We start from the raw sequence: 288,358 nt of genomic DNA, 5'->3' as shown, positions 1-288,358 counted from the left end.
AATTTAGTAGCCCATGGGCAGCGAATAGATTAAAAACTTACCATAGGATGCTTCAGTACGTCTAACCGTAAGCCCTTTTAAGGTGCAGTAAGCATGTGCTAGCATGTACTGCAGCTTAGTAAAAGGACTCCATTCTGTTTGAAGATAAGATTGTTAGGTAAATAAACACACGCACATATACCGTATTTTCACGCAAATAACGCGCACCCGTATAAAACGCGCACACGGGTATAGCGCGCAGAAATCACGACGATATGTACAAAAACTTTGGTATACCACGCTCACGGGTATACCGCGCATGCTGCCCGACGCTCCTTTCGCCCGCCCTGACTTTCCGTGCGCTGTCCCGACTCTCCGTTCACCCCCCCTGACTTCCGTGCACTGTCCCCCCTTGAAGGTCTGTCCCCATCCTGAAAGCCTGATGCCCCCCCCGACGTCCGATACATCCCTCCCCCCCGAAGGACCGCCGACTCCCCAACAATATCGGGCCAGGAGGGAGCCCAAATCCGGGAGCCCAAATCCTCCTGGCCACGGCGACCCCCTAACCCCACCCCGCACTACATTACGGGCAGGAGGGATCCCAGGCCCTCCTGCCCTCGACGCAAACCCCCTCCCCCCAACGACCGCCCCCCCCCAAGAACCTCCGACCGCCCCCCAGCCGACCCGCGACCCCCACGACCCCCCCACCCCCCTTCCCCGTACCTTTGGTAGTTGGCCGGACAGACGGGAGCCAAACCCGCCTGTCCGGCAGGCAGCCAACGAAGGAATGAGACCGGATTGGCCCATCCATCCTAAAGCTCCGCCTACTGGTGGGGCCTAAGGCGCGTGGGCCAATCAGAATAGGCCCTGGAGCCTTAGGTCCCACCTGGGGGCGCGGCCTGAGGCACATGGTCGGGTTGGGCCCATGTGCCTCAGGCCGCGCCCCCAGGTGGGACCTAAGGCTCCAGGGCCTATTCTGATTGGCCCACGCGCCTTAGGCCCCACCAGTAGGCGGAGCTTTAGGATGGATGGGCCAATCCGGCCTCATTCCTTCGTTGGCTGCCTGCCGGACAGGCGGGTTTGGCTCCCGTCTGTCCGGCCAACTACCAAAGGTACGGGGAAGGGGGGTGGGGGGGTCGTGGGGGTCGCCAGGGGGATCGCGGGTCGGCTGGGGGGCGGTCGGAGGTTCTTGGGGGGAGGCGGTCGTTGGGGGGGAGGGGGGTTTGCGTCGAGGGCAGGAGGGCCTGGGATCCCTCCTGCCCGTAATGTAGTGCGGGGTGGGGTTAGGGGGTCGCCGTGGCCAGGAGGGTTTGGGCTCCCTTCTGGCCCGATATTGTCGGGGAGTCGGCGGTCCTTCGGGGTGGGGGTGCGAGTGGTCCTGCCGGGGGGGGGGGGATGTATCGGACGTCGGGGAGTCGGCCGGGCAAGAGGGCTTGGGCTCCCTCTTGCTCCGATCGTGGATGCGGGTGCGGGTGGGAGCGCGTGCGAGCGGTCGTTCGGGGTGGGGGTGCGAGCGGTCTGGCCAGGAGGGTTTGGGCTCCCTTCTGGCCCGATATTGTCGGGAAGTCGGCGGTCCTTCGGGGTGGGGGTGCGAGTGGTCCTGCCGGGGGGGGGGGGGATGTATCGGACGTCGGGGAGTCGGCCGGGCAAGAGGGCTTGGGCTCCCTCTTGCTCCGATCGTGGATGCGGGTGCGGGTGGGAGCGCGTGCGAGCGGTCGTTCGGGGTGGGGGTGCGAGCGGTCCTGCTGGGGGGGTGAATCGGGCGTCGGGCGGGGTGGGAACTATGTTTTAAAACTTTTGTATACCGCGCTCACGCATATAACGCGCGAGGGGTATGCGCGGTAGGTAAAAACGCGTATAACGCGCGCGTTATATGCGTGAAAATACGGTACTTACTTACGTTGGAACATTTACCTCACTGGCCCATGCTAAAAATCTCTAGCGATATTTAATAAAAGGAGCCCATAGTTACTTTTGTTTATTAGTATTTTCTTGACTGCCTTTCAATGACAACCAACAAGGTTGGTTCCAATTAAATTACTCTAAAGTCGTCAGTGGAGGGGAGGAAAGGAAGTAACAGATGATGACTATTCCCTGAAGACCTCATATGCTAATTTTTTTAAAAAAAGAGGCCCTTTTACCAAACTGCAGTAAAATGTAGCCTTAGTGTGTGTCCTTACATGGGTCATTCTCACGCTCTAAGGCCATTTTTCTATTTCATTATTAATGGTTACATGCTAATTTTCCCATTATCACATGGCAATTAGAGCATGAGTCCCTATTGCTACCTATTTTTTAGGTAGTAAGGGCTCACATGCGAACCCCACACTAATTAGTTTGCACATGGCAATGTAACTCCACTAATTGAATAGCACAGAACATACCCACTCTCTGTCACCACACACACATGCAAAAATTAGTATGGGATACTTGAGCATGTCCCCTGGCAAGAACCCCAAAATTATGAGTCCCTATTTAAATTTCAAGAGAGTATTTCTCTCTCAGCCATGGTAGCAAAGAGTTCCACATAACTGAGGCCTGATAGAAAAATACAGCGTTGTGTGTGACCTCTATCAATATAATTGAAGGAGAAGGGATGCAGAGTAGGTTACTATTTTGAGAGTGAAGGACATGAGAAGGGGTAAAGGGCAACAGATATATTGAGAAATGTTTTGGCTCTCCAGTATGAAAAGGTTTGCATGCAAATGTTATTATCTTGAGCTTTATTCTATAGGACATCATTAACCAGTATTCTGTGTATAAAAATGGTGTCACATGGTCAAATTGTTTAGCATTAATAGAGTAATTCCATAGCAGTGTTCTAGATTATTGTGAGTTTCTTTAGCGCAGATGACTGAAGTTCAAGGTGACAAGAAAAACTGTAATATAGTCAGAAAAAAACTGATACATGACCCAGCACTCTTAGGTTACTGGGACCTAGAAATAGTTCAATAGTATGTTCTGGAAGAGTAAGAGGTTATCTTCCACTAATGCTACCATTCCAACTCCATACAGCAGGGGCTGCTAGCCTAAGACTGAGTGGACTACATATTCCAGACTGCACTTGGCTTTACAACTCAGTGCTGAGCCAAGTTAACAGGCTAACCCTGCTGAGTCAGGAGGCAGGACTCATCAGGGAGGTGTTTATCTGCCACAGAGGAGACTCATTCAGGGATGTCCCAGAGTGCAAGGGTCTCGAAGGAGAGAAACCTTCCCTAGCCATGGCTGCATTCAAGTCCTGGGGAGGACTGAAGAGAGGAAGCTAGCCAAGGACCCACCCAGGAAACACTAGAAAGATGAGCTTCTAATCCACGACCTCCGTAAACTCAACCTGCTAATTTAAAGGTCACTGTCTGAGTTTGGGGTGTGGCAGCTGAGCTGAAGCAAATTGAGATTGTTGTTGGAGAAAAGAGGTTTCTTTCTCCAAAATGTTCTTCTATTTGGACTATTTAACAAGTGAAGTAGGAGCCAGACTTTTAAGGTGCTTTAAACCTGAGAGAACTGGGGAAATTGACCAAAAGCTGAAGACTGCTAGACTGAATGTGATATTGCTAACTGCCTAAAGTATACAGGCTGCTGCACTGGCCATGAGTTATAAAAGTGGGTGGGGCCTTATGCCTATTCTGATTGGCTCAGGCGCCTCAGGCCCCACCTGTGGGCGGGGTTTCTGATGCCTGGGCCAATCTGGCCCCATTCTGGACCCGGCTGGCCTGCCGGACGGGCGGGCTTGGCACCCATCTGTCCGGCCAACGTTGAAGGTACGGGGAAGGGGGGTGGGGGGTCGTGGGGTCGGCTGGGGGGGGCGCGGGTTGGTGGGGGGCCGATCGGGGGTTCGGCAGGGCGGACGTTGGGGGAGGGGGTTGTGTCGAGGGCAGGAGGGCCTGGGATCCCTCCTGCCCATATTGTGGTGGGGGGTGGGGGTAGGGGGTCGCCGGGGCCATGAGGGCTTGAGCTCCCTCCTGGCCATATCAAGTCAGGGGGATCGCCGGGGCCAGGAGGGCTTGGGCTCCCTCCTGGCCATATCGAGTCGGGGGGTCGCCGGGGCCAGGAGGGCTTGGACTCCCTCCTGGCCCAATCGTACTCAGCGGGGGAGGCACAATTGCCGGGGCAAGAGGGCTTGGACTCCCTCTTACCCCGATGTCATTGGGGAGGTTGGGGGTGCCACGGGGCAAGAGGGCTTGGGCTCCCTTTTGCCCTGATGTCGTCGGGGGGTGCCGCGGGTGCCCTGGCATGGGGGCTTGGGTTCCCTCCTGCCCCGATGTTGTGTGTATGTGTGTGTGTGTGGGGGGGGGGTTTGGTGTGGATTCTGTAACTGGTGTTGTTTTTGACAGACACCGGTCACAAAATCCAGCTTTTAGGCGAAGGAATGGCTACTCCTTCGCCTAAAAGCCCTTGTGTTGGACGTTTGGGGCTTATTCGTTTTTTTGGTTCATTATGGGGTATAAGTGTAGACTTTGTGGGGTTGTACTTATAGACTTAGTGGTTGGCTGGGCGTTTAAACAGCTGAAGGTAGAGGCAGGCCATAATCAAAACAAAGATGTTTGTTTTGGTTATGGACACTTTCCCTGCTTCTGCTTTCAACGTTTAAGGCCTTAGGCCAAAAAGGGACTTAGACGGTTTTTTTGATTATGCCCCTCTATACAATTTTAATTCTTAATAATTTTATGCAGGGAGGAGGTTGTCGACCTATGATTATAACACCCATTAAGTAGTTCAGCTTCGGCTGCTCTATGGTGAATTGAGTTAAATAACTTGAGGTCTTTCCACTCCCCCAAATATATTCATGTTAAGATTTGAATATCTTTCAGTCAATATATTTAAACTGAAATGAACAGAAGGATGAAATTTCGAGTTGATATACAGTATACCTGCTCCACATTTTTGTAGACCGTCTTTGCTGACTTTCTTTGTCTGTATTTTTGGTACTTTAATATTAAGACAGACATGGAGAGAGTTCATTCAAAAATGAAGGCTCTAGACTGCAAAAAAGTCTATTTTGAGATGGGAGAATACCTCAGAGTTGCTAGCTGAATGGGAAAATTTGTAAGAACTAGAAAAGCAGTGGCAATACTGAATGGAGCTTTTTTTAAGGGCAATAAACCTGTTATTGTAAGAAAAGTAAATAAGAGCATGAGGAAAAGAAGACTACTTTGGTTCTTAAAAGTAGTAGCTACTAGCTAAAAAGTTAAGGAAAAAGAGGCTAACCTTCATAAACTATAAGAGATCACAGAAAGAGGAAGACTGACAACAATATCTGGAAATGAGAAGCTGGTAAAGTAGTCAGGAGAGCAAAGATGCAGTGGAATCTTGAATAGCCAATAGTGTAAAATGGGGGAAGGGGACAATACTTGTTTTTCAGATATGTTAATGATAGGAGAAAATGCAAAAGTGGCATTGCGAGACTCAAGGGTGAAGGGAGGAATATGTAGAAGCTGATTAGGATACGGTGGAATTCAGTGAGCGACGGAGCATTTACCTCTACTTCTGTTTAGTAAAACCCAGCGTTTATGAGCTAATTTAGATATAAGTTCAAACCCTTTTAATTCAATTTCTTCTGAGATGAATTTTTATTAAAAGTAAGAGCGGGAGAGTTTGCATGATATATGTTTGGCTGCACAATGTGCAGGGAGAGGTTAAATTGCTGATGGAGTAGTTGGTTGATTTGAATTATGAGTATTTTACTTTATTAATGATGGGAGATTTTAACCTGCATTATTGTGAAAGAAATTCAATGCCGTTTGTAGCTACTACCTTTGAAAATATGAATGCATTAGGTTTCATCAATTGATTGAATCCTCTACCCATGTTAAAGGGCATATCATTGATTTATTGTTTATTCCAATAAATGGCCTTATTAGTCTTCACCACAAGAATGCAAGAGGAATTTATCTTCCATGGACAGATCATTGTTTTATTAGTTTTGATGCTTTAAGGTTGGATTCCTGGCAAGCTACTCATTCATCGGTGTTTGGTTGTTTGGAACAGGTGAAATTTGATTATGAGAAGTTCTAAGCTAACTGGAATTATTAGCGTATCGTTCCAGAAACTATTGGTTTAGTTTTTGGATAATGAAATCGCTCATTATTCCACATCAGTGACTGTGATCATGAATTTAAGGAGTTGACATGTACTGTGGTTTCTGGATATATTAAGAACCCTAAAGAGAAAAATGCGTAGGCTTGACAGACGGTGGCATAAAGTTAAACCTGAAGAGGCGAAGGTGGGATGTTTGTGAGAAATTTAGATGTTTCAGATACTGGTAAAAGTTCTTATTTTACTGAGAAGATTCAGACTGTGATGTTGCAACCAAAAGAATTATTTTTGCATAGTTTTTAAATTGTTCGTAAGTTCTCCCTTACTGAGCCTAGTAATCTCGTCAGTTGATATCAACCATCCATCGCAAGAGTGTTTAATTGTTTTGGAAGTAGCAGAAATTCATAAAATGTGAATATAACTAAAGCATGTTACTTAACTGATATTGGCTTCTAGGAGTGTAGATAGCATTGTGGGCTACTGTTAAGGTCTGTTATTTCACCACTAACTTATGCTATATTGGCACAGGTCCCATTTTATGCAATGAGACCTAGTTACTAATAACTGGGGTTAACTAAAATATCACATCTTAATGGTAGCTCACATTGACAACCCCTCTCCCCCTTATTTAAGAAAAATTCCCATAAAACATTCAGTGATCTCCAACCTTTTTCATGTAAAGGGCTGCAGTATAAGAACATAAGAACAGCCTTACTGGGTCAGACCAATGGTCCATCAAGCCCTTTAGCCCATTCTCACGGTGGCCAATCCAAGCCACTAGTACCTGGCCAAAACTTAAAGAGTAGCAACATTCCATGCTACCAATCCGGGGCAAGCAGTGGCTTTACCCATGTCTTTCTCAAAAGCAGACTATGAACTTTTCCTCCAGGAAATTGTCCAAACCTTTCTTTAAATCAGCTACACTATTCGCTTTTACCACAACCTCTGGCAATGCTTTCCAGAGCTTAACTATTCTCTGAGTGAAAAAATATTTCCTCCTATTGGTGAAAAGTGAAAGCTCTGAGGGCCACTAAGAGAAATTAATGAGTTAAACAAATACTGACCATAGGGTAAAGATAGGGACTATATGCAGTTGTTGAACATGGGGGAAATATAGGGACAGGAACACAAGAGAGATTCTGGACAGGACCAATAGAAAATGAAGAGGGTAGATGAAAGTGGGCTTTGAGAAGAAAAGTCAAAAGGACAGGAGATCTTAAGAGTGTTAAGAAAAAAAACATAGAAAAGCAAAAAAGAAACACTGTGTAATGCTCAAAAAAGAAAGGTCTTTTTTGGAATGTATTAACTGTAATATTTCAGCCTTGGAAAATGTGCATCTCTGATATCTTGCATTTCAGTTTCTGTGATATGACAGATTTTCTATATACTGTAGGTCTGGAATGTTTTATTTTTGCAGAGTTTGTTTACTGAAGCTCTGAATTGATTCCCCCTGCCCCCCCCCCCAATCCCAACTAACATGTAGGAAATGCTGTTAGAGGGAGCCCATCTTAATTTTTCCACCTGGGGCCATTCATTCTTAGCTATGCCACTACTCACTTTCATTCTATTACATCTGTGTAACCAACTGATTTAGTCAATATACACTCCCTTTTTGCTTATTTTTGCTGTGGAAGTCTTTCTTTCCTCTCCCGTCTTTTTAAAAACATATTTTCTCCTTTCTTGCCACATCTATGCAGCAATCAAACGATATCTTTTCTTTTTCATTTTTTTTTTTTTGCATTTAGAGAAGGCTTATGTTTTAGGCAGCTTATTCTTCTAACGTGTATTTATTTAAAGGGCAGAAACGTATTACTTCGTAGGATTTAGGTCAGAGAAAATGGATTCTTTTTATAAACATTCATTTAAGTAGGCTCCATTGTACAGGAAACAGAATATCACAGCAATTTTAACAGCTTTGCACAATACTTGATGGGAAAGAAAGTACTTGTGCCAAATAATATGCGGCAGAGAGCATCTTATGTTGGAGTTACCCTGTGTATGATGAATCTTACCTTTTCACTCCCTGAATTTCTCCCTTGAATTTCTGCCCTCCAGCCTCCCTCAACCCTTTGTGTAGAAGATTCCTTTATAGGAGAGCTCTTAATGAAACCATTGGTGGTAGGAGGCTCCAACAGGAGTCATTGTTCCAGCAGCACTGAGTCACTCTTTCCTGTCAACTTTGATTTGTATCTAACTCCTACCTAAGCAACAAGAGGAAGATTATTTTGCCTCTCCAACTAAAAGCAGCATTTCTATTTTTCGCGTTTTAGGTCTTGCACAGTATAAGAAAGCACGCTGGCGAAAATCTAGCATACCTCTGCTCAACATTTTCACAAACCTTTTCATGATATCTTGAATCTTTTCTTATCACTTAAATAATGCCTGTTCTTTGGCCTACAAAAGTGGAGATGGTTAGAGTTAGCGATTCTTCACCGTAGCAACATTTTTTTTTTATATGGCACTTATCTCTAAACTACAGTGTTGGATAATATTGTCTTGGGAATAGGGACATGAATTCACTGACAGTTTAATGTATTGTGCTGCATAGATTTAGGTGAAACACTGAGCTAAAAGGAAGTCGCTGTTCAGCTCAGTCCTGTTACATTTGAGAGGTGTGTTAAATGGGAATGCTTTGGTTTTAAAGAATTTTTTTTCACATAGAAAAAGCAAATATTAAGCTATTTTTTTTTAACAGCCTGATATTTAAACAAACAAAACCTGAGGGGGCAGTTATTAAGCTGCGTTAGGGCAATAACATACATTATTTGCCACTTAACTTGACTCAATGGGCACTAACACAGATTATTTTGCCCTGCAGAGTGTGGCACAGTGGTTAAAGCTATAGCCTCAGCACCCTAAGGTTGTGGGTTCAAACCCATGCTGCTCTTTGTGACCCTAGATAAGTTGCTTAATCCCCCCTTTGCCCCAGGTACATTAGACAGATTGTGAGCCTGCCAGGACAGACAGGGAAAAAGGCTTGAGTACCTGAATAAATTCATGTAAACCATTCTAAGCTCCCCTGGGAGAATGGTATAAGTAAATAAATTCAAATTATTTAAATCACCATAGTAATTTAGGAGCCCTTTAGCCTAAGCTAAGCTAGACTAAGGGCTTAGCATGTTCTCTTGTCTGCTAAGTCCATTACGAATGCAGCAGTATTGTGTACATTTTTCAATTAGCTCTTTTTCAGGTCGTGCACTATTTGCATTAATACACATCTCGTCGCCCACTCCCCTAGTTTGTTCAGGTCCCTTGGTGGGGCAACTGTAGCTTCATAGGATAGTGGGGCAATTGGAAATAGTTTTAGGATAGGGGCATAATTTAGGGTGGTGGGAAAGTTGTGGGGACATATTTTTGGAGGGTGGAAACAGTTTGTGGACTGATTATGGAATAGCGGCAGTTTAGGAAGGATGGGAAAGTTTTTTGGTGTAGGGGATCAGTTGGGAGAGGAGGTTTTGTGGTATGAGGACAGTTTCTAGTGGCAAGAATAAGGAAAGGGGTGGGAAGAGTAGAGAATAGAGAGCCTCACGGGAACGGGGACAACGGGAATCCCGCGGGACCCACGGGGATCCCGCGGGTTCCCCCTTTGGGTCACGGGGATCCCGTGGGGATGCCCCCTAGGGTCTTGGGATCCCGTGGGGATGCCTCCAAGGGTCGCAGGGTTCCTGCAGGGTTGGATGGCACTCGAGCCGCGAGGCTAGTCTTCTCCTTACCTGCCCTGCCACAGCTTAAGCAAAGCCCTCCCTTCCTCCGACATCAGCGCTGACATTGGGAAGACTTCCAGTTGGCTGTGTGTGGCAGGGCAGGTAGGGAGAAGGCAATGGCGTACCAAAGGGGGGGGGAGGTCCGCCCCGGGTGCAGCCATAGGGGAAATGTGCACAGCTGGTCAGGTCCCCTTACCTTTGTGGCACTTCCCCCGACCGACCGACAACAGGCCCGGCCGACAAACCTCCCTGCCCTGTAGCCACGAATCTAAATTACCTTCTTACAGCAGCTTCAATACTCCAGCTGCTGTAAGAAGGTAATTTAGGTTTGCGGCTACAGGGCAGGGAGGTTTGTCCAACTGGGCCTGTTCTGTTGTCGGTCGGGTGGGGAAGAGCCACAAAGGTAAGGGGCAGGGAGGGAGAAAGGGAGGAAAGGTGAAGTGGAGAAAAAAAGACGCTTAAGGGAAATGGGTAAAACTGAGGGGGGAGAAGGCCACTGAAAGCACTGGGGAAGACAAAGGGGTGGAGAAGGACGCTGAAAGGACATGGGGAAGACAGGAGGGGGGAGAAGGATGCTGAAAGCACATGGGGAAGACAGAGGGAGGAAAAGAACCCTGAAAGGACATGGGGAAGACAAAGGGGTGGAGAAGGACGCTGAAAGGACATGGGGAGGACGGGAGGGGGGAGAAGGACGCTGAAAGGACATGGGGAAGACAGGGGGGAGAAGGACACTGAAAGCACATGGGGAAGACAGAGGGGGGAGAAGGACCCTGAAAGGACATGGGGAAGACAAAGGGGTGGAGAAGGACGCTGAAAGGACATGGGGAAGACAAACGGATGGAGAAGGATGCTGAAAGGACATGGGTAGACGGGGGAGGAGGACGCTGAAAGGATATGGGGAAGACGGGGGGAGAAGGATGCTGAAAAGACATGGGGAAGACAGAGGGGGAGAAGGACGTTGAAAGGACATGGGGAAGACAGGGGGGGGAGAAGGACACTGAAAGTACATGTGAAAGACAGAGGGGGGAGAAGGACACTGAAAGGAAATGGGGAAAAGAGAGTGGGGAGAAGACGCTGGCAAGGAAGAAGACAGAGATGCCAGACTATGGGGGGAGCGGAGGGAAGAAGATGGGTGCCAGACCAATTTGGGAGGGGGGAGAAAGGGAGAGGCACAGTAACAGAGCAAATGGAAGACGCAGAGAGAAGAGAGACAGTGGATGGAAGGAATTGAATGAGAACATGAGGAAAGCAGAAACCAGGCAACAAAGGTAGGAAAAAAATTCTTTTTTTTTTGCTTCAGGATAAAGTAGTATATTAGTTGTGTTGATAAAAATTTATAAACATTAGAGGCTCTGGTAGAAACCCGTTTACAAAGTATGTATTCTTCCCAATTAATATTTCCAAATTAATAAAGTCTTTTTGCTTATTTTTAAATGGGTTTCTACCAGAGCCTTTAATTCAGTAGCATAATTAAATTAAATAACTATTTCTGTAGTTTATAAGGACGGGCGGGGACGGAGGGGATTCCTCGCGGGGACGGGTGGGGACGGAGGGGATTCCTCACGGGGATGGGCGGGGATGGAGGGATTCCTCGTGGGGATGGGTGGGGACGGGTGGGTGTCCTCACGGAGACGGGTGGGACTTTGGTGGGGATGGTTGGGGATGGGTGGGATTTTTGTCCCCGCGCAACTCTCTAGTAGAGAACTTAAAAAGACAGTTTAAAGGTTGCAATTTATTAATAGCTGTACTACACTTTGTTAGTTTCTATGCTGCAGAAATTGGAACTGCTTCTCCTATAGAAATACTTTGTAAAATGTATTTGAGGGGAGGAAGAGCATATTTGTTGGAACCCTTTACTCTAATTTCAAGTTTATTAAAATTTTGATAAAACGCTAATCATGATTTCTAAGCGTTTTACAATTTATATTAAAAAAGGGGGAAACAATTAAACAGAGAAGTACCGACTAAATAATACTTGAAAAACATAAAAACAATAGGAAAGTGGGGAGAACTACAGTTTTAAAAGCAAAGGAAACATAAAAGGTAAGAAACAATAGGGAAGCTAGGGAATTACGATTATTAAACAACCTTGGCAGTCACCAAGTCTATTCAGCAATCATATACATTATGGAAGAGGTAGCATTTTAGTTTTGTTTAGCCCTGATATGAAGTGGCAAGGAATTCCATACTTTCAAAGATGGTATATGAAGAAGATGTTGAGAGGAAGATCTTAGGACTCTTAAAGGTTCATGTAGAATAAGAAGCTTGTGAATGAAGGCCGGTTCTTTAGTATTTTGGGACTTGAAAGAGAGAATAGCTATTTTATATATAATTTGGTGTGGGATTGGTAGCCAGTGTGCACTTTTTAGCAGGGGAGTGACATGATCAAATTTCATCCTGTTTGTGATCATTTTTATGGCAACATTTTGTATCAGTTGTAGGCGACGAATATCTTTTTGGCAAATACCCTTATATAATGCATTACAGTAGTCAAGCTTGGATATAATAAGAAAGTGGATTAAAATGTTGAGAGATTGGGGGGTCCAGAATGTTCGCAAGAGATCTAATCATTCTAAGTTTGATGAAACAATTCTTTACTACTGCACTAATTTGTGGACGGTAGGTCAGTTTACTATCTATTATTACTCCCAGAATTTTAATAGCATTCACAGAAATAATTGGAGTATCATTTATGGTGATGGGAGATGTAAGCTGTATATTATCTTTCCATGGAAACAGAAGACATTTGTTTTTTGATATACTAAGTGACAGCATATTTTCGTGAAGGCATTGACTAATTTTATCTAATTTATAATTGATAAGACTAATGTCGGAGCTGGAGGCATCGATAGGGTGGATGATCTGGATGTTGTCTGCGTAAGCGTAAGTGGTAAGACCAATAGATTGACAAAGTGTCAATAAAGGGGCCAGATAGATATTAATAATAATAATAATAATAATAACTTTATTTTTGTATACCGCCATACCACAAACAGTTCTAAGTGGTTTACAAGGGAAGAGACTGTATACAGACAGCGACTTTACAGAGAACTTTTGAAATTACATTGGCATGCTAAGTTTAGTCAGGCTTATCTGGAAGTGTTTTGGAAGTACATCAGGTTGAAGAGTAAGGGGGACAGTATAGATCAGTGATTCCCAACCCTGTCCTGAAGGAACACCAGGCCAATCGGGTTTTCAGGCTAGCCCTAATGAATATGCATGAGAGAGATTTGCATATGATGGAAGTGATAGGCATGCAAATTTGCTTCATGCATATTCATTAGGGCTAGCCTGAAAACCCAATTGGCCTGGTGTTCCTCCAGGACAGGGTTGGGAACCACTGGTATAGATCCTTGAGGATGCCGAAACTATTTTGGATAGCTGACGAAGTAGAGTTATTGAATGAAACAACAGAAGTGCGATTTGTGAAATAAGAAGTAAACCATTTCTTTTGCATGCTAAATTTCAAACCATTCTGTTATATTTTCTGAGAGTTATTTTGGCTTTTTACAAACAGAGAGAAAGATATGAGGGGTGTTGAAAAGTTCTCAGTCCAACCTAGAAAATGAGAACGACATGGATATGGTTCAATCAATGATCTGAAACAATTTTTTAAAACAGAATTTTTTTTCTGCCCAATGGCACTTAACAAAATAAGATGACTTTTTTTTCAGCTACAGAGGCAAAGTAATGCTCAGAATTTAGGAAGTTGGTTGGTTGTGCTGAGAACTTTCCAGCCCTTTTGTAGGATTCTTCTACATAACTTCTATTGGATTGGACAGAAAAAAAAAATCATTTTCCATTCAAACCTGCGGAGGGGTTGCATGTTGAAAGAAAAAAGGTTTTTAGATTTTTTTTTTTTCCTGAATGCTCACTTCACAGGATAAACATTCCAAAGTGTGTGTCCAGTTATAGAGAATGAGTCTTACATAAACAGAGTTCATATACTAAATGAATGTTCAGAGGATTAGATCCAACAGAGCAAAGAGCTCTTACAGGTTTATAAATATGTAACAAAATGGATATGCACAATGGAGCATTATCTCTTAATTAACCTGGGCTTGCTAAAAAAAAAAATATCTAATGAACCTGTTAAAAAGCCTCTGATGAGCAATGTAAAATAATATAACCATGTAAGATAATGCAAAAAAAAACATTGGCTAAATAGTGTGAACTTGTTACTTACTGAGGTAAATTACATAGTATAAGCAAGCTAAATTGAACATGCTCTCTTTTCCTCTTGATTTATCTTTACTTAAAGCAGCCAAATTCCTCTATGAATCTCCCCCATGCATTTTCCCTTCTGTTTCTAACCATATCCTCTGACAATGTTCTTTGAAGATCTCTACTGACACAGAAGGTTCTTAAACTTGCAATGATGTCAGTTATCTTGGTATACAACTATTGATCATAGGACAATTGGTACATAAGAACATAAGAAATGCCTTCACCGGATCAGACCGAGGTCCATCTAGTCCGGCGATCCGCACACGCGGCGGCCCATTTAGGATCTTTGATCATAGCGCCTTTTGGCAATATGGTGTTCGGTCTTAGGACCTTGTGGTCATATGTATAATGGGCACATCTACTATTGGTCATAAGGTCATTACATCACTGATATATTGGTCACAAGGACATTGTCACAGTGCGTTTTAGTCAGATGGCTATTGCTCATAAAGCTATTAGATCACTGTTCTATGACCAAATGTCATATGACTAAAACCAGATTTTAGCTATTCTGGAACTCTCTGCAGTGCTTTGACTAATTTATCCTCCCCCTTTACAAAATCACACATAGTATCGCTCTGAATATTGCTGGTATCCAGATAAGGTCCAGTGGCTGCCTATGACCTGAATATACAATGCTGGTGCCTGGATTAGGCAGGCATAAATACCCAGGTATTGGGTAACATTCATCTGGCAATGATCAGCACCTTTGAAAACTATGACTGCCACTAGCTAAATTTTGGAGCATTTCTTTACAGCATGTACACAAAGGTCTTAAGGTACACTCTAAAATTCATTGAATGGCCCCTTATTTTATGAGTAGCATAGCAAATAACAGCAGATAAAGATCTGTATGGGCCATCCAGTCTGCCAAACAAGATAAACTCACAACATATGGAAAGGGTGGGCAACTTGGTCCTTGAGGGCCGCAATCCAGTCAGATTTTCAGGATTTATCCAATGAATATTGTGACAGGGAAATTCCTGTCACAGCTAAAAAGACTAGCCCAGTCAAAAATACAGCCCTCAAACCTTCAATCAAGGCCTGTACACCCTGCTAAAAGCCTTAGTTCAGTACAGAAAGAAAGAAAAGAGAAAAGGTAGGGGATTTCCAAACCAGAAATTCAGGCAGGGAGGGCACACAAAACACTATCTATCCCCTATTACTCCTTTTCCAGAGCTGAGGAGAAACAAAGAATCAACCCAGCAGGGGGTGGGGCTAACCACGGAGTCCTGCAGTCATGTCAAGTAGAGAAAAGATTGCAAGTGAATAAATTAACTCCAGCTGTTTCAAACAGGGCAGGCAGAGCAGCGCACACTGAGGGCAAGGTCCACACTTCTCTTATCCACCAGAAAATAGGTTTTTCTCCAGGTCAGCGATCAAGGACAGAAAGCCTGACTCCAGGGAGGTACAGTAGCTTTCCAATTGAGCCTTGGGGGGAAGGGCTGGAAGTTTCTTATGAGGATGAAGAAAACTGCTCAGAAAAGCTCCCAAGCACTTGGAGAGGGGACTGGGAGGTAATGCAGGAAGTAGAGGAGTTAATGGAAGCCTGGAGTCCCAGTGATACAGAGTATGAAATGTACAGTGAAGCTGACCCAGAAGAAAGTGTGCTGGAGGAAGCCATGGACCTATGAAAGAAAAGTATGAGGCTGCTTTCTTCCTCCTAGTAATAAGTACTGTAGAGTCTCTGTCCAGAAAAACAAAATCGTGCAGGCACCGATAGTGCCCAAGTAAAGCTGGCAGGACTGTGACTAAGAGCATCCAGCAGCCCCAATAAAGGGGGGAGCTTAAAAAGACAAGAATCTGGAAAGTACATTTTGATTTTTGTTTGGGATATGATGGCAAGGACTATCCAATTCCTGAACTGATTCACAGGCAGCACACCCTCGAATTGGGTGAAATAAACTGTAGTGCCAGAGAGTGTAAAAGGCAATTTTTCTGTTGCAAATAATAAACCTGGGGAAGTTTTGCTTGAACTGACTCCAGTGTCCAGGTTTTCCTTTTTCCGACCACATAAATGGAGCACACAAATCTTACCTGTAGTCCGAGCCGGGGTTTCCCACTTACCTGGGGCCTGGCCCGGCCACAAGATGCATGAGATCCAGTTGCATATAATGGAGACAGTGTATGCAAATAGAGCTCATGAATATTTATTGAAGAAATCCTGAAAACCCAACAGGTTTGTGGACCTCAATGACCAAGAATGCTCACCCCTGGCATATAATATGATACATTACTATACGAGGGTGAATCAAAAATTAAAGGCAATTTTAAAATTTTGTGATAACTAGAACAGAACTAGTGAAATGCAACATATGTACTTCTACATTGCCTGTTGGATAGATAATCCACGCACAGTGCAGCGTTTAGCCCTTAGTTGTGTGGCAGCCACAAGGTCAGAAACATGGATGCTCCATTGCAAGAATCCACCGTTGAAGAACAGCTTGCAGTAGTGAAATTTCTTTGGTCAGAGGGAGTGAAACCTGTGAACATTTAGGGCCTGATTCTTTAAAGGGCGCCTAATGGCGCCTAAGTTCTGCCTAAAGTTAAGCAGGAATTAGGCATCCAAACTAAGGACTCCTTTTACAAAGGTGCGCAAGCGTTTTTAGTGCACGCACTGGATTAGTGCACGCTATACCTAGCCCAAAAATTATCGCCTGCTAAAACCGCTAGCACACCTTAGTAAAAGGAGCCCTAAGTGGTTAATGAGCAATTTAAGGATCTGAACAAATGATAATTGGCAGATGTGGATGTAAGTTTTGAGAAGCGTCCACAATTCAGTAGGCACCCTTTGGGAAAACTGTGCCTAACTATAAAGGTGTGGGCGTGGCATGGGAGAGGTTTTGATGTGGATGCCTCTTCATTCATTAACATATATTAACATATATAATGCATCAATTTAATGCGGAAATTGTAGGCGAATGAAAACCAGGTCTACTTTTCAGTGTGGTTTGGGCTTTAGATAGATGTGAGTTCTATGGACAGAATTTATGTGGGCTTTGAATATTTTCAATGTGATCTTGTAAATAGGGTTTAGGGATTTATTTTTGCTTTATTAAGATCAAAATACATTTAATAAGCCACTACATAAACACGGCACATCAAAACAAACATATTGCATGCCAAACCTACTAGTTTTTTTGGCCAAACAGCAATGTTATTTGCTAATTACAGCACATGGAAAATACAGCTTTAGGTTTCTTGCTAAAAAAGCAACCCTTTTTTCTCACTAAATAGTGCTCCAATGAGCTCATTATTCAAAGAGATGCAACCACATGACATAAATATATATATTGAACAGATAATTTAATTTGCAAAAAGGGTAAAAACAGATACAGACCTTAGCATAACTTCTAGTTCATTGCAAAAGGAGGTGTGCAGCTGCACAATGGTGACCTCATTGTGAGATCATCAAGGTGTACCTGCAAGGTAGAATGTCACAATTAAAATAGGAAGCATCAAAAACTAAGCCTCAATTAGAGTTAATATATTCATTTATGACCTCAGCAGTACAAACTGTGAGAAAGACTTCATTCACAGTATAACTTGCACTAAAGTCTTCATCGGTCAGATTTTTTATCTCAAATCTTATTAGTTTATTTATTTTTATTTAATTTTCAAAATAACTTAAGAGATAATACTCATCTCATTATCAGAGCATAGCAGGGGTTCTTCACCAAGGCTTTGTCAAGGTAATCCCCTTTCTTATGCCGATTCCACATTCGCTGCCATCATTGTAGTTTAGTTCCTAATTGAGGCTTAGTTTTTGATGCTTCTTAGATTTTTTGGCCTTATAAAGATATATTCAAGTGCCCAATATATTTGTACAATTAAAATAGGAACATGTGCTGGGAATTATTTGAACCCACAACATCTGGAAGAGGAGAACAGTACTTTTACCCATTGAGCCACAGCAGCTTCCAGTCAGGTGTCTCTGACTGCCCTGTGATATCATAGCTTAGTGATAAGCTAAGGTATCATCTCAAGATTTCAAGATTTTATTTTGACTTGATGAATCGCCTATTTACTTTACTAAGCGATTTACAAATTTAAAAAGGTATAAGCATATACCAATTTAGTCATTAAATATAATGGGTTTAACTGACAGACTTACAGACTAACAGATACATAAGGTAAGAAGGGCAGAACTACAATTGTATTTATTAGAGTATAGGAGAAGACATGGATGGAAAGAACAGTAGGGGGTAAAGTAAAAAATAAGGAAAGACTAAAATGAACTTTAAGCATAATTAAAGATTAAAAGCGTCTTCAAAAAGAAAACTCTTCAGATTGCCTTTAATGTAATGTAATGTAAATGTAATGTAATTTATTTCTTATATACCGCTACATCTGTTAGGTTCTAAGCGGTTTACAGAAAATATACATTAAGATTAGAAATAAGAAAGGTACTTGAAAAATTCCCTTACTGTCCCGAAGGCTCACAATCTAACTAAAGTACCTGGAGGGTAATAGAGAAGTGAAAAGTAGAGTTAGAGGAAAAATAAAAATAAAATAAAAAATTCTGGAGAAATTTAAATGATAGAAATAGAACAAAACAAAGACAAAAGGCAAAACAATAGATAAGATTAAAAATAAATCATAAGCTGGAAAGAAAAATAAAATAAAACTTTGTCTTCAATCCACGGTTTCAGCGTCAGTGATGAAGTAGAGCAATTAAGTTTAGGAGGAGCGATTGACGTTTCCAGAAAGGGCTTCTTCAGGGAAGAGACTTGGCAGACAGTCCCAGGATGCCTATGTCTCCTCCCCTGCGATGTTCTCCATCCATGCATTCCCTCCCAGACACACTGCCCGTGCCCCAGCCGCTCCAAGGAGGCTGCCCCAGATGAGGCCCACGGTGAATGCAGGATTCTCTCCTCTGCGGGAAAGCCGCCCGGAGCCGACAGTCGATCTTCTTAGCGGATTGCATTTAAAGTGACTTAAGTCATTTTCTTCTCTTATATACTGAGGTAAGGTATTCCATAGTTGTGGAGCCATTACTGTTCCAATTACTTTCAATGAGGGAACTGCTATAAGTTTTTGATTAGTGGACCTAAGGGAGCGTGAAGTATTATGAGGAATAAGTAGTTTGTTAATAAATCGAGGTTCATTGAAAGACAAAGTTTTAAATACTAAAAGTAAGATTTTGAAAGTAATGCGGTGATTAACTGGAAGCCAGTGGGATTTGATCAAAAAAGGCGTAACATGATCGTATTTTTTGCGGTATTTTGGATTATCTGGAGATGTCTCTTTTCTTTTTGAGTAATATTTATTAATAGAGAGTTACAGTAGTCGAGCTTAGTGATAACTAAGGAATGAATTAGTATATTGAGTGATTTTGGCTCAAGAAACTTAGAAATTGAGCGAATCATTCGTAACCTATAAAAGCAAGATTTAACGGTATTGCTTACATGTTCATGATAAGAAAGCCTTTCATCAATAGTGACACCCAATATTTTCAGAGATTTTACCAACTTTAGATGGATATTATATAGGATGAATGGGGTAATCAGACTTATGTCTTTTTTCCACGGGAAAAGAAAAGTTTTAGTTTTCTGAATGTTTAGGGCTAACATATTAGAATTAAGGCATTGCTTAATTTTCACTAACTTTCTGTTAATCTCAATTATTTCTTCTTTATTTTCTGGATTTAAAGTTATTTTGACCATCACATGGCTAGGATATCCCAAGCTCTCATGGTAGGAACCCCCTGAATAAAAAGAAGCAACAGAGAGATTTCAAGATGGCGTCGGGTGCAGACACCTGAGAGGGAGGCTCTGTTGAGCCAATTCTCCTGTCGCTGAGGCAGTTTTTCCTGTGAGTAGCTATGGAAAAGAGGAAGGGAGCCCTGCACCCTAGCCCTCCAGTAACGGTGGTCTCCTTCCAGCGATTGAGATAGGTAGCTCTGTCAGGAGTTTTTTCCCTATTGGGTGAGCCAGCTTTACCTGCTTCGGGGGAGAGCCTGATGTGTGCGGGTGAACCCAGTGTGCAGTCTGACTGAACGTTGTTAAGCCTGGATCAGTGGCTGGTACCGCCCCAACCTGGAAGCAATCCAGTCGTAGGAGAGACTGAAGCAGCAGAGCCCAGAGTGGAAATGCTGAATCTCAGCAATGGAGGGTCCCCTGCTCTAACCCCTGCTGGAGAAGGAGCGGTAGGAGAATTACCACAACTACCCTACACTGGAGCAGAGGTGAGAGGAGCTTCAGGTGGAACAACCATTCAATTAGAAGCCAGCAAATATTGATTTAGAAGCTTTATGGCAAGCAATATTGATTATGAATGCTAACCTCAAAGTATCATTTTCAACTTTAAATACTATGGGACTATCTTTTCTAAAGTCGAGCAACAGGGTTTGGCTTTAACTAAGATGAATGATAAGTTGGAGAAACAAGAAGAAAAAAAATAAGTGAAATGAAAGTAATAGAATCTGAGCTGGTGAAGGAAAGAACTTTTGTGGCAAGGAAGATGGAAAGCTTTGAAAATCGATTGAGAAAAAAAATAACCTGAGACTTTTAAATTTTACTAAATGCCCTTTGATCTCACCAGTGGAGATGGTGAGAAAATATTTCAAATCAAATTATAGTGAAAAATGTATGTTTTTTTTACTTTCCTATGACTCATTTATTATCCTCTGAAGTGTTATTGAGACAATATTTCTCTGATATCCTTAAACTTCCACATGCTGGAGAAATAGTTATTTCTAAAATATATTATATTTCCTTAAGACTAGAATAGTGGGTGTTGCAGGAACCACTGATGTTTTGAGTGGTCCTGACACCCCTAATCTCACAGAGTTTTTGGAAGATTCCCAGGATATTATCTCTAAACGGGTTGCATTAATGGTAACTTTCTTGTCTGATTAGATAAAACTTTGGAGAAAAAAGCATATTTTCGTAATAAGGATGCTAACTTATGTGGTTAAAAAAATCCAACTCTTTCCCGATGTAGCCTGTGCTACTCAACTGAGATGTAAGGCCTTTTGGGCTCTGAAACCTCAGCTAATCTCAAAAGGTGGAACATTTTATTTGAAGTTTCCTTGTCAGTGTTTAGCCACTTTTGAAGGTAAGAGTTATATATTTTTTGAACCTGATCAATTGGAGAGTCTTCTCTCGGGAGGAAATAAGATATAAAGATATAACCTTATCAGCAAAGGGGTGGGTGGGCGTATTAAAGGTTGAATAGATTATAGTTAGGATTGTATTATCCTATATAGTTCCTTTTATATTATTTCTATTGTTGATTTATTTTCTCTTTACTTCTAGTGATGTGGACTGTTTCACAATATGTATGTGAGATTTTCTTTTATATTGCCTTTGGAATTTTGAGTTACCATATTTTTCATTCCATAAGACGCATCCTAGATCTAGAGTAGGAAAACCAGAAAAAAAAACATTCTGAACCAAATTGTATACTAATATATACCAGGCTCTGCACCCTGTCTCCCTTTCCCTGCCTGGCTGTTCCTTTCATTTTTAATATACACACAATACATACAGCAGATATAAATTATCAAAACTGACACATTTTGATCACTAAATTGAAAATAAAATCATTTTGTCTACCTTTGTTGTCTGGTGATTTCATGAGTCTCCTTCCTTCCTTCCTTCCTTTCTTCACTCAGGCCCAACAATTGCCCCTTTCTATTCCCTCCCTCCCATGTTCCAAGTTCTTGCCCCCCCATCACTGCTTTCTAGCCTTTGTTCCTTGACATACCTCCCTCCCATGTCCCAAGTTCATGCCCCCACACAGCCTTCCAACCTTTGTCCTTCGTTCTCCCTCCCATGTCCTGAATTCATGCCTCCTCCCCCTCACTGCCTTCTAGCCTTAGTCCTTCGTCCTCCATACCATGCCGGAAACTGCATTCCTCCCTCCCTGCCATGCTGAAGCCTGCCTACCCTCTGCCGATTCCTCTTCCTCTGGCCCCGGCTCACTGCCACACCGGAAACTGCCTTCCTCTCTCCCTGCCTCCTCCTCTGGCCCCAGTCCACCTCCGCTGCTGTGCCGCAACTTAAGGAAGGTAAGGGAAGGGCCAGCATGCGCGATTGCATGTCGCCGGCCCACAAGCCTTCTCCCGACGTCAGAACTGACGTCAGTTCTGACATCGGAGAAGACTTGTGGGCCAGCGACGTGCAATCACTGCACGCTGGCCCTTCCCTTCCTGGAGTTGCAGCGCAGTGGCAGCCAGCAGGGAATAGTGGCGGTGAGTAGGGATTAGAAGCAGTGGCGGCAAGCAGGCGGGCGGGGAGCAGCAGCAGGGGCAGGCAGAAGTCAGCTCGTGTATCCCCAATAAGTGGGACATTGTAAAAAGGTACATTGGTGTGGGTGGGGGTGTTTAAAAAAAGTTACCTTCGCTTCATAAGATGCACCGAATTTTCTACCCAATTTTAGGTGGAAAAAAGTGCGTCTTATGAAGCGAAAAATACGGTACCTGGTTTGCTTGTTCATATGTGTAAAAGATATTGTATTAAAATTTAAAGAAAGAAAGAAAAAAAATATTATACTAAAACCTTGGTTTATGAACATAATTTATTCCGAAAACATGCTTGAATCTAAAAACACTCGTATATCAAAGTGAATTTCCCCATAAGAAATAATGGAAACTCAGACAATTCGTTCTACAACCCAAAAACTTTAATACAAGTACTATACATACTTGTATTGCAAGACCTTGCTCATTTAGAACAGTCACTATACTCCTGGAGCGTTAGAGAGAGAAGAACCATTGGCTCAGCTGTGATGCTGTGGCGCGTGTATACTGTAGGTACTCATATTGCAAGATGTTGCTTGTTTAGAACAGTCACTACACTCTTGCAGCGTCAGAGAGAGAAGAACCACCCTCTTCGTAAAGAAGAATGTCCTTACATTGCTCTTGAGTCTATCACCCCTTAACCTCAAATTATGTCCTTTGGTTTTACCATTTTCCTTTCTCTGGAAAATATTTTGTTCTGCATTAATACCTTTCAAGTTTTTGAACGTCTGAATCATATCTCCCCTGTTCCTCCTTTCCTCTAGGGTATACATATTCAGGGCTTCCAGTCTCTCCTCATACATCTTTTGGCGCAAACCATCCATGAATAATTTTAAATCCATCGAAGACACTGTAGGCTGCTGCCATAAACATACTCCATTAAAGGACTCCAAAAAGGACAACCAACATCTCAAGTCCTCCTTCACTGCCCTTGTCAAACATACTTTGAAGTATGGATGCCGAAGACCGGCGGATAGCAAAGCAAGCTACTGAGAAAAAACTGTCCATAGGAATGACCCAGGCTGCAAAATTAAATGACCCACTCTTTCTGACTTATATTTTTCTGCACCTTAAATAGCCTCTTTAAGAGCCAACATCTTGTCAACTGGCAATCTTGATTATTGAAAAAAGTGATTTATGGTGTTAATTTCCTTTTTATTAATATATGTTTCTCATTTTTTGAAGATGTAATTAGTCCATACCTGAGGCTGAAATTTGGGAGAATTATGTAGTTAAATCCCTCTATCTTGTGGTATAAATAAGTCACATCCCCACTTTTGATATGTTTTCATTCAGTGAACGTATTCTTCACTGAATATGTAACTAAACTCAGAAATTCACTGCTAGTGAATGTGGTAAAAGCAGTTATATTTTCAGGGTTTAAAAATGATTTGGACAAGTTCCAACAAGAAAGTCCGTAAGCCATTATTAAGATTGACTTGGGAAAATCCACTGCTTACCCCTGGAATAAGTAGCGCAAAATGTCTTTACCCTTTTGGGATCTTGCCAAGTTACGTGGATTGGCCAGGAAACAGGATACTGGGCTTGATAGACCTTTGGTCTAACCCGGTCTGGCAATGCTTATGTTCTTATGTTTAAAGTGTTTAGTACTTCTCCTTTTCCCCTTTTCTAAAGTGGGTCTGCTTTATGTAGCCTCCTGGCTATGATGCTGTTGAAAATGGATGGAACTGATTAGGATTGGTTCATTTCAATGTTAACCATTTAGATTGTTTAAAGGTATACAAACCAATAATTCCCTCATTTGTGTTTTAACCATTGGTCAGAAAGTGATTACACATCCATAGCCAATATCTGTATACAAAATCACTAGTAATACACCACACACTTTTGGTTTTTTTATTCAATCATAGGCGAGGCCAACTTAAAAACTCTATTAAGTACTCAACATAATTCATTTATCTTTCAAAAGCAATGAAAATAAGATTTATGATGAGGGATCACTATTTGTTTTTCCTTAATCTTTATGGCATACAATCTATTTTCAGATGCTGGTTTAATAAAATAAATAATCTATTTTAATATAATATTCTCTTCTAGTTTCTGTTCCTTAGCATTTTTGAATGTCTACTCCATTATCTGATAGTAATATGATCTCATTTTAATATTCTTCAGACAATGGTGAAATAATCTGATTGTCTATTTCAGTCTTAGATGCATCAACATGTTAGAGTATAAACCTTATCCCATGTTCTGCTGAGATGTCCGGTTTAACAACAGCAGCTGAATGCTACATTTTAAATGTAGTATGACTTAGAACACTAGATGTTGCCTGGAATATGAGAGAAGGGAATAATTTATATTTAATTGGTCTAAATCTCTTTTTTCCTAGGTCAATAAGAAGAGGAAAATCAGCAGCATTAATCAAGATAAAATTATTAGCTGATTAATCAGTGTTCTAATTACTGCATAGTTATTTGCCTTTTCAGGTTTTAATTACTAAACTTCATTGTCTTTTGCATATGGCCATCATGCATTCACATAGAATGCTTGTCTCTAAATAACATTATGAAACAGAATCTGCTTTGTGGTTATTGTTGAAGATATAAAAAATGCCTATTTTCTACTAAGCTATTACTAATAAAGATTAAAATCACAATTGGTTACACAGAAAAGTCTGATATGTTTATAGACATGAAGAAAAATAGTGATAGTGGAACCATAATCAGCTTTGCCCTCTGAGGCAAATAAAAGTAACCCCTAGCTTTTAGCTATTTTCCTAGCAACCACTTGGAATTGCAAAATGAATTTTTTACAGCTTTATTTGTTCTTACTATCTACATTTATGTGCAAAATAGAATGAGATTATCTTTAAACATGATGAAGTTAGAGACTTTTTATCATGACTAATCAATGATTTTTATGTGTTCAAAAATGCACTGTAAAGCTGCCATTATTTGAAAAAAGAAAAAAAAACAGAGTACAAGCTTGCTGTTTACACTTATGTCTGAGAAGCAATGTTGGAGGCCTATCAAAATCTCCACTCAAAGCTGCAAACAATTGTCAAACTCAAGGATACTGCAGATGATCTTGGACAATCTGCCATAGAGGCCGATTGACAGGGCTGTTAACTTCCAAGTTTCAAGTTTATTTTGTATTTGATAAAATCACTTTTTTCAAAGATTACAAAGCGATGAACAATAAATAATTTTTTTAAATGAGGGAGACATACAATGTAGGGATAGACAGATATACACTTCGTAGGGAAATCAGGGAAGAGCTACAATTTGATATAGAAAAGAGAACAAATAAGGATAAAACAATAAGAGTTATGTTATATTAGATCAGTACTTGCCTACTTCAATTGAGAATAGAACTCGGTTTAAGAGGCTAACTAATTAATTAAAAGTGTCTCTATACAAGAAACTTTTTAGTTTTGATTTAAATTTTCCGAGGTTCTTTTCTTCTCTTACTTGAGCTGTTAGTAGGTTCCATGTTTGGGGAGCGGTGACAGAGAAGAGTGTGGTACGTCTAATATTTATGATTGTAGGGATGGAATAGTAAGTAGATTTTTATCATCAGATCGTAAGGAGCGGAAAGAAGAATACGGAATAATGACTCGGTCTAGGAATAGCCAATTAGTACAAACAGGGCTTTAAGTGATTTAAAATGGCTTCAGCTAACTCAACAATAAACACCTACTAACTTTAAGAAGCCTTCTATTGCACTTATCATGTTTTGTTTTTTATTACCACATAATAAATATATTTATATCACACTGATTTACATAACATATTACCAAATCACACTCTCTGTGAACAAATCTATATATATAAAATCGTATGTATGTATGTATGTGCCGCGATCACGCAAAAACGGCTTGACCGATTTGAACGAAACTTGGTATGCAGATCCCTCACTACCCGGGATGATATGTTCTGGGGGTCTCGCGGCCCACCTGCACACGTGGGCGGAGCTACAAACAGATAATCGGATTATACCCATTCATGTCAATGGAAAAAATGTAAAGAGCTGCCAACGCAAAAACGGCTTGCCGATTTGAACGAAACTTGGTATGCCGATCCCTCACTACCTGGGGTGATATGTTCTGGGGGTCTCACGGCCCACCTGCACATGTGGGCGGAGCTACAAACATAAAATCAGATTTCACCCATTCATGTCAATGGAAAAAATGTAAAAACTGCCTCCGCAAAACCGGCTTGCCCGATTTGAACGAAACTTGGTATGCGGATCCCTCACTACCTGGGGTGATATGTTCTGGGGGTCTCACGGCCCACCTGCACATGTGGGCGGAGCTACAAACATCAAATCAGATTTCACCCATTCATGTCAATGGAAAAAATGTAAAACAGCTGCCAACGCAAAAACGGCTTGCCCGATTTGAACGAAACTTGGTATGCAGATCCCTCACTACCTGGGGTGATATGTTCTGGGGGTATCGCGGCCAACCTGCACACCTGGGCGGAGCTACAAACAGAAAATCAGATTTCACCCATTCATGTCAATGGAAAAAATGTAAAAACTGCCTCCGCAAAACCGGCTTGCCCGATTTGAACGAAACTTGGTATGCGGATCCCTCACTACCCGGGATGATATGTTCTGGGGGCCGCGCGGCCCAACTGCACACGTGGGCGGAGCTACAAACATAACTTCAGATTTCACTCATTCAAGTCAATGGGAAAAATGTAAAAAGCTGTGGGACCGATTTGAACTAAACTTGGTATGCTGATCTCTCACTACCTGGGGTGATATGTTCTGGGGGTCTCGCGGCCCACCTGCACACGTGGGCGGAGCTACAAACAGAAAATCACATTTCACCCATTCATGTCAATGGAAAAAATGTAAAAAGCTGCCATTCTCACAGTAATTCACAAACGGCTTGACCGATTTGAATGAAACTTGGTATACAGATCCCTCACTACCTGGGGTGATATGTTCTGGGGGTCTCGCGGCCCTCCTGCACACGTGGGCAGAGCTACAAACAGAAAATCACATTTCACCCATTCATGTCAATGGAAAAAATGTAAAAAGCTGCCATTCTCACAGTAATTCACAAACGGCTTGACCGATTTGAACGAAACTTGGTATGCAGATCCCTCACTACCTGGGATGATATGTTCTGGGGGTCTCGCGGCCCACCTGCACATGTGGGCAGAGCTACAAACAGAAAATCACATTTCACCCATTCATGTCAATGGAAAAAATGTAAAAAGCTGCCATTCTCACAGTAATTCACAAACGGCTTGACCGATTTGAACGAAACTTGGTATGCAGATCCCTCACTAGCTGGGGTGATATGTTCTGGGGGTCTCGCGGCCCTCCTGCACACGTGGGCGGAGCTAGAAACAGAAAATCAGATTTCACCCATTCATGTCAATGGAAAAAATGTAAAAAGCTGCCATTCTCACAGTAATTCAAAAACGACTTGACCGATTTGAACGAAACTTGGTATGCAGATCCCTCACTACCTGGGGTGATATGTTCTGGGGGTCTCTCGGCCCACAACTCTATGTTGCTTGCTCAAGGGTGGGTTCACCCAACAATTTATATGTTCTTGCTCCTGGAGGTGAAACTAAAAATGTTTATAATCACGTTTTGCATTAGTTGTATTGTATTCATTTTGTCAAATATTTCACATTATAATTTGAATATTGTACTTTTTATTAAGCTGTAAAACAATAATTTCATTCACCACTATAAAGTATCTTTATTTGAATCCATTTACAGTGTTATTGCTATAATTAAATACCCGTGCAACGCCGGGTCATCAGCTAGTCACACTATATAACTGTTTTCTTTATAAAATCACACTATATAACTGTTTTCTTTATAAAATAGCTCAACTGGAATACCCCATTGGGCCAGAAAACCTGGACTGGAGCAAAGCCTTTTTAGTTTCAGTTCCTTTCAACGCCACATTGTCCAATTTTTAAAATTATCACACGTTCTCGTGCTGTATTGCAAATTATTACCACAGTCTCATGTTGCTCAACCACAATGATTATAGTTTATGCTTTCTGATATCACCATTGGAGTCTACAATCATGTTGTTCAGTTGGCCCAACACAGGGCTGTGTTTCATTGGATCAGCGTCTTCAGGAGCCATTACTGCTTCAGGTTTTCAGTGAATTATTTCATCTCTTATCATAGTTCATTTTCTCATGTAACAACAGCAGCAGCATGAGGTTCAAAACCTCTGTAGCAACTCTCTCCTCCTCCTCCTGTCTTTAGTTTGGGATTAAGGCCTGGTACAGAGGAGGGTCTTTCCCAAATTCCTAATGCTCCTCAGCCTTCCACGATTATGACATATTTGGAACTTCCACAATTTTTTAGTTCTGGAATGGCTGAGGAACAGGAAACATCACAGGAAGTTACATTGAGAGATTTGTGGAAACAAAATGTACGGATGGAGAATATGTTAAAATCAGTTACTAATCAAGTTCAAGTATTCTTTACAGAAGTGGTGAATAAACTTGAAAATGTTGATTCTAATATAAAAATTATTGATCATAGAACAGGTTTAGCTGAAAAACAACTTTTAAATTTACATTCCTTTTCAGCATCATCAATTAAGGATTTGCATAATATTTATCTGAAATTAGAAATGCTGGTGAATTTGGCAAGGGCTAAGAATCTGCGCTTGATAAATTTTCCTAAAACACATTTGATCTCCCCAGAGATACTCCTTAAGAAGTATCTTAAGGAGATATTGAGTATGGCAAACATGGATTTGTTAGTTTTTTCCAATATATATTATATACCTCAAAAGAAAAAAGAAACGGGAGAGCATGGAATTGACCAGCTTGTGTCTGTTGATCTTAAAAAAAAAAAATCTTTATTTAGCTTTCAGTGCCAACAAAAAGTGCAAAACAATATACATACAAATAATAATAAACAAATAAGCACAATACAAAAATAAAACTCCCTCCCCTATCCAACATTACCATCAGGGAATAATACCAAACAAAAGATATACCCCCCCACCCTCCCCTGGATATGTGGGTGCTAAAATAACGGAAAATAAAGATAAAGATAAAGGACAACTATAACAAATCCACAAAAGATGTCCATGGCCCCAAACTATTTTGAATTTCTTAGTATACCCTAGCATGTCAGCATTCATTTTTTCATATTTATAGCTTAAGCATATGTTCACCCATCAAAAAGGAAAACTAAGGCAATCCCAATTTTTCCAATTGCGAGTAATTATTTGCATGGCTATCCCAGTCATAATAAGGAAAAGCCGACATTTATACCTATCAAATGAGGGTTTAATATGCAATATCATCCTATATATGACAACCTCATACGTCAATGGAATCAATGATTCCAGTATGGTATTAATCTGTCCCCATATTGACTTCCAAAAGTTGAATATCTAAGGACAATAGAATAACAGATGATCCAGTGTCCCTCTATCAAGATGTCAGTGTCAGCATCTATTAGATTTAGAACTATCTAATTTCTGCAAATGAACAGGGGTCCAGAAACTTCTATGTAACAAAAAAAAAACATGTTTGTCTCATAGATGCTGACGCTGAACATCTCATCTTCCCAAGTCCAAATTTGTGGCCATTGAGACGCAGAAATCTGCTGCTTTATCTCAATGCTCCAAGTGTCTCTAAGACTAGTTTTTGGTTTTTTTATTCAAAAATTCAGATATTAATATATACCACTGGGCAGCCTAGGGCTCCTTTTATCAAGCCGCGCTAGCGGGGTTAATGCACGTGACTTTTCATCAAGCATTAACCCCTGCACTGGCCTAAAAATTACCACCTGCTCAAGGGAGGCGTTAGCGGCTAGCGGTTTAACGTGTGGTATTATGCGTGTTAAACCACTAGCGCGGCTTGATAAAGGAGCCCCTAATGTCCAAGGAAATCTGTCTGGAAGCACAGGATCTGCAGTCTATAATGATTTTTTAAAATTCTCCAATCAGGGAACCCTTTCTGAATGGCTTGCTTCAACTACAACCACTTATAAATTTGAGACTTTGAAATACCAAAAGATTGTTGCAGTCGTGAAAAATCAAGCATTTTTCCATTTGATATAACATCATCTAGTGTATGTATGCCTGCCTGCATCCAGTGCTTCCAGGCGATCTTAGACTCACCAATTTGAATCTTGGAGTTTAGCCATAAGGATTGACACGTGCATTTCTCTACTGGAATTTCTGTTAAATTGTTAATAAATTTCAAGGTTTTCCAGGTGTCATATATAATACTATTGTCCTTAACATAACTAGGTAACTTGATACTCAACATATGAAACAACTGTAATGGGGACATGAGTTGCCACTCTAAGTACAACCAATCAGGAAGATGTTCCATGAGCTCAGGAAGGACCCAATACATACCCTGACACAGTATATAGGCCTGATGATACCTATAAAAGTTTGGGAAATTTACCCCACCCACCGCAATTGGTTTTTGTAAAGATACTAAAGCATTTCTAGCAGTTTTACCTAGCCAAATAAATTTGGTAAGAATGCTGTTCAACTTCTTATAAAAGAGCCCCTGAAAATAAAGAGGCCACATACCCATTTGGTAAGAAACCACAGGTAAAATCATCATCTTAACCGTTTGGACTCTCCCCCACCAAGACAGATGTAGTGGATTCCATTGCTCACACATTTCTGAGACCTTTAGCAACAAGGATTTTTCATTTACTTTCATCGTCTCTTCCAACATTTTTTGAATCCAAATACCTAAATATTTTATACCCTCTTCCTTCCAAAGAAAAGGGAATGAGTCAAATAATCCTTTTGCACAGTGTACGTTTAGCGGAAGAACCTCCAATTTACTCCAATTTATTTTATATCCAGAAAATTTTCCAAATCAGCCAATCAGATCCAGTAAATGCAGAATGGTAGATTCAGGATTCCTCAATTGAAGCAAAATATCATCTGCATAAGCAGAGACCTTATATTCCCAACCTGCATAAGGAATACCCTGAATCTCCCTTGCCTATTGAATAGCCAATAGCAAGGGTTCCAGAACAATATCAAAAAGCAAAGGAGATAACAGACACCCTTGTCTAACTCCCCTCTCCAAACGAAAACTTTCTGAAAAAGTATTATTAATATATAATCTGGCAGAAGGGGAACTATACAAGGTTTGAATCATTTGTATAAATCCTGAATCAATACCAAACCTATCCATTGCTTGATACATGAAGGTCCATTCCACACGATCAAAGGCCTTCTCTGCATCCAAGGACGCAGAGAAGGACGGATCATCCATAGCTTTCATCAAATTTAAGATATGAAAAGCCAGTCTGGTGTTATTTGAAGAATGTCTTTGAGCAACAAACCCCATTTGGTGCATACCGATGATATAAGGGAGAGCCTTGGCTAATCATAAAGCCAGTAATTTAGCCAGAAGTTTTCCATCAACATTAATCAAAGAAATGGGCCTGTAATTTGAAACCAACATGGGATCTTTATTTGGCTTTGGTAAAACTATAGTTAAAGATTCTGCCATAGTACCTGTAATACATCCTTTAGTTAGTTGTGCCTGATATAAATTTAATAGACGAGGTAATAGGGTAATTTGGAATGATTTATAGAACTCTACAGTGAAACCATCACCACCTGGAGCGGATCCAACTCTAAGGGATTTCAACGCTGTGTCTGTTGATCTTAATTTGAAAGAATTTATTGAAGATTCTCAAGACTTGATACAGGAAAGGTCCACTTTATTAGTCTCCTGCTTAAATGAAGTGGATAAGATATTGATTTTGAAATTATACTTTAAAAATTCCGGGAACAAATGGATTGGAAATGAAGATCAGCATCTACCACTGACCCCCAGGGCAGTCCGAAGAAATTGAGGAAAAAAGATGGACGAGCTTAAACACAACTGCAAGGGAGGCAACGCAGTTATCATGGGTGACTTCAACTATCCGGAGATAGACTGGAACCTAGGCACCTCCGGCTGTGGTAGGGAGACCAAGTTCCTGGATGCTGTAGGCGATTGCTTCCTGGAACAACTTGTCAAGGAAAATATGAGAGGAAATGCAATTCTGGACTTAATTCTAAATAGATTGAGAGGACCGGCACAAGATATAGAAGTAGAGGGGACGCTGGGAATCAGTGATCACAATATGATCTGCTTTGACATGGATGCAGGGGCGAAACATAGATCCAGAACTATGGCCACGGCACTGAACTTCTGAAAAGGGAACTAAGAAGGGATGAGACTCATGGTGGAGAAGAAGATTAAGAAGAGGATAAGAACTGTAAAAATGCTAGAGCACGCATGGCCCCTTTTTAAGGACAGTCACCGAGGTGCAAAATCTATAGTGTTCCCCCAGTCATTCGCGGTTCGCTGTTCACAGTCCCGATCATTTGTGGATTTTCTGACCGCGAATGACCAGGTAGGAGAGGACAGTCACAGCGGCAGGAGAGAGAAGCCGGAGCACAGGCGAGTGAAGGAAATCACTCAAAGTATGCTCCGCCTGCCTCTTCCTGCACTAAAGTCAGGTCTCACCAATCAGGAGCTGCGTGTCAAAGCAGCTTTTGATTGGTGAGGCCCGACTTTAGTGCAGGAAGAGGTGGGCGGAGCATACCGTGAGTGATTTCCTTCACTCGCCGGCGCTCTGGCTGCTCTCTCCTGTCTCTCTGGGTGCCCTCTCCTATCTCCCCTGCTAAAAAACATATTTGCGGTTTTTCAGCATTCGCGGAGGCTCCTGGAACGGAACCCCCGTGAATATTGGGAAAGTTTCTACGCTTTATGCCATTCTAAAAGCAGCTATTCCCACATTTAAAAAACAAACTTACATTTCTAATTCCGAACTCACAGCGCAAGAACTTGCTACCTATTTTACAGAGAAGGTTAACAATATAAGGAAAAATTTAACAATGACAAAATATTCGATTCCTGCTCTGGATCAGGAGCCTGGACTATTTCTGTCTTCAAAATGTTCACACTTTAATCTTCCTAATCTTAGAGAGCTTGAATCTCTTATGAAAACTATCTACACCAAAGGAAAGCAAGTTGAAGTAATTCCTCCCTTCATTCTTAAGAGATACTTTGCAATTTTTGGTCCCTTAATACTTACCTTAATTAAAGAAAGTGTGAAGCAAAGCATTATGCCTTTAGAATGGAAAAAAGCAATCATTCGTCCCATTATGAAAGATCCTAAAATTAGCTCTGAAGAAAAATCAAATTATAGGCCCATTGCAAACATCCCCTACTTAGCAAAGTTAACAGAAAAGATTGTATTTAATCAAATTTCAGAATATTTAGAAAAACCAAATGTCTTACACCCAAACCAAACGGGTTTCAGACAATATCATTCTACGGAATATTCTCTAATAGGCATGACAACTTCCATACTTTATTACCTAGACCATCATACATCTGTTCTTTTGATTTCAATCGACCTTTCATCTGCTTTTGATACTATCGACCACATACTCTTATTAGATAGACTTCAATCTATCGGTATTTCAGATCAGGTTTTGCTTTGGTTTAAATCCTATTTTGATGATCGCTCTTCTACTGTCTTCTTCAATAATACAACCTCTGAAAGTTTTTCAGCACCTTTTGGAATTCCGCAGGGATCGATTCTCTCTCCTCTTCTATTTATATCTTTCTTGCACCTCTCATGACCCTGTGTCAATCTATTGGTTTCTCTGTATTTGCTTATGCGGACGACATTCAACTTTTATATCCTTTTGACCCCAATAGTTCCCTTGAAATATCAGCTATAAATGGAAAACTTGAACAGATTCATCAATGGCTCGATTCCAATAGATTGGCACTTAATATTAATATAACAAACATCATGCTTTTTACTTGGAAAGACAGTCATACACTCTTCTCTCCAATCACTATGAAAGGCATTTCTTTGAAGTTGATTCACAAGATCAGGATTCTCGGGATTATCTTTGGTGATAAATTAACCTATCACAATCATGTTAGTTATGTTGTTAAATCTACTTTTTATAGACTCCGCCAAATTCGTTCAGTGTCAAAATTTTTATATCCAAAATCCCTGAATATACTGGTTCATTCTCTGGTCATTTCTAAAATTGACTATTATAATGCCTTGTTTAAAGGACTAGCTGAAAAAGAAATTAGACATTTACAAATTATTCAGAATGCTTCAATCAAACTTATTGAGAAGGCCAAAAAATTTGACCATGTGACCCCCCTAATTGAGAAGGCACACTGGCTTCCAGTTGCTCATCGTATATTGTACAAATTATGCTTGCTTACTTTTAAGTCTTTGACATTTAAAACCCCAGCTTTTATTTATAAAGTTTTAATTCCTTATACTCCATCTAGATTACTAAGGTCGAATGACCAACATTTATTGGTCATTCCCTCTTTAAAATTTATTAATACACGGCGGCAATCTATCCTCAGTTACGGCCCCTCAAGCTTGGAATGCCCTACTAATCTATTTAAGAGAAGAAAGGGTATTGAAAAAATTTAAGAGCAAAATTAAGGGTTTTCTTTTTAAAGATGCATTCAAGGATTAAATGAATTGCTTATGCCTTTAACTTATCCGCAGTTTTTTAATGATTTGTCTCTTCCCTTTCCCAATGTTTTTTTAACCTAATTGTTTCTTTTACAAACTAATAGTATTTCTTCTTTAACTCTCCTTATGTTTGACTTTGTATGCATATGCTGAATTTTAATATGTTTAGTAAAATTAGTTTTTGTTAGTTATGTCTGTTTCCCCCAACTCTGTAATTTTTTATTAATTGTACATCGCTTAGAATTTTGAATAGGCGATAAATAAAATTTCATAATAAACTTGGAAACTTGGAAGTACTGTATATACCACGTATCAACAAGGGATCCAAGAGGAAAAAGAACAAAGAACCGGCTTGGCTCACTGTAGCAATGAAGGAAGCGATCAGAGACAAGAAGGCTTTGTTTAAGGAATGGAAAAGGTCAAAAACGGACAAAAACTGGAAAAAGCACAAACAGCATCAACACAGGTGCTATAAGGAGGTAGAAGGGGCCAATAGAGACTACGAGGAAAAAATAGCCAAGGAGGCGAAAAACTTCAAGCCGTTCTTTCGATATATTAAAGTGAAATGACCCGTGGGAAGGAAGTGGTGGGACCGTTGGATGACTATGGAATAAAGGAAGACAAAGCTATCGCCAACAAACTGAACACATTTTTTGTGCCTGTATTTACTGAAGAGGATATACACAACAGGTTATACACTGGAAACAAAGACGGGAAACTGACAGGGTTGACGGTCAGTCTAGAAGAGGTATGCAGGTAGATTGATAGGCTTAAGAGCGATAAATTCCTGGGACCAGATGACATCAAAGAACTGAAAGGGACTATAGCTGAACTGCTTCAACTAATAGCCAATCTGTCGATAAAACCAGGAAAGATTTTGGAAGACTGGAAGGTGGCGAATGTTACGCCGATCTTCAAAAAAGGTTCAAGGGGTGATCTGGGAAACTACAGTCCAGTGAGTTTGACCTCGATACTGGGAAAGATGGTAGAGGCGTTGATAAAGGACCACATCATTGATCATCTTGACGGACACGATCTGATGAGGACCAGCCAACACGGCTTCAGCAAAGGAAGATCTTGCTTGACAAACTTGCTGCACTTCTTTGAGGGAGTAAACAGGCGGACAGACAAGGGTGACCCAGTCGACACTGTATATCTGGATTTTCAGAAGGCATTTGACAAGGTTCCACATGAACGACTACTTCGGAAAATTGCGAGCCATGGCATCGAGAGTGAAATACTCATGTGGATTAAAAACTGGATGGCGGATAGGAAACAGAGAGTGGGGGTAAATGGACAATACTTGGACTGGAATACCATCACCAGTGGGGTACCACAGGGCTTGGTGCTTGTGCTCTTCAACATATTTATAAATGATATGGAAATTGGTACGACGAGTGAGGTGATTAAATTTGCAGATGACACAGGGGGATTGCGAAGATCTGCAATATGACATAACCATGCTCGAGAAATGGTCAGCGACATGGCAAATGAGGTTCAACATGGATAAGTGTAAGGTGATGCATGTTGGTAACAAAAACCTCATACATGAATACAGGATGTCCGGAGCGGTACTTGGAGAGACTCCTCAGGAAAGAGACTTGGGAGTATTGGTCGACAAGTCAATGAAGCCGTCCGTGCAATGCGCGCGGCAGCAAAAAGGGTGAACAGAATGCTAGGAATGATTAGGAAGGGGATCATTAATGGATCAGAGAATGTTATCATACCACTGTGCCATGCCATGGAGCGCCCTCATCTGGAGTACTGCGTCCAGCACTGGTCGCCATACAAGAAGAAGGGCACGGTATTACTCAAAAGGGTCCAGAGAAGAGCGACTAAAATGGTTAAGGGGCTGGAGGAGTTGCCATACAGAGAGAGATTAGAGAAACTGGGCCTCTTCTCCCTTGAAAAGAGGAGACTGAGAGGGGACATGATCGAAACATTCAAGATACTGAAGGGAATAGACTTAGTAGATAAAGACAGGTTGTTCACCCTCTCCAAGGTATGGAGAACGAGAGGGCACTCTCTAAAGTTAAAAGGGGATAGATTCCGTACAAACGTATGGAAGTTCTTCACCCAGAGAGTGGTGGAAAACTGGAATATTCTTCCAGAGCCTGTTGTAGGGGAAAACATCCTCCAGGGATTCAAGACAAAGGGCTCCTTTTATCAAGCCGCGCTAGCGGGGTTAACGCGCGCAACATTTCATCATACGCTAACCCTCACGCTGGCCAAAAAACTACCGCCTGCTCAAAGGAGGCGGTAGCGGCTAGCGCGGCCAGTGGTTTAACGCGTGCTATTACGTGCGTTAAACTGCTAGCGCGGCTCGATAAAAGGAGCCCAAAGTTAGACAAGTTTCTGCTGAACCGGAACATACTCAGGTGAAGCTGGACTCATTTAGAGCACTGGTCTTTGACCTAGGAGCCACCGCGTGAGCGGACTGCTGGGCTCGATGGACCACTAGTCTGACCCAGCAGCAGCAATTCTTATGTTCTTATGCTGATAAAACCTAAGATGTGAAATGTGGAGCTTTTAACTTGCAATATACTAAACTAAACTAAACTAAACCTTAGGTTTATATACCGCACCATCTCCACAAGTGTAGAGCTCGGCACGGTTTACAGGGTTAGGTTGAAAAGGAGCTACAATGAAGGGTTATAGGAAAGGAGCTAGGAAGATAAAGAGGGACAGGGTACCAAAGAGCGGGAGGTGTTAGATTTTTGAAAAGAGCCAAGTTTTCAGGTGTTTGCGGAAGGATTGGAGGGAGCTTGAAATTCTGAGTGGGGATGTGAGGTTGTTCCAGAGTTCTGTGGTTCTAAAGGGGAGGGATGTTCCTAGTTTTCCTACGCGGGATATACCTTTTGCAGAGGGGAATGATAGTTTCAGTTTTGGGGAGGATCTAGTGGAATTAGGGTTAGAGGAGTTCCAGAAGAGTGGGATAACGGGAGGAAGGATGCCATGTAGGATCTTGAAAGCTAAACAGGCACATATATATGTTGTCAAGCTAATGAACAAGTTGATTATTTAGCTCGAATAAGGCTACTGAGATCTTTTCCTCCATAGTGGTTCCATGCTTTGAAATATTTTTCTAGTTGCCTATACAAAGGGCTGCTGAAAAGTTCTCAGCAAGAAGAACATGGGTTTATGGGTGATGTAACCGCAGGCAAATAAATTTAAGGCACACCGATGCAGAGTTATGCTAGTATTTTGTAATTTAATCTGGGTACCCAGATGCCATTATAGAATAGGGTCTCAGCATGCAGCTTTGGGGTACCCAAAGGAATGCACTCACTTACAGAATTACCCTTTAATGTGCATTAAGTTATAGTAGGTAATAATGTACATAAAATTGATTTCTACAAATTTAAATATTTCCATACATTGAAAAGGTTTTATATTTAAAATGTGTGAAACAAAAAGAGTCTGAAATGATATAGTATGCAATTAAGAACATAAGAACATAAGAAGTTGCCTCCGCTGAGGCAGACCATAGGTCCATCCTGCTCAGCGGTCCGCTCCCGCGGCGGCCCATCAGGCCCATTGCCTGAGCAATGGTCTATACCTATCTGTACCCCCCAATCCCTTTTTCTTCTAGGAATCTATCCAAACCTTCTTTGAATCCATTTAGTGTTTTCTTGTTCACAACAGCCTCTGGAAGCGCGTTCCATGTATCTACCACCCTCTGAGTGAAAAAGTACTTCCTAGCGTTTGTTCTAAACCTGTCCCCTTTCAATTTCCCCCAATGCCCCCTTGTACTTGATTCAACATTTTTTTCTATGTACATTCCTACTATGCAATATACACCCAATGCTCTTTTAACTGGTCAAAAAAAAGCTGAAATGGTTCAAACCTCATTTTCTCTTCCCATATCAAGATATACATTTATTAGGTGTACCTGCCCTTTTTATCAACTTTGGCATATTCAATTAAAAGAGCGGACAATAAGCTAGGGGGGACTCATATATTAATAGAATCTGTATTTTGCTAAAGTTTGGTGAAGGTTCTACTACTACTACTACTGCTATTAAGTATTTCTATAGCGCTGCCAGAAGCAGTCAAAAAGAAGAAGGAACAGTGCCTGCTCGAAAGAGCTTACAACCTAAACTGGCAAGACAGACAAACAGGATATCATGGATACAGTTAAGGGAAATGGTTAATCATCCGGCTGGGTTGGAGAGCAGAGGAATAGGGTTAAGGATTGAAGGCTATATTAAAAAGGTGGGTTTTCAGACTGCTTTTAAACAAGAGAAGGGAAGGGACTTGGCGGACAAACTTGGATAATTTACTCCAGGTATAAGATATTAAGATATGTTACACTAACTTGTCCTTTTTTTAGCACAGGTTCCATTTTATGCAAAAAGACCTAGGACCAGATTCAGTACATGACACAAAAAAAATAGGTGCTGGGAAAAGTCAGCGCAGCACTATTCTATAAAGGGCATTCGGGAATGAGCGTGCTTTATAGTGGTGCTGTCCTTGTGAATACGCCTTTGTACTTACATGTTGAGGGGAGGGGGGCATTTATCAACATGGGCTACCATTTAGATGTATATTTTACAGTTAACCCCAGATATTAGTAACTAAGGGCTCCTTTTACTAAGGTGCGATAGCAGTTTTAGCGCGCACGCTAGACCTTAAAGCTAGCATTGAGCTGGCGTTAGTTCTAGCCGTGCAGCGCGGGTTTGGCGCTCGCTAAAATCCAGCAAGCGCTAAAAACGCTATCGCAGCTTAGTAAAAGGAGACCTAAGTCTCTGCATAAAATGGGGCCTTTGCTAACAGAGAGCAAGTTATTGTTAAAATAACATATCTTAACGGTACTGTTTGATAACCAGAGTTCGTATTGTGATGTCATAATGCCTCATTCCACCAATGCGCCTCATCAGTGGTGTCACAATGGCTTTATTGCCCTACGAGTACTGGGCTCACTTTTACTACATATAGCAGTGATTTTGATTTCTAGAAATATCTCTTTTTTTTCTTTAATTATGGGGAGAAGTTATCAACATGGACTACTATTAAGACGTGTTATTTTACTGTTAACCCCAGTTATTAGTAACTCGGTCTCATTGCATACAATGGGACCTGTGCTAAAATAGCATGAGTTACTGATAAAATAACACGTCCATATTGAGGAACCCCCACCACACACCCCTACCCCCTCTTCTATAAAACTGCACTAGCATTTTCTAGTGCAGGGAGTCGCGCTGAATATTCCGCGTTGCTCCCGACGCTCATAGGAACTCTATGAGCATCAGGAGCAGCACGGGCCATTCAGCGCGGCTCTCTGCGCTAAAAACCGCTAGCGTGGTTTCATAGAAGAGGGGGCTAGTGTGAAGAATTTCAGTTTCTGGTAACTAAAACTTGTATTGTGGCGCCTGGCTAAGACAGCGGATGTTGTTCCCTCCTCCTTTTGGTTCTTTTTTTTTTGTTGTTCATTTCTCTGCTTTTTTATTTTACCATTTTGTCTTTATCTATTTTTAATCCATTCTGATTGATTGTAGTTGTTTTATTTTTACTCATTTTCCAACATTTATTTATTTCTGTTTGACCGTTATTTCCTCAATCCAACGGTTGAAGGCTTCTTACCTTTCACAGTTTGGGCAGATTCCTTGGGATGCCAGGGGGAGATAGAAGTTTGGCTCTGGCGTCTGAAGCTGACTGTGGGTCCCTGCTGATTTTTGCTCTGGGGTTGGCAGGATCTCTGGTGGGACTGCGCTGCACCTGATGACTACATCGATGGCTCCCTCCCCCCAGTGTCTGAAATTGTCATCATTGGGGGAGGTGATACAGCGCTCTCCATCTGACTAGGCCTGGAGATAGCTGATGTGGACTGCAAATCCACCTGGCGTGTTGTGCCGGTGTCGGGGAGCTTCCTCTGCCTGCCTCTCTTCCTCTTCCTGAGCCCCTCCTCAGCTTCTGGCCTTCTCCTGCCTTGCACTTCCAGAGCCTGGTCTTGTTGCCACTGGATGTTGTGCCGCTCCCCTGTGGACATGCGGTTAAGCTGCATCAGCTTTCACAGAGCTTATGGTGCTGTCAGCTGGATGCACCCGTTACCACCTTCTTCAATTCACCAGTGGCACAATTCAGTCAGCAGACCCTGCCTGGGGAAGTTCCTGCCTTCGGCTGCCTTTAGTCACAGCCATCAACTCCTTCTCCCCAGGAAGATATGGACTGGATTAATGACAGGCTCTTCAGCTACTGTTCTAGCTACTGTTCTAATAGGACTGTTGAGTTTGTTTTAATTGTTTTTTCTTTATTTCTTTTATCTTCAGTCCTCTTTTTTGCTTGATTGTAATTTATATATTCATTTTGTTACCTGCTATTTCATTTTTTGGGAATGTAACCGTTATTTTTATCCTTCCTGGATACTTTGGGGTGCCTTGTAGCTAATATCATGATGTTTTCTCTGGGGGTTCTCTTCTTTCCTTCCTCTTTTCAATATATCTTTCACACAAGCAATGTTTTTCTCTCAGGCACTTTAGTTTAGATTGTGAGCCCCTATGGGACAGAGAGGGTAGTTCAATGTGCCTATTATATTATTAGCTTTGTAAACCGCTTAATACTCATGTAAAAGCTGTATATCAAATTCAATAAATACAATAATCTCTCATTCCACCAATGCCTAAGAGGCAGCCTCATCAATGATGTCATAATAGCTTTATTGCTCTATACTTGGCTCATTTTTATTACCTATAGCTGTGATTTTGATTTCTAGAGACATTTCTTTTATTATGGAGAGAAGTTATCAACATGGGCTACTTGTGTTATTTTTATGGGACCTATGCAAAATGGCAGAAGTTAGTGGTAAAATAACACAACTTAATGGTAGCCCATCTTGAAAACTACATGTGCTCTTACAGAATAGTTCTTAGATGCCCTGCAAGCACCTATATGCATAAGTGTTCACTTATGAGGGCTCGCTGAAAAGTTATCAGCCCAACCAACAAAGCTGGGCAGTCTTCATTGAGGGCTATACACTTAGGGCTCCTTTTACTAAGGTGCGTTAGGGCCTTAACGCGTGGAATAGTGTGCGCTAAATTGCTGTGCACGCTAGTATTGAGCTGGCGTTATTCTAGAAGCGTACCGTGCGGTTTAGCATGTGGGAATTTCCTGCATGCGCTAAAAACGCTAGCGCACCTTTGTAAAAGGAGCCCTTAGTCCAGCGATTTTCCACTTTTTTTCATTCCATCGGCAAAATATGACATGAAAACAAAAGTGGAAAATCGCTGGACTAAGTAAGTGTATAGCCCTCAGATGGAGACTGCCCCAGATATGCTTTTTGGACTGAGAGCTTTTCAGCGGCCCCATGTACAATACTGCCAGCATTTATTATGTCAATTTACATGCACAAGGGGTGTATAAATGTGGGAGCACAGTTATATAATTGCCCTTCACATGGCTCTTGCATGCACATGTTGTTTAAGTAAAATTAACAGACTGAATGCACGGTTATGATTGCACATTCCTATTGTACAATATTTCACAAAGCAAGCAAACTTCCATGAGGTGGTAACTTCCTGGTTAATGCCACAATGCGTAGTTACAGCTGTGCTATTTTATACAGTGAGGTTATAACTTTTACATCCCCAACTACTGATCCTTATAGTTGCTACCTTGCATTGCCCTGGCTAATAGGACTAGAACCATAAAAAGGATGTTAGCATTTATTTTTTTGAAGTGATTTTAATTTGATTTTAATTCTGTCAAGGGTGGTCAAATTATAAATAAAAATTGCAATGCATGGCCTAAACAAAGGGTGTCCCCCCCCATCCCACACCCCCACACACTGAAAGGAACCAGATCCACTCTGCTATTTATTGCATTTTTTCAACTAATTTCTCCAAAGAACTAGGACGGTATCTGAGTTATTTACTTAACTGATTAGTATTTGAATGCTCGTAGCTCTGAAACTATACAAGTTTTCCATGAATATTCATAAAAAATAATTAGCTTGCCTCCCGATTTAGAACCCAACAACAGTTCATTTCACTTTGATTTTTTTTTTTTTTTTTTTTGTGATAGATGAGTTAATTATATGCTGAGGTCTGGTTCTTCTGCACTTGGTGACTGAATAAACTGCTGCTGGTGACAAAGCCTTATTTTTCTTGTTGTAGTCGTCGTCGCTGCATTTTCCAGTTTTTGATGTGCAGCTGCACAAATGAAGCATTGAGACGCCGACTCCTCTATGGAATTATGACCACTTTCCCCAGCTTAGAGAAGGGCACTGAGCAGGGCCGGATTTACGTATAAGCTAGACAAACTACGATTTGGGGACTCATAAAACAGTGGCCCTCAAGCTATTAAAATGAATTTCCTACTTAATCGAGGAGGGCTTGTTAAATGCTACAATTTAGGAGCCACAAAGGCCTGGATTCTCTGAATGGCGCTGATATCAGCGGCTGCCTAAACAGTGGCCGCTGATCATGTGGCCAATCACGCGAAAATGCCGCTTAGGGAATTGTGCCTTTGGGGAAGATAGGCGCCGGAAATGTAGGCCAGGGTTTTCAAGGCCTACATTTGTGATGCTTTTCAATTTGGCGTTGCTTGACGCTTCAAAAGGCATTTCCCAATTAAAGTAAGACACTTACCGGTGTATAAGTTTAGGCACTGTTTATAGAATTTCCCTCAAAATGCATAACCTAGTCCTGGCACCAAAGCTGTCAGGGTAGTGTTCAAGTTTCAAGTTTAATGATTTTTTGATTAATCGCTTAATCATAATTCAAAGCGATGTACAATTTAAAATACATTCAGAGGGAAACAATACAATACAAACTATAAAAAAGATTAAACATATAATACAAATCAAACTAAATAATAGCATAATATTAGAAATGGTTCAACATATTCATAACAAAAGGTAAAAAGGGGAAGTGAAATACAGTTCATGATAGAAAAGTAGAACAAACAAAGGAAAAGAACATTGGGAAGGTATGTAACAATAAAATTTAAGATTTAAAACAACAGTTAAAAATTAATAAATCAAATGCCAAATGCATCTTTAATTTTACCTTCCTACCATATCTGAATATGTAGCAACTACCTTACCACAGCCTGAGATTTTTCTAGAGAGATTTGTGCGAACAGTCTATAGGTAGACAGTAAGGTGTAAATCAAGGCCTCTGTAATGATATGTGAACTCTTATTCTAACATTTCCAAAACTAAGGATACATGTTATGGAATGTCATCAGGAAGAACAAATGAAAATACAGAAGAATCAAACTCATGGCAGTCTAACTGAAATACATAGGACTATCTTTTCAACTGCGCACACATTTTGAGCATAGGCAAAAATATTTATGTTTTTTGGAGTTTCCAGCAGACCCCAAACACAGTAAATCGAAGAAGTACATGTAAATATTAGTTGCAAGAGAAAGAGAGCCAAATCTTTTGCAGATACTTTTATTTATAGCATAGGTACACCATCTAGAATCTAACCATTTCTAAAGCTTGGCTGTAAAGTTCACCCAAGGAAGACCAACATTGCCATCTAGTGGATCATTTTCCTCTCCTTCACTATGGCTGTGTTTTAAAGGTTTTTATCCTGTCAAAGAAAAACTGGCTCTTGGAAAACAACCAACTCTGTTGGAACTCGGAGATAATAATCAGTTTCTCTGGGCTTGTGAAATTGGCTCATTAAGCGTCCTTTTTAACAGAAAATATTGGAAGCGATTAAGCCTGCTTTACTGAGTGGGCATGAAATGGCTAACCTTTGGCCACCCACAGCTCTTAGGTGCCTGGCGCCGTTTTATGCATGCAGCGTAATGTCTTTACTTGAAGTGCTGTTTATTCATCACCTGCTTATTTATCTCTTTGCATTTGGCAGACACATCGATCAATGTTAAACTGTCACACAAGGTTATTTTTCTTTTACATAACAGTATAGGCCTAAGGTAGTGGCATATTAAAAGTAATAACTTTCTAACTTGTAGTTCAAGATGACAGCACTAGTTTTGAGCTGCATATTTTGCAAGTGGAGATTCCTAATATTATTATTATTTTTTTTTTTTAAGTATTAATACTCCTCCAAGGTTAAAGGCTTCCAGTCTTCATTCCATTGCTGTCACGTTTTGTCATTCTAAAGGACTCCCAGTAACTATACATTTGAAAGTAAATTCTCTTCCCACCTTATCTTTGTGCCTCTTGCTACTGATAAACCACATGTTGAGTATATTTTATGCATATCACTCCACACCTAACCTGATTTTGTCTTTTGATCCTTCTCATCCATCAGATAAACAGCATGATTTCCAGGCTCTTTTTCCCTTTGCTTGGGGCAAAATTCCGAGCTAGGAGCCTAGAAGAACATAGACCACGGCCAATTTGCAATTGACTGCACATTATCTTGTCCTTGGTATTAATGTTAACTCTATAGCACTAGTCACACTCAGTCTTAAGTCCCTTTGTTTTAGCCCAGCTACATCAGCCAGCAATGCTTAATATGTTCTTGAAATGCAAGAAAACAAAGACAATCAAAAACATCAATAACATGAAACTTATTTCTCCAAAATCAGCAATTCCCCCCCCCCTTTCTGTTTATGCTTTTGCGTTTCAGTATTTTTTTGCTCTCAGACACTGCCCAGCTTTGATAGACTTCCTGTCTTGGCATAAAGCCAGGCAAGCTTTCTCTGTACAAATAGGTTTTCTCTTTATTTCCCCAGTTCAGCCTAAAAATGCCTCCAGACAGAAGAATGTCAGATCTTCTTAGTGTTGTATTTCAAAGTGGTCCTTGGAATTCATTCTTCCCCTTGATCTTGCCTTTGGATTTCAGCTTGGACCTGTGTGCAGCTTCTAAATACAGGTATAAACTACAGATAGTTGCTGTTTAATGAAATACTTTGATAGGCTCTAAAGTGTTTATTTATTTATTTTTAAAATTTTATATCCCGCTATATGCATAGTTCTATACAGGTTACATTAAAACATATGTAATGAAATAATAACAAAATAATGACAAACAAACAATAAGCACATAATAAAATATATATTTAACTTTTCTTAAATTTACAGTTTCTATAACAACTTAAAAACCAGAGAAGGGGGGAGGGGGAGGGAAAACAATCTACCTACCAGGAATAAAAGATTTACTTATATTCCCTCTTATACAACATAGTTTTTATGCTTTTTCTAAATTGCATCACATTAGAAGACTATTTAATTTCAATTGGTAACAAGTTCCTCAAAACTGCTCCCTTGTATTGATTGACTGGATTGACGAAGTCTTACTGATCTCACCAAATTCAGAGACAGAACTTCGTGATTCATCTGGTTCTCAGAACGCAAGGCTCTCCTCAGCTGATAAAAACAAAGCAGCAAATTCAGAACTACAGGACTTTTGCCAGTCAACACTTTGAAAATCAAACATAGAGTTTTGAATTCAAATAAACAGGAACTAAAAAAGTGTGATTCACCCAAAATTGGTGCGTAGGAAAGTTATGGCCAAAAGGAATTTGGCAAATAAACATTAATCACATTTTTATGTTACAAATATGTAGCTTGAAGGAAAACCATGTGAAGCCCGCAAATTCAAGTTTTTAAATTAGTCTCCAACATGATTCCAATAATACAGTGTTGGCATTCCAATTTTCTATACCGTTCTCCCAGGGGAGCTGAGAACGGTTTACATGAATTTATTCAGGTACTCAAAACATTTTTCCCTGACTGTCCCGGCACAAATTTCATTATTTAAGTTTCTGTTTTGATGCTACTGAAACTAGGTAGCAGGAATACACTGAGAATGACTGTTTTCATGCCAAATTGAACTAAGGGTAGGAGGCAAAAATGACTTGCCCACATTCCATTCACCATCATATCATATTTCAATATGATTGAGTTCACACATACAGCTCACCTACTTGGAAATCAAAGGAGAATAAGGATAACTAAAATAAAACAATCCATTCCCTCTTCCAGAAACCATTGATTCCTGTAGTCTTTAATGGTCCTCATGATTAGGTGATTGTAAAGTGGTTTGTTATATATAGTCCATAGAAGAGAAGCACCTACTATCATAACATAAGAAAAAAAAGAGGAATAAACAGGCAGATCTTGATAATAGTAAAACCAGTAATATTGTAGTAAATGATCTTCCTATGTGTTTTCCTCCCCAAATCCAAATAAACAGATACAGAGCAATTCCATAAGCTGGCGCTTAAAAGTGCATGATACCTAGGTACATCAAAGAAGCCATTAATTGGCAGTTAGGTACCAATGTGGACTAGGAACTATTCTATGAGGTTCAAGCTCTGATGTAACTTCCTGTTTCTGGGTCAGGCACAGTTAGTGGCAACATGCACTGGAGAATATCTCTGTGCCAGCCTTCTGCCTGCTGTTAATGCCACAGCCTCAATTCAGACCTGGAAAAGCAGCCAGGCCCAGTCCGGGAACTGGAGACCAGTTAATTGAGTGAGCCAGCATTAATCATGATTAACCCCTCTCTCTCCCCCCCACCCCCTTTTTACAAAGCTGCACTAGCAGATGCTGTTGTGGTAATTGCTCCGATGTCCATAGGGAATTAATGGACGTCAGAGTGTTTGCTGCGCAGCATTGTAAAAGAAGCCCTAAATCATTTGATGCACGTAAAAATTGTAATGCTTTCTTCATAAAATATAACTTCATTATTGTGGATTTATCACTCTCATTGAGACAAGTGATGCTAAGATAATGATATTTACTGATGTTGCCAAGGCTCTTTTTAGGATTGAAGTCTAGCATTTTGGTCTTGGGAACCACTTTTATTCTGAAGTTTCCATGTAAGTATTTGCTCAGTTTTCAAGATAAGGATTACTATTACAATCATTGCTTATATACTGCAAATACCTGTGCAAAGTTCATTGCGGTATACAATTGTTATGACTGGAGATGTTACCCAGAATAGCAATTAAATAAAATTCCTAATCTCAATGTAATTCACTTTTAATACATATTTACTAAAAAGATATACTTTTATAGTTAGTCAAAGAAGTAATATAAACTGGCAAATTTTTGCACAGCATCCTAACATAGAAAATATCCTAGTTGAATGGGTTAATAAATCAGAGATGATTTTTAATTTATTAGCGCCTCTTACACAAAAAATGATTACATATAAACAAAAAGCCCCTTGGTTTACACAAGATCACCGTGTTCTCAAACGTGAGTATAGGAAACTGGAAAGGAAATTTGAAAAAAGTAACTCAGATATAGATAAATTAAGTTGGAGATTGAAGATAAAGGAATACAACCGGGAATTAAATAAAATGAGAAGAATTTACTTTGGAAATAAAATAAATAATTCAAAAAATCAATCTAAGGCCATATTTAAATTGTGAAAATCCCTGACAAGTAAGGTAGATATGTCTAGCGACAACTTAAAACCTACAGTGGATAATTTGGCACAGTTCTTTAATGAAGAGAGAGAGAGGGGACACGATCGAAACATTCAAGGTACTGAAGGGGATAGACTTAGTAGATAATGACAGGTTGTTCACCCTCTCCAAGGTAGAGAGAACGAGAGAGCACTCTCTAAAGTTGAAAGGGGATAAATTCCGTACAAACGTTAGGAAGTTCTTCTTCACCCAGAGAATGGTAGAAAACTGCAATGCTCTTCTGGAGTCTGTTATAGGAGAAAACACCTTCCAGGGATTCAAGACAAAATTAGACAAGTTCCTGCTGAACCGGAACGTACGCAGGTAGGGCTAGTCTCAGTTAGGGCGCTGGTCTTTGACCAGAGAGCCGCCGTGTGAGCGGACTGCTGGGCATGATGGACCACTGATCTGACCCAGCAGTGGCAATTCTTATGTTTTTATGTTTCTATAAGATTACAATTATTCGCTCCTCATTTGCACATTCTACACCTGATTATGATCTATTCTACACTGAAGAAATCATAGATGATATTCCAACTGATAGAACTTGGTATTCTTTTAGCCCTGTAGATGCTTGTCAACTGGAAAAATTGTGCAATAAACTTGGACTAAAAAACTGCATATTAGACCCATTTCCTTCTTACATTTTTCACACTATCTCTTATCCAGCTTTGTTATGGTTAACAACTTTGATCAACTGCGTACTCAAAAAGGGTTATTTTTCTAACAAAATGAGTCATATTGCATTGACTCTTTTACTGAAAGGGTATGATTTAGATCCTTTAATTGTATCTCATTATCGCCCAATTGCAAATATACCATTACTGACAAAAATGGTTGATTCAATTGTATCAAAACAGCTTTCTGATTACTTAGAAAATTTTTCTATACTTCTTCCTTTTCAGCATGATTTTCACCCTAATTTTAGTACAGAGACCATGCTGATTTCTCTGATCTCTAAAATTCAGAGTTTGTTATCTCAGAACTGATATGCTGTACTCTTACAATTCGATCTTTCAGCAGACTTTGATATAGTCAACCATGATATCCTACTTTATTTGCTATCTAGTATTGGGCTGGGCCAAATTGTGTTAAATTGGTTTAGAGGACTTCTAACTATGTGATCCTATCAAGTTCATGCTGAAGGTAATTTATTGTTTGTTTGGAGATCATTATGTGGTGTTCCTCAGGGATCCTCCTTGTCCCCACTCCTTTTTAATATTTACATGACCACATTAAGAAACCTTAAGTTGACGAGACTTGAATCAATCTTCACCTATGCGGATGACATTTTTATATTTTTGGAGGTTGACCCATCACTGATTAACTTATTGTCGGATATTAATTTCTGTATCAGTAGACTTCAAACTTGGGCTTCTTCAGTTCAGATGAAACTTAACTCTGCAAAGACTAAACTTTTGTGGTTTGGCCCTAAATTGGATCTTTTACCTACGTCAGTGATTTTGAAGACTGGTGACTTGTTGACTATTAAATTCTTATCAAGATAGATGTCTAATTACAAGCATTTAGTGTTGGATTTTGTGCTGGATTTGTGTTGGGTTCTTCACTTTTGTTTCAAAGTCAGGTTAATAATCTTTCGAGAAAATGTTTTCTAGGTCTTCAAATGTAAAGGAAAGTCCGTAATTTGTTTCAGCAATAGCATTTTGCTATTTTGGCCAAGTCTATTGTATTGGCACAACTGGATTATTGTAATCTTTTTATGCATTCCTAACTAAGGGCAGCTTGAAGAGGTTACAGTTGATCCAAAATACAGCAGCCAAATTGATTTATATGTGTCTTCTTGTTGAGGGCTTTTCATTGGTTGCCAGTTCACCTTAGAATTCAATTCAAGTGTGCTACCGTAGTGTTCAAATTTTTGAATGGAGTATTTCTGCCTTTGGTCCCTATCTCTCTTAATTCTATACGAACCATAAGACTAAGAACCTCTCAAATGTCTAAACTTTCTTTCACTCCAATTAAGAAAATAAAAGCATTAGGTTATGGTTACTGCAGATGGGCAGACTAGATGGCCATTTGGCCTTTATCTGCCATCATGTTTCTATGTTTCTATCGGAGAGAGAAAGAGATAATGGTTACTACGGAGGGGCAGACTAGATGGGCCGTTTGGCCTTTATCTGCTGTCTTGTTTCTATGTTTCCTTCGTATACATCTTTACTTCTTTTTGGAACAAACTGCCAGTTGAGATCAGATCTACTTTTTCTCATTATGTCTTTAGAAAATATCTAAAGACTTTCCTGTTTAAAAAAATTGTTACGTAAGTAATTTTATTTGAAGAAACTATTATAACCTCTTATTGTGTAAACCGAGTCAAGCTTATGTTTGGAGGATGATCTGGTATATAAACCAAAAGATTGGCAACTCGATAGGCAAAACTTGTGGTATATAGCCTGGCATATTTCTTTCTTTTCATATCTGGAAACCGAAATAGGGATTTTGTTCTTAAATGATACTTCCCAACCACCCAAAAAAACAGTAAAAAGATCATATAGATTGGCACTTCTCCATAATAAATTTTAAATATACAAAAAAATATTCTAGCTTCTACTAGAAGCCAATGCAACTTCATCAAATGCGGTGAAATTTTATCTCCTTTTCCTAGAGCAAAGATCAATTGGATTGCTCTGTTTTGTATAGTCTATCAATGACAAAAATAAATATTGCATCAACAATCAGAGGTATGGTCCCCTTTTATCAGCTGCACTAGGGTTTTTTTAATCACTGGCCTCTGTGGTCAAAGCTTTCACCACAGTGGCTGGCGAAGAAAACCCTAACACGGCTTGATAAAGGGGGCCTATGTTCTATTAAAAAAAAAAAAAAAATCTTCTAGTTCTCCTTAATTTCCAAAATAGACCAAACTTTTTCTCACTAAGCCTTAATGTTCTAACACTGCTCCAATGCTCATAGCATTTAGTGCTCCGGGCCACATTAGAAGCCTCTACCAAAGCTTAGTAAAAGGGGGGAGGATTAAATTAATATGAGATTCCAAAGACACATTTCTATCTATATGAACACCTAGAATCTGAATAAATGATAAAACAGTATCATGCTCTGTATCGCTCCATGGTGCAACCTCACCTGGAGTATTGCAGTCAGTTCTGGTCTTCTTATATCAAGAAAGATATAGCGGAATTAGAAAAGGTTCAAAGAAGAGTGCCCAAGATGATAAAGGAGATGGAACTCCTCTCATATTAGGAAAGACTAAAAAGGACCCTTCAGCTAGGAAAAGAATTGGCTGAGGGTAGATATGATTGAAGTCTACAAAATCCTGAGTGGTGTAACAAGTGGATCAATTTTTTTACTCCGTCAAAAATTACAAAGACTAGTGGATACTCAAAATTACAGGAAAATACTTTTAAAACCAATAGGAGGAAATATTTTTTCATTCAGAGAATGGTTAAGCTCTGGAACGTGTTGCCAGAGATTGTGGTAAGAGTGGATAGCATAATTGGTTTTAAGAAAGGTTTGGACAATTTCCTGGAGGAAAAGTCCATAGTCTGTTATTGAGACAGACATGGGTAAGCCGCTGCTTGCCCTGGATTTGTAGTATGGAATGCTGCTCTGTGGGTTTTTGCCAGGTACTAGTGAGCTGGATTGGTCATCGGGAGGACGGGCTACTGAGCTAGTGGACCACGGTTCTGACCCAGTAAGGCTATTCTTATGTTCAGTATTTTTTATTATACATTTTGGCCTTGATTCTATAAAAAGTCCCTGCCATTAGACACCTAACTTGGTGCGCTTAGATGATCTTGGTGCATAATTAATTTTTTTAATTAGTTCAAATGGCACTGTTGACTGGAGAAAAGGAAGAGAGATGTTAATGGGAGAAGAAGAAGACAGGTGTAGTCCTGAGCCTTTGCTACCTATGATCAGACTAAAGTTTGAACCAGGAGGGATACCATTTTTCTTTACAGCTGAATGTACAGCTCCTGCTTTGGGTAGTGAAGGAAGAGGATGCAGCTCTAACTTCTGCTGTTCTCCTTATCCTACTAGAAGGCTAATTGACTACACAAAAATAAAATTTATTTCACAACATAAATTAAAAGTAGAAACCCAAACTGGCCATGTTGCACCCACCATTGAACTACATTAGAGGTTAATGTGGAAAGAAATTGGCATATATAAATATAGAAAAAGACCTTATATAAGAAAATAAATAAATAATCACACCTTTCTGCACTAATTAGTTAGCACATCAGCATTACCACGCCCAGTATCCTGTTTCCAACAGTGGCCAACTCACGTCCCAAGTACCTAGCTAGATCCCAAGTAGTAAAACAGATTTTATGATGCTTATCCTAGGAATAAGAAGTGGATTTCCCCAAGCCATCTCAGTAATGGCTTTCAGGAAATTATCCAAATCTTTTTTATACCCTGCTATGCTAACTTATTTCACCACATTCTTCAGCAATGAATTCCAGAGTTTAATTACACATTGAGTGAAGAAATATTTTCTCTGGTTCTAGTAATTTTGGAAAGAGTAAACATGCGATTTACATCTACTCTTTTCACTCCACTCAGTGTTTTATAGACCTCTATCATATCTCCCCTAAATCACCTCTACTCCAGGCTAAATAACCCTAGCCGCTTTAGCTTTTCCTCATTGGGAAGTTGTCCCATCCCTTTTATTATTTTTGTTACTCTTCTCTGTACCTTTTCTAATTCCACTATATCTTTTTTGAGATACGATGACTAGAATTGCACACAGTATTCAAGGTGTGGCCATACAATAGAGTGATACAAGGGCATTTTAACATTTTCATCTTTGTTTTCCATTCATTTCCGGATAATTCCTAACATTCTATTTGCTTTCTTATCCGCTGCTGCACATTGCACTGAGGATGTCAACGTATCCTCAACAATAACACCTAGATCCTTTTCGTGGGCAGTGACTCCTAATGTGCAACCCTGCATCACATAGCTATAGTTCGGATTCCTCTTTCCCACATGCATCACATTGTACTTGCTCACATTAAACGTCTTCTGCCATTTTGATACCTAGTTTCCCAAGGTCCTCTTGCAAGTTTTTACAATCCTTTTGAGATTTAACAACTTTGTATCATCAGCAAATTTAATTATCTCATTAGTTATTATCATCTAGCAGTGGTCCCAGGACAGACCCCTGGGGAGCCCCAATTTTTTCTTACAAGCTGAAAGGTTTATTGTGTGAACCCTACTGTTTACCCTCTCTGAGATAGTAGACAAAGCTTATACCCAGGATCAAATAACGAAGGCTGAATGCAAATTTTTGAAAGTATCTTCACCTCACATCCCAGTATTTTATGCTGTTTCCAAAATTCATAAGGGTACCCCCACCTGGGAGGCTTGCAGTGTCTTTTAAAGACACGGTTCTGGAACCCCCTATCTAAATTTACGGATTGGTTTCTGAAACCCTTAGTTAGTATGGCTAGATCATATATTAAAGACACCACTCACTTCCTCCAATTGCTTCAAGCAGTTCCGGAAATTGGCCAAACAGATATTTTAATTACTATGGACTTAGAAGCATTATATTCCAACATACCGCAGCCAATAGCCTTGGGGTTGCTTAAAACCATTTTTATGAGTCAAGAATCTCATACTCGAATATCTGCTGAATTTCTCATCACTCTTTCTGACCTAGTGCTAAATCACAATTATTTCTGGGTTTTTTTTTTTGTTTTTTTTTTTAATTTCTTCAAAAACACAGGGTTGCAATGGGCACTGCTATGGCTCCCACGTGGTCAATTTATATATTGCCAATTTTGAGAAGAAGCATCTTTATCCCTCTCAATGGTTCAGCTATATCAAAATTTGGCTGTGCTTCATTGATGACTTTTTTTCATCTGTCCGGTACTGAGACATCTATTTATGAATTTTTAAGATGGATAAATACTTTGGACATACATTTGAAGTTCGCCTTGACAGCTGATGCGAGTCAAATTGCTTTATTGGATGTTCTTGTCATTAAACAACCTCCTGGACTGGTTACTACGAACAATTACCTCAAGTTCAACAGTTGCCATCCTATGCGCCTCAAAAAATCTCTTCCTATAGGTCAATTTCTCCGTATTCGGAGATTATGTACTATGAAACAAGAATATAAGAGACAGGTACAAATCTTATATGACAGATACATTCAATGGGGGTATTCCCATGCTGTTCTCCAAAAGGCATATTTGAGGGCTCTATACACAAATCGGGATCTACTTTTACATCAGACTAACAGAGAACCCCAGGAGAGACCAGTTTGCATTATTACCTTTTCGGAACAAGCTTTGGTTATAGCAAACAGCATAAGACAACATTGGCATATGATACAGTTGTCTTCTCAGTTCACGGATTTATCATGTATTGCATATACTAGACCCAGAAATATTGCAGATCATGTTGTGCATTCTACATTTTTTACTGGAGGGGGAAGTAGCAGATCTATAGGTCATCATGCTCTCTGTGGAAGTTGTGAGATGTGTAATTACACCTTATCATGTACTCAGTGGACCAATCTAGGTACGGGGAAATTGTATACAATACGGGAAGTAACAAATTGCAAGCCTAGTTAGATAGTGTATGTCATCATGTGCCCGTGCGCTCTGGTGTATGTGGGGCGCACAAAACGCCAAGTACATACCCGTCTAATTGAACACAAAAGTAGGATCAGCACAAGGTCGCTTCCATCTCCTATGGTACCACATTGCCAACAACTTCATTATAAATTTTCTGATATGAAGTGGTTTATCATTGAGCAGATCCTGGAGGACTATAAAGAGATAAGATGCAACACTTAGCTCTCTGAGAACAATTTTGAATTTTTTACTTGAAATCTGTTTACCCTATGGGACTGAATGACTGTATAGAATGGCATTCCATTACTTAAATGCAATTCTCTTTTAACAGCTGATGAGAAGTACAAGTTCTACTTGACATATTTATTTGAATGATGTCATCACGTTTTTGTGACATTATGACACAGACTCCATTTTCATTTGGGATCTAACTCAGCTTTCCGTGTTCCAACGCTTCCCCTATCAACTTTTGAGAAGTTCAGAGCTGTTGCTCTTGAGGAAGGAGGGTTGCTGCCTCCAAAACAGAGCTCTGTTGAGCATTATCATCTTTGCACGAACGATGGATTGTTACTCTATTACTACTTGCTGTCATACTGCGAGATAACTACTCAGCTTTTTTATCTCAAAGCTTGTTCTCAATTTTTGAAAAAAGTGTACGTGGAGGGGAGAACACTGTGGGAAGTTGTACCCCAAATCAAGAATGTAATGTAGCAATTTTTATTGCACTGCCAGTATATTGGAGAGATCACAACACTTTCTCATTGAGTATATTTTTGCACTTTAAGTTTAAAACACGTTCGCACAAAGATCCGGGGATGTAACACGCTTAAATAACCCTTGCGGGTTGCACAGCTTACAGCTCATTTCTGCAGGGTTTGTCCCGATAAATTGAGTTGTGTTAACTGAAGACCTTGCACAAAATTAAACGAATTTACTTAGGGCTCCTTTTACTAAGCTGCGATAGCGGTTTTAGCGCGCGCTTAGCACGCGCTGAATTGCTGAGCCCGTTAGACTTTAACACCAGCATTGATCTGACGTTAGTTCTAGCCATGTAGCATGGGTTTAGCATGCGCTAAAATCCTGCGTGCACTAAAAACGCTATCGCAGCTTAGTAAAAGGAGCCCTTAATGTTACTAATTGTCCCTTTGTTTGGGGAATTTCGTGCAGATCTCTCAATATACTTGGCGGTTAATGAAGAATTTTGTATTGAACTCAGACTAGTCTATTCTTCAACAGTTTGGGGGTTTTCACCTTTTCCAGAAAAAGGAGGACAGATCGAGACATCTGGGATTTACTTCCATTGAAAGTAATAGAAATAAAACACAGATGTCTCTATCTGTCCTTCTTATTTCCATTGTTTTCAGTAGAAGTAAAACCCGGATGTCTCAATCCATCCTCCTATTTCTGGAGCCATATGGTAACCCTAGATTAGGAGGAGTTTACACTCTTACTTCCCCTCCCCCTAAAATGCTAATCCAATAGAGAGCTGCTCTAAAGCAGCTGTTTCCCAGCAGCTGTAATTTTTGACATTTCAGACCGTCTGACCACCTCTTGTGATCGGCGGCGATCACAGATATTCAATGCCAGGGCCACCAGCATTGAATTTCTGGGTTAAAGTTAGCCACTGTGGACTTAGCCTGCCAAGCCAATATTCGTCAGCTGGCTGGCTAAGGCCTAGTGGCCAAAGACAGATCTGCTTTTTAGGTAAGTCTCTCTGGCCATGTGCCTTAGCTTGCGTGCTGAGGAATATCGGTAGTGACTAACTATGTTCTGCGACATAGCCGGTCACCGGCCAATCCACTGAATTGGATAGTCAGTGGAAGATAGTCGGCTATATCCTACTGAATATTGGCGGTTAGCCAGCTTAGCAGTACTTAGATGGAAAGGAGTTGTTCTTGGCTGGCTAATTATCACTAAATATTGGGTGGTTAATCCCCTTCCGGAACAAGGAATAAGGGGGAAATTCTATAATAGGCGCCTAAAGTCAGGTGCTTAACTTGATTAGTAAATTGGCTTCAAAATAATGATCTTTAACAAGCTCATAATTGAAAAAAAAATTTTTATTTGGAGATAGGTGCCTATCTTCTTAGGTGTGATTCTACAAAAAATAGGCACCTATTGCATTGCACATATCGGCGCCTAACACCAAAGTACCATACCATACTATATTGTTTCTTATACCCCACAAATGTCAACTAGGAATCACTGCGGCTTACATAAGATTAATAAGGTTAGCAACACAAACATTATGAATCATAGCAAGACCATAATGAAAACAGATAGGAGGAGGTCTGACAAGCAGGTTGGGAGGCAGGTGGAGTCGAAGAGTGATTTCCTCCAAACTTGACATAGAGAGGAAAGAAGCAATTTATAGCATCCCGTTATTCTTGAGTTATAACAGGAGTGTGAAACTTGGATGGATGAAGTAAGCCCAGTCGAACTTTCTCCATATATAGCCATGTGAACTAGAGAATGACACAGGGTAACAAAACAGTTAGACTTGGGAGAATCCATGGACGTCGTATACCTAGACTTCAGCAAAGCTTTCAATAGTGTCCCACATCGCAGGCTGTTGAGCAAGATGAAATCAATGGGGCTGGGAGAAACACTAACTACATGGGTCAATGACTGGCTGAGTGGCAGACTTCAGAGGGTGGTAGTTAACGGTACCCTCTCTAAAACATCGGAGGTGACCAGTGGAGTACCGCAGGGATCAGTCTTGGGCCCACTCCTTTTCAACATATTCATAGGTGACCTAACTCAGGGGCTTCAAGGTAAGGTGATGTTATTCGCTGACGACGGCAAACTATGCAATATAGTGAGAGATGGCAATTCATTCGATAGTATGACACAGGACCTACATTTGTTGGAGCTTTGGTCCTCGACCTGGCAGCTGGGCTTCAACGCTAAGAAATGCAAAATCATGCACCTCGGCAGCAGAAATCCGTGCAGAACTTACACCTTGAATGGTGAGACCTTAGCTAGAACTTCAACAGAACGAGACTTGGGAGTGATCATCAGCGCAGACATGAAAACTGCTGATCATGTGGAGAAGGCTTCATCTAAGGCAAGACAGTTGTTAGGTTGCATCCGCAGGAGTTTCGTCAGCCGGAAGCCTGAAGTCATAATACAGAACCATGGTGAGGCCTCATTTGGAATACTGTGTGCAATTCTGGAGGCCACACTACCGAAAAGATATGGTGAGAGTAGAGTCGGTGCAACGGAGGGCCACCAGGATGGTCTCGGGGCTCAAGGATCTATCGTACGAGGAAAGTCTGAAAAATTTGCGGCTGTACTCACTCGAGGAACGTAGGGAGAGAGGAAACATGATCGAGATGTTTAAGTATATTACCGGCCGTATCGAGATGGAAGAAGAGATTCTCTTTCTCAAAGGACCCTCAGCCACAAGAGGGCATCCGCTCAAACTCAGGGGCGGGAAATTTCATGGCGACACCAGGAAATATTTCTTCACTGAGAGAGTGGTTGATCCTTGGAACGAGCTCCCGGTGCAGGTGATCGAGGCAAGCAGTGTACAAGAATTTAAGAGCAAATGGGATGCCCATGTGGGATCCCTTAGAGGGTTAAGCCAAGGGAACCTGTCACCAAGAGTGGGATCCCTAGGATAGTAGATTTGGGGGTGGGTCAGTAGAGTGGGCAGACCTGATGGGCTATGGCCCTTATCTGCCGTCATCTTCTATGCTTCTATGTTTCTATGGACAAGTTTTTCCCATCCCTGGATTTTCAGAAGGCGTTTGACAAGGTTCCGTATGAATGACTTCTTTGGAAAATTGAGAGCCATGGAATAGAGGGTGAAATACGTGGATTAAAAACTGGCTAGCGGATAGGAAACAGAGAGTGGGGGTAAATGTACAATACTTGGACTGGAAGAACGTCACCAGTAGGGTGCCGCAGGGCTTGGAGCTTGGACCATGCTCTTCAACATATTCATAAACGATCTGGAAATGGGTACGACGAGTGAGGTGATTAAATTTTCAGACGATACGAAGTTATTCAGAGTAGTGAAGATGCAGGGGGATTGCGAAGATCTGCAATGCGACATAACCATGCTCGAGAAATGGGCAGCGACATGGCAAATGAGGTTCAACTTGGATAAGTGTAAGATAATGCATGTCGGTATCAAAAATCCCATACACGAATACAAGATGTCCGGGGCAGTACTTGTAGAGACCTCCCAGGAAAGAGACTTGGGAGTATTGGTCGACAACTCAATGAAGCCGTCTGCACAATGCGCGGAAGCGGAGAAAAGGACGAACAGAATGCTAGGAATGATTAAGAAGGGGATCACGAAAAGATCAGAGAAGGTTATCATACCGCTGTACCAGGCCATGGAGCGCCCTCACCTGGAATACTGCGTCTAGCACTGGTCACCGTACATGAAGAAGGACACGGTATTATTCGAAAGAGTCCAGAGAAGAATGACTAAAATGGTTAAGGGGCTGGAGGAGTTGACGTAGAGTGAGAGATTAGAGAAACTGGGCCTCTTCTCCATTGAAAAAAGGAGACTGAGAGGGGACATGATCGAAATATTCAAGATAATGAAGGAATAGACTTAATAGATTGTTCACCCTCTCCAAGATAGTGAGAAAGAGAGGGCACTCTGTAAAGTTAAAAGGGGATAGATTTCATACAAACATAAGGAAGTTCTTCTTCACCCAGAGAGTGGTATAGAACTGGAATGCTCTTCCGGAGTCTGTTATAGGGGAAAACACCCTTCAGGGATTCAAGAAAATGTTGGAAAGTTCCTGCTGAACCAGAATGAACGCAGGTGGGTTTTGGTTAGGGCACAGGTCTTTGACCTGGGGGTCGCCACGTGAGTGGACTGCTGGGCGTGATGGACCACTGGTCTGACCCAGCAGCGGCAATTCTTATGTTCTTAGAAAAATATTAAAAAGAGATGGGGATAATATCCAACCTTGTGGAACTCCATGCTTCAAATGGTGTTTGGTGATTGTTTGCCCATTCTATCTATTCGGAAAGATCGAATGGGTAAACAATCATTCGGAAAGATTTTAAGGTTTTTATCAGAGGTCAAGGCAGATGACTTTAAAATATGCAATGTCACCTCAGTATACAAAAATAGACAAATATACCCCCTCCCCTTTTACTAAACTGCGATAGCGTTTTTTAGCGCAGGAAGCTGTGCTGAATGCCCTGCACTGCTCTCGATGCTCATAGGCTCCCTGTGCTTAAAAACGCTATTGCGGTTTAATAAAAGGGGGCCATAGTGCAAAATATAGATAGCAGATATAAATTTTCAAAATGGACACATTTTGATCACTAAATTGATAAAATCATTTTTCCTACCTTTTTTTCTGGTGATTTCATGAGTCTCTGGTTCCACTTCCTTCTTCTGTAAAGCCAATATTTCTTTCTTTTTGCCTTTCTTTCTCTCTCCCCCTGGCCCCCTCTTTCTTTCTGCCTTTCTTTCTCTCTCCCCCTGGCCCCCCTCTTTCTTTCTGGCTTTCTTTCTCTCTCCCCCAGCCCCCCCCCAAGCCATTGTGCCGATTTCTCCTCTTTCCCGATTCTTTCCCTACCCCCACCCCCAAGCCACCAACGTGATTTCTCCCTGCTGCTTCCCTGAGCCAGGCCTGGCACGTACAAGCGCCGGTCCCACAAGACTTCACTTCCAACGTCATTTCTAACATCGGGGAGGAAGTTCCAGGCAAGCCAGGCAGCGGATTGGCTGTCCCAGAACTTCCTCTCCGACGTCAGAATTGGAAAACACCCTCCAGGGATTCAAGACAAGGTTGGACAAGTTCCTGCTGAACCAGAACGAATGCAGGTAGGGCTGGTCTCGGTTAGGGCACTGGTCTTTGATCTGGGGACCACCGTGTGAGTGGACTGCTGGGCACGATGGACCACTGGTCTGACCCAGTAATGGCAATTCTTATGTTCTTATGTTGTAATGTTCTTATGTTCGGTGAGTTCTTTTCCAGTCCCTGTCCCATTTCTGCAAGCTTTGTCATCATCTGCACAAACCTCAAACACATTAAAATCATAAGTGTTCAAGGTTTGTGAGGTTAAGGCATAGCTGACAGGAATGGGGCAGGGACAGTGACAGCAACAAAACTTGCGGGGACGGGATGGGGAAATTGAGCTCCTGCAGGGATGGTGAAAAATTTATCCCCATGTCATTCTCTACTGTGAACCATACATGCAAAAGCAAACTAGATGCACATCTCCTTACAAGAGGCATAGAAGGATATGGGTGACTAAAAAATTACACTAGGTGTACACCTGGCAGGGCCTCCACGTGTGCGGATCGCCGGACTAGATGGACCGAAGGTCCGATCCAGAGAAGGCGCTTCTTATGTTCTTATTGAATTCTATACTTGACTGGAAGCCAGTAGGTGTATTTAGGGTTGGAGAAAAACTTAGGCACAGCTAGGCGCGATTCTCTAAAGGACTTAGGCATCTTTAAAGTTTACGATTCTGTAATGGGTGCCTAACTTTAGGCGCCTACCTTTTTTAGTTGCCAATTACTGAATCTGGCTCTAAGGCCTTGATTCTCTATAGTGTTGCTACCTAACTAGCCAATGGCAGAGCACGTAAAAATAAATTAGACATGCTGTAATAACGCGCCTACCTCAGGCATATGAAGGTGCATAGCAATGCCTAAACACGTGTAAGACAGGCAGAGGCATGGTTTGCACCGAAAGTTGCCTTACGAATGCTTAGGCATTGCTTTGCACCTCTGCACATGCGAGGTAGGTGTATGAAAAGTAGGCCTGCAATATGCAGGCCTACATTTCACATGCCTAGCAGTTGATTGGCAACCACATGCCTGCAAACTTACAATGTAGGCACTAAGACACGCTATAGAGAATCAGGCCCTACATGTCTATGAACTTGTCTTGATCTTGTCCTGCCCAAGACATGCCAAACCACACCCTTATGTCATTTGTATGTACATGGCTTTGATACCTGCACAATCTGGCTTTGTCACACGGGACTTAGATGTTTATGTGCGATAAATGTTTAAGTTTATGCATGTATCAAACACAAACAGGGCTTATATAATGAGGGCCCTTATGTCTATTTCTCAAATTCATTGGTGCTGCTCTCTCTTTCCTTCCTCCTTGGTTTTCCAGGTCTGCGATTGAGCTGGAGTCTGCCTTAATTTTGCTTTATGCCTGCCTGGATATTGCTTATGCACAAAAACTCACCTGTCAGAGTGCTGCACTCGTGGAGCTTGCTTTCATGTAACAAAAAATGGAGGTGGGTGGAGCAAATTAAAAGGGAGGAATAAGCCTACTGTGCTTCCCCGAAAATAAGACAGTGTCATATTCATTTGAGGCCCAAAAAAGGCACTAGGTCTTATTTTCGGGGTTTGCACATGACCATCTCTCCCTTCCTCTCCTTCACCCCAATTCTTCTTCTTTACTTTCTCTCCCCCATATGTGCAACATCTTTCCTCCCCTCCCTCCTTTCCTCCCACTGTGCAACAGAAGTTTGCCCAACTTCTATCCTTCCGTCCCTCCCATCCCTAGTGCAGCCTTGCCAAGCTTCTATCCTTTCCTCCCTCCCATCCCTTGTGCAGCAGAACCCTTGAGCACCCCCCCTACCCCCACCGCACAGCTGAGCCACTGCTGACCCTCCATCCTTCCCCCTCCGCAAACCCTACCTTCATCCAAAGCAGCGTCAGGCCGGCAGCACTCTAAACAGGCTGCTTAGCCTTGTCCATCGGAGATTTCACTCTGCTGCATTACTAATGGAGGAGGCAGGTGGGTTGAACAGTTGCTGGCAAATCCCGGGACTAGGGCTTATTTTTGGGGTGCGGCTTATATTAAGACCTACCCCAAAAATGATGCTAGGGCTTATCTTCGGGGTAGGTCTTATTTTCGGGGAAACACAGTAGTAGCCAGCTTCAGCACTTAAAAAGCAGTGCTGTTTATAATTACGTGCCCCCTAATTTTTAAATTAAACAATCTAATGTCTTTAAAAATGCAAAAATTCTACAAAGGCTAGCTCTAATAACTAGACAAATACAAAGTGCTTTCCAGGTCCTGATTCCTGACAATGGCTATTGTTTCACAGATGAAATAGTTATGAAAGCATGACCAGATAACAGTGCAGTATACTTGCTCTGGATACACAAATAGCAGCTTAGATTCTGGCACCGTGCATTCAGGCTATCTTTCAATTTCTTAGTTCATTTATTTATTGTTTTTAAGCAGTGAGCCAAGTCTCTGGTATATGGTGATCTGTTTTACCCTGTGAAGGGATAGCATAGGAAACGTATGCCCCTTAAATATAGCCTTTTAGCATGCTTGTGGTCCCCAGATCAATATTTCTTACCAAAATCATTCAAATTAGAGATGCGAAAGACAGAAACAGCAACCTGGTAAGCAGCACCCCGTCTTTCCTTATTATTCTTTTTTAAAGGTCCCTAGTATTGTTGTTCCACGCTAAACATAATTCAGTGAAAAGATTAAATTTAAGAGAGAGCTCAATCTAGTTATTTAAAGAACAAAAGAGTGAGGGAAAATGATTAGCAAGGCAAAGCATAGTATTTTATTTTGCCTTAAATGGAGGTACGAGCACATCTTAACAACTGGGCTGCATTATTTTTCTTTGATTATATTTAGGATGTAATATACCTCTATTTTAGATATCTCTAAAATTACCTGAGAAAATGCTTACATGGCTATGCTTTAAGGAAGATAGACTTAGATATAGAATTGATGCAATGGCATGCCAACCTCAGAACAAATTTAAGTACATTCTGGCTGTGAGTGCAAAGCTATTATAGAGTTCTGTTAAAAATCTGTGGGCAGCTCCATTAAGGCCACTGAAATTATAACTTAATGCCTGTTGTGGTATTTTGCTTCATACTGTCGACTAGCTGTATGAATGAACCATGCATATGAGTGACATCATCTGATGGCACAGAGCTCTCACAGACTGCTACCAGTGGCATGCAGTGAGGGCTTTCAGGGGATTCAGTGAATCCCCAGCTCTACAGTCCTGCTTTTTAATTTTTTTTGTTTACTTTTTGATCGATGCGGTTCGATTTGTTGAGTAGGCAGCCTGCTTAACCAGTCAAACTGCATCAAACAAAAGTAAACAAACAAAAAAAAAAGCAGGGCTCTTGGGCTGGGGATTCGCTGAACCCCCCGAAGGCCCTGACAGTACTGATCTCAATTTGATTGGCTGAGCAGCACTACCTGTTGCCTATTCAAACAATCAAATTCAGGGAAGTGCTCTCATGGTCTTTAAGGGGGGAGGGGGTGAATCCCCTGAAGGCCCTGGCCACACGCCACTGACTGCTACCCCCATGCTACTGCTTCATTATCATTCTTTCTGTAATCAACCAGATATGAAAGTTACACAGTCTCAACCCTGTGCATTTTCAACCAAATTTTTAAAGTGTTTTTATTGAGGGATTTGTTTTCTTTTTTCATCGAATGCTCTCTATAAAATAAAATAAAAACTTATACCTAGTTTAGATGCCCTTTTAAAAGCTACAGTGAGCACTGACACGTGCTTACCACATGATAAAAAGCACGTTTTGGGGATTGGTGCATACTTTCCATGCGCTAAAAATGCAATTTATTTTTTAATGCTGGGCATGCTAGGGCATGTCTGGGGGCATGTTCTGCACTAATCAGCAAAGTTACATCACCACCCTGTAACCAAATAGCACAGGATTAGTGCATGAGACCTTATTGCTTAGAAAATAGATGCCGCTAAGTGCTCACATGCTAAAGTTGAAATTAGCATGTCACCATTAGTGGGAATCATGGGAAAATGGGGACATTTTACCACCGTGTTAAAAGTGGCTTCTGCGTACGAGAAAGACATGCACTGGGATAGCGCTGGCCACTACTCAAAGCATCTTAGTAAAACGGTCCCTTAGTCTCTTTCCGCTTCAGATTGTTGTCAGTGAGACCATGCTTTGGAAAGTGCTCAGATTGTTACAGGAAGATAGGATCTCCAGTGCATATCACTCTCCACTGCAACTGTGCCCGGAGCCTTCAAACATGACGTAGTTACACCGCTGCACAGAAAACCCTCGCTGGGCCCTCTAATTTCTTAAATATCATTCTCCTACTCTGACTCAGACAGAGAAAGGTCACCAGAATGGCTTGCTAGCAGGATCCTGGAGGGCTCCTACGATTCTGAAAAAAACTGTTGAGAAGAATCAACCTATCGAGACAAAACAAAGTCAGAAGATCAACTTTTAACCTTTCTTCTCCTCCATATGAAAACAGTGTGTTTTTTTTCTTTGACACTATTTTGGGCAAGGATGAAGAAAAATCTGGACAGATATTGTAGGGATGGACCGAGGTGCTGAACGAGCCATTGAAGGTGCACACCTTAGATTCGTGTAATATTTATGGGTGTGATTTTATTTATTATCTCTGATTTTTTAAAAAATTTAGATTATGACTGCTTTGGAATATTAATATCAATCTTTAAATACCATTTCTTCAAATGGTATATTAATAAAAAAATTCCTATTGTGTTACAGCAGAAGGAACAACGTAGATAGCCATCTTTTATTATTAGAATACAGTGCACAGACACTCCAAAAGAAGCAGTGATTGCACCTAAATGAAGACTACTTCTAGATTTGCAGACCAGAACCTTATGCTCCGCAAAGAACTCTCCGCTCGGTTTCACAAAACCTGCTTTCCATACCCTCCTTAAGACACATCGACAGCATGCGTAATAATGACAATTCAGTTACTGCTCCTTCGATGTGGAACTCAGCACTGGCCTACTTAAGAGAGGAAACCACCCTTAATCACTTCAAATCAAAGTTGAAAAACTTTCTGTTTCAAGATGCATCTCAGGGATGTTTTTCCCCTTCAATTCTTTCAGCTTCCAATTGATGGTTCTCCCCCTCCCTCTTGTAACTTCCCTTCTCCTTTCTATACTTTAATACATTGTAGTTCTACCCTGTTCCTTTTGTTTTCTGTATGTTCTCCTCCCTTTTTGTTTCTCTCTGTATTCATTTGTATAAATGAATGCTTGGTTTTAAGGTTTTTTTTCCTTTGTTATACTATGAATTGATGTTATACCCTTTTGGTTTTTTAAAATATATTTATTAGATGTACACCACCTTGAAACCTAATTTAACATAGTAACATAGTAGATGATGGCAGATAAAGACCCGAATGGTCCATCCAGTCTGTTCAACATGATTCAATTTAAATTTTTATTTTTTTATTTTTTTCTTCTTAGCTATTTCTGGGCAAGGATCCAAAGCTCTACCCGGACAAATGTCAGGAAGTTCTGCTTCACGCAGCGAGTAGTGGACGCCTGGAATGCTCTTCCAAAGGAGGTTATTAAGGAATCCACTGTGCTAGGATTCAAAGGCAAATTAGATGCACATCTCCTTACGAGAGGCATAGAGGGATATGGGTGATTAAAACTACATCAGGTGTATACCTGACTGGGCCTCCACGTGTGCGGATCGCCGGACTCGATGGACCATGGGTCTGATCCGGAGATGGCAGTTCTTATGTTCTTATGTTCTTACTGTGCTTGGGTTCCAACTGCTGAAGTCTCCATCAAAGCTCACTCCAGCCTGTTTGGCGGTATAATAAACTTTTAATAAACTTGAAACTTGAATACTATGTTATCAGTCCAGCCAGTTGATAAAGAGTTACATAAGAGCATAAGAACATAAGAAGTTGCCTCTGCTGGGTCAGACCAGAGGTCCATCGCGCCCAGCAGTTCGCACACGCGGTGGCCCATCAGGCCCATGACCTGTAAGGTGATCCTTTTCTAAGCCCTTTAATCCCTCTTATCTTTCTATCTATACTCTTTCTATAACCTATCTCTACCACTATCTGTATCCCCCAATCCCCTATCCTTCTTTGAAACCCCGTAATGTACTCTGTCCTATCACAACCTCTGGAAGCGCATTCCAGGTGTCCATCACCCTTTGAGTGAAAAAGAATTTCTTAGTATTTGTTTTAAACCTGTCCCCTTTCAATTTCTCCGAGTGCCCCCTTGTGCTTGTGGTTCCCAACAGTCTGAAGAATCTGTTCCTTTCTACCTTCTCTGTACCTTTCATGATCTTGAAAGTCTCTATCATGTCTCCTCTGAGTCTCCGCTTTTCAACCTGTCTGCGTATGAAAGGTTTTCCATACTTTTTATCATTTTCGTCACTCTTCTCTGGACCCTTTCAAGTATCGCCATGTCCTTCTTGAGGTACGGTGACTAATACTGGACACAGTACTCCAGATGTGGGCGCATCATCGCACGATACAGCGGCATGATGACTTCCTTCGTCCTGGTTGTAATTCCCTTCTTAATAATACCCAACATTCTGTTTGCTCTCTTTGAGGCTGCTGCACATTGTGCCATTGATTTCATTGTTGTATCTACCAGCACACCCAAATCCTTTTCAAGGTTACTATCCCCTAGCACTGATCCCCCCCATTTTGTAGCTGAACATCGGGTTTTTTTTCCCTAAATGCATGACCTTGCATTTTTCTATATTAAAGTGCATTTGCCATTTACTTGTCCACTCTTCCAGTTTGTTTAGGTCCCTTTGTAGGTCTTCACATTCTTCCGTGGTTCTAACCCTTCTGCTGAGTTTGGTGTCATCCGCAAATTTTATAAGCAAAATATATTTTAAAAGCAAAATATAAATGCAAGTTTTGTATTCACTAAGGTCTAAATTCTATATATAGTGCTTAAAAATTCAGCGCCGATCAAAACAATGCGTAGCACGATTCTATAAAAGGTACCTGATATATGTAGAATTAGGGATAGTGGATAGCATGGTTGGGCAGACTAGACAGGCCATATGGTCTTTATCTGCCTTCATTTGTCTCTGTTTCAATAACATTTAGACGTACCCATTTAAGCCAAGGAAAACCAGGCCTAAAAACCTGTGCCTAAGTTGTACACAGATCGGGTGTATTAAGATTGTGCCTAAATTTGGAAATGACCACAATCCATCCATGCTCCTCCCCTGGCCATGCTCCCTTTTGAGATTCGCACACTAGAAGTGGCAAGTACCACCCTATAGAATGCACTTACAGAGCTGTGCGCATAACTTCTAATTAGTTGCTCGCACAAATTGGCTGTATGCACTAACATTTGCAAGCAATTCAGAACATCACATAAAAAATTTGGACCCAAAGGACCTTGTTTCCCCAAAAATAAGACAGTGTCTTATTTTCATTTGTGGCCCAAAAAAGGCACTAGATCTTATTTTCGGGTAGGGTTTATTTTTTGCATGTATATGATCATCTCTCCCTTCCTCTCCTTCACTCCAATTCTTTCTCTTTGCTTTCCCCCACATGTGCAATATCTTTCCTCCCCTCTAACCTATCCCCTTGTGCCTTCCCTCTGCAGCATCTTTCTATCCCTCCATCCCTCCCATCCCCCGTGCAGCAGAACCCTTATTCAGCTTCTATCCTTCCTTCTCTCCCTTCCCTCATGCAGCAGAACCCTTTGACAAGCTTCCATCCCTCCCTACCTCCCTCCTATCCCCCTGTGCAGCAGAACCCTTGCCCAGCTTCCATCACCCTGTGCAGAACCCTTGTTCAGCTTCCATCCTTCCCTCCCTCCCATCCCTCGTGCAGCAGAACCATTGAGCATCCGCTGCCGCCTTCACCATGCAACCGAACCGCCGATGACCCTCCATCCTTCCCTCCCAACCAATCCCCGCCAACCACGACCATAAATATCTTGCTGCAGAGGAGACACAGTCTGCTTCACGGCCTTATCGCTGGGGGGTCTGCGTACTGATGATGTCATTTATTGAATTAAAATTTAATAAAATGTTTTGCTCATCTTGCAAAACATTCGCAAACTATGTTACTCGCTATCCAAGGTTTGACTGTAATTGACTTTTTTTTTTTTCTACCATACATGTTAAATAATAATGAGCTGAAAAGCTTGTGAAGCAGTTCATTCTTCTGAGAAATGCATAAAACAATTGCATTAAACTTTGTGAGTTGTGTTGCTCATTGAAAGTTAACAACTCAAGAGGTGGTTTTTTTAACATTGTTGGAGTACACACATGGTCTTCATTGAAATTATCTTCACTCACTGTTCTGGAGAAAACTTACTATTCTCTTAAGAAAGCTGCATCATTATTAGATCCCATTCCTTCTCAGTGTGGTTAAATAATTAAAAGCATGGTCTCCTTCCATTAATCCTTTCTATGATCTCAAACTGTTTAACATCAACTGTTTTCTCATCTACTTGGAAAATCGGTTTGATTAAACCTATATTAAAGCAGCCTTCCCTTGATCCAGCTTTAGCTTCTAGCTATAGACCAATTTCACAGTTATGCTTCTTATCAAAATTGACAGAAAAGATTGTGTTCAATCAACTTTCAGATTTTTTTAGATCAATCGAACATATTGCATCCTAGACAATCTGGATTTTGGAAGGGCTATAGTATAGAAACTATAATAAATTCAATGGTTAATGAGCTACATTTACATCTAGAGTGGGGCTATATTACCTTAGCTGTTTCTTTAGATCTTATTGCAGCTTTTGACCTAATTGACCTTTCTCTACTGATTAATCATTTATAACAAGGGTGCCCAAATGGTCGATCTTGATCGACCAGCAAATCGCAAAGGCAACGCGAGTTGATCGCGTTGTCTTTGTGATCTTTTTCTCCCTGCTGCTTCCCCATGCCAGGCCTGGTGCGTGCAAGCCTCGGACTTACAAAACTTCACCTCCGATGCCAATTCTGACGTCAGAGAGGAAGTTCTGGGACAGCCAATCGCTGCCTGGCTGGCCTGGATCTTTCTCCCCGACGTTAGAATTTATGTTGGAAGTGAAGTCTTATGGGACCGGCGCTTGTACGCGCCAGGCCTGGCTCAGGGAAGCAGTAGGGAGACATCACGTTGGTGGCTTGGGGGTGGGGGTAGGGAAAGAATCAGGGAAGTGGAGAAATCGGCATGATGGCTTGGGGGGACAGGGGGAGAGAGAAAGAAAGGCAGAAATAAAGAGGGGGGGCAGGGGGAGAGAGAAAGAAAGACAGAAAGAAAGAGGGGGGCCAGGGGGAGAGAGAAAGAAAGGCAGACAGAAAGAAATATTGGCTTTAAAGAAGGAGGAAGTGGAACCAGAGACTCATGAAATCATCAGACAAAAAGGTAGGAAAAATGATTTTTTCAATTTAGTGATCAAAATTTATATCTGCTATTTATATTTTGCACTATGGCCCCCTTTTACTAAACTGCAATAGCGTTTTTTAGCGCAGGGAGCCTATGAGCATCGAGAGCAGTGCAGGGCATTAAGCACAGCTTCCTGCGCTAAAAAACACTATTGTGGTTTAGTAAAAAGGGGAGGGGGTATATTTGTCTATTTTTGTATTCTGAGGTGACATTGCATATTTTAAAGTCATCTGCCTTGACCTCTGATAAAAACCCTAAATACAAATGATAATTAACATTTTCTCTGCGTACAGTGTGCTTTGTGGTTTTTAAAATTGTATTGTTGGTAGATCATTTTGACTTGGTCATTTTAAAAGTAGCTCACAAGCCAAAAAAGTGTGGGCACCCCTGATTTACAAGATATTGGTATAACTGGACAAGTCTTGAGCTGGTTTAAGTCCTTCCTTTCCTTAAGATCTTTCCGAATGATTGTTTACCCATTCGATCTTTCCGAATAGATAGAATGGGTAAATAATCATCCAAACACCATTTAAGCATGGAGTTCCACAAGGTTGGATATTATCCCCTTCTCTTTTTAATATTTTTCTAAGAACATAAGAATTGCCGCTGCTGGGTCAGACCAGTTATCCATCGCGCCCAGCAGTCCACTCATGCAGCGGCCCCCAGGTCAAAGACCTGGGCCCTAACCAAAACCCACCTGCGTTCATTCTGGTTCAGCAGGAACTTGTCCAACCTTTTATTGAATCCCTGAAGGGTGTTTTCCCCTATAACAGACTCCGGAAGAGCATTCCAGTTCTCTATCACTCTCTGGATGAAGAAGAACTTCCTTACATTTGTATGGAATCTATCCCCTTTTAACTTTAGAGAGTGCCCTCTCATTCTCTCTACCTTGGATAGGGTGAACAACCTGTCCTTATCTACCGAGTCTATTTCCTTCATTATCTTGAATGTTTCAATCATGTCCCCTCTCAGTCTCCTCTTTTCAAGGGAGAAGACGCCTAGTTTCTCTAATCTCTCACTGTACGGCAACTCCTCCAGTCCCTTAACCATTTTAGTTGCTCTTCTCTGGACCTTCTCGAGTAGTACCGTGTCCTTCTTCATGTACGGTGACCAGTGCTGGCCGCAGTATTCCAGGTGAGGGCTTACCATGGTCCGGTACAGCGGCATGATAACCTTTTCCAATCTGTTCGTGATTCCTTTCTTAATCATTCTTAGCATTCTGTATGCCCTTTTTGCTGCCGCTGCACATTGTGCAGACAGCTTCATCGACTTGTCAACCAGTACTCGCAAGTCCCTTTCCAAGTTTCCAAGTTTATTAGCATTTGATTGATCGCTTATTACAAGCTAAGCGATGAACAATTTATTTAAAATAAATAGAATTTTCAAAGTACAACAATAAATTGGGTTCAGATACAAACAGACAAAATAGACTGACATGATACATAAGGAGGGAAAAAAAATGGGAGGGAATAGTTACAATATTTAATCTTTTTCATAATCTAAAAAAAGGAAGAAGAGGGGGCAGGAAAAAACATGCGGAAAGGGAGTGTGAAAATTGGATAAAAAGTAATTTTAAAAATAGAAAGTTAAATATAATGCATTTTTAAACGTTAAAAGCGTCTTTAAATAAAAAAGTTTTTAAAATGGTTTTGAATTTATTAAGATCTTTAACTTCTCTTATATATAGTGGTAAATTATTCCAGGTTTGGGGGGCCATTACAGAAAATATGTCATATCGTCTGGTGCCAATTATCTTCAAGGATGGAATCATTAATTGTCCTTGCGATGAAGAGCGGAGGGATCGTGTTGCATTGTAGGGAATAAGTAACCTATCTATGAATTGTGGTTCATGCGTAGTTAATGTTTTAAATACTAATAGGGAAATTTTGTAAATTATACGTTGGTTGATAGGCAGCCAGTGTGAATCAATAAGGAAAGGAGTGACATGATCAAATTTTTTTCCGTTATGAATAATTTTAACTGCGGTGTTTTGTAGTATTTGTAGTCGTTTCCTGGGGGGTCTCTCCAAGTACTGCCCCAGACATCTTGTATTCATGTATGGGATTTTTGATACCGATATGCATTACCTTACATTATCCATGTTGAACCTCATTTGACATGTTGCTGCCCATTTCTCGAGCATGGTTATGTAGTGTTGCAGATCTTCATAATCCCCCTGCATCTTCACTATTCTGAATAACTTTGTATCGTCTGCAAATTTGATCACCTCACTTGTCATACCCATTTACAGATCATTTATGAATATGTTGAAGAGCATGGGTCCAAGCACCGAGCCCTGCGGCACCCCACTGGTGACATTCTTCTAGTCCGAGTATTGTCCATTTACCCCCACTCTCTGTTTCCTATCTGCTAGCCAGTTTTTAATCCACGTGAGTATTTCACCCTCTATTCCATGGCTCTCAATTTTCCGAAGAAGTCATTCATGCAGAACCTTGTCAAATGCCTTCTGAAAATCCAGATATATAATGTCGACCAGATCACCCTTGTCTATCTGCCTGTTGACTCCCTCGAAGAAGTGCAGCAAGTTCGTCAAGCAAGATCGTCCTTTGCTGAAGCCGTGCTGACTGGTCCTCATCAGATTGTATCCGTCAAGGTGATCAATGATGCGTTTTTTTTATCAGTGCCTCTACCATCTTTCTCAGTACCAAGGTCAGACTCACCGGTCTATAGTTGCTTGAATCTCCCCTCAAACCTTTTTTGAAGATTGGCATAATATTCGCCACCTTCCAGTCTTCCGGAATCTTTCCTGATTTGATTGACAGATTGACTATTAGTTGAAGCAGTTCAGCTATAGTCCCTTTCAGTTCCTTAATGACTCTCGGATGGATGCCATGCCATGCCATGCCATGAATGGATCCGGTCCCGGGGATTTGTCGCTCTTAAGTCTATCAATCTGCCTGCATACTTCTTCTAGACTGACCGTCAACCTTGTCAGTTTCCCGTCTTCACCTCCAGCATATTGTCTGTTGGGTTCAGGTATGTTGTGAATATCCTCTTTGGTAAACACGGACGCAAAAAATGTGTTCAGTTTATCGGTGATGGCTTTGTCCTCCTTTAGCACTCCCTTTGTTCCATGATCATCCAACGGTCCCACCGCTTCCTTTGCGGGTTGTTTCCCCTTAATATATCAAAAAAATGGATTGAAGTTTTTTGCCTCCTTGGCTTTTTTTTCCTCGTAGTCTCTTTTGGCCCCTGTTACTGCTTTATGGCACCTTTGTTGATGCTTTTTATGGTTTTTCCAGTTTTCGTCCGTTTTTGACCTTTTCCATTCCTTAAATGAAGTCTTCTTGTCTCTGATTGCTTCCTTCACTACAACAGTGAGCCACGCTGGTTCTTTGTTCTTTTTCCTCTTGGATCCCTTGTTGATACGCGGCATGTATCGATTTTGCGCCTCGGTGATTGTGCCTTTAAAAAAGGGATCATGCCTGTTCTAGCATTTTAACAGCGCTTATCCTCTTCTTGATCTTCTTCCCCACCATGAGTCTCATCTCTTCGTAATTCCTTTTTCAGAAGTTAAGTGCCGTGGCCGTCATTCTGGATCGATGTTTTGTCCCTGCATCCATGTTGAAGCGGATCATATTGTGATCACTGGTTCCCAGTATCTCCTCTACTTCTACATCTTGCGCCTGTCCTCGTAGTCCATTTAGAATTAAGTCCAGAATTCTAAGTCCCTTATCACTTTTGATCCAACAATGTGGGGTTAGGTTTCACATATATTATGTCAACATCTTGCTTTTATGTCCCACTTCTGGGGTAGGGGACCTAGGACTAACCTTGAAACTCCCCCAAACCTGCATTTTGAGACCCCCACCACAAATAAATTGATCTCACAGGTTATCAGCCTGTTATTTACTATACCATGCTATGTGCTGGAAGCTGCAAGATGAAAGCTGTAACAGCTTACAGGGAGATCTTCTGCCTCAAGAAGATTGGAACCTGAACTGCTGGTATCTTCTGACTGCCTCTCAGGCCCAATGTACTGTCCAGAAACCTCCATTCCTTCCAGAAATCCACGCACACTAATGGGTGGAGGAACGCAGTTGACTTTGATCCTGGATAATCTGCCACTTTTGCATGTAAAACAGGCTTTATACCTAGAAAATACTCTATATCAGCAACCTCAAAATGCTGCAGGAGGCTCTTGTCCTAGTCTCACTGATGGCTCCCCCAACAAATGAATAGCTTGTTTCTATAAACAAAGTAAGAGTTAATATTGATTAATTTGTTTATTAATGACCATTCCCCTACCTCTTATTGGCTGCAGAGAACTAATTAAGATGAGGTCACAAAATGAAATGAAATAATCACTAAGCAGACAATCTCAGAGTAGACATTGAAGATAATTTTAGAAGATTTAAACACATAAAAATGTAATTTGCATATCTAAACTGGTATATACATCAGAAGTGATTTCAAGACACTACTTATGTATGTATGTGGTCAGAACATAGGGTGGGTTGAATGAGGTATGCTCTAGCTGTGATTTTGGCAGACCATAAAAATATGTGTATTCCCTGGTTTGGAATGGCAATGCATGTGTAATTCAAAAAATATCCCTGTCCATCTGCTCTAAAGCATATTAACTGCCATTTAACTGATCATTTGGACCTGGGGTTTAGATATGTGATTGAGGAGGGAATTGTGCTTACCTCTCCAGTGTTCAAAGCTATATTAGAAACCTGGCTGATTAATTAGCTCCCTTTGGATGTGCAGGTTTTCAAAATGTGCTTATTACATGTGGAAGGACTTGTACTTACATGTACAAAGCCCAAAGCGACACCTCTTTTTATGAATGTGTTTTTATGTAACATGGCTATTCTTATTGTATGTTGAAAAAAAAAAATAAAATATATATATATATATATATCTAAGGTTTAATATTCAAAGCCATTTATCTGCATAGCAGCTGCTCTTATCCAGATAAATGGCTTAGTTGGGCCTATCTGCTGATATTCAGTTTCACTATCCATAGGGAGCAATTCTATGAAATTGGCACTAACATTTATGTGCCAATTACACATGTAAAGAATTAGAATACTGGCATAGACATGTTTCTTTTTGCACATATGAATGTAAATGCCAAAATTTTACCTAAGCACTATTCTGTCAATACACATACCATATATACTCAAATATAAACCGATCCGAATATAAACGGAGGTGACATCCCCTCCCTCAAAAAAAAAGAGGAGAAAAGATTGACTCGAGTATAAACCAAGATTAGAAATGTGGGTGATCCTGGTGAGCCAGTCTATAAAAACTTGAGAATATCCACTGCTTTTTTCTAGGCTAAGCAGCATAAAATGTTTTATTTTTTTGAGATCTTCCCAGATAATTGTGACCTGGATTAGCCACTGCTGGAAACAGGATACAATCTGTCCCAGTATGGCAATTCTTATGTTCTTAATTAAGAGAATAGGCAACAAGATCTCCCTTTCCTTTTCTTCCCTGGTCTTCCTTCTCAATTTTCCTCCTCTGTCTAGATTAAATTCTTTCTTACTATCCAGTCCTCAATTTCCCGCTTTACATTTTGTCTATCTATAGCTTGCCACCTCTTTCCCTTACCCCTTCAAGTATTTCACTAACTCTATCATCTTCCCCCAAATCCAGCATGTGCCCTTTTTCCTTTATCCCCCCTCTTTCCATCCAGTATGTGCTCTCTCTCTCTCCACTTCCATCCAGCATCTGCTCCAACCTTTCTCCCATTCAGTGTCTGTTCCCCAGACTCTGCCCTCCCCACTTCCTTCCAATGACTGCTCCCCATTTCCATTCAGCATTTGCTCCCCTCTCTCATCTCTCCACTTCCTTCCAGCATCTACTCTCCTCTCTCTCCTCCCCACTTCCATTCATCTGCTCCCCGCACTCCACTTCAATTCAGTGTCTGCTCCATTCTCTCTCCTCCCCACTTCCATCTAGTGTCTGCTCCCTCCTCTCTCCACGTCCATTCTATTCCCCTCTCACTCCCCCCATCTTCCATCCAGCATCTGTTGTCCCCATTCCCCTTTCTCCACACAATAAGCCTAAAGTGCCACTCAACTTCTTCCACTTGTCAGGCCATCTCCCTTCCTCCCTTCCCCTCACCTTCACAGCGCTTTTCAAAACCAAAGTTTTCACTCTCAGAGGACCCCTGATGTGGCAGCCCCGATGCTTCTCTTCTGATGTGAGCTGCCCAGGCAGAAATAGAAAGTTGAATCAGAGGAGAATCGTTGGGGCTGCCATGTCAGGGGCCCTCTGACAGGGAAAATGTTTTGAAAAACGCTGCAAAGGTAAGGGGAAGGGAGAGATGGAGATGGCCTGACAAAGGGAAAAAGATGCCAGGATAGCAGGGCCCACTGGAGCTGTGGGGCCCTGGGCAGCTGCCCTGTCTGCCTTCCCATAATGCTGGCCCTGCCTCTAGGGCTGCAATCTTCAATAGGATGAAGACCCACGTGATGAATCTAGAAGCCACTGTCCTCTGTGAACACAAACCACCTCCACCGCCCTCCTCCATACACACCCTGCTCCCCAACATCATGCTTACCATTAGTACTGGAAATCTGCTGCTGTTGTCAATGCTGTATTCTGATCTGGTGTGGGGCCTTGAACATCTGTGCATGCTCAAAGCCTGCCTGCTCTCACCTTCTCTGAGAATCTCAGAGGGGGTGGGAGCTTTGAGCATGTGCAGATGCTTGAAGCTCCGCACCAGAACAGAATATAGCATTGATGGTGGCAGCAGGTTTCCAGTATTCATGGTAAGTATGATGTTGGGGAGTGGGGCGTGCATTGAAGAGGGCGGGATTTGTGTGCATGGAGGATAGCGGCTTCGAGATTCATCATGGGGGGGGGCATGTATTCAGCAGGGAAAGTGGGGGAATCATTTTATTGAAGATTACAGCTCTGGTTGTCATCAGATTTGAATGGAGGAAAGCCAAGCCATTGGTTGGGTAGTGTCTCAAATGTAAACTGAGACCTCCATTTTTGGGCCTATTTTTTTACCCAAAAGTCTTGATTTATATTGAAGTATATATGGTATATCTTACACAAAGCATATTTGAAAGATGGCTGTCCTCAAAGGCAAAGTGTGGGTAGGGTTACCAGACGTCCGGATTTCCCCGGACATGTCCTCCTTTTGACATGTCCGGGGGTCCAGATGGCTTTTCAAAACCTGGCACTTTGGGTTTTGAAAAGCTTCCAATAAATCACCGTCGGGCAGGAGGGCATCCGCATATGCGCGTTTGAAAATCTGGTCACCCTAAGTGTGGGCATGACTCACACTGACATATATAGCTTATTGTCACCCACTAACCATGCCAGACAACCCTGTTGCCCTGAAACAGAGTCCTGAGATATCCCAGAGAAGAGTTGTGAAGCCAAACAAACTTAGGAAAGCCCACTATCCTTGCAAGCATGAAGACTTTTTTCCCTTTAGCTCCCATAGGCACATAAAGAAAGAGGGGAAGATATGGAACCAGGAAGAGAAAGACAGTGAAAACAGAAGCCTTACACTCAGTGGCCAAAGAGGGAGCCCTAAAGCACTGCAGGTGCTCCCTCAGCCTAGAAGTGTAGGGCGGGGCACAAAGACACTAAACAAATGGACAGATTTGTTAGAGAGAAGAGGGGAGAAGCACTCAGACTTCCAGGGACTAAAAGATACAGTGCCAGAGATCATGGACAAAATGGATTGCAGTTATTTGGAAAGTTTGAACCCTGAGCAGGAGTTTAGCTCAGAGGAGCCCATGGAAGAAGGAGTGGAAACAGATTTCCCAAATGCCCAAACTGAAAGCATGGAAGTTTCCTGAGAGACAGAGAAGCAAGTGAGAGTTTTGTTCACTTGAGTTATGCTAAGAAACTATTACAGTTTTCCTGAGACTGTTTTTTTTCTGCTTTGAAAATAATGCTGTTTTGGGACTGTTTGGTTTTCAAACTGGAAAGAATTAATACTACTGCCATTTTAGTCTGCTTGAAGGAACTGTTGGAACTGTTTGTGCCTTTTTTTTTTCTTTTTGAATTCACTGGTCACTTTCCTTGTTGCTGAAATATCACAGCATAGGAGTCGGGGAAGGGTCTGTGTATTTGGGTGAGCCAGTGGGTTTTGAGTTACAATATTTTGCTAGCAGCCCTGACAACTACCCCCTCTGCGCCTGAACACAGGGTGATAGTCCAATTAACCAAAGGCTATCAGATATTGTTTGGTGAAGCTCAAACTTATGCAAAAAGAATAATAAGAACTATAAAAAGGCAGCTCTTGAGAGTTGGACTCAGTGAACCAGTGAACATGGAACTGTTTTCATTTTTCATTTGAAGATTTGTTTTGTTTAGGGCGCTAAGCGCTCCAGGCCACTGCCTAAGGGTGGTGTGTGCAGCCTTTCAGCCACTTACAAGGTGCAGAGAAAGGACTGCTTTGAATTGAGTGTTTGTTTTTGAGTTATTAAAAGTTTTGGAGAATTCTGACATTTATTGTTTTGTTTTTGGAAAAGACTGAAAATAAAAGCCAGTGTTTTGAAAAGCCAATGGTGTCAGTGAGATTTTTTCTTTAAAACCGAGTTCTTGTTCTCCAGAAACCATCATCAGCCTCTTCAGTTAAGAAGGGCTTATCAATATTGCCACCAGCCAGCTCCTGGACATTACTGCCTGGGGGTCGGTTGGTGATATTGTAGAATACTTAAGGTGACCATACGTCCCGTTTTGAACGGGACGGTCCCGTTTTCAGACCTCCTGTCCCGTTGCCCCCACAGACAGCTTCGGGACGCCGAAATGTCCCGTTTTCAGGAACAGCGTCCCGAAGCTGTGCTCGGGGACAACAGGACAGGCGATCACTTCCTGTTCCTCCCTACCGCAAAAAAAAAAAAAGCCTCCCCATCTTTCCCCCTGTCTGCTGCTCTTACTGCCCTGCCACTATAGCTGCTAAAGCCGACAGGAAGTCTCCTTTCCGACATCAATTCTGACGTCGGAGAGGACTTTCTAGGCCAGCCAATCGCTTTAGCAGGACAGGGCAGTAAGAGCAGCAGACAGGGGGAAAGATGGGGAGGCTTTTTTTCTTTTTGGGGCAGGGAGGGAAGGAGATAGGTAGGCAGGCAAGCAGGCTGGCTTTGGCCAGGGAGGGAGAGAGGTAGACAGGCAGGCAGCCTGGCTTTGGCCAAGGAGGAAGGGAGAGAGGTAGACAGGCAAGGAGTCTGGCTTGGGGGGTGGAGGTGGGACAAAGTGTGGAAGGCAGTGAGAGGGACATAGGAAGGAGGCACTGGGGGCACTAAAGACATGGGAAGGAGATATTGGGGGTACTAAAGACATGGGAAGGGGCACTAAAGACATGGGAAGGATGCACTGGGGACTCTAAAGAAATCACAAGACAACAAAGGTAGGAAAAATGATTTTATTTTTAATTTAGTGATCAAAACGTGTCAGTTTTCAGAATTTATTTCTGCTGTCTATATTTTGCACTATATTTGTCTATTTTTCTTTAGTTACTGAGGTGACATTGCATATTTGAAAGTCATTTGCCTTGACATCTTTGAAAACCCCCCCAAATATAAATGATAATTAACATTTTCTCTGCGTATAGTGTGCTTTGTAGTTTTTTAAAATTGTATGGTTACCATTATGAATTAATAAGATATGTGTTTTTGATCAGAGGAGACGGCGAGTACGTCCCGGTTTAAAGTGATCGGATTTTTGCACCCTGAGGCAGCAAGTTGGTGAAACGCTGGCCATCGTCGGTGTACCGATCAGAGATAAGTTGAATAATTTTCATCTGTCGATTGCATAGACAGCCCTGCTTACAGTTTACTTAACAGGGAGTGTAATGGAGGTTTTCTGCCAATGAAGATTACCACCCTACCACCTTTTTCCACCATTGTGGTGGTGGGAGGGCATTTGCCTGAGGCTTTTTCCTCCGTGTTTTGAGAAACACACATCTCCTGAAACTGAAGCAGCACTGCTTACATTGATTTATGACATTCATATACTTTTGTGAAAGTGTAACAGAATATTATTGTATTTCACATATCCGAGTTTCTATCACTTAATAAGATATGTGTACATGAAAAATGAATGGAAGAAATTGGGGGCGGGATTGGGGGTAAGGCTTGGGCAGGGTTGGGGTGGGGCTAGGGTGGGATTGGGGACGGGACTTACAATTAATAGATGTCCCCTTTTGATGAAAAAAATAAATGGTCACATTAAGAATACTGTACAAGGGGCTGCTGAAAAGTTGTAATGTAATTCATTTCTTATATACCGCTAATCCGTTAGGTTCTAAGCGGTTTACAGAAAATATACATTAGGGTGCATTAAAATTATAAGTAAGATATGAAATGATACAAAAAGTGTCAAGAAAAGTGTGAAATATCTTATAAGTTTCATGACTCCATATCATTCTTTTCTTGATTGGACTGAGAACTTTTCAGCGGCCCCTCATAAGCCAACCATAGAGCTAGTATAAGTGCTCTCTCAGAGGGAGAGGAATGGCCAGTAAAAGGAGATATTGATGCATAGGCATCGGAAAGGGAGAGGCCCAAAAATATACCATGGTCTCCCCAAAAATACTGCACATGTTTCTCTGGTATTTAGATGGAAACATAAAAGCAGATAAAGGCCAAATAGCCCATCTAGTCTTCTCATCCACAGCATCCACTATTTTCTCTCACTAAGAGATCCCACATGCCTGTCCCACACTCAGTGGTGTAGCGAGGGTTAGAGGCGCCTGGGGCAGTAGCACCCCTCCCCCACCCTCTTCTCTGCCCTCCCCCCACTCCTTCCCCACCCCCTCCTGCCACACATGCACCACTTCCCTTACCCCATACCTCTGTAACATTCCTGGTTCAAGCAGCAACCCCCAAGCTGCTGTTGCACCAGCATCGGCTCTTCCTTTGATGTCACTTCTTAGGCACGGGTCCAGGAAGTGACATCAGAGGAAGAGCCGATGCTGTCGTGACAGTGGCTTGGGAGTTGCTGCTCACTCCAGGAATGTTACAGAGGTATGAAAAAAGGGAAGTGGTGTACATACGCAGCAAGGGGGTGGGGAAGGAGAAAGGGGTGGAAAGGTCAGTCAACTATGATATGAAAGGGCAGTGAAATCCATCTGAGTAGAAGCTGATGTAGCTCTATGGGTTAAAGTCCAGCGCTAGTCATATAGAAGTTGGGAGTACAATACCCAGAGCTTCTTTTAATTGTGGCATACTACCTTGAAGGTGCCGCTTGATGATCTCACATTTGCAATGAGAGAAAATGCATGTTAAGGTCTGTATCTAGTTTTTCTGTTTTTAAGCGCTGAGAAATGAAGTAATGTGTGCAATAATTATATGTTTTTCATGTTCTTTCTTTGCTCTCAAGAAAGAGCTGATTGCAGCACTGTTTGTTGAGAAAAAAGGGGGTTCTTTTTAAGCAGAAAAGCCAAAGTTGGTGTAATGAGTAAATCATATTACTGTTTGGGCAGAAAAGTAGTATGTTTTCCATGCAATATGTTTATATTGATGTGCTCTATTGATATGGTGGCTTATTAAATCTATTAGGAGGGAGAAAGAAGAAAAAACAACCCATATTCAAACTCACTATAGGAAATATCATTGCAGAAGCGGAAAGCACACCTAATCTGTGCCTATAGGAAGTCTGAGGCTAAGAAAGCTGAAACTGCATTGAAATGAAGCATAAACTACACTTAGACCAGCTTTTCCTTCGCCTACATTTTCCATGCTGTTTAGGCGTGCTCTGTCACCTAACTAGCATCTATGTGGTGCCTATCCTTAACCACTCCCATGTTACACCCACGTCTACAAACTTAGACGCGACTATTCCCTAAATTTGCGTCTATCTCGCGTCTGTGTTCTGTGGACGCCTAATCGATGTCCTATGAGCAATCTGCATGGGGCAGGAGCGTGGGAAGATCGCTCCTGCCCCGAAAACTCGCTAGACCACCAAGAAAGGCTTAAGGGGGGGGGGGCTTACAGGGCTTAAAATATCCCAAAAATTTTAAATGTTTTTTTTTTGTTTAAAATCTCGAATAACCGAATCTGCGGATGCTGAAACCAAGGATTCGTAGGGGGAAGTGTAGTAGTAGGTGGGTCTAGCTGGTTGCTGAATATTGGCAGCAACTCTCTATGTTGCGTAACATAGCCGGTCACTGGGCTAGCCACCAACCAGGATATTCAGAAGGTGATAGCCAGCTATGTGCTATTTGGCTGGCCAGGAGCTGTTCCTGGCCGGCCAAATAGCACTGAATATGGGTGGATAGTTTGCCACAAAAACTGAAGAGAGGAGGGACAAAATCCTTCTTCTCTTAGTTTGCCAGAGTAAAGTTGGTGGCTAGTAAAAATTTCATTGCTTAACCAAAACATTTATTTAAAAAGAAAATTGTAAAGTTCTTAAGGTTTATAGAGCAGTTAATGGAGATCTAATTTTTTTTTAATTGACAAATAAATTTTGGACTTTACACATACAAGTATCTAGTACATTTTCTATATCTGTTAACCAATATACTGGGATACTTGTATTCCATATTTGGATCAAACTTTTGTAACTATATGAAAACACTGAGATGAACTCTGTTTATTGTACAATGTAAATGTTTTCTCTTACCAGTCCTATTTTTTATAATAGTTCTTAACAGCGCCTTTTGTCATTTCCTCAAACATTCTAGCCCAAAGGTCAAATACAATAAAATCTCAATCACTCGGAGTTTGAAAAACATCCATATGATGACAGGAACCAGTAGGAGAGCACTTAAACTGCAATGGAACTTCTTACTTGAGGAAGGAACAATTCAGGATTGTTTAGGTTAAATAAAGCATGCCATTTTTTTGAGTCTGGGGAAAAAAAGGAAAAGCACAATGCAAAATGAAATTCCATTTTTATTCTGGTTTTATAAGAAAATACTTTGGGCTGTGGATAGGTGAGATGCTTAAGAAACTGTACAGTTTTATTTGTGTTTTGGGAAAGCCAGAGTTCCTTGAGCCTGGGACAGCACTGCTACATGTGGGCTGACATTGTCCTACAGTGGTCTGAGTACAAAACTATTGTCCAGGAGACCCCAGTTAAAGTCCTTGAAATAGGTTTGGTGCAGTAATATAAGGAGGCATAGCCCCTGATGAAACAAAGCATGAAACGGGCAGTCGTCGGGCACAAAAGATAAGTATTCTCCTTTTTAAGCACCTTACGCACTCATTGCACTTTATATTTATTGAAAATTTATATTATAAATATTTAAATAAATTTTCATAGCACAAGTCACTTTACCAAGACCAATGATGAATTTACCACCCCAGTGAGGGCATGAAAAATTAGTCAAGTAGTGCCTTGGGTATTTGAGGTCTGATTTGTATATGTATCTAAAAAGGAAACATAAGGAAGAACAATTTATTCATACCCCCCCTTTTACAAAACCACAAAAATGGTTTTTTGTGCCAACTGGCATGTTGAATGCTCTGCGCTGCCAGAGAGTTCCTATGAGCGTCAGGAGCAGCCCAGAGCATTCAGCACACCGGCCTGTGCTAAAAAACGCTTCCACAGTTTTCTAAAAGGGGGGGAAAGCAATTTATTCTTGTTTCAATAACACAGCACTCATTGATTAGTGAAAGGAAGAAAAATACTTAGCTAATAAGTTCACTTGTTTGAACTGAACTTGATGATATTCTGAGTTGGTTGAGCTGTAAAGAAAAGTATTTACTGTTAAGTTGTACTTGTGAATCTACAATTACTAACAGAAGGGAGTTTTAAAAATAATAGCACCTTATCATACCTTTATGGATTTAAAAAATGTTTTAAAGAGAATTTTAATCTGATTTTAATGGGAGAAAAGCACTTTAATATCAAAGGTTTTTTAAATGTTATATTCACTTGCTTTTAAGCAGTTCAGAGCTGGATTTATATTTATTTCATGTTTGTGCAATAAGGCCTAGATTCTGTAAAGTACATCTAACTTTAGGCGTAATTTGGACGTCCACTAAGCGCAAATATCAATGAGCATTATTTAGGCAGCACATAGACGATTCCAAGATGTCCCTAATGGACTCAGCGCATGTTATACGCCCGCCTCATATAGACGTCCCTGGAAGCCCTGAATATGTATACCCTAGAGCAGGGGTACCCACACTTTTTTGACTCGCGAGCTACTTTTAAAATGACCAAGTCAAAATGATCTACCAACAATAAAATTTTAAAAAAAACACAACGCACACTGTACGCATATAATTGTTAACTATCATTCCTATTCTGGGGTTTTTCCAAAGAGGTCAAAGCAGATGACTCTATGCACTGTCACCTCTGTAACAACCATACAAAAATAGACAAATACCCACCCCCTCCCTTTTTACTAAACCACAATAGCATTTTTTAGCGCAGGGAGCTGCGCTGAATGCTCTCGACGCTCATAGGCTCCTTGCGCTAAAAACCACTATTGCGGTTTAGTAAAAGGGGACCATATTGTAAATATAGACAGCAGATATAAATTCAGACACATTTTGATCACTAAATTTAAAATAAAATCATTTTTCCTACCTTGTCTGGTGATTTCATGAGTCTCTGGTTGCACTTTCTTCTTCTGACTGTGCATCCAATCTTTCTTTCAGCCTGTATGCTTCCTCTCCTCCACACCTCATTCCCTCCCCAACTTTTTCTTCCTCTCTCCCTGACCTTTCTTTCTTTCTCTCTTCATGCCCCCTTTCTTTTTTCTGTTTCTCTTCTTTCCTTCTGTTTCCCTGCCTGCCCCCATTCTTTCTTTCTCCCTGCCCTTCCCCAAGCCACTGCCACTGCTGCTGCCGCTGCCATCGGGGAACAGGACCCAAACGCCACCAATGGATAACAGGCCTCAAAGCCGACGCAGACGCCGCCCCATGCTCTCTCTGCTTCGGGTCGATCAATCTTCCTCTTCCCAACGTCAATTCTGCCGTCGGAGAGGAAGTTCCGCCCAACCAGGCAGCGATTGGCTGGCCCGAACTTCCTCTCCGACAGCAGAATTGACGTCGGGGAGAGGAAGATTGATTGGCCCTATAGATCGCCAAGGCAAAGTGAGTCCTGGATGATCGACTCACTTTACCTTGGCGAGCTACCAGTCGATCACGATCGACCTATTGGGCACCCCTGCCCTAGAGGAAAGGAGAGACAGGGGAGATGATTCAGACGTTCAAATACTTGAAAGGTATTAACGTAGAACAAAATCTTTTCCAGAGAAAGGAAAATGGTAAAACCAGAGGACATAATTTGAGGTTGAAGGTGGTAGATTCAGGGGCAATGTTAGGAAATTCTACTTTACGGAGAGGGTAGTGGATGCCTGGAATGTGCTCCCGAGAGAGGTGGTGGAGAGTAAAACTGTGACTGAGTTCAAAGAAGCGTGGGATGAACACAGAGGATTTAGAATCAGAAAATAATATTAAATATTGAACTGCCAGGACTGGGCAGACTTGCACGGTCTGTGTCTGTATATGGCCGTTTGGGGGAGGATGGGCTGGAGAGGGCTTCAATGGCTGGGAGGGTTTAGATGGGATGGAGTAGGTTTTAATGGAGATTTCGGCAGTTGGAACCCAAGCACAGTACCTGGTAAAGCTTTGGATTCTTGCCCAGAAATAGCTAAGAAGAAAAAATTTAAAAATTTAAATTGAATCAGGTTGGGCAGACTGGATGGACTATTCGGGTCTTTATCTGCCGTCATCTACTATGTTACTATGTTACTCAGGGGGGGGGGGGAAGATTTCATGGAGACACCAGGAAGTACTTCTTCACCGAAAGGGTAATTGATTGATGGAATGGTCTTCCACGCCAGGTAGTCGAGGCCAGAACCACGCTCGACTTCAAGGGACGATGGGACAGACAGGTGGGGTCTCTCCAGAGGAATGCTTAAAAGATGGATTCCCGAAGAAGGGAGGGAGGGTTCTTAAGTGGGCAGACTTGTTGGGCCGTCGGCCCTTTTCTGCCGTCATACTCTATGTTTCTATGTTTCTATACAGAGTAAGCCACTCCTAGGTCCAAATCAACTGCCAGCCTACAGGAGAAAAGGGTAAAATGTCAGTGCGTTTGAATTATTAAGGCTTCCTCATGAACCCCTGAAAGGATAAGGCAGGTTGTAGGAAAAGAAAGATGGATTTAGAGATGTAGGATGTTCTTCGTTGCACTGGAAGAAAGGGAAGTAAGGAGGTCAGAGAATAAAGCCCAGAGGTTTCTGTCATTGAAAGCAAGGGAAATAAATCCCACTTATCTCAAGCCGTCCTCCTTGTTACAGAGCCCATATGATAACCACAGTGCACATATGAGAGCTATGAACCTACACACACTGTTTGGAATGTTGAAGGTTAGTGGAAGTGAGCACAAATGTCTTGTACCTACCTATGCACAAGTATCAGGAATAGGTCACAAGATCTGTCCGTATCACAGGAACAGCTTCACGATGAGATGCTAGCCACAGGAGGAGGTTAGCTGGGCCCGAACACCTGCAAAGAGGGGAAGCATGTTAATACATTGGAAAAGTCCCCCCTCAAACAGTCAGAACACCTACATTTACCCTATAGCTTCAGAAAAAGGCAACTGAACTATAGGTTTGATTTGTACTTAAAACAAATGGGGTGCTAAATCAACATATATTCTAAACTAACATCTGCATGTTATTATATGGATGGGTTACTTCATGTGTTGATTTAGGACTTTTGTTTTTGGTTTAAAAAAAAAGTCCTAAATTGCTAGCTCTTACCAGGCCATCAAGAAGCACATTATGATGCCCTTGTATGGTGACGATGAAAGTCTTGGACATCCAACCTGCAACAAGAGTATGAAAGCTGTTAGCTATTTGAAATGTGGTCAATTCATCATAAGGCCTGCTAATGGAATAATATACAGGAGCAACATAGTGAGTCAGCCAAAAAACAAAGATAGCTATATTAGATTCTCACCTATTATTCCACCTTTAATACCTGAGCTGCTACCAATAGCTTCTTGCTTTGGTGGTCAGGGACATCTGAGATTTAACTGCTGCCTAGAGAAAGATGCATGATCACATTCAGTCACATGAGAGAGAAAAAGAGATAGAGACAGAGAGAGATAGAGAGAAGCTTTTTGGGATTCACATAAATATACTCACCATTATCCCAAGAAATGGGCCCTTATTAGGTTGTCTCTGATAGTGCTGCCCGATTCATGATTCGAATCGGTTCACCGATTCACTTCGGGTGAATCGATTCGAATCGGTTAAAAAAAAAAATTGCCTGACCCTCCCCCCTCGCCCTCTAAAGCAGGAACGGCAGCTGCCGCACCTGCTTTAGAGGGTGAGGGTCAGTCAGGAAGTGCTGCTGTCAGCTTCTCTCCTTTGGCGTCCAGCTTCCGGCTTCCACACCCCTGGCCTTCCACTTCCCCCCCCGGCCTCCCCGCACTGTTTACCTTCCAGGAACAGCTTGCAAACAAGATCGCGGTGCTAACTATCTTAGTACCACTTCGGAGCTGTTTCCTCTGTCGTGATCCCGCCCCTTCTCTGACATCAGAGGAGGGGCGGGACCGCGACGGAAGAAACAGCTCCGAAGCGGTACTAAGATCGCTAGCACCTCGATATTGTTTGCAGGCTGTTCCTGGAAGGTAAACAGTGTGGGGAGGCCAGGGGGGAAGCCGGACCCCAGTGGGAGGCCAGGGGGAACACGCAGGCCTTCCGGGGAGGGGGGAGTGAGCAGTCCTTCGGGGCGGGACAGGCAAGTATCAGGGGGGACAGGCAGGCAGGCCTTCAAAGGGGGGGACAGGTCTTCAAGGGGGGGACAGGCCTTTAGGGGGGACAGGCAGGCCTTCAGAGGTGGTATTGGCCTTCAAGGGGGGGACAAGCCTTCAAGAGGGAGACAGGCTTTCAAAGGGGGGGACAGGACTTCAAGGGGGGAACAGGCCTTTAGGGGGGAGGCAAGCCTTCAGGGGTGGGATAAGCCTTTAAGGGGGGAGTGGGCCTTCAAAGGGGGGGCAGGTCTTTCAAGAGGGGGACAGGCCTTCAGGGGGGACAGCAGGCCTTCGGGGGGACAGGCAGGCCTTCAGGGGTGGGATAGGCCTTCAAGGGGGGAACAAGCCTTCAAGAGGGAGACAGGCTTTCAAAGGGGGGGACAGGTCTTCAAGGGGGGAACAGGCCTTTAGGGGGGGAGGCAAGCCTTCAGGGGTGGGATAGGCCTTCAAGGGGGGGACAAGCCTTCAAGGGGGGAGGTGGGCCTTCAAAGGGGGGACAGGCCTTCAGGGGGGACAGCAGGCCTTCGGGGGGACAGGCAAGCCTTCAAAGCGGGGACAGGTCTTCAAGGGGGGGATAGGCCTTCAGGGGGTGGGATGCAGACCTTGAAGGGGGGGAAAAGCCTTCAAGGGGGAAACAGGCCTTCAGGGATTGTGGCGCAGGCCTTTAAGGGTGGGGTGCAGGCCTTCAGGGGGGACAGACCTTCAAGGGGGTACAGACCTTCAGGGGAGGGGGGCCCTGGTATAAAAGTACACAGGGGAGGAAAGGGGGTTCAAAGAGATGTGCATATGCCGGTTATCCAGGTTGAGGATCTCAGGAAACGGGATCACCTGCTAAGGCGACAAGAACAGGCCTTCCTTGAGGGGGTGAGGGAGGAAATGCGTGCAGAAGCCGGTGTAATGAGTTCAGAGTGTGGCTCTTTGTGATCAGCCTATCAGAATAAATAGATGACAATGCTTGAGTAACTGTAAACCACTTAATCATAAAATCTGCAGAAAAGCCGCTATTGTGATATCATAAAACCCTCCTCTGTTATGTCACAATGGTCTTCTACTTGCCTCACTTACTTATGCTACATTTTGATGTTTACAGTGGAGTACGTGATTTGTGCGTTCTGTTATTAGCATTTGAAGAAAATAAAGCAGTAAAGAATGTCATGTTCAAAAGTATTGAGTACATACCTGACTGTATCCTGTTTCCCTCTTGTCAAGGAGCAGCAGCAGCGCAGGCACCCCCTCAGGAGGTGGCAGCAGCGACCCCATCCTGGGCCCCGGAGGAGGGAGAGGAGGTCATGGAGGGAGCCTCACCCTGTCCTCACAGGAAGAGGAGGAGGAGGAGGAATCAGGGGGAGACTCCCCTTGGCTGCCTCCTGCAGCAGCAACACCACCACCACTCCCCCCACCCCTGCCGTCTGCTCCACCACTGCCCCCAGGACCACCACCATCACTGCCTCCACTGCCCACAGGACCCCCTCCCCCATCCCCTGTTGGACTTTCCCCTTCCCCATCCAAAGCCCTTCCCCTCACTCTCCTGCCCTTCCTGTTCCTGATCCCATCCCACCCCGTTTCCTTGCTGCCCCCCCCCCCAGGAGCAGCCTGACCAGCCTCAGGAGGGGGCGGGCAGGCAGACTGACTCCCTCTGCCCTCTTGGAGGAGGTGCGGTTGTTGAGAGGGTGCCTGGAGAGGCTGGAACATGCCCTCTTTCGGCTGGTAGCTCTCCATGACTGCACCTCTTCCTCCCCCCCCCCTCTCCTGAGGTAGCTCAAGCTGCTCTTGGGGGGCACCCAGTCTCTCTTTCCCTTTGTTATGTGTTTATATATAGTTAATGAAAAAATTTTAAAAAGTTAAATTTAAAAAATAGTTTCTATTGGTTTATAGGTTTCCTGTGTGGTTTTATCTTTGTACCATCTTCAGTTTAGTGGACAGAGTGCAAGGTAGATAGGGTTCAGGAGGTACTGCTGAATGGGCCCTGCCATTGCTTTTCAAAATAACAACAAGGTGACATATAGAAAGTTTGACAATCTTTATTGGTGTCTATCATTCTATTACCTGCTAGCCACTCAGATGTAGAATCATTGCAGAATCCAGGAAAGAAGCAAGCGAGTGTAACGGTATGCAACTGTAGCTAGATGAGGTGAGATGATATGCCAGCTATGATCTGCAAAGTAAGCCACTCCCGGTTCCAAAGCAAATGCCTACATCAGGAAGAGGAAATAAGTCACGGTGGTAGAATTGTTGAATAACGGGCTGCTGCTAGGAACAGTCAGGCTCTACAACAGGAGGATGCCCAAATGAGACATGTGGGTTTTTCTTCCTTTCACTGAAGGCAATGGAAGTAAAGCCAAGATTTCTCAATCTATCCTCCTGGTTCTGGAGTTGTATGGTAACTACACCCTCCAGCCTGCTGCTTTGGTAAACGAGGTGTGGAAACAGTAACATACTTCCCTATAAACCACAAAGATGCTCATGTCTGCACAGGTCTCAGCAAGACAAAACAGGATTTGACAGTACCGCAGCAAGAACTGCACTTGGCTGTCCAGGACACCTAAAAACGGAAAAGAGGGGAAGCCAGTTTACACATTGGAAATGTTACTAGGGTTGACTATATATACATATATATATAACTTCAGAAACAGGAGATTCAACCCCCATGATCAAAATCTGTCCTCCCTTTCCTGAAGCAATGTGTTAACCCCCTTTATGTTGAGCTGGTTAGCTTACATGAATAGTATGGGGTGACACACTCGTTAGATCTCACTGTGGTGTAGTGGTTAGAGCAACAGCCTTAATGTGCTGATGGTGTGGGTTCAAATCTCACCAAATCACTTGTAATCCTTCACTACTCCAGGTCTGTTACATAAAGTTGTGATAAATGTTTCAGCACCCGTTTAGAGCTCATTTGAGGGAATATGCTAAATTAAATATATATGACTGCACGTAAGAGCAGGAATGCATGGCATGGTGGCCTATGAGCCCAAAATTATCATCAATTTACTATTCTCTCTGAAATTCATCAAGGATACCCGTGTGAAGAGAAAAATAAAAGTGTGAAACATGTTAGCATTGTGAACATTTATTTCATTCATCAGAAGTACTCAGGTGTACTTCAGGTATAGTTATAACAGTCAAGTGAAGGATACTAGAGTAAGCAAACAAAGGTTACCATATATCATTCTCACCTATAACTCTTTGCCCAGGTGCAAGCTGGTATGCTGACCTGCTCTTCTGGCCTCTGGCAAACACATTGGGGTGATGAGCACAGTCAACCTGAAATGAAGAGTAGAGAGCAATATGTTAGAAAGACCTATGTATCAAAAATTAAACACTGAAGTTGTGGCAGAATGTCACATCACAGTCTCCAAATAACACCTAGAATTAACAAAAGCACAAACACACTTTTGGACTCCTTTTTAAAAGAGATAGCTGCAGCTGAACCCTTTTTATAATAAGGATGCCTAACCCATTAAGCATCCATTAGGAGTTTTCCATCTGAACCATGTGCACTGATTGGATGTCCCCCCCCCCCCCCCCCCCCCCCCCCAACACAACTGAGCTATTGTTATCAATGAGTTCTTACATGGAACCATTCCTCAACTGATTTTGACCTGCCTGTAATTTGATTCTATGAGTAAAACCTCTCAGGTGTGTGAACACATTCATTTTACTTACATATCCATTTTGCTGGCACCAAAGTTTCTAACAGCATGGGTGCTGTTGCAACTAACACACCTGGACTGAATTTCTTATCACTCATTTTGTCAGCCTGTGGAATGGAGAGAGATAGAGTTGTGGGAGATATCAGGAGTACCAAAAAGTACAACGAGAACCATTATAAGCAATAACACACAATGGAGGTCCACAAAAAGAAGTCAGTTCAGCCTAGTTTTTTTGTTTTTTTGTCATAAGGACACCTAAGTAGCTTGCAATATATCATTCTCACCTGGACTTGCTATCTGAGCTGCTAACAAGCTGGTGCTGTGAAGCCACTTCTAGAAAAGATAAAAAACATTTTAGAAAGACATCTATTATAAATTACTATAGCTGCTAATGGCTCTGTAGAATAGAGAGAGTTGGGGGGCAGATATAGGAAAGAAAAGGTTAAAAGACTATGAGAAAGAATAAGGTCTCAAAAGTCAGCATAAGCAATAAGACAGAATAGAAAGGAAAACCCCTACTCACCTGGACCTTCTTATACCCATGCGCGCTTATGTCTGTCACTCATGCTCAGGTTTTGGTGGGAAGCGTTAACGATGCCTATTGGGTGCCATTTGGGGTGGCATAATTTGTTATGCCTACTAACCACACCCACCACACCTCATTGAGTGTCCTATGGGAGTGTGTGTGAAAGTGTTCTATAAGTAGCTTGGAAAGCTGGCTGCACTTTGCAACATGGCTCTGAAGAGGAAATCTAATTTTCTGCCAGGATAGTTGCAGATCCTTGTGGCTCAAGTCGGGGCCAACTATGATGCCCTCTTTGAGAGGGAAGCCGATAGGATTGGCACAGAAGACCAGCAGGCTATCTGGAGGAGGATCTGTAGTGACATGGATGCAGTTCACCATTAGGGCCGTGATACAGAGGCTCTGAAAAAACAGTGGTGTGCCCTGTGGAGAGAGGTCCGTCGGAAGCTAGAACTGATCAATGTGCAGGGTCCTTGCGGCGACCACCAACTGACTATCCTGGAGAGTGAGGTGATGGACATAGTGGGTCCTGGAACAGCACCTGTTGTGGGAGGTATTGATACTTCCCTGTGGCGCCAAGGTACGAACACTACATAGAAGCCATTGCCTTTATTTTTTATTTTTTCTAATTCTTTATTAATTTACAAAACTACAACAGTGCAATACAACCAATGCAATTCATAGTACTACAATAAAAGCTATTGCCTGTTTTGATACTCTTGCCAGCCTAACATGTGGAATAGGTTGCCTATGTTCCATATCTTAGCCTGCTTGATACTTTGTAAATGACCAGATGCAAAGATGTACAGTATTGTGACCTGTGATGCAATTCAAATGATGTTCTCAGATGTTATCTTTTCAACTGATACCAATGTGTATTTTCTTGTCTTTTTGCAGAGGTGTCCCATCCTCCTTCTGATAGGGATGAAGGGGAAGAGGAAGAGGAGGAGGAGGAAGAGGCCAGGCTATCGTGTGCCGCCCCTCCTCCTCAAACCACTGCACCAGCACCCCCCCCTTCATTCCCACGATGACAACAGGGCAGCAGAGGAAGGGGAAGTGTTGGAGGGGGATGAAGAAGTGGTTGAGGTCAGAGCCCTGGGGGAGGAGGATTTCCATCACGGTGATGAGCTGAAGGCCCCCCCCTGATGAGCACGCCCGTCTAATGGTGGAGGTTGGGAGCAACATCCACCATTGACAGGGCTTGCTCATTAGGGAGGTGGCTGAGATTCAAAAATCCACACGTGTCCTCGCCAGTGAGGCCCAAACCATGAACCAGCACTTGGCCTCCCTGGTAGCAGAGCAGGCTGCTACACGAGCCAAGCAGGCTGGTACATGCTGTGCTCTGGAGGACATGTGTGGCATTCTTAGACACCTTCTCCCCCAGCTCATCACCCAAACTCACTCCCCTGGGGATCCTGGAGCTCAAGTCACCTCCCAGCCCTCTTCCATCCAGGCCCCCACCAGGCAGGGTTCCCCCCGGCCACATCTGCAACCCGTGCCCGGGGAAAGGGAAAGGGACCCCATTAGGACCCACTATGTCCTTCTAACACACTCCCAGGCCAGTCATGCCGCATGGACCCTGTGGCTCCACTGGACCTCCTCCGCATGTACACGCCACAGCCTCTTTATCTCGGTTCAGTCATTGCAGATCTTTCATCCAGATAGCCTCCTGGCCTGAGTGCCAATCCTCATCAGCTTCAACTCCCATAGAGGGCATCATAGTTGGATAATAACTATTACAACCCACCAAGGATCTGCAACTCTCCAGGGGACATAACATCCTAGGAGCCATGTTGCCACCTTCATTCACCACTCCAATTGCAAGCCGCTGAAACTCTGCCATCTATTTGCACCCTGGATATTTGTCTCACTTCACAGAGGTGGAAACTCTGCCATCTATTTGCACCCTGGACATTTGCCTTGGTGGTGGAAACTCTGGCATCTATTTGCACCCTGGACATTTGTCTCACTTCACAGAGGTGAAAACTCTGGCATCTATTTGCACCCTGGACATTTGCCTTGGAGGTGGAAATTCTGGCATCTATTTGCACCATGTATTATGCATTTTTCCATCTATTATGTACAATGGCAAGCCAATGGATTTTTTTTTTTTTTTTTTTACAATAAAATCAATCAAATAAATTAAACATATAGCTGGTAGTGTGTTTGTGTTTCTGAATATATTTTATTCATTAGGTGCTTCACTGAACTACATTGCTGTTTCATATGCTTTACAGAAGTCTATCCCAACCTTGTCATGAACGACCACCAGGCCAGTTAGGTTTTGAGGATAGCCCTAATGGATATGCATGGGGGTAGATTTGATACCTGACACCTCCATTAGATGCTAGTCTCTCATGCATACTCATTAGGGCTATCCCTTACAATCTTCTTATCCCACCTTTCACAACCTAGCTCCCCCATGCATCAACATCTGTCCCTCTGTTTTCTGTTCTTCTCCTTGATGCAGACCAATGAGGGGGGGGGGGGTGTTGGAACCTACATGGCATCTTTTCTTTCCACCTCAAAACCTAGCGTTTCTCCCTAACCTCCTTTCATCCCCAGTGTCAGCTTTTCACCCTTTCTTTTCCCAAATGCCCTCCCATTCCAGATCTCTCGTTTCCTCCATGACATCTACCATCTCTCCCTTTTATCTTTTCTCATTCCAGACCACTGTCCAGCATCTCTCTCTCTCTCTCTCTCCTAACCTAAGTCTGGCCATTTCTAGACACCTCTCCTGCATTCAACTTAAGAAAATCATTAATATCTATCCCATTTGGTGCAGTAGCCGCCTTGGTCCATAACATTTTTCCCATGTCTAAACACAACTTCACATCCATTCCACTTGGAGTTAATTGAAAGCTGTGGGCCCTCTCTGCAGTTTCTTTTTGGTGTAGTCTGCTGACACGGAAAATGGAGGTGGAGACATTGGGGGCAGACCATGACATTATGAAAGCAGGGAGAGTGGTGGGAGTGGGCCTCTGTGTCTAACCTGGGCTGGCCCCTTCTTTTCCCTAACAATTGATTCCCCTCCACACTTAACACAAAAGCAAAGTTCTCAACCATTCCTCACAGCAACACCCAGAAAAATCCATACACAAAAGAAATATAGATAATGGGGATGGGGGAGTGGCAAAGGCAGAAGGTAGTACAAAGGACAACAGCAAGGTCATAGCTTAAAGTCTCATCATAGAGGAAATCGAACACCACAAGCACCAATTCACATGGGGGTCTTAAAAGGCAAAAATTGCAGTAGCAAAGCCCTCTGCTACTATGCTACTATTAGGCCTATGCACGCCTAATTAGCGTCTGACATCATAGGCACCGTTAGAACTTCCTGCGAAAACATTCAAATCTGATTGCACGTGCTTTAGATGTAGTTTTGCCAAGTACAGCTGTATTGACTTTTTAATCATTTCCTTCAGAGCTCTAAGCTTTGACACGAAGCTGTATGTCATCTGCTTAGTCTGCTCTGTTACTATGCTCTAAACAAAGTTCCTTCTATAGCTCTATGCCTTCAGGCACTGCTTTTATCTTCCATACATTAGGGGTTCAAGTAGTGAGTGAGGTTAGCAAATAGTTTATATTCATTTTTCACCTAGGAAACCTGCAAACTGTTTAGCCATGCCTTTGCTTAAAACATATTTTGCTTCAGCTTTTATTATCTGCAGCCATTGTCTTATTTTTAAAGCAGCCTGTTCTCTCTCATCCTGAACCCCCTCCCCCCAACACCCCTCCCCCCAACACCCCCTCCAACTCTCAAGCCAAACTGCATTTACCAGTACTAATGTCTCTAGGATCCATCTCAACACATGTATTGTCCTTCAACACCTGTCCAAGCCCTCTGAAGTTTTAGTTAACTCTTATACCTGTTGCCCAGTGCCTATATTGCATAAAAAGAAACATATTCCTACTAGTATGGCTTGTAGTTGAGAGCAAATGAAAGTATCTGATGCACCTGTGCCTGAAAACTGCAGAATGCTGATGAAAAACAGCAAAGTCCACCACTTATGAGAGCAGTTATGATGCTGTGAAAAAGAGGGAAGGTGAGGGTGGGATTTGAACCGTGGTGCTTGAGAAAACAGACAAGGCACATTGACCTTGTATGCCACTAATGGCTTCTTTCAGACTGGGGAGAGGTTTCCTCCCATTACAGCTTAGGATATGTTAATCATGGCAAGATGTAAATAAAAGTGCCCGCAAACTGCAGTTGAAAAACAGCAAAGTCCACCATATATATGCTCCTTTGAGAGCTAATAGGAAGCTTTTAGGATGCTGAGGGTGGGATTTGAACCAGGGTGCTTGACAAAACAGACAAGGTACATTAACCTGGTGAGCCACAAATGGCATCTTCCTGGCAGAGGGGAAGTTTCCGGCCATGACAGCTTAGGATGTCCTAGCCATAGGAAGGTGAAAATATGTTTGCCTGGAAAAGGAAATGCACTGATAAAAATGCCAAAGTCCCTCATCAAGACCCTCTTATAACAGCTAATAGGAAGCTGTTAAAAGGAGGGAAGCTGGGATTTGAACCGGGGTGCTTGAGAAGAAGGACAATCTGGTGTAATTGTAATATCATTCCTAAGCATATGATACATAGGCAGGTCAGTCAAGTATGATATGAAAGGGCAGTGAGATCCACCTGAGTAGAAGCTAATGTAGCTCTATGGGTTAAAGTCCTGGGGTGATCATACAGAGGTTGTGAGCTCAATACCCAGTGCATTTTTTTAATTATGGCCTACTACCTTGAAGGTGCAGCTTGATGATCTCACAATGGGGTCAGCTTTGTGAAGTTGAAGAGCTCCATTTTGCAATGAGGGAAAATGCATGTTAAGGTCTATATCTGGTTTTTCTTTTTTTAAGCGCTGATAAATGAAGTAATGTGTGCAATAATGATATATTTTTCATGTTCTTTCTTTGCTTTTAAGAAAGAGCTGATTGCAGCACTGTTTGTTGAGAAAAAAGGGGGCTCTGTTTAAGCAGGAAAGCCAAAGGTGGTGTAATGAGTAAATCATATTACTGTTTGGGCAGAAAAGTACTATATTTTCCATGCAATATGTTTATATTGATGTGCTCTATTGATATGGTGGTTTATTAAATCTATTAGGAGAGAGAAAGAAGAAAAAAACCAACATTCAAACTCACTATAAGAACAACTTAAGCTGCCTCTGTGTTGGACGACTAAGCTTTCCTATGCCAGGCGGCCAGGTGATGATGGTCTGGAGGCTGAATTTTAAAGGTGTGATTAATATTTTTATGAGGGTGGGGGGGAGGGTCGGTGATCACTGGGGTAGTGTGTGTGGGGTCTGTGTTATGTGTTTTCAGTGCTTATCTGGTGAGTTTAGGTGGGTTTTTGTGACTTAGACCATGCTTTACATGGTCTAAGTCACAACGTCCAAGTTCCTTCGATCCCAGCCTGTATAACTTTCGGTTATACATGCTGTACGACAGTGGTCTCAAACTCAAACCCTTTGCAGGGCCACATTTTGGATTTGTAGGTACTTGGAGGGCCGCAGAAAAAATAGTTAATGTCTTATGAAAGAAATGACAATTTTGCATGAGGTAAATCTCTTTATAGTTTATAAATCTTTCCTTTTGCCTAAGTCTTAATAACAATATTGTCATTTATAGCTAAAGAGACATATGATCAAGAAACTTTTATTTTACTTTTGTGATTATGATAAATATACTGAGGGCCTCAAAATAGTACCCGACGGGCCGCATGTGGCCCCCGGGCCGCGAGTTTGAGACCACTGCTTTACGACTAAGTCTAAGCAGGCCTACGTCCCGCCCAACTCCCACCCTCGACACTCCTCCTGAAACACCCCGTTTAGCTTTGGTCATTCAGCGGCACTATGAAGGCCTAGGTCATTTAGAAATACGTCCAAAACCCGTTTTTAGCATTGGCACTTGGACGTGTTTGAGAAATATTCATCCAAGTGCCGACTAGGCCAGTTTTTAACGTTTTTCCCTTTCGATTATGAGCCCCACTCACTCTTGCCCCTTGTAGCTTCCCTAAAAATGGCTGCTTTGACCTCTCATGGCAGCTTGAGGTACTTTGTGTAATGCCATGAGCTGCCGTGAGAAGTCACAAAAGACTTTCTCTTAGGAAAGCTACAAGGGGCATGAGTGAGTGGCCATGGCTTCTGCCCCCAACTCTCCACAGACCACCAGAGACATCAGGTAGAACCAGGGAGCTTATCTAGAGGCAGGGGCTGAGGATGGGTGTGAGGCATTTCAGGGGTGGACTTCTTCATGCTAGTGAGCTAGAGAAAGAGAGGGCTTTGTCAGTGGTGGTGGTGGGGCGGGGGGGGGGGGGGGGGAGAGGAGAGGGATCAGGGGGTTTAAAAGGAGAAAAAAGTGTTATGTGGGTACTAGCCGATATTCAGCCAGCACTCACATAACTTGCAGATCCCAGTAGAATATTGGCCGGGACCCCTATAAGCCCTGGCAGCCAGCATCAGCCACATAAGCCCCCAGTATTCAGTGTCAGTGCTTAGACATGACTTGGCACTGAATATCTGAGGCTAATCTAGCTGGTGACAGTCAGCATTAAAAAAATACTGACCACCGCTGGCTGAATATCAGCCAGCTTGTTTTTACAAATAAGTTTGGATCCTTCTTGGTTTTCAGAAATGTCGATTATTTGTACTGATAATGTCATGAGGTAAATTGATGTACATTGCACTTTACTGATCCAATTAAAATTCAAATATAAGAAACAAAAAATAATTCCTTGAGATTAGAACACATCTGCAACTCAGTAGGCAGCACAAATACTAAAATTGGAATGATACAGAGAAGATTAGCATAGTTCCTGCACAAGGATGACATGCAAAGTCAGACAGCTCAGGAGAGAGTGTGGTGCAGTAGTTAAAGCTACAGCCTGAACACTCTGAGGTTGTGGGTTCAAACCCACACTGCTCCCTGTGCCCCTGGGCAAGTCACTTAATTCCCCCATTTCCCCGAGTACATTAGATAGATTGTAAGCCCACCAGGACAGGCAGGGGAAAAATGCTTGAGTACCTGAATAAATTCATGTAAACCATTCAGAGCTCTCCTGGGAGAACAAGTTTGAAAACTGATTAAATAAATAATTAATCAAGGACCCTCTACTGACAATAAATGATTCCTAGCAACACCAACAGAAGAGATCTCATGTTACTCATACTTTTGAGAATGGAGATTTCTTACAAAAGCATATCCCTTCCAGGGTGCGGGTGTTCAAGTATTAGGGCTCCTTTTACAAAGGTGCACTAGGGCCTTAATGCACTCAATAGCGCGTGTTAAATTCCCAAGCACGCTAGCCACTACCGCCTCCTTTTTAGGAGGTGGTAGATTTTCAGCTACCGCACACTATAGCGCACCTTTGTAAAAGGAGCCCTTAGTACCTTAAAAACCAAGTAATACTTTAAATTTCATGAGTGGCTATTGGAAGCCAATACAAGGATTTCAGTTCTGGGGTAGTATCCTGTATGCTATTTTTGTAAGATGTCTCACTGAGACATTTTGAATCTACTGTTAGCATGCATTAATTGCCGCATTAAACAGCTAACATGGCTTAGTAAATAGTTCCCTAAATAGTTTTTATGCTGATTATTTTCTTGTGTCTTTATCCTTTAAACAAGCACCACAAATATTCTATAATTTAATAATTGGGTATGCAGTACCTATTACGTAAATGCAAAGCCACAGTTAGAATACCACATTTCAAGCTAAGGCTACATTTTGACTTTTCAAGGCTATTAATGCAATAATATTACAGCCTTTAATATGGAACCCAGAGATTATTTGACCTATATTTCATGCTAAATTAAGCAGGGAAGGAAGAGTTGGATAGTATTATGTTGCTTCGAATTTCATTAAAATCTAGTGCTCATGAAACATAAGGATCGCACGATGCTTCACTTACAATTTTTCAATAAGGCTGCATCTTTCTAACTGGCTTAGGTCACTTTCAGCCGCTCTTCTTGCAGGAGGGGATATCTGATTGACGTTCTGTAAGTGCATTAATTATAATTATGAAAGGTGAATGTATATTTTTAGGGTTGCCATAAAATGTATTGTTCTAGTGAGCTATTGAAAGAAGGCTAAGATTATAAATTGAGGATTTAAAAAAATAAATATATATATTGTAAATGTGAAGGAGCTTGGAATCATAGCACAAGCATCATAATTAACTTTAATAATTATAAATGTAAATGCAGACAAGCCACAAGGTTTTAATGGTATGCCACATGCTTCTGCTAATTATTTTAGAGTTTGGACACATTCAGTGCCAGCTAATTATAAACCCTGCTATGGAAATCATCTGTTTATATTAGACTTATTGATCTCTAGTGTTTAAGCAATATGAAAAGGGAAATCTACAGTGCTGGACCATCTGCTTTGTATTCCTAATTGCTTTTAAAGGATCAAATACATAAAAAGTCAGCTTTTTTTATGGGTTACGTTTCAAACTTTTTTTTTTTTTTCAGGAAAGGTGTTCTGCAAATGAACACACAGAGGAAAGAGACTGAGCTTTTAATTTAATTTCAGGCCTTTTCTGCCTTCCACTCAGGCCTACCTTGTCTCTGACTGGAATCTAGAGCTTCAATGCCCACCTCTTACAAGTCTGGTTAAGGTCTGCACAGCAGACAAGCTTTCCATTTCCAGCTTTTAATTGCATATTTCTTTCACTTGCTAAGTTGTTTCTCCCCCATCAAACACCTTATGGTCATGAGTACTTCTTGTTATTCCACATAATGGATAAACAGGAAGAGGCGAAGAGAAATGAGCATTAGCATACTCGCTTGATTACCTCCTTGGGGAAGCATTCCGTTTTATGGCAGGATAAATCTATGGGGCACACTGTAGAAGCGGTGTGATGGGTGTTTGGTTTTGGAGGTCATACCTTGATTATTCCTTGTCCCTAGTGAAACATCTGCACATTGTTGCATATATATTTAACTCATCCTTTTATTTTATTTTCAATCGCCATAAAAATGAAATTGAATGGTTGGAAAAAAAAAAATATGAGTTCTTAATTCATCATTGTTTGTGTCATTAAAACCTTTGCAAGGCTTATTTCTGCTGTCAAGTTTGAGAAAAAAAAAAGACAGTTTGACTTAGTGTTTACACTGATATGGGTAACTTTATTTATATTTTAATCATAAGTACTTCTTCAGTACACTTTTTATTTTCAGATGAAGTGAATTATTCCTTTTAGAAAGGTACATTAGAATTTTGCACTTATCGCCTGCTAATGGCCAAAATTAAAGCATGATAACTGCATAGTCTCTCATTTACGGGGGGGGGGGGGGGATGCCCATCAACTTGCCATGCAGTTAACACAAAGACAGTACACATACCCTTGGATTCTATATATGGTGCCCAGATTTGCATGTGCCCATGATTTCCTTGCAATTTAATTGAGTAATGAGCTCTCAACTATCAGTAATTGGGTGCTAACAACCAGTTATTGCAGCTAATTGGCACTTATTAAAATTTGTGTGTGCATATAGTTGCATGCTATTCTATAAGGCAGGGGTGTCCAACCTGTGGCCCAAGGGCCGCATGCGGCCCCGTGAAGTATTTTGTGCGGCCCCGGTCGAGGGCGATGCAGTGTTTTCCTCTGCTGCCCCCAGGTGTTTACCGTCTTGCCAGCTCCTTCCTCTGTCTTGCTGCAGCGTTTGCTTGGCCCCATAAACATTATTTTCGTCCAATGCGGCCCAGGGAAGCCAAAAGGTTGGACACCCCTGCTATAAGGCATGATACCTAACCCTACTAGCTTATCACTCAAAAGGGTCATGGACATTCTAAAATGTTGCCTGAATAGTTATAGAATGCAACCACAAAAAACAGGTAGGAATGGAGGGAAGTGTAATCCAAAAATATCACTCCAAAACAAAAGCACCACACAAGCCAAGAAAGCTAGCTAATTACTTAAGCGAAAGAAAAGCCTCAGACAAATGGAGAGGTGTACCCACACTCTTCCACCCAAGCATCATAGGGACAAAACTTTTGCACAAGTTTAAAGTTAGCAGGTGGGAGCAAAAAAACAGCTGACCTGTCACGTGATTTTTCTCCTGACAGGGCTAGACATGGTTAGCCCTGTAAGTAGCTGAATGAGCTTTTGCTCTTTTTCAACTTTCAGCAGCTGAGCAATTTCATTTACCTTTTGGGTTTGTGTTTTGTGTTATAGGATAACCTGGATTTGGCGCTAAGGCCCTGAAGCAGTAGTTACCGGCCCCAAAATGATTGTTGTCCTGGCCTGTTTGTGTTCAGTGTTTTTTTACCATTAATCATTCTCGGCTATTTTTTTGCTCCCACCTACCTACTGTTTGACTACTGTAATTAATGGTTTATATCTTGGAATTCCAAAATGTCATTTGAAAGCATTACAAGTTGCTCAGAATGCAACCTTGAAGGTTATTTTTCGAATCTCAAGATATTCTCACATTCTTGCCTTGGCTACCCGAGTATAGAATTTGTTTTAAAATATAATTTTTGTTTTTAAAAATTTTGTCTGTGAAAGTTTCAGTTTTATTGTCCTAAGTTTGAAGATTTATGTATTAGGGCACATGTTGAGATCCACTCAGGACCACCTACTGCATGTTCCTTCATATCAGAATGTCAGACTGGAGAAATATTGGGCAATAATCTTTTGTGTAGCTGGACTTAAACTTTGGAACACTTTGCCTGTAGATCTTTGGAGAATGAAAACAGTTGCAAATTTTAAGAAGAGCTTAAAGACCTATGTTTTCAAAAAGCATTATGGAGAGGAGTGAATTTATATGATGGTTGAATGTTCTTGCAGTCCGTACTTGTTTTGATGACATGATATGTTTGTGTTATGTTGTAGTTTTTTTATGTCTGTGTTCTGCTTAGAAGGTTACAGTATGATGAAATATAAGGCTCCCTTTAATCAAATGTCAGCAGCGCTGTTTACCATGGGCCGGCAAGGCATATGCTTCCACACTCATAAGAATTGAATGAGTGTTGAAGCATTTACCTTGCCTGCCCATGTTAAAAAGCTTTACAGCAGTTTGATAAAAGGGAGCCTGATGTCTTCATTGGCTTCCGATAAAGTTAAGACTAATGCATAAATCTTTGACTCTAACTTTCAAAGCATTGCAGACAGGACAACCAGAATATTTAGCCAATCTTTTGATTGCATATAGACCAGCTAGAAATATACATTCTACTAATGGTTATCAATTATCCTTACCTTATGTCCACTTAGGGCTCCTTTTACTAAGCTGCGATAGCGGTTTTAGCGCTTGCACTATAATTCTGCGTGCGCTAAAAATGATATTGCAGCTTAGTAAAAGGAGCCCTTAGTAAGATTAACCTCACACGTAATTCTGCCTTTTTTGCTTCTTCTATACCTTATCTATGGAATTCCCATTGAATTGCCATTAGAATTACATAGTGAACTCTCATATATTAAATTTAGAAGTCTGTTAAAAACTTATCTTTTTGGATTGGCATACTCAATTGCTTTTTCAATCAGGGGATATTTAGTATCATATTGGTACGAACGTTGGGGGAAAGATTTGAAGATTTGCAGTTGCTGCTTTTTATAATTGTATTTTAAGGTTTATAATGTTTTTTTTCTATTTTAATTAGAATTTACTTTATAATTTATTATTTTCTTTGTATTTTACATTCCTATTGATTATGGAATTTTTTTCTTTTTTGTTTAGTACTATGTAAACCACTATGACGATGTATCTAATAGTGTTCTATAACTACCAATAAACATAAACATAAATAAATTTAAGACTATATAGACCTCTTCAAGTTGATCGGGATGAATGTGATAACAGGGATATGTATAGAAAATATTTTCAGTTTATTCTTGGCTCATTTTTTGACTTGTTAAACAATTTTTGAATATTTTTTTCATTTATTTAAAAATATTTACAATTTAGAATTGTTTTTAAAGAAGGTAGAATTTTTATACATGTAAACATTGAATTTATGCACAGTAATTCCTGGTTTTATTTAGGGGTCCTTTTATCAAGCTGCGCTAGCGGGGTTAGCACATCGGACATTTCATCACACGCTAACCCCCGCGGCCGGCTAAAAAACTAATGCCTGCTCAATGCAGGCGCTAGCGGCTAGTGCAGCAGGCGGTTTAACGTGCGGTATTACACACGTTAAACCCCTACCGCAGCTTGATAAAAGGACCCCTTAATTTCCCATCTCTTTATTCTCTTTTTTGCCTTTCCTGTCTCATATTGTAATTCCTTTCCGATCCTATTAGTTTTTTTTTACTATTATATACCGCTTTGTTGTTATTCATAAAAGATGGTATAATAAATCCAATATATTATAAACCATAAACATATTGGGGTAAATATTCAGCCGGCTGCAGTGATTTTGTTTTTAACTTCCACCAGCTTTTTTTTTTTTTTTTTTTAGTTCAATGATTTTATTGAATATTATAGGAATTATGATTAAATCTGTTTATTAGTTTTGAGTGCATAATAATAACAACCAAACATAGTCAGTAAGCACCAACAAAGCCTCCCCCCCAACTCCCCCCCCCCATGGGAACAGTTACACTATAATCCAGCAAGCCAGTATGTCAGTTCAAAAGTCTGCTGCGCACCATTGGCGTTAAAGTAAAGCAAAAGGGTAACCAACACTTGAGGTACAATGCACCACGTCTGGAGTTCATGTCCGTAATGTCCAATCGTTCACACCCTGCAAGTTGGATCATCTGAGTCCGCCAATGCGAAACAGTAGGTGTATGAGGTGAGAGCCAGCGCTGAAGAATAGTTTTGATGCCCATCAAAATGGCCTTTCGAACAAACTCAGCTGCTCCAGGTCGAATCGGTTGCAAAGACAACTTCAAAGTGAAGAGAAAAGTATTCGTAGGTATCCATGTACAGTTCCAGAAAGCTGCAATAGATAGGCAAAGACGTTTCCAAAAGGCCCGAATACCGGGACACAACCAAAACATATGTCCCAAGGACGCTCTAGGAGTCGCACACTTAGAGCAAGCATCAGAAGTACAAATGTTGGCATGAAATGCTCTAACAGGAGCAAAATAAGCCCGAACTACAAATTTATAATAACGTTCCCGTTCAGTCACAGCAACCAAGGATTTTGTCCCTTGTAAAATACTTCTCTTTATCATATTCGCAGAAATGGAAAACTGTAAGTCTGCTGACCACTTGTCGGCCAGGGTTGTATAATCCAACTCTCCAGCCAGCTCCTGCAAAGAACGATGATGAAAGCGCAAGGGAATACACACCTGAGCAGTAAGACTTAAGGTTTCAGACAATTTTTCCTGGACATCCTCACGTAAAGCTAAACCAGGAAGCGAATGAACATAGTGTTGCAATTGTCCATAAGAAAACCAATCCCCAGCTGCCAAGGCAGAGGAATCACATAGCGTTTGAAAAGGCTGGAGAGTACCATCAGGTTGGAGGACATGAAATAAATAGTGCATGCCCCTCCCCGGCCATCTGGGATAAGCGTCTAGGCCCATACCAGGGAGAAAATCTCCATTGCCAGTAATTGGTAAGCATGGTGTCACATCAAACCGAAGAGATAATTGAGAGCAGATCTGTTTCCAAATTTTCCGTAGGGGAAGGAGAAATAAATCCCCATGTAATTGTTTCCGGCGGGGCATGCACTTCACATGGAGCAAGTAACTAAAATGATAAGGAGAAAAAGAGCTGCATTCCACCCCTGTAGCAGAGAAATAAGATGTAGCACAGAACCAATCATTCAAGTGCCTAAGCTGACAAGCCACATTAAATCTACCTATGTGTAACAGTCCAAGACCCCCCTGAGTTATAGGTAAAAATAAAGAGTGTAAGGAAATACGAGACCTCCCACCACCCCATAAAAAAGAACGGAGAGAACGATGATGCCGTCGCAAATGACATCTCTGTAAAAGAATAGGTAAAGTTTGTAAAAGATAAAGCCACTGCGGGACCATCATCATATTATATAAGGCGATTTTCCCCAGAAGAGATAACGGATAGGAATGCCAAGCTCGCAGTCGGCGTTCTGCGCCTGTCAACATAGGAAGGACATTGATAGAGTAAAGCGTAGTCAGATCCCTAGGTATAAGAACACCTAAATATCGAATCGAAGAATCAGCCCACACCAAGGGAAAAGGACCCCTCCAAGTTTCGCGGACAGAAAGTTGTAAAGGGAGCACTAAAGACTTTTGCTTATTTAAAGTCAACCCTGAAAACAAATGAAATTCGTCAAAAAGATCCATAGCTCTTGATAAAGAACGATGTGGATGAGCTAGGGTAAGCAATAAATCATCTGCAAAGGCCAGAACACGCAATTGTGAAGAGCCCTCAGGTAGTCCAACTAGTTCATCATCCCGTTGGATCGTACGCAACAGGGGTTCTAGATAGAGAAGGAAAAGCAACGGGGAGAGAGGGCAACCCTGACGAGTTCCTCGGCCCACAGCAAAAGAATCAGTCAGAATCCCATTAACCAAGACTGAGGCTGTCGGTGCGGCATATAATGCATGTAAAGCAGAACCAAACCAACCCCCCAAACCTACATAGTCTAAAACCTGGAAAAGATACGGCCAACGTACTTGATCAAAAGCCTTGGCTGCATCCAGACTCGCCAAGAGACCAAACGTAGAAGTCGCCTGTGCTCTGGATACAGCCAATAGCACCCTACGAACGTTGACCACAGAGTGTCGGCCCTGTACAAATCCCACCTGCGCCGGAGATATAACATGAGGCAACAGAGGGGTCAGCCGATCCGCCAGCAAACGAGCTAATATTTTCAAATCAACATTGATAAGTGAAATGGGACGATAAGAATCAAGTTCGTCTCGCGATTTGCTCGGTTTCGGCAAGAGAGTGATGGTGGCAGAATTAGCATGTAAAGGAAACTCTCCCCGTTCCAGCGCCCTAGTAAAATATCCTAATAAGGGTCCACACACCTGCAAAGAGAGCATCTTATAAAATTCTGAGGAAAACCCGTCGGGGCCCGGAGCTGTACACGAACGCAAATGTTTAATCGCTTTCTGAAGTTCCGTGCCCCGAAAGGGTCCACCCAAAACAGATCGCTGCAGATCCGTGAACTTAGGCATACCTGCGTCCTCTAGATAATCAAGAATATCAGGACCACAATGAGGTCCTGGACTAGCATAAAAAGTGGAGAAATGTTGATAAAAGGCATCTGCTATATCTGCTGTCTTGGTAGTATAAGCGCCATTTGATAGCCGAATTTTTGAAATATAACGATCATCTTGCCAGTTCTTAGTCAAGGTAGCTAACATTTTTCCCGTTCGATTACCATACCGATAGAATCGATATTTTCTGTAAAAAAGTGATCGTTTGGTACGGTCATGCAATAAAGCGTTAAGGGCTACCTGAGCCGCATGAAGTTCCTCCCGCAATATACGAGTAGGATGACGAAGATACTGAGCTTTCAAGTGTGAGTATTGTTTTTCTAGCCGAAGAATACCAGAGTAAATACGTTTACGACGAGCGGCAACGTACGAAATAATGTCCCCCCGAAGTACTGCCTTGGCCGTCTCCCAAAAAAGGTCAGGAGTAGATTGATGTTGACCATTAGTAATCAGTAAGTCATCCCAGCGGGTACTAAGATAGGTTATAAAATCAGGGTCATCTTGCAAGTAAGAAGGAAAGCGCCACCGAAAAGATCCGAAGGGAGGAACACCCCAGGCCACATCAATCCACACCGGACAATGATCAGATACTTCTAGGGGCCCAATGGTAGCCTCAGAGACACGAGAGAAAAGATGTTCTGAGACCAAAAGATAATCTAAGCGAGAAAAGGACCCATGCGCTCTGGACTGGTGAGTATAGTCTCTCTCAAAAGGATGGAGAAGACGCCATGGATCAACCAAACCCAGAGACTTACACAGAAAAGACACTCCCTTAGTGGAAGCAGTGGCCAGTGAGGGCGAAACAGTAGAGCGATCCAGAGAGGGATCCAACACTTGATTGAGGTCCCCAGCTACAATAAGAGGAAAGGAAGAGTCCAAGAGGCCCAACGAAATTAGAGTAGCAAAATAGGTAGAAGAATAGAAGTTAGGCCCATAAGTAATCAGTAATCGAAAGTCCATACCCTGTAAGGATACATGCAACAATAAGTTTCTACCCTGAGAATCCTGATGACAGACTGAGACAGCACATTTCAGACCCTTACGAATCAGCAAACAAACCCCAGCCCTTTTACCAGAAGAGGATGCATAAAGCACAGAGCCAACCCAGCCCCTCTGCAGTTTTTTATGTTCCTCAATAGTCAACTTAGTTTCCTGCAAGCACGCTAAATCAGCGCGATGATGTTTCAACTGTTTAAGCAGCTTAGAACGTTTCACCGGGGATGTAATCCCAGACACGTTCCAGGACACAATACGGAGTGTGCTATCACCCAGGATCCATTAACCTAGTCAATATACAGCAAGCAGTAATCAAAATGTACACCCAGGTGCCCAGCCTCACCCAAGTGTTATCCATATGGTACCCTAGAGTACGCCCAGCTAATGACAGTGAAACTAACAGTAGTAACATAAGACAAAGAACCGATAGTGGCAAGAAAATAGCAGTAGCCAGTAAAGAAGTCCTGTAGACTGTTCCCATCCAAACAGCAACCCCTCCCCCCCATTCCCCAAATAACCCACACAGCATATTCCAAGGAATATGCTCAAGGACCGTGAAGACACCTCACGGTGCCCCGATCCACCCAAGCCCAAGAAACAGTGAAATGTAAACTGAACCTCAACACAATAAACAGTAACTAGAAAGAGTCAGCAGAGAGCACCCTGGCCCTAAATGGCCAGAAAGTACTTATAGAGTCAAGGTGGGTCCGCAGGAGAGCCAAGATGTTGATTGATGTAATCTGCTGCTTCTGTGGACACAGAGAAGGAGTGCCACGCTCCATCATGCTGGATCTTTAGTAGAGCAGGGTACACAAAAAGAAATCGCTGTTTGAGCTCCACCAATTTCGTACAGAGCGGATAGAAGGCCTTGCGCCGCTCAGTAAGGGCCGATGAGTAGTCTTGACTGAGACGTATGACAGAGCCCCTTAGTTTAAGAGAGTCCTTCCTGGCCCGGGATTGCCTCAATACGCCCATCTTGTGCCGATAGTTAAGAAATTTTGCAATGACCACACGTGGTCTAGATTCACGAGTAGGTCGCACACCCAAACGATGAGCCCGCTCCAGGCAGAGAGATCCAGGTACCACAGCATCAGGGAACTCCATCTCGAGCCAACCCTCCAACTCAGCCAACAGGCGGGCATCAGGGATTGTCTCGGGCACGCCCAGAAATCGTAAGTTATTTCGACGTGACCGATTCTCCAGATCATCCAATTTATCAGCCTGCGCCTGTACCGTTTCTTGTAAGACCGCTAAATCCAGCTCATGGGAGTTCACAGTGTCTTCTGCAGCTGATACCCTTTGTTCCAGCTCAGTAGTACGTGTCGCTGTATCTGTAAAAAGTTGCTCCAGGCGATTCATTTGTGAGGTAATGGTGTCCAATTGCGGCCCCATCACCTGGGCTACAGCCTTTTTGATGTCTTCTATAGCTGTGTCTGCAAGCACAGACACAGCCGCGATCGGTGCCGCCGTCATTTTGGCCTGGCCGGATTTCGGCCGCTCAGCCGCGATCATTGCCGCCACCATTTTGGCCTCGCCGGATTTCGGCCGCTCAGCCGCGATCATTGCCGCCGCCATTTTGGCCTCGCCGGATTTCAGCCGCGCCGGTGGTTTGCGAGCGGAGGGAGGACGAGTCGGGTCTTGTGATCGAGTCAAGTACCTTTCCATATAATCCCGATCGTGCACGCTGCTGACTGGAGCGGCCAGAATGCCGCGGATCAGTTTAAAAAATCTGTTTTGTGGATCGGGGCCCCGGAGCTGCACGGGAACGCGTCCTCAGCAGCTCATAGCGTCACGTATCCCTCACATTATAAACAGAAAGCAGTTCAAACATATAGATCATAATAAAAATCATGTATCAAATATTCGTATCTACAATCATTTGAATAAAACTAGATTAATGAGAAGGATCCAGAGTATCTGGAACTGCTTAGAAAAGGAATAGAAGAAGACAGAAAAGCAGGAGGGATAAGAGAAAGAGAGAGAAAGATAAAGGAAGAGAGAGAGAATGAGAAATAGAGAGAGATAGAGAGAGAGAAAGAGAGAGGCAGAAGTGTCTATAGAGCAGAACGAACATATGAATCTAAGAATGGCCAAGGTGATTTGTTTCGTGTCAAGTTTGTGGAAGATCGAGATAACAATTTCTTCTCATATGCATAAGATTCAAATTTATGGTACATACTTAAAGAGTTTCACCAAAAAGTGTAGTCTAGCAATGAGGATGATTTCCAGTTTTTCAGAATATGCATTAGAGCTGTCACGAACATGGTGTCAATGAGTTTAGGCGGGCAATTTGATTGTGCAAAACATGGGTGTTGAGAACGAAGAATTATAATGTCCATGGAGATCACTTCTGAACATTTAGTGATAGATTTTATGGTATCCCAAATACGAAGCCAAAAGGAATGAACCATATTGCAGTGGAAAAGCATGTGATCGAGAGTTCCGGGTGCTTTCAGACAGTTCCAACAGGTAGAATCTTGTTGTAGATTCGCTTTCCACTTACGATATGGAGTCCATACTGCATTCCACATAACAAAGTACATTGATTGTGAAACTCTGGATGATAAAAGAGGACGATTTGTGGAAGACCAGAAGAGTTCCCAATCTATTTCAGAAAGCGTGGTTTTCAAAATAGAGTCCCAATGGTTCATAGATTGAGTTGAAAAAGTGAAGAAGTGATCTCTTAGTATACCATAAAAAAGAGATATTGCCTTACCCTTCAGTAAAGCCAGAGTAGACCAATGACGAACAGTATGAATAGAGGTCATAAAATCAGGGCGTGTATGTATATTATCTAATATTCCAGTAAGCATAAGCCATTGTGATCGTACAGAGGATGGGAGTGAGTATGTGGAACGGAAAATATCAAAGGGGACAAAAGAATTAGAGGAGATCAATTGATGAATAAACCACACACCCGCCCGCTGCCACCTTTTCCATGAGAGGGATCTTCCATTGATCTGAATTTTAGAGTTATTCCAAAGGGACATGAGTGGGCCTTCATCAGCGTGAATTTCAGCCGCTGCATCTAATAGGCGTAAAGCATGCTGCGTTGCACATAATAAAGAATACCTTCTCAAGTGTCTAGGTATTGACACTGTAAGAAAGCACGAGACGTGTAGTGGTGTACATAAAAAGCGTTCCATTTCGAACCATGCTGGTTGATCTTGAGGGTTCGAGTCAACTATCCATTGAGCTCCATATTTGGCTAATGATGCAATATAATAGTAGTAAAAATCTGGTAGATTTAGGCCGCCATTAATCTTAGAGGCCTTCAGCTTGGCGAGAGCAATACGAGGTTTTTTCTTGTTCCAAATAAATTCAGAAATTTTCATATTAAGCCAATGAAAGAATTTTTTCCGGCATAAAAGGGGAAGCATAGAAAGAATGTAATTAATTTGTGGAGCCAGAGTCATTTTAATGGAGGCTATTCTACCCCACCAGGACAGATAAAGCGGAGACCAACGCGTTGTAGTATTTAAAATTAAATTTTTGATTTTGGATATGTTAAGATCCTGAGCATGATCTGGATCTTTATGAATTAGGATTCCCAAATATTTCACAGCTCCTTGTGACCATGGAAAAGAGAAGTGAGCTAGATCTGAGAAGGAAATATGGTCATTAAGAGGAAAGATCTCCGACTTCTCCCAGTTGACAGAGTATCCCGAGAGACGAGAATATTGGGAAACTATGTAAATGAGATGGGGTAGAGAGAAAAGGGGATCTCTGAGAAAGAGGAGAACGTCATCGGCATAAGCTGCCAATTTAATGTCTCGATTGGATGAGGGAATACCTTTTATTAGGGAACACTGTCGGATAGCAGATAATAAAGGTTCCAATGCTAGATCAAATAATAATGGTGAAAGGGGACAGCCTTGACGGGTACCTCTGTAAAGGGAAAATCTATTAGAGAGAGAGAGTTATTAATCAGGATACGGGCCGTGGGTTGACGATATAATGTTTCTATCCAATTTGTGAAAAAGGAACCAAAGTTGTACCATTTCAGTACTCGGAATAAGAAAGGCCACTCCACTCGGTCAAAGGCCTTTTCAGCATCGATGGCCAGGCCAATCACAGGCTCCGACATTGTTTTAGCGTGAGCATTTATATGATGAAATAAACGTATATTATCTCCTATATATCTTTGTTTGATGAATCCTGTTTGATCTTTATGTACGAGGGTTGGGATCACTGTGTTAAGTCTTAGTGATAGAATTTTCGCCATGATTTTGTAATCCAAATTGAGGAGAGAGATAGGACGAAAATTTTTAACCATAGTAGCATCCCTATCTGGCTTGGGAATAACTACAATGGTGGCCTCAGTGAAGTTAAATTGTTTGTCCGGAGTGGAGTGGAGGAAATCATAATATGTTAGAAGTTGAGGTGCCAAGAGGCCAATCCAAGTCACAAATACATGGCAAAACCCCAAATAGTAGCAGCATTCCATGCCACTGATCCAACACAAGCAGTGGCTTTCCCCATGTCTGTCTCAACAGTAGACTATAGACTTTTCCTCCAAGAACTTGACCAAACCTTTTTTTTAAACCAGCTATATTAACCAGTTTTACCACATCTTCTAGTAATTCATTTCAGAGCTTAACTATTCTCTGAGTGAAAAAAATATTTCCTCCTATTGGTTTTTAAAAGTATTACTCTGTAACTTCGAGAATTCCCTACTCAGGATTTTGAAGGGTGATGGAAGGAGGGAAGAGCAAGATGTCAGACCACTGGAATGGGAAGGAGAGAGAGATGTCAGAATAGGGAATAGAAGGGAAGGAGAGACAAGAGATGCCAGATTATGGGAAGGAGAGAAATGCCAGACTGTGGGAAGGAGAGAGATGCCAGACTGCAGGAAGGAGAAGAGCGATGCCAGACTGTGGAAAGGAGATGAGAGAGATGTTAGACCACTGGAAGAAGGAGGGAAGGAGAGAGAGATACCAGACCATGGGAGAGATTCCTGGCTATGGGAAAGAGAGAAGAAAGATGCCATGCCATAGGAAGAGGGAAGAGGGAAGGCAGAGATGTCTGACCATGGGAGAGGGAGAGAGGGATAAAAAAGGTGCAAGGGATGGAGGGGAAGATGAGAGAGAGGGAGGAGATGGTGTACAACAATGGGTGTGGCAGGGAAGAGGTAAGAAATGCTTCTTATGGATAAATAGGAATAGGGGAGAAGAAAAAGAGAGGAGAGGGTATACATGGATAGATGGGAAGAGAAGGGAAGACATGGAAAATTAGATAGGTTTTGAGAAGAAAATAGAAAAATGGAAGAAAGCTGAATGTTAAGTTAATGCTAAAGATGGATGCAGAGCAGAAAGTGAAGGAGATAAAAATATGAAATGGATAAGAAGGCCCGGGATACACAGTTAAGAGCACAGGAAGTGCAGTCAGAGACTGAGAAAAGATGATTCGAAAAATTAAAATCAGCAGACAACAAAGGTAGGAAAAATTATTTTATTTTAAATTTAGTAATTGAAATGTGTCAGTTTTGAGAATTTACATCTGCTGTCTATATAATGCATTTGTTTCTATTTCTCTGGGGTTGTACTGCATGCAGAGTCTTGCATCTTAGGGTTTCATTTGTGTATATTAGTTTGTGGTCCTGTATTCGAATAGGGGTTATCTGTGTTCTGCATGTTTGACCAGGACCATGTGTTCTGGTAGGAATGAATGTTGAAAAGCATACGGTATGCTTTGCGTAGTTTAATTTTGTGATTGTTAATTATGTGTTGTTAAGATTATATTGTGTGTATATATGAAAAATGAATGGTAAAATGGTATTACAATTAGTATTATTATGGGAGATTGGGTGGGGGGCTGGGGTTGGGGTTAGAGCTTTCGATACCCCCAAGCAAAAAAGCATTCCACTGCCTATGAATTCTTTTCATCTAACTTGCCAGTGCTTATGTATCTTCCTAATTTCTTCACTGGGATCCTTTTTCCACTCTTTAAAATATATTTTCATGGCTGTAATAGCCTCTTTCACTTCAGCTTTTAACCATACCGGTTGCAATTTTTTCTTCTTTCCACCTTTTATTAATACTTGGAATACATCTGGTCTGGGCTTCCATGATGGTATTTTTAAACAACATCCATGCCTGGTTGACACTTCTGACCTTTGTCAAGGGCCCTTATAGCTTCTTTTTAACCATTTTTTATTGTAGTTGCCCTTGCGAAAATTAAATGCCGCTACAGTAGATTTTTTTAGTGATGTCACTCCAGTTATGAGCTCAAATTTGATCAAGTTATGATCATTGTTTCCCAGTGGACCCAACACAGTTACCTCTCGTACTATGTCCTGTATTCTACTAAAGACTAAATCTAAAATAGCTCCCCCTCTTGTTGGTTTCTGAACCAATTGATCCAAGAAGCATTTATTACATCTAGTAATTTTACCTCCCTAGCACTCCCTGATGCAACATTTATCCAGTCATTGTTGGGGTAGTTGAAATCATAAAATATAAAATAATTGTGCTCAGACACAGTTGGGGAAAACAAACTATTGCCCTCAAACTGAAGTCTCCAAACAGGAACCACTCAAAGAAAGGAAGAAAAAAAGAACCAGAAAAAGTGGAGAAAAAGACCTCAGTTGTGCTTCATAGCTCTTAACATCTCTACTTGCAGTCTTTTCTTCAGCAACGTGCAATCCAATTGTTCATTCCAGTTCCAATTTTAAAAATATTCTGTACTTATATCTGGGCTGCGGTTTCCTCACTCTAAACAAAGTTCATAATATAGCAGTGACTGAAAATGTGAAAGCTGAAATAGCAAATACTTAGTTGTGCTATCTGGTCATCCGGGCTCCAATGCTGCCTTATCACACGCTCTCATCAACCTCTTTTCTTTCCCAGTTTCTTCACAGCCAGCTTCACATGGGAGCATACTCAGAGGGGGTTCATAGACAACGGCGCGAAAGATAAAAGCGCGCACCGACAATTGAGCGCAGCGCGCACCGCCGCGCCGCTCTAAATTACAGTTTTTAGGTGCTCCGACGGGGGCTTTTGTTGGGGAACCCCCCCCAGTTTACTTAATAGACATCGCGCTGGAGTTATGGGGTGTTTGAGGGGTTGTAACCCTCCACATTTTACTGTAAACTGAACTTTTTCCCTAAAAAGGGAAAAAGTGAAGTTTTCAGTAAAATGTGGGGGTTACAACCCCCCACATCCCCCACAATGCCCCCACAATGCAGCGCGATGTCTATTAAGTAAAGTGGGGGGGTTCCCCCCCACACCCCCCCTGTCGGAGCACTAAAAACAGTAATTTAGAGAGGCACGTCGGCGCGCGCTGCGCTCAATTGTCTGGGCGCGCCTTTGTCCCGGCGCGCTTTTGACCTGACACCCTCAGAGGGGCAAAGTGAGTGCTTCCACCAGGATTTACGTACTGGACTTCAAATGCTGCTACCAAGGACAATATAATGAGATAATGATGGGAGACCACATCTGGGGGCTGATTTGTGAAATTGATTTTACAATATAATCGCAAATATCAAAAACCTACTCCCTTCTAAATCTTCTGTGGTCATCTTTGTATAAGTTCAATATAAATACATATTAATCGAGGTTCATATGTTGCTTTTTATGACTAGTATGAAAAGATGAAAATTCAGCATTTTCACATTTTAAATATGTAAATTGCACAGTTTGACCATCCTGGTCACAAAAGCAAAGTTTTATGGAACTAGCAGACATTTTCTATCATACCCTCAAATAACCCTTAATTAGCTGGAAAATGAATACCAATTTTATATTTTATAAATATCTAATCATAGAAACCCTAGCTATAATGAAACATTTGAAGCCAGTCTGACTTTAAGGTTAAGGTTATAACTTGAGAAATCTACCTCCCCCCTCCCCCCTTTTACAAAACCGTAGCATAGTTTTTAGTGCCTGCCACGGCGGTAACATCTCCAGCACTCATAGGGGGGTTATTTAGTTCATTAATTTTATTGGTGCAAAAAAAAGTGCACTTAACATTGATTTAATGGGTTGATATCACTATATAACATGATTTGTGTTCCTGGACAGTAAGTTTAATTTCCTAATTGCTCATGCCCAAAATATATAGAAAATCAAAATATATAGAAAATCAAATTTGTGTAGCTGGGAATTGACCAAAGCAAAAAAGATACTAGAAGGTTTTGAGTGTACTTTGTGAAGTGGTGGTATTTTGTCAGTGGTGTAGTAAGGCAGAGTGGCACACAGGGTGGTGGGCAGTGTTCCCGCTAAGGTGCGCTGGTGTGCGCTTGCGCACAAAATATTACCTGGCAGCGCACAAGTTTCTCGTCACAGCGCACACATTGTAGAGCACAGTTCTTCAACCGCCGGTCCGCAAACAAAATCTTGCCGGTCCGCGAAGGATTCGGTCCCCGCCGCAACGAAAGGCCGGCGTCAGCTGACTTGCAACTTCCTGTTGCAGTCGCTGTGCCGGGACTCCTGCCTTCGCCGGGACTCCTGCCTTCCACCGCGTTTGCCTCCTGCCTTGTCTCCGCACCTCCAGACCAGCAGCGGCAGCTCTGTATGTTTTTAACTTCGGCACAGAGCTGCCCCTAATCAATAGTTTAGCGCGGTTTCATAAGGCAGCCTCGGGGCCTTTGCTAGGCCGGCCCACATCGCATCATCGAAGCGGGCCGGCTATCAAAGGCCCCGAGGCTGCCTCATGAAACCGCGCTAAACTATTGATTAGGGGCAGCTCTGTGCCGAAGTTAAAAGCATACAGAGCTGCCGCTGCTGGTCTGAACTCTTGGGCCGCTGAAGGAGGGCAAAAAGCAGCTATCCTGGAGGTTTCCCTTCCTCTCGCCTTACAGGTTCCTTTTTTCCACCTTTTTTTTTTTCCTTCAAACGGCAACGGGCCCCAGCATCGACATCAATCAAGTAAGTTCCACTGTCAATCAAGCGGTTCTGCTCGGCCAAAGCTTCCCCTGTGACATGAGCCACCCTCAGGGGAAAGAAAGTGACCCACAAAGGTGAGGGGAAGGGGGGCAGATGATGGAAGTTGGGGGGGGGGAGAGAGAGAAGGGGCAGATGATGGAATGGAGGAGATGAGAGAGAGAGAGAAGGGGACAGATGATGGAAGTGAGAAGAAGGGAGAGAGAGCAGAAGGCAGATGGATGTCAGTTGAGAAGGGAGAGCAGATGCTGAATGGAAGTGGGGAAAGAACACATACTGGATGGAAGGAGGAGATAAATAAAGGGGGAAGAAAATAGTAAGATAATGGAGGGGTGAGGGAAAGGGGTGACAAGCTGTGTGTAGACACAGTGAAAAGAGGGAAACGGGACTAAATAGTAAGAAAGAATTTAATTTAGATGGAGGCAGAAAATAGAGAAGGAAGACCAGAGAAGAAAAGGGAAGAGAGAGCAGAGAATGATCAGATCTGAGTGGAGGAAATGAGAAGAGAGATATGCTAAAAACCACAGGGGGGAGGGAAGGATAGAGATGCCAGACCATGAGGGGAACAGAAGGAAGATGATGGATGCTAGACCAAATTGGGGGGTGGGGGGGGGGCAGGAGGAGAGATGGCAGGGAAAGACAGACAGTGAATGGAAGGGGCAGATGCTGGACTGAAGAGACAGAGAAGGTTATCATGCTGCTGTACCGGGCCATGGTACGCCCTCACCTGGAGTACTGCGTCCAGCACTGGTACTTTAAGAAGGACACGGTACTACTCGAAAGGATCCAGAGAAGAGCAACTAAAATGGTTAAGGGGCTGGAGGAGTTGCCGTACAGCGAAAGATTAGAGAAACTGGGCCTCTTCTCCCTTGAGCAGAGGAGATTGAGAGGGGACATGATAGAAACATTCAAGGTACTGAAGGGAATAGACTTAGTAGCTAAGGCAGGGAGAACGAGAGGGCACTCTCTAAAGTTGAAAGGGGATAGATTCCATACAAACGTAAGGAAGTTCTGTGGTAGAAAGCAACATATTTATTTGGCTCATAACTTGCTGGCGCCCGATATTTTTAGCTCACAGTGAAAAAAGTTTGCTCACAACACCCGCCCGCTTAGAGGGAACACTGGTGGTGGCACCTCTTCTTCACCCCATCAGCCATGCATGCGCCCCCCCCCCCCTTCCCTTTCCTCATACCTTTTTAACTTCTCCGGCATGAGCAGCATGCCCACATCAGTGTCGGTTCACCCTTTGACGTCACTTCCTAGGTGCGGGTCCTAGAAGTGACATCAGGGAGAGTGCTGATGCTGACGCGGGCAGCAACCTCTTGGGGAAGTAAAAAAGGTATGGGGAAGGCAAGGAGGTGCGCATGCAGCAAGAAGAGGAACGGGGGGAGGGGGCGGAGAGGAGGATGGTTGCCACACCCTTAGGAAGACCCTTGCCTGAGGCGGACCACACTGTGTTTTGTGTTTATCCATGAACCACTTACTTTAAGTGCCCAATATTTTTTAAAAAGTTGAACTCCTGAGTTTATGGGCTCCTTTTACTAAGCTGCAATAGTGTTTTTAGTGCACACAGAATTTTAGTGCATGCTAAACCCACGCTATGCAGCTAGAACTAATGCCAGCTCAATGCTGGCATTAGCATCTAGTGCGCGCTAAAACCGCTAGCGCAGCTTTGTAAAAGGAGCCCTATGCTCTTACATTTGTGCATTATTTTCAGCCAAATGTAAGAGCCTACATTTTCAGATGAAAATTCATCTTTAATTTTAGGAGCATAAAGTTATGCTAATACATTTAGGTCTGCCATTCATTTGCCTAAGTTTTTGAGGCTAAATTATAAGCCTAATACGGAAAATCGATGCTAGGCTCCTAATTTCTTTTCCCTACTCTAAATCTGCTGTTAGTGTAGGTTGGTTTAAAAAACGTTTGGGTAAATTCCTGAAAGAAATGCTCATAATTTGCTATTAAGTCAGATATAGAGGAAGCCAATGCCTACCCTGTGATAGGTAGAATGGAATGTTCTCTTAAGCTTCCGCGGCTGGCGTCATGATTTTTGATGTTGTCCGGGTCTCATCGCATCTGAGAAGGTAGAACAAATGTTTCAGCCATCATGAAGAAAGACATCCTGATGGCTGAAACGTTGGTTCTTCCTACCCAGATGTGGCAAGACCCGTGCAATAGCAACAATCGGGTAGCATGGAATGTTGCTACTATTTGAGTATCTACCAGATACTTGTGACCTGGATTGACTACGTTTGGAAACAGGACACTGGGCAAGATAGACCATTGGTCTGACCCTGTATGATTATTCTTACTTGTATTTTATTTATTTGCATTTCTTAAATACTGCTTCTATTCAAAGCAGTTTACATTCAGGCATTCTAAGAATTTTCCCCTATCTGTCCTGGTGGCCTCACAATCTAACTGTGGTACCTGGGGGAATGGATAATTAAGTGTCTTGCCCAGGGTCACATGAAACAACACAGGGATTGAACCCACAATCTTAGGATGCTGAGGCAGTTGGGGGGGGGGGGGGTCTAACTACTAACCTCGAACTCTGCCTCACTGACATGAAAACTTGGATGTCAAACAACAAGCTTCAACTTAACGCCTCCAAAACCGAACTCCTATGGATCAGAAACAAAAACACCAAATACCTACGACCTACACTAACATGGGATTCCACTCTACTAACGGCAGCAGATCAAGTTCGCAGCCTGGGAGTAACCCTAGACGGACACCTATCCCTATCTAACCACATATCCCAAGTGGTCTCCACCTCCTTCTACTACCTTCGCCAACTGAAAAGGATCAAACCCTACATCTCCACACCAGACCTCGCCCAACTCCTATACGCATATGTCCTCTCCAGATTGGATTATTGTAACTCCCTATTTAATGGACTAACCAAAAATAATATCAAACGCCTCCAACGGGTCCAAAATGCAGCCATCCGCCTCCTACACAACCTCAACTACCACGATTCCATCTCCCCGGCACTCCATGCTGAACACTGGCTCCCAATTAGCCAACGCTGTACTTTCAAAGCCCTGGCAATTGCTCACAAGAGAATCTACTCCACTACCCCCTCCTACATAAAATCCAAGCTTCCCATCTACAACCCCACTCGCACCCTCCGCTCAAAGTCAGAGATACACCTATGCACCCCCCCCCCCCCCCGGAAGATCCCTGCTTACAGAAACTGCCCACAAACGATCCTACAGCCACTTCATTCCACACCTCTGGAACCAACTCCCCCCCCAACTTAGACAACAGAACTCATTATTAACATTCCGTAAATCGGTAAAGACCCTCCTCTTCAACTAAAGATCTCCTCTGTCTTCTCCCCCCCTTAGGCCCCACCCTCCACTCTCCTATCACCTTCCCGAAATTCCAGTATGACCCTCTCTTACTCTATCCACTAACAAATTGTACCTAAACGCTTATAACTTTCCTTAAACTAAACTACTGTATTTCCCCCTTCTCTCTTTCTGCATACTCTCCCTGTACTTAATTCTCTCCAAAAACTATAAATCCAATCCCTAAACCTGTTGTACTACTTATATGTCTAGTTACTCCCCACTGTGTATGTTCATTTGTAAACCGTTCTGAGCTATTGGGAGGACGGGATAAAAATCTAAATAAATAAATAAATAAATAAATACTAGTTAATGATTCTGCAGATTTTATTGTTTGATAGGACTTCTCAGTCAACTGATTAGTAGAATATATGAAGAATCATTGCTGCACTTCTTTGAGGGAGTAAACAGTCGGATAGACAAGGGTGACCCAGTCGACATTGTATATCTTGATTTTCAGGAGGCGTTCAACAAATTTCCGCATGAACAACTACTTCGGAAAATTGCGAGCCCATGAAATACTCACGTGGATTAAAAATTGGATGGAGCATAGGAAACAGAGAGTGGGGGTAAATGGACAATACTCGGACTGGAAGAGTGTCACCAGCGGGGTGCCGCAGGGCTCGGTGCCTGGACCCGTGCTCTTCAACATCTTTATAAATGACCTGGACATTGGTACGATGAGTGAGGTAATTATGTTTGCGGACGATGCAAAGTTATTCAGAGTAGTGAAGACACAAGGGGATTGCGAAGATCTACAAAGTGACATAATCAAGCTCGAGAAATGGGCAGCGACATGGCAAATGAGGTTCAACATAGATAAATGCAAAGTGATGCTTGTCGGTAACAAAAATCTCATGCATGAATACAGGATGTCCGGGGCGGAACTTGGAGAGACCTCCCAGGAAAGAGACTTGGGAGTTCTGATCGACAAGTCAATGATGCTGTCTGCACAATGTGCTGCGGCGGCAAAAAGAGCAAACAGAATGCTAGGAATGATAAAGAAGGGGATCACGAACAGATCGGAGAAGGTTATCATGCCATTGTATTGGGCCATGGTGCGTCCTCACCTGGAGTACTGCGTCCAGCACTGGTCGCCATACATGAAGAAAGACACAGTACTACTCGAAAGGGTCCAGAAAAGAGTGACTAAAATGGTTAAGGGGCTGGAGGAGTTGCCGTACAGTGAGAGATCAGAGAAACTGGGGGTCTTCTCCCCTGAAAAGAGGAGATGGAGAGAAGACATGATCGAAACATTCAAAATACTGAAGGGAATATACTTAGTAGATAAAGACAGACTGTTCACACTCTCCAAGGTAGGGAAAACGAGAGGGCACTCTCTAAAGTTGAAAGGGGATAGATTCCGTACAAATGTAAGGAAGTTGTTCTTCACACAGAGAGTGGTGGAGAGCTGGAACTCTCTTCCGGAGTCTGTTGTAGGGGAAACACCCTCCAAGGTTTCAAGACTAAGCTGGACAAGTTCCTGCTAAACTGGGATGTACACAGGTGAGGCTGGACTCATTTTAGAGTACTGGTCTTTGACCTGGGGGCCGCCGCGTGAGCGGACTGCTGGGCATGATGGACCACTGGTCTGACCCAGCAGTGGCAATTCTTATGTTATGTTCCTGAAGCAGTCTTTGTAGGCTGAAACACAATCCGTGTTGAATCCTGTTTCTGGTTCCACTTCATATATGAAACCCATTAAAAGTACATCTTGCAGTTTGATGGCATGGTCCTCTCTGCTTACCTGATGTTAGGTGCCTAGATCAGCACACGAGGAGGGCTTTTTCGATAGGACGTCTAAGTCTGAGTTTGGACTTGTTGAAAAGGATGTTCAGAAATCCAGCAGAGAAAATGTCTATTCTCAAAACAGCAAGACGTCTATCTTTTTTTTGGTCCTTAGTACATCTATATTTTTTGGCCATTCTTGAATATAAATATGTCCATATGAAAAATGCACAAAAGAAAGTTATTCAGATGTCCAAGCAGCCAGCATTTTTAGACAGCTGAGCATAGCAGAGGGGCACTCTAGGGGGTACTCCAGTGACTGTCACATTTTAAAGTCCCAGGCACACATGTCACTATAAACTGCTTACATTGTAAGGTGATCCCTCCAAAACCCATTCAAAACTTACTGTACTCAGCTGTATACCACAAGAATAGCCCTTATGCTTGCAGGTGCCATCTTAATGTAGGTGCAGTAGGTATTGGAGGGCTCACCATACAATATAAGCAAGATATGATGACATCTGTACCTGGAACTTTTAATGTGAAATTCACTGCAGTAGCCCAAAGAATGCCCTTTTGCTCTCTGGGCTCAAATATCTGTGTAAACATTTGAAGTTACTTGGGCTGAGAACTTATCAGGATCCCCACATAATACAGGCTTGAATGTACTGTTTTTTAAAATGTCTTTGGGTGGTGGTAGGGGGTCAGTGACCACTGGGGGAGTAAGGGAGGTCATGTTTTAATCCCTCCAGTTGTCATCTGGTCAGTTTGGACACCTTTTTAGCATTTAGTTGCTTTTAAAACAGGCCTAGCTCCAAACATCTAAAAAAAGGGCCCAGGACCTTTTGTTAAAAGTTTGATTATGCCTGACGAACGTCCAAGTCCTAAGCCCACTCTACACCCACCCAAAATATGCATCTAACACACCCGCTTAAAGATTTGCATGCACTGGAGACAAAACAATCAGAAAGATGTCGAGAACGTCTGTTCTGAGAATGACCACTTGGACGTTTTGACTAGTAAGTCGTCCGAGTGCTGGTTTATGTTGTTTTTTTGGATGTCTATCTTTTTTGAAAATGAGCCCCATGGCCATTCTAGGTGCCTAATTTAATTATTTAAAAAGTTTAATCAGCACTGATAAGAAGAAATTAACAAGAAATTAAATTAATTGGGTGGTAGGAGCCTATCTCGGCAGATGTCTAGCAGAAAGTAGGCATGACTAGGGGTGGATCTTAGGCAGATCATGGCCATGTTTTGCTTATAGGTGCCTAACTTAGGCACTGGTATTGAGGCCCAGAAAACCCTAGCATAAATAGGTTACACCTAAGTTCACTTTAAGTGCCATTAGGCATGATTCTATAAACAATACCTAAAGCTATGATAAACATGTGCTAGGTGCCGCGTTCTTAGGCACCTGTGATTAAGGCACTGTTTATAGAATCAGGTCCTCAGTACTCACTATTTCACTTACATTTAGGTGTCTAATTTTTGGCAACCTATATAGAATTACTATGGGGGAAATTCTATAAATTGTGCTAAAAAATGGATGCTGGAAAAGATCAGTGCTAAGTGTGCCCTTTATAGAATAGTGCCTTGCTGGATCCTGTGACCAACTCTGGGTGCCAGGCTTACACCTCGTCAAGCCTTATGGAATAGCATGCAGCCAGATGCACATGCAGATCCTAATTCATACTAATTAATTAGTTGTTAGCATCCAGTTGCTGATATTTACTACCTCATAAGCCAATTAAGTTGCACTCGCATATCAAATGCATGCCCACATTTGGACACCCAACTCTGGGAGATGAACAAAGAATCCAGAAGTATGTACGAGGGTAAATCAAAAAGTAAAGACAAAATACATTTAATGGCTTTAATAGAAGTAACTGTGAGCAATTGAACATATCACTTTTCCACATAGTCCCCATGCAAGATGACACATTTGTTGTATCGTTCAACTAGCTTCTGTTCTGCATTCCTGCAGAGAAGAAGTTTTTCAGCTGCTACTGAAGCTAGGTGAACACTGCTTCCTATGCTTCATCATTCTTTGTCTTTTGTTCTCCAGGTCACAGTAATGCACCTATGTCATATTGCCAGTGACAATTATCTTTAGAGTGCTCGGATCTTCTTCATACCATCTCAAGAATTCCACACGCTGTTGCATGTGCAGATCAGTAAGCTATTTGGGAACCCATCGTGTGCAGTTTCCTGTATCCCAAGTCATCATGTATTATGGCAAATGCAGATCTATAGCTGACATTCAAATGTGCATCTAATTGAGACATCGTTATCCGTTGATCTTATCTAATCAAGGCATCCAATATGCTCTTGTGTGCGCAATGCTGATGGCGACCAGAACGATCTTCACCGATTACACCTGTTCTTCCCGCTTTAAACCTTTATACCCACTCATAAACCTATTCATGGCGCTATGTCTATATTGAGTCAATATCCAACAGTGAATTTTCACAGGTTTCACTCCCTCTGTCCATAGAAAGCACACTACACGTTATTGTTCTTCGATGGTGCAATCTTGCAATGGATCATCCATGTTTCTGAGCTCGTAGCTGCCACACGACTAAAGGCCAAACACTGCACTATGCATGGACGAACTATCCAACAGGCAATGTATGATTACATATATAGCATATCACTAGCTCTTTCTGGTTATCATGTAATTTACCAATTATCTTTAATTTTTTATTTGCCCTCGTACATAAAATAGTTTGCACATATGTAAACCTTCTCAGACTGTCTTCAAAGTTGACATTCATAGACTTTGCACACAAAATATATATATATAGCTAAAGAGGGTCAAAAAAGGTTGCTAGATTTTTACCCAAGTCTTAAATCAGATATGAAGCCTAATTCAATATTTTTTTACATAGACACAAAATGAGAAAAAGTCGTTGAATTTGGCACTAAATTTTCTGAACAAGCATTTACAATAAAAATGTCAAATGACTTTGAATCGTTATGCTAGATGCACTGTATTGATACGCAGACAGGTATACACAATATAAATGTTAATGCTCCAGAAATGATAAAAATGCAGTGCCTCATTTTACATTCACAAAGTGAGTGCTCCCAACTTAATTGCTTAAGTTCTGTGATTGTTCTGAGCAGATTTAAATTTCTCTGTTCACATTGATCTCTTACTTTTTCTGTTATATAATATGACCCTAAGAACTATCTTTTCTTGTGAATTAATACGACGAATTTAAAGTAAAGGTTATCTGGGTTCTGTTTCTTTTTTTCAGTCCTTTGTCCTGTCAGCTCAGTGCTTGATATCTTCATCTGCTGACATGCCCAGATGTGCAAGGAATGTTGATTTGAGCTGGTCCCTCTCCCTCCCTCCCTCCTGGTGTCATTAAAACCAGGGAGGTAGCTGCTCCCCTGGCATCTTTGGCAAGGCTTGGCTTTACGCTGAGGACTAAATTATTGATAAGAGCACTTCTGTGTTTTACCCACTGTTAAATGAAACGGTGCGGATAGAGCTGTCATTGCCTCCTCACTCCCCAGCAACTTCCCCGTGACATTTATGACGTGGTTCAGATTGCACCCATGCAATTAATTTCCAGTGGAACCTGCATTTGTAATGCAGGGCTGGACAATAACTAATGACCGTTGTTTGCAATGAGCAGATCCCACGCTTCTCTACTGTATACTGTATGCTGAAGAAATTAATGTATTTTTGTGATTTTAAATTTTTTTTGCAATATGCTTTAAGTTATACAGTTTTAATAGTGCTACTAAATGCAAAGTTACTTGCCTGTTTTAAAGCACACTAAAGAGAGAATTCATCAAGCAGCGTTAGGGCTTTAAGTCACAGTAAATGGCCCTTACCGCGACTTAAACAGCCCTAACACTGCAGTCTCAAAAATAGCATGGTAATATTTAAGTCACTGTGTGTTAGTAAGTAATGAGCAAATCACAGTAAAATAACCACAGCACTCTGCTGGGTTATTTTACCGTCCAGGAGCATCAGGCCATGCAAAGCTGTGGCCCGATGCTCCCGGGCTGCTGAGGTGAATTCTACCCTTTCCAGCCCAACCCACCAATGCACTGACCTCCCCGCTCCTGGTTCCAACACCCTAACACCACCCCCTAGTGGTTACCTTTCAATGCTTTGGTAGTCAGCGGAGTTCAGTGGGGTCCAGCAGGGATCAGCCAGGAGCAAAGCCCAGTTGTTCTTGGTCACTCTGGTGTCCTAGTCAAAATGATAAGACTGCTGCTAGGGGCACTATTTTCACTGTGGCACTGGAGTGGGCAGGAGCGATTGGGCATTGCTCCTGGCTGACCCTCACTGGCCCCCCCTGGACCACCATGGCATTGAAAGATAGCAACTAGGGGGTTAGGGGACCAAGGGGCTGTACATTGGTGGATTTAAAGCCAAGATGTGGGGAGGGGGAGAGGGCAGTGCATTGGTGGGTTGGGGCTGGATGGGAGGTGACTTGCAAGCAGCATTATTTTTATAAGACGGGATTCAGCAGCCTGCGGTACTGGGCTACCACAGGTTGCTGAATCCTGTGAGGCATCAAGGTGTGGTTAAGGGCAAACCTCTACTGCACTTTGAGGAATCCCCCTTTAAGGGGCCTTTTTGCTAAGCTGCATTAACACAACTTAAATTAGCACATGAACCCTTAGCGGATTCATCAAGGGACGTTATGACTTTATCATGTGTAAATGAAATCAGCGCGTACTAAGTGCCAAAGCCCCATTCCGTACCTAAAGGTATCTAGTATTTAGTGTACGCTAATTTCATTAACATGCATTAAAGTTATAATACACCTTTATGAATTTCCCCCTTACTGCCAATAAAACGGGTGGTGTTAAGTGCTCATGCACTAATTTTTATTAATAGTTGGCAGCATTAGCCAAATAGAAATTTGAACATTTTCCAACTGTGAGAAAAATGGTCTTAGTGTGTGTGAAAAACCCATATAAGGGCATACTAAGGCCAACCTTAAAATTTCTTAAAATAAGGAATTTTCAAATGTAAGTATTTACCAGCTGGAAAATTCTTCTTAAAACTTGGAGAAAAGGAAGAATGTGAGATAAACTGATATCAGGACAATATTAAGCTAGCACTAGATTGCATTTATATAAATGCTATTTTAAGTCCAAGCACCAGCATTAAATTACTGAGACATTTGGCAGTGTCCAGAGGATATGCAGGTAGAGATGACATTCAGTTTTGCACCAAAATAGCTATCTGGGGAAAAAGTTAGGATTGTTATTTAAGCAGTCTTACTTGAGCACTAGGACTAAATATAGCTGGTGCCTACATAACTCCTAGCTTTGTCCAAATTCTGTCCTGGAGCTCCCTGGCATTTCCCAGACAGTGTCACAGTCTGGGAATTGGATGGCACTGACAGGTGTCACTGAATATCCCCTTCTGACCCATTCAGTGTGATTTAACTGGGCAGGAGCCCCTAGGCTACGGTTACCAGATGTCTGGATTTACTCGGACATGTGCTCTTTTTAGAGGGCATGTCCAGGTGTCTGGATGGCTTTTCAAAACCCAGCACTTCTTCTGGGTTTTGAAAAGCAAATCGCGTTGGGAGGGGCATCCGCACATGCGCGGATGCCCTCCAGATCGAGATGAGAAGGTTGAGGGGGCAGGGGTAGGGGCGAGGCTTGGGAATGGTGTAGGCATAATGGGGCAGGGCGTCGGGAGCAGTGTGAAGCATTCAGCGCAGTTTCCTGTGCAAATAACCGCTATCATGGTTTAGTAAAAGGGGGGAGGGGGGTGTAATTAAGTCATGTATATTCAATACACAATCCTGGCAAAGGGCGGAACTGAGTATATGTTCAGGGTTCTTTTCAAATGTATAGTCAGGGGTGTCCAACCTGCGGCCCGAGGGTCGCATGCGGCCCTGTGAAGTATTTTGTGCGGTCCTGCTCGAGGGCGATGCAGTGTTTTCCTCTGCTGCTCCCGGGTGTTTACCATCTTGCCGGCTCCCTCCTCTGTCTTGCTGCAGCGTTTGCCTGTTTGTGCAGCCCCAGAAACATTTTTTTCGGCCAATGCGGCCCAGGGAAGTCAACAGGTTGGACACCCCTGGACTATAGATAGTAACAATATTCAGTCCAGTATCCTTATACGTATGGATAACTTTAAGTTAGTTTTGTTTTTTTCTGTCCTAAAGTTATCAGGACAGCTATACAAATAGCAGGCAGAATATCACCACTATCCATAAAGTTTGATGGAACACCCACACTCCTCATCAGATACAGTGTCAAGGTTGTATTGATTTTCAATGGTATTATCCAGATGCTGACACTGAAAATCAACAAATAGGGCTAGCTAGTAGAATCACTAATAATAAAACCCTTAGCGCAGATGCGCACTCCTACCTGCATGATCCGTGATCCATAGCTCCATGGCCGGCAGAGAAATTGTAAAGCAGAGAAATTTTGGCACATGCGCACGTTCGGTGCATGCACGATCGATTTCCAATGAGTGGTGGTTTACTTTATACAAGTTATACTCTCTGCCAGTGCTTGGGAGGAAATGCCCGGGGCCTCCGGAGCGCAGAGGGGTAGCAGCGACAAAGGTGGCGCGGGCCAAAGGGTGGTGGAGGAGAAGCAGTGGCACTGGCGGCAGCAGCAGGAACTCTGAGGGGAGTGGGGCCGTGGAATTGCCAAGAGGCACCGACGGGGCTGGCACCCCCCCCCTTCACACAGCTGGGCTCGCGTGAGCCCTCCATTCCACCCCAGTGCCGGAGCTCGCGCACCTCCCCCTCTCCCCCCTTCTTGCCTCAGTTGTCGGAGATGGAGAGCCTGCTGAAGATAGGCAGCCACCTGCCCGAGTCCTATGAGGGCCTGCCACTTCTTCGGGGCCATTAAATGTGCATCGTTGCTGCTTCAGTCTCCAAAGCTCCAACCTATAAACCGTGGCTGTTAAAAGAAGACAGTTCGGAGAAGAGGGCTGGAGCTTGGGACTGCAAAAGGTGAGTTGTGAGAAAAATGGTCTGGGTCTGGATTGGGGGGCTGAAAAGGAAGACAGGTGTGATAAGGAGATGGGCTAGAACTGAGGGTTGGAAGAGCAGGTATGAGAAGGGGGTTAGGGTTGGGGGCTATAAAAAGGGAATGTGTGAGAGAAGGGAGCTGGGGATGAAAATAGGGAGAGGTGGGAGAAGGGGGCTACAAAAGGGGACATGTGAGAGAAAAGGACTGGGACTAAAGCTGGGGGTTAAAAAGGGGGCATGTGAGAGAAAGGGGCTGAAGTTAGGAGCTGGAAGAATAAGTGAAAGTTGATGGGGAAAGGGGGAATGAAGAAGGGAGTTCTGTGGAGGTAAAGGACAGAGAAAGGGGACAAATTTTTAAGTTGGTGAAAAAAGGTGAAAATAGGGAAGGTAAAAGGGGAAATGGGAGCCTGAATATGGGGTAAGACATAAGAAGAATAGCCATACTGGATCAGACTAATCTATTCTAGCACTCGTTAATGTAATGGGCTTAAACACTAGTTATCTATATAACAGCTGTAATCAGGATAACTAACTTTGAATGTTTGTGTTTTACAAAAAGTAAGTTAAGCAGTAGGCTAATTTAAAGGCTTTCTGTTTTTGTTTTATTCCCATCCACTACCCATTCCTGGTTCAATCATTGTTTGTAGGCTTTCAGGCCAATTAAGAATATAGAAGGGAAATTGGAGATTTTCCTCACAAAGTGATTCACCCTTAGAAACATGATGGCAGATAAAGGCCAAATGACCCAGCCAGTCTGCCCTTTCACATCATCCACTATCTCTTCTTCTCCCTAAGAGATCCCACATGCCTGTCCCACACTATCTTAAATTCAGAAACAGCCTTCATCTCCACTACCTCTACCGGGAGACTATTCCATCTACTACCCTTTCTGTAAAGAATAGATTAATTCCAGGCCCTTTGCAGTTCATTAGGAACAAACAGTACAACATATGCCTACAAAACTTTTCTTCATATTAGTTTACATATCTGTTCCTTTAGTATCTTTAAACTAAACAACTCACCATTACTATGATATAGACTGCAGCCCACCAGGGAGATGGGAGCTATGCAGTCTTTCCCACTGAGTGCCACATGCAAGATTATTTCCCAGTGGATGAGATGTCATATGTATGAACTGGGTGTAAAGAACCTCTGGCTGTAAAAGAACTAGGCTGATTTAGGGTGGCAGGAAAAACAGAGTTGGAGGACCTGAGGCAGACAGAAAGGTATATACAGTAGAGGAGATTTTCAGGGGCATAGTAGAGGAATTCCACTTCCGGCCTGTTTTCCATGTCAAATTCACATGATAAAAGCTTTAAGTCTCTTATATCTGTTTTGCATATCAATATTCTAAAAACAAAACTATTAAAAAAGAAACAAAAAATATTTCTGTAGCTTGATTCTTTAGAAAAATTGTGAATACAGCATAAAATTTACTTTCCTCTTTCAGAAGTGTCTTGATCTTTAATGAATTTTCTGTACCAATGAAGAAAAGTCTTGAAACATGAAGATGTGCTAAGTTTGGGCAGCTCCATGATGTCTCCTGTTTCCAGAATTACATAATAGAAGTTCACTTGGTCTCCCATGATGACCCAGAACAGAAATAATGCATTCTGTTGATGTATTTTTCTGTTCTCATGTAAGTCTGCCTCTGGAGCTCTGGTTAACTCTTGGGATCTTCACACTGTTCCAATAATCTGACTAGGTGGAGATTGTAGTGGTAACTGGTTCCTCAAAAATTATTTTGCCAATTGTAGAGGGAGTATATGGCTATTCCAATTTAAAAGACAATTAGCTATATACTGTAAGGGCCTCTTCAAAGTTGCTTATTTGGTTCTTCTCTCCTTCAGTGTGCTGCTTGTGTTTATAGATGAAGGAAATGAGTTGGGCCATCTTATCACCTATAATACTCAGCACTATGCCCAGAATCTTAGTAAAATTTCTCAATCAAGTGATACAAGTGTTGCCATATCTGATAGGTTGATTTGTCTGGCAAACTCTAAAGTGGCCCACTTTTCAGTCCCTCTAGAAGAGCCCTTGGAAGAACCCAACTGATGTATGGGGGCCTGAGGAATTTCTTAAAATGTAAGTTTTGCTGATAGATATTTTTGCTGCAGTCTTGGACATGATGGTGATATCCATCTTTTGTTCCCCTCTTCCTCTAAGTCCCATCCAGATTCTGCCCTACTTTCCCTTGAGTGCTGTCTAGCTGGGAACAGAACCACAGAAAGCAATCACAAATAAAAATGAAAGTGTTAAAAAAACAACAACAAAAAATGAAAGTGTTTAAAAAACTGTCTTCGTGAGGAGCTACAGTACACTAAAGGTAGACAAAGTAATAGAGCTGGATGGGCAACATCCAAAGGTAGTGAAAGAGAACTTCTGGTAGTTTCACTGTTTGACCTTTTTAATGTTTTTTTAGACACTAGAGTGGTCCCAGAAGAAAAGAGCAGATATGGACCCTCACTACAAAAGTAGAGGGAGTTCACTGGAAACTACAGGCTTGTTAGTCTGATCTCTGTGCTAAGTAAATTATTGAAACACTCCTAAAACAGAGATTAGTGAGTTTTCTTGGAATCTAATGGATTGCAGGATCCAAGGCAATATGATTTTACTAGAGATAGGTCTTATAAGACAAATCTGATCAAAGCTCCCCACATCTGGAACAAATTACCAATACAACAAAGACAACCCACCACATACCTTGATTTCAGGAAAAAATCTAAAAACATACCTCTTCTCCCTATAACTACCGGTACTCTCTTATTTTCACCCCTTCCTCTATACAACCACCCCCACTCTAATAATGTAACTTCCAAAACCTGGTCTAATTCTTATTGTAAACCGCATAGATTCCTTGCAGAAAATTGCAGTATATAAGACACTGTATTGTATTGTAATTTCTTTGACTTGGGTGACTAGATGGTTTGAAGGAGTGCCCTAGATGTGGTGTACTTAGTTTTAGCAAAGTCTTTAACAGAGTTCCTCATAGGTGACTTATAAATAAAACTGTGCTCCCTCAGTATGGAAACTAAAATGACTGACTGGGTTAGAAACTGATTGAGTGGAAGGTGACAAAGGGTAGTGGTAAATGGTGTGCCATTGGGATCAGTCTGGCTCTCTTTAACACTTTTGTAAGCACCTAAACCTCTGATGGTGTGGTTAGCATGAGAAGGGATCTAGTCAAGTTTGAAGAATGGCCTAGAATTTGGCAGCTAAGATTTAATACTAAATGCAGGGTCCTGCAAAACCCAAGGGAACAGAATAGTGAGGGGATGAAGTACTTCTGAGCAAAAAAGAAGATGGGGACTTGGGGATGATTGTATCCAATGATCTTAAGGTAGCCAAACAGATTTAAAAACAGAAAAAAAGTGACAGTGAAGCTAGAAGGAAGTTTTAGTGCAAAGGGAGAGAAATTGCCAACAGGAAAAAATGAGATGGTAGTCTCTGTATAAGTCTTTGTGTACATTCTAAAGACTACACCTTCACAAAGATATAAACAGGAGAGAGACATAATGAATATGAGCATAGGCTTAAAGATCCTGGTATGTTTACTTTGGAAGAAATATGCCATATATAGGATCCAGTTGTATGGGTGCTGTGGTTGCTTGAGTACCCCATATATTGAGCAAACTCTTTAACTATGTCCATAGAAGGGTAGTTTCTGTTGCGTTTAGCACCTCCAAACATTTTGAAATATTGGCTCCTATGGTGCAGATGGGAGATATGATAGAGACATTTACATGCCCTTGCTGTGACATAAATATACAGGAGGCAAATCTCTTTCATGTCTCCTGAAAACTGAAAAGATAATAAGTTATAATAATACTATCTCTGTAAACATAGTAACATAGTAACATTGTAGATGACGGCAGATAAAGACCCGAATGGTCCATCCAGTCTGCCCAACCTGATTCATTTTAATTTTTTAAAAATTTTTCTTCTTAGCTATTTCTGGGCAAGAATCCAAAGCTTTACCCGGTACTGTGCTTGGGTTCCAACTGCCAAAATCTCTGTTAAGACTTACTCCAGCCCATCTACACCCTCCCAGCCATTGAAGCCCTCCCCGGCCCATCCTCCACCAAACAGCCATACACAGTCTGCCCAGTAACTGGCCTAGTTCAATATTTAATATTATTTTCTGATTCTAAATCTTCTGTGTTCATCCCACGCTTCTTTGAACTCAGTCACAGTTTTACTCTCCACCACCTCTCTCGGGAGCGCATTCCAGGCATCCACTACCCTCTCCGTAAAGTAGAATTTCCTAACATTGCCCCTGAATCTACCACCCCTCAACCTCAAATTATGTCCTCTGGTTTTACCATTTTCCTTTCTCCGGAAAAGATTTTGTTCTACGCTAATACCCTTCAAGTATTTGAACGTCTGAATCATATCTCCCTTGTCTCTCCTTTCCTCTAGGGTATACATATTCAGGGCTTCCAGTCTCTCCTCATACGTCTTCTGGCGCAAGTCTCCTATCATTTTCGTCGCCTTCCTCTGGACCGCCTCAAGTCTTCTTACGTCTTTCGCCAGATACGGTCTCCAAAACTGAACACAATACTCCAAGTGGGGCCTCACCAATGACCTGTACAGGGGCATCAACACCTTCTTCCTTCTACTGACTACGCCTCTCTTTATACAGCCCAGCATCCTTCTGGCAGCAGCCACTGCCTTGTCACACTGTTTTTTCGCCTTTAGATCTTCGGACACTAAAACCCCAAGGTCCCTCTCCCCGTCCGTGCATATCAGCTTCTCTCCTCCCAGCATATACGGTTCCTTCCTATTATTAATCCCCAAATGCATTACTCTGCATTTCTTTGCATTGAATTTTAGTTGCCAGGCATTAGACCATTCCTCTAACTTTTGCAGATCCTTTTTCATATTTTCCACTCCCTCTTCGGTGTCTACTCTGTTACAAATCTTGGTATCATCTGCAAAAAGGCACACTTTTCCTTCTAACCCTTCAGCAATGTCACTCACATACATATTGAACAGGATTGGCCCCAGCACCGAACCCTGAGGGACTCCACTAGTCACCTTTCCTTCCTTCGAGCGACTTCCATTAACCACCACCCTCTGGCGTCTGTCCGACAGCCAGTTTCTGACCCAGTTCACCACTTTGGGTCCTAACTTCAGCCCTTCAAGTTTGTTCAACAGCCTCCTATGAGGAACTGTATCAAAGGCTTTGCTGAAATCCAAGTAAATTACATCTAGCATATGTCCTCGATCCAGCTCTCTGGTCACCCAATCAAAAAATTCAATCAGGTTAGTTTGGCACGATTTACCTTTTGTAAAGCCGGCATATTTCACTTCAGGAAGCAGAGAAATGTAGAGAATAAAATAAGTATAATATCATTAAATTTTATGAAATACGTTGTCATAAATTTTATTGCCAAATGAGGGAAGTCAATTAAGAAGGTCTAAGTACATTAACGGCCTCTTTTACAAAGCCACGCTAGCGGTTGCCGTGCGGCAACAGCCCTGAAGCCCTTTAAATCTCTATGGGCTGGCTTCGGGGCCATTAGCACAGCGCAGCCGCTAGCGCAGTTTGTAAAAGAGTCCGTAAGTGGTCGCTATCTGTATAAGTAGTGCTCATCAGATCTAGGCAAAAATATTCAAAAGCATTATCCAGATAATGCCACTGACTGTCTTCAGCTTGGAAAAGAGATGGCTGAGGGGCGATATGATTGAAGTCTACAAAATCCTGAGTGGAGTAGAACGGGTACAAATGGATCGATTTTTTACTCCGTCAAAAATTACAAAGACTAGGGGACACTTGATGAAGTTACAGGGAAATACTTTTAAAACCAATTGGAGGAAATTGTTTTCACTCAGAGAATAATTAAACTCCGGAATGCGTTGCCAGAGGATGTGGTAAGAGCGGATAGTGTAGCTTATTTTAAGAAAGATTTGGACAATTTCCTGGAGGAAAAGTCCATAGACACAGGGGAAACCACAGCTTGCCCTGTATCGGTAGCATTGAATATTTCTACACCTTAGGTTTTGGCCAGGTACTAGTGACCTGGATTGGCCACCGTGAGAACGGGCTAATGGGCTTGATAGACCATTGGTCTGACCCAGTAAGGCTATTCTTATCATGTCTGACTGCCTTGGCATTATCCAACCCAATCTTTGGGACTAATCTGTTTTTCTGGATGCCCCCAATAAATATGCATAAGATAGATTTGCATACAATGGAGGCAGTGCATACAAATTTCATGCATATTCATTGTGAATATCTTGAAAATCAGATTAGCTCAGTGTGTCTCAAGGACTATGTTGAGGACCCCTGTGCCAAGGCCATCCAGAGTTGAGCTAAGACAGAGCCAGATTTATCTGGATACCATCAATATTAAGTGTGAATACTCAGATAATCACTGTTTTCTGAGGGGCAGATATACAGCTGGCAAGAGTCAATGTTTTACTGACTGCCATAGGCCTACTGCCCAGATATTCATTGCCAAGCCACATCTGGGCACCAGCATTGAACATCTAGGTGAACCTGGTAGATCTAAATATAGACAGTTAAGTGCATTATTAAGCACTTAAACCTGAAGTTAAAGACATTTCTTTTTCCCGTTGCCTTTGAGACCTAACTGTCCTTTTAAGGGCGACCTAGAATCGAGATGGATTTACCATCAGCACCCCTCCCTATTGTTCTTTCCTTCTATGTTTTCTTTCTCCTTGCTTATTGTAGTTCCAGCCCTTTTTTCCCTTTTGTTCCTGTTCATTTTTAAATATCTCTGAATGTTATTGTTATTTCTGGCGATGTTTTGTCATTTTAAATTTGTATTTTAGCCAACAAATGTTTTTACGATTTTGTACACCATCTAGAAGGCTGATTGGGCGGTATAAGAAATTTTAAATAAACTTGAAACTTGAATTAAATAAAGATGGGATTGTGTTTTTTTGGGGTCCCTTATATTCCGTTATCTTAGCTGCTTAACTGGTGGATATGATATGATAGGTTTATTTGTATACCACTAATACTACAAGATTCTAAGAAATTTACAATAATTAAAGAATAACCAAGAAATCCCTTTGGGTGTTACAATCAATTCCATTAAAAACAATTGTACATATAAAATACCATACTTATTTGTTCTCCATTAAAAAAAAAATTAAAAAAATCAAGATAAGAATTAGAACAATTCAGACACAAAACCATATCCTTCCACATTTTAGGAACTCACACTGACAATATTTTATTCAAAACCCAAAGAATATACAAAAACATTAAATAATATAGGTGATAAGGGGGAGCCCTTAGGGACTCCACAAGGATTTCACTAGTTATCTGATAGAATACCTTTTTGATTAACTTTGTGTTCTAGTAGATAGAAAACATTTAAACCAATTCAAAACCCTGTCAGTTATCCTTAAGGGCTCCTTTTATGAAGGTGCGCTATGGATTTTACTGCACACACCGGATTAGCGTGCGCTATAGCACACGCTAGCCAAAAATCTACCGCCTGCTCAAAAGGAGGCAGTAGCGGCTACCGCACATGGCATTTTAGTGATTGCTATGCCGTGCGTTAAGGCCCTAGCGTGCCTTTGTAAAAGGAGCCCTAAATTACCCAATTCACAAAGTAATATATAGAGGTCACCCAAATTCTATACACACGAAAGATCAAACTGTAGAATAAGGGCCTCATTCTATAAATGGCATCTAACTGCGCCTTACATGTAGGCGCTGGTTGGCATGGTTGTCAATCAACCACTAGGCCCTACTTATAGAATCACATTTAGTAACACCTAGGCATGCTTAAGCGTCGCTAGGCATCCTTGTGGTAGGCATTGGTATATTAGGCCAGGCTTTTCTCCACCCCTAACCATGCCTGCTTTTCAGGTAGAAACATAGAAACATAGAAATTGACGGCAGAAAAGGGCTATAGCCCATCGAGTCTGCCCATACCAATGACCCACTCCCTGATTCTTACTCTCCTAGAGATCCCACATGAATATCCCATTTTCTCTTGAAATCTAACACGCTGCTGGCCTCAATTACCCTCTGAGGCAGCTCGTTCCAATGATCTACCACCCTTTCAGTGAAGAAGTACTTCCTCGCATCACCCTGAAATTTCCCTCCCCTGATTTTCAGCAAGTGTCCTCTGGTTACTGAGGGCCCTGTAAGACTGAAGATATCATCTTTCACCTCTATACGCCCAGTAATATACTTAAAGGTCTCAATCATGTCCCCTCTCTCTCTTCGCTCCTCCAGTGAGTACATCCTCAGTTTTTTTAACCTTTCTTCATACGTGAGTTCCCTGAGCCCCAAAACCATCCTGGTAGCCATTCGCTGAACCGACTCAATTCTCAACACATCTTTTCGGTAGTGTGGTCTCCAGTATTGAACACAATACTCGAGATGAGGTCTCACCATGGATCTGTACAGCGGCATTATGACTTCAGGTTTTCTGCTGACAAAACCCCTACGGATACAGCCCATCATTTGTCTTGCCTTGGACGATGCCTTCTCTACTTGATTGGCAGCCTTCATATCGTCGCTAATGATCACTCCTAAATCACGTTCCACCGTGGTCCTGGACAAGGTTTCACCATTTAGTGTGTAAGTTCTGTGTGGATTTTTTTTGCCTAGGTGCATTACTTTACATTTTTTAGCATTGAAGCCCAGCTGCCAAGTTGATGACCACTGTTCAAGCTGTCTTAGGTCCTGCGTCATAAAGTCAGGCACGCTGCTTTTGCCAACTATGTTGCATAGTTTGGCATCGTCGGCAAACAGTGATACTTTTCCTCTAAGTCCTTGGGTCAAATCTCCTATGAATAAATTGAATAGAATCGGCCCTAAGACGGAGCCCTGAGGTTCTCCACTCATAACTGCTGACGTTTTGGAGGGGGTACCGTTTACCATCACCCTTTGAAGCCTACCATCTAGCCAATCCCTTACCCATGTTGTGAATGTATCCCCTAATCCCATCGATTTTAGTTTGTTCAACAGCCTGCGGTGTGGAACGCTATCAAAAGCTTTGCTGAAGTCCAAGTATATCACGTCAAGGGACTCACCGGCATCCAGATGACTGGTCACCCAATCAAAGAAGTCAATCAGATTAGATTGGCAGGACCTTCCCCTGGTGAATCCGTGTTGATGTGGATCACGTAGATTTTCTTCATCTAGAATTTTGTCAAGTTCCTGTTTGATCAGTGTTTCCATGAGTTTGCACACTATGGATGTAAGACTCACCGGTCTGTAATTTCCTGTCTCCGTTCTGTAGCCCTTTTTGTGGAGTGGAATTACGTTAGCTGTTTTCCAGTCTAGGGGTACTATTCCCGTGCGCATGGAAAGATTGAAGAGTACGGATAGTGGTTCAGCCAGAACTTCACTCAGCTCTCTGAGTAGGTGTTGTTAGGATCTGGTAGAGGCCTCAACTTAGGCATCATTAGGCGCCATGTATGAAACTCTAATTATTTTTTAAAAATAATTTCTTAATGGTGTGGTCAATTACCATGCCAATTAAGCCAATTAAAAAAAATAGCACACAAATTGTAGTTAGGCGTCGCTAGGCATCCATGATTAGGGCACCTAGCAGTGCCTTACTTAGGCACAATTTATAGGATTAGGCTTCAAATACTTTGAATTGGATTCTCTAACCAGTGCCATTGTTGGCAGCTGTCTTAAAAAGCGACTGCCAATCGCCTGCCAATCACGCAATGGGGCAGTTGCAGAATCGCGCCTCTGGCAAAGGTAGATACTGGAAATGTAGGCCAGAGTTTTCCAGGCCTACATTTACAGCACCTACCTTTGATGTAAATTGCTCCTCCATAGGCACTTTAGGCCACCTAATGCCACTTCCGGCATTAGGTGGCCTAAAGTGCCTATGGAGGCATGATTCCAGCGCTGATTTTTTAGGCACCAGTAGGCGTCTTGAAAATAAGTTAAAAACTTTGTTTAAATGGTGTTTTTTACTGAGCTTAGGCGCATACTGGTGCCTTCTAGAGAATCTGGGCCTTTATGATTCATTTTGACTTGGGCGCTAAATGGGCATTTCAGCAACACTATCCAGTTAAATGCTTTAGTTCTATTCAACTTCTTTTATTGGGTTTTTTTAAAACTATTGTAAACCGCATAGAACTTTACGGCCTTGCGGTATATAAACCGATTATTATTATTATTATGGGCAAGAGCCGTTTCTGACTGTTTAAATTGCTTTGAATATTGACCTCTGACTAGTTATTAAAATATATATTTACTTGTGTTTAAGCCCGTTACATTAACGGGTGCTAGAATATATGTCTGTCTGTCTTTCTTTCTTTCTGTCTCTCTCCCTACCCCTGTCTCTATCTTCCTTTCTTTCTGTCTCTCTCCCTCCCACTGTCTGTCTTTCTTTCTGTCTCTCTCCCTGGCCCCCTTTATCTGTCTGTCTTTCTGTCTATCTCCCTGCCCCTGTCTATTTCTTCCTTTCTGTCTGTCTCTCTCCCTCCCACTATGTTTCTGTCTTTCTTTCTGTTTGTCTCTCTCCCTTGCCTCCTGTCTGTCTTTCTTGCTTTCTGTCTATCTGTCTTTCTTGCTTTCTGTCTCTCTCCCTGGCCTCCTGTCTGTCTTTCTTGCTTTCTGTCTGTCTCTCTCCCTGGCCCCCTGTCTGACTGTCTGTCTTTATTTCTGTCTCTCTCCCTGCCCACTGTCTTTTGTTCTCGTGCGCTACCTGCCTGTCTTTCTGTCTCTCTCCGTGGCCCCCATGGTCCCCTGCCTGCCTGCCTTTCTTTGTCTTTCTCTGTGGCCCCCCAAAGCAAACCAAGATTGCTTCTTACCCCCCCCCCCGCACACCCCTCCCCCATAGCAAAGCAAGTTCGCTCCCTGGCCCCCTTTCCCTCTCCCCCCACTTCCCTGTGCAGCAGCAGCATTTCCCTCCCCCATCCTCCCTGCGCAGCAGCAGCAGCATTCCATCACCCTCCATTTCCCTGTGCAGCAGCATTTCCCTCCCCCACCCCACTTCCCTGTGCAGCAGCAGCAGCATTCCCTCCCTTCCCTGTGCAGCAGCACTTCGGTTTGTTTCTGGCCGGCTCCCTTACAGTCCCTTGCCGAAGTTATTTTTGAGCTTAAAGCTGCCAGGGAAGTACCTTTAACGATCCACACCTGCGTCGGAAGCCTTCTCTCTGACATGACATCAGAGAGGCTTCTGACGCAGGTGTGGCTCGTGAGAGGAGCCGCCACAGCAGCTTTGAACTTAAAAAATAACTTCGGCAAGGGACTGTAAGGGAGCCAGCCAGATTGCGGGCCGCAGAACAGTACCTGGGGGTCACGAGTTTGAGACCGCTATGTTAGACGCAGTGAGGGCGGGAGGGGGGAGTCTCCGTGGTCACCGCCTTCATGCGATCCTGCTTAAGGTGCCTCCGCATGCGCAGAAGTAACCACCACTGACTCCTTCTACTGCGTAGGGATCACTGAGTGTGAAGTGCTCATGCGTGCTTATGGTTTTATTATGATAGATATCTTGAAAGCCTACCAACACTGAGAACGAATGCTGGTTCATTAAGTTCATAACACAGAAAAAAAAGTACAACATTCAAGAGGCTTCTTATTGAGCTTCTGTTAATTAATGAAACAGCAGCAATAGAAGTAGCTACCAGATATTAAAAAAAAAAAAAAATATGGCGCAGGGCTAGAAAGTCTTACTTTTAGATCACAGGTTGAAATTCAAAAGCTTTTACCATTTGATGTGAAATAAGTATTGTAAGAGCTTACTTTTTAGCAGATCATGGAGAGAATAATTTGAAATGTCTAACCTAGTCATCTATTATTGGGTATAAAGAAAGAAGAGAGAAGATGACAGTCGAACACCATGACTTCTTTGGGATCCATATTTCATCATTACAGTTCATTTACCCTCTGTTTCCATCCATTCTCAGTGTCTGCTATTCATAGAACAGGGCTTTTCACTTTTATGGGGTCTGTTTACTAAAGTATGGTAAGTATTTACTGCATGAATTAATGCACAGTACTTCCACAGTAGCAATTACCACACTGTTGCAATACTCTGCATGTATTAATTCACGTGCTTACCTTGGAAAGGCTTGGGAAATGGGTGGGATGTGTGTATGGACAGTACCTTGCAGTTAGAATATGGTAACTTACCATTTACACAATCATTGCTCATGGGCGTAGGGAGAGCTTCAAAGGGGGGGGGCATTCCTCCCCCTGGATTTCTGTTAGCTGCTGCCCAAAACCATTGCTGCTATTTCTCTTCACCGGAAGATGGCATTTCTCACTCTCCTCCCATCCCCACACTTGTGCAGTTCATTATTTCCCCTTCTTTCTCAATCCACCAATTCCCCGTCTTCCTTAAAATTTCTATTCTCTTTGCTGAAGTGAAGTTTGCCGGTAGCTGCAGTGATTAACATATGCTGCCTGCAGCCTGTTCGGAAGCCTTTCCTCTGACCTGTCCCTCCCCTTCTAATGCAACTTCTGGTTTCCACAGAGATAAAATGTTCAGAGGGGATGATCCAGAGTTGTCCACAGGTAGTGTACACTGATCACTGCTGCTGCTACCATTGCTGAACATCTCTAAAAACAAGACAACAAGCTGAAACTTTAAAGTAGATGGGGGACAGGGCCGGAGTTAGGGGGTAGCAAACAGGGCAGCTGCCCTGGGCCCCACAGCTCAAGGGGCCCCGTGGTCAGGGCATCTGTCCCCCATGTTGCCGTATCTTCCTCCTTCCCCTCACCTTCACAGTCGCCTTTCCAAATTACAGTTTCCTTTTACAGCGGGGCCTCAGCACAGCTGCCGTTTTCAAAAGTTGTACGCGGCTGCCCGGCCCAAAGCCCAGGCGGAAACAGGAAGTTGCGTAAGAGGGGGAAATTTGGGCTGGGCAGCCACGCGTAACTTCTGAAAAGGCAGTTGTGCTGAGGCCCTGCTGAAAAAGGAAACTGATTTGGAAAGGCGACTGCAAAGGTGAGAAGAAGGGAGGGGGAGATGTGCCATCAAGAGGAAGAGCATGAGTGGTGCTGGAGCTTTATTATGTTCCATGAGGTACGTATGGGAAAGCAACAGCAGTGGTGAATAATAATAATTTATTTCTTATATACCGCTATACCAGAAGGAGGTGAGGGAGACTACTCAATAGAATTGGGGTAGAGGAAGAAGGAGGGGCAAGATACTCGACAGAATTAGTGTGGAGGGAGAGGGGGGGCAGGATACTTGATGGAATTGAGATGGGGAAGATGGTGGAAGTGGAGTAAAGGGAGAGAGAGAAGAGGGCAGTCATTGGATGATAGTGGGGAGGGGAGAGCAGATGCTGAATGGAAGTGGAGAAAGGGCATTTACTGAATGGCAGGAGTGGATAAAGAAAAAAGGTAACATGCTGGATGGGGGTGGGGAAGAGGATAAGAGTTAGTGAAATACTGGAGGAGGTGAATAAAAGGAGTGGTGAGCTGTAGGTAGACACAGTAAAAAGAAGGAAATTGAGGACTAGATAATATGAAATAATTTAATCTAGATGGAGGCAGAAAATAAATTGAGAAGGAAGACCAGGGAAGAAAATAAAAGGAAAGAGACAGAGATACCAGATCTGAGGGGAGGAAATGAGAAGAGAGAGACACTAAAAACCACAGGTAGGGGAGGAGATAGAGATGCCAGATCATGGGAAGTACTGAGGGAAGAAGATGGATTCCAGACCAGTTTGGGGGGGGGGAAGAGAAGGAAAGATGGGAAGGAAGGAGACAGAGAATCCATGGGGGGAGTGGAGGAAAGAAGATGAATGCCTGATCAATGTTGGGGAGGGGAGATGGGAGGGGGAAGCAGATAGTTTCTGGAAGGGGCATAGAAAGAGAGCAGATGCCATACAGAAGAGGCAGAGAGAAGGGCAGATAGTGGAAGAAAGGAAGAGAATAATGAGATGAGGAAAGCAGAAACTAATCAACAAAAGGTAGAAAACCAATTTCTATTTATTTGTTTGTATTTTTTTGCTTTAGGATAAAATACTATTATAGCTGTGTTGATTAACATTTATAAACAGAAACAAAAATAAGGTGATCCTTTTATTGAACTAAATTTAATGCAATTTTGACCAGCTTTCAGAGACCAAATCCCCCTTGTTTGGGTCAGGACAGGATACTGTAAGAGCAGTATATTTTACTGACCTGAGGAAAGAAATTTTGACCTCTGAAAGCTAATTGAAAAATGTATTAATCCAATAAAATGGCATTATCTTGGGATGAATTGGAAAGGGACAGATGAAGAGAAGGATCCAAGATGGCTGCGAGTTGCTGAGCATGTGAGAGACGCTTAAGGAATTCGTCAACTAACTGTTTCTTTTTGACAAACCTGATGCTGAAGTGGAGAGGGAAAAACGTATCTGGAGCCTCGATGCGCTTGGAGACCCCTCCACAAGCGACCTTAGACAATTTTTTGAGGCGTCTATGCCAGGAGTCGACACTGTTGGGGAATTGCCCGCTGGAGCTGCGGGTTAGGAGTGAGGCTGCTGCGAGTCTCCTTGGGCTGGAATCTACCCTGAGCCCCGATGCCAGAACCCCACCCCCTTAACCGCAGAGTGCAAGTTCACCGCAGGAAAGCAGTCAGTCCGAAGAGGCAGACTCTATTTCCCGGGAGGCTGAATTGAGTGAAGCACTGGAGAATATTCCTGCGGCTGAAACAACGAAGGGCCAAAATGAAAGACAAGACCTACATGGGGAAAAGACACTGGGAACACCACAGGCTGGATTAATGACTGCAAGTATATTTTCATTACCTAAACCTACCAATGTCACCTAGACTCTTTATGGGATTTGGTATCTGTGCTGGGACAGACTTTGTCACCACAAATAAAGGACTTAGATAATAAACTTTTTTAACAAAGGGAGGAATTGAATGAACTTAAACAGGATACAATGGTTGTAAAAACTAAGGTAGAAAAAGTCGAGAAAGAGATATTCTAAGTAAAGGAAGTACAAACAACTTTAATTAGAGATAGTATTAATTTAAGAAGAAAGATGGAAATACTGGAAAATAATAGTCAAATAAATAATCTTAGAATATTGAATTTTCCTAAGGTACCTTTATTGTTTGCTAAAGAAGTCTTAAATAAATATTTCATGGAAGTACTTAATGTTCCAGAAGATAATTTTCCTCCGTTCTCAAAAATATATTATCTTCTTACAAAAACTTCAGAGGAACTACGTCAGATAGAGAGTGAATAGATGGATTTAACCATATCCTGGAAACCTCAATGAAGGAGATAGCCACGCCAGCTACTTTATTAGCTACAGTCATCCTGGTACCCGACAAGAATTGGATTTTAAAGTTATATTTCAAAAATAGATACAAAGAATTTATGGGACAGAGAGTTCAAATATTCCCCGATGTATCAAGAGAATCCCAGAAACTCAGAAACAGTTCTTGCTTCTTAAACCTGGGGTTACTGCGATGGGTGCCTTATTCTTATTACGATATCCATGTAAATGTATAGTAAAGTATAAATCTTCTAATTATGTATTCTTTGAACCTTCACAGCTAACGGGTTTTCTCTCCATGGAAGGGGAGATAGTAACAACTTAGTTAATCAGATTGCTCCTGTGAACCACTTTCAGCTATCCGCCTAATTGGTAAAGTTGTTATACTTATTTAGTTTTTTAATTCTCACTCAGTTTCCCATCTTGGATCCTTAATATGGGACTTTAAAATTGATTAAGCAGAAGAGTTATTTTCTAATGTATTTTAGTTACTTTTTTTTGTGTAAATTTGGTGATTGTCTTGATCATACACTGTACAAGAAGTTATTCTTGATAATTAGTTAAATAAAATAAATAAATAATTTTTTTAAAATAGCATTATCTTATTTTCCATTTTTTGTTTTATTTTTTATTTGTTAATTTGTAATGTGATTTGTTATTTCTCTTTTCTCAAATATACATCTGCTGTCTTTATAGTTTGTACAATATTAGGGGACTTGCATCACTGTTTCTGTTGTGTTGCATTGTATACAGAGTCCGGCTTCTTGGTGGTTCAGTTTAACTTTTGTCTACATATTTCTATTTTTAGTTTGAGATAACTTATTCCATATTGGGCGAGGGTGTTTCTGTGTTCTGTGTGTACGAAAGATATGTTTTCTTGTTAGCATTGATTGTGCAGGGTTGATCTGTTCTAATCTGGCTTGGGTTTGTTCGGGGCATTGCAGGACAGTGAACTTTTTGTCTTCCACTTTTATATATATTTATTTATTGCACATTGTTTGCACTTGATTTGCACTTTAAAGCACACAGGAGCACACAGATGATGGTATGCGGCTGGCAGTGAGTGGTAATCTCTGCTCAGTGTTTGCTGGCTTTGCTGTTCTAAGCACTAGAGCTGCTCTTTGAGTCACTCTTTAAAGCTTTCAAACTCACGCTGAGGGTGCTCCTTATCTTAAAAATTTAGATTTGAGGTTTATATGTTTTTGGTGGAGTCTAGGGAATTAACTTTCCTGCAATGCCGTAGTGCACACCCAACTTATATTTGGGTGTCCCACATGAAGATCTGACAGGATGAGAGAGTATGGATTGACCATGTGATGGGGAGGCAGGACTAAGGGGAGATGATAGGGAATGGGGACTTGAATACTGCCTTTCTGTGGCTTTGGCATTCAGAGCTGACATTCAAAGCGGTGGGCACTGGAGGATTAAGTGACTTGCCCAGGATCACAAGGATTTGATCTTACTACCTCTGGGTGCAGAGGTAGTAAGATACTTCACTAAGGAACAGAAAGGACTTGGTAGGAGCAGATTGACAGAGAAGAATGATGATGAGCTGAGGGAGAAAGAGAGACAGAGAAAGATAGTGTTGGCAAATGATAGGGTGGGACAAGGAGGTACCATAGAAGAATGGTGTAGCTGGGAGCCTAGGATTGGGACAAAGGTTGGAGCAAATGAATTACAAAGAAAGGAGAGGGGTATAGAGACACAAATAAGAGATACTCAGCAACATGGACAGGAGGAATTAGGGAAAGAGTGTCTGGGATACTGGACATGGGGTGAGGGACTAAGGAGACTGAGAGGGAATACTGGATAAGGAGACTTGGATGACAGAGGGAATGCTGCATGTAAGGCACAGGATGAAAGAGAGGAGATGCTGGACATGTGGAAGCGGAGAGAGAGAGGAGATACTGGGCATGGGGGGATGAAAGGAAGGAGAGGAAAGAGGGAGCTAGTGGAGAAGGTGAGATTGATGGGGAAAGGGAATCTGTTGGGGTGTGGAAGTGTGTGAGTGTGTGGCACAGTGGGAAGATCTACAGCCTTAGCACCCTGAGGTTGTAGGTTCAAATCCCTTGCTGCTCCTTGTAACCCTGGGCAAGTCACTTAATCCTCTCATTGCCCCAGGTACACTAGATAGAGTTTGAGCCCACCAGGACACATAGGGAAATATGATAAAGTACCTGAATGTAAACCACTTAGGATGTAAGTGAGATATAAAAAATAATTTAACCAGGCAAGCTCATCAGCAGCAGATAATATCAGGCCCTATATCCCTGTAAGAACCAGCCAGGTTTAAAGCTGAGCAGGGTGGGCTAAAAAATTATGGGGCTCATAATAAAAAAAAAGTCTAAAAAGTGGCCTAAATGGGTACTTGGACAATCAAAAAGCCAGATCGTCCAAGTACCCATAATCAAAGCTGGTTTTAGACGTATCTAAAATCAGCTTAGGCCTTTCCACTGCCTCTAAATGCATAGAGCGAAAAGAGGCATTTTTAGAGGAGGGGAAAGGGCAGGCGGTGGGTGGGAGACGGGCTGACCTACACCTAGGCGTTCAGCAGGTATAACGAAAGGTTTAGGCAGGATGTCTAGTCGGCACTTATACGTTTTGACTTAGACCAAGTCAAAACAGGTATAAGTGCCGAAAAAGGGGCTGCTGAATTGATCACTGCAGCTCAGCGGCCCCAGCAACCTGTCTACCTCCTACTGAAACTATCGCTGCAGGAGAGATGGCTCATCTCTTCTGCCGCGATGGTGATCGCCCACCCCCCTCCAAACCATGGCATCACTGAGAGATGAGCCATCTCTCCTGCAGCGATAAGCCCACCCCACGACTCAATCCGGGCAAGAGGGAGCCCAAGCCCTCTTGCCCCGCGGCACCCCCACCCGCTGATTACGATGGGGCAAGAGGGAGCCCATGTGCCTAAGGCCCCACCCACAGGAGGGGCCTAAGACTACTGGGCCGATTCCAGTTGGCCCAGGCACCTCAAGCCCCACCTGTGGGTGGGGTCTGAGCCGCCTCAGCCAATCAGGTCCTAAGGCCAGCCATTCCTGGGATGGCTGGCCTGCCGGATGGATGGGCTTGGCACCCGTCCATCCAGCCAACGATTTTAAGGTACAGGGAGGGAAATTGGGGGTGGGGGATCGAGGGGTCGGCAGGGGGGTCTTGCGGTTCGGCGGGGGCATTCATGGGAGGGGGGTGCATCGAGGGCAGGAGAGCCTGAGATCCCTCCTGCCCGTATCTTAGTGGGGGTGGGGGTTGGGAGTTTACCTGGGTAGGAGGGCTTGGGCTCCCTCCTGCCCAATTGTAATTGGCGGGGGGTTTAGGGTGCCGCGGGGCAAGAGGGCTTGGGCTCCCTCTTGCCCCAGTTGAGTCGGGGGTGCTATGGAGAAAGAGGGCTTGGGCTCCCTCTTGCCCCATCATAATCAGCGGGTGGGGGTGCCACGGGGCAAGAGGGCTTGGGCTCTCTCTTGCCCCAATCGAGTTGGGGGGTGCCGCGGGGCAAAAGGGCTTGGGCTCCCTCTTGCCCTGATTGAATCAGGTGTTCGGGGTACTGCAGGGCAAGAGGGCTTTGGCTTCCTCTTGTCCCAATCGTAGTTGGGGGTTCGGGGTGCTGCAGGGCAGGAGGGCTTGGGCTCTCTCCTGCCCAGATCGTTGTGTGTGTGTGGGGGGGGGGGGGGGAGGGTGGATTCTGTAATCGGTGTTCTTTTTGACAGACACCGGTTACAGAATCCAGCTTTTAGGTGAAGGACTGACTCCTCCTTCGCCTAAAAGCCCTTGTTTTGGGCGTTTGGGACTTAGGCTTTTTTTAGGTTGATTATATGGTGTAAGTTTATACATAGTGATGGTCTGGGCGTTTAAACAGCTGAACGTAGAGGCAGGCCATTATAAAAAATAACCTCCTTTTGGACGTTTTTTTTTTATAATGGACATTTTCCCTGCTTCTACTTTCAACGTTTAAGGCCTTAGGCCAAAAAGGGATTTAGATATTAGGTTTTTTTATTATTATGCCCCTCCACCTATTTATAGGGAAATTCTAAAAAATAGTTATTGACACTTACAGATCCATTATGCACACAAATGTTTAGAATAATGGCATTTATGCCTGTATGTGCACATAAAGGTATATGCCTGCCAAAATTCCACTTAAGTGCTATTCTGTAAATATCTGCATTTGTTTCATAGCGTGTATTTGCAGTGGAGGTATACAAATGGATGAAGCTTGGCCAAACAATAGGCAGGGCTCAAATTTGTGTGCAGTGTCTGCAGCACTTAGGTATTAACACACCAGTTCTAGGGTTGGCATAAATACTTGTGCCAAAGCGCATTCATGCCCGATACCACTAAAGTAAAATAGAATAGAGTTGTATCACATAACCCTCCTGTTACAGAATTGCCCTTTTATTGGTGGCATTAAATTATCTGAAGGGTAATTTTATAATAGGGAACCCACTATAGGTGCTTATTCTACAAAATAGGTAGGTGTCAACTTTTCTTTATAGAATACTAATGCTAGAGGCCAGAAATGCAAGTGCATTAAGACACAATCACTAATGCCAGCTCTATAGCTGTTGTACCTGCCCATACCTAGATGTTGACTCAATCAAAAATAAAAAATGGGGGGGGGAGGGGAAGTCCAATAACAACTTAGAAGAGGAAAGTCAAACTCCAAAATGCACCAAAAAACAAATGTACTTCCCTCAACCATCAAACATGTACTTGAATGCACATGAAAAAGTTGTTAAATTTAGAAAGATTTAAATGTGGAAGGTATATGCTCAGAGACCCGAAGGTGCAAACGGAGGTCAAAACCCCAAGCACCTCACCACCCAATCATCGCATGGCCTTCCGCATATGACAGCTTGTACGTATAACAAAATTCAATTAAGTCAATCGCTGTATTATTCTTTGCTCAAAAAGTATTTATAAAGATAATGCACTTAATCTGTTTGTTGGGCCCGATGTGCCACATTTCGATTACTGCTTTAGGGAACCAATAATTAGGCTGAAAATTATTAAAGAACAACATGAGAGGGTCAGATTTGTGATGGCTTCTTCCTTTCAATGCATAGAGACACTCCAAAGCGCTTCTTAATGGCCTAGATGTTAGCAAGAACATGCTATAATTTATGCTTGTACATGTGCAGTTTGCCCATGCTTTGTCCAAACTCTATCCATGCACACAAAAAAAGTGTGGGATGAACACAGAGTATCTAGAATCAGAAAATAACAGTAAATATTGAAGAACTAAGGCCAATACTGGGCAGGCTTGCATGGTCTATGTCTGTATATAGCTGTTTGGGGGAGGATGGGCTGGGAAGGGCCTAAATGGCTGGGAGGGTGTAGATGGACTGGAGTGAGCTTTGATGGAGACTTCAGTAATTGGAACCTAAGAACAGTACCCAGGGCCGCCATCAGAATTTCTGGGCACCTTACTGAGCAATCCTATTGGGCCTCCCACGCACCCCTTCCCCCCGACCCCCCCCCCCCCCCCACCCCCCCCCTTCTTCCATGGGCCGAATACATACATACTTTTTCTCTGTCGCCGCACTCTTTGACCAAAAGATTTGTAAGCCTGCAACCACGTCAAGGTAGACTCTTTCAGCAGGGCCCTAACCTAACCTAAACTAAACTAATCTATACCTATCTATTCTAAACTAACATATGTCTAATACTGAACTAATAACAAACTAACAAACATCTGCATAATAAATAACTAATAAATAATAGTGCTAGTAGCTATAATTCACTTTTGAATGTAAAATCTCAGTTAAGGATTTCTTTTGACCTTTGTAGGCCAGAAGTAGATCACAATTGCACAATATTTTTGTAACAAGTATTAAATGTGTTTTTATAAATACTGTAAGCTTAATAAATATATCAGAAAAAACTACACATCTGAGCACATATCTGAACATACACATCTGTATGATCCCATCCTCCTCTGCTTGCCTATAGCTGCATCATGCATGTTAAAAATGTACGATATGTTGATATGTGCACCTTCCTTCCTTCCCATCCATCCTCCTCAGCTTGTCCTTACACATCCACAGCTGCATGTTAATGATGATGTATATGTTATGATGATAAATAAGTGCATATGAGCACATCATTAACATGCAGCTATGGATGAATATAAAAAAGAAACAATATTCTGTACAATTGTCAATTTATAAATCAGCGTCTTCTCCTCATTCTCTCTTCCCCATTTCCCTTCAGCGTCCTCAGCCCACTCTCTCTCCACTTTCCTTCAGCACACGCACATAAAAACAAGCAAGTAATTTATATCATTTTCATTCTATTCATTCATAGAAATTAAAGTCTAAATAATGCCAGTCACATAACAAAACATGATTTTACAAAAATAATTCCCTGCACAGTCAAGCCTTCAAGGATTACTAGATGTCTTTCAGCAGTTCCCCTCCCTCCCCCTTACCTTTGTGGCCAAGTCAAAATGATCTACCAACAATAAAATTTTAAAAACACAAAGCACGCTGTACGCAGAGAAAATGTTAATTATCATTTATATTCCGCGGGTTTTCAAAGAGGTCAAGGCAGATGACTTTATGCAATGTCACCTCAGTAACAACTATACAAAAATAGACAAATATTCCCCCTCCCTTTTTACTAAAACGCGATAGCGGTTTTTAGCGCAGGGAGCTGCGCTGAATGCCCCACGCTGCTCTCAACGCTCATAGGCTCCCTGCGCTAAAAAACGCTATTGCGGTTTAGTAAAAGGGGGCCATAGTGCAAAATATAGACAGCATATATAAATTCTCAAAGCAGACACATTTTGATCACTAAATTGAAAATAAAACCATTTTTCCTACCTTTGGTAATTTCATCAGTCTCTGGTTGCACTTTATTCTTCTGACTGTGCATCCAATATTTCTTATATTTCTTCCCTTCTTTCAGCCTCCTGTATGCTTCCTCTCCTCCAGACCTCATTCCCTCCCCAAACGTTTTCTTTGTTTCACCCTGCCCCTTCTTTCTTTTTCTCTCTCTCCATACCCCCTTTCTTTCTGTATGTCTGTTTTTCTCTCTCTCACCCTGCCCCCTTCTTTCTCTCTCCACACCCTCTTTCGTTCTGTATGTCTGTCTTTCTCTCTCTCTCTCTTTCCGTGCCCCATTTTTCTTTGTTTCACCCTGCCCCCTTTCTTTCTTTCTGGCTTCCTGTCCCCCCTTTCTTTCTTTCTCCCTGCCCTCCCCTATGCCACCACCATTGGGAAAATGCTGCCACCGCCACTGGGGAATAGGCTGCCACTGCCGCCATCGGGAACAGGCTGGCGCCAAGTTCACCCTGCTTCTCTTCCCCGCGGGGCCGACCAACTCTCGCCACCCGACGTCAATTCTAACGTCAGAGAGGACGTTCTAGGCCAGCCAGGCAGCGATTGGCTGGCACAGAACGTCCTCTCCGACGTCAGAATTGACGTGAGTGGCGAGAGTTGGCCGGCCCCACAGGGAAAAGCAGGTAGAACTTGGCGCCGGCCTGTTCCCGATGGCGCTGGTGGCACTCAAGTGGCTAAAGAGCCGCAGTTTGCCGGCCTAGGGAGAACACTGGAGGGTGGCCAGCTGTGCACCCCCTTGGGACGTAAACCCGGGGCGGGGCGGACCGCCCCCCCCCCCCTGGTATGCCACTAGCTGTACCTCACTCCCTCCCTATGACCAAAAATTCTCCTTTCTTCTATTCCCCGTGTACACAACCATCTCTTTCTCTCCCTTCCTCTCTCCCAAGTCGATGCCTTCTGTGTCCAAAAACTCATTCCCTCCCCCAACTCAGCATCTCTTTCCCTCCCTCTCTCCCAAGTCCATGCCTTCTGTGTCCAAAAACTCATTCCCTCCCCCACCTCATTATCTCTTTCCCTCCCTTCCTCTCTCCCAAGTCCGTGCCTTCTGTGTCCAAAAACCCATTCTCTCCCCCACCTCAGCATCTCTTTCCCTCCCTTCCTCTCTCCCAAGTTCATGCCTTGTGTCCAAAACGCACTCCCTCCACCCTTTTGTGTTCCGCGTTTGCCTCCCAGCCCATCTTTGCAACTTTCTCAGCAAAACGAAGCTCAAGCCGCGAGGCTTGTCTTCTGTTTCCTGCCTGCCCTGCCGCGCACAAATAGCCGACCGGAAGTATTCTCCGACGTCAGCGCTGACGTCGGAGGGCAGGCTTTGCTTAAGCCCTCCCTCCAACGTCAGCGCTGACATCGGGGAACACTTGTGATCGGCTATATGTGAGCGGCAGGGCAGGCAGGAACAGAAGACAAGCCTCGCGGCTCGAGATGTATTGAACTCCGCGGGTCCCCTGTCCAGCTCTCTCCTGTCCACGTGGGGCGGACTGCCCCTCCCCCTAGACTGTGGCGTAGGACCCTGGGGGAGCCCGGGCCCCCTGTCAGCTCCGGGCCCCTGAATGCAGGACTGGTGGTACTGCCCTGATGGCGGCCCTGACAGTACCGGGTAGAGCTTTAGATTCTTGCCCAGAAATAGCTAAGGAGAAGCAGAAAAACAACAACAGTCTTTTAGATTGAACCAGGTTGGGCAGACTAGATGGACCATTCGGGTTGTTATCTGCCATCATCTACTATGTTACTATGACAACCAGCAAAGTACATGTCACCTAATCATACTGTGTCCTTTTCCACCAGTCAGCATCCTGTTCAAAGACGCATTCAAAATATAAGAGGACTTCTTCGTTGATAGTAATCAGGAAAAAAAATTTTCTTCCTTTTTCCTTTTGTTCTTTCCCCTTTTTTTCTTTTTCTTCTCCTTTTAAAGACAGCAATGTAAACTTTTCCCTGCACCCTCTGGGTTTTGTTGTTTTTACTTGTCTCCCCCCCTCTATTACAAATGCATAGCATGGGTTTTAGTGCCGGCAGCGCCGGTAACTGCTATGACGCTCATAGGAATTCTATGAGCGTCTGAGCAGTTACTGCCGCTGCCGGTTCTAAAACCTATGCTATGCATTCGTAAAAGAGAGGGTCTGTTTTTAACTCCCTTTTATCATATATTTTTATCATTATACATTGTAAACCACTTAGACTTTGATAGGTGGTATATAAAATCAATAATACACTTGAAACTTGATTTAAATGCATAAGTGACTTTTTACCCTCATTACGATTAGAATGATGCCTTTTATGCACATTTCTGTCACCTAAAAGTGGGCAGCTCCTTATCTTCTAAGCAGGGTTGAACTGTTTAGTGCCTGCACAGTCACTATACTCTCTGTATGTCCAGTGCTGCTGCCAATATGTATTTCTGCCCTAAATATACAGATTAAATTCACTGCCACAGTGGGCATTTAACTTAAGCTGGTCACCATGCTGGTTCAGTATGGACTCTGGACATTTATATTGACCTGCCTCTGCAAGAAACACTCCAAAAACAAATTCCACACTAATGTAGAATACACACAAAACCAGTTAAAATAAAATTGGCTGTGAAAATTAAAATAAATTACAGCAATCTTAATCATCTCTAGTAGAGTAGTCTCAGTCGAATTATTTCTCCACATGTTATCACTGGCCATTTTAAATGCTAGCTATTTATTCCCTGGCATATCCTTTCTTGAAAGACGGTTTGTCCACTAAAATACAGAAAAGACAATGGCAGTAAAAGTAATGGCACTGTGGTTTCAAGCATATTTTACCTAGCATAGATCTGACTTCATTTCTTGAGATAATTCAATGATCATGATAGTTAAGACCTGGGCCTCTTAAGCAAATGCCACCCACTGAGCTGAATTATGTCTAGTAATGTTATTATGCAAATTAAATCTGCACCAAAGACTGAGCTGAAATCATTGTAAACTGCCCACATGTTGTCGCTTAGCATTGTGTGGGACATTGGGTTGGTCCTTAATATCGTACATATTGTCTGTTTTATATCAATGTACAACTGATTTGGTTGCATGTATACAATTAAAACCCCACTTTTATGTGTGGAGGAAGGATGAAAAGCACAAGGGGAATATCAGAGGTCTTTGCTTTATCTTTTTGGCGAACACTGTGTATTTTTATACAAAATGGAGAACAGAGCAATTCCAGATGATCACACAAATCTGAGACAGGATTAAATAAGTGCTTAGGAGCATGCCTGCATTCCTAACACCATCCACCTGAGATCGCCTCCAGTGAGGGAATTAGTATGTCTGAGCACACCAAATACATAATAACATAGATCCTTGTTTTTATATTAATGTGCGTATGTATTTTCATTTCAATAGAATCAATTCACCCAGATTTCTGTTGACATCTGAAGATCAAATAATGGAATAAACCTACAAGTGTTACAAGAAACAGATATTCAGAGGCGGTTGGAAGAGAAAGAAAACTACTGTATTTGCTACTGAATTTGGGAGAGTATAGAAAGAATAGCCACAACTGATATTGTATTAAAACACTTGATTCTGCCATGGGTAACACATTTTGGAGAGGAATTCTAAAATCAGTCATTTATTTTTAGGCACCCAGAGGGTGCCCTTATGGTACCTATTCATTAAAAGAAGATAAGCACCTTTTCTTAATAGCATAGTATCATAACCAGGTATGCCAAGTATACATGTATGCTGTTAGGCATGGGCACTTAAACCAGACATTGAACTGACAATTGTTAAAGTTACAGCCTCAGCACACTGAGGTTGTGGGTTTAAACCCATGCTGCCCCTTGTGGCCCTGGGCAGTGACATAGTAAGGGGGTGGCAGTCTACCCTGGGCACAGTCTTAGACGGGGCACCAGCACCCGTCCTCTTCTCTGACCCCGCTCTTTTCCGCCCTCCCCCCCCCCCACATTGTACAAGCGCCCCTTCCCGCCTACCTCTTTCATTTTCCCTGTGCAAGCAGCATTACGAACTTGCTGCCAGAATTGGCGTTGCCTCTCTTTGATGTCACTTCCGGGCCCTGCACCTTGGAAGTGATATCTGAGGGACAGCCAACACAAGCGGGCAGCAAGTTTGTGAGGTTGCTCATACCTAGAAAATTAAAAAGGTATGGGGGAAGGGAGATGCATGTGTGGCAGGGAGGGTTGGGAAGGAGTGGGGAGGTGGTAGTGGAGAAGAGGGCATGGGAGGGGCACCACCGCTCCAGGCATCACTCACCCTCACTATGTCACTGACCCTGGGCAACACAATTCCCCCATTGACTCAGGTACATTAGATACGTAGATGGTGAGCCTGCCAGAAAAGATAGGAAAAAATGCTTGAATACCTGAATCATGTAAATGTTCTAAGCTCCCCTGAGAGAACAGTATAGAACAGTGTTATCACTGAGCAGTATAATTAAATGGAAAAGCAGTTGGCTGAGGAGGTCTAGGAGTGGATGGAGTAAGCCAATGTGTTGTAAGCCCAGAGAATGGACTATCAAGCCCAGTGGGAGTGTGCCAGACTTTCAGAAACAAAGTGTAACCCAGCAGATGACCTCTCTGCAAGGGACATTGTGAGATGCATCTGCCAAAGAGCAGGAGCACCAAGACAAAGTGAAAGTGGTGGAAGCACAGTTAAAATAAGAGAGAGCCTCGAAGGAAGAGGTCCTTGAAGAACTGTAAAGTATGGCTATCAAGTGCCCCAGCTTCGGAATATGGAAAAGAGTGATGCATAAGTGGCAAATGCAGAGAGCTCAGGCCCTGACTCAAACCAGGGAGACGTCCCTAGAAGTGGAAAAATTAAAGAGCCAGCTGAGATAGCAGGCTGAAAAAAAGGAGGCCATTAGGGAGGCCTTGTACTTGGCCAGTCAAGAACTAGAGAGAATTTAGTCAGAGCTACGGACCAGGAATAAATGAGAGCTGTTATCAAGGTGGCTCAAGGACAACCTAGCTCAGCATCAAAGGAACAACTGGAAACCAAAGAGCCACAACCGGAACAGGGTGACCAGATCCTCGGGAGCGAAAGTGGCTGGCTCTGCAGAACTGTCCCTGAGAAGACCGAAACCCTGAAGGATCTTCTAAAAGCCTAAGAAGGTGCCACTGGGAAAAAGATAATGGCATTATAGTGATGTATTTAGAAAATAGGAAACTCATGGTATTTGTGTACTAGAACAGAGCCACCAAGAGATGTTGTCCAGGCATGGTTTGCAAAAAATGCCAGATGTGACTGTGACTCGGGGGTGGTCTGAGAGGTCCCCCATGGTGTCTGGGATTCTAGGAAAGCCATACCCTCTACCTGTGGTGAACGGGTCCCTAAGAATGGCAGGCACTCATCCCATTAGGGGTGAGCTGAGGGGGAGGGTATTTGGCAGAGTGAGGGATTTTCCCTCTCTGGGGCTGCTGTTATGAAACTGGACAGCAGAGAGCACCATGCATTTAAGAAGAACTACAGGTCCCAGAGTGCCCTGCACTGTTTGGCTCAGTGCTGAGTCAGAGGGGCAGGTCTCAGGGTAGAGTATTTCTGCTCAGGCTTGACTCAGTTAGAGAGACGTACATGAAGAACATAAGAACATAAGCAATGCCTCCACTAGGTCAGACCTGTGGTCCATCATCCATCGCCCAGCAGTCCGCTCACGCGGCGGCCCAACAGGTCCAGGACCTATGCAGTAATCGTCTATCTATACCCCTCTATCCCTTTTTCCAGCAGGAAATTGTCCAATCCTTTCTTGAACCCCAGTACCGTACTCTGCCCTATTATGCCCTCTGGAAGCGCATTCCAGGTGTCCACCACACATTGGGTAAAGAAAAACTTCCTAGCATTCGTTTTGAATTTGTCCCCTTTCAACTTTTCCGAATGCCCTCTTGTTCTCTTATTTTTCGAAAGTTTGAAGAATCTGTCCCTCTCTACTCTCTATGCCCTTCATGATCTTGTAAGTCTCTATCATATCCCCTCTAAGTCTCCTCTTCTCCAGGGAAAAGAGTCCCAGTTTCTCCAATCTCTCAGCATATGAAAGGTTTTCCATACCTTTTATCAGACGTGTTGCTCTCCTCTGAACCCTCTCGAGTAAAGCCATATCATTCTTAAGGTACAGCGACCAATATTGGACGCAGTACTCCAGATGCGGACGCACCATCGCCCGATACAATGGCAGGATAACTTCTTTCGTTCTGGTAGTAATACCCTAGCTTGATTATACCTAGCTCTCATAGCGGCCGCTGTGCACTGTGCCGTCGGCTTCATTGTCATGTGCACCATTACCCCCAAGTCCCTTTCATGTCTACCTCAGAGGTCTGAGGTAGACACAATTTGGTGGAGGTAAGCCAAGCTTTACATAGGAACATAAGAATTGCCATACTGGGAAAGACCAAAGGTCCATCAAGCCCAGTATCCTGCACGTCACATATTCTACCAGTATTGTTATGCTTATGTTACCTCTCTCCTAAAGTTGCTTCATTGGTTCCATGTCCACTTTTACATACAGTTCAAACTCCTCTTACTGACCTACAAGTGTACTTATTCGGTGGTTCCTCAATATCTCTCCTCTCTTATCTCTACATCCCACCCCAGGAACTTTGTTCTTCAGGTAAGTCTCTCTTGTTTGTACCCTTCTTCTCTACTGCCAACTCCTGACACCATCCCTTCTGGTTTTGCTATGCCATATGTCTAGAACAACTTGCCTGAATCAGTACACCAGGTTCCATCTCTGGTGGTATTCAAATGCAGGTTCTAAGTCCACTATTTCAAAGCTGCATTTAGGTCCTAACCCTTCAAACTTGTAATACATTATGGAGCTCATTTTCAAAAAAGATAAATGTCCAAAAGACAGTATAAACCAGCACTTGGGCATCTTACTAGTCAAAACGTCCAAGTGGGCATCCTCAAACCAGATTTTCTAGACGCTTCTCTCCAGTGCTATGTTAGAGGCATGTTTTGGGCAGGCATAGGACAGGCTTAGGACTTGGATGTTCTGCAGGGATAATCAAACTTTTAACAAAATGTTCAGGGCACCGTTTAGATATTTGGGGTTAGATTTGTTTTAAAAATGAATAAGGATTAAAAATGTGCCCAAACTGACCAGATGACCACTGAAGGGACTAAGGAATGATCCACCTTATTACCCCAGTGGTCACTGACCCCCCTCCCACCACCCAAATATGTGAAAAAACCAATACTTTCCAGCCTGTCTTACAGATTCACATGGCTCATACAATATACATCTCTACAACAGAGCAGAGGGGCATTCTAAGGGTTACTGCTGTGAATGTCACATTAAAAGTCCCAGGTCATATGTCACTATAATTTTCTTATATTCTTATATTGTATAACGAGCCCTACAAAACCTACTGTACCTACATAAAGATATAAAGGCTATTGTTTTGATTTACAGGTGGGCATAGTAAGTTTTGGGTGGGTTTTGGAGGGCTCGCCATACAATGTAAGCAGGTTATAATGACATGTATACCTTGGACTTTTATGTGACATTCACTACAGTACCTGTTAGAGTGCCCCTCTGCTGTACTCAGCTGTCTATGAACAGTTTGCTAAGAATGCCGTCTGCTTGAACTTCCAAAAAGCTTACTTTTGTGCATTTTTCATGTGGAAGTTTTTATATTCGAGAATGACCAAAAAAGATAGACATACTAAGCGCCAAAATGTTTATGTAATTCATTTTAAAAAAAGACAGACATCTGGCAGTTTTGAAAATGAACATTTTCTACTGGATTTCTGGATGTCTTTAAACATCCAAACTCAGATTTAGACAAGTTACTGAAAATGCCCCTCCACAACTGTTTCTCATTCCCTCTGCAGCCCCTATCTTCTCTACCTCTTCATCCCTTTATAGTTCCATTCATGAGCAGCATATATTGATTCACCCTTTGTCCTGTGTGTCTGTCATAATTAGAATATAAGCTCTTTGAGCAGGGACTGTCTCTTGCGTGTTTAATGTACAGTGCTGCATGCATCGGGTAGCGCTATAGAAATAATAAATAGGTAACTCCTGCAAACCACACTGAGCCTGAATATTCAATGTTAGGTCATTTCCAGTGAACAACATTGAATATTCAGGGTTTTTTTGGCACTAAAAGTCAGCCTGCTATGCGATATTCAGGGCTAACTGGCCAATTTTTTAGCTCCCAAAGACAGAACAACTATTTAAGCAGCCTATCATAGTTGGTAAACTTAACTGGCTAATGTCTAAAATATTTATGAGTAGCTGGCTAGGTTGTGACATATAGCTGAGCCACAAACTGAGATATTCAGTGGGAGAAAGGGCTACAGTATCTCCAGCTGAATAATAGTGGTTAGATGGCTGAACACTAAGAGGTACATAATCGAAATGGAAATGCATCTAAAAACCCACCTAAATCGGCATTTGGACGATCAAAAAGACAGGTCATCCAAGTGCCGATAATGGTTTTTTAGACGTATTTAGAGCCATTTTAGGTCGCTATGCATCTAGAGCAAAAAGGGGTATTTTTGAAGGAGGCAGGAGGTAGGAAGGGATGTGGGCCGACTTAGACTTAGTTGTCCTGCAGCGATAATGGAAAGTTCAACGAGACTTCCTAGACGGAACTTATACGTTGTGACTTAGGCGATCTAAAAACAAGTATAATTGCCCAGAAGCTATCCAAAGTGACTAGATAACCACTGCAGGGACAAAGTACAGACCCCCACACACTCCCACAGTGATCACTGACCCCCCCACCACCACCACAATAAAAACTGAAATAAAAAAGTACATACCTGCCTCCAAAACATCAGCACCTGGCATAGGAAAGCCTAGTAGAGCTGCACAGAGGTGTCTTTTGTAGTCTGGGTTGTGGGCTAGTGAATCATAGAGAGGAGGACCCAGGCTCATAAGCCACTCTAATCACTGCAAAACTAAACTAAAACTTAGATTTATAGACCGTGTCTTTCCCAAAAAAGGAGTTTGATTCGGTTTACAATATTTAAGTACATGGAACTGAAAAGAAGATATAGAATAGTAAAAACAAAATTGAGAAGAGAAAAACAAAACTAGTGGGAATGATTACCAAATGATTAGCAAATAGAAATATTTTTAGGATTTTTTGAAAAGATTGAAAATAACCTGCACCCCTTAACATAACAGGCAGGCCATTCCAAAATTCTGTCAGTTTGAAAATAAAAGATTTGCTGAATATCTGAACAGATTTTATTTCCTTAAATGAGGGAAAAGAGAGTTTGAATCGTTGGGTACTTCTGGCAAAATGGGCTCTATGAGCATTTCAAGACAGAGGAACAAGAGGAACAAAAAGCCAAATAAGATCTTAAATGCAATGCAGGCACACTTGAAATGTATCCTGAGATGAACGGGAAGCCAATGTAACTTTCTTAGCAAGGGGGACATGTGATCATACTTACTTTCCCCCAAAATTAATTGGCTGTGGTATCCTGTATCAATTAGAGCCTTTGGAGGCCATTCTTAGTTGGTCCCAAATACACCGCATTACAGTAATTCAGCCAACCCAGAATAACAGATCGAACCAGACAGAGAAATGCTGTTGATGAAAGAACACCTTAACTTTCCTCAACATACAAAGGTTGAACAAGCATTTTTTAACAAGAGAGTATATTTGATCCTTAAGTGCATTCACGGTGAAACATCTACACCCCCCAACATCCCCTCAAACCCTACTGTATTGCCATATAGGTGGCACCTGCAGCCATAAGGGCTATTGGGGTTGTAGGCAGGTGGGTATAGTAGGTTTGGGGGCTGTTTTGTAGGGCTCACCATGACATATAAGGCCTTGAGTTCTGGTGAGATGTTTATGTGGCAACCTTTTTGGAGAAGTTCATAGCAGTGCCTTGTAAGGTGCCCCACTACTCTGTTGACATGTCTGGGTGTCCAGCCATCACTTTTCTGGCCCACATCCAAAAGGTCTTGTTCTAGGCGTTTTTGACTTAGAAAATTTTTGGACAAGAATGGGGTATAAAGATAGATGACTTAGCGGGCTGGACGATCAAACGGCTGAACGTACACGTAGATGATTCTTGAAAAAAAAAAAAAATTTTGGGGATGTATTTTTCAAGAATGGACTTTGGACATTTCTGACTTTGGGCGACTAGCGACTTAGGCCCAAAAAGGACTTAGACATTTTTATTAAAATTATGCTGCTCCACCTTTCAGAAGCCATTCTAGTAGGTTAAATTGCACTGAATATTGGGTGATGTGTTATACCTATTACTTTAAAATTATATAGGCAGGGCTTTGTAGACAAAAATAAAGTGTAACTGTAGAGCTGGAGGAAGATGGTAGGCTGGTCAGGGACAAGAGGAACAGGAAAAGAGGGGCTGGATTAAGGAACAGTCACTGTTCTCTCCTCTGCTCCAGGCTCACTCACTCCCCTCCTATTCCCTGCTGACTTCCTGGAAGGGAGAGGCTAAAACAGAGAACCCCTGATGCCCAAGAAATAGCAGAATTGCATTCTAGGCCATTCCCTCAGAAATTAATTTTAAATTGCATGTTATTGACTGTTACCCTATATTTTCATTTAAATAGATATTGCTGTTAAAAATAAAAATAGAATAAGCATGTTGTGCAAATATATTCCAAACTGCCTGCAGAAATAAGTGTATTTTGAACCATATTTTGAAAACTGAATTGTTTTGAGATGGCGATATAAATGGTTTCAGTGGGGTGGCTAGATCAGTGGTTCCCAATCCTGTCCTGGAGGACCACCAGCCAGTCTGATTTTCAGGATAGCCCTAATAAATATGTATGGTGTAGATTTGCATGCCTGCCACCTCCATGATATGCAAATGTATCTTATGCATATTCATTAGGGCTATCCCAAAAACCTGACTGACTGGTGGTCCTCCAAGACAGGGTTGGGAACCACTGAGCTAAATGACCCATGATATCACTAAGTACAAAGATGCAGCTTAATTTTATTTGGGCTTTTAGCACCTGCTAGGTGCAATTGTGATGAAAAAGTAGTATTTATGGTATTGGAGTGAAAGTAGAGCATTCATGGGTGGATATTGGGTTGACCTGACACAAAATAAATGGCACAAAGGAACAAATGTGCCCTCCACATACAAGGAGCCAATGAAAAGTTCCCAGCCCACCCAACAAAGTTGGAGCAGTTTTCATTGAGGGCTATACACTTAAGTCTGGATTCTCAAACTGGCGCCGATTATCTAGGCATCGGTAGGCACCCATTCCTCTATTATAAATGCCATCTAAACAGCGATTTAAACTGAGATTTGAAGCGCCTACTGTTGCCTAGAAAAGTGGTGCCAGAATTGAGCCTACAAGGGCACTTTAGGCTGCCAAATGCCAAAATAGGCATGGTCAATGCCAGAAGTGGTGTTAGGTGGCCTAAAAGGCCTATATAGGCGTGATTCTTGTGAAGATAGGCACCGGAAATGTAGGCCCAGAAAACAATGACTGGTGTGATTCTGAAATCGGGTGCCGATGCGTGATTGACACGCTATCAATGGCCACTTTTAAGGCGGTTGCCGATATCGGCGCTGGCTTGAGAACCCGGGCCTTAGTCCAGCGATTTTCCACGTTTTTTTTTTTTCTGATTTTTCCAACAGAATGAAAAACATAGAAAATCACTGGACTAAGTGTATAGCCCTTAATGGAGATTGCCCCAACTTTGTTGGTTGGGCTGAGGACTTTTCAGTGGCCCCTTGTACCTGTTGGGTAATAAAGATTAGTAAATAAAGATATTAAAAGAAGAGGAAAATAAGCATAAAGCACTCTTCTCTCTAAGCTGAGCAGGAGTCTTCTACCTATAGTCCTGCCAATGGGTGGTGGTGTTTCACTAACACAGCTTCAATAGTGAGGGATAGGCAAGCTTTGCAGGACTCCAGGAAACCTGCCTGGCTTTAGCCATTGAAAACACAATGTTGAAACACTACTACTAGCAGTAATGCAGTTGGAGAACTCCAGCTCAACTGAGAGGGCCATATCAACAGTGTGGTCCATAATGTGAAGCCCTATGTCCAGGTCAATGGCAGGTCTATGTCCAGGTCAAATGTAAATAAAACCAAATCAGTCAATTTTCAAAGCCATTTATCAAACACTGGCCACCATTATACAGATATATGGCTAACTTAGGGCTGTTGCTAGATATTCAGTAGTACCAGATATAGGGGTCCAGGGGCATAACTTGCGCTGTATGTAGTTGACCTATTAGATAACTATCCATATAATGATAGGATAGCAAAAAGACAGCCTTAATTTTATCTGGTTTGCTATTTGGATAGCAGTCTCAATCTTGTCACTATTATAACCACTGAGTCTGGACATTCGATGCTGGCCATCATCCAGTTAACAGTACTGAATATCTGAAATTAATTCAGCTATGTGGTCAGCATTTTTTTTTTTTAAATGCTGACCTCCCTGGTTGAATATTGATCTGACATATTCCTAATCATCATGTATCTTTCCCATCTACCAGCCTATCTAGATGCACATATCAATACTTCACTTTATTGGAAAAGGGATGGCTATAATATTGAAAATATCATATTTTGATATTTAAAGAAAACATTTTAAACAATTTCTCTTTCTCTGTGCTTAGTGATCTGTATGTACATTTATTTGCATTCAAACAAAGTAAGATAAATATTTTTTTTTAAACTTGTTTTTTTGCTTTCAGTTTGAATATGGAAATGCTATGTTTTAAATATACATTAATCCACCTCCTTCCTACAACAGAGGGAAAAATGCTTTGAATCTAAGTTCTGAACCTTCCCCACAATGACATATTTTTGCCGTCAGAAGCAAGCCAAGCACTTCCCTTTGTCATCCTGGCATATTTTTCACTCTTGTAGTCTTTCCACGAGACAGCAGTGAGAGATTGCTATGAAACTAATTAATGTCTGACAGACAGATCGAACCAAATATCCAAAGGATTGGGAGGATGGTTTATTCTGCTTCACAAAACTGAAGAGCTCAAGGAAAAAAAAAACAACGTAGATGGCATTATTATATTAACAAATAGCTATGGGAATTGTTCTGTTCATTTTATCTAAATTAGACTATTTAAGACAATTATGGTTAAATTCCCCTCCCAGGCTGCAGCTCAGTTACCTTGATGTTTGTTGGTCACAAAGAGATGCATGTGAAATATTACCTTTGAGGGAAGCAGTGTGCTACACTAGACCTCTATTGTCTCTCCAAGTGCAACCACAGGGGAGAAATAAGGGTCATGTGTCATATATGCATAGCCAAAGTGTAGAAGATTTATTACTCAGTGAATATGTAGATATGCCAGTGCTCTTGACCAAACTGTGCAAGCTGTCCTTGAGTATGTCTGAGGTTTCTACAGTAAAAAAAAAAAAAAAAAAAAAAGCCCCTTCGAAAACAGAAAGACAAACAATTATACACACGGTGTCTTGGCACACATGGGCAGTGTTCTTTGCATTCGCAAAAATAATGACTGCTCATCCTATTCTCTCGGGGGGAAATTTCCATATTTTTGCTTTCGAGGCACTTTCAAAGCCATTTACTGCCATAATTCATACACCACTGGATAAAGAAACACATGCTTCTTCAAATCAGCAAGAGCCTAGATGGTGAATTTGCTGATTTAGGGGAAAGAAAAAAATAAAATAATATAAAACAATCTATTTGAAAACTATGCTATATTTTCTTTAGGTTTCTGAACAATAAATACAGGGTGCTTTTGACAGTGGAAGAAGTTATTTTAAGTGAGTATATTCGCAGTAAAACTTCAAAAACATAGATCCTAGTTGTTGTCCTATGACATAATCCACATTTTAATCTATCATTTTGTTTTTAATAATGTACTTATTTATCCTTCCTTCCCCCTTATTACCCTCAAGTCCATGTAAGTACTTGTCAATTGTCTTTTTAATGTTCACTCCTCCCCCATATTTAATTATTATTTTACCTTTTATTTTATTTTGTTTAGCATTGTAAACCAGCCAGATACATGCTGATGGTCGGTATATTAAAAATAATAAAACTTGAAATTTATTAATTTGGATTTTACTCACATCTTTTTCAACAGTAGCTCAATGTGAGTTATGTTTGGGTGCACTAGGTATTTCCTTGTCCCTGAAGTCATGTTCTCAGTGCTAGCCTAGCCATTAGACAGATTAATGGCATCTATACATTCCTTCTTCTATATGTTCTTCCCTCACTAGACGAGGCCTCCCAAGAAACATTTGTTCATTGTCTGGTCGATGCAGCGGTCTATTTCCATAATTTACTGGTTTGGGTAGATTCAACCTCCATCTGGAGACCTGCCCATGAACCCCCGATAGATTCCTTATTTCCTTCTTTGTAGAACTTGCTCTCTCCTCATATCTCATTCCCCACCCACACTGCTGGTCATTTACATAGATCAAGTCCTTACTAGATCCTCATATGACCTTACTCAGTTCAATTTCTCATCTTCAGTTTTTCCCTGGACTGACAATTTCTTAGTTTCCTTCTCTTTTACCCTTGCTTAGAGTCCTGTATGCCTCTACCCCCAAATCCATGCCCCTTATCTTTGTCTAAAGTGGATCCTGCTGTCATTCCTTCACTATCTGCTTCTTTTCCAGATGATATTCTTATGCCTATTGTTATAAGCCCAGCACTACAGATAGCCTTGTTCCAGCTAGAAAGCATAGGAACTTAGCCCTGAAGCTGAAGAGAGCGGATCTGTGCAGCAGCTCTCCAACTAGCATGGAGCAGGTCTCAGATTCTGGGAAGGTTTCCCAAGAGCAGGAGCCCTGGGAGGAGTTGGGACATTATGAGGACAAAAACTCCTTTAAACCTAGGCCAGTCACTGGTAGGACCCAGCCTAAGAAACAGGCTCTAGCCCCTTTAGACACACACCTGCTGAGAAAGCCCAGGGAAAGCTGAAGCCTGCCTATCCCCCACCCAGGCTTGGGTGTGACTCCTACAGAAAAAGACAGTTGGAGCAGTGTAAGCCAGGGAGAGACAGGGCTGAGCAAGCAGAGGAAACAGACCCATGGCTAGGTGCTCCAGAGGTCAGGCAGGAGAATGAAGTTGAAAATGCAAGATTGGGAGGAATCTTTGCCTGTAAACCATACAGATTGCTTGAGGCTGGAGGAAGCTATGGATATTGCACTGGAACCAGTTTATGACCAGATGGATGAGAGTTAAGTTTTTCCTTTTATTTCTTTTGCTTGGAAAAGTTTTCAACTGTACTGGGTTTTGAAAGAAAGAACTGTGTGTTTGCTGGCTGTCTGGGAAATTTAAAAGACCATTGAAGGGAAAGGCTGCCTTGCCTGAAAAGGACTTTGTATTGTGTTTTTCCCTGTTTTGGAAACTATAAACTACCGATTGCTACAGTGGGATTTGTGGGGGCAGAATCTACACAAGATCCAAAGGGTTGGGATTGTGGGGCCTACAAGGTTGTTTTGATAGTGGATTCAGCAATTCCCCACCCCCACCAACTTACTAGGGTTGGTAGGGGAAGCCTGGCTATATTTAGGCAGGCACAGTGAGCTTTGCAGGGACTAGTTTGTGATTACATGGACTGTGGAATATTTACCAATTTTGGATGGTTTTTTTTTTTCTTGAAAGAAGCCAGTAAGGGAATTCTTGGACTTACCCTGAGGCAAGGTTGTGGCCAGCCATGTGCTGTCCCGGCAGCCAGAAGGGCTGCAGGGCTACTAGCCGGAATAGGTGAACTGTTTGGGGTTTTTTTTTTCACCTGCAAGCAGAGACTGTGAAACCCTGATTTACAGGGAATGGAAGTAGCCAGGCCACTGGTCTAATTCTAACTCTTGTTGTTATATGTTTTGGACATTGGCTGAGTACACAAATAAAGTCTATTTTATTTTCACAGTGGCTGGACGGTGGCCTTATTGTGTTTGGAGAATTTTTGCCATTCTGACTATTATTTTCCCAGAACATTATTTTCCCAGCAGGGCTTTCACCTTTTGAGGGCACGCTAGAATCAGTGATTCCGCTCAGCCCGGTACCCGCCTCAAGACCCGGTACCGGCTGCGCGATACTATTGAGGAACAAGATCAAGCTTGGGATCATAATTTATGCTTTGCACTACATCAAGCTTCCTCACTTTTTCCTTCTTCCAATAGATGCCCTATAATGGTACCATCCACAGTTACATCTTCTGAATCAACAACTCTACTCTGCTGAAAGGAGCTGTTGGAGGATCCCCCTTCTGTGACCATGGATCATTATATCACTCTTTGCGGCAATACCACAGTTAAGTAAAAATTCTCCATCATGTCTACTACACTACTTTGATCAACAATTCTTCCTGTCACTCTAAAAAGTTGTATTCGGTGGTCACTCAGCTTTTATTACTTCGTCCATCTTCTGTGTAGCCCGAAAGGCATTGCTGCCTCAGACTTTGCAACTCACATTTTTACTAAGATCTCCTCTCTTCACGTCTCTGGTTTTCTCCAAGCCATATGCACCCCCTCTACACACCAGCAATCCCCTTTTCATCTCCCTGCTCCCACTACATGTTTACTCCAATCAATGCTATCAGCCTCATGGTTCTCTTTTAATCTCCCTTCCTTAATGATGCTGACAAAAGGTTACAATACCATTAACAAAACCACCAGCTCCAATCTCCTCCAGCTGGTTATCCATTCCCCATCATGATCTTTTACCTTTTGCCTTAGCTATCATTAACAGTTTCACTACTGGCTCTGTACCTCTTCCTTGGAAGACTGCTGTCGTAATGCCAATCTTGAAAAAGTTCTATCATAATCCAATGATTCTTGATAACTACAGGCCAATATCTAACTTCCCTTTTCTTTCCAAACGTTCAAAAATATTGGTGTTCTCTCAGCTATCTAGTCATATTGAATCATCAAATCTACTTCATTCCTACCAATTGGGTTTTCTTCCCAGACATTCTACTGAAACTATTCTGATATCACTCTTAAATGATCTCAACTTTGCTTTTGAGAGAGAGATAGTGCACTGTTTATCTCATTAGATATTACTATCACCTTTGACCTGATTGACTACTCCTGGCTAGGCTCTCTTTTTTTGGTATTTTGGACATGGTATTTCAATGGTTATCTTCATTTCTTTTTGACTGCTCTTTTCAGGTTCAGTTGCCTTTTTCTACTTCTCCACCATCTTATCTTGGTTCAGTTTTACCACAAAGTTCAGAACCATTATCTTTGTTCTTTATTGTCTTTCTTAGCCCACTTTCGACCTTGATCCAGTCCTTTTCTATCAAGTTCTACATATACTGTATGTGGATGACATTCTCTTGGTTTCCAGACAGAATCCCTCAGCCTTAGATCTGATTACTCTCAATGACTGCCTGGATGCCTTAGATAACTGGCTGCTTTCAAACCAACTGATTCTCAACCCTGCTAAAATACGAGATATGTTCAAAAAAGTTCCAGGACAGTTTGAATTGCGTGCCAACAGAAAGTTGTTTTGAGATGTGCTAGACAGCATTGAGTAGCTTAAAGCCTCATGAGTAACCTTCCTTTTTCCATTTGTTGATATCTGTTTTTGTCTCTGAGCTACAGCAGTTTATATGAAAGTGTGTTTTTGTAATTTTCTATTTTTCAACATGTGTGCTACAGCGTGAAGTCCTGTTTTAAATTGGGTAAGACTGCTAAAGAAATGTTGAAAGTGGGTTATGGAGAACATGTCATGAGTTATGGAAGGTGTTTAGAATGGAACTCACACTTCAAAAGTGGTTGTGAATCAATGGAAGATGATTTGCGAACTGGAAGACCATCAACATCAACTGATGAGAGTTCTTGTGCACACTAATTGGCAATTAACTATTAGACAATTGGCCAAGGAATGCAACATTTCCATGCCTCATGATACAATATTCTAACGGAGAAGTTGGGGATGTCTTGCATTGCGGCAAAGTTTGTTCCACAGTTTATGACTGAGGACCAGAAGAACAATCGCAAATTTTGCGCAAAAAATGAGATGACAGTTCTTTCCCAGCCACTTTACTCTCCTTACTTGGCCCCTGCTGACTTTCTTCTTGTTTTCTAAACTTAAATCCACGCTGAAAGGAAAACGATTTGACATAAAGCAAAATTTGATGCAGCAACTTTTGGCGATTCCTGAAGATGCATTTAAGGACTGCTTCCAGAAATGGAAATGATGTTGGGAAAAGTGTATATGTAGGGAAGGAGAGTGCTTTGAAGGGAACCCAATGGAATAAGTTGTAAGATTGTTTAATAAATTTTTATAAAATCAGTCCTGGAACTTTTTGAACAGACCTCCTAGTGAGTCTTTGGATATATGCCTCAAAATCCCATCCTCTCACCTCCCCTACCATGAGGAATTCCCCCATCCCTATTGTTAAGCCCAAGCACTACCTTAGAGTACTGTTGGATTCACAACTGACATTTACTTCACATATTTCATTCGTGGTAAATCTTGTTGTTTACTTCATGCATCTCATTCTTTCCATCCATAATTATATAGACAATTCTGCCTGTGCATCACTTCTTTATGCTCTTATTGCATCTAGACTTGACTACAGCAATATTGTCTTTTCTAGTCTTACTACATGCTCTCTGAAGTGCCTTCAAACTGTCTAGAAAACAGCTATTAAGATACTTTTCCACAGCTGCTGCCACAATCGGGTCACATCTCTCCTTGTACAATATAGCTGGCTCTCTATCTCATTCTGCATATAGCATAAAATTCTGACTCTAACATACAAGGTGTTGGATATTGGCTCTCCTTATTTCTCCTACTTCATTCATTCATTCATTCATTTATTTAGCCCATCCTCCCAAAGGAGTCCAGAATGGATTACAAGAGTACATTCACAGTATAAGCAGGATAAACTTTAGTGGGAAATATAGACTTGGCGGACATAGGGGGGTTTAAATTTCAGCATTTACAGTATAGACATAACATGCAAACTTGAAAATACAGACTTAATGGACATAGGGTGGTTTAAATTGCAGAATTTTCGGTATAGGATCCAAGTTACATACTAATTCAACTTAAGAACGGTTTAAAAATTGGAACTTCAGTACCTGATTGTAAAACCGCTTAGATAACCTTGATAGGTGGTATATAAAATCCTAATAAAACTTGAAACTTGAAACTTGTTCTTAACCCGAGGACTGCCTGTACTGGCTTATATATTTTGGCCACAATAATATATAAATGTGAGATTGTGATGTTTAACGTGTGAATAGCACTTGTAAAATGACTGCCTTAATCCTTGCACGTCTTCTTTCAGTTACTTTGCAACTAATCTCCTCATTTTATACCAGTCCCTTGTTTAAAGCTAAGTTCAACAGCAATAGTTTTCCATTATGCCCCCCCTTCAGTGATTATGGGGCTCGTTTTCAAAACAGAGAGACATCCAAAAATATGGCATAAAGTAGCATTTGGATTTATTTATTTATTAAAAAAATTTTCTATATTGTTTAAAACTAAATGGTTTACATAATTTACAAAAACTTAAATAGCTAGCTTATGTAAAACAGTCAAAAATTAAAACATATTTTTTTGTAGGACTTTAGGAGAAACACTTGTTGGACTAACATAGCTGTATGGTATACCACAGTGTTTTGTCAGTAGTTCCGTTTTTTGAATTTTTTTAGTAGTGAAAGTGCAAACCGTGCTTTGAAACTGCATTGAGACTTCAATAAATATACTTCAATATCTTTTTTCTTCAAATAAATATAATTTAGTAATCAGCAAACTTAGCTTGGTGGTCGCATCGGGGAAGGAATAAGCAAGCCGACACGATCACGTTTTGCCATCAGGGCTGTTTCAAGGCTCTCTCTCCCCCCTTTACTCTTTCAACTGAAGCCTTAACAAGCATGATGATGTTACAGACAGCACAGGCATTATAGTAGAGCTGAGAACTATAATGCTGGAGGTGAAAGAAGAAATGACCAACTTAGCAAAGAAAATGAAAATTGCCAATGCTCGGGTGGTGAAGCTTGAAGCCCGAGTTGAAAAAGCTGAGGAAACTTTGCTGCAGTGTGAGACTGATCATCAATCAATTCAACGCCTGGAAAGAAGAATCGAAAATATGGAGAACAGGTCCAGACGTTATAATTTGAGAGTTTTAAATTTACTGGAAGGCTTGGAGGGGAAAGATGCTATTACTTTTTTAGAAGGAATTATACCTAAATTAGTGCCATTAAACCCTCGATTTCCGTTAGAGATCGAGAGGGCTCATAGAATCCCTGTAAAGTCAAATACAAGAGGGATTCCAAAGCCGTTGATATTTAGAGTTATGAGGTATCAGCAGGCTATAGAAATTTTGAATTTGGCTAAAGCCAATAATGACATAAAATATAAAGGGACAAAATTAATTTTCATCCCTGATTTTGCTAGAGCCACCGCAGAAAAATGGAAAAAATTCCTACAATTAAGACCTAAACTAAAGGAATTAAGAGCAAGGTCTCATGTACCCTGCAATAATGAGGATCATGATGGATAATAAGACTTGCCAATTTGAGGAACCTGAATAGCTTATAGAGTTCCTGAACCAACAAAAAGAACCAATGAATATGTGATAATGTTCAAGGAAAAAAAGAAAAAAGAATTTTACACTGGTAATGCTAAATTCTTAGAGCGCACTGATCTTTTTGGTGTATAGCTAAGTATATTATTTTTAACAATTCTGGAATGTTTCCATACAAGAATTGATGACAAATCATTACTGCTTTACACTGTACTCTGAAGACGACTGGAAGCCAATCGCCATTTTTGAAATCTACTCTCTAGATGTTTTTCTTGGCTGTTCATCTTTAGTGTATCTAAATCTCAAGGGGCATGCAGTGGCATAGCGAGCGGCACCCATGGCAGTGGTGCCCCTCCCCGCCCTCTTCCCCACCTCCCTACCGTACGCACGTGCCCCTTCCCCGTACCTTTTTAACTTTGGCACAAGCAGCCACCAACTTACTGCCCATGATGGCTTTGGCGCTTTCTCTGATGTAATTTCCTAGGCATAGGTACTGGAAGTGATGTCAGAGATAGCACTGAAACTGATATGGGCAGAAAGTTGGTGGCTGCTCACACTGAAGTTTGAAAGGTATGGGGGAAGGGAAGGGGAGGGGGCAGAGAGGAGGAGGGGTGCCGGTACCCCAAGCAAGATGGCGCCCATGGCAGTCCACCCCCTCACCCCCGCCACTTACTTCGCCACTGGGAGCATGTTAGAAATATGTTTAGGACGGGCTTATGACTCAGATATTTTGCAGTGATAATCAAACATTTCACAAAACATCCAAGGCACTTTTGGGGCTAGACCTGTTATGGAAACAAATGAGGGCCAAAAAGATGTTCAAAGTGACCAGATGACCACTGGAGATATGAAGCTATGACCCTCCAACTCCCCCAGGGGTCACTGACCCCCTCACTCCCCAAAGATGTGAATGAAACAGTACATCTGTATGATAACTTCAGATGTTATGATCAGTCTTAGTAGAGCAGCAAACAGGTTCCTAGAGTAGCCTAGTGGGCAGAGAAGTCAACCATAGAGATAGGGACTTAGACCCATATCCAAATCTGACTATTTCACTTATGGTAGAATATGTAACCCTCCAAAAATCCAGCCAAATCCCATTGTACCTACATGACACTTGTTACCAGTAGTTCAGAGTCCAATATAAAGTAATCTTTATTGTTCATCAAAGACTTCACTATCCAATACCTTTATATTTTAAGCAATTGCTGATTCTATAGTATACTGTCCCGGTAGAGCACTGAGTTTAGAAAAAGCCATGTTACTTGAAACATCGACTAAAGTGCGATATGCTGAGACTAGAGCAGCTGCTTTTTGTGTGGCAGGTGTCAAAATGTGGAACACATTGATGGGGCAATTACACCTATGTGCTGACAGATTGAAATTTAAACAACTACTGAAAAAGCAACTATTTGTATCTGCTTTCATGCAAGGAAAGATTTCTATTTCTACAGACAATAGATGGAAGTAGACAATGAAGCTTTTTGTAACGTTAATTTTATGCTTTGTATGTTTTGTTTGGAAACCGTCTAGATATATGCTGGGTTTTACTAAATTTTTACCAACCACAAAGGACTAGATATTAATTCTTCTTGTAAGTTCATAAATAACTAAATGAGGAAGCCTCAGTCCCACCACTCCACCGCTGTATCTCTTCCAACCGTGGGAAGAATTACGTGGTGACCTTCATCATTGGCTATTCCGCATTGCTAGATTTTTATATATACTTAAATATAATTTAATATATCTCATCAGTAATATAAATATACTTTGAATATTATATATAATTCTTTTTTGCACTTATCTTTGCATCAGCCAAAACCTGGGAGCAAGACCCGACATGTTTCGCGCTGTTGCGCTTTATCAAGGGTCTCCCGAGGTAGCCACTGCCATCCGACTCCAGAATTAGCTTGTGAGGAGCTCTCACAAGCTAATTCTGGAGTCGGATGGCAGCGGCTACCTCGGGAGACCCTTGATAAAGCGCAACAGTGCGAAACATGTCGGGTCTGGCTCCCAGGTTTTGGCTGATGCAAAGATAAGTGCAAAAAAGAATTATATATAATATTCAAAGTATATTTATATTACTGATGAGACATATTAAATTATATTTAAGTATATATAAAAATCTAGCAATGCGGAATAGCCAATGATGAAGGTCACCATGTAATTCTTCCCGCGGTTGGAAGAGATATAGCGGTGGAGTGGTGGGACTGAGGCTTCCTCATTTAGTTATTTATGAACTTGCAAGAAGAATTAATATCTAGTCCTTTGTGGTTGGAAAAATAATGTACTATTTAGACTGATATTAAGGATATTATACTATAGCCATATATCGGTGTGGGTTTTACTAAATGGCATTAGAGGTTTTTAGCAAGGGCCGGCGACTTAAATTCTAGGATGCTCATAGGAATTCTATGAGCGTCAGGGCATTTACCTTGCCAAACTGTGCTAAAAACCTCTAGTGCCATCTAGTAAAAGGAGCCCATAGATGGTATATAAATTTTATAAATAAATAAATAAGGGCTATTGGTGTGGTTTTGGGCGGGCTTTGGAAGGCTCACCATACAATATAAGTGGGTTATAGTGAGACGTGTACCTGTGGCTTTTTATGGGCTCCACTGCTCTTTTAGGATATCTGTGTGGCCAGTCTACTAAAACTGCTGGCTCTTCCTATATCCCAATGGCTTATTGTGTGCGTTTTTCTCTTGGACATTTTGTTTTTCAAAAACGGCCAAAAAAGACTCACTAAAGACAAACATGTTTAGAAATGACCATTGTCGAAAAAGATAGACGTTTTGCAGTTTCAAAAATGGGACATTTTTCCTACCTAATTTTTAGACGTACTTCCAAGTCAAATGTCATATTAAAAATGCCCCATCATGTCTCATTTGACTATGTTATGATTACTATTGCCCAATGGCCCCTCCATTACACTTCCAAGAAGGCTATAATAATGCAGCCATTATCACAACCATAATATTAATAATTTGGCTGAATACAGTTTTCAAGATGAATGAGTACATGCATGAGCAGGCCATAGATATTTCCTTATCATCAGAGCTATGGTTGTGTTAGACATAAATGCTGTACATCCTATTTTATACCTATGGGCCACATAGCACTTAGTACATGCTAATGTCCATTAATGCAGGCTAAGCTTCAGTTAAAGAGCCCCTAGTTTTCCCAAAAAACTGAAGTAATCTGAATGAAGCATCCTTAGCTACCCATCTAATAATAATGGTAGAACTGAATTAAGCTTCTGAGAAGTGATTGTAGTTATAACTATAAAATCAAGGAGCTCAGGTGGTTGAACGTTATCAGCAACAGTCCCAATAACTGTGGTAGATATTGGGTTATTACAAATTTGGAAGATATGGAGAACTCAGAGGGACTTATTTCGATCATTAAAATACCACACTCCTTCAATTCACACACCACACAATTCTGCAAACTGTCTTTCCCTTCCTCTCAACAAATACGAAGAAAGAAGATATTTGAATCAACCTTCGAATACCAAGGACCTCTCATTTGGAACAAAATGCCAATACACCCATCAACTTCCTTGAATCCAAAAGAAACTGAAGACATACCTCTTCTCTTTGAATTCTCCACTCTCCTTCTAAACAAATGATCATGCTAACCATGTAACTTAAGAACCCGATCCAAATCTTTTTGTAAACCACATTGATTCCTTGCAGAAAATTGTGGTATATAGGACATGGTATTGCATTGTATTATATTGGACTGGGATGTATGACAGTCAAAAAGGAAGATGACACAATCTGAAATGGTCTACCACTGAAGGCACTGGAAGCCAGAATTAAACACAACTGAGACAGAAGAAAGAATTCAGAGGATTAGTAAAAACAAGTAGAGGCAGGAGCTAATGTTAGTCTGAGTATGGGAATGCATATTCTTATCTACATAAAGCAGAAAAGAAAACAAAAGGGCAGACTTAAGAGATTAATTGGTCCATATCTAACATCTACTATATTTCTAGGTATGGTACCAGGTTACTGTGTAAAGGTTGTGGATTGATACTGCCAATCTTAGGCTATACCTTTGCTTTCCATAAAACTGCCTAGCACAGAAGTCATGTAGCTTGAATTATGGTAGAAGAAGGTCCAGCATGTCTGCTTTGTAGGTCCCTGCCCCTACCATGGATCATGAGATGGATGTAGTTGTCCATGCCTGATTTGAAGAAAGAGAACGAGGCAGAAGCAATGGGAGGGCTGGCCTATGACCTCATACCCAGTCCCAGAAGTAGGAAAAAGATGGTGACAGTGCATCTGTATAAGTCTCTGGTGAGACCTCATCAATAGTACTGTATAGAATTCCGAACACCATATTTTCAAAAAGATATAAACAGCATGGAGTCAGTCAAGAGAATGTTTATTTAAATGGTCAGTGGTCTTCATCATAAAGCATATGGGGACATATTTAAATATCTCAATATACTTTGGAAGAAAATTAGAAGAGAGAAAATATGATAGAGACAATTAAATACCTCCATGGCATAAATGCACAACAGACAGGCTTCTTTCAAAGGAAAGGACCATAGGAGAAAGATGAAAATGGATAGATTCAGGAGTTATCTAAGGAAATAATTTTTTGGGAAAAAGATAAGAACTGGATGGGAAGTGGTGGAGACAAAGACTGTATCTGAATTCAAGAAAACATGGGACAAACACAGAGGATCTCTGCTTGAGATGAAAAGATTCTAGAACTTAGTATTTGCTAAGGATGTGTAGACTGGATAGTCCTACATGATCTTCATCTACTATCAACTTCTACTTCTCTGTATCCAGCTTAGAGATCAAATCCATGACTGGAAAGGGGGTAGATCCTTTTAAATCTACTAGTTCATTGCTCACCATCTAACAAGCAATTGTCCTTGCTGATCTTCTTTTTATCCTGTGCCCATCAGCCCACATAACTATCCTTAACTTCGGCTGTTCCAGTCTACTTTTGCCTATTTTGCCCTTCTCCTCTTTAAAATCTTTTTAATGCAGACCTCTGTCACTTCTTTGAAATGCCATGACCACCATTACTACAATCAGTTGCTTAGAAAGGGGGGGTAGGGGACCACCTTTGGTGCCGTCTTAGCAGGGGGCGCAAGTGCCTCTCTGCCCCCCACATACCTCTTTAAATGTTCGCTGGCATGATCAGCATCTTCCACTTGCAGCTCAAATTGGCGTCAGCTCCCTTCTGATGTCACTTCTTGGTCACAGGACCAGGACATGACATTAGAAGAGAGCCGATGCCGGCACAAGCAGTGGTTAGAAGATGCTGCTTGCACTGGCAAACATTTCAAGAGGTACTAAGGGGAAGGGGGCACTCAAGCAGTGGGAAAGAGTGATGGGGTGTCCAATTGGCAGGGAAGAGGGAGGTGGTCGCATGGCGTGGTAATGCTGGGTGCTACCACTCACGGCGTCAACCTCCTTTGCTACATCACTGACTATACTGACAATAATTAGTGTGCCTATGCCTTAATCTTTTGAGCTAACTTCGGTGAACTGCCACTATTGATTGGTCCAAGAAATCCTTAAACAATTTTTTGGGTGAGATTTCAAATCAAATGCGATATTTTTTTTAGATATATAGATATAAATGCTTGACATGATATGATTATGAGTGTCGCGGTTTTTTTTTTTAATTATTCATTTTGGTGCCCAAGTTAGACATGCTTCAAGCAAATTATGTAATTCCACACACAGCTTTCTGAAACATGCCCAACACACTCTTAGCCACACCCTTTTTTCAGATATGCACTATGAGAGTTAGGTGTTGAACCTTATAGAATCAGAAATATTTAACTTCCCCCAAGTCCATATACAACTCTTATCAGAAGCTTAACACACCTTTTCTTCTGGACCTCAGCAATACCACTCACCGCTCAAATTTTCTCATAGCAGTAAAGCTTTGTGTCCTTTTGTCACTGGTCCTTCTCACAAATAAAGTGTCTTTAAATTTTCCAGCGTTTAGTATGTACTCTATTTAGACATTTTATTGTACTTATCCTTTAAAAATCTCAGCGACATAATCTGGGAGGCTAGATCCAACATGCTTCGCATAAAACTTTATCAAGGATCCTCCCCAGAGCCGTCCTTTGCCATCAGACCTCACTAAACTTATTGATAATAATAGTAAACAGAAAACACAGGAAGGCTCCCTAGATTGCAAAAACTAAAAGTGCTGGCAGTATTTTGGCTAACTTATTGTGTAAACAATGAAAAAGAAGGGCTTTATAAAGAATGTTTATACTCTTGGGGGTCATTGTACTTGCATTCTTCATGCTGCCAGAAACAAAGGACCCATCATTAATTCAAAAGCCAACCACAAAAAGAGATTCATCTGTATCTTTCTCTCATCTAGAGTCACCCATGAGAGTGTCATAGCTACTCATACCATTAACACAATATATCAAAGGCATGTTTCCAGGTCAAGATGAACTTAAGGACCTTGGTGTAAAACAACATCAGCATGTAAAATATGTTTGAACTGATTGGGTACATCTGCACTGATAATTCAAGAGTCCCGTTAAACAACAAGAAGGTAACCTCCTAGACAGTGGCACGTTCTCCACCCCTTCCAAATAATTTTCAGCTCTTATGACAGAGGGTAGGAGAGAAAGTCCTCTGTGCCATCATCTCGATACATTTTGCATACAGTTCTCAGAGAGAAAGGATATGTTTTACTACTTGGGATCTAGCTAGGTACTTGGGACCTGGGTTGGCCACTGCTGAAAACAGGATATTGGGCTTGATGGACCTTCAGTCTGTCCCAGTGTGACAATTCTTATGTTCTTATGTGAGCCAGGTTTAGGGATAATCAAGCCATTGTGACATCATTGATGAGGTTGGCAATTAGGCAATTAGGCATTGGTGGAATGAGGCATTATGACATCACAATATCAGCTCTAGAATGTTGCTACTCTTTGGGTTTCTGCCAGGAGCTTGGGACCTGGTTTGCCACTGCTGGAACAGGATACTAGGCTTGATGGACCTTCGGTCTGTCCCAGTATGGCAATTCTTATGTTCTTATATCATTATCTGGATCCAGTGAACTTGCTTTAGACAGCAATACACTGTAGCTATTTCAGATTCCAGCTAATTTAATAGCAATGACAAAAGTCTGATGTTGGGCATTGTGATGCAAAATGTCTTGGATGTTTTTAATAAAGTTTTCATAAAATAAACTGAAAATGTGTCAGAAGTAAAAAGAAAAAAATGGGGGGATGGGGACATAACTTCTGTTCTTATTTCTAAAGTAAAAAAAAAAAAAAAAATTGGGAAAGGGTCTTTATTGGTATGTAGCCCCTATGATCTGTGTTCCCTCAAAGAGCATGGATTACTCTGCATGGAGACCTGGATGCAGCACTGTCTTATGTAAGTGTACTATTTATGGATTTCAGGTATCTGGGGCAGCACTACACAATCATGGGAAGTTGCTAGTGACTGGAATTATTCACTCTCAGGGATGGCCCAATATCTAACTCCCTGAGCAAACTTTCATGCATGCATCCTTTCCCACCTCCATCTCCATGTACATCTCAAGGTCATACCCTCTTATGTTCAGTCTTTTTCTCCTCCCTATCCCCCTAGATACATAGCATCTGCTATTTACATCCCTCCAAAGTGCTCAGCATCTCCCATTTCCCTTCCTAAGTGGTAAATAACCCTCTTTCCCTTCTTACTGAAGATCCTGCTATTACAGCCTTCACTGACAGACCACTCAACTCTCTTTATGCTGATGCAAGTAATATGAGTTTAATAATCAAATAGCAATAGCTTACAGCAACAAATCACACAGCATACAGAGTAATAGAGCATAGACCAGGCTGGCCAGACTGATGGAGAACTTCTGATGAGTTCTGAATCCTTGATTCAAGGAGCCTTCTTTTATATGATTCTGACAGCTTTGGCCCACGTTGGTGCATGTTATATTTCACACTTTCATTGGTTAATAATATTCATTATCTCATTTATTAATCTATGGATTAGTTAACAAAATTGAGTGATACTGTGTGTCACGCCTTTTTTCATCTACTTCTCCCTTACTTCCCCGTAAATGTCCTATTAATATATCAAGAACCTATCTCGAGCACCTGGGAATAACGGCTTTTCAGTTCTGTGGTCAGCTCTCTTACACTCTCATATCCCTTGTTTCCTGCACAGCATTCGTCCTTCTTCTTGTGAAACTTCCATAAGCTTATCATACCACTATAGGACTAAGATCTCTTTTTCACTAGAATTGTTCTTCTCTCCAGCTGTGCCTTCTGTTTGACCCTGCTTTCAAGAAAGCAGAAGTATCTTTCAGAGCTGACAATTTCTAGTCAATGTCCATTTTGCTCTTTCAGCAACCATTTTAGGCCTTAGCTGTATTGGCCTGTTTTGGCCTGTTCCTGCTATATTGGGGAAATTCTCAGGGGTCTTCACCTGGCTTTTCCTGCACAGGACTTCTCTTCCCTTCCTCACTACCCCCACTGTGACCAGCATTTCCCTCCCTCCCTACCCCCACTGGGTCCATTGTCTCTCCTTCCTTTTCCTTCCCTTCCCTTCCTATAACTAGGGTCTCTCCCTTGGGGCCAGTTTATCATGTCTCATTCTTCACCCCTGTTCCAGGTTTAGCACCCTCTCTGCTTTCCTTCTCTAGCCAAAGACTGAAAAATTCCTTTCAGCTGAACATTTATGCCAGCATTTTCCATCAATTTTGAGGTCTCCTACTACCATTACCTCACTTGAAGGAGAACTCTGCAAATTCTGAAAACTTCCAGATGGCATAAAAAAAAGTCACCTATTATAATTAGTAGGATTTCTAGATGTATGTATACTCCATTGCTGGCAGAGTCATTGTGGGCTATACAAATATGTTCTTCTTTCTGTGATTAAAGATCCATGTGGAAGAAATGTCTGCCTTAAAGAGAATTTATAAAAACTTGGTGGTGCATTACATTTGACCTACTTCTCCAGGATTCTCCTCACTTTATCTTAGGATCCAACAACGATCTCATACTGTCACTCTGGACTACTCTACCACTTCATCCTCCCACTTGCTAGAGTGTCCTCTTCTGTCAGAGGGAGCTGGAAACCCTGCTGACACTGGCCATTCCCATGACACAGCTTTCTTTTCTTCATATAAAATGGAGAAGGCGTATATACTCAGTTCTTCTTCTCACTCCTTTTTGATGTTCTGCTGCATATGTATGCATGATCCTGTGCATATAGACAGGTGGACATTTGGACAGACACACCTTTGACAACAGGCACTCTCATTTTTGCAAAATACAGGAAAAAGAGACCACATTCTATATATACAAATTGATAAGTAATTGAGTTTCTTCCTTTTGTATTTGTATGAATATAGCAGCTGAAAAGGAAATGGTGCAGAGTCTATACTTATCTGTTATTTAGAGAGAGTTATGTGTGCGCACAAGTATGATGGAGGGTAGGCATGGTTAAAATATGAGATTGGGTTCAGAATAAGTATGGCCAAGGACTAATCTATATCCTAGCAACAAAGTCATTGATCTATTGTTGAATAAAATGACTGTTGATAGGCCTTTTAGGAGGTAATTTTATAAAGCATTTTTCTATGCATAAGGAATATTTTACACATGGAACAGCAATCTTATAAAATCATGTAGCTGAATATGCATATAGAAGTAAGAACGCCATGATGGCATATATCTATACTCACTTCACATGTAGGCATTCCATGGGGTGGAGATTGGGTGGAACAGGGATGGAATTGTCATGTAATTGTATATTTTATCGAAACAAAAACCTCATTTGTAAAAGCCTTCCTGAATGAGATACAACAATCGCCAACAAATTAAATTATCTTTGCTATTTTTGTTCATTTTTCTATGTGCTTTAAAATATATATATTTTAAAAGCACACAGAAAAATGAAAAAATAGCAAAGATAATTTGATTTGTTGGCAATTGTTGCATCTCATTCAGGGAGAAATTCAGTAGAGGGAACCGACCAACAGTAATGATATGTCCTGCGGAACCATGTGCAATGCGCCCTTGAGTCAAAAAGCACAGGTCTGCTGCTACATCTCCGTAACGTGTTGTTTGTTTTGGGTTTTTTTTTTTTACAAAAATGTGACATGCACTGCTACTATTAACAATCGCATCAATCCAGAGAGACTATTTTTGCTGGAAAGTCAGTAAAGCTGAAAATAAATAAACTTTTATAACTTTTAAGAGTTCAATCCGCTGCATTATTCATTATTTAAATAAAGCAGAAAGTATAAAGAATGCAGGAGTCACTTAGCTTGTCTGGTGCGGACCAGATGCTACCCCTAAATTTTATAAATATATACAATGGTACCTTGGTTTACAAGCATAATTTGCTCCAGAAGCATTCTCGTAATCCAAAGTACTCTTATATCAAAGCAAAGTTCCCCATAGAAAAAAATGGCAATGCTGACAATTCATTCCACAACCCAAAAGGTGCTAAGGAACTGGGAGGAAGTGGCGAGGGGTGGCCCAGGGGTGTGTAGCTGTTGGGTGCCAAGTGCTGCAGTTTGTAGGTGGCCAGCCTCACGCAACCATCGGGGTCCCTGTACAGCTGCAGGCAAGCAACGGCACTTCAAGGAGATGCCTCTTCAGTCCACCAGCCAGTCTTCCACACCACATTAGCGAACCCACAAGCCCACATAGCCAAGCACCGTCCCACATACGCATTACGTATAAACACGCACAACGGCAATGATCGACGTGTGTGATTATACATAACGTGCATATGGGACGGCGCTCAGCTATGTGGGCTTGGGGGTTTGCTAACGTGGCTGGGGGACAGAAGAGGCATCTCCTTGAAGTGCCGCTGCCTGCAGTTGTAAGTGCTCGTTTATCGGGGCAGCGCTCAGTTTGCGAGACAAAAGTTTACTGAGTGTTTTGCTCGTCTTGCATTATTCGCAAACCGAGGTGTGACAGTATATATATATATATTTTTAAAAGCACATAGAAAAATAAAAAAATAGCAAAGATAATTTAATTTCGGGGTGATTTTCACATCTCATTCACAAAGACTTTTACAAACAAGATTTTTGTTTTTCTTATCATAGTGGGAATACCTCCTTTGTTTATTTCTCTGAGTTTTTCCCTAATCTATATGTGTATTTTATGAAATGAATACCCATGAACCCCCTAATTCTATAGCATGGCACCCACATTTCCACATCTCTTGGGTATGTAAGTGTAAAAAAAAATCTAACACCTACAATAAGTGCTATTCTATAAGGGCATATACAAGTAGTATAGTGTATAAATGAATATGGGAGGGGAATGGGATGCCACTTATGCATGCAACTTATAGAATACAGTAACTTACATGCGCCCTTTGCCACATTTTTGTGCCGGCAATTATCCCAAGTCTATGGCTAGTGGAACTGCATATCAATACCAGGTTTCATTAGTATTCTATAAAGGAATCTGAGTGTACAAATGCTATTATAGAATAGGCTGTCACTGCCGGGCATCAGAGCACCTAAAAGGAGGCACCCATTTAAAGAATTGCCTCCATAGTGTACATAAATATACTTACACATTGTATGAATCTATTTCATAAAAGCATAAAATAAGTGCTTTTTTGCCTGATAGAGTAAATTCAGTGCAGAACTCCTCTGACTTCTCAATTCAGCTTCAACCCTCTCTGCAATGGCTGCAAGACCAGCCTCTGATGTCTTCAATTCCCGTTTTAGTGACACTGATGGATGAATCATTTCTGTCTACTTTGCGGCTTCTGTCAGAACAACCTGATTCATTCCTGTATAGTAAATGACAGCAGATAAAGACCTGAACGGTCCATTGAGTCTGGCCAACAGTCACATGTATTATAAATTCATGATTAAATTGTCTTTTGTCTTTGATATTTCTGGGACATAGACCATAGAAGTCTGTCCAGTACTGTCCTTAGGTTCCAACTACTGGAGTTGCTGTCCAAGCTCATTTCAGCCTATCCAAACTGTCGTCATTTGCAGAAATCAGACCGTAAAAGTCTGCCCAGAATTGTCCTCTCATTCCAAATTACTGGAATTTTCATCATAGCCCTCGCCATCCCATCCAAATCTGAATTGCCAAATAAGGGACACAGATCATGCATGTATGACCAGTATCAACCTTAGTTCTTCATTGTATACCATTCATTATCTAATTAGAGATCCTCTTTGTCATCCTATCCTCTTTTGAATTCCATCACCGTTTTCATTCCAGGCATCAACCACCCTTTCCGTGAATTTCCTAACATTACTCACTCATAAGTCTACCATCCCACAACCTCGGTTCATTCCCTCTAGTTTTAACATTTTCCCTTCTCTGGAAAAGATGTGGTTCTGGTACCTTTCAAGTATTTAAACATCTGTATCATATCTCCCCTATCCCTCCTCTCTATATTATACATATTCAGGTCTTCCAGTCTCATCAAATGCATCTTTTAGTGCAGGCCCCATATCATTTTCATTGCGTTCATCTGGGCCACTTCAAGTCTTAGTCAGATATGGCCTCAAAAACTTAACACAATTCTCCAAGTGGGGCCTCACTAATAACTTGTACAGTGGTATCAATACCTCCTTTCTTCTGCACCTCTCTCTCTGTACAGCCTAGTATCCTTCTAGTCACAGCTACTACCTTATCATACTGTTTTACTATCTTCAGATCCTCAGACACTATCACCCCAAGGTCCCTCTCCTCATCTATGAACATCAGCCTCTCACCTCCCAGCATGTACAGCTCCCTTGGATTTCTACTCCCCAAATGCATCACTTTGCACTTCTTTGCACTGAGTTTTAGTTGCCAAATATTAGACCATTCTTCTAACTTTTGTTAAGGAGTATTCAAGGAAAATATCCTCTCTTTATCTTGCTCAAATACAAAGGCTACTAACAAAGTTTCCCTATTAGTCTTTTCTTCTATAAATCTTTCTAAAATTACAGAGCCATCCAAGCTATCATTGGAAATATCAGTTCTTATCTTATCACCTTGTCCAGATTTTAAAGTGAGGAAGTAATATTTAGCAACAGGATACAAATTAGATGAAATCTTGAGCACTTTTGTAAAATATTTCTTCAAAGTGTTCCAAGGTAGGTCAAATGAGACTTTAGGGAAGTTGACAAATCTCAAGATCAAAAATCTAAGTTTGTTCTCAATCACTTCCAATTTCTGATGTGTTATTATCTTAACTTTTACTAAGGCTTGAATTACTGTACCTTGATGTTCCAGGGTTTGAACGGCCCTTTCCAACTTCACTTCACTTGCACTCAAGAACCTTTCCTGTGTGTTAGTGAAGTATTTATGCTAGTGGCTAAGCGTCCTTTTCTCCTAAAGCAGCAAATTTTCAGTGAAACAAGGCTCTTGTTGGGAGAAGGAAAACATGAACTAACAAAGGACTCTTTTGACTTTGTCTCTGGGTTGGACTTTATCTGCAGTGCGGGATAGCATTGGACAGTGTTTTGCATGCATCGCTAGGATCCGGAGGAAGGAGCTGCCATGCTTACCCTTGAGCTAAGTCAAGAGGGTTTTTTACCCTTTTAGTGGTGTTTTATTTTTGTATTTTGCACTACGTTTCAGTTTGCTTTGTGGGTCACTTGAAACTTTGGAATGTTATTTTGCTCTGCCTCTTGAAGCGGAGCAGGTTTCTCTCAATTGATGTCTAGTCTATGAGTTTTTACTGCGTCTTCCCTCTTTGGTAAGTGGAGCCTATTATTTATAAACCGTTGAGTCTTTTATGACTTATTGAGTTTGCAGTAATGTTGTTGTGGTGCTTTTTGTCTGAAGCTTGCGTTAATAATTGGATTGTTGTTCTGTTTCTAGTGGCTGCAATGCTAAACTTTTCCATGCCAAGTTTATTAAAACTTTATTCAATTCCAGCTTCTGAGATATTCAAGCAAGCTTTTTAGTATTATTAGTCACTGAGGCCTCTTTTCTTACCAAAACTGTCCAAATAGAATCAAGAGTAACAACATAAGGTTTCTTTAAAGGAGCAGGTTTACTAGGTCTTTGGGTTGCAGAACCAGATTGTGCAAATAAAATAGCAGAACTCTGCCTCTGCTCCAAAAGAGAACTCTCCCTCCAGAAAGCTGGATACTTCAAGGGGCACCAGTTCTTTCAGCAGATTAACATAACCTCCAGAAACCACTCTGTGCAATGAGATCCAAATATACACTTCACTAATTAGTTCCTCATCCTGCAACGCCACTTGATTGTAGTTTGGAGGGGTGAGGGAGGTGAGGCAGGCTTCGCTCTTTTGGACTAAGTGAACACTCCAACTGATGTTGGGTCAAAGCCTCCTCTGCTAACGGTTCCTTTACTGGAGATACCTGCTGGGTAAGAACATAAGAACATAAGAATTGCCACTGCTGGGTCAGATCAATGGTCCATCATGCCCAGCAGTCCGCTCAAAGACCTTAGGTCAAAGCAGTCCGCTCAAAGACCTTAGGTCAAGCAGTCCTTAGGTCAAAGACCAGTGCCCTAACTGAGGCTTGCCTTACCTGCGTTCGTTCTGGTTCAGCAGGAACTTGGCTAACTTTGACTTGAATCCCTGGTGAACGTTTTAGTTTTCTACTACTCTCTGGGTGAAGAAGAACTTCCTTACATTTGTACGGAATCTATCCCCTTTTAACTTTAGAGAGTGCCCTCTTGTTCTCTCTAGCTTGGAGAGGGTGAACAACCTGTCTTTATCTACTATCTTGAATGTTTTGATCATGTCCCCTCTCAGTCTCTTCTTTTCAAGGGAGAAGAGGCCAGTTTCTCTAATCTCTCACTATACGGCAACTCCACCAGCCCCTTAATCATTTTAGTTGCTCTTCTTTGGACCCTTTTGAATAGTACTGTGTCCTTCTTCATGTACGGTGACCAGTGCTGGACGAAGTATTCCAGGTGAGGGCATACCATGGCCCGGTACAGCGGCATGATAACCTTCTCCGATCTGTTTGTGATCCCCTTCTTAATCATTCCTAGCATTCTGTTCGTCCTTTTTGCCGCTGCCGCACATTGCACAGACAGCTTCATCGACTTGTTGACCAGTACTCCCAAGTCTCTTTCCTGGGGGGGTCTGTCCAAGTACCATATAAGATTTGTGTAGATGGGCTAGTTTATTTAGGTTAAGTACCATTTGTTCCAAGTGGTATATGAGATCAAAATCAAGGTACATATAGTTGTACCACTTATCTATGAGAGTACATCAAACATATAGCGATTATGTGTATGGTGATATGATTATTTTTTTAATATATATATATATATATATAGGAAAAGGCCTCAGAAACAAATGCCATTATCAGTTGCAGCTTCAAGGTAGGGAACTTAGAAGGTTCAGAGGGATAGCTCCATAGTCTCCTTCTCCTCTTTGGGGCTGTAAGGTAAGATTCTTAGGTTTAAATTTTGAGGAAAAAGTTTCCTTAAAAGTTCCAAGCAGCTGAGCGTGACTTATGAGCATGGACCATAAGACACCAGCGCACTCATAAAGCTGCAGCTGCCAATTAAGTGCTAGCTTTCACTCAAGGTGTGAAAAATAACAAAAACATGAAAAATGATGCTAACGCAAGGTTCACCAAAATATTTAATTTTATTATCTCTATTTTTTCCTATCATGGACATCAAAAGGCTAGTTGTGTTAGTGGGAGGTCGTTATAGTTGCCAAAATGCTGGCCTTCTAATAACAAACTCAGCTCGATACTTCAAAACTCTCCATTATATACCTTTGGCCTAGTGTGACATCATTGGCCATAGGCCAATAAAATAACAGAGGTGGTCTTAAAAGTTAGACAAAGAAAATTCCTCTACATTTAAAAGTTTCAGAAATCATATTTGTTTTGTTTACATTCATTTCTGAATATACATTAACATTTTATTACATATCCAATATTCAAGAGAATCTGTATTTGTTAAAAGGGTGCTGAAATATTCTCAGTCTGCCTGTCAGCCTTAGAGGAAAGGAGGGGCTGTCTCCCCCTCTCCCTGAGCTGACAGCTTCAAATTTCATTGATCCTCACACAGAAGCCTTCCTATGTTAGAGACTGGAACAGCAGTCTCTGATTCTAAGTTAACCATTTCCGGATGTTGTGTTCAGGATTTTTTCCTTAGTATTCTTCCATTTCATTTTTAATACAAAATTCCTTCATCCATCCATACTTGGGCCCAACATTCATAATTTCATTCATAGCTTGGTCATTCATATTTCATACATGTTACATCTCAGTTTGGGATACGTAATCTAATATGCTCTTCCTACTCAGCCTAAGGCACATCTGGTATCAATTAGAACCACGATGCTAGGAGCGGGAAACCTGAACAAAGACAGAGACAGAAAGTCACTGACACAAAATGGAGTCCAAAACACAGAAGATACAGAAAAGACAGAGAACAAAATGGAGTCTATGTATATCCTGATTTCCTTTATGATCTAGCCTAATAGCAAAGTATAAAAATAAATATTATTATACTTTCCCTTAATATTAATCTGTAGTGTGTTTTTCTGGCCTTGGCTACATCCATATTCAGATTTTTATTCACCAATTTTTCGTACGCTTCTATTGGGCATGGCCTTAACTAACACATATGCTTGTATCTGACTAGAGCTACCCAGAATCATATGAAAAACCAGCACTTTTGTAGAAACATTCCACAAAAATATTGCACTATCATGTCCTGACATCCATTCCATTACCGTCCCATAGACATCACCCCCTACTGGCCACGAGCCACTACTGCTCACTTACCAGCAGCAGCCATCTTGGGATAAAATATATTTTATTGAAGAAAGAAATTTATAGTCAAGCCCAACACAGTTCTATTTTGCCTGGAAAGGACTGCTTTAGGAGTTAGACATTACTGTTAAAATAAACAAAACTAAATCCACTACCACAAACATATTAAAAAACACAAAATCATATAATAAATTCTCTTAAAATAATATTAAATTTTTTTTTTATAATTCTTTATTCTTTTTCATATCTTACAACAAGTGAAAAATTACATATTAAATACAATTTTTTCCAAAATCACTTGAATTACATTCAAATATTCTTATAATATAAAATAAATATCCCCTTTTTTATCATTATTCCTACATCCTAATATAATAAATTTGAATTACCCTCCCTACCCCCCTCTATATCCTATCCATGTGCTAAGATATCTGATCATTAGAGAAACTAGCCAATGGTCCCCATATTTTTTTAAAGTTGTGAATATTCCCCTGTTGTATCTCTATCGTTTTTTCCATTTTATATATATGGCAAACTGAATTCCACCAAAAAGTGTAATTTAATTTAGTATAGTCTTTCCAATTCTGAGTAATTTGTTGCATGGCGACTCCAGTCATTATTAATAATAATTTATTATTATTTGCAGAAATCGGACTCTGAGTTCTCATTGCTGTACCAAATAAGATAGTATCATAATAAAATAATTACTACTAAAACATGATATAGGTGGTTAATAGTGGTAAAATAAATAAAAAGATAGGACAACTCTAAAACATACAAATGTGTCCTTTTACTAAGGCGCGCTAACCGATTTAACACACGCTAACCAATTTAGCATGTGCTAAAGATTATTGCGTGCTAAATGCTAAGTCACCCATTATATTCTATGGGCACCTTAGCATTTAGCACACGCTAATCTTTAGCGTGCGCTAAATCGATTAGTGTGCACTAAATCAGCATGCCTTAGTAAAAGGACCCCAAATTAACTTACTATGATTAAAAAATTACATCAAAATGTGTGTGGAGAACAAGGTAAGGATCATTATATACCCTTATGGTGTGAATCATTTACATTACCAAAGGCAATAGTTCAAAAGAAGAAAATTAGTAAGTATGTTCATGACAGCCAAACACATTCATAGTTTGGTTTAATTTATTAAGGTTTCATGCTAATTATTATTATATGACTTTATGGTTTAATATGAGTTTATGGTATTTACAGGTGCTTTAGGGCTTTAACGTGCGGAATAGCGCGTGCTGAATTGCCGCACGCACTATACCTTAACACCAGCATTGAGCTGGCGTTTGTTCTAGAAGTGTAGCTCAGGTTTAACGTGCGCTAAAATCGCTAGCGCACCTTAGTAAAAGAAGCCCTTAGATTTGTTCATTTTATCAGTAATGTCTAGCCCCTGAAAAAGCTCCTGCCAGGAGAAATACTGCTGTGTTGGGCTTAATTTCATATTTAATTCTCCAACAAGATATTTTTATTCTCCATTAACCATGTCTGCTTCTAGGACTATCATCTTTTTGGAGATTAGCGGACTGTTTGCCTATTTGTTTCTGAGACCTAATATTTTCTCCATAAATAGATCTATTGATTTTAAGTGTAATTTACCCATTGTGGAATTTGTTTCTTAATCAAGTGCATTCTTAATACCCCAGAGATCATAATTGAGATGTTCAGGTCAGGATGTGCATACTTTTGGTGGTATTTTAGAAGATCTGCTGACATGTGCCCTGCTTGCAGGTATTTTAGAAGGCACATGCAGTGTGCGAAATCATTTTACAAATGCGCCGGATCCAATCAGTGGGTGAACAATTCATGAGGATCCAGTGCATTCATCCTTCTCCTGCATCCCAGTCATTTCTTTAGATGATTCAGGCATCTTCAAGGTGATGAGTAGAAAAGTTGTAATGGGGAGCTGTAGAAAATCCGACCGATGGGAACGGGCGGAAACTAAAGACTAGGGAGTAGGGGGAAGCAGGGGGAAATGGGTAGGGCTCGGGCATGCCCAGTGGGGCCCGGGCACTGCACGTGCTCAGAGAAAAAAAAAAAAAAATCTCTCTGAGCTATTGGAGAGCATATCCGCAAATTGGGAGCTGTTGGGACAACACCCATATGTGGCTGACTCATCCTGCTTGTCCTAGGAGAATTGAATGACACAGACCTGACAGCTCTATGTAGAAGGGATGGCTCTTGTGTTTAGTCACTCTATTTTACAAACCTATATATGTAATTACCGGTAGTGTGGCCACAACTGTAATGTAATTTTATTTCAGAGGTGGACATAAACTATAACATTTTCTGTGATTTGAAATCAAAAACAAGCATAAACTATAAGGCTCATAATTTTGAAAAGACATTTGCGTAGGTCCACAAAGTAAAAAATAAAAATAAAAATAGACAAACATAAATGAAACAAGTTAAAGTATTAGTAAACCATCTGGTTGTCTATCTCCTTTAAAATCCTTACTTTCTAATTCATCTTGTTAATGACTATTGGGTCCTTTTACTAAGGCATGCTAGCCGTTTTAGCGCACGCTAAATATTAACACACGCTAAATACTGACGTGACCATAGACTATAATGGACGCATTAGCGTTTAACGTGCACTAAAACAGCTAGTGCACGTTGATAGAAATGATAGAAATGTTTTTATTTGTAAAGCATCCTCTTCTGAGATTTGACAAATATTAGGTTTGGAATTAAAACATTCTCAACTAGCAAAATAATCAGATCAACTTGGTCTATTCCGATTGTGAACCAAAATAGAAAACTTTTCTCAGCTGGATAAACTATCAGGAGGAGAAACTAAACCTTCCAGCTGATAGGGTCCTTTGCAATAACTAATGCGTTCTCTGATGCTGCTGTTATAGTTTGAAATTTTATAAAGGCCTAAATTGACAGAAGGCTCCAGCAGGTTAAATGCATTCCCTTTCTATGATGAATACAGAAAGTTTAAAGATATTGAAAGGAACATCAAATACACACATTGGGAATTCATTTTTACTCTCATTTGACTGAGCAAACAATCACATGCTTATAATAATGAAAATTTTACTTTCATTATGATTCTGTGCTCCCACAAGCTAATTACATTTCAGATACAAAACCTGTCAACTTTGCGGCTTTGAAGTGATAAAGGCACCTGCAGGGTAAAATAGCCACCAATCATGTATTATTTCTGGAAGCATCCAACCTACTGCTGGAAAGAGTTCTTGTTCTAAATTGACATTTTTTATATATCCTAGTCATTTACAATAGATGTAAGCAGCCATCCTTTTTCCCTGCTACCAGAAAACATGTTAGTATTTCTCTCTCTTTTCATTTCAACCTTTTCTTCTCTTTTTATAAATTTTTTTTTACTACATGCTGTTATTAGAATAGTGTGTCTCCTTCTACCAATTGATATGGAAAGATAGGAGGCTGCCGTGACCTGAAACTGATGTAGCCACTACTCAAAGTATCTCTTGCCATATAGCTAAGGGCTTCTTTTGGTCTTTATCAGCTGATGAAGTAGACCTTAGGTGGTGATTTACGGGAAGAATCACATTTCTTTCTGAGGTTCTAATGTTAAATCGATAGAATTCCAGATAACAATTGACTGCATGGTTCCGAACCACTCTGACTTTTTTGCAACATGATCTTATTTAAGCAGGTTACATTCACAGATGACATGGAATTTTAAGTTCTCATCTTCTAGGGAGAGAGATTGAGCTGTAAATTGTGCAATCATTCATTAGTTGTTGGGAACAAGAGTGAATGGCTGATTTTTCTTAACCCATGTTGTTGCAGCTGTCCGTTTTCAATGAAAAGGATCCCATACTACTTTAATTTAACTGATGGGCCATACGTGGTACAGGCATTTGGTGGGACAAACCTCTCCACTCCTGACATCTGTACAGGAATCCAGGCCTGTATCTTAGCCTGCTTGTCCAACATTGCCGTTTGGATGTCTCACCACCATCTAAAACTGAATATGGCTAAAACCAAACTCCTTATCTTTCTGCCTAAATTTAGCTCCCCCCTTCCAACATTCTCTATTTCTGTGAATAACACTCTCCTCCTCCTCCCTGGCTCATCAGCTCACAACCTCAGGGTGATCTTTGACTCCTCTCTCTCCTTCTCTGCTCAGATCCAACAAACCGCTAAAACCTGTTGTGTCCTCCTCTATAATATTACCATAATCCAACCTCTTCTCTCCATGCACACTAACAAAATCCTTATCCACGCTCTCATCACCTCTCGCTTAGACTACTGAAATATACTTCTCTAAGGTCTCCCACTCATCCGCCTCTCATCCCTTCAATCCCTTCAAAATGCTGCTGCGCGCCTTATCTTCGATGAGAGCCGCCATGCTCACATTACTACCCTCCTTAAATCACTTCATTGGCTCCCTATCCGCTTCTAAATACAGTTCAAATTCCTCTTACTGATTTATAAGTGCATTCACTCTGTAGCCCCTGAATATCTTCCCTCACTTATCTACCCTTATACTCCCCCCATGAACTCCGTTCATCGGGTAAGTCGTTCATCTGTTTCTTTTATCTCCCCCACCAACACTGAAACTTCTTTCTTGCTATGATGTATGCCTGGAACAGGCTGTCAGAGTCAATATGTCATGTTCCTTCTCTAACAGTATTCAAATACAAACCAAAAGCCCACTTCTTTGAAGCTGCTTTCAACTCTTAACTACCACTCACTATCAGATACCTATACCCATTGTATCATTCCTTCTACCAGAAACTCCCCATCTCGGAGACACCCTGCCTGTCCAAATTAGATTGTAAGCTCTTCTGAGCAGGGGATGTCTATTGAATATTAAACGTACAGCACTTTGTATGCCTTTCAATGCTATAGGAATTCTAAATAGTAGTAGTACTTTGTCTAATGGGAAACTTGGCCTTGGGTGTTTTGTTCTCCCATGTCAAGAATCACTGAGTAAGTTCAGCATGGAGTTAGTCTCCCCATCACATACTGGCTTCTTTCTCACATATCTTCTCAGTACAAAGTCAGACACTCTGCTAACACATGGTTGTGTATGGGATCTCTTAGTGAGAGGAAGAGATCATGGTTACTGCGGATGGGCAGGCTGGATGGGCCATTTGGCTTTTATCTGCCATCATGTTACAATGTTTGTATAACCATAAAGTTCTTTGACATCACAATGCAGCTGTAAAGAGCCTTAGCCAATAGGGAGAGGAGGAGATAATGGTTACTGTGGATGGGCAGACTGGATGGGCCATTTGGCCTTTATCTGCCATCATGTTTCTTTGTTTGTATGTCAAGCCACTGCTTTACTAACTACAAACCTATTGAAGCATGCCCATATCACTTCCAGCTAGATCATTAGCTGTCCCTGTATTGGAATAGTTCCACTGAGAATTCCTACAATCACCCTCAGCACTATCTGGATAATGCTGGGGCAAGGTGAGGGCAGAGTATGAAGCCTTCTATCTAAGTCCACAGATAGCCAGCTATATGCATTCACTATGGGGCAATTCTATAACTGGGTACCTCCATTTTGACGATCCAATGCCAATGAGAGTCTACACCAGTGATGTCCAACCTTTTGGCTTCCCTGGGCCACATTGGCCGATAAAAATGTTTCTGTGCCGCATAAACGCGCAAATGCTGCAGCAAGACAGAGGAGGGAGCCGGCAAGATGGTAAACACCCGGGGACAGCAGAGTAAAACACTGCATCACCCTCGACTGGGGCCGCACAAAATACTTCACGGGGCCACTTGCGGCCCTCGGGCCGCAGGTTGGACACCCCTGGTCTACACTATAACAACATCTGGGCACCCAGATTCTATTATAGAATGCTATCATACTCTGATATCGGGCATCCAACATTTATGCGCCCACAACTACACCAACCATAGACCTTATATAACTGTTGTCATATAAATGCAGCACACCCACAGTCACTCATACCTTACAATATTCTGTAAGTTATATCTGTAATTGGGACATTCACCTGCCCCCTTTCCATGCTCTGCCCATTCCTATGGTCTCTTGCATTTATGCACTGTGCCTCTTGCATGCATCATTACAGAATTTTACTTAGGCACCCTGGCCCTGATTCTATGTATGTTGCCTAAAAACTAAACTAAACCTTAAGCTTCTCTATATATATAGAGTTTGACGCAGTTTACAAAAATTAAAAGAGAAGTACAGTGGGAGTTGGTGATTTACATTTTTGAAAATAGCAAAGTATTCAGGCATCTTCTGAATAGTTGAAAAGACTCTAGGTTGCGCAGCTGGGCAGGGAAATTATTCCAAAGCTCTGAAGTTTTCAAGTGAAGAGATTTCCCTAATTTTCCAATGTAGGTAATGCCTTTTAGTGAGGGGAAAGATAATTTGAGCTTTTGGATAGATCTGGTGAAGTCAGGTCAAGATAGAGGAATTAAAGGGGGAAGAATGCCATGCAGGATCTTGAAAGTTAGGCAGGCACATTTAAAGTAGACCCTGGAAATTACTGGGAGCCAGTGGAGTTGTAGCAAGAGCGGCAAAACATGGTCAAATTTTCTCTTTGCAAAGATCAGCCTAGCTGCAGTATTCTGGATCTGCTGAAGTCTTTGAAGACTTCTTGGTCAGATTTAAATAGACTGAGTTGCAGTAGTCCAGCCTCGAAAGAATGATTGATTGAACAAGGAAGCAAAATGTTGTTGATGGAAACAGGATCTCACTTTCCTCAACATATAGAGGCTAAAAAAACATTTATTTTTATTTTAATAGAGAGTTAAGATGGTCAGTAAATGAAAATGTTGAGTCTATAATGATGCCCAAAACTTTGCTTGAGAATTCAATTTACAATGAAGGTCCAGAAGGCAGTGGAATGAACGGAGGTAGGTGATCTAACTTTGGGCCAAGCCAAAGTAGTTTTGTTTTGGACTCATTTAGCTTCATTTGTATAGTAAGGGCCCAAGATTTAAGTTTCATTATGCATTCTATGATATTCTTGGTGAGGCTAGTAAGATTCAAACCTATCTCGAGAAGGACGAAGATCTCATCTGCATATGTATACAGTGTTTCAAAGGGGGAGAGATGGAAAAGCTTCAAGGTGGACATATAGATATTGAAAAGAATAGGGGACAGAGGTGATCCCTGTGAAACTCCGCATAACGGCTTCCTAGTGCCATTCATATTAACAGTGTATGAGTGAGAATTTTGAGAACCAGTCTAAGACAGTAGAATCAATACCTATCTCAGAAAGTTGGTAGATCACAATGTCTTGGTGAATGACATTGAAGGCCGCAGATAGGTCAAATTGTAATAGAATAGCAAACTTATTACAAGAGTGTTGTTGCTGAACCTTTGAGATTAGTGAGACCAATAGAGATTTAGTACTGAAGTTGGGTCTGAAACCATATTGGCAAGGTAACAGAATGGAAAATCTCTCTAAATATGATGAAAGTTGAGCAGATATGATAGACTCTAACATTTTGGTCAGGAGGGGAATGTTCGCTATGGGTCGGTAGCTAGAGGGTGAGGAATGGTCTAGGTCAGGAGTGTCAAACTCAATCACATAAGGGGCTAAAATCTAAAAAATAGGCTAAGTCGCAGGCCAAATTTTTTATTAAGATACCTAGGAGTCCTTTTATTAAGGTATGCTAACCGATTTAGCACGCACTAAATGCACACCTTAATAAAAGGACCTCTTAGTCTTAGTAGAAGTATAGAGTTACAACCTCTCCAACCCCACGCTGGCTCTGTGATGTAAACAAAATAAATAAAAAAAGACTTTTCCTCTCTCTTTTAGGACCTAGTTCACACCTGCTGTCTAACACCAGCTCTGGCAAGATATACATTTGAAATCTGACATATTGTAATCACAAAACACAAAGTGAAACCATAACCATGAATGAAATATGATGAAAGTCAATTTGCATCAGAAACTTTTAATAGTTCATTCCCTCTTTTTACTGCTTCCTTGATACGCTTTACTTTTTGCAGCAATCCTCGGCGAACACAATATACAAGCACTTTGTTACTTATCTTCATTTTTTTATGGTATGTCCCAACCTTTTTCACCATGGACCCCTGACGAAGGTTTGTCCGAAACACGGACCGTGTCGGGTCCCTTGATTAGTAAAAGGGTTTTATTTTATTTATTTGCATTTTAATTTTGGTATAATAAATTTTTGCCTGCATCTTGTACACAGTCTGCAGTTTTGTTTGTTTCTCCTAACAGTTCATTCCCACCATTCTTCCACTTGTTTACTAACCACGTCAAAACAGAGATGTGTATTTTAAGCAACGCTCATCATTCATGTGTAAGACTGTAGATTCATATGCCATAATTCAGATTTGTAATAGGAGCAACTCAATGTCACAAAGTTCCTGTCTATTCTCTATAAATAATATATAATCTGAGCACGTGGTCCAAAAGTATCATTCACACAATACAAATCAATAACCCCCTCTGGAAGTTGTGTTAGAGAAGGCTGGATGCCAGAGAAGGGAAGCTTTGGGGCTGGCGACTTTAAAAAAAATTAATCAGGTGCAGCACAGCTCCGCCAATGTTAAAAGGAGCTGTGTCAAAATTGGAGCCCTGCTGCCGCCACAGCACGTTCCCTCTGCCGTGGTCCCGCCCCTTCTCTGACGTACGGGACCAGGGTAGAAGGAATGTGCTACGGCTGCGGCATGGCTCCGATATCGACATAGCTTCTTTTAACAATAGTGGAGCTGCGCTGCACCTGATGGAAGGAGGGAAGGAACGGCAGGCCACATCTCAGTGATGGTAGGAATTGTTTGGCGGGCCAAATTTTACTACCCCGCGAGCCAGATTTTGACATGTCTGGTCTAGGTGATTACTAGTGTGACGCTAAGTGTGATTCTATAAAAGTTAGGTGCACTATAGAGAATTGTGCTTAGTGCCTCCTAAATGGCATTAGGCATCCTAGGTTTTAGGTGTACTATATTTAGGCCTAAATGCATGTGCCTAAGTTACGCATACAACATCACCTACATCAAAAACAGGTGCCTAACTCAAAACATGCTCATGACCCACCCTCTAACCATGCCTTATTTTAGGTAGGCGCTTTGGACAAGGCACCTAACATTTAGAGAATCACACCTACCAAGTTAGGCACCTGTCAATTCTAATTGATGTCAGTTTTGTGTCATTTATCAGTGCTGATTAAACCTATTAATTAAGTCTAGGTGCCCACGTAGGTGAGGTGCACAATGTAGGCACCTAACTTTGGGTGAACTTTATAGAACTTGCCTGCCTGTGTATAATTTCATTGGTAAGTGAGCTCTTATGTGCATACTTGCTCCTATTCTGTACATTTAGGGGGAAATTCTATAACTGGTGCCAAAACTTAGGTGCCAATAGCCACTATAACAGTGCCTAAGTTAATTGACAAACATCATTAGAAATGACAAAAAAAAACCCTGATGTTCAAGGGCCTACCAGTGCCTAAACAAAAAGCACTGGAGTCGCGCTTTCTGGTGCTTAATGATACTATGGGCGTGGCTAAAGCCAGAAGTGGCGTTAGGTGTCGGAAAGGGCCTATGTAGGTGTGATTCATGGCATAGATAGGTGCTGGAAATGTAGACTCAAAAAACCCTGGCCCTACATTTCCGGCACCTATCTTGCCCAGGGGTGCAATTCTGTATACAGTGCCATTGCGTGATTGACATGCGATTGATGGCTGCTTTTTTAGGCTGCCAGCGATAGTGGCGACGTATAGAGAATCCAGCCGATATTGCAAATGGGCCTCCAGGTTCTATATATGGCGCTCAAAATTGCATGCAGAAATTTCGGCGTGTGCCCTATTTCCAGGCACAATTTAATTGAATAATGAACCAATTAGCACCATTAAATGGGTGCTAATAATCAGTTATCCATGCTAATGGGCAAAATTTTGAATTTACGCATGCTTCTTGCTAGGCATTTACTATAATAAAACGCTAAGCGCGCATGCACACTCTTACCTGCGTAATCTGTGATCCCTGATCCGTGATCTGTAGGTCCGTGGCCAGCAGGAGTGCGCATGCATGTATACAACGGTCCCTGCGGTCTTGTCGGCTCACTTACTCCCTGCGCGGCTCCCCCCTCACTCACAGTACGACAGTTCGTCGTCGGCGCACCCCCCCATGGATTACAATTATTTTGCATTAATCATCCGTGTACTGCTGCTTCCCTCGTGACGTGATCCCAGGAAAAAGCCTCCCCTCTGAGCAGGCACAGGAAAGGGGGGTAGGAAGGGGGGAAAGCGGGGAAAGGCTGCCCGATCTGCTTGAATAGCGCAGGCATGAAGGGGGAGAGAAGTAGGGAAGGAAGGGAGAAGTTAATTCAGCGCTGTCGCAGGTCTCCCCCACTTTTTGCGGGAGTAGCAGTGAGGCCAGGAGAAGGGGCGGATGAAGCACGATCATAGCACGAGGGAGACCGTGCAAAGGGAAATGCAAGGGGGCTGAAAAAACAAAAGGTGGGACGGGAAGGGGAAAGGGAGAGGGAAGAAGCCTACAACAACAAAAAAAGGACTTATACAGAGGCGAGCGGAAGCTCTTCCGTAGCTTTAGTGGTGATCTCGGCAACAGCTCCCAGTACAATCCTCCATCTTGAATTCAAATTGAGTGGAAAAAAAAAATCACCGCCTAACAGAGGGAACAAGGGCAGGAGGAAGAGGAGTCTCTAGCACCTGTTAATGTAATGGACTAAAACACTAGTATTCTATAAAGATGCATGTGTAAATTCTAGTGTGAAAAAGAGGTGAGGCCATTGTAGGGTCATGGGCACGACATGGGTGTCCCAAAAATTTGTGTGTTCCTTGTTATAGAATATGCCTGATTCCCGCCTAATTTAGGCACTGGAATTTACACCAAGCAGCTGGTGTATATCCCTATGCCTACATTTAGGCATTGATCCTGGCACTAGACACTACTCTATGAATGGCAACCAACTTTTTACCGCCATTTTTAGAATAGTGCTTATTTTTATTGGTGCCATATATAGAATTTGGACTGGGGTGTATAAATGTAGGTACCCAGTTGTTGAATTGCCCTTCATGTATATAGCTACAAGGATAAATTTAGGCCAGCAAAAGGACTGTCCTAATTTTCCATACAGTTAAATGGATAACAGTTTGAATATTTTTGTCTTTTGTTATAGTGGCAGTACTTACCATGGTATGCATATAATTAAATATACTGGCAAAAATACCACCAAAACGATTAGTGGTATAAATCCCTAAAGCGGGGGCGGGGAGGAAAAGCCTCAGCATCAGAGCACACCACCTTTCAAGGTGAAAATCAAATAAGCTCCTGCCCTAATCATAGGCATGAAAATCTCCCAGTCCAAAACTTACAAAACTTTATGGCAAAATACAGTGGTGCCTCGCATAAAGAATGCCTCGCACAGCGAACGCTGCACACAACGAACTTCATGTCATGATTCATACAACGAACTTCGTTTCACACAACGAAGTCGCCCGAGCTTCCACGATCGCTGCCGATGTATTGCATCCTTCCGCGCAGGCACTGCAGGCAGTCGTTAGTCACTGCGCTTAACGCGTTTCACATAACGAACTTTTCGCATAACAAACTTGCTCCTGGAACGAATTAAGTTCGTTGTGTGAGGCACCACTGTATATATAATTTCGAAACCAGAATACTAAATTTAGACTATTTCTGATTCACTCCTCTTCTATAATTTCATTTAGTAGCAACTCCTTCAAAATCACGTGGTCCTTATCTTATTGAATCTTACTAAATATGACCACTTCTGCAGATAGCAGCACTGAAAATACTTAAAATATTGAAACATTGCAACTATTTAAACAAAATGCTAATTGCAGTATTTGAGCATTGACCTACCAGGCTTTTTTCCTTTCTTCTGTGTCCAAGGGAGAAAAAAAAATAAAAAGAGTCCACTTAAAAGAATAATGATTGCTTGAAGGGAATAGCTGTTTCTTGTGTGTGGGTTTTTTTTTTTTTTTTAATGTTAACCTTGCATGCCAACAGATTACTCGGCTTAATTTATCTATTTATTTTTCATTTGTCTATATTGTCTTTCTCCAAAGCCTGTTAGGCAATTTTCAACAGTTAATTATGCAACAGTAATATCATAAAATCAAAATTTGAAAGCAATTATTTAAAAGCAATCTTGAACATCCATGCTTTACTTTTGTTAGTTTTGCAAATCAACAATTTCGCTAAGAGTCTCTTTTACAAAGCTGCAGAAGGCAATTCCTGCACTACAAATGCAACACAATCCATTCAATTCCTATGGGCTGTGTTGCATTTGACATGACGGAAATTGCTAACATGGCTTTGTAAAAGGGGTTCTAAGTTAAAGAAAGAATAAATCCCATAAATGACATTTACCATGAAGCTGCTAAGGACAGGAGAGTGGGATATGCTCCTGCACCTATTGCCCCACTGTACCACTAGAGATTTGAGGTAAGCCCAGGGAGGGGGGAGGGAATGAAAATCTTTACTTGTGAGGTAGGGCATTCCTCACAAGGGATGTTTACATGTGAAGCGGGTAGAAATGGGATATAGATACAGGAAATATGCGGGTCCCAGCTCAACATCACTCCAGGGATGGCATAAGGCTAGCATCGCATAAGGCTAGCAATCGGACACATTCCAGTTAGTCATCAATATTCAATGCTGGTGCTTCAATTCTGCCCATAGTAGTCAGCATTTTAAAAAATGCTAACTGCCACTGGCTAAAGAATAACCAGAAAATGTCAGCTGAACATTTACAGCATTGTTTCTTCAGCTGCAATTTTAATTTATTATAATAGAATCAGAGGCTGACCACATTTTGGTTTTTGTTTCAGTTTTGGTTCCCAAACTGTCCCTAAATCCTTTTTCTGCCCAGATTCGATTTCAGCCAAAAGGCTACAGCCATGATTTTTCAGTAAAGTCAAAAATTGCATTTTGTCCTGTTTCTCTCTACCCCTCCCTCCCTCCCCTTCTCCTCCAAACAGGAGTTGCCTCTCCTCCTAAGTCCACAGACCTGTAAATGATCCCTTGGGCCTATTTTATAATCTCTGGTGATCTAGGAGTATAGTCAGGACAGGAACGATTTCTAGTTGGTCCTGCCCTTTCTGGCGCTGCTTTCACAAGACTGTCGCAAGAGGTCACAGCAGCCATTTTGATAGAGCGTCGGGAGCAGCGTGGGACATTCAGCGCGGCTCCTGAGCTAATAACCGTTATCGTGGTTTAGTAAATGGGGGGTGGGGTGGGTGGTAACTGAGATCCTTGTGTACAGAGGCTATTTTGCTTGGAGGTAAAATATGGCCTTTCATTATTTAAATCATTATTTATGTTCTGCCTTAGATACTATTTGAGTAAAGAATTTCCAGGCTCTGTTGGTTATAATGAATGAAACTTGTGGCGTGCAGAAGCTAGATTGAGAAAGGAATCTGCAGTGATTCTATTGAAGCTCAAGTACTGATCAGCTTATAGTGTTAGTAGGGAAATTATATTACAATGAAATGGTTTATATATTAGAAAATAATGTGAGAAATGTATTTGTTTTTACTTGTAATTTTTCAGAGCATATAGTCCTTGCATTCAATATCATCGATTGGCTTTTTAATTCTGGATTGTGCATCTGGCTGGTGTAATGTCCACAGTGTAGAAAACGTGGAACATCTTAATTCTGCCTTCTCTTGCTATTTGTGCAAAGTTTGGGTGCACATGGTCTTTTTATATATTCTAACAAAATTCCTATATCAGAAGATATTTCACTACATCTGCATTAACTTGGGAACCCAAATGTGCCAGACTTATTGCAAAGTCCTTGTTAAAATGGCTCTCCCAGTTGTCAGCCTGTGCTTGACATTCCTGGGACCAGAGGATTTCCAAGTTTTCCAAGTGTATTTAAATCTTGATATACTGTATAAAGTGTAAAATGTATTTTTCTTGTATTCACTTAATGAAAGTATTAAAAATGAATAAAGATATTTTTTTTAAAAAAATCTTGATATACTGTACATCAAATATCTGAGCAGTTTACATTAGATAAAACTAAATAACAAAATGACAAACAAACAATATAATACACAAGAGAAATACAATATGGGGTTCATAATCAAAACTTAAACACGTCTAAAAACCCGCCCAAGTTGGCACTTGGCCAATCTAAAAGACAGGTCGTCCAAGCGTCAATAATCAAGCCAACTTTCTGAACGTGCCACAGGACTTTTTATGCCTCTGAATGTCGCTGTATGCCCAGAGCTGAAAGGGGCATATCTGGAGGAGTGGTTAGAGCAGTATGTGGGTGGGATGGGACCGACCTAGACTTAGTTGTACTGCAGGGATAATTGAATGTTTTACTAGACATCCTGGACGAAACTTAAATGTTGTGAGTCAGATGTAAAAAAGGTATCCAAAGTGAGTCAGATACCAAAAAAATATCCAAAATGACCAGATAACCACAGCAGAGACAAAGTAAAGACCCCCACATACTCCCCCAGTGTTCACTGACTCCCCTCACACCCCGCCCCCAAAGATCAGAATAAAAAAGTACATACCTGGTATAAGAAAGCCTAGTAGAACTGCACACATGTGTCTTAAATAGCCTGGGGGATGTGCTAGTGAAATATATAGAGGAGGACCCAGGCCATAAGCCACTTTAACCACTACATTTATGGTGGAACATGTGCGCCTCAAAATCCTACTCTACTGTCATATAGATGCCATCTGCAGCCATAAGAGCTATTAGGGTTATAGACAGGTGGGTATAATGGTTTGGGGAAGCTCACTATAACCTATAAGGGAGTTCTTGTGATATGTTAATCTGACATCCTTTATATGAAGTTCACAGCAGTGCCCTGTAAGGTGCCCCACTGCTCTGTTGCCATGTCTAGGTGGCCAGTCCATTTCAAGATTGACTCCTACCACGTCCAAATGGTCTTGTTCTGGGTGTTTGGGACTTGGACAAAATTTTGGTCGAAAGTGTGGTATAGAGATAGACATCCTGGTGGACGAACAACAGATAAATGATTAAAAAAAAAAAAATTAAAAAAAATTCTAGATCTATTTTCCAAAAATGGGCATTTTCCCACTGCGGATTTTGAGCGTCTAGTGCCATACGCCCAAATTGGACAGACTTATGTTTTGATTATGCCCCTCCACATCACTAGAAAAGAGAACAAAGGTAAATTACAAAAAGGAAAAGGGTATAAATCTAAAATAAACCAATCCTTGTCAAGACTTAAAATAATCCCATCTTTATTTAAGTCAAAAGAAAGTATGCCTTAATATAAATAGCTTCTTATTCTTATATTTCATAAGTGTCTTTGAATAAAAAAGCTTTAAGGGTAGATTTAAATCTAGCCAGTGAAGTCTTAAGGTGAGGTTATGAAGTCTGAGCATTCCATAATGTAGGGGCTGTAACCGAAAAAATAGATTTGTGAGTTGTATCTTAAATAATATGATGAACTGAGGGAACATATCCTCCTTTGAGTTTAGCAGAGGGCTACCAACTGCACGCTCTGACAATCCCCAGTGGGCTTCATTGGTTTCATTCACACAACCAACCTTAGGTTTTGGTTTTTGGTTTTATTTTGGCTGCAACCGAAAACAGTCAAAAACCTTTGGCTGCAGTTTTGATTTCAGTCAAAAATGTTTTGATAGTTTTGGTAGCTAGTTTTGGTTGTGTAGTTTAAGCCAAGCCTCTAAACAGAATTATGTTTTTCTACTTTTCTACATAGAAGCACTGTGTCATGACTTTCATTTTTGGTTGTCCCCCTTACTTCCTATCTCATATCTTAGGTATGCATGTATAATTTAGGCATGAGTATTTATGCCAACCATTGAACTGGTACATATACAGTACATCTATTAGCACCGGGGTGGATCTGGGTGAGGAGAAAGGCATGTTCTGTGCTAATCAGCGCAGCTACATTATCATGCTCAAACCAATTAGCCTATTAGCACATGAGCCCTTGCCACCTACATAATAAGTGGTGATAGGGGCTCACTAATGTCTCCAATATGGTACAACTCCCTACCAAAGGAATTAAAACTAGAAAGAAGATACCAAAAGTTCAAGAAAGGAATGAAGACCTTCATTTTCTCAGACTACTTTAATTAATATTAGAATCATCTGGGGTGGGGGGGGGGGGGTAATCAATATTGTGGAATTAGCTTATTTCACAGTTTATACATGATAGGTTGAAGCAGGATATACAAAGTGAGTTTAAATTATATATTTATAGAGGCTAATTATATAAATAAGTATAATGAAGAGATAGAGATTTATTGTTGTAAGAACATAAGAACTGCCATCGGTCCATGAAGTCCGGCAATCCACACACGCAGAGGCCCAGGCACGTGTACACCTGGCGTAATTGCAAATGCAAGCAGTGTCTCACTTCTGGCTCACCACACAATTGTTTCCCATATACTCACCTTTATAGGACCCCCAGGGACCCCTGAAGAAGACTTTTTGTCGAAACACGGACCGTGTTGGGTCCTTTACCCCCTAGCGGACTAGGTCCTTTAAGGCTTTTATGTGGACGATTTACTTTTATGTGGATGGAATTATTTTATGTGGATGATTTTAGTGTACCTTTGGAACTTTGATACTTTCAATTAAAGTCCATTTAGGAACATCGTCACTCCACAGAGTTTCTTTGGTTTGTTTTTTTTTGTTTCCTCTGGATTTTCTTCTTTGTGGATATTTTGGGGTCAATTCCTTTTGTAATTTTAGTTACCCATATCCTTCTATGCCTCTCGTAAGGAGATGTGCATCTAGTTTGCTCTTAAATCCTAGAACGGTGGATTCCGCAATATATATGTATATGTGTGCTGGACATCTCAGAAACGATTTAATTCTGTGTGTAACACCATTACTAGGCTATTGGTCCAGCAGGGTTGGTCCAGCAGGGTTGTGTTACTCCTTGACTATAGTTCATATATTGTAGCTCGTGTGTTGTACCATCAATACTTAAGTTAATGTTCATATTTCTAACAAAGCTGCGTATGTAAACCAATGGTTCTCAACCCTGGCTTAGAGGACCCCCCAAGCCAGTCGGGTTTTCAGGATAGCCCTAATAAATATGCATGAGAGAGATCTGCATATAATGGAGGTGCCAGGCACGCAAATCTGCTCCATGCATATTCATTAGGGCTATCCTGAAAACCTGACTGGCCTGGAGGTCCTCCAGGATAGTGTTGGGAACCACTGATGTAAACCATAAGAACATACAAATAACCTTACTGGGTCAGACCTTACTGGTTCATCAAGCCCAGTAGCCCATTCTCACGGTGGCCAATCCAGGTCACTAGTACCTGTCCAAAAACCAAAGAGTAGCAACATTCCATGCTACCGATCCAGGGCAAGCAGTGGCTTGCCCCATGTCTTTCTCTGAATTGACTTCATAGTCATTAGTTAGCAGAATAGAAGCTTTAAATAAACAATAATAGAATAAAAATTGGAAATTCGGTTCTTTTACCTATGTGGTAAAAATGGACTTAGCGCATGGGAATGATCCTCTTAAGCATGCACTAAAGCAGGGAGCTCAAAGTCCCTCATTGAGGGCCGCAATCCAGTTGGGTTTTCAGGATTTCCCCATTGAATATGCATTGAAAGCATGCAAATAGATCTAATGCATATTCATTGGGAAAATCCTGAAAACTCGACTGGATTGCGGCCCTCAAGGAGGGACTTTGAGACCCCTGCACTAAAGGCTACTTTTTACCAAATATGGTAAAAGGGCCCCATAGTAAGTTATGCATAATCTGGCACTGGAGCATTTAAATGTAGCATAATTATAGGATAGTGCCTAGATATGCTATTGCCATTTATACACAAAAATGTACATGGATGGCAAAACTCTATAACAAAGCATGCAAAGGGTACTTAAATTTAGGTGACCTTCTACAGAATGAGGAAGGAACTGTTTAACATCCTTTAGTAAGAGGTGCCTAAAAGATCTTCCAACAGAAACGTCCATTTGTGAACAGGATGTCCAAATAAATTTTTTTCCCCCAAATCACCTACTTGGACTATTTGGCCACCAAATGCGCCTAATGCAGCTTAGCCCTAAGTAAGTAATCTGCTTCTTAAGAAAGGTCACTTGTCTTTCCACACAGATATACTAGGCCTTTTTTTATTGTTGTTCCAACAATCTTTATTAGTTCTAAGAAAACAACAATACAAAAATAGCAAAAAAAAAAAAAGATACTTGTATATACCACAACAGGTTGGTCATGCTTACAGAGATTATGGGTCTGGCTCCTCCTCCCACTTGGCTACTTATAAGACTCCTGTGTGATGCTCTAGTAGACTTTCCCATACTAGGTGCTGCTATTCTAGAGATCTCTGTGGGTTAGGAGGGGGTTAGTGACCACTGAGGGAGTGTGTGGGGGAGGGAGTTTGGGTACTTTTTTGGCAGTTTGGGCACTTTTTTGGTCAGTTTGGGTACTTTTTTGGCACTTAGATGCTTCCAAAAGAGGTCTAGCCCAACATGTCTAAGCTTCGTCCAGGATGTTTTTGCAAAAGGTTTGATTATCCTTGCAAAACTTCCAAGTCTAGCATGCCCATAGTCCACCCCAAAGAACCTCCATAATGCTTCTTAACATGCCCCCTTGAACTCTGGACACATAGCGGGTGAAACATCTTGCTAGACATCCAGGAAAATGTTTTTTATTATTGGCAGTTGGATGTCCCAGCGATTAGGATGTCTAAATGCCAACTTATGCAGATTTTTGGACATTTTCATTTTGGGGTTATGCCCCTAGTAGTCTACTTGTATAATCTCCTGAGTTTGTTTCTCTCCTAAATTGTAAACTTTATCAAATAAAGGTGATATGTAAAACATGAAATGAGTACCACTGATGTCATGCATATTCACTTGGTGCTTCCTGGAAGGAGGAACAAGATCTAACAAGATCAGCATTGCAGTCACGCCTTAACATAGTCTGATAAAACAAAATTTCATTGAAGCAGTCAGTAAAACAATGGGGAAAAAAAATCTTTCAGAATTATAGTCAGCTCAGGACTACAGTCCTACTAAATGCACAGAAGCGATGAGCAGTGAAAACTCCAGGGATCCCTAAGTCCTCTCTTGCCTCCAAGATTTTTCAGGCATCTATATAGTTTTCCTATTATTATTAGAGATTTTCTCCTGCTGCATGCAAGCACTTTAGCATTTCCTCTCAATGGACCAGACACCATCCAATAGTTGTAGATTCCTTGGAAAATATGGCTAGTATTAATCACTTTCCACAGAATGAGATGCAGCTATACTGCAGATTCCCAGCACACTGCTAGATATGCTTCATCACACACAAAATTTCTAGAGGGTTGGTCTTGGAGAAAAGTGAGAATGCTATCGATGCCGAACAAAAGCAAAACAAACATAGAAATAGGTCTGCTTACAGTTGCATTGTCTCTGTAATCATGACCAACCTTTTCTGATATATGCAAGTATTGTTCTGTTGTTGTTATTTTTGTATTGTTGTTTTGTTGGAACTAATAAAGATTGTTGGAACAACAACAAAAAAAAGGCCTACTATATCTGTGTGGAAAGACAAGTGAGTTTTCTATAATGCCATTTTTACCATAGCTGTAAAAATAGCTTTTTTCTATTTTTGCATTTATGGCCATTAGTGCATGGTCATTTTTTTAAAATTAAAAACAACAGACTGTGGATGTGGATGTCCTGAAAGATGATTTTATTCGCTCTTCACAATAAAAATACAAATAAAAGTCTAAATTAGTAATACATGTATGATTGTCCTGATGGACCCTACATGGTCTGTGTTTCGGCGAGACCACCTTCCTCAGGGGTCCGGATGATGTCGCGTACAAAGATAAAAATATGAGCAAAACAGTGTACGCGTTTTTGAGCATAAAACCTGAAAATGGCACGCCACTCTGCTTGTTTCAAGCCATCTTCAGGTTTTCCACACACTGCAGTCATTATTACTAAAGTAGTAAAATTGCTGATTTTTTAGGGGGGAAGGGGTATATTAATGACCATTAAAAAGTTACTAAGGGCTAGATTCACTAAGCAAACCGATCGTGTCCCAAATGGTTTGCGACCCAATTTTCCTCCGACCCAATTCACTAACCTCTCCTCCAATCCGCTTCCGATCTGTGCATGCAAATGAAGGGAACTGGCATGCAAAGTAGGCAGGGACGCGATTCACTAAACAAATCTGGGACACCGACTGGGCTGGCCGATCAACAGAAGAAACGTCTCTGCCGACTCTCCTGCTCCATTGCTGCCCTGCACTCTGCCTTAATATTCCAGCCCTGCTCTCTGCCCCAATCTTCCAGCCTTGCTTTCTGCCCCGATCATGCCCTGCTCTCTGCCTCGAGCTCTGCCCCGATCTTCCAGCCTTACTTTATGTCCCGATCATGCCCTGCTCTCTGCACCGATCTTCCAGCCCTGCTTTCTGCCCCGATCATGCCCTGCTCTCTGCCCTGAGCTCTGGATCTCTGTCACCTTCCCTGCAGTGCGAGCCCGTGGGTCTAAAGCAGGGCTTCATTGCGCAGTGCAGCTCCGCTTTAAACCCGCGGGCTCGCACTGTAGGGAAGGCGGCAGAGAGTAGGAGAGTTGGGCGGGTTAAGGCCTAGCATGTTCTGCTGATTGATCCCCCTTCCTGCCTGCCTCCCTCCCTGCCTGCAAATGTCTTCCTTGCATGGAGAGAGCATGCGCAGACCATTGACAGTCAAAGAGATGGTCTGCGCATGCATCAGAATCGCTCAGTAGCAATCCGTGCGGTCGGTGGTGGCATTCCTCCGATCGCCCACATTTAAATATTAGCCTGTAGTGAATTGGTCGGCCTGCCATGGATAGGACATGGATCAGTCACGATCGGGCAGGTTAGTGAATCTAGCCCTATGTGAGCACTTACTGACAACTGTTTTGTAGGCAGTTTGGACTCGTATTGTAATTCTACACCGTTTAGTGTGTGCTAATGTAGACGCATTGATTTACACAGGAACACCCATTCTTCACCCTCAGACATGACACCCGCTCAAACAAAACAAAAAATTAAAAATGTTTTATGCGCATTTAGCACAATTATATTTGACACCACAGGATGCCTGAGTCCCGCTATATGCTTAATGCAGCTTAGTAAAGGGATCTCCATATTTTCTTAGAAGTGCTATAAGGAGTGATTGAAGGAAGAAATAAATCTGAATGATTTAATTGGAAAAAAAAAAAAAAAAAAGGATAAAAGTCAAAACTTATTGCCTCTAGATTACAAGTTCAAAATTAGCTCAGGTTCTCTGTGAAAAGAAGCTTACCATTGGAGAACTCTGATGTACAGAAAATAAGCTAGTAGCCTCATTCTCTGCGGACAGGCATTCTCATTCACTAAAACTAGTTTTATAATTGCCACTTGCTATACCCTAATTTTCAGCATTATCAGAGGAGAACGAAGATTGATTTGGTGTGAAAAACTGAATGTCTCACCCCCACTAGGTGAGACCCATTTAAGCATGATTGAGGCACATTGATCAGCCACTCTGGGGGAACTTGCAAGGCCATTGCCACACTGTACACATTTAAATGGCTGCAGCGCCGGTTTTATCAACCTGCATAATGCATGCACTGATAATTTAAAAGTAAGGTGGCAGGAAGGAGGCACAGTTACAGTGACTTGCCTATAACCGAACCGAATGCAGCAGTTTCTGGATCTTATTTTCAACCCCTACCCTCGGCATGCAGCTTCATAAAAACACATGCAATAAAGTTTAACTAGCGGGACAGCCCATCGAAGATGATGGGAGAAAAACAGGATACTTGTTACACTCACAAAATGGCTTCAATAACTCACCTGGCTTAATTTTGGAGCTGCTGACAACCTCCTCTTTTCATGGGAATGCAAATTGTTTTCTTTGCCTAGCCAGAGGAGAGACCATGTTGCGAAGAATCTGGGAGAGGCTAAGGAATCATTTCAACAGGGAAGTATCATACTCCAGGGATGTAGGTGCCAACAGAGGGGAAATGCTGAGAAGAGAGCACTGATTGGATAAGCCACGGAAATAAAAGTGCTCAAAACTGTAGTCAAGCAAAACATTGGTCCACAGGGATTTGATTGGCAGATGCAGCAGAGACATATCACAAACACATATTCACAGCAGGATTCAATTAGGACTGGAAAAAGGATAGCAAAAAGGATGCTACATGTGGATAGGGCATATATGGCCCAGCAGCACACACAAAGGCACCTCCCACGTCAGACTTGCTCAAAATCATCACATATGTGGCTCAGTCTGACAGCACGCATTAGCCCATATGAAGGGGGACAACAAGGACCCTGTAAGCACTGCTCAGAGGTCTGCCTGTTCCACTAACCAGCACTATGCCCAGACATCCCTCCAATCAAGTACTAGGAAACACAGCACTGGTCCAGTGCCACACAGGATTGACAGAGGAAGGTGAAAAATTGGAAATGGAGGGGAAAACAGTTATCAACCTGCAGGCCAAGCATAAAATGACTAGCAGATCCCAGCCCTGGAGGAGGGAGGGGATGAGATGCAGGGGATTGTAGGTAAAGGGGGAGCACATATTTTCACAGGGATGACAGATGTGAGTAGGGCTGCACTGCACATGTTCCATGTGGGGCCTGGCTGCAACCTGTCATCTTGCACCACAATACCCTCTGCTCACGCTATCATGTATGTGATGTACATAGTGCCCACATAAGGGTACAACACATTGAGGGAGATGGACCAGGAAGTGCATATGTGAGGAATATAGCAGCCCAATGGATGATGGACATCTACTCTCATGAATAACATTGTGCAATAGGATATACGAGGGGCATTCAATAATTTACCTACCTCAGTAGGACAGAAAATAGTTTTCAAAAAAATTTGTGTTATTTTTCAATATAGCTCCCTGATGTGTAGATATAAAACATAGAAACAAGTAGCTATAGAAAGCCATCAATAATAGAATCCTATAATAGTATACAGATCCAGGCAATCACATCATATAGCATGGATGGGCAGACTGGATAGTCCATATGGTCTTTATCTGCCTATATTTTTTCTATATTTCTATGCTTCTTTCTTTTTAGAATACCAATATACGAGTATACTGTACATCCATATGTGTACACATACATGCATAAATGCCAATCTTCCATCTACATCAGTGGTTCTCAACCTGTCCTTGGGGACCCCCAGCCAGTTGGGTTTTCAAGATATCCCTAATGAATATGCATAAGACATATTTGCATGCCTGTCTCCTCCATTATATGCAAATCTCTCTCATGCATATTCATTAGGGATATCCTGAAAATCCAACACGCAAGCATCCTTCTAGCTTTTGCTGTTGCTATTTCTACCTGTTTGGCCACCTTAAGATCATCACATACAGTATGATTGCATCCAAGTCCTGCTCCTTTTTCGTGCACAGCAGTTTTTCACCCCCTTGCACAAAACTTTTTACCCCCAGTCATTTGCTTATATTCTTGGCACCTGAAATAGGTACACTGTTTTGCAATTACCGTATAACTGTGTTAGATATATCATGGAATGGAATGTAGATATAAAATGTGGATATAGATAAAATGTGGAATATAGATAGAAATGTGGAGGTGCATAATCAAAAGTGTGACTGTCTGAGGTTGGACTTTTTGTGCAAGACGTCCACAAACCCAGCAGGAAAATGTCCATTTTCAAAGCTGCCAAATGCCTATCTTTTACCTTTGTTGCCCATTTTCAAAAATAAAAACGTACAAAAGCAAGTTTTGTAGACGTGCCCACCAACTACCTTGTCTGATCGCGGCAGAAGGAATCCCCATCAGCTGAGACAGTTTCGGGGATTCCTGGCAGTTCAGATGATGGGGATTCCCCCTGCCAGGATCAGCTGAGTCATGGAGCCCTACACCCCTCCCCCTGACATCTCCCACATCCCCCTGACCTCCCATACCTCCCCCAATATCCCCTGATATCTCTACCTCCTCCAATATTCCCTGACATGGCCACCCTCTCACATCCCTCAACATTTCTGGGGCAAATGACAGGAGGGAAGCTCACTCCCTCCTACCTACAGGGCTGCGTGCTGCAAATGATGTGGCTTCCTCCCATTGCATCTTGTGATGCAGTGAGAGGCGCCAAAGACCCTGATTGGCATTGGGAGGAGCTTCCCTCCTGTCGTTCGCTATTCCGAAGGTATGGGGAGAGGGTTCCAGGGATGTAGGTTTTGGGTAAACTTTAGAGGGTTCCTGATACACTGTAAGGAGATTATGGTGAGATGTGTACCTGGGATCCTTTAGGCACCCTTGGGTGCCCCACTATTCTGCTGGGATGTCTGTGTGACCAGTCAACTAAAAATGCTGACTCCTCTTATACCCCAATGGCTTGTTTTGTGTGTTTTTCATTTGGGCATTTTCTTTTTTGAAAATGGTCAAAAAAAATATATGCACTAAGGGAAAAAACTTCTAGAAAGGTCATTAAAAAATAGATGTTTTTTCATTTTTGAAAATAGTCATTTTCTCTGCCCGATTTTTGGACACACTTCACAAAATGTCCAAATTTGACATAGATATCATATCAAAAATGGCCCTCCACATATACCTTCTTTTTTAACTTTATTAAATTTTTCTTTTCACTCATTAGATCAAACATATAACAAAAACACTCTCCTTTTGGGCTATGTATTCCTCCTAAATGAATTGCTTTGCTCCACAATCCCTCATTTCTCAGAGATCCCTTGATCTTGTTCCATGTTTTCTTGAATTCAGCTCCTGCCTTATCTCTATCACCTCTAATGGGAGACTGTTCCATGTTTCTCAGACTGTCCCCTTTCTCCCTCATTTTATAAGTTTTTATTCCAGAGCCTACTTTCCACTGAAAAAGAGGCTTACCTCCTGTGCATTTATACTTTAGAGCAGTGTCTCTCAAACTTTCTCGAGCCGGGGCACACTAAAGGTAATGGCCACGGCTTGAGGCACCCAGAAGTGCGCAGACGTCGCCGTGATGACATCATGCATATGTGTGACATCATCACGTCGATGTACGCGCATGTGCAGAGGACCTCCAGATGGGCCCTGAGAAGCCAGTAGGGGGTGCCAACAGGGAAGAGGGCCGGAGAGAAGGAGAGGCACTGGCGCCAGCTGATTGCCTACAGCAGTGTTTCTCAACTACTTCAAGCTAAGTACCCCCTAAGTCTAACAAATATCAACTGAGTACCCCAACCACAGACCTCCCTAGGCCCACCCAAGCTCTGCCCCAGATCCCATCCCCTTTACTAATTGTATTGCAATTTTTTCCATTTATTTTTCATATACACACAATATATACAGCAGATATAAATTCTCAAAACTGAAACATTTCAATCACTATATTGAAAATAAAATCATTTTACCTATCGGCGATCCTCTGCAGGCTTCTGTAATTAGCATTAAAGGTGAGACTGGGAGGCCGGGGGGAAGCTAGAGGATGCTAGAGAGAAGGGAGAACATGCAGACCTTCGGTGAATCGGACAGCGCTGGCGCTGTACCGCTTAGGGAAGTCAGCTAGCAGGCGCCTCTCTTCCTCCTCAGTGTGCCGCGGCATACTTGGAATCTCAGGAGGCACACAGTTTGAGATACACTGCTTTAGAGGTAATTAAATGTTTATCATATCTATTCTATCCTTCCTTTCCTTTAGAGCAGTGTTTCTCAACTTCTTGAAGCCAAGTACCCCCTAAGTCTAACAAATATCAACCAAGTACCCCTGCCCAAACTCTATCCAGACCTGCCCAGGCTCCGCCCCTGACCCCATCCCCATAATAATAGTACTAATTGTAATGCAATTTTTTCCATTCATTTTTCAGCTCTGATGTCGGAGAGAAGGTTTCTGGGTCAGCTATGTACAGCGTTTGAACCGCTGCCAGCTGCACGCCCCTCCCTCCCTTGCATAAGGAGCAAGTGCGGCAAGGAGGTAACTGGAAATCTTCCCCTCCCCCTGCTTACCCGGAAGGCTTTCCTTTGATGTCAGCTCTGACATCATAGGGAAGCCCTATGGGTCAGCTTCGGGAGGGAGGGAGGAGAGAGGGGCGGATAGGGCTCCCAGGCAGCAGCTTCAGTGGATGGGGTTGGCAGCAATGAGGAATCCCTGGCAGCGGCAGGGAATCCCTGGTGGGTAGGCTGGAAATATTCTCCTCGGCAGCCATGCTGCATACCCCCAATAGGGTTTCTTTGTTTTCATTGCTGTTGTTTCTAGCAGAGCTAATGCTAATGAAAGCTGAAAAATGAGGGTCTCTGGAAAACTGAAGTCCACTATTTATCCAGATGATATAGTAAAGTCAGTGGTGGCCCCAAACTCTGTTTCACTGTCTCACCTATATGCCTCTATCACATCCTCATGAGATCAGCTTCCCATCTAATCACTGAACTTACCAGTAATGATGCAGATGAATACTACCAATATTGGTTTTATAGTAATAAAGGCATTGGTTCACCTGGAACTGGATGAGATCACCAAATTATTTCACACACCACTACATAGTTTTGAAAGTGAATGACTTTGGGTCACTGTAAACCTGAACAAAGTTTCAACAGACAATCTAAAGGTTTTTTTTAGGCACAAACAATTTTTATTGATGCAAACAATATCAAATATAACACAAGGACCCCAAGGTGCATAGTACAATAATGATGCATCAAATACAATAATATAATAAACATTTACAAATAAAACATTAACTCTCCCCCCTTCTACATGACATGTGGCGAGCAAGGAAGAGAAGGCACCCCCATGCCCTTGACTCTTATGAATCTAGATAATGTCATTCAACCCCCTCCCCACCAATAGCCAACACAATTACCCCCCCCCTTTTTTTTCTTTTTTTTAAAACCGTAGCATGATTTTTAGCGCCAGCCACAGCAGTAACAGCTCTGGCGCTCATAGAAATTCCTATGATCGTCTGAGCTGTTACTGCCATGGCTGGCGCCAAAAACCCCTCTATGTTCTTCTAAAGGGGGGGGGGGGGTAGTCTTCTGAGAGAATCCTGGAGAGCCAACATTATGCACTATAATTCTACATTAAAAAAAGCAAGAAAGAACTTCTATGGCGAGAAAATCTCCAGATCCAATAACCAGAGTAGCACACTTTTCAAACTCTGGCGCTCTCTAACCTCCAAAAAGAATTCCACCTCTTTCCCCTCCTCTCCCTCAGCCGATGTTCTGGCAAATTTCTTCAATGATAAGGTCACTACCCTACGTTGCTCCTTCCCACCTGCAGTCTCCTACAACTCTACTCTACCGGCCTCCAGCGCTATCCCAGCCGACAGACTCTGGGCTGCCTTCGACCAAGTATCCTATTCCATCATCCTCAAACTCTGTCTCAAAATGAAATCCTGCAATTGTTCCTTAGACCCTTTCCCCTCCTACCTCTACGAGGAAATACCCACTCAAGCCATCTCTTCCATTACCAAACTCCTAAACTCCGCTCTACACTCGGGCCTTTTCTCCCCAGAAATGGGCCATATCGCCTTAACCCCTCTATTGAAAAAACCCGACCTCGACCTTTCCACTCCATCCAGCTATCGCCCAATAGCAAATATCCCTCTCCTAACCAAGATGCTCGAGTCCATCATATCGACTCAACTCTCATCCTACCTAGAGAAATTCTCCATCCTCTTACCCTACCAATACGGCTTTCGTCCCAATTTCAGCACCGAATCCCTACTGACCTCCCTAATCTCCAAGGTCCAACAACTTCACTCCCGCAACAAGTTCGCTGTCCTCTTGCAATTTGACCTCTCTGCCGCTTTCGATGTTGTTCATCACAACATTTTACTTTACCAACTTTCCGAGATTGGCATCACCTCCACTGTCCTTGAATGGTTCTCAAAATTCCTTCGTTCCCGCTCCTACATTGTCAACATGAATGGTACCTCTTCCTCCCCCTGGACACCAATCTGTGGAGTCCCGCAAGGTTCACCTCTTTCTCCTATCTTCTTCAACATTTATATGTCCTCCCTAAAACTCCTCCATCTATCCCCCCTTGAAACAATTTACACCTATGCTGATGACATCCTTGTCCTTCTCGAGACCGACTCGAACCTCACCGATCTCCCATTGAACATATCCTCCTGTATCTCAAACCTCCAATCTTGGGCCCACTCCGTCCAAATGAAATTGAATGAATCCAAGACAAAACTACTTTGGCTTGGCCCAAAATTAGCTCAGCTACCCCCCTCAATCCCACTGCCTTCCGGCTCCTCTCTGCAGCTCGAATTCTCCAGCAAGGTCCTGGGCGTCATCATTGATTCCACACTGTCCTTCAACGACCACCTCAACTCCCTGGTAAAAAAATGCTATTTCAGCCTTCACATGCTGAGGTCAGTAAGATCCTGTTTCCATCAAAAACATTTTGCCGTTCTCGTCCAATCCATCATCCTCTCCAGACTGGACTATTGCAATTCCATCTTCATATGCCTAACGAAGAAAAACCTCCACAGACTCCAGCGGATCCAAAATGCCGCGGCCAAGCTTATCTTTTCTAAAAGTAAATTCGATCACGTCTCACCACTCCTTTCCAAGCTTCACTGGCTTCCGATAACTTCCAGAGTCCACTTCAAATGCATCAGTCTAACCTTCAAGATCCTCCACAGCATCCTTCCTCCACTAATTCCTCTTTCCTGGAATTCCTCGAATCTTAGTACCTCCAGACCTACCCAAAAATCGAAACTATCCTTCCCCTCACTAAAAGGCATTTCCCACCCAGGAAAACTGGGGACTTCCCTCCTCTTCAGATTCACCGAGCTCTGGAATAACCTCACCTCCCCCCTTCGGAACCTGAGTGCTCTCCAACCCTTCCGCAAACATCTGAAAACCTGGCTTTTCTCTAAAATCTAACTTCTCCCCCTCTCTGACATCCTAGCTCTCTAACACTCTTCTTCCCTCCGATCTTCATCTAGCCCTTTCCCTGGAGTTCCTTTCTTATTACAATCCCTGTAAACCGTGCCGAGCTCCACGATCATGGAGATGGCGCGGTATAAAAACCTAAGGTTTAGTTTAGTTTAACTGTCTTAGGTTTCTACTTTCATGCTTTGTCTATTTTAAAGGAGAAAAAATGTGCTTTATCCATTTCTGCAAAGTGTTCTATAATATAAGGGAAGACTTCTGCTTGCATAGAGCTTGGCAGTGCTTGTAAGTTATGCATAAACTTCCATGCAGACTGTAACTGTTATTCATAGTGTGTTACTGCCCTCTGCTGGTTCCAGGTGCAGAAGGCATTTTGAAATGATTCTTGCAGTTGTATACTAACATTTAACAAAGGATAATGATTTAGTAATGACATACTGATTTAGAAACAGACTGGCCAATATATTCAAAACATAAGATAACATCTTAATTTAGGCCACAAAAATAGCAGTCATATCTTTAAGCAGTTCAACTGAATATTGTACTTAACCTTAAAAGCATTAGCAATAGTCTATCACTGGATATGCAATGCAAGTGCCCAGACATGGCCCAGCATTGAATACTCAGGAATAAAGCCAACGGTGGACATAAAAACGCTGACTGCCTCCCTTGAATATTGGCTGGTTTATTTCTTATCCTTGAAAAGCAAAGGGAGGGTAACAGTTCAACTATATCCAAATTCTAGAAAGCATGTGTTAAATACAGAAGATTCTTAGTTGTGCTGAAGTAAAGTGAATGCTGGATGCACAGTGGATACCGCTATGCTCTAACTGGAAAGATAAACAAATTAACTTGCTCTCTTACAATTTTATTTGTCATAGGAATCCTTTTACTAAGCAGCGTAAGAGCATTTTACCGTGGGCCAGTGAGGTACATGCTCTGACGCTCATTGAATTCCTATGAGTGTCAGAGCATTTACCTCGCTGGCCTAAGGTAAAATGCTCTTATGCTGCTTAGTAAAACCCAGCAATAATTTCTTATGATGGTTAAATGTTAAATATATTTTAATAATGACTATCTACAGTATATTAACTTTTTAGCGTTAAAAAGAATGCTAGAAGTAACCAAGATTTTGGAATACATGTACTTCTTACTTCCAAAATAACTATGATGGTTTTAAAAATCTGAGATAATTGAAAATAATGAACTAAAAATAGATCATTTTAGAATTTGCATTTCTGAAAACTATTGCTATATCTTAAGAACATGATATTGTTGTGGTTAGAAATAGGTAAACTCTATGGGGCACATAATAAAAAAAATTTTTAAAGTCCAAAAAGTGTCCTAAATCGGTACTTAGATGATCAAAAAGACAGATCTTCCAAGTATCGATAATCAAAGCTGGTTTTAGACGTATCTAAAACTAGCTTAGGCCTTTCCCCTGCCTCTGAACACCTAGAGCGAAAAGAGGCATTTTTGGAGGAGGGGAAAGGGCGGGAGGTGGGCCGACCTAAACTTAGTCGTACAGCAAGTATAACCAAAAGTTTAACGAGGTTGCCCAGTCGGAACTTATATATTTTGACTTAGACCAAGTCAAAACAGGTATAAGTTATGAATAGGGGCCACTGAGCTGATTGTGGCTGCTGCGATTAGTTCAGCAGCCCCAGCAACCTGCTAACTCCCCGAACTGCTGTGAATAATGGCAGGAGAGGTGCCCAATCTCTCCTGCCGAAGATGGCACTCTTGAACCACCCACCCCCCTCGAATACGGGCAGGAGGGATCCAAGGCCCTCCTGCTCATGGCACACCCCCGACACCCCTCCCCTCTTGAATACGGGCAGGAGGAATCCCAGGCCCTCCTGCTCATGGCACCCCCCCCCCCTCAAATATGGGCAGGAGGGATCCCAGGCCCTCCTGCTCACGGCGCACCCTGACACCCCCACCTCCCTTCAAATATGGGCAGGAGGGATCCCAGGCTCTGCTGCACATGGCGCACCCCCCACCCCTTCGAATACGGGCAGGAGGGATCCCAGGCCCTCCTGCCACGGTGCCCCCCCCCCATGGCCCCTCCATCCCTGGACACACCCCGCCTTAACTTACCTGAATGTTGGACGGACAGACGGGTACAAAGTCTGGCCAGCCGGCCGGCAGGCCCACCATCCTTAGGCACATGGGATGAGTTGGACCCATGTGCCTAAGGCCCCACCCACAGGAGGGGCCTAAGGCAACCGGGCCAATTCCGGTTGGAAACTCCCACAACGAATAGCAACCCCACTGGTTGGGAATTGATTGTTGAAAGGCCTAGAAACTTATCATGTTCTTCTTTAGATTAAGGTTCCGGCCTACCATAGAATGGTAGCAATTCTGCTTGCTCTATTAGCTAATAAGTTCCAGTTCACTGTTATCTACTAAAAGAAGATAACTACGACTGTTGAGACTTTTTACTTATCCTTTAATGCAGTATCTCAAGCATTCCCCGACGGGACCCGTTTCGCCCATACAGGCTTTTTCAAGGGTTCAAACAAGGAGCTCTGCATAATACAAAGAATTACAATGTTTCTTATTAATATTCCCATAACTGTGTTTTAATTAAAATCTCTGTCTACAGTTACTAAAACTAAAACTACTGTAAATTCCAGAATATTGTCTCTTTTAAACCTTAAAGATGAATACCTTGTGTATACTAATATTGCACAATAAATAAATCCATATATGTGGATACTAGAACCTAACATCTAAAACTATTCTTAGTGCATTACATTTATACATTGATTGCCATTACTATTTCAAGCATGTACATACTTATATTGATAATAATTCATCATCCTTTCATTCCTTATATGTAAATAAATTCATTAAAACCAAAATTTTGAAATATTTACTATAATTAATATGCTAATATCTAAATTCTTTAGTAAATTAACACATTTATATAATCACCCTGTAATTCAACGATAAATATGTAACCTAGTTATGGGAATATTAATAAGAAACATTGTAATTCTTTGTATTATGCAGAGCTCCTTGTTTGAACCCTTGAAAAGGCCTGTATGGACGAAACGGGTCAAGTCGGGGCATGCTTGAGATACTGCATTAAAGGATAAGTAAAAAGACTCAACAGTCGTAGTTATCTTCTTTAAGTAGATAACAGTGAACTGGAATAGTAAACTTATTAGCAAGGGGTTTTAGCTAATTTGCATGGCCAGATCAGAAAATGGGCGTTTGAGGGTAAAAGTGATTGTCACTAAAGCTGTGAAAATAGGTTAAGCAACGATTGCTGACTTTAGTGCATCTACCCCCAAGTTAGGTGCGCTTACCCAGTATTTTATGACTGTGTATGTAACTGTTTGGAATATCGCTGACATGGCCATGCCCTACTTTTCATCTCAAAAATTAATTTCAATGGTAGATAACAATCCCTGCAATATTCAGCTAGTGGCGGTCAGAGGTCATCAGTGCAATTTTGAACCCAGTTCAAACAAGGGAATGAGCACCTGGGGATACTTCCTACCTGGAACATACTAGATCCCAGGGATTTACAAGGTGGGTAAACTGTGGGTGGCTTTGGCTGTTTGAGGGGGTACTTCAGAAGTGGGCCTTCCATTGGAGGTGAGGGCTTCCAGAGGGTGTCTTTGGCTGTTTGAGGGGGTACTTCAGAAGTGGGCCTTCCATTGGAGGTGAGGGCTTCCAGAGGGTGTCTTTGGCTGTTTGAGGGGGTACTTCAGAAGTGGGCCTTCCATTGGCGGTGAGGGCTTCCAGAGGGTGGACTTTGTTAATTACGTAATCATGGCATTTATATTCTGTTGCACCAAAACCAGCTCAGGCAAGTTACAGAACAAATATACAGATAAATCAGCCTTTCATAACAAACAAGGTTACATTAAAACAGTATCCTTAGACAATCTACAATTTCTGATAATTAAATTATAAAAACACAGCTTAATTAAACAGTAATAACTTCTGGGTTGGGGGAGGTTGATTTGGGATATGTACTTTAAAGAGTCTGATTGGGAATATATCGGAGAAACTCTACGCCTCTTTAACCAGGCCTTTTAGAAGTCCCCAGAAGCATCAGATCACCCTTTTGTGACCTGATGCTTCTGGGACACTAACATGGCTCTGTTAGCAAAGTTAACCACAAGCAACTTATACACAGTGTGGAGCTACCACATACTGGTGACTCCTTCATTTACTTAAGGTACAGTAAAAGTCTGTCATTTACTGCACCTTGATAACTTCCCCTCTTGAATGTTAGTTGCCCTCAGGTTATAGTTAAGCTACTGGATTTCCTTAACTTTTTTCCCTCACACATGCTTTACCTCACATTGGCCCCCTTTTATCAAGCCGAGTTAGGGTTTTTCATCGCCGGCCATTGTGGTAAAAGCTCCGATGCTCATAGGAATTGTATGAGCAGCCGTCGATAAAAAAGTGGGTTTGTTGACTTTTTGCTCCAGGCTCCCGGACCAGAGAATTCACCGTCTCATCATTTCTTCCTCCTGAAGAAGATACCGAAATGGGGCCTTGTCGAGCGGAGATATGGTGGCAATATGAATTTGAATATATGAAATGGAAAACTCAGCTAAATGCTTCGATTGATTGACTTTGTAGCTCTCTTTCATGATTTTTTATTATTGATTTTCTATTTATTGAGGATCGGAGATACAATAGTGCTATGATATGGATTTTGATATGAACTTTTGAACTTTCAGAATTGATGAATTTAGTAATATTTTAATCTATTCATTCACATATTTAGGAATTTGAAAATTGACTGTTTTTACATTGATTTTAGGAGATTTTTTGTCACTGAATTGTGTGGGGTTTTCAAACACACCCTTTCCTTCTTCCCACACCAGATGCACGTCTGCACTTTATATTTATTTAACGTTATTGATTAAATGTTTTTTTATAAAAACAAAGGTAATCATGATGTACGAGGCAGGGTTTATTTAGATCTTGAGATCTGTTGCTAGGCACCTATGAATACTTGCCTGGGGCTTCTGGTCATTTGTAGGGATAATTGAGCCCATACTGAAACCCTTTTATTTAATAATTGAACTAGCAGTGCAGCTGTCATCTTTGTGTTGGGATTAAAAAAGAAAATTATACCAATTCTTTTAGAGTAGAGTTTACTTTCTATTGGTATTTATAGTTTTTGTTTTTTTGAAGCCTATTTAATAAAAGGGGGCCATTATATTTCTCCTACTCCTAGTGGTGGTTTAGAACAGTGGTTCCCAACCCTGTCCTAGAGGTGGGACCGCTGGATGATGGAGATAGGAAAGGAGTGGTGAAGAAGGAAAGGAGTGGTGAAGGAGGAAAAAGAAGTGGCGGATAGACTAAACATGTTCTTTTCATCAGTATTTACAAAAGAGGACACATCCAACGTGCCAGAACCTGAAAAAATCTTCAAAGGAGATCAAGCGGAAAAATTAACATCCATAGAGATAAGCCTTGAAGACGTACATAAGCAGATAGATAGATTAAAAACTGACAAATCTCCGGGCCCGGATGGAATCCACCCTAGGGTATTGAAAGAACTAAAGGAGGAAGTAGCAGAACTACTACAGAGGGTTTGTAATCTATCCCTGAAAACAGGCATGATCCTGGAGGATTAGAAGATAGCTAATGTTACGCCCATTTTTAAAAAAGGATAGAGAGGTGACCCAGGGAACTACAGACCGGTAAGTTTAACTTCGGTTCTGGGGAAGATGGCGGAAGCGCTGATAAAAGAAAACATCGATGAGCATCTAGAAAGGAACAAACTGATGAAAACAAGCCAACATGGATTCTGCAAGAGAAGATCGTGCCTAACGAACTTATTGCACTTTTTCGAAGGAATTAAAAAAACAAATGGACAAAGGGGACCCCATGGACATCGTATACTTAGATTTCCAAAAAGCCTTTGATAAGGTACCCCATGAAAGCCTACTATGGAAACTGAAGAACCATGGGGTGGAAGGAGACATACATAGATGGATCAAGAATTGGTTGGCGGGTAGAAAGCAAAGGGTAAGAGTGAAGGGCCACTACTCTGGCTGGAGGAGGGTCACGAGTGGCATTCCGCAGGGGTCGGTACTCGGATCGCTGCTGTTCAATGTATTTATAAATGATTTAGAAGCAGCGACAAAGTGCGAAGTAATAAAATTTGCAGATGACACCAAACTATTTAGTGGAGTTGGGACAAGAGAGGATTGTGAAGACATACAAAGGAACCTGCACAAACTAGAAGAGTGGACAACGAGATGGCAGATGAAGTTTAATGTAGAGAAATGTAAAGCCTTGCATATAGGAAACAGAAACCAGAAGTACAGCTATACGATGGGAGGGCTGGTAATTGGTGAAAGTACCCTAGAAAAGGACTTCGGGGTAATAGTGGACAGTGGTAATAATCGGATTTTCAGGCCAGCAAAAATGAATATGCATGGAGCAGATTTGCATATAATGGAAGTGAGAGGCATGCAAATCTGCTCCATGCATATTCATTTGGGCTGGCCTGAAAATCCGATTGGCCTGGTGGTCCTCCAGGACAGGGTTGGGAACCACTGGTTTAGAAGATGTTATTTTCTTTGAGTGTGTTGGATAATTAACTGGTTTTCCTTTGCTGCTTCATTTTGATTATACTGTATATATGTTATTTTGCGTATATTTCTGTGTAGAGATCAGAAGAGTACAAATTCCTCACTGGAAAAATACTAGCCGCTTTATGATCAATATGCTCTTTCTCATTATCTCCACTGATATTGCTTCCTATTTTTGACTGATGAAAGGAGCTTCCTAGTTTAGAATATGTGGCATAACTGGCTTGTAGGATGATCAGCTGTTTAAGGGCTCCTTTTACGAAGCTGCGTTAGCGGTTTAACGCACGTAATAGCACGCATTAATTTGCCAGACGCGCTAGCCGCTACCACCTCCTCTTGAGCAGGCGGTAGTTTTTCGGCTAGTGCGGGGGTTAACGTGCGCTAAAAAGGTGCGTGCGATAAAACCGCTAACGCGGCTTTGTAAAAGGAGCCCTAAATCTTTTGGGTTAAACAGTTGATGCAAGTATTCATCAACACTGCACTAGTGCAACATATTTATTTATTCAATTTTCTAGACCGTTCTCCCAAGGGAGCTCAGAATGGTTTACATGGATTTATTCAGATACGCAATCATTTTTCCCTGTCTTTCCCAGAGGGCTCACAATCTATCTAATGTGGCAATGAGGGGATTAAGTGACTTGCCCGGGGTCACAAGGAGCAGCGTGGGGTTTGACCACTGCACCACACGATGTACAACGGTTAGTAAGCCCATTAAATAAACTCTGCTATAGTCACTTTCCATAAACCTAGCCAATTGACAGTCTTTTTCCGAATATGAGACTGCTTCAAATGTTTATAGATAATGCACTGAGTGGAAAATAGTCTGTCAGTAAGTGACAGGGTGAGTAGTTCTGTGGCATCTTGCCTGCACACCTTGCCAATCAGCTGAGGAGCCCAGCACTGCTCCTTGTGACCTTGGGCAAGTCACTTAACACTCCATTGCCCAGATTGTGAGCCTACCAGGACAGATAGGGAAAAATACTTGAGTACCTGAATGTAAATCACTTAAGCTATAAGTAGTCTATATATGCTAAAAATAAATACATAAAATAAATTTAACACTACTGCACAATCCCCCAGATACCATAAAGGTAGCCCAGTCAATATTCAATTAGCAGTGGTCAGCATTTTTTTTTTAGCAATGACCATTGCTGGCTAAATTAGACCTGATATTCAATGCTGAGCTCTGTCCAGACACCAGCTTTGAATATCCAGATACAACCAAAAATGTGGTGGCTACCTGGATTTGTGTAGATCCTGAACAATATTCAGTCAAGACCCATATAAAGCATTTATGTGGCCCCCTCCAGCCCTCCTCACAAGAAGAACATAGTAACATACCCTCTGTCAACCTAGAAGAAGAGTTCCTCCCATGGCTCTGCCCCTACAAGATGAGCATACCTAAGGTGACCATACGTCCCGTTTTGAACAGGACAGTCCCGTTTTCGGATCCCCTGTCTCGTTGTCCCCACACACAGCTTCAGGACGCCCAAAATGTCCCGTTTTCAGAGACAGCGTCCGGGAAGCTGTGCGCGAGGACAACGGGACAGGCGATCGCTTCCTGTCCTTCCCCTGCTGCACCAAACAAAAAACCAAACAAAAGCCTCCCTCCAGGCCCGATTTAGGTCCACCGCCGCTGCTCGTCTGCTGTCACTACTCGAACCCGGAAGCCTTCTTCCCGACGTCAATTCTAACGTCAGAGAGGACGTTCCGGGCCAGCCAATCGCTGCCTGGCTGGCCCGGAACGTCCTCTCCGACATCAGAATTGACGTCGGAAAGAAGGCTTCCGGGTTCCAGCAGTTTGCAGCAGAGGAGCAGCGGCGGTGGACCTAAATCGGGCCTGGAGGGAGGCTTTTGTTTTCCGCGGTAGGGGGGGGAAGAGGTAGGCAGGCAGGCTGGCTGGCTGGCTCAGGGGGAGGGAGGGAGGTAGGCAGGCTTTGGGGGAGGTAGGCAGGCAGGCAGGCAGGCTGGCAGGCTGGCTGGCTAGCTCTGGGGGAAGGAGGGAAGTAGGCAGGCTTTGGGGGAGGTAGGCAGGCAGGCTGGCTAGCTCTGGGGGAGGCAGGTAGGTAGGCAGGCAGGCAGGCTGACTTTGATGGAGACAGGCAGGCTGGCTCTGGGGGAGGCAGGAAGGCTGGCTCTGGGGGAGGTAGGCAGGCAGGCTGGCTCTGGGGTAGGTAGACAGGCAGACTGGCTTTGGGGAAGGCTGGCTTTGGGGAGGGAGGCCGGCAGACTTTTTGGGAGGGGGTGGGACAAAGGCTGGAAGCAGTGAGGGGACATAGGAAGGAGGGATGAAGGAAGGAGAGAAAACGGCAGAGAAAGGGGGGGTTGTAAGTAGAAGAAAGACTAGAGAGATAAAGGCCTGGAGCAAAGGGGAAAGACAGGAGGCAGAAGCAGGACTTTGGGAGGTGCAGACAGAGGGGGAGAGCCCCTGAGGAAGAGCAGAGAGAGGCAAGATCATAACAGAGAAGGGAGAGAGAGAAAGGGAGACCTGGAACAAAGGTACAAAGGAGAACTGAGACTGGATCTGGGGGCACTAAGGACATAGGAAGGAGGCACTGGGGGCACTAAGGACATCAGAAGGAGGCACTGGGGACACTAAGGACATAGGTACTGGGGGCACTAAGGACATAGGAAGGAAGGAGGGAGGGAATAGAAAGGGACAATTGTTGGGCCTGAGTGCAGAAAGAAATGAAAGATAGGATGCACAGTCAGAGGGAAACGCAACCAGAGACTCATGAAATCACCAGACAGCAAAAGTAGGAAAAATGATTTTTAAATGTGATAAAAATGTGTCAGTTTTGAGAATTTATATCTACTGTCTATATTTTGCACTATATTTGTCTATTTTTCTATAGTTACTGAGGTGACATCATTGAAAACCCTCCAAATATAAATAATTAACATTTTCTCTGTGTATAGGGTGCTTTGTGGGTTTTTTTTAATTTTATGGTTACCATTATGAAATAAGATATTGTGTGTACATGAAAAATGAATGGAAGAAATTGTGGGCAGGGCTAGGGTGGGATTGGGGGCGGGGCTAGGGCAGGATTGGGTGGGGCTAGGGCGGGATTGGGGCGGGACTGAATATTAATAGATGTCCCGTTTTGATGAAAAAAATAAATGGTCACGTTAAGCATACCCCCTGAAACTCTCCCCCTCCCCCCACACAAACTCTTGTATCCTGCCACTCCCAGGCCTACCTTCACAATTCCTGGTGGTCTAGCTGTCTTCAGGTTTTCTCCAGTCTCAAAATGGCTGCTGCAACCTCCAGTGGCAGTTTTGCAGTTCCCACGTGGTTCAAGCTACAAAGGAAAAGAGGTAGAAGAGAAAGCTGCATACTGACTCCTCCTTCCAACTCGTGGATATTGAGCAAGAGGTAGAAATAATAGACAGGACTCTGCGGGCAACAGTGGCCTTGTCTGCCCTCACCCCTCCAATACTTTTCTTCCTGCTAGAAGTTGACTCACCAGAACAAAATCTCCCTTTGGAGCAACTGAAGTAGTGCATCTGAGAAGACTCCTTCTAAATATTTGGGTCTTAGTCATGTGATCGGTTACAGATGTGAAAGCTGGACACTACGAAAACAAGACAGAAAGAAGACTGACTCATTTGAGCTTTGGTACTGGAGAAGGATTTTAGGTGGGCTGTGGACCACCAGAAAAACTAACAAATCGATTCTGGAAGAGATCAAACCGGCTATGTCACACGAAGCCCAAATGTTGAAGTTATGGCTGTCTTATTTTGGTTGTACCATCAGAAGAGAGAGATAACTGGAGAAAGAGATCATGTTTGGGAAGATCAAAGGAACCTGGTGAAAAGGACAACCTGCAATCAGATGGCTGGACACGTTGAAAACAACCATGGGGATGACGCTGGAGGATCTTTCTGGACCAGCACAAAACTGATTTCTTTTTAGATCTACAATTCATCAAGTCGCTAGGACTTGAGCGCTGGTCGATGGCACCTAACAACAACAGGCATGTGCCTAGTTTTCCCATGCCTTCATCCTGTCTTGATGAAACTTGCGTATTTGTTAACTAGTATTTGGACACCTTCTACATATTCTCTATTAAATATAAAATTATCCTGTAGCATGTCAAAGAATAGCAGCAAGGTTTTTGTGGCCGCTGAACTGGAGGGAATCTCCTTGCCATGATCAGTTTAGCGGCCGCAGCAGGGAACCTCACAAAGTCAGCCAGCAGGAATGCCCAGTCCCTCCTGCTGGAATCCCCAAATCCTCCCCACCTCCGAAATGAGCACAGTAGGAAAAGTGCCCAATTCCTCCTGCCGCCACCCCCTGAAAATCACCGGCAGGAGGGATGCCCAATCCTTCCTGCCGGAACACCCCCTTCCCCCAAGATCAACTGCAGGAGAGATGCCCAGTCCCTCCTGCTGGAACCCCTGAAGCCCCCCCTAAATGTCTACGGCAAGAGGAGTGCCCAATTCCTCCTGCTACAACCCCACCCTCTGAAGATCACTGGCAGGAGGGATGCCCAGTCCCTGCTGGAAACCCTGGTTAGAGAATTGGGGTGGTTAGGCAGTGTCAGGAAAGGTTAGGGGTGTCAGGACAAATGCAATTCTATATAGGATGCCCATGTACGATTCTCAAAAGCCGCTTAGGCAGCTGCTGAGACTGGGCCTCCTATATAGAATCTGGCCCTGAGTTTTGGTATTATTGAAAGTTTTGCATACTGTCTTTCTGACCCAGACTCTGTTGGATGATATCACTCATGTGTGAGGACTAACATCCTGCTTGTTCTCAGAAACTGTGGATCAACTATACAGTACATGGCCAAATGATGGTAATGCTATGTCAAAAAGTAAAATGAGATGAATTGAATTACAACTTCAGAAACAACATTTACTATAACAAAAAAACATTTAAAAAATCACACTAAGCAAATAATAAAATAAATAAATAATAGACCTAGAATTGCACTGAGCTCAGGAGTATCATTGTGAAAATATCAGATTTAAATGGAAGATGGGATATAATAATTATCATTACCATTTTGCTTCATTATGTTATTGATATTTTATCTATCTGATGTTACTTCTTGTATTTTTTAATATACTACATTTTGAATAAATCAATACATAGTTTAAAAATGCAAAAAAACCAATTGTATAATATAGAAAATGGCACAGTTATCACTTAATTCACATTTGGAAAATTACCCTTGATGTGTATATAAATAATGCACAAATGCAGAAGCTGTGGATTTCTTGATAGGGAATTTGGAAAAATTCATAAAATGACTCTTTATTAAGCTATTGTTATCACTACACCGTGGCTATTATTTTATAAATCCTACGCATGATTTCCATGTGGAAATGCTGGCCTTTACACAAATAAGAACATAAGAATTGCCGCTGCTGGGTCAAACCAGTGGTCCATCATGCCCAGCAGTCCGCTCACACGGCGGCCCTTAGGTCAAAGACCAGTGCCCTAACTGAGACTAGCTTTACCTGCATACGTTCTGGTTCAGCAGGAACGTGTCTAACTTTATCTTGAATCCCTGGAGGGTGTTTTCCCCAATTTTCAGATGGCCATGATCTAAAACTGGGCACACTGGTGATGCAAAGATTTCCATGTTTTGAAAAGTGGCATGTTGGGGGCATAACATGGACAGTACTAATGCGTTCTTCAAAACCCTTGGATACCGAGAGTTGAAAACACAAATGATGGCACTTGTATCTGCTATAAATTGCAGACTAATAGCAAATTCACTTGTCTGTTGGGCCTGGTACTTCCATTGCTACTTGCTGATGGAGGTCTGAGAGGTCTAGAGAATGATACATGAGTTTTGTTGCTCTCCCTACCCCATTCCTGTAAGCCCTACCTTAAGAGCACAAGCCTCGAATGCTTATGATTTTAAAGTATTTGAGGCTTGTGCAGATGAGGATGGAGTTTGCAGGAATGGAGCAGGGACAGGAAAAGAACTCACAGGGATGGGGAAAAAATTGTCCTAAGAAGATCGACTGTCGGCTCCGGGCGGCTTTCCCGCAGAGGAGAGAATCCTGCATTCACCGTGGGCCTCATCTGGGGCAGCCTCCTTGGAGCGGCTGGGGCACGGGCAGTGTGTCTGGGAGGGAATGCATGGATGGGAGAACATCGCAGGGGAGGAGACATAGGCATCCTGGGACTGTCTGCCAAGTCTCTTCCCTGAAGAAGCCCTTTCTGGAAACGTCAATCGCTCCTCCTAAACTTACTTGCTCCACTTCATCACTGACACTGAAACCGTGGATTGAAGACAAAGTTTTATTTTATTTTTCTTTCCAGCTTATGATTTATCTTTAATCTTATCTATTGTTTTGCCTTTTGTCTTTGTTTTGTTCTATTTCTATCATTTAAATTTCTCCAGAATTCTACTGTTCAACGGCTCCCCCTTCTGCTTCTATTCCTTTCTCTCCTCTCTTCTACCTTCCAAAGTATTTAGATCAATGCTGTCTTGTTAAAATGTTTATTTTATTTTTATTTTTCCTCTAACTCTACTTTTCACTTCTCTATTACCTTCCAGGTACTTTAGTTAGATTGTGAGCCTTCGGGACAGTAAGGGAATTTTTCAAGTACCTTTCTTATTTCTAATCTTAATGTATATTTTCTGTAAACCGCTTAGAACCTAACGGATGTAGCGGAATATAAGAAATAAATTACATTACATTACATTACATTCTCTAATGTTCACTTGCCTGAGTGTCACCGGTGTCAGTGTAGGTGTTTCTTAGGCTACCTTACATTCTCTTTCCTTGTTTCCAGCTCTCATCATCATTCTTGTAGGCTTCCTTATTCAAATTCCCTGTATCTTCGCCCTTCCCATTTGCCATGATCACTTTAAGATCCCTGTTTGCCATTTTGCCATGTGTGTGTGTCCCTAAAGAGCTGTTTGTCTCACAGTGAGTATTTCTGAGCATGAGTAGTAGGGGGACTGTCATTATGCAGAATACTTGGTACTGGTGGAGGGACACATGGTGGTGGAAAAGAGGTGTTAACATGACTGAGTTCAATAGTTGGGCTCAGAATGGTGTACATGAATTTATTCAGGTACTCAAGCATTTTTCCTGTCATAAGAACATAAGAAGTTGCCTCCGCTGAGTCAGACCAGCGGTCCATCACGCCCAACAGTCCACTCCCGCGGCAGCCCATCAGGTCCATGACCTGTAAGGTGATAAAACCTGGGGCAGTGGGGGGGGATTAAGTGACTTGCCCAAGGTCACAAGGAGCAGTGTGAGTTTGAACCCACAACCTCAGAGTATGGAGGTTGTAGCTTTAACCACTGTACCACACTCTCCCCCCAGACCTCAGGAAAGAGCAGTGCTTCAATCAAGGGCATAGGCAGACCCCCAATTTTGGGTGGGCTACTACCCCAAATGGATGAGCATGGGAACCTTGTCCCCCTACTCAGCATCTCTCTCCCCTACAGGCAATCTCTTAACGAAGTTGTATCATAGGGAAGACCCAGCGCTAGCACAAGCAGCTGGTATGAGTCACTGCTTGCTGATGACCAAGCAATGATGGATTTTAAAAGGTACTCGGTGTGGGGGGGGGGAGGAATGAAGTTAAGAGATGCCAGATTGTCAGGAGTCTTCAACTGGTAGGGTTTGAGGATTCCTGTCAGTCACAAATCAGCTGTGCCACTTCTGGGTGGGCCTGAACTCAAATAGGTAGGTCTGTGCCCACCCAGGCCCACCCCTGGCTATGCCACAGCTTGATTCCCTCCTATACTCCACCACTCGTTTGGGTCAGACCCACACCAGTCTACCTAATAGGCGATAAAGCTGGATAATTGACGCTCATTTCCCTGGCAAAGCTTTAGTGAATCAGGAGACCCTGTTGGAAGTTGCGGTGAAAAGTATGCAAACGGTGGAGATCGAGTGGCCGCTTTGCACTTAGCTTATGCTCCACTTTGCGGGTTTTTCCTGCTTCTACAACCCAGCACTATGAAGTCAACATTTTTTTCAGATAAGTGTGACAATGTTTTGGCACTGATATTTATGGAACTGTTATTTAATTAGATGAAAAATATTTTCACTTATCTTTGGAGTTTTTCAGACTGAGGATGTATCTTTCTGCCTCAATAATTGCATATTGAGGCAGGTTTGTCTATGTGGGTGTGGAACTTTGATTGTACCCCTATTAGACATTGAGGTCTTTTCTCTAATTTTTTTGCATAATCTGTGCTTCATTATATTGATGTGTACAGTGCTGGGTGCATTATTGGATGTTTATTTCTGAAGGGAACATACATACATACACAGATACATCCGATTTTATATATATACAGTATATAGAATAATTGCCAATTATCGGTGCTGATTAGCTTGTTTATTAAAAAAAAAACACACATTTAGTCCACATTTACTTACATTGAGAGCAATATAACATTAACAGAGAAAGCACTTATATTAATAATATCAAAATCATCATTACAACATAGCATTAACCCCCTCTTTTACATAGCCACGCTAGTGGCTGCCGTGCGGCAAAAGTCCCAAAACTCTTTAAATCCCTATGAGCTATCATGGCTTTGTAAATGAGGGGGTAAATTGCATGCTCAACATGGGTCACACAGTACAGAGTCCGGGCCTAAGAGGGCGCCAACATTTAGGTACCAAAAATGCACATAAATGTTCTCTACATGTGTATATGAGCATAAACATAACTGCTAATCCTTTGGGTACATACTGTTCTATAAAATAGCATTTAAATGTGATAGTGCATGAAGATGGGCGTAAACATGAGTGGAATGCTTTTCTTAACACTCTAGATTTATGTCTTTATACCAGTTCTATGGCTGCTCTAAGTAGTTGTGCCTGTATTGTATGCATGTTTTACCTGTTACATAAGTATTCTATCTATTTAATTTTCTATACCATTTTCCCAGGGAAGCTCAGAACTGTTTACATGATTTTTATTCAGGTACTCAAGCATTTTTCCCTGTCTATTTTGTTGGGCTCACAATCTATCTAATGTTCCTGGGGCAATGGGGGGATTAAGTGACTTGCCCAGGGTCACAAGAAGCAGTGTAGGGTTGAACCCACAACCTCGGTGTACTGAGGCTGTAACTTTAACCACTGCGCCACACTCTCCCAAGTAGGCATCTAATTTCTTTTAGAAAATAGGCCCCAGATAGGCACCCTGCAGGCTTCCAAATATCAATGCCCTATCATAGAATTGTCCTATTAATGTAGTTTGTAAATAGGGCCCTAACAACACTGTTAGATATACAGCAATAACACTATTAACGTGTAAATTAGCTTGTGATTGTATTAGAAAGTAATCTATGTTAATGAGATAACTAGATGTACAACTATGCAAAATACCTCATTACCTTTTAATGCAGAAAATAAGTATATATACAAACTGCTTTGCAGACACATTGATGCAAAAAATGTAACTACACCTCTGGGAGATGTAGTTAAGATTCTACAATACCGCCCTGTATCTAAAATAAACGTCTACTTTAGCATTCACCTCATTTGCTTGTCATTAACTTTTTATTAGGCTAACAATGTATTTCTTGACTAGCTTTAGTAATTACACTCTCTTTATCAGGTCAAAACAAAAGGATCTCATTGTTTACAAATTTCACAGAACTGAATCTCAGGTTTTAAGTAGGTGTATGTTGCCTACCCTTTTCCTTGGTTATAGATATCAAACAGGACATTTTCTGGAAAATGTCTCTTCAGAAATGAAGTAACTGCCTCCAACTGCACTGACATCACACGTTCTTTCCTGTACTTCCTGCAACAAGGTTTACCTTCAATATGGAAGCTGCATAATATGTCCTAGATCACTTGCTTTAAGGACAGCATGATAAGATTTTGTACCATCTTATAAGACGCTGTGAAAGACAATGTTGTTCCTGCAACTGATGAAATATATTCTTTCTTTGCCATATTTGACAACCTGCCTCTGCAATCCACCCGGGCGGAAACAGGAAGTTGCGTCATTGGCAGACTCGGAAAGCAGGAAGAGGAGCTGCGGGCGACATAGCTGAATCATTGCCGAGGCCGGCAGTTTTTTCAGCTTCATGGAAGGTAAAGGGAGAGAAGGCTGGGAACATGCTGGGCCACGGGGACTATCCAGAGCCTTGGCACCGGGCCGTGAGAAGGGAAGTTCCCGGGCCGGGAACACACCCCTCATGGCTGGCACCCGGGGCGGACCGCCCCCACCCCTCCCCCTTGGTATGCCACTGCTTGAGGAGAAAGAAAGAGCAGTCAGAGAGAAAGGGGAGGCAGAACAGGGACATAGAAAGACAGACAGGGAGACAGAAAGAAAGACAGACAGAAAGACAGGGTAACAGAAAGTCAGGGACACAGAACAGGGAGAGACAGACAGAAAGAAAGAAAGGGCGGGGGCAGGGACACAGAAAGAAAGAAGGGGCAGGGAGAGAGAGAGAGAGAAAGAAAGTGGGGACAGGGAGAGAGATAGAAAGAAAGGGGAGGGGGTAGGGAGAGAGGAAGAAAAAGATGGGGGGAGGAAATTGAGTGTGTCGGATGGCAGAGAGCAGGCAGGGAGAGAGGAAGAAAAAGATGTTGGTTGGGGAATGGCATGAGGTTTGAAGGAGAGGAAGCATGCAGGAGGCAGAAAGAAGGGAAGAAATATTAGATACACAGTCAGAAGAAAGTACAACCAGAGACTTATGAAATGACCAGACAACAAAGGTAGGAAAAATGATTTTATTTTCAATTTAGTGATCAAAATGTGTCCGTTTTGAGAATTTATATTTGCTGTCTATATTTTCACTATGGCCCCCTTTTACTAAACTGCAGTAGCGTTTTTTAGCGCAGGGAGCCTTTGAGTGTTGAGAGCAGCCCGGGACATTCAGCTCAGCTCCCTGCGCTAAAAACCGCTATCGCAGTTTAGTTAAAAAGGGACGGGGTATATTTGTCTATTTTTGTATAGTTGTTACTGAGATGACATTACATATTTTAAAGTCATCTGCTTTGACCTCTTTGGAAAAACCCCTGAATATAAATGATAATTAACAGTTTCTCTGCGTACAGTATGCTTTGTGTTTTTTAAAATTTTATTGTTGGTAGATCATTTTGACTTGGTCATTATAAAAGTAGCTCGCAAGCCAAAAAAGTGTGGGCACCCCTGATTTAGACATAAATAAGGTGCACCCATTCAGGTCAGCTAAAACCAGGCTTAAATGCATGCACCTAAGTGGGTTTGGGTGTATTCTAACAATGCACCTAACTTTTAAGAATACCCCTAATCTGCCCACAATCGACAACTGACCACACCCTCTTTTCAAATTTGTGTACTGCAACTGACGTATACAGAATCTCGGCGAGAGGGAGAATTAGAAGTCCTTGAGCATGCGCAGATGCATGCTCAAGGCAGGCAAGCAGAAGCCGGAAGATCTTCTAGGCACACTATCTGTGCCTGCGCTAGATGGGGGGAGGTAAATTTAAGATGTTCGGGCGGGGGGGCCGGTTCGAGTGGTGGGGGGGGAGCCGGTTGGAGCGAAGGGGCCTTTGCGAGTGGGGGTGGGAGCGATGCCGGTTATCGGGGGAGTGCTCGCAAATCGAGTCAACACTCGGTTTGCGAGTCAAAAGTTTGCTGGGTGTTTTGCTCGTCTTGCAAAACACTCGCAAACCGGGTTACTCGCAAACCGAGGTTTGACTGTACTTTTTATAGAATTGCGTTTTCCAAGTGCTGCACATAACTTTTCATTAATGACAATTAGCATCAATTATGAGGTGATACTTGCCAATTGTGCCGATTAGGCCAATTAATTACATTGTGCGCATACATCAGCTATGTGCACCAGTGTATTTAGTTTGAACTAACTGCGTTAGCGCACACTAAGGGCTCCTTTTACGAAGATGCACTAGCATTTTTAGCGCACTCACCGGATTAGCGTGCGCTAGCCAAAAAACTACCACCTGCTCAAGAGGAGGCGGTAGCGGCTAGCGCACACGGCAATTTAGCGCACGCTATTGCGCGCATTAAGGCCCTAACGCGCCTTTGTAAAAGGAGCCCTAAATACTAAGACGCCCATTATATTCCTATGGACGTCTTAGTGTATAGCACGCACTAAATCACTTAACGCCCATTGATAAACATCCCCTTCAGCGTTCTTGTTAAGCTTTAGTGCAGAAGCTGGTAGCATATACTAAGCAAATAGATAGTTGTACTCTAACATTAAATGGCATTAAATGTTGACAATTACAAAGCATGACGATGGTGACGTACCTGCAGAATGGCAATAGTAATAGCAACAACATGAATCTAAATTTTTTTCAGGGAAAGAAAAGGTACTGAGAATGCAGAAACCCAACGTGAATAGGAAATATCCTTCTAGCATGGCAGCAAAAGTTGCCCCGTGTACAAATCCATTTCCAACACCATCATAATTATAACACAAATCTCAGCAAATCAATCTCCTCTGTCAGAACCAGAAATATTGCGAATAAGAGAGAGAAAGTCATATCGGTAATCCTTATTAAAAATGAAAAACCAGTGTCAGGCTCTTGCTGATTAGGCCAGAAATGGGAAGGCAGGGGAAAGTTCTCATGGCTTTTGAAGCAGGTGCCACTATGACTTCAAAGAACCAACTCTCCTTTGCCCCCTCCCCCATCTATCAGTTCTCTAAATAAATATATATAGAAATTCATCCTGTTTCTGACAGCTGTAGCACTACAATGCAGCTGTTATTGGCAGAGCCTGCTGGGGCTGAGGAACAGCGAGGGCCTGGTTCCTTATCCAGGAGTGTAGGCGTAGCTAAGAAAAAGATCAAACTAAGAGACAAATGACAGAAAGGGAAAGTGACAGATGAGGCTCCTTTATAAATACGGTACTTTTTGATAGAGAATAAAAGAGCTGCTGCAGTTGTTGTTCAGGATGGCAATAATGATGGGAAAAGCAACCCAGGTGGAAAGGAAAATCGTATTAGCTCTGGTAATAAAGTAGTGGAGAAAAATCTAGGCAACAGTGAATGACAGGGGCAAGAATTAAGGCAAAGAAAGCTGTCCAAGGGTCAGATCATCCAGTGATGATGGCCTTTTTTTTTTTTTTTTTTTTATCAACATCAACATCCACAGAGCCGAGTAATGGGAGCAAGCAGCTCAAACAAAAAAAGCACACTTCTCAACAATTGTTGCAAAACCTGGATTGAAAATGTTTGGCAATTAGAGTAATATGTTTTTATTGTTCTTTAAAAACATATTACTCTAATTGCCAGACATTTTCAATCCAAGTTTCGGAACAACTGTTGAGATTTATGCTTTGTGTTTGAGTTGTCACTATTACTCATAGAAACATAGAAACATGATGGCAGATAAAGGCCAAATGGCCCATCTAGCCTGCCCATTCGCATCAACCATTATCTCTTTCTCTCTCTCTGAGTGACCCCATGTGCCTGTCCCAGGCCCTCTTGAATTCAGACACAGTCTCTGTTTCCACCATCTCTTCAGGGTGACTGTTCCACACATCTACCACTAGTTCTGTAAAAAAGTATTTCCTTAGATTAGATTACTCAGCAGCCTATCACCTCTTAACTTCATCCTATGCCCTCTCATTGCAGAGTTTCCTTTCAAATGAAAGACTCGACTCATGCGCATTTACATTACGTAGGTATTTAAACGTCCCTATCATATCTCCCCTCTCCCGCCTTTCCTCCAAAATATACAGATTGAGATTTTTAAGTCTGTCCCATTTTAGTAGCCTTCTTCTGGACCGACATCCATCTGTGGATGATGGCGTTGATAAAAAAAAAACAAAAAACAAAGGCTATCATCACTGGATGATAATCTGACCCTTGGACAGCATTCTTTTAGGAAATATTACTTAAATCATTCCAGCATCCATGTGTCTGAGTATAATTTTATAACAGAGCACCTGGGTTAATAGGACAGGAAGGCACCTAGTGGATGAGTTAGTGCAGTGGCCTGAGAATGAGGGGGGAGGGGTCTGGGTTCAATTCTCACTGTATCTCTTTTTGACTCTGGGCAAGTCACTTAATCCTCCCAGGTACAAAATAAGTACCTGAATACAAGGGAGTGCTGAAAAGTTCTCAGCCCAACCAACCAACTTTCTAAATTCTGAGCATTATTTTGCCACTGTAGCTGTTATCTTATTTCACTAACTGCCAATTTGTAAAAACTCACTTCTATGTTTTGACATTGTTTCAGATCATTGACTGAACCTTATCCACATCATTCTCTTCTTGGTTGGGCTGAGAACTTTCCAGAACCCCCTTTGATCGTAAACACAAAAAGGTGGTCTATCAAGTCCCATCTCTTTGCCTTTCCCTAGAAGATCAGCACCAACTAGAACAGCACTTAGCTTGATTCTAGAAGCTGTGCATATCTTTCATAGAATTGTGCTTGGCGCCTGTGTGCAATGGCATAAGTTAGGTACACCCATTTAAGCCAGCTAAAACCAGGGTTAAGTTGGATTGGGTGTATTGTAACAATGCACCTATCTTTTTTAAGAATACCCCAATCTGCCCATGATCTACAACTGGCTATGCCCCCTTTTCAAATCTTTGCACTGCAACTGGTGCATACTTTTAATAAAATTGTGTTTTCCAAGTTACGCACATAACCTTTTATTAGTACCAATTAGCATCAATGGCGAGGTGTTGATTGCCAATTGTGCCAATTAGGCCAATTAATTAAGTTGTCCGCACACATTAGCTATGTGCACCGATGTATTCACACAACCTTAGTCACCATTTACAGAATTTTGAAGGCTATTCTTTGCAAAATACTAGTATAATCCTAAAGAAACAGTACCCAGATTGAGGATCTGGACAGCAAGGGGGGGGGGGGATAACGGATAGAGATTTATATACCGCCTTTTTGTAGTTACACAACTACATTCAAAGCAGTTTAGATACAAGTACTCAAGCATTTTCCCTATCTGTCCCACTGGAGGATTAAGGCCTAGATTCATTAAACTCACCGTTGTTGGGTGATCCGTGGGCTATCCGTGGCCGAGTCTTGCCGAGCGACAAATTCACAACAGCTTCAGCAGACAAATGATGTGATCGGATGCACACCCTATAGCCCTAGAGTGATCGAGACGCATGCGCAGATCATCTGTGTTGGCTGTCGATGTGATTTGCGCATGCGCTAGTTTGTTGCTGGCCCAATGAGTGGACATATTTAAAAGGAATCAATTTCAGTGCAGCCAGATTATGGAACAGAACACGCTTGTGCAGGAACAGAACACGCTTTAAACCCGCGGGTTAAAACCACGGGCTCGCACTGGATCATGGGGACGTAGAGCCTTCGGCGCTGTCTCCTTTCGCTTTAGCTCCCCATAACTCTGGCAGCCGAAGTCACTTTCCTGGGGAGCCGCACCGTGCACGCTGTCACCCTCTCCCTACGGATGCTACTGCTCTGAGCCCAGGGAGGAGGGAGAGGAAGCCCTGCCACTGCCAGAGAGGACAGTAAGGAGAGGTCCCGAGAAAAGGAGAGGAGAACAGGCAGGGCAGGGTTTGCTGGACCTTCGCTGGTTATTTTGTAACCTCGATACTGGGACTTCAGGGTGGCAGAGAGCAGGAGAATTGGTAAGGACAGTAGCAACTGGTCCTCAGCAATCGCTTCATTTCAGATCGGCAATCCCAATCGTTGTTTCTCCTTCTGCTTAGTGAATCGCTACCTTCCTACTTTTGCATGCCATTTCCCCTCATTTGCATGTGCAGATCGGATTGGATGGGAGATTGATCAGCCAGAAGGTTAATGAATCGGGTCGGGGTCGGGAAATGCTCGTAAACTGGTCGGGACACGATCACTGAGTTTATTGAATCTAGCCCTAAGTGATTTGCCTAGGGTCAGAAGGAGCAGCGCGGGGTAAATTCTCACCTTTTACATTTTATTTAATCTTTATTTAATAGAACACAAATTGTTAATACACCGAAGCGGTTTATAAAATTTAAAGTATTTCAGATGAATACATTGAAAAGAAACAAAAAGATAAACTATGTTACATCAATTCGTTATAAGGAAAGAGGACCTAAGTAGATGATACAGAAGGAGGGAAATAAGTGCTAAGAAAACACACGCAAACTCAAAAGGAAGCAGCTGCTACAAACTGAAGAAACTGCAGCTCAGGTGATGGGAAAGCATATTGAAAAAAGTGAGCTTTCAGTGAAGACAAATTTAAGAAAAGACAGCTCAGCGCAAATATATAAAGGGAGTGAATTCCATAATGTCCGAATGAGTACGGCGTACAAAAGATCCTTCAGCCATTTCCTACTTCAGCTATGGAACCGACTACCCACACAGATCAGGTCGCTAGACTCACTAATGACTTTCCGCAGAGCAGTAAAGACCTTCCTCTTCCACCAGTCGGGCCATTAAAAACTGCCTCCTCGATATATTTCTCCTAGTATTCTTCACATGACCAGTTTGGTCTCTAGAATAAGCTCCGTTATTGTCTACTGTAACCTATTTGTTGTCATGACTAGTCTGTTTTCAAACGATTGTGAATTTCTACTTGTAACCCGTTCTGAGCTTCTGGGAGAATGGGATAAAAATCTAAATAAATAAATAATGTTGGGGCAGTAATACTAAACCGACAAAGAACACATCTGAAGAAAAGAGGGAACTAGAAAACATAGTAAATAATGGTAGATAAAGACCTGAACAGTCCATCCAGTCTGCCCTGTAATCCCATGCATTACAATTTCATGATTAAAATGTCTTTTTTCTTTGTTATGTCTGGGCCATAGACCTTAGAAGTCTACCTGGTACTGTCCTTAGATTCTAACTGCTGGAGTTACCGTTGACAAAAAAAAAATCTCTCCAAAGATTAAATAGAGTCTGGTGGCAGCAACGATAAAGGACCCCCCAAGAAAACCCAAAGAATTACAAGTTTTTTTAATGGTGGGTGTACCCTCAGTTCACACAACTTCACAACAGGGGAACAAAGACCCCGTAAAAGGAAGTTGTCACAAAGTAAAACCCAACAGGGTAACCTGTGCTACATCCCCAGGTCCTCCCCACTAAATAAGTGCACAAAAGTGCTAAATAATATTGGCCAAAATATAGTGCTCAAGTGAAAGAGTTCATAAATCGTTGCTGTCACTAAACTCGAACAGCAACTAAATCAGTAAAGCAGTCACTGCAGAAGCAGAGTACTGACCCCAAAGCAGGGAAAGTCAATCAAGACCAAAAACGGTACTTATCTTCGGGTGACCGGAGAAAAATATCCCAGACACTAGGAACGCTTAGCTTGACAGTTCAAAATTCTGTCCAACGGACTCCGTTTCGAAGGATGAACCTTCTTCCTCAGGAACAAAAAGCAGATAATCCAAGCAAAATTAACCTGCTGTGGTAAGAGTGTTTAAAAAAACGGCATTATCGTTGAAGCTCGCTCCAGCCTATCCAAACCAACTCTTTTATTGGATTCAGACTGTGAAAATTTGCTCATTTATATTCTAATTAGCGAGCCTTGGTGTTCATCCCACATTTTTTTGAAGTCCATCACAGTTTTCCTCTCCACCACCTCCCACAGGAGGGGCATTTCAGGCAGTGGCAAAGTAAGGGAGGGGGCGGGGTGTTTGAACTACCCAAAGCACTGTGTCAGTGGGGGAGCTGGCACCTCTCTGCCCCACCTTGCCATGCATCATCCCTCACCCCCCCCCAACACTCCATACCTCTATAGATCTTCGTTAGCATGAACAACTTCTACCTGTTGCTTGCACCAGACTGGTTCCCCTCTGAATCACTTCCGGGTCATGGGGGCAGGAAGTGAAATGAGAGGGTAATCCAATGCTGTCGCCACTTGCACTGGAAAAGATTTAGAGGTATGGGTGGAGGGAGAGCGCAAGTATGGCATGGGGGCGGGAAGGAGCATGGGGTGCAGAAGGAGTGGGGTTGCGGAAAGGAAGGCGTGAGGGGGGGGTGCCACTACCCCAGGTGCCTCCTACCCTTACTACGACACTGATTCCAGGCATCTATCACCCTCTCCGTGAAAAATGAATTTCCTAACATTACTCTTAAGTCTACCACCCCTCAACCTCAATGTATGTTCTCTAATTTTACCAATTTCCCTTCTCTGGAAAAGATTTGGTCCTATATTAATATTTCAAATATTTAAATGTCTGTATTATATCACCCCATCTCTTCTCTCCTCCAGAGTATACATGTTGAGCAGAGTCTCTTCTCATTTTCGTCACTTTCCTCTGGACCACGTCGTCTTTTATATCCTTGGCCAGAAGATGCTGATTGCAGAACATAAATATCATGATGGTCAATAAGGAATAAGATATGTATGCAAAAACGAAGAACATGAGTGAATAACATGAAAAGATAAGTTTGAATGACAGACAAAAATGTTCAGCAAGAAAATAAGGTGTTACAGCATCAAATTTCTTTGTTCTAGAAAACAGTTTAAGAGCTGCGTTCTGAATTACGTAACGTCGACATTACTGATATTGTTGAATATCCAAAAGAACAGAGTTAAAATAGTCAAGGTAGGAAAGTACTGAAGAGTGAATAAACAAGCCAAGAGAAGATCTATCAAAAAGAGAAGAGGCAATCTCTAACTGGTGCTAAATTTTAGGTGCCAGGATGATGTGCACTGAGCTTGAATACAATGGAAGCAGTGAATGCGAACATCTCTCATACATATTCATTGTGGAACACTGGGCTTTTGAGGAACCATGAAATGGGGGTGAGGATATGAGCTTACATTGGCTTCCTATTCGATTGAGAGTTCAGTTTAAATGTGTCTGCATAGTTTTTAAAATCTTACATGGTATCTTTGATTCGTTGGTCCCTCTAGCTTTAAATTCTTTGAGATCCTCAAGTTGTAGAACTATCTCTGTATTTAAACTTTCTTTTCCCACTGTAAAAGGTGCCAGATCCTCAACAAAAACATTCAAAGACGGTGCTAAAGTACAATGTTATCAGTGATAGAATCATGTCACTTCGTCTACAGGGCAAGCCAATCAATGTCACTTTGATCCAATTATATGCTCCAATGATAGACACAGAAGATGAGGATATAGAGTTGTTCTATGAATAACTTGAAAGTGAAATAAACGCTGAAACAAGATCTACCGATTATTGTAGGATATTTCAAAGCAAAAGTAGGAAGTTTACATGAAAATGCAGTGATTGGAAAGCTGGTGATAACATAGGGCTAGATTCACTAAGGACACCGATCGTGTCACGACCACTTTGTGACCCCAACCCGATTCACTAACCTCACTCCCAATCCGCTCCGCGCCCGATCTGTGCATGCAAATGAGGGGAAACGGCATGCAAAGTAGGAAGGGCCTCGATTCACTAAACAATTTAAAGCACACCAACTGGGCTGGCCAATCCAAAACCAAGCGACTGCTGAGGGCCAGTCGCTCACTGAAATCCCAGCCCTGCAACCCTGAAAAAAATGTTCTCTGTCGCCCTGCCAGCCTCGTGTGTTCAAGCAGCAAGTCTGCCTCTCCGTCCGCCTTGTTCTCTACGGAACACCCAGCTAAACACAAGTGCTGCGGCTTCTCCCTTCCTCCTCCTGGTTTGTGTGCACACACGGTTAAGAGGAAAATAAAGAAAAAAAGCAGTGGTGTATCGTTGGCCATTTCACCTCTCCAGGACTGAGCTTGAAATCAGCACTCAAAATGGTGTTCACTTTCATCTACTCTGCCTGAACATTTGGCACCTGCTGATAAAGCTGTAGCTCTAAAGAGAAATTCTTCCCAATATCCGTTGCTGACAACAGCTGAACCAAAGGGTGAGACAAAAGAGCCACCCTGACTCTCCTGCCCTCTGCCCTTCCACGCAGTGCGAGCCCGTGGTTTTAACCTGCAGGTTTAAAGCAGAGCTGGACTACGGAGTTTTCTGTTCTATAACATGACACAGTGCAGCCCCGCTTTCTGGCGGGTTAAAACAATACCAGAGACAAGAAGGGAAAGGAAGGCAGAAGGGACAAAGGAGGAGTTGAAGGCGCATAAGGCCGGGCCACGGCAGGGCTGCTTAGGCAGGTTCCCTGAACTTCTTATGTTCTGGGAGTGACAGGCACAGTGTTCAGGGCGCGGGGAGAGGGCTAGAAAAGGAAGGCGCAAGCGTCGTGATCGCTCAAAAGCGATCCGTGGGCATGTTTGTGGGTGTGCTTCCAACCAGATCATTTGAATGCAGGAACTGTTGTGAATCGGCCGCCTGGCAAGACTCGGCCACAGATCGCACTCGGATCGCCCAAAAAAATGAGGCTAGTGAATCTAGGCCTTAGTACAGTTTTGCAAAACAAACCAACTGTTAATCATGAATATGCATTTCCAACAGCACAAACGCCACCAGTACACACGGACCTCTCCAAATGGCATGTATCGAAATCAAATCGACTACATCTGCAAAGGACAGAGATGGAAATCTGCAGTTTTGACTGCAAGGACTAACCAGGAGCTGATTGTGGAAGTGACCCTGAGCTTTTGACATACGGGATCAAAATAAAAAAGAAGATCATTAGAAACCTCCCAAAATATGACATTGAACATATTCCATCAGACTATTGGATAAAACTAGACAACAGATTTGCCTGTCTAAATGCAGGAGATAGAGAGAGGTCAGTAGTGGAAAAGAAAAAGATAACTAAGACACAAAAGGAAGGGAGGTGAAGCAGCAAACATGGACATAATGCAAGGGTATGTCCCAGGGCTGAGGGTACTTGATCCAATAATTAAAAATGCTGGTCTAGTCAAAATATAAATTTCTTTGACTGGGATCAAACATTTTGGCAAAATAATAAGCATTAAGATGAATTTTAAAAGTCCTAAAGGTGGCCTCTGCTCACCGGAGAGCAGGAGCATGTTAAGTCCAGATTTAACACAGCCCTTTGTCATTAGTGTGTAGCACCTTCATAGAGTTAATGCAGGAACACGTAAGCCCTGATTCTGTAAAAGATGCCTTCCGTTAGATGCCTAGATCAGTGTGTCTAGTCGATCTAGGCACCTAACTTAAATTTTTTAATTGGTTTATGTGATGCTGATAATTGAAAGCATAGTTAAAATCCAATTTAAAAACAATTTAAGAAATAATTTGCCAATAAGCATCTAACTCGGTATGTGTATACACCGAGGCACCTACCTGTAAGTAGATGTGGTTTGGGGTGCATTCAGGGTAGAGTTTTGGCATGGATTGAGTTAGGCATTGGTTGGCATCTACTTTAGGTGCACTCATTTAGGTCAAGAAAACCCTGGCCTAAATGGACATAAGAAATGCCATAGTGGGACAGACCGAAGATCCATCAAACCCAGTATCCTATTTCCAACAATGGCCAATCAAGGTCCTAAGTAGTAAAACAGATTTTATGCTGCTTATCTTAGGATTTCCCCAAGCTATCTCAATAATGACCTATAGACTTCTCTTTTAGGAAATTATGCAAACCTTTTCTTAAACCCTGCTAAGCTAACTGATTTTACCACATTCTCTGACAACAAATTCCAGAGTCTAATTACACATTGTGTGAAGAAATATTTCCTCTGGTTTGTTTTAAATCTACACTTCTCCCTCTGAATTCGCGAGGGTTAGGGGCAGGGCCAGCCCATGAATATGGAAATTCGTGAATAACTTTTAGGGCCGACTCTGACCCACCTCCCGCCTTCCTCCTGTGTCCCGGACCTTCCCAGACCTTACCTGGTGGTCTAGCGGTGATGTGGGACAGGAACAATCTTCCTACGTTCCTGTCCCATGCAGAGCTGTCATCAAAAATGGCTGCTGTTAGTTCCTGTTGTAGTCTCGTGAGACCACGAGAACTCATGGCACCATTTTTTATGATGGCTCTGCACGGGGCAGGAGTGTAGGAAGATCGCTCTTGCCCCGCATCACCCCTAGACCACCAGGTAAGGTCTGGGGAGATCCGGGCAGTCTTTAAAAATTAGGATGAAAAAATTGTGAATAACCAAATTTGCGAGTATTAAATCCGTGAATTTGGAAGAAGAAATGTACTACTTAGTAGCTACATCACATGCCTCCTAGTCTTAGTATTTTTGGAGAGTGAACAAGCAATTCCACTCCGTTCAGTATTTTATAGACCTCTATCATATCACCCCTGGGCTGTCTCTTCTCCAAGTTGAAGATCCCTAGCTGCTTTAGCCTTTCCTAACAGGGAAGTCATTCCATTCCTTTTATCAAGTTTCAAGTTTATTAAAAATTTCTTATATACTGCCTAATCAGGCTTCTAGACAGTGTACAAATTTTCGTGCAGCTAAGGATTTTAATGCCCACCAGCGCTTAAGAATTCTTAAGCGCTGCTAGGCGTGATTCTTTAAGCCAGGAGTGTCCAACCTGCGGCCCAGTGAAGTATTCTGTGTGGCCCCGGTCGAGGGTAATGCAGTGTTTTCCTTTGCTGACCTTAGGTGTTTACCATCTTTCCGGCTCCCTCCTGTGTCTTACTGCAGCATTTGCATATTTGTGCAGCCCCAGAAACATTTTTTTCGGCCAATGCGGCCCAGTGAAGCCAAAAGGTTGGACACCCCTGCTTTAAGCCATGTCATTTGACTGATTGAGTTAGACACCATTTATAGAATCAGAGCCTTATTTAGAAGGCTTTAAGTGCTCCCATGTTAATTCTGCATTAGCCAGCTAGTGCACAGTAAGTATAATACACTAGCTGGTTAATGCTTCCATGCCAACTCTCTATTCATTAAGATATTAAAGGATTCAGATCTTAAAACACCTCTTATCCGAGTAACAGATTATGCAGAAAAAATGGGTAACAAAATTGTGACAAAATTTCAAAAAATTTTTCCAATACTGAAACCAGCTAGTAAATTCTGAAAAGATTTTTTGTAAAAAAATTCTTTATTAATTTTCACATCACATTCAAAAGTGCATTAAATTATACACAACAAATTATCATAGACAGCACTTATATTCAATCAATATCAGTACAAAACATATTTTTCATTATAGCCAATCAACAAGAATACCCAATGTATTCCCCCCTCCCTCCTACCCTCCCTGGATGTGTGTGTAAATCAGGAAAACAATACACAATTACTCGGAGTTAACAAAATTCATTAATGGGCCCCATACTAATTTTTAAAAATTATAATGACTTAATATAACTGAATTTTCAATTTTTTCAAATTTATAACATAAACATAAAGACTCCCACCAAAAGGAAAAGTTAAGCCTGTCCTAATTTTTCCAATTTTTGGTAATCTGCATGGCAATCCCTGTCACAATAATTAGGAGCTTACTTTTATATTTGTCTAATGAAGGTGTAGTTTTCAATAATGTCCCACAGATTACCATCTCATAAGACAACGGAATCAAAGATTCCAATATCAAATTAATTTGTCCCCATATTGATCTCCAAAAGTTGAGTATCAAGGGGCAATAGAACAACAAATGATGCAGTGTCCCTAGTTCAAGATGACAGTGCCAGCATCTATTAGACTTTAAACTATCTAACTTTTGCAAACGAACTGGTGTCCAAAAAAATTATATGTAACAAAAAGAACCAAGTATGTCTCATAGATGCTGAGCCTGTACATCTCATCCTCCATGTCCAAATCCGTGGCCACTAAGTAGCAGAAATCTGCTTAATCTCAATGCTCCAAATATCTTTTAGACTAGTTTTTGTTTTTTTATTCAAATATTCTGATATTAATTTATACCACTGAAAAGATTCTTGACATGGACATAATGCAGAATTTACTAGCTGGTTTCAGTATTGGACTTTAAAAAAAAATTTTGTCACAAAATTAGTTTTGAACATCTTGTTACCCATTTTTTTTTACATAAACTCTCTATTCATGACATGCCACTTTTAGCGTGACAGTAAAATGGCCCCTTTATCTGTTATTCCCATTAAAGGCCAAACACTAATTTTCGCATTAGCACATGAGCACTTACTGCCACCTATTTTCTAGGAGGTAAAGGCTCCCACGTTAATCCTGCACTGATTGGTTAGCGTGCTGCAACGCCTACTCTCCACCCTAGACAAACCCCCAGTGCTAAAAATTAAATTCTATTTTTTAGTGCATGAGGATTAATTATGAGCCCAGCTCAAAAATACTGCAGGATGCCTGAGTGCACTCCGCGGTAGTACTTTTTACCCTGCGGTAAGCATGCGTTGGTGCATACTGCAGCTTAGTAAAAGGCCACTTATACTGTGAGCACACTATAGACAAAAAAGGTGCCTGAATGCAATATGCATAGAAATGCAGTATATATATATATATATATTTAAAAAAATCAAATAAATAACAACAATTCAGAACCTCCTGGTGTTTCTCACTGAGTTGTCATGCAGTCGTGACAGATCTACTATGAAAAAATCAAATGGATTTTCACATTAGAACCACAGAAAACCCAACTTCCCTCTCATACTTTGAACCAGGCTTGAAGCCTGCCAGTTGAAATTAGCTGTGGATTGCTCGCACATATCCAGTTATGACTGCTCAGGTTTATCTTCACAGTTAACAGAATGCAAGCTCATTTAATTATGACACAGGAGATTTACAGGACTTCATGGGTCCTAATTGAAACTTTCTGCGATGCACTACGAACAAGATAGCAGAAGATGAAACAGCATTACCCATATGGACAAAGGAATCTTGCAGTAACAGATAAGAAGTGAACCAACCTAATGCCAGCTGAGAAAGATAAACTTATATTGCTATGCATTGTAACAACATCAGCTGGCAAATGATACTGAAAGTGGCACTAAGATCTATTACAACTGGAATAGAACATTTTTTTGTAATCTGAATTTTAAAGCAGATCATTTAAGACTCTCAGGGGAGGCATCTCATTTCAACGATGAGAATGAAAACTAGATTGGAACCTCTCTAGCAAATCGCAAATGAGCAGAGAAGTGTGATATGACTACACATTTAGGAAGTCTTTTTTTTTTTAAGAATAAAATTAGCAAACAAGCTGCTTTCATGAAAGGGAAACCTGAAGAAAAACCTTTTTTTTTTTTTTGAGAAAGCAGAAAGTGCATGTTTCAAATATGAAAATGCAATAAGGAAAGGAGGAAAGGACTGATGGAAGAAAGTCAATTGATCAGATTACCTAACACGATTCAGATGCCATTTTAAAAGGCTTGAGTAGCTTTTCCATATGTTATTAATGGCATTTACCGGTACATTTATAAATGACTAATGTATGTAAATATCTATTTTAGAAAGTGGTCCCTTCTCTCAACTGCTGAAAGGCGTCAACTGCTGAAAGGCGTCAACTGCTGAAAGGCGTCAACTGCTGAAAGGCGTCAACTGCTGAAAGGCGTCAACTGCTGAAATACTCACTTTGCACACACTTTCCACCACCTTCTGCATGGCATTGTAACCACAGTCCAGTTGTGCGACAAGCTCATAGATTGTGACTCGTCTGTCCATGTGAATTAATTGGTTTATTCGCTGATGATTTGTGTCAGAGATCGCAGCTGATGGTCTCCCACTGCGTGGTTTGTTCTCAGTGCTGGTTTCCCCTTTTTTAAACTTCTTCAACATCTGTGCACGTTGCTCTTGTCAATGGTGCCATCTCCATAAACATTGTGTAGCCTTTTGTGGATGTTGGACAGCCTGCACCCCTCTTTTGTCAAGAGGCTCAATGATGGCATGTTGCTTCTGCTTGGAATCCATTATTCCCCTGCAAAGAAGAAAAAGATTCTGAAACACCTGTCTAGAGGAAGAGTTTCTCTACCAATATGTGAAATTTGAATGACCTATGTCAGTTAGGGTTCCTTATAGGAAGCCGCAATAGGCTTTTTTTTTAATCGCCGGCTGCGGTGGTATTAGCTCCGACGCTCATAGAGATCCTATGAGTGTTGGAGTTAATACTGCCACAAATGGCAATAAAAATGCCTAATGCGGATTCATAAAAGGGGGGTAATTAAAATGTTATGCCCACTTTTGCATTATTTTTAGTACATTACTCATATACTGTATTTATTGATTGATTGAGATTTATTAACCGTCTTTAGCCTTTATGAAGAGATTCACCCAAGGCAGTGTACAGCAGGTGTAATTCAACATAAAACTTACAAGTTTGCAATAAACTGAAATGTAATAATAGGACTACCATGAAACAGTTTTAAATCTATACTTATTAATAGTATTGAAATTCAAATAAGAGAGATATAATGCATACTAAAAGCCTAGAAAAAAAAAAGCCTAGGAGTCAAATGCAGATATTAGATGGGGACAAGATAGGTAGTACAGAGTAATTTGGGATAAACAGATGGAAGGCTAAATTCAAGGCAAGTTGTTTATACAGTTAAACCAAGGTATAAGGAACTGATTTAGCTAGTATGTGTGGCAAGCTACCGTATTTTCACGCATATAACGCGCGCGTTATACGCGTTTTTACCTACCGCGCATACCCCTCGCGCGTTATATGCGTGAGCGCGGTATACCAAAGTTTTAAAACATAGTTTCCACCCCGCCCGACGCCCGATTCACCCCCCCAGCAGGACCGCTCGCACCCCCACCCCGAACGACCGCTCGCACGCGCTCCCACCCGCACCCGCATCCACGATCGGAGCAAGAGGGAGCCCAAGCCCTCTTGCCCAGCCGACTCCCCGACGTCCGATACATCCCCCCCCCCGGCAGGACCACTCGCACCCCCACCCCGAACGACCGCCGACTTCCCGACAATATCGGGCCAGAAGGGAGCCCAAACCCTCCTGGCCACGGCGACCCCCTAACCCCACCCCGCACTACATTACGGGCAGGAGGGATCCCAGGCCCTCCTGCCCTCGACGCAAACCCCCCTCCCCCCCAAGAACCTCCGACCGCCCCCCAGCCGACCCGCGATCCCCCTGGCGACCCCCACGACCCCCCCACCCCCCTTCCCCGTACCTTTAGTAGTTGGCCGGACAGACGGGAGCCAAACCCGCCTGTCCGGCAGGCAGCCAACGAAGGAATGAGGCCGGATTGGCCCATCCATCCTAAAGCTCCGCCTACTGGTGGGGCCTAAGGCGCGTGGGCCAATCAGAATAGGCCCTGGAGCCTTAGGTCCCACCTGGGGGCGCGGCCTGAGGCACATGGTCGGGTTGGGCCCATGTGCCTCAGGCCGCGCCCCCAGGTGGGACCTAAGGCTCCAGGGCCTATTCTGATTGGCCCACGCGCCTTAGGCCCCACCAGTAGGCGGAGCTTTAGGATGGATGGGCCAATCCGGCCTCATTCCTTCGTTGGCTGCCTGCCGGACAGGCGGGTTTGGCTCCCGTCTGTCCGGCCAACTACTAAAGGTACGGGGAAGGGGGGTGGGGGGGGGTCGTGGGGGTCGCCAGGGGGATCGCGGGGCGGCTGGGGGGCGGTCGGAGGTTCTTGGGGGGAGGGGGGTTTGCGTCGAGGGCAGGAGGGCCTGGGATCCCTCCTGCCCGTAATGTAGTGCGGGGTGGGGTTAGGGGGTCGCCGTGGCCAGGAGGGTTTGGGCTCCCTTCTGGCCCAACTACCAAAGGTACGGGGAAGGGAGGTGGGGGGTCGTGGGGGTCGCCAGGGGGATCGCGGGTCGGCTGGGGGGCGGTCGGAGGTTCTTGGGGGGGGAGGGGGGTTTGCGTCGAGGGCAGGAGGGCCTGGGATCCCTCCTACCCGTAATGTAGTGCGGGGTGGGGTTAGGGGGTCGCCGTGGCCAGGAGGATTTGGGCTCCCTCCTGGCCCGATATTGTTGGGGAGTCGGCGGTCCTTCGGGGGGGGGGGGAGGGATGTATCGGACGTCGGGGGGGGGGGGGCATCAGGCTTTCAGGATGGGGACAGACCTTCAAGGGGGGACAGTGCACGGAAGTCAGGGGGGGTGAACGGAGAGTCGGGACAGCGCACGGAAAGTCAGGGCGGGCGAAAGGAGCGTCGGGCAGCATGCGCGGTATACCCGTGAGCGCGGTATATCAAAGTTTTTGTGCAAATCATCGTGATTTCTGCGCGCTATATTCGTGTGCGCGTTTTATACGGGTGCGTGTTATTTGCGTGAAAATACGGTAGTCTTGGTGTAGTAGAATGAGTTTATAGTCAATCACCTTATGTATTAAAGGCTTGGTTGACTGCTGAGCCATGACAGGGGTCCCTGTAGAGCTAGTACATCCAACATTTATCATCGCCGAGGCTTTTTTCACCTGCTTCCTGAAGTAGAGAACATGCCTCTGCAGTGCCTCTGCTGGGTCAGACCAGAAGTCCATCATGCCCAGCAGTCTGCTCACGCGGCAGCCCATCAGGTCCAGGACTTGTATAGTAATCCTCTATCCATACCCTTCTATCCCCTTTTCCTTCAGGAAATTGTTTAATCCCTTCTTGAACCCCAATACGTACTCTGTCCTATCACGCCCTCTGGGAATGCATTCCAGGTGCCCACCACTCTTTGGGTGAAGAAGAACTTCCTAGTAGAGAAAATGACATGGTGGCGGTTACCCGCGGCTAGCCGCATTTAGCTGCGGGTAAACCGCCAAAACGGGGAAGAAAAAATAGTGGCCTTTGCAGGACGGGGACAAGGCCATTCACCGCCCCGTGGAGCGGTGAATGGACTTGTCCCCGCAGTGAGGCAAGCAAGATTGCACGGTCCCCGCCATCTCCCTCCCTCCACCTCACCTTTGAATTGGAAGAGCACCGCCGGTTGAATTTCTGCCGGTCCGTGCGAAGAAAAAAAAAAAAAGCCTCTCCTTTTCTCCTGCTCCTTCCGCCATGCTGCAGCTACTAAAGCCGACAGGAAGTCTATCCGACGTCAATTCTGACGTCGGAGAGCACGTTCTGGGCCAGCCAATCGCTGCCTGGCTGGCCCAAAACGTGCTCTCCGACATCAGAATTGAGTCGGAAAGAAGACTTCCGGCTTTAGCAGCTGCAGCATGGCGGTAAGAGAAGGGGAAAAGGATGGAGGCTTTTTTTTTTTTTTGAGCGGCAGGGAGGCATCAGACTGGCTTTGGCTAGAGAGGGAGAAAGGTAGATAGGCACAGGCAGGCTTCGGGGGTGGTGGTAGGGGTGGGACAAAGAGTGGAAGGCTGTGAGAGGGACATAGGAAGGAGGCACTAGGGGCACTAAAGACATGGGAAGGAGGCACTGGGGGCACTAAAGACAGGAAGGGGCACTAAGGACATGGGAAGGAGGCACTGGGGCACTAACATGGGAAGGAGTCACTGGGGGCACTAAAGACAGGAAGGGGCACTAAGGACATGGGAAGGAGGCACTGGGGCACTAAAGACATGGGGAGGAGGCACTGGGGGCACTAAAGACAGGAAGGGGCACTAAGGACATGGGAAGGAGGCACTGGGGGCACTAAAGACATGGGAAGGAGGCACCAGGGGCACCAAGGACATAGGAAGAAAAGAGGGAGGGAATAGAAAGGGACAATTCTTGGGCTTGAGTGCAGAATGAAAGAAAGGATACACAGACAGAAGGAAACGCAACCAGAGACTCATGAAATCAATCACCAGACAGCAAAGGTAGGAAAAATGATTTTATTTTCAATTTAGTGATCAAAATGTGTCAGTTTTGAGAATTTATGTCTGCTGTCTATATTTTCCACTATATTTGTCTATTTTTCTATAGTTACTGAGGTGACTGAGCTTGCGGAGATGGGGTGGAAACAGGGTTTTAAAATTTTAGTCCTAGTAGTTTGCCAGTCCACAAAATAATTATTTTATTTCTGCCAGTCCACGGGTATAAAAAGGTTGAAAACCACTGATGTAGAGTATGCCGGCTTTCTTTTTCGCCAAGCTGCACTCACGTTGATCAATCTTCTCCTCTCTTGCAACTTCCTGTTTCCAGTTGCGTCAGAGGAGAATATTGAACAAATGAGCACCCACACATGCGGCTGGGTGAAAAAGAAAGTCGGCATACTCTACATCTAAGGTGAGATGGAGGGAGGGAGATGGCAGAACACTGCAGTTGGTCGGGTGTCTGCTGTTTTTGTATCACTGCCTGCCTGCGCTCACGTTCCAGATTCTCCTGCATTTTTAGTGTGCACAATTGACCTGATTCGAGCTATAGGTGAACATGGGGGACACGTCATTGAAAGGGAGGACAAGTTAATTGATTTATTTTATGTTCGGTTTTTACTACAGGGCAGAGGCACTGAAACAGATTCTCAGTGCAGTAGTAGTAGTGGCAGAACTCTCTTCTGTCTTCATGGTGTTTCGCAGTACTGAGGCTTATATGGATGCTGCGGGGACGGTGACGGGGCGGTGAATGGGATGGCAGTGGCAGTGACGGGGCGGTGAAAGGGATGGCGGTGACGGTGACGGGGCGGTGAAGGGAACGGCGGTGACGGGGCGGTGCAGAGGATGGTGGGCCGGGGATGGTACAGTGACGGGGACAGATTTTTTCCCCGTGTCATTCTCTACTTCCTAGCACTGATTCTGAATCTGTCCCCTCTTAATTTTTCCAAATGGCCTCTCGTTCTTGAAGTTTTCGAAAGTTTGAAGAATCTGTCCCTCTCCACTTTCTCTATGCCCTTCATGATCTTGTAAGTCTCTATCATGTCCCCACTAAGTCTCTGCTTCTCCAAGGAAAATAGCCCGTTTCTCCAATCTTTCACTGTATGATAGGTTTTCCATACCTTTTATCAAACGTGTTGCTCTCTTCTGAACCCTCTCGAGTATCGCCATATCCTTCTTAAGGTACAGCGACCAATATTGGACGCAGTATTCCAGGTGCAGGTGCACCATTGCTCGATACAATGGCAGGATAACTTCTTTCGTTCTGGTTGTAATACCTTTCTTGATAATACCTAGCATTCTATTTGCCTTCTTAGCGACCACTGTGCACTGTTCCGACGGCTTCATTGTCTTGTCCACTATTATCCCCAAGTCCCTTTCTTGGGTACTCTCACCCAATAACAGCCCTCCAATCGTATAGTTGTACTTCAGGTTTCTGTTTCCTACATGCAAGATTTTACATTTCTCTACATTGAACTTCATCTGCCATCTCGTCACTCACTCTCCTAGTTTGTTCAAGTCCCTTTGTAGATCTTTGCAGTCCTCTTTAGTCCTGGCCCCAGTAAATAGTTTGGTGTCTGCGAATTTTATTACTTCGCACGTCGTCCCTATTTCTATATCATTTATAAAAACATTGAACAGCAGCGGTCCAAGTAACACCCCTGCAGAACACCACTCGTTATCCTCTTCCAGTCCGAGTAGTGGCCCTTCACTCCTACCCTTTGCTTCCTACCTGCCAACCAATTCTTGATCCATCTATGTACATCTCCTTCCACCCCATGGTTCTTCAGTTTCTGAAGTAGGCGTTCATGGGGTACCTTGTCAAAGACTTTTTGGAAATCTAAGTATACGATGTCTATGGGGTCCTCTTTGTCCATCCTTTTGTTAATTCCTTCGAAGACGTGCAATAAGTTTGTTAGGCACGATCTTCCCTTGCAGAAGCCATGTTGGCTTGTTATCATTAGTTTATTCCTTTCTAGATGCTCATCGATGCTGTCTTTTATCAGCGCTTCCGCCATGTTCCCTGGAACCGAAGTCAAACTTACTGGTCTGTAGTTCCCCGGGTCACCTCTCGATCCTTTTTTAAAGATGGGTGTAACATTAGCTATCTTCCAATCCTCCAGGATCATGCCTGTTTTCAGAGATAGATTACAAACCTGATGTAGTAGTTCCACTATTTCCTCCTTTAGTTCTTTCAATACCCTAGGGTAGATTCTGTCCGGGCCCGGAGATTTGTCAGTTTTAAATCTATCTATCTGCTTGTGTACGTCTTCAAGGCTTACCTCCATGGATGTTAATTTTTCTGCTTGGTCTCCTTTGAAGATTTGTTCAGGTTCCGGTACATTGGATGTGTCCTCTTTTGTAAATACTGATGAAAAGAACATGTTTAGTCTTTCCGCCATTTTATAAATATGACACACTGAATTCCACCAAAAACTATAGTTTAATCTATTCCAATTTTTCCAATTACATGTTATTTGTTGTATGGTGATCCCTGTTAAAATAAGTAAGAGTTCAAAACAGAAAATAAAATTATTTTTTTCTACAAAATAAGTAAGAGTTTATTATTTTTGGAAGATATTTGGCTCTTAGCCCACATAGAGATGCCAAATAATAATGTATCATATGATAATGCCACATGATTTTCTAACAAACTATTAATTTGGCCCCAAATTGATTTCCAGAAAGCCATAATATATGGACAATAGAACAATAAATGATCTAATGTCCCTGCTTCAAGATGACAATGGCAACATCTATCAGACTTAGAGCAATCTAATTTTTGTAAATGAACAGGGTTCCAGAATGCTCTATGCAACAGGAAAAAACATATTTGTCTCATAGATGCAGACATTGTACATCTCATCCTCCAAGACCAAATTTGTGGCCATTGAGACGCAGTAATTTAATGCTTAATCTCAATGCTCCAAACAGTGGTCCCACCTCCTCCCTAGCCGGCTGCTTCCCTTTAACATATCTGAAGAACGGTTTGAAATTGTGTGCTTACCTGGCTAGCCTCTCTTCATATTCTCTTTTTGCTCTTCTAACCATGGGGTAACATTCTTTTTGATGCTTCCTGTGCTCTTTCCAGTTCTCCTCGGTTTTTTCCTTTTTCCATTTCTGGAATGAATTCTTCTTATCTCCTATCACTTTCTTCACTTCTTTAGTTATCCACGCCGGGTCTTTTGTTCGGCTCTTTTTGCACCCTTTTCTGAATCTAGGGATATATAGATTTTGCGCCTTGCTCACCGTGCCCTTGAATAAAGACCAGGCTGGAGTTAGACATAACCCTTCTAAGAGTAAATTCCATAGTGTGGAGACCATTTATGAGAAGGTTCGCGGGGGGTACTACATAGTACAATTTCTTTTGATGAGGTTACAGATAGTGATGCTCCTTGAGAGGATCTCAAAGATCTCAATGGTGGTAGATGCATGGAACAATCTCCCAGTAGAGGTGGTGGAGAAAGAGACTGTTTCTGATTTCAAGGAAGCCTGGGATAGACCCGTGGGATCTCTTAGAGAGAGGAAGATATAATGGGTACTGCGGATGGACAAACTGGATGGGCCATTTGGCCTTTATCTGCCATCATGTTTCTATGTTTCTAAAAGGCTAGCTTGTTATTTAAGTATTCTGGCCCATTTTATCTGAGGACCTTGAAAATAAAATACAGAGATTGAAATTTAACCCTCTAAGATACTGGCAGCCAGTGTAGTTTGTGCAAGAAGGATGTGAAGTGGTTATGCCTCTTGCAGACTATCTGTCATGCTGCAGCATTCTTAATTAGTTGCAGATGATGCAAACTCTTTTTGGTTAGTCCAATGTACAGGGCATTGCAGTAGTCATGATGTTAACATGGTATGTGTTCAGACTCTTTTTGGTTAGACCAATGTACAGGGCATTGCAGTAGTCTAATTGTGTTGTTAACATGGTATGTGTTCAGACTTGTCTTTTCAATATACGGAGAGAGATTAAAGGTTGTTTGAATATACGGGATCAGAGTGAGTGGTAAATCTAGCAGTATTACGAGATTCCTGACCTGTGATTTTAGGGAGAGTTCATACATCCCAAAATATATTTTGAAGCCAGGTATTTGTCCACTTGTGTTAAGAACCCAAAAGATCTCTGTTTTGCTTGGGTTCAGGCAGAGTTTGTTGTTGTTTGCCCATTCCTGAGTTGCAGTTAGACAGGCAGTCAGTTTACTCAAAGCTGTGGTTCAACTAGCAAATGGTATCTGACTATAAGTATGTAGTGTGAAAATCGTGTACCCAAACAAAAATCTACACCAATATATAGTACCATTTACTAGCTGTCCTGTTTGGATTAGCTTACATTGAATCATTGAGACTCCTGATGTAGACCTTAGGGCCGAAACATGTTGAATCTTTAAAAATTTGAATAACAACAATAAAGATACTAACAGCAAACCCCCCTCCCCCCCGCCCCGAAAGAGGGAGTCCAGCAATGAAAAGAAACAAAATAGGATCCAGCATATGATGAAACCCAGCCCCGGAACCAGGGGCACTGGGCCCATCCTAGACATACCTAGTTACTATTTGTCATTTGATTTATTGTACAGCTGTTGGTGTTTTCCGCTGTACAGTATGTGCCGTCTGCCATCCTTAATAAAAATATATTTAAATAATAATAAAACACCTTAGCACCTTTGGTCATCTTCACTGAGCTTGTTTGAATAATAGTTTGTAATCAGGCATGTACTAGTTGACTTGTTACTTGAGTATTGCTTTGATGATTCTGCTTTCTCCCTACATATGTTCTTTCATGTTAGGGATGAAGATTGTGCATAGTTTATAACTGAACAGTGCTTCTTTTTTTTCCTTAGGGTATTTAGGCCCCCTTTTATCAAGCCCTGTAAGTTTGTTGTTGTTTTTTATCACAGGACACTGCAGTAAAATCTCTGACGCTCATAGAATTTCTGAGTGTTGGAGCTTTTCCCGCAGTGGCCGGCTATAAAAAAAACCCTAATGCAGCTTGATAAAAGTGTTCACTCCCTTTTTCTTCTTTGTAAGACTTGGGAAATCTGATTAGACTGAATTTATTATTTTAAAGCACAATAATATTAAATTAAAAAATATACATATTAATATAAGCACTAGTGCTGGCTTTTAAATAGATTAACCATGATGGCTGACTATTGATCCCATTAGATATAGGATTCTTAATGTTTGCATTGGATGCATTTGAATAACTTTGCAATGAATGTGTTGAATATTATTTTCCAAAACATATGCAAATCCTTATCATATTTCAGACAACAGAATGATACTTCATTATTCAGTTGCACTCAGGTCTTGGATAAGTTCAGCAAGCTCAGTTCATAAGGCATATCATGAATAAAAGAAATCTCCATGAAACATTTCACTTCTACATTTTTCTTCTACTGTAGAATATTAGCCAACATGTTCATCATTTAGGTGCCCTTTTAATAAAGGATGTTTATTTATTTAAAAATTTATATACCATCTAAAAACTAAACAGTTTACAAAAATAAAACATATATATATATAATGAACATCACAAAATTTTAAAAAATAAAATCTTCACTCTTAAATAACCACCCCCACCCCTTTTTACAAAACCTTAAAAGCAGTTTTTTAGCGCTGTATGAGCATCAGGAGCAGCGGAGAGCATTTAGGTCCGAATTCTATATAGGATGCCCGGTCTCAGAAGCCGACAGAATCGTGCCTAAGCCCGCCTAAAAAGAACCCAATTCTCTAACCGACATTCACGTTACAGATGCTGGTTAGATAATTGAGATGCCGCTCAGCGATAACCCATCCCCACCCCCCTTGTGAAGACTACCAGCAGGAGGGATCAAGTTTCAAGTTTAATAAGTATTTGATTAATCGCTTTGTCATTCTTCAAAGCGATTTACAAGAAATTAAAATTACAGTAAAAAAAATAAAATAGATAAAATAGATAAAGACTGACGGGACATAGACAATTTGACAAGAACTGGACACAAAGGGATAGGACGGGGAAGAGATTACAATATATAATTAAAGAGTGGGGTACAAAAATGGAAAACACATAAGGAAGGGGTTAAAAAAAGAAAATGATTAAAATGAGATTGTGGACAGAAGAAAAGGTTGATTCTAAGACTTATTAAAATTCTTTAAAAAGAAAAATTTTTCATTGGAGTTAAATTGTGAAGGCCAAATCCCTCTTGCCAGATCCCCCCCCCCCCCAAACAATCAGGGCAGAAGGGATGCCCAGTCCCTCCTGCCACAACCCCCACCCCCCTCCATAGATAGACCCGGCTACCCCCGGACCCCCATCTACCCCACCCACTAGAACCCCTCCTAACCCCACTAGACCTCCTCTGCACCCCACCAACCCTCCTCTACCATTTTTCATTGGCCAGCCAGATGGGTCCTCCCTCCATCCGGCCAGCCTCTGTGTGAATGGCGGGCCTGCCCCTTCCCAGTACATTGTAGGATACACCAGGGAGGGGCCTAAGGCCTGATTGATCCAGGAACCTAAGACCCGCCTATAAGAGGGGCCTTAGGCACCTGGGCTGACCGGAATCTTAGGTTGGCCCTGCCCATAGGCACATGGACCAACCTAAGATTCTGGTTGTCCCAGGTGCCTAAGGCCCTGTCCATGGGAGGGGCCTGAGGCACATGGGCTAACCTAAGATTCCAGTTGACCCAGATGCTAAGGCCCCTCCTATGGGCAGGGTCTTAGACAACTGGGCCAATCAGGCCTTAGGCCCCTCCCCGGTGCATCCCACAATGCATCAGGAAGGGGCAGGCCCACCATTCACACAGAGGTGGGCCTGCCAGACGGACAAAGGGAGGATCTGTCCATCTGGCCAATGAAAAAGTTTAGAGGGGGGTTTTGGGGTCGGGTGGGGTTATTTTATAGGAGGGGTTCTAACGGGGGTCCAGGTGGGGATAGAGGGGGGATCCGGGGGATGGCCTGGGTGGTGGGGTTCCAGCAGGAGGGATTGGGCATCCATTCTGCCGGTGATCTACGGAGGGGGGTGGGGTTCCGGTAGAAGGGATTGGGCATTCCTCCTTCCGCGTTCTTTGGGGAGGGTGGTTGCTGGGCAGGAGGGTCTGGGCATTCTTTCTGCCGTGATTGTTCGAGGGGGGAGAAGGGATTGCCCTACTGTCTGCATATCTCCCCCGTCCTACCGGATCTAATAACATTTGATTTTCATATCACAAAGATCTATTTGGCTGATAAGGAACCACAACTTGGTGAAAATACCATGGTGTTTGATGGTAAATAGTTTGATGAACCGGACAGAAATCACCTTATGATGAATCCGAAATGCTACAGGCATCCAATGCAATTTCTTCAAAACTGGCATAATGTGTGCCATCCTATCAATAATATTATACACCGGGCAGGATAGACAATATCAATACAAACACTCACGCTCTATCTTCTATTAAGAAAGGGAATATATACATAAACTCAATAATGGAGAAAAAGACCTCACATAAGCATCATGGAGCTTAACATAACAGCGCTCCTGAATTTTCATCAGCGCAGAGATTTATTTGTATCAGTTCATTTGGACTTTTACTTAATTCACAAGTTTTTATCATAGGACCAAGAGGGACCCCTGAGGAAGACTGTATTGTCGAAACACGGACCGTGTTGGGTCTGGAATTCCCAGTTTATCAGATCCTTGGTATTTTTATGTGGATTATCAAGAATCATTTCTAAATAAAGCCTACATCTTGAACATCAACACTCTTTTGTTTTTGCTTAACAAAACAGCAACAGCTGAAATCAAGTAAGTTCACTTATCATCATTAGTCCAAAAAAAAATCCTCCACCTTTGTGCAAAATCAAGGATTTGTATGGTTCCTTTCATTAATAGGCAGAAAACACACAATAGGAGTGCAATAATAATACAATGAACTGGAAAACACAAGCAGCACAAAGAAGAACTCCACTCTGTCCACAGCACAAGAGAGAAAACTGAGAACAGCATAGAGCAAATAGGGCATCAGCTGGAATCAAAATGGCAAGATGAAAAAAAAATCAATCATAATAATATACTGTATAAGATGAAAAAAAATCAGCAGCCAAAGGTACTTTTCTGTATCGGAATCCCTGAAGATGCTATTTACGAAACGGGGTACTCCTGTTGGGACTTTTTTTTGTGTGCTCAAAGACTGTGGATAAGAATGGACAATGCTAGAGCTTTGTGAGATCTACTGAGATGTGAAAGATCTGCTAGGACTAAGCTAAGTACAATTGACTGCTTGCCAGGTTAATTCCGGCTGAAGCTAAGTACTTTGAGGGGAGATCCGGGGAACTGCAGACCGGTGAGTCTGATCTCGGTACCGGGAAAGATGGTAGAGTCACTGATAAAGGACAGCATCATTGATCACCTTGACGGACACGGGCTGATGAGGACCAGTCAGCACGGTTTTAGCAAAGGCAGATCGTGGTTGACGAACTTGCTGCACTTCTTTGAGGGAGTAAACAGACAGATAGACAAGGGCGATCCAGTTGATATTGTATATCTGGATTTTCAGAAGGCGTTCGACAAGGTTCCGCATGAACGACTACTTCGGAAAATTCCAAGCCATGGAATTGAGGGTGAAATACTCACGTGGATTAAAAACTGGCTGGAGTATAGGAAACAGAGAATGGGGGTAAATGGACAATACTCGGACTGGGTACCCAGTGGGGTGCCACAGGGCTCGGTGCTTGGACCCGTGCTCTTTAACATCTTTATAAATGATCTGGACATAGGTATGACGAGCGAGGTGATTAAATTTGTGGATAATACAAAGTTATTCAGAGTACTAAAGACGCAGGGGGATTGCGAAGATCTGCAACGTGACATAATCAAGCTCGAGGAATGGGCATCGACATGGCAGATGAGGTTCAACGTGGATAAGTGTAAAGTGATGCATGTCGGTAACAAAAATTTCATGCACGAATACAGGATGTCCGAGGCGGTACTTGGAGAGACCTCCCAGGAAAGGGACTTGGGAGTTCTGATCGACAAGTCGATCAAGCCGTCCACACAATGTGCGGCTGCAGCAAAAAGGGCAAAGAGAATGCTAGGAATGATAAAGAAGGGGATCACGAACAGATCAGAGAAGGTTATCATGCCGCTGTACCGGGCCATGGTACGCCCTCACTTGGAGTACTGCATCCAGCACTGGTCGCCGTACATGAAGAAGGACACGGTACTACTCAAAAGGGTCCAGAGAAGAGCGACTAAGATGGTTAAGGGGCTGGAGGAGCTACCGTACAGCGAAAGATTAAAGAAACTGGGCCTCTTCTCCCTCGAACAGAGGAGATTGAGAGGGGACATGATCGAAACATTCAAGGTACTGAAGGGGATAGACTTAGTAGATAAGGACAGGTTGTTCACCCTCTGTTATTTTTTTGTCCATTGATACTTGGTTTCTGAAAGTCAATTTGGGGACAAATAAAACTTGTTCTAGAATCGGATATTCCCTTAACATATGAAGTCATAATTTGTGGTACTATGTTACACATTAAATCTCCCTTTGATAAATATAAAAGCCGTCTTTTCCTGATTTTGACCGGAATAGCCGTTCAATTGATCTCACAGATTTGGAAAAGCCATGATAGGTTAAACTACACATTTTGGTGGACGAACGTATGTATCACATACAAATACAAAAGAATGAATGCAGAATGTTTAGGGTCCAGTGTTTCATTTAATAAAGTGTGGATCCATTGACTTTATTTGTTGCCTTGCATTAATGGTTTATGTATCTTTCTTCAAATTTTTTTTTTCCTTACACATCCAAGGGGGGGGAACACATTTGGGAAATTGATATTAATTATTCATAACAATGTAATCACTAAAGATATCTTATATCATTAATAATTGAGAAGAGGGTGGGTGGGTGAAAAATGATTGTATTAAATAGTGTAATCTCTGTAATATTTTTTTGTGTTCAGTCAAATGTATTACACTTTTATAGTTTGTAAAACAATAAAATTTTTATGAAAAAAAGGTGCACTAGTGTTTTTAATGCATGCACCGGATTAGCGCATGCCGTAGCGCATGCTAGCCCAAAATCTACCGCCTGCTCAAAAGGTGGCGGTAGCAGCTAGCACGCGCTATTCCACGTGTTAAGGCCCTAGCACGCCTTTGTAAGTGGAGCCCTAAGGGCTAAATTCTATAAATGATGCTGGAAAATCAGTGCCAACTAAAAACGTGTTAAATGCTATTCTGTAAATGGTGCTCAAAGCTAGGCACAATTTATGGAACAGTACTTAGAACTGGGAACAGTGGCTAACTTTAGGTGACTTTTTATTGTGTGATCAAGGACTGCGGATAAGAATGGACAATGCTTGAGCCTTGTGAGAGCTACTGAGACGTGAAAGATCTGCTAATACTAAGCTGGGTGCAATTTATAGAACAGTACTGGGAACAGGAATCTGTAGCTAACTTTAGATGACTTTTTTGTGTGTGTGCTCAAGGACTGTGGATATGAATGGACAACTTTAGGACTAGTTTAATTTTAGGTGCAACCATATACACCAACACAGGTTGACATGCCATTTACTGAATTCTGTTGTAAATGTAAGTGTTCAAATGCAGTTGGGTAACCAGTGATTGGCATGTGCCTTTGCATCTGTGCATTGCATGTATGTAAAACAAAAGAAAGGCAAAGCCGATGTCACAATACAACACAAGGGATTTTATTGAAAGTTCCTATGAAAAGTCCCAACTAGGATCCTGGTTTCGGCAGAGCACTGCCTTCCTCAGGAGACATAGCAAACTAAAATAAACATAATAAAAAAAACAATTATTAAAATGATAAAACATACAGAATATGATAAACAAATCATATAAAAGATTAAAACAAACAAAATATATTTAAAACATCTAAAATACAGGACCATAATTAATATACATAAGGAAATCATTACTATGCATGAAAAATATCCTAGTTGCAACTTCCCATAGGAATTTTCAATAAAATGCCTTGTGTTGTATTGCGACATCGGCTTTGCCTTTCTTTTGTTTTGCTTCTCGCTGTGCTGGGTAAAGGAAGACTCCTCTTTTTCTGTATGTGACATATGCGCTTCATTTTGCTTTGATTCACTTGTGAATGTAATATCACATTGAGTTCACCAACCACAAGATTACAGAGGGCTGATTCCAAAGTTTCTAACAACTGCTAAGACTCCTGATGCAGGCCATTTAGGCCGAAACACAGGTATGTCGAGTGTTTATTATGAAAGAATTAAATATTCTAGAACCTAGAGATCGCCTTTGCTGTGTTTTGTTGATTCTCCTGTGTGAGAATGAACTCTCTCCTGTGCTTATTACTACATTCTATATGCGCTGATGTGGCAGAAGGAAAAATATTGTAGGAAAAAGGAGGTAGTGATGCCCCTTTATAACAGTCTGATGAGACCGGATTTAGAATACTCTATGCAATTCTGGAGACTGCACTTTCAAAAAGGATGGAGTCAAAGGTCTTTGTCATAAAGTGTATAAGGACAGATTTAAAGATCTCTCTTTGTATACTTTAGAAGAAAGGAGGAAGAGAGGAAATATGATAGAGATCTTTAAATACCTAGGTGGAATAAATGCACATGAGGCGAGACTCTTTCAATTGAAATGAAACTCTTGAATGAGGGGGCATAGGATAGATTCAGAAGTAACCTCAGAAAATATTTTATCATGGATAAGATGTTTATGTATATTACAATTTGATATATCACTTGATCATTCAACTGGTCCAAGTGGTTTACAATTACAAAAATATCTACAATAAAAGAACGAAACTCCATTTAAAAATAGGGGGGAAAAAACTAGCATTAAGAATTAAACACAAGCACTCTTAACAAAACGCGCAAAACACACACACAAAAAGGACCCACTATACTGACCCACTATTCTCAAAAATTCAATAAACATGTCTCTTTGATGGTATCTACTTCAATTGCTTCTTTGAAAAAAAAGTCTTTAATAAATTATTTAAAGTTGACCTCAAGTCAGAGGTCATGTGGAAGCTGTTTAGGAGCAATAAAATAAAAAGTCTTATTTCTAGTTGATTCCCAGCTTGCCTATTTTACCGCGGGGAGGTTTAACTTATTATCTTGAAGAGATCTAAGGGCTCCTTTTACTAAGCTGCGGTAGGATTTTTAGTGGACGCAGAAGATTAGCACATGGTATCCGCCGCGCTATACAGAAAAACTAACGCCAGTTCAATGGAGGCGTTAGCGTCTAGTGCGTGCGGCATTGTAGCATGCACTAAAAACGCTACAGCAGCTTAGTAAAAGGAGCCGTAAGTGTTCTCACAGGTGGCCACAGCATGGTGGCTGAAACGTCCGTTTCTACCTGACAAAGATGCAGTGAGACCTGGAAACCTGTAACAAGCACAATGCAAGCTGCGGAAACCCTAAGAGAACATCAGTAATCGCTTCTAATTTTAATTGGATCAATTTTTGCTGCAATTAAGATATGTCTGCATAATAATATACTCTTACACGTCTGAGCTCCTGAATAATAGCTAAAAAAGGTGCAATGAAGATAGTAAACAAAATAGGTGACAATGAAGACTCAAGCTGAAAAATTTTATTGGAGTCTGAGGAATTCATTCTAACAGACAAAGTTCTGTCTCTTAAATAAAACTTAAACCATTGTAACACAGTTGAAGTTATACTTATAGATCTTAATCTATTAAGTAGCAATTGATGGCCAGTAAAATCTGCAAGCACTAAATAACTCGTGTCTATGAATTCTAAAGTTTCACTGAGAAAACAGCACTTGATCAATTCTGTGCTGTGGCCTGCATGAAACCCTGCCTGCCTGGAATGTAGTATATAGTATTTGCCTTTTCAACAAAATCCAAGAGTTGTTCTAAAGCATAAATTAGAAATGGGCTGTTAATTTTGTGGAGTATGAGAATCCATCTTGACTGATTTTAAAATAGGTGTGATAACAGAATGTTTCCATGAAACAGGAAAAAGTCCTTGTTCCAGATGTAGATTAATTATTATTCATAAAAATGGAAAAAGTCCATTTTGATCCATGCTAATGGTATTGGATCATGAGAAGGACATAGATTTTTTTAGTTTTGGATACTATTTTATATAATTGAGTTAAAGGGGATGATTCTATAAACGACACCTAAATCAGCTGGTGCCTAGAAAACATGGCGCCAGTCGCGAGGGTTTTAAAGGCCTACATTTCAGGTACCTAAGTTTTCGGAGAATTACACTTAGCAATGCCTAAGTCACATTCCGCCCATAGAAATGCCCACTTAGGTGTTAGGCACCTATTTTTTTTTTTTTTTAAATAAATAGAATCAGATAGGCGCCTATCACCCAATTACATTTTTTTTAACCAGTTATTGAGGCTATTAAGGGTATTTTGCCAGTTAAGTTAGGCTTATAGAATCAGCCCCATAGAGCTTAATACAATAGGGGTAGACATAAGTAGGCTTATTAAAAAAATCATCTCTAGTCTCTTGAGTTACATAAAACCCTTTTCGGAAGGTTTCATGCAAAATAAAAATGTTATGTTCAAAAAATGTAGCCAACATAGTTGGGGAAGGTTCCTGCGAATGAGTAGATTTTGATTGTCTGTTAACTTGTGAAATAAGAATTCCATAAAATTCTGAGCCTGTTTAGAAGATCCTTAGATTTATGTTTATGCCAGAGGCATTTTATATGACAAAGCTGCTTCTTTTGAATCCCAAGCTCTGTACCTTTCTAGTGTGTTTAACTTCAACAAGAGGAGCTATTCAGTTTATAGCTATATGTAGGGTGACATTCCATGTTTGGACCTCTTGTTCTAAAGGAAAAGAAGTAAAATCCTCTGGGAATAAAGAAAAGAAAGGTGGAATAGTATCCGGCTCAATATTCCTAAGATTCCGAAATTGAACTACAGTAAATGTAGGGATGAAGATAAAGTGGTCACCTAAAAGAAATTAGCTGATGATCTGTCCAAGATAAGTCTAAATATGAAGTGAAAGATAAAAGCATTTGATTGGATAAACCTGAAAGAAAAAGTTAAAGAACGTGACCAGATTAGGAATGTGACCCATTGGGTCAATTCTGAACCCCTAAGAAATTGATTTAAAAAAAAGTACAAGTGTTCTTTAAATCATTGGAATGATCATTAAAGTTCCCTAATATTAGTAAATTAGCCTATTAAGTAAATTAACATATATTAATATTAACCTGCATGACTAATAGGGGCAGCTTTAAATATATTTTATCCCAAACTTCACAAGAAAGATAAGGTGAGCAGTAGAAAACAGCAAAATAAATTGCAATATTTGATTTTAATTTTACCAGTAAAATTTCCTAGTATGGAAACATAGTGATAGGGATTTCCAAAAAGGGTAAATTTTCATTGAATTTTAGATCCAAATCATCTCCACTTTGGAAATAACGTGATTTAGAGATTAAATTATAACCCGTAGGAAATGCATCAAACAAAAAACAATCTTAGCTGGTGCTCAATATTTGAGCTACTGCTTCTACACCAAGAGGTTGTGAGATTAAGTTCCTTGTGACTCTAGGCAAGTCACTTAATCCTCAAGTGCCCACTGCTTTGAATGTCAACTTTGAAATGCCAAAGCAACAAAAAGGTGGTATACAAGTCCCCATTTCTCAGCCAGGTTTCAGTAAGGTAGAAGAGATGGAAACCATGTGTTAATACAATATCCTAAACAAGCAGTCTTAGTTCTCAGAGCTCAACAATTTAATAACCCACAACATAAAGTGTTAGCTATAAAAACCTTGGCTGAAGCAACAAAACTCTACAATTGAATTAGATTAGAGGGTGTATGTTGGGCAGAATTTAAACCATACTTCAGTGGCCTGTTACCTATGATTATGAGAATATAATAAGCCATTGAAATGAGAAAGAAGCAGGACAAGAGTAAAAAAACCTGCTCTAACCAAGCAAACTCACTGAGCTGAGAAATGAAAGAGCATAGTCATTGGCCCTACCTTTAAGCAATTGATTAGATGACATAATGTATGGTGGCGACATCTTAGGATCAGTAAAGAGTTCACCCAGGAGCTCACCCCAAGGAGCATGCCCAAGAAGTATTTACTGCATCTTGTGCGTACTCTTTCAGTACGCACCACCATGGCGCAGACGCTGCTGGGTTTCTAGAATTTATAATAGTACTTCCTGATGCCCTTATGTTTATAGTGATCACATGATTGCTTTGATATGCTTGAGACTCGGATTAGCAGAACGGAGTCCTAAAAAACACACAGAAAATGCAGCACATTCAATCACACAGTTAAACACTGTAAAAGGGGTGAATGCTTGGAATGGCTTTCCAGTGGATATGGTGGAGATGAAAAATGTATCTGAATTCAATAAATTTTGGAACAAATACATTGGATCTCTAAGGGAGAGGAAGGGATAGTTGATGGTATAAATAGGCAGACTAGATAGGCCATATGTTCTTTATCTGCCTTCATTTATCTATATTTCTAAAATAGCTGCCACCGCAAGCATCTCCAGCTTTGATACTGCAGATACTCTTCTACTGGCCAGACTGTTCCTGAGATGGGAACAGAAGTTGCTCCCTGTGCCTTGGACCACCTTAAAATGTGGAGGGCTATGATATTTCAGAGCCAAATTGCTAGGACTGCTGGTATCCTTACTGCCACCTGGGGTCACAGCGGTGAGAACAGGAAACATTTGAATATGCAAGGGGAATAGACATGTCTTTATCTGTGTCCATGCAGAGAAAAAGTACACAGGTTTTAGATGGACAGACGGGCCAGAGACATATCATTACCATGTACTTACTTCAAGATTCGATAGGGACATCGAAAGGCATGGACAGGGGACATCACATGTGGATAGGGTATATATGACTCGGCATCACTCTCAAAGGCACATCCCACCTCATCTGCCAAACACAAGTTTCCGTATGCATGTACTGCATATATGTACCACTGTGTGAAAGAACATATCCGTAGGCAAAGGTGGAAAGCAAGGACCTAAGAAGCACCATTTAGATGTCTTCTATCTGCCTGCCCAACTAGTCTGCATTATGCCCAGACATCCCTTCACTTGTCCAAGTACTAGGACCCAATGTAAGGCATGGCTATAATCCTCCCCATCTTATAAAGCAGTACCTTCTTCCTTATCCGCATCTCATTAGTGCACATAGATACCGCAGAAGAACAGAACATACTGAAGGAGATAGATAAAGATTTGAAGTGGGATAAACCTTGCAGGGCAGGTTACATCAAAGCTCCATGGACAATCTTGCAAAACCATTCCTATGTCACATATACACGTGATTAATAACATGAAAAATGACCTAGTGAAGCTTGAAAAATGGTCTGAAATTTGACAGCTAAGATTTATGACTAAGAAATGTAAGGTCATGCATTTGGGCTGCAAAAACCCAAGGGAAAAGTACAGTTTAGGGCAGTGTATTGCAAACTGTGTGCCACGGTACACTTGTGTGCTGCAGCAAGATTCCCGGTGTGCCACGAGATGCCGGTGAGGAGAGGCACTGGCTGGGTGCCTACAGGACGTGCCTCTTGCAGTGAGAAGCACCTCACAGTCAGCTGGTGCCTTTCCTCTTTGCCAACACCTCTCCTCTCTGTGTCTCTTCCCTTCCAACACTCCTCCCCCCTTCCACTGGCTGTTCTCAACCCAACCAAGAAGAGAATGATGTGGAGCCATGAAACTTACAAGTTATTCTACACTTTTATTGACACTTTTCATTTCATTTCACATCATTGAAACGAAAAGTGTCAAGATGACAGTGTGGAATAACTTATAGGTTTCATGGCTCCACATCATTCTCTTCTTGGTTGGGCTGAGAACTGTTCTTGCCCTCATCTGTCTCTCCATATCCATATCCAAACCACCTACTGAAGTCCTTATACTGTGGACAAAAGCCTTGCTACAAAACTCAAGTATATGTGTAACCGTTTGTAAATATCTCCAAGTGCATTTGATGGTGCTACCCTTTCTTCTCAGTGCAAGACCTCTGTTTGCCCTGTTTCTGCTAAATCTCTTGGGTAAAGGATCACATTGGCTCAGTAGTCAACCATACTGCCTATGCAGCAGGCCTCCATCAGCAAATCTGCAGCACAAAGGCATGCCATTTGCACAAACATGGGTTCTACTTCATGACCTCTGCACCAGCTACTATACTTCTTTTAGTATAAGGGTGCGACAAATCTTCTTTGTTGCTTCTCTCTTCTGTAAGCAAGAGTTCACTGGCACAATGCCCTGCTTTTACTTATGTTTGTACCATTCATGAATGCTACCCAATGATCATTGTTACCAACATCCAGTGATCCCAAACAATAATACCCTGTGATCACCTCCAACTATGGCGCTGGACTACACACACACACGAGGGAGAATGGTGGTTAGAGATTTGGAGAAGGGTTTGCTTGAAAGGGGCAGAAATGAGCAGAGAGGTAGCAAATTCAAGAAATGGTAAGGGCTGACCATACAATGAATCTCCAACCAGCAGAACAATAGAGTCAGCAAAGCTCCTGGTCAAAAGATACATTTTCTCTTCCATTTAGGTGCTATTTTTGAGCACATATTTTGCGTACCATCCTTGTGTGTGCCATTTACAGAACCTGTCTCACAGGGTACCAGATGTCCAGGATAACCTGTACATGTCTCTTGTCAAAGGACTATCCGGGTGCCCGTACAGATTTCCAAAACCCGACCAATACTACTACTACTAATAATAATAGAAGAAGAAGAGGAGGAGCTTGGTCAGCAATGATGCTTACAAAAATGTTAAAAGGAACAGGCCAAAGAACCGAACCTTGAGGCACACCACTGGTAACATCCCTTTCCTCAGACAGATCTCCATTGACTGCTACCCTCTGTCTGCAGTAGGGGTTCTCAACCCAGTTCTTGGGAAACATCCAGCCAATCTGTTTTTTTAAGATATATACAATGAATATGTATGAGATATATTTGCATACAATGGAGCCAGTGAATGCAAATTATCTCATGAATATTTATTGTGGATATCCTGAAAACCAAACTGGCTTGGTTTGTTCAGAGGACTGGGTTGAGAATCTCTGGTCTAGAGTGATTTTCAGCTGCATTATCCAGCTTGTGCCACTGAAAATCAGCAGAAAGCCCCAGTTGGCAGCACTTTCCTGGTTGTCAGTTGCTGCTATCTGGATGTCCATTTGAATATTTGGCTCCAAGATGTTTTCCTCATAATTCTACAATGGAAAAAAAGACTTTTAATATCAGACATATATGTTATATACGTCTGTATCTACACCTATGTCAATTTATTCATTGTTTGCTTCATAGCATTTATATAAACTAGCATCTATAGCTGTATGTTCTAGAAATTTATACTAGAAAGTCTTATCTGCAGTAGCATTTAATAATAATGCATAATTCACTTGGAACTATCTCTTGATCAAAGACATGAGAATAAGGAAAGCTGTTTGATAACATTTTTAACTGTATATATGAATAGCAGAATGATTTTCAATGTTCTATATCAAAAGGAACTGAGCAACTTCAGCAGAGCAAAATTATCTTGTGATCAAAGCAGAAACTTCAATACATTTTGCAACAATTGTGCCACCAATTACCTCAACGTGGTATAATGCATCGTAGCAGATTTCTGTAAAATCAGTGGGATGGAGTGCCTCGTGAGCAAAAGAAAAGAAAGGAAATGATCTGAGAGATTTTAGTGCATTTCCTAACAGCTCAGTGTGAGAAAAAAATGCTTTGGAAAATAAGAGCCTGCGGAGTTTACTAAATATGGTATGACTTGAAAATGGCAATTTGCAAGATTATTTATGCAAAGGAATGAAAGAATCAGCACAATGATATGAACTATGTCATAAAAGAAGAGATGAGGACAATATCCTAAGTAATGCGTCTTATATGAATAAAAACAAAATAAGAAATAAAGTCAGAACATTCCTACTTAGATGGAGAGTAAAGACTTTTTAGAGTTGTAGCTGTTGAGGAGATATTAAAGTGAGCGGGCAAGCAATAGCTTCTAAGGGTCTGGTATGTGTTCGTCTGAGGGGTAAGGGGGAAGAAGAAATATCACACACCCTGGAGACTAAGAGGCCTGTATACTAAAGTGTGGTAAAGATTAAAATATATTAAATACAAAAATTAAGGCTGTGGAAAAGCTGTTGGGGATGTTCTCACTTGTTCCCATCCAGTTAATGCACAAAAATGTACTTTATTGCACATTAAGGGCCGGATTCTATATAGGACACCCAGTCTCAGAAGCTGCCTAAGCAGCTTTTGAGAATTACACACGGGCGTCCTATAGAGAATTACATCTGTCCTCATGAGCAAGATGCCTAAGCCCACCTAATAACCTGATTCTCTAACTGGCATCTATGTCACAGGCGCTGGTTAGACAATTGGGTTGCCACTGAGCTTATCATAGCAAGGGATTTCCCTGCCGTGGATAAGTTTAGTGGCAACATGTCCCCCGCGAAGACTACTGGCAAGAGGGATACCCAGTCCCCCTGTATATCACTGGCAGGAGGGATGCTGAGTCCCTCCTGCTGGAACCCCCCATCACCTCCTAAAGATCGATGGCATGAGGGATACCCAGTCCCTCCTGCCAGACCCCCCTCCCCCGTACATTACTAGCAGGAGGGGTGCCCAGTCACTCCTGTCAGAACCCCCCACTCCTATACACTGACAGCAGGAGGGATGCCTAGCCCTTCCTGCTGGAAACCCTCACCCTCCGAACATCTCCCCAGACCCCATCAGCCTTTCCCCCAGAACCTCCTACCTTAAAATGTTGGCCGGCTGGAGGCATCCTTCCTGCCTCCAGCCGGCTGGCCCACCTTCTCACAAATTGCAGACCTACCCCTTCCCGGTGCATCATGGAATGCACCAAGGAGGGGCACTAGGCTCTGATTTGTCCAGGCAATTTGGTCCAGGCAAATTAGTCCAGGCAACTGGAATCTTAGGCCCCATTTGCAGTGCATTCTGAGATGCACTGGGATTGGCCTAAGATTCCAATTGGCCAGATCCCTTCGGCCACTCCCACAATGCACCAGCTGGTTGGAGACAGGAAGGATGCCTCTGACCGGGGAGCTGGGGGAGATAGGGGGGGGGGGGTCCAGTGGGGAATGCCCATGATATTCGGAGGGTGGGGGGTCTTGGCATCCCTCCTGCCATTGATGTGTGTGTGTGTGTTGGGGGGGAGGTTCCAGCAGGAGGGACTGGGCATCCCACCTGCTGGTGATGTTTGGTGGGGTCGGGCAGCCACAGATGCAGCCCCTAAACTTATCGCGGCATGGAGATCCCTTGCCGCATTAAGCTCAGCGGCAATGTTTGCTTACAATGTAGCAAGATAAACTCGGATATGTGAAAACTCAATACTGTTCCAATATACACTTTCACAAGAAAGATGCTAGAAATGTCATATGCAAAGTGAACAGTGCTGCTTTGGTTTAAATAGGAGGTGTTTCAAAAAAATGGAGGAAAAGCCTCAGACTGAAGCCCTCCCACCACCACAATGGTGGTCCAAGGTGGTTGGGTGATAACCTCACTGGCAAAAATCCTCCATTGCACTCCCAAAGTGTAAAAAACCTTAAGCAGGGCTGTCTATGCAAGGTGATAGAAGAAATAAATTTTCAACTTATTTTCAGTTGATCGGTACACCGACGGTGGGCAGTGTTTCACGAGTCTGCTGCCTCAGGGTGTAAAACGATCCGATCAAACTAGAGCCAGAATAGAAACTTGTATCAATAAACTGGACTTAAGCATAACTTCAAAAAATTCCTGAAGCCACTATAACATATCTTTAAACGGGACACCGGAATGCATCTCCTGATCAAAAGATGGCTGCACCACGACTGTACTGGGTTATGGAGCTCTTCCGGATGATGACATCAAAACCGCAAGTAAATGCGCGATGAAAGCGCTTCTAAAAATAAATGCTGACATATAAAACTACTGACTAGCAGACAACTGGCACTGCGATTGAAAATGTAAATGTAAATGGGCAGCTGTACAGGATCGATTTCAAACAGTCAATTGTAAAAACAGTCTCTAAAACAAGAAATGGCACCTTACTATTATGATTCTAAATTTAAAAATTTACACTATTAGTGTTATTCTGCCTTGTAATCAATGTTTGTGTCCCGTTATTGTTTTTATATATTTTTGTAATTTTTTTTTAATTTTTGCCTATCTTTTGTTTTGTTTATTAGTTTTATTTATTAGTTTTGATCAGGAGATGCGTTCCGGCGTCCCGTTTAAAGGTATGTCATAGTGGCTTCAGGAATTTTTTGAAGTTGTGCATAAGTCCAGTTTATTGATACAAGTTTCTATTCTGGCTCTAGTTTGATTGGATCGTTTTACATCCTGAGGCAGCAGACTCGTGAAACGCTGGCCACCGTCTGTACCGATCAACTGAAGATAAGTTGAAAGTTTCTTTCTTCTATCACCTTGCATAGACAGCCCTGCTTAAGGTTTTTTACACTTTGGGAGTGCAATGGAGGATTTTTGCCAGTGAGATTATCACCCAACCACCTTGGACCACCATTGTGGTGGTGGGAGGGCTTCAGTCTGAGGCTTTTCCTCCATTTTTTTGAAACACCTCCTATTTAAACCAAAGCAGCACTGTTCACTTTGCATATGACATTTCTTTCATCTTGCTTACAATGTAGGCCAAACAAAACAAAAAACTGCAGACTTTGTACACGATGCAGGCAGCCTTTATTTATAACGAATAAAACATTAGATTAAAAACCTTTTACCAGGCAAGGGTCCCTTGCCTGGTAAAAGGTTTTTAATCTAATGTTTTATTCGTTATAAATAAAGGCTGCCTGCATCGTGTACAAAGTCTGCAGTTTTTTGTTTTGTTTGCTCTGGATTGTTTTTCACTGCAGACAGTTGGACCATTGTTTTTCTACTTCGGTTGGGCTTACAATGTAGGCCAGCATTTTGCCTAAGGCTACTTACGGGCAAAGGCATGCCCATGCCTAGCCTTAGGCGAGCTTAGGCGGGCCTACGCACCTCCCTAGGCTTCCTGAGTTGCCTACAAAGTGGGCAACCTGCCTCAGGAGGTTTTTTAAAAAACAAAAAATGTTTGTCCTGATTGGCTGGTTAGGCAGCAGTTAGCCACCTACAATCGGGATGCCGTTTATAGAATTTGGCCCTAAATATATTTGCATTTAATGCATCTACACTTAACGCTTACTTGTGTCTGTTATTTATTCATTGTAACCCGCTTTTATGAAATTGTTAATCGCTTAGTAAATCGAATAAGCAATCCATCAAATTTGAATAAAAACCTGAAACCTGAAACCTGAAACCTGATCTTTCTATTTAGGAAAGTGTACTTACACTATCTGTGTGATGAGAGTTCATGGTAAAATACTATGAGTTATAACTACAATGTACAGTAACTAGAAGACAAAGAACAGTTTTACCACAAATAAAATTTGTTTGGAAGGTGTGATCCTTTATTAAAAAGCCGACCTGGCCACATTTCAACCTCAAATTGTGTCAGGGGTACTTTGATGTAGCAAATCAAAGACATAGCACTGTTCCTTCTAAGTGGAAGACCTCCATCTACAGTGCTGCCTATGGGTGGTGCTGTTTTACTATCAGGCAAGCTCTGTAAGATTCCAGGGAATTTGCATATCTCTAGCCATTGAAAAAACAATATTGATCCCCCCCCCCCATTGGCAGCAATGCACTTGAATGACTCTCACTCACTCGTGAGTTATAGAATACAACAGCAGCAGTTATTGAAAACAACTTTGTTTGTGGAGGTATTCTCTTGATTGACCTAGGATCTGAATTGAAGATGTTTCACATATGTTTGTTTACTTATTTGTATGTTGGTTCCATGATGATTATGTTTGTATTTTTGTAAACCGCTTAGGTTTAGGCAGTTTAGACATGTTTTAAATAAATAAATAATGTAAAGCTGCTCTCATATTTCTCTTATTGCAGCATAAATCAAACTATCAAAAGTTGTGCATTTAGCATGCACTAAGACACACTAGCACACTTTATTAAAGGACCCCTTAGTTGCTCAGGGGCTCTTTAACTAAAAATTAGTGCATGCTAGCAAACAGTGTGCACTTAGGCCCTGATTCTATAAATGTGCCTAAAAAATAGGCAAAGAGGAACGTGGAGTGGCAAAATAAAAAAAAGCGTCTAAGTTCCATTTTGGCCTGTCCCTAAACGTTCAACCCAGAAGCAGGGAAAGTGTCCATAACCAAAACAAACGTCCATGTTTTGATTATGGCCTTCCTCTGCCTAAACGCCCAATCTCCACTACGTCTAAAAGTACCCCCAAAGCACATCTACACTTTTTAGCCATAATGAAACAAAAAAACGCCTAAGCCACAAACGTCCAACAGAAGGGCTTTTAGGCGAAGGAGGAGCCAGTCCTTCGCCTAAAAGCTGGATTCTGTAACCGGTGTCTGTCAAAGGCCCTCCTGCCCTCGACGAACCTTCCTCCCCCCAACGTCCGCCCCCAGAACCTCCGATCGGCCCCCCTCCCAGCCGACCCGCGACTCCCCGGCCGAACCCACGAACCCCCCACCCCTAAACCCTCCCCCACCCCCTTTCCCCATACCTTTAGGTAAGTTGGCCGGACAGACGGGTGCCCCCCAATCAGGCTTTTTGATCGTCCAAGTAGCCAATTAGGACACTTTTTAGACGTTTTTTTTTTTTATTATTATTACCCCCATAGCACATAGCAGCTGTCATTCTTCAGTTAGATACTCTTTATATAATTGTGCCTAGCAGTGCCTAAATTGGACTTAGGAGACAGTAGGCATCAAAATCTTAGACGTTTTCTATTTATGCCAGAGTTTTCTTGGCCTAAATACATGTCGCCTAAGTTAGGTACCTACTAGCACCTAAATCTAATTTAGGTTTTCACATGGAAAACATAAGAACATAAGCAATGCCTCTGCTGGATCAGACCTGAGGTCCATTGTGCCCAGCAGTCCGCTCATGCGGCGGCCCAACGGGTCCAGGACCTGTGCAGTAATCCTCTATCTATACCCCTCTATCTCCTTTTCCAGCAGGAAATTTTCCAATCCTTTCTTGAACCCCAGTACCGTACTCTGCCCTATTACACCCTCTGGAAGCGCATTCCAGGTGTCCACCACACGTTGGGTAAAGAAGAACTTCCTAGCATTCATTTTGAATCTGTCCCCTTTCAACTTTTCTGAATGCCCTCTTGTTCTTTTATTATTCAAAAGTTTGAAGAATCTGTCCCTCTCTACTCTCTCTATGCCCTTCATGATCTTGTAAGTCTCTATCATATCCCCTCTAAGTCTCCTCTTCTCCAGGGAAAAGAGACCCAGTTTCTCCTATCTCTCAGCGTATGAAAGGTTTTCCATTCCCTTTATCAGACGCGTCGCTCTCCTCTGAACCCTCTCGAGTAACGCCATGTCCCTTAAGATACGGCAACTAATATTGGACCCAGTACTCCAGATGCGGACGTTGTATCGCCCGATACAATGGCAGGATAACTTCTTTCGTTCTGGTTGTAATACCCTTCTTGATTATGCCTAGCATTCTCTTTGCTTTCTTAGTGGCCGCTGCGCACTGTGCCGTCGGCTTCATTGTCATGTCCACCATTACCCCCAAGTCCCTTTTTTGGGTACTCTCATTTAATAACATCCCTCCCATCGTATAGTTGTACCTCGGGTTTCTGTTTCCCACATGTAATACTTTACATTTCTCAACATTGAACTTCATCTGCCATCTCGTCGCCCATTCCCCTAGTTTGTTCAAGTCCCTTTGCAATTCTTCGCAGTCCTCTGTAGTCCGATCTCCACTAAATAGTTTGGTGTCGTCTGCAAATTTTATTATCTCACACTTCGTTCCTGTTTCTAGATCATTTATGAATATATTAAATGGCAGCGGCCCGAGCACCGAGCCCTGCGGGACACCACTCGTGACCCTCCTCCAGTCCGAGTAGTGGCCCTTCACTCCTACCCTCTGTTTCCTACCTGCCAACCAGTTTCTGATCCATCTATGTACGTCTCCTTCCACTCCAAGGTTCTTCATTTTCCAGAGTAGGCGTTCATGGGGCACCTTGTCAAAGGCTTTTTGGAAATCTAGATATATGATGTCTATGGGGTCTCCTTTGTCCATCCGTTTGTTAATTCCTTCGAAGAAGTGCAATAAGTTCGTTAGGCACGATCTCCCCTTGCAGAAACCATGTTGGCTGGTTATCAGAAGTTCATTTCTTTCAAAATGTTCATCGATGTTTTCTTTTATCAATGCTTCCGCCATTTTCTCCGGAACTGAGGTCAGACTCACCGGTCTGTAGTTTCCCGGGTCACCTATTAATCCCTTTTTAAAGATGGGCGTAATGTTGGCTATCTTCCAGTCCTCATGGATCATGCCTGTTTTTAGGGATAGATTGCAAATTTGCTGCAGTAGTTCCGCTATTTCCTCCTTTAATTCCTTCAGAACCCTTGGATGGATTCCGTCCTGACCCGGGGATTTGTCAGTTTTTAGTTTTTCTATCTGCCTGCGTACATCTTCAAGGCTCACTTCCATAGATGTTAATTTTTCTGCTTGATTTCCATTGAAGAATTGCTCAGGTTCCGGTATGTTGGATGTGTCTTCGTTTGTAAATACAGACGAAAAGAACATTTTAAGTCTTTCTGCCAACATCCAACAACAATCCATCCTTAGCCATGCCCCCTTTCTAGTAGGTGCCTCGGGCTAGAAGCCTACCCGAAATCAGTAGGACCTACCCATAAAGGAGCCTAACTAGCAACTAATTTTAATTTAAGCCAATTAAGCTTGTTATCAATGTCAGTTAAGCTAATTAAATAATTAAGTTAGGCAACTAAGTCATCTAGGCGCACCAATTTAGGCATATAACTTTAGGTGTCTTTTAAAGAATATGGCCCTGATTCTACAAAGTACGTCCTGATTTTAGGCAGCTGTAGGCATTCTACAGCTGTCTAAACAGCCAATCGGGATGAACGTTTTTTTAAAAAAATGCTTCCCAGGCAGGCCGCCTCTATTGAAGGTGCCTCCGGGTGCCTAGGGAAGCTCACAAGACTGCCTAAGATCACCTAAGGACCTTAGGTGAACTTAGGCGGCCCTATGCATCTCCATAGTAGAGGGAGAGACGCTTACAATGTAGGCCAGCATCCTGTACAGAATCTGGGCCTATGTACCATGTAACACACAGATATAAAATAGGATTTGCAGCATTCTGGCCCCATTTTATCAAGCTGCTTAAAGGGTTTTTTTAATTGCAGAATTCTTATGAGCGTTGGAGCTTTTACCACAGCAGTCTGTGATTAAAAAAACCCTTACACAGCTTGATAAAAGGGGGCTTTAATGTGTGCTAATTCAATTAGCTCACACTAAGCTTTAGTAAAAGATCGCTTTAAAGTCAGGTTCACTGATTAAGTTAGTATATGGTAGTCATGCTTCAGCTTTAAAGAAAACATAGTGTTGTGAGGTATTACTAGGTCTTACAAGGGCTTTGGTTGAGTTGAAGGTTAAGGACAATACTGCTGTAAGGGTTAGCGTTTTTTCAATAAATCCTATCATTCCCCATAGACCTATTTCTCCATTTATCTTCCCTTCATTGAAGCCTAACCAACTGTTAATGGTGGATGATACTGTTATTATTGATTTTCCTCCACTAGAGAGCTGTCATTCCTTGTCATTGATTTAGTGGTCTACATTGGTTCTAAGGTGAAAGTTCATTGTAATTCTCATCCTTATGGCTTTCTTTTTCACTTAAAAATAATGGCAAGAAGTTCATCACATTCTGCTATTCCTTTAAATTTGAAACATGACTGCAATTTTTTTTATTTATTTATCCAGATTAATTAAGTTCATGAACTTGCCACCATGTGCTTACGTTGCCAGCAATGTACAAACAGCTCAGTAAGGTTTCATAACCTTGGTATATCAATGTCTCACAGCTGTTTTCATATCGACATGTGGTGATGTCTTGCTGAGTGGCTTTAATAAGAACATAAGAATAGCCTTACTTGATCAGACCAATGGTCCATCAAGTCCAGTAGCCCATTCTCACGGTGGCCAATCCAGGTCACCAGTACCTGGCCAAAACCCAAGGAGTAGCAATATTCCATGCCACCGGTACAGGACAAGCAGTGGCTTCTTCCATGTCTTTCTCAATAACAGACTATGGACTTTTCCTCCAGGAACTTGGCTTTTTTTAAAGCCAGCTACACTATCCGCTCTTACCCAATCCTCTGGCAACACGTTCCAGAGCTTTTTAAAAGTATTTCCCTATAACTTCAAGTGTCCCCTAGTCTTTATAATTCTTGATGGAGTGAAAAATTGATCTACTTGTACCCATTCTGCTCCACTCAAGATTTTGTAGACTTCAATCATATCTCCCTTCAGTCGTCTCTTTTCCAAGCTGAAGAGCCCTAACCATTTTAGCCTTTCCTCATATGAGAGGAGTTGCATCCCCTTTACCTTCTTGGTCGCTCTTCTTTGAACATTTTCTAGCGCCACTATATCTTTCTTGAGATAAGGAGACCAGAATTGAATGCAATATTCCAGATGAGGTCACACCATGGAGTGATAAAGGGGCATTATAACATTCTTGTTAACCATCCCTTTTTTAATAATTCCTAGCATTCTGTTTGCTTTTTTGGCCGCCGCCGCACATTGTGCAGAAGGTTTCATCGTATTGTCTGTGATGATACCCAGGTCCTTTTCTTGGGCGCTAATCCCCAAGGTGGACCCTAGCATTTGGTTATTCTTCCCAATGTGCATCACTTAGCATTTGTTCACATTAAATTTAATCTGCCATTTGGATGCCCAGTCTTCCAAGGTATGCCTACAATTTTTCACAATCCGCATGTGTTTTAACAACTTTGAACAGTTTAGTGTCATCTGCAAATTTAATCATCTCACTTGTCGTTCCAATTTCCAGATCATTTATAAGTTTCAAGTTTCAAGTTTATTAGGTTTTAATATACCGACCATCAAATAAATATCTGGCCGGTTTACATTACAATAAAAAATAGATAAGAAAGAGGAGTTAATATAATAAATATTTAAAAGTACATATAGTGTATATTAAAACATAAACAAGACAAACTTGATAGTGAGGGAAGAGGTTATTGGGAGGGTAAAGTTACATTGTTGAGAGAAAAGGGAGAAAGAGGGAATGGGAAAAAACATTTGGGTGGGGAAAAGTCTTTTTTTTTTTTAGAAATAATATTTGAAGGTTAAATTATTGAAAATAAGAGGAAAAGTAGAGACTAAACTGAGGTGAATGCATCGCGAAATAGAAAAGTCTTTAGGCCTATCTTGAATTTATCCAGTTGTTGTTCGTCGCGAAGAGGTTGTGGTAAAGAGTTCCACAGCGTTGGAGCAGAAACAGAGAAATTTATTTTCCGTGTGTAGTAAAAATGTTTAATAGAGGGGATCAAAAGGAGATTTTGATTTGTAGATCTCAAAGTACGAGAAGAAATTGGGGAATAAGTTAAATAGCACCAGGCCTAGTAGACCCCTGTGGCACTCCACTGTTTATTCTCCTCCATTGAGAAAAATAACCATTTAACCCTACCCTCTGTTTTCTATCCAATAACCAATTTTAATCCACAACTGAACTTTGCCACCTATCCAATGATACTTTAATTTTCTCAGGAGCCTCTCATGAGGAATTTTATCAAAAGCTTTCTGAAAATCTAACTACACTATATCAACCGGCTCACCTTTATCCAGATGTTTATTCACACCTTCAAAGAAATCAAGCAAATTAGTAAGGCAAGATCTCCCTCAGCTAAACCCATACTGACTCTGTCTAATTAAATCATGTTTGTCTACATGTTCCACAATTTTATTTTTTATAATTGTTTCTACCATTTTTCCTGACACTGAAGTGAGGCTTACCTGTCTGTAATTTACCGGATCTCCCCTGGAGCCCTTTTTAAAAATTGGCATAACATTTGCCCCCTCCAATCTTCAGGTACTACAGACGATTTTAGTGATAGGTTACAGATTAGAGAATGACACGGTGACAAAATTCATCACCGTTCCCGTCCCCACGGATAACCGCGGGAAAGAATCCCATGTCATTTTCTAGTGTATATTTCAACCTCAGTCCTTCTACACCAGCATTCTTCAAAGCAAAGCTTGTGGGTCAGTGGTTGTGGCCATTCATACTCTGATTCTTCCCTCTCTCCTTAAAGAATGACATGAAGTTTCCCGCGGTTATCTGCGGGGACGGGAACGGTGATGAATTTTGTCACCGTGTCATTCTCTATTACATATCACTAACAGTAGGTCAACAATTTCATGTTTGAGTTCTTTTAGTACCCTGAGATGTATACCATCTGGTCCTGGTGATTTATCACTTTTTAACTTGTCAATTTGGCTTAGTACATCTTCCAGATTCACCGAGATTTCTTTCAATTCCTCTGCATCATCACCCTTGAAAATCATTTCTGGTTCAGGTAGATCTCTTACATCTTCTTCTGTAAAGACTGAAGCAAAGAATTCATTCAGTTTTTTCGCTATGGCCTTAACTTCCCTGAGCGCCCCCTTTTGCTCCTTGATCATCCAATGGTCCCACAGATTCTCTCACAGGTTTTATGCTTCTGATGTAACTAAAAATATTGCTTTGAGTTTTTGCCTCTTTTACAAGTTTCTCTTCATATTCTTTCTTAGCTGTCTATGAATGCTTTGCATCTAACTTGCCAGTGCTTGTGTTTCATCTTATTTTCTTCATTCGGATCCTTTTTCCATTCTTTAAAGGATGTTTTTTTGGCTCCAGTAGCCTCTTTCACTTCACCTTTTAACCATGCTGACTCTAGTTTCCTCTTCTTTTCAACTTTGGAATACATCTGGTCTGGGCTTCCATGATGGTATTTTTAAATAATATCCACACCTGGTTTACAGTCCTAACCTTTGCAATTGATCCTTTTAACTTCTTTTTAGCTTATTTTTAACCATTTTCCTTATTTTATCATAGTCACCCTTTTGAAAATGAAACACATTTTTTTTGTGTGCTGTCACGAGAATGTCGAAGCTTGAATTAGACCAATGAACAAACATTAAATTTCTTGTTAAACTTTGCAAGAGTGGAAGAGAAATCAGGAACATGTTAGTCCAAGTTTATGGGGATAATGCCATGAAGAAAACAGCAGTGTACAAATGGATTAAACATTTTTCTGAGTGGAGAGAATGCATCACAAATGAAAAGAGGTTAGGGTGGCCAGTAACAAGCTGAACTGACAAAAATATTGCAAAAATTTGTTGAATTGTGCATTAGAATCATTGGATGACTGTGAGAAGCAATGCAGACCAAGTAAACATCAATAGAGAAACAGGAAAATCTTAATAAAAAATCTTGGCATGAGAAAGGTGTGTGCAAAAATGGCCCCTCATGACTTAAAAAAAGAACCAGTCTTAGCTATATGCGTGCTATCATCAGTCCAAGATGTCTCTTTTCTAATTTTTAATTTTTTAATTTTTATTTTTTATATATAAATTCTTACTCCTATTCTTTAAATATATTGCCTCTATGGGACCCTCCGAAAATAGCTTATATAATTTTGTACTTTCGCACCTATTGGAGACTCTTACAATCTTCTATATAATACTTAGCTCAGGTGTAGATTTCTACTCGGCCGCCAGAATGTAATGTTCGGGTATGATTTTATACCCGACCGCTAGAATGTAAAGCAACAGAAGATCTCCATTTCGCTCTAACATTGTATAAAGAGCTTATTCAGGAAACTGATGTTTTGTGATTACGGATACTTTTAATACTACCTCGATTTATTCTAGCCATTAAAGGAAGCTTTCTGGAATGCAAAAACCCGTGCATTACATTCTGGCGGCCAGGTGGAAAACTACACCCGAGCTAAGTATTATATAGAAGATTGTAAGACTCTCCAAAAGGGGCGAAAGTAAAAAATTATATAAGCTATTTTCCAAGGTGCCCATAGAGGCAATATATTTAAAGAATAGGTGTAAGAGTTTATATATAAAAAATTAAAATTAAAAATTAGAACTCAAAAAGAGACATCTTGGACCAATGATAGCATGCATATAGGTTATTAGCTAAGACTGGTTTCTAAAGGCAAATAACTGCGGGCACTTGAGGTCCATAGTCTCTAACATTGTTTTCATTAGAGACATGCTTGTTCTAGCATTAGCCTATCATTAGCAGGGTTGTTAGTGTGATTCACTTGAATAAAATGGACTTATCAAGGGTAATATCACAACAGCTCTGATGGCCATTCCAGAAAAAGAGTTCCAAAATTGCTTTGAAGGGTGGACTAAGTGCTGGTGGTGCATAGCTTCTCAAAGGGAGTACTTCAAAGGTGACCATAGTGATATTCAGCAATAATAAGGTATGTAGTACTTTTTCTAGGATGAGTTCATGAACTTAATTTTCAGACCTCGTGTAAAGTATATATATACTATATATCCAAAAACAACATCCAATGTTATTCAGCACTACCTACAATACCTAAAGAAAAAGGAGAAAAGACCTCAGTGTCTAATAGGGGTTCCAAAAAACTTCCCACATAGACAAGCCAATCTAAAAATCACCACTTTGAGACCAGCAGACACATCCTCGGTCAAAAACTCCAAGATAAGTGGAATTATATTATAAAATAACACAGCGGGTTAACTGACACTCAAATCCCTGAAGAAGATTGCGAAACAGGGAGCCCTGTTGGATATGGATGTTGTGGAAACATTATGCCAGCGGTGATGACTGTTTAGCTGCTGTGCTGTATGCATATGCTCCACTGTGCGGGTTTTTGCTGCTTTCACGTCTCAGCACTACGACAAAGAACATTTGGAATACCATTTTCAGAAAAGTGATGATATTGAAAGACTGTGTTATTTTATAATATAACTAGCTGATGCCCCGGCGTTGCACGGGTATATAATTATAGCAATAACACTGTAAATGAATTCAAATAAAGATACTTTATAGTGGTGAATGAAATTATTTTTTTACAGCTTAATAAAAAGTACAATATTCAAATTATAATGTGAAACATTTGACAAAATGAATACAATACAACTAACGCAAAACGTGATTATAAACAACATTTTAAGTTTCACCTCCTGGAGCAAGAACATATAAATTCTTGGGTGAACCCAGCCCTGAGCAAGCAACATAGAGTTGTGGGCTGCGAGACCCCCAGAACATATCACCCCAGGTAGTGAGGGATCTGCATACCAAGTTTCGTTCAAATCGGTCAACCGTTTTTGAATTACTGTGAGAATGGCAGCTTTTTACATTTTTTCCATTAACATGAATGGGTGAAATCTGATTTTCTGTTTGTAGCTCCGCCCACATGTGCAGGTGGGCCGCGAGACCCCCAGAACATATCACCCCAGGTAGTGAGGGATCTGCATACCAAGTTTCGTTCAAATCGGTCAAGCCGTTTTTGAATTACAGTGAGAAAGGCAGCTTTTTACATTTTTTTCCATTGACATGAATGGGTGAAATCTGATTTTCTGTTTGTAGCTCCGCCCACGTGTGCAGGTGGGCCGCGAGACCCCCAGAACATATCACCCCAGGTAATGAGGGATCTGCATACCAAGTTTCATTCAAATCGGTAAAGCCGTTTTTGAATTACTATGAGAATGGCAGCTTTTTACATTTTTTCCATTGACATGAATGGGTGAAATCCGATTTTCTGTTTGTAGCTCCGCCCACGTGTGCAGGTGGGCCGCGAGACCCCCAGAAAATATCACCCCAGGTAGTGAGGGATCTGCATACCAAGTTTTGTTCAAATCGGTCAAGCCGTTTTTGAATTACAGTGAGAAAGCAGCTTTTTACATTTTTTCTATTGACATGAATGGGTGAAATCTGATTTTCTGTTTGTAGCTCCGCCCACGTGTGCAGGTGGGCCGCGAGACCCCCAGAACATATCACCCCAGGTAGTGAGGGATCTGCATACCAAGTTTCGGTCAAATCGGTCAAGCCGTTTTTGAATTACAGTGAGAATGGCAGCTTTTTACATTTTTTCCATTGACATGAATGGGTGAAATCTGATTTACTGATTGTAGCTCCGCCCACGTGTGCAGGTGGGCCGCGAGACCCCCAGAACATATCACCCCAGGTAGTGAGGGATCTGCATACCAAGTTTCGTTCAAATCGGTCAAGCCGTTTTTGAATTACTGTGAGAATGGCAGCTTTTTACATTTTTTCCATTGACATGAATGGGTGAAATCTGATTTTCTGTTTGTAGCTCCGCCCACGTGTGTAGGTGGGCCGCGAGACCCCCCAGAACATATCACCCCAGGTAGTGAGGGATCTGCATACCAAGTTTCGTTCAAATCGGTCAAGCCGTTTTTGCGTGATCGCGGCACATACATACATACACACATACATACCTCCGATTTTATATATATAGATTTCACTTATCTTGGAGTTTTTGACCGAGGATGTGTCTGCTGGTCTCAAAGTGGTGATTTTGAGATTGGCTTGTCTATGTGGGAAGTTTTTTGGAACCCCTATTAGACACTGAGAGGGGCATAATAAAAAAAAACAACGTCTAAGTCCCCTTTTGGCCTAAGGCCTTAAACGTTGAAAGTAGAAGGGAAAATGTCCATTATCAAAAAAACTGTCCAAAAGGAGTTTTTAAAAAAAATAATGGCCTGCCTCTACGTTCAGCTGTTTAAACGCCCATACCACCACTACCTCTAAACATATACCCTATAATTAACCTAAAAAAAGCCTAAGCCCCAAACGTCTATAACAAGGGCTTTAAGGCGAAGGAGGAGCCAGTCCTTCACCTAAAAGCTGAATTCTGTAACCGGTGTCTGTCAAACACAACACCGGTTACAAAATCCACCCCCCCACACACACACACAACGATCAGGGCAGGAGGAAGCCCAAGGCCTCCTGCCCCGGAGACCCACGACCCCCACCAACAACATCTGGCCAGGAGAGAGCCCAAGCCCTCCTGGCCCCGCCGATTACGATCGGGGAAAAAGGGAGCCCAAGCCCTCTTACCCTGACCCATGTGCTTAAGGACCCGCCCACAGAATGAGCGTAAGACTCCCGGGCCTATTCTGGTTGGCCCAGGCGCCTCAGCCCTCACCTGTGAGTGGGGTTTGAGCCGCCTGGGCCAATCTGGCCCCATTCCGGAGCCAGCAGGCCTGCCGGACGGGCGGGCTTGGCACCCATCCGTCCGGCCAATGTTTTGAGGTACGGGGAAGGGGGGGTGGGGGTTGTGGGGTCAGCAGGGGGGTTACGGGTCAGCAAGGGGGGCGATTGGAGGTTCGGGGGCGGTTGTTGTGGGGAGTTATGTTGAGGGCAGGTGGGCCTGGGATCCCTCCTGCCCCTATTTTAGTGGGGGTGGGGGGTAAGGAGTCCGCTTGAGCAGGAGGGGTTGGGCTCCCTCCTGCCCGATCTTGTACGGGTGAGGGGTGAGAGGCCAGGAGGGCTTGGGCTCCCTCCTGGCCCGATCGTAAATGGCGGGGGAGGGGGGTAAGAGGATCACCGGGGAAAGAGGGCTTGGGCTCCCTCTTGCCCCGATTGTAATCAGCGGGGCCAGGAGGGCTTGGGCTTTCTCCTGGCCCGATGTTGTCATCAGGAGGGGTGAAGGGTGGATCGCGGCAGGAGAGGTGGCTCAGCTCTCCTGCCAGCAATGGTGATCGCCCACCCCCCTCCGAACCACGGCACTTCGGGGTGAGGATCGCTGGCAGGGAAGATGCCCTGCCGCGATGCTCATCCCGAATGCCGCGGTTTTTTTCCTTATTGTATGTAAACTATCTGCGGGACAGATGATGGTTTCGTAACTTGCTGAAATGTGTAATGTGTTGTTGCGCTGATTGTCTTATGTTTTATTTTGTGATTTTATTATGTATGTTGTTTTGTAATCTGCATAGAATCGTTGGATATGCGGAATATAAATTTTTAAAATAAACAAAGATTTTCAATGGCATTACAGCTGCCATGCCTCTAGAATGCCATTTTTCTTCCCTGGAATATTTTTTCTCTTTTTTTAATGCTGCTGGAAAGGTATATGAAATTTGAATACTCTTTGGCAGGTAGATGGATTCAGATGATCCATTGTATAGCTCTTTATGGGCTCCTTTTACAAAGCTATGGTTGAGATTTCTCCTCGGACCAGACAGGTAAATGCTTTGAAGCTCATAGGAATTCTATGAGTGTTGGAGCATTTACCACACCGGCCCATGGTAGAAACCTCTACCGCAGCTTTGTAAAAGTCAGCATATATTAACTCCCTCTTCTATGAAACCGCGCTAGCATTTTTTTAGCACAGAGAGCCGCGCTGAATGGCTCCTATGAGTGTCGGGAGCAGTGTGGGCCATTCAGCACGACTCCCCGCACTAGAAACTGGTAGAAGGGGGTAAGTGTGTAGGTCTCTCCTAAGCCTTTGAAAATTTACCCTTGAGAGTGAAATCCTATCCTTTTTATGTTAGTTTCAAGTATTTTATATAAATTAACAGGCAAATTGTAGGAATTATGTAGCTAGGGGAATTCCCATATTATTTTACAAGGCAATCTACTAAACATAGAACCTCTTTTGAGGTTATAATAATGTATGTTTATTGTATAAGTATATGATTTTTGGACTGGTATTGTGATCATTTTATGAATATTTTATTATAATCTGCATAGGTTTTATGTGGAATAGAATTTTTAAAATAAATATTAAATAAAATATATGTCTGACTGCATGTCAAAGTCCCTCTAAATATAGTGAAAGAAACTTTTAGAAAGCTGCAAGTAGAGAAAACACATAAAAATATATCTCCCCTTTCCCACAGATATGGGAACAGCTTTCTAAAGCTACAGCTCCCTCTTCAAAGGGCCCTGATTCCAGCATCAGTGACCCTCCCTTTGGCTACAACCTTTTGTCCTGTGGAAGCCCCTCCATGACAAACCCCTGTGTGTGACAAGCTTCTGACACATGGTACTCTCCCTCTAAGGCAGTGGTTCCCAACCCTGTCCTGGAGGAACAC

General features: G+C 42.1%; 1 pseudogene; it reads left to right on the top strand.

The window, feature by feature from the left end:
- The first annotated feature begins 98,282 nt into the window (after positions 1 to 98,282).
- Positions 98,283 to 98,382, top strand: LOC117358332 (annotated as a pseudogene).
- Positions 98,383 to 288,358: the final 189,976 nt, after the last annotated feature.

The sequence above is a fragment of the Geotrypetes seraphini genome, chromosome 3 (genome assembly GCF_902459505.1).
Source record: "Geotrypetes seraphini chromosome 3, aGeoSer1.1, whole genome shotgun sequence".
Classification (NCBI taxonomy): domain Eukaryota; kingdom Metazoa; phylum Chordata; class Amphibia; order Gymnophiona; family Dermophiidae; genus Geotrypetes; species Geotrypetes seraphini.
Note: the sequence above shows the minus strand (reverse complement) of the source record. Positions and strands in the feature narration are given on the sequence as shown.